The 288,358-nt window shown below is 50.1% G+C and overlaps 1 long non-coding RNA gene across 1 annotated transcript; it reads right to left on the bottom strand.

Moving 5' to 3' along the window:
• Positions 1 to 140,786: 140,786 nt before the first annotated feature.
• On the bottom strand, positions 140,787 to 270,199 carry LOC122551718 (uncharacterized). Its single transcript, XR_015757898.1, has 6 exons — positions 270,139 to 270,199; positions 262,255 to 262,352; positions 259,768 to 259,845; positions 250,992 to 251,079; positions 144,491 to 144,653; positions 140,787 to 140,873 (listed from the first exon to the last, which is right to left on the bottom strand). It is a non-coding gene; the product is annotated as an uncharacterized LOC122551718 (long non-coding RNA).
• Positions 270,200 to 288,358: the final 18,159 nt, after the last annotated feature.

Genomic DNA, 288,358 nt, shown 5'->3' with positions numbered 1-288,358 from the left:
TGCCATCTCCCAGCCTCAGTTTGAGTCCATCTCCCAGCCTCAGTGTGGACGCCATCTCCCAGCCTCAGTGTGGACTCCATCTCTCGGCCTCAGCGTGGGCTCCATCTCCCGGCCTCAATGTGGACTCCATTTCCTAGCCTCAGCGTGTGCTCCATCTCCCAGTCTCAGCATGGACGCCATCTCCCAGCCTCAGTGTGGGTCCATCTTCCGGCCTCAGTGTGGACTCCATCTCCTAGCCTCAGAGTGAGTCCATCTCCTGGCCTCAGTGTGGACGCCATCTCCTAGCCTCAGAGTGGGTCCATCTCCTGGCCTCAGTGATGGCGCCATCTCCCGTCCACAATGTTGAGGCAATCTCCCGTCCTCAGTGTGGTAGCCAAATCCCGGCCTCAGTGTGGAGGCCTGCTCTCGGCCTCAGTGTGAACTCCATCTCCCAGCCTCAGTGTGGGCTCCATCTCACAACCTCAGCATAGACTCCATCTCCCAGCTTCAGTGTGGACTCCATCTCCCAGCCTCAGTGTGGACTCCATCTTCCAACCTCAGTGTGGACTCCATCTCCCGGCCTCAGTGTGGGGTCCATCTCCCGGCCTCGGTGTGGACTCCATCTCCCGGCCTCAATGGGGGCTACATCTCCCGGCCTCAGTGTGGGCTCCATCTCCCAGCCTCAGTGTGGGGTCCATCTCCCAGCCTTAGTGTGGGCTCCATCTCCGAGCCTCAGTGTGGGCTCTATCTCCCAGCCTCAGTGTGGACTCCATCTCACAGCCTCAGTGTGGGCTCCATCTCTGAGCCTCAACGTGGACGACATCTCCCAGCCTCAGTGTGGGATCCATCTCCCGGCCTCAGTGTGGGCTCTATCTCCCAGCCTCAGGGTAAACATCATCGCCCAGCCTCAGTGTGGACGCCTTCTCCCAGCCTCAGCGTGTGCTCCATCTCCCAGCCTCAGTGTTGACTCCATCTCCCAGGCTGAGTGTGGGGTCCATCTCCCAGCCTCATTGTGGGATCCACTTCCGAGCCTCAGTGTGGGCTCCATCTCCAAACCTCAGTGTGGACTCCATCTTCCAACCTCAGCGTGGGCTCCAACTCCCGGCCTCAATGTGGGGCCCATCTCCCAGCCTCAGTGTGGACGTCATCTCCCGGCCTCAGTGTGGGGTCCATCTCCCGGCCTCATCGCGTGCTCCATCTCCCAGCCTCAGTGTGGACTCCATCTCCCAGCCTCAGTGTGGACTCCATCTCCCAGCCTGAGTGTGGGGTCCATCTCCTAGCCTCAGTGTGGACTCCCTCTCCCAGCCTGAGTGTGGGGTCCATCTCCCAGCCTCAGTGTGGACTCCAACTCCCGGCCTCAGTGTGGACTCCAACTCCCGGCCTCAGTGTGGACTCCATCTCCCAGCCTGAGTGTGGGGTCCATCTCCCAGCCTCAGCGTGGAAGCCACCTCCCGGCCTCAGTGTGGGTTCATCTCCCGGCCTCAGTGTGGACTGTATCTTCTAGCCTCAGCGTGGACGCCATTTCCCGGCCTCAGTGTGGACGCCATCTCCCGGCCTCGGTGTGGACTCCATCTCCCGGCCTCAATGGGGGCTACATCTCCCGGCCTCAGTGTGGGCTCCATCTCCCAGCCTCAGTGTGGGGTCCATCTCCCAGCCTTAGTGTGGGCTCCACCTCCGAGCCTCAGTGTGGGCTCTATCTCCCAGCCTCAGTGTGGACTCCATCTCACAGCCTCAGTGTGGACGACATCTCCCAGCCTCAGTGTGGGATCCATCTCACGGCCTCAGTGTGGGCTCTATCTCCCAGCCTCAGGGTAAACATCATCGCCCAGCCTCAGTGTGGACGCCTTCTCCCAGCCTCAGCGTGTGCTCCATCTCCCAGCCTCAGTGTTGACTCCATCTCCCTGCTTCAGTGTGGAGGCCATCTCCCAGCCTCAGTGTGGCATCCATCTCCCAGCCTCATTGTGGGATCCACTTCCGAGCCTCAGTGTGGGCTCCATCTCACGGCCTCAGTGTGGACTCCATCTTCCAACCTCAGCGTGGGCTCCTACTCCCGGCCTCAATATGGGGTCCATCTCCCAGCCTTAGTGTGGGCTCCACCTCCGAGCCTCAGGGTGGGCTCTATCTCCCAGCCTCAGTGTGGACTCCATCTCCGAGCCTCAGTGTGGGCTCCATCTCCGAGCCTCAGTGTGGACGACATCTCCCGGCCTCAGTGTGGGCTCCATCTCCCAGCCTCAGTGTGGGGTCCATCTCCCAGCCTTAGTGTGGGCTCCATCTCCGAGCCACAGTGTGGGCTCTATCTCCCAGCCTCAGTGTGGACTCCATCTCACAGCCTCAGTGTGGGCTCCATCTCCGAGCCTCAGCGTGGACGACATCTCCCAGCCTCAGTGTGGGATCAATCTCCCGGCCTCAGTGTGGGGTCCATCTCCCAGCCTCAGTGTGGGGTCCATCTCCCGGCCTCAGTGTGGGGTCCATCTCCCAGCCTCGGTGTGGACTCCATCTCCCGGCCTCAATGGGGGCTACATCTCCCGGCCTCAGTGTGGGCTCCATCTCCCAGCCTCAGTGTGGGGTCCATCTCCCAGCCTTAGTGTGGGCTCCATCTCCGAGCCTCAGTGTGGGCTCTATCTCCTAGCCTCAGTGTGGACTCCATCTCACAGCCTCAGTGTGGGCTCCATCTCCGAGCCTCAGCGTGGACGACAGCTCCCAGCCTCAGTGTGGGATCCATCTCCCGGCCTCAGTGTGGGCTCTATATCCCAGCCTCAGGGTAAACATCATCGCCCAGCCTCAGTGTGGACGCCTTCTCCCAGCCTCAGCGTGTGCTCCATCTCCCAGCCTCAGTGTTGACTCCATCTCCCAGCCTCAATGTGGAGGCCATCTCCCAGCCTCAGTGTGGACTCCGTGTCCCAGCCTCAGTGTGGGCTCCATCTCCCAGCCTCAGTGTGGACTCCATCTTCCAACCTCAGCGTGGGCTCCAACTCCCGGCCTCAATGTGGGGTCCATCTCCCAGCCTCAGTGTGGACTCCAACTCCCGGCCTCAGTGTGGGCTCCATCTCCCAACCTCAGTGTGGACTCCATCTCCCAACCTCAGTGTGGACTCCATCTTCCAACCTCAGTGTGGACTCCAACTCCCGGCCTCAGTGTGGGCTCCATCTCCCAACCTCAGTGTGGGCTCCATCTCCCAGCCTCAGTGTGGACTCCATCTCCCAGCCTCAGTGTGGGGTCCATCTCCCAGCCTCAGTGTGGACTCCAACTCCCGGCCTCAGTGTGGGGTCCATCTCCCAGCCTCAGTGTGGACTCCAACTCCCGGCCTCAGTGTGGTGTCCATCTCCCGGCCTCAGCGTGTGCTCCATCTCCCAGCCTCAGCGTGTGCTCCATCTCCTAGCCTCAGTGTGGGGTCCATCTCCCAGCCTCAGTGTGGACTCCAACTCCCGGCCTCAGTGTGGTGTCCATCTCCCGGCCTCAGCGTGTGCTCCATCTCCCAGCCTCAGCGTGTGCTCCATCTCCCAGCCTCAGTGTGGGGTCCATCTCCCAGCCTCAGCGTGGAAGCCACCTCCCGGCCTCAGTGTGGGTTCATCTCCCGGCCTCAGTGTGGACTGTATCTCCTAGCCTCAGCGTGGATGCCATTTCCCGGCCTCAGTGTGGACGCCATCTCCCGGCCTCAGTGTGGACTCCATCTCCCGGCCTCAATGGGGGCTACATCTCCCGGCCTCAGTGTGGGCTCCATCTCCCAGCCTCAGTGTGGGGTCCATCTCCCAGCCTTAGTGTGGGCTCCACCTCCGAGCCTCAGTGTGGGCTCTATCTCCCAGCCTCAGTGTGGACTCCATCTCACAGCCTCAGTGTGGGCTCCATCTCCGAGCCTCAGTGTGGACGACATCTCCCAGCCTCAGTGTGGGATCCATCTCCCGGCCTCAGTGTGGGCTCTATCTCCCAGCCTCAGGGTAAACATCATCGCCCAGCCTCAGTGTGGACGCCTTCTCCCAGCCTCAGCGTGTGCTCCATCTCCCAGCCTCAGTGTTGACTCCATCTCCCAGCCTCAGTGTGGAGGCCATCTCCCAGCCTCAGTGTGGACTCCATGTGCCAGCCTCAGTTTGGCATCAATCTCCCAGCCTCATTGTGGGATCCACTTCCGAGCCTCAGTGTGGACTCCATCTCCCAGCCTCATTGTGGGATCCACTTCCGAGCCTCAGTGTGGGCTCCATCTCCAAACCTCAGTGTGGACTCCATCTTCCAACCTCAGCGTGGGCTCCAACTCCCGGCCTCAATGTGGGGCCCATCTCCCAGCCTCAGTGTGGACGTCATCTCCCGGCCTCAGTGTGGGGTCCATCTCCCGGCCTCATCGCGTGCTCCATCTCCCAGCCTCAGTGTGGACTCCATCTCCCAGCCTCAGTGTGGACTCCATCACCCAGCCTGAGTGTGGGGTCCATCTCCTAGCCTCAGTGTGGACTCCCTCTCCCAGCCTGAGTGTGAGGTCCATCTCCCAGCCTCAGTGTGGACTCCAACTCCCGGCCTCAGTGTGGACTCCAACTCCCGGCCTCAGTGTGGACTCCATCTCCCAGCCTGAGTGTGGGGTCCATCTCCCAGCCTCAGAGTGGAAGCCACCTCCCGGCCTCAGTGTGGGTTCATCTCCCGGCCTCAGTGTGGACTGTATCTCCTAGCCTCAGCGTGGACGCCATTTCCCGGCCTCAGTGTGGACGCCATCTCCCGGCCTCGGTGTGGACTCCATCTCCCGGCCTCAATGGGGGCTACATCTCCCGGCCTCAGTGTGGGCTCCATCTCCCAGCCTCAGTGTGGGGTCCATCTCCCAGCCTTAGTGTGGGCTCCACCTCCGAGCCTCAGTGTGGGCTCTATCTCCCAGCCTCAGTGTGGACTCCATCTCACAGCCTCAGTGTGGACGACATCTCCCAGCCTCAGTGTGGGATCCATCTCACGGCCTCAGTGTGGGCTCTATCTCCCAGCCTCAGGGTAAACATCATCGCCCAGCCTCAGTGTGGACGCCTTCTCCCAGCCTCAGCGTGTGCTCCATCTCCCAGCCTCAGTGTTGACTCCATCTCCCTGCTTCAGTGTGGAGGCCATCTCCCAGCCTCAGTGTGGCATCCATCTCCCAGCCTCATTGTGGGATCCACTTCCGAGCCTCAGTGTGGGCTCCATCTCACGGCCTCAGTGTGGACTCCATCTTCCAACCTCAGCGTGGGCTCCTACTCCCGGCCTCAATATGGGGTCCATCTCCCAGCCTTAGTGTGGGCTCCACCTCCGAGCCTCAGGGTGGGCTCTATCTCCCAGCCTCAGTGTGGACTCCATCTCCGAGCCTCAGTGTGGGCTCCATCTCCGAGCCTCAGTGTGGACGACATCTCCCGGCCTCAGTGTGGGCTCCATCTCCCAGCCTCAGTGTGGGGTCCATCTCCCAGCCTTAGTGTGGGCTCCATCTCCGAGCCACAGTGTGGGCTCTATCTCCCAGCCTCAGTGTGGACTCCATCTCACAGCCTCAGTGTGGGCTCCATCTCCGAGCCTCAGCGTGGACGACATCTCCCAGCCTCAGTGTGGGATCCATCTCCCGGCCTCAGTGTAGGGTCCATCTCCCGGCCTCAGTGTGGGGTCCATCTCCCGGCCTCAGTGTGGGGTCCATCTCCCAGCCTCGGTGTGGACTCCATCTCCCGGCCTCAATGGGGGCTACATCTCCCGGCCTCAGTGTGGGCTCCATCTCCCAGCCTCAGTGTGGGGTCCATCTCCCAGCCTTAGTGTGGGCTCCATCTCCGAGCCTCAGTGTGGGCTCTATCTCCTAGCCTCAGTGTGGACTCCATCTCACAGCCTCAGTGTGGGCTCCATCTCCGAGCCTCAGCGTGGACGACAGCTCCCAGCCTCAGTGTGGGATCCATCTCCCGGCCTCAGTGTGGGCTCTATATCCCAGCCTCAGGGTAAACATCATCGCCCAGCCTCAGTGTGGACGCCTTCTCCCAGCCTCAGCGTGTGCTCCATCTCCCAGCCTCAGTGTTGACTCCATCTCCCAGCCTCAATGTGGAGGCCATCTCCCAGCCTCAGCGTGGAAGCCACCTCCCGGCCTCAGTGTGGGTTCATCTCCCGGCCTCAGTGTGGACTGTATCTCCCAGCCTCAATGTGGAGGCCATCTCCCAGCCTCAGTGTGGACTCCGTGTCCCAGCCTCAGTGTGGGCTCCATCTCCCAGCCTCAGTGTGGACTCCATCTTCCAACCTCAGCGTGGGCTCCAACTCCCGGCCTCAATGTGGGGTCCATCTCCCAGCCTCAGTGTGGACTCCAACTCCCGGCCTCAGTGTGGGCTCCATCTCCCAACCTCAGTGTGGACTCCATCTCCCAACCTCAGTGTGGACTCCATCTTCCAACCTCAGTGTGGACTCCAACTCCCGGCCTCAGTGTGGGCTCCATCTCCCAACCTCAGTGTGGGCTCCATCTCCCAGCCTCAGTGTGGACTCCATCTCCCAGCCTCAGTGTGGGGTCCATCTCCCAGCCTCAGTGTGGACTCCAACTCCCGGCCTCAGTGTGGGGTCCATCTCCCAGCCTCAGTGTGGACTCCAACTCCCGGCCTCAGTGTGGTGTCCATCTCCCGGCCTCAGCGTGTGCTCCATCTCCCAGCCTCAGCGTGTGCTCCATCTCCCAGCCTCAGTGTGGGGTCCATCTCCCAGCCTCAGCGTGGAAGCCACCTCCCGGCCTCAGTGTGGGTTCATCTCCCGGCCTCAGTGTGGACTGTATCTCCTAGCCTCAGCGTGGATGCCATTTCCCGGCCTCAGTGTGGACGCCATCTCCCGGCCTCGGTGTGGACTCCATCTCCCGGCCTCAATGGGGGCTACATCTCCCGGCCTCAGTGTGGGCTCCATCTCCCAGCCTCAGTGTGGGGTCCATCTCCCAGCCTTAGTGTGGGCTCCACCTCCGAGCCTCAGTGTGGGCTCTACCTCCCAGCCTCAGTGTGGACTCCATCTCACAGCCTCAGTGTGGGCTCCATCTCCGAGCCTCAGTGTGGACGACATCTCCCAGCCTCAGTGTGGGATCCATCTCCCGGCCTCAGTGTGGGCTCTATCTCCCAGCCTCAGGGTAAACATCATCGCCCAGCCTCAGTGTGGACGCCTTCTCCCAGCCTCAGCGTGTGCTCCATCTCCCAGCCTCAGTGTTGACTCCATCTCCCAGCCTCAGTGTGGAGGCCATCTCCCAGCCTCAGTGTGGACTCCATGTGCCAGCCTCAGTTTGGCATCCATCTCCCAGCCTCATTGTGGGATCCACTTCCGAGCCTCAGTGTGGGCTCCATCTCCCGGCCTCAGTGTGGACTCCATCTCCCAGCCTCAGTGTGGACTCCAACTCCCGGCCTCAGTGTGGGCTCCATCTCCCAACCTCAGTGTGGACTCCATCTCCCAACCTCAGTGTGGACTCCATCTTCCAACCTCAGCCGTGGGCTCCAACTCCCGGCCTCAATGTGGGGTCCATCTCCCGGCCTCAGTGTGGATTCCAACTCCCGGCCTCAGTGTGGGCTCCATCTCCCGGACCCAACGTGAGCTCCAACTCCCAGCCTCAGTGTGGATTCCAACTCCCGGCCTCAGTGTGGGGTCCATCTCCCGGCCTCAGCGTGTGGTCCATCTCCCGGCCTCAGTGTGGGCTCCATCTCCCGGACCCAACGTGAACTCCAACTGCCGGCCTCAGTGTGGGTTCCATCTCCCAGCCTCAGCATGCACTCCATCTCCCAGCCTCATTGTGGGGTCCATCTCCCAGCCTCAGTGTGGACTCGAACTCCAAGCCTCAGTGTGGACTCCATCTCACAGCCTCAGTGTGGGCTCCATCTCCGAGCCTCAGTGTGGGCTCTATCTCCCAGCCTCAGGGTAAACATCATCGCCCAGCCTCAGTGTGGACGCCTTCTCCTAGCCTCAGCGTGTGCTCCATCTCCCAGCCTCAGTGTTGACTCCATCTCCCAGCCTCAGTGTGGAGGCCATCTCCCAGTCTCAGTGTGGACTCCATGTCCCAGCCTCAGTTTGGCATCCATCTCCCAGCCTCATTGTGGGATCCACTTCCGAGCCTCAGTGTGGACTCCATCTCCTGGCCTCAATATGGGGTCCATCTCCCAGCCTCAGTGTGGACTCCAACTCCCGGCCTCAGTGTGGGCTCCATCTCCCAACCTCAGTGTGGACTCCATCTCCCAACCTCAGTGTGGGCTCCATCTCCCGGCCTCAGTGTGGACTCCATCTTCCAACCTCAGCCGTGGGCTCCAACTCCCGGCCTCAATGTGGGGTCCATCTCCCAGCCTCAGTGTGGACGCCATCTCCCGGCCTCAGTGTGGGCTCCATCTCCCGGACCCAACGTGAGCTCCAACTCCCAGCCTCAGTGTGGACTCCAACTCCCGGCCTCAGTGTGGGGTCCATCTCCCGGCCTCAGTGTGGGCTCCATCTCCCGGACCCAACGTGAACTCCAACTCCCGGCCTCAGTGTGGGCTCCATCTCCCGGCCTCAGCATGCACTCCATCTCCCAGCCTCATTGTGGGGTCCATCTCCCAGCCTCAGTGTGGACTCGAACTCCAAGCCTCAGTGTGGACTCCATCTTCCAACCTCAGTGTGAGCTCCATCTCCCGGCCTTAGTGTGGGCTCCAACTCCCAGCCTCATAGTGGACTCCAACTCCTGTCCTCAACGTGGGCACCATCTCCCAGCCTCAGTGTGGACGCCATCTCCCAGCCTCAGTGTTGGCTCTATCTCCCAGCCTCAGCGTAAACATCATCTCCCAGCCTGTGGACTCCATCTCCCAGCTTCAGTGTGGGCTCCAACTCCCAGCCTCAGCATGGACCCAATCTTCCAGCCTCAGTGTGGAGGCCATATCCCGGCCTCAGAATGGACGCCATCTTCCAGGCTCAGCGTGGACTGCATCTCCCAGCCTCAGCGTCGACTGCAGCTCCCTGCCTCAGTGTGGATTCCATCTCCCAACCTCAGTGTGGATTCCATCTTCTAACCTCAGTGAGGGCTCCATCTCCCAGCCTCAATGTGGGGTCCATCTCCCAGTCTCAGTGTGGATTCCATCTCCCGGCCTCAGTGTGGGCTCTATCTCCCAGCCTCAGTATAAACATCATCTCCCAGCCTCAGTGTGGACTCCATCTCCCAGCCTCAGCGTGTGCTCCATCTCCCAGCCTCAGTGTGGACTCCATCTCCCAGCCTCAGTGTGGGCTTCATCTCCCAGCCTCAGTGTGGGGTCCATCTCCCAGCCTCAGTGTGGGCTCCAAATTCCAGCCTCAGCATGGACTACACCTCCCAGCCTCAGTGTGGAGGCCATCTCCCAGCCTCAGTGTGGACTCCATCTTCCAACCTCAGCGAGGGCTCCATCTCCCGGCCTCAATGTGGGGTCCATCTCCCAGCCTCAGTGTGGACTCCAACCCCTGGCCTCAGTGTGGGGTCCTTCTCCTGGCCTCAGTGTAGTGTCCACCTCCCAGCCTCATTATGGGCTCCAACTCCCAGCCTCTCTGTGGGCTCCACCTCCCACCCTCAGTGTGGACTCCATCTCACAGCCTCAGCGTGGGCTCCATCTACGAGCCTCAGCGTGGACGCCATATCCCGGCAACAGTGTGGACGACATCTCCCGGCTTCAGTGTGGAGGCCATCTCCCGGCCTCAGTGTGGACTCCATCTCCCGGCCTCAGCGTGGGGTCCATTTCCCGGCCTCAGCGTGTGCTCCATCTCCCAGCCTCAGTGTGTGCTGCATCTCCCAGCCTCATCGTCGTTTCATCACACGGCCTCAGTCTGGATCCTTCTCCCGGCCTCAGCGTGGACTGCATCTCCTAGCCTCAGTGTGTGTCCATCTCCAGGCCTCAGTGTGGAGGTCATCTCCCGGCCTCAGTGTGCACTCCATCTCCTGGCCTCAACGTGGGCTCTATCTCCCGGCCTCAGTGTAGGCTCCGTCTCCCAGCTTCAGTGTGGATTCCATCTTCCAACCTCAGCATGGGCTCCATCTCCCGGACCCAACGTGAGCTCCAACTCCCAGCCTCAGTGTGGACTCCAACTCCCGGCCTCAGTGTGGGGTCCATCTCCCGGCCTCAGCGTGGGGTCCATCTCCCGGCCTCAGTGTGGGCTCCATCTCCCGGACCCAACGTGAACTCCAACTCCCAGCCTCAGTGTGGGCTCCATCTCCCAGCCTCAGCATGCACTCCATCTCCCAGCCTCATTGTGGGGTCCATCTCCCAGCCTCAGTGTGTACTCGAACTCCAAGCCTCAGTGTGGACGCCATCTCCCGGCCTCAGTGTGGGCTCCATCTCCGAGCCTCAGTGTGGACGACATCTCCCAGCCTAAGTGTGGGATCCATCTCCCGGCCTCAGTGTGGGCTCTATCTCCCAGCCTCAGGGTAAACATCATCGCCCAGCCTCAGTGTGGACGCCTTCTCCTAGCCTCAGCGTGTGCTCCATCTCCCAGCCTCAGTGTTGACTCCATCTCCCAGCCTCAGTGTGGAGGCCATCTCCCAGCCTCAGTGTGGACTCCATGTCCCAGCCTCAGTTTGGCATCCATCTCCCAGCCTCATTGTGGGATCCACTTCCGAGCCTCAGTGTGGACTCCATCTCCCAGCCTCATTGTGGGATCCACTTCCGAGCCTCAGTGTGGGCTCCATCTCCCGGCCTCAGTGTGGACTCCATCTTCCAACCTCAGCGTGGGCACCTACTCCCGGCCTCAATATGGGGTCCATCTCCCAGCCTCACTGTGGACTCCAACTCCCGGCCTCAGTGTGGGCTCCATCTCCCAACCTCAGTGTGGACTCCATCTCCCAACCTCAGTGTGGACTCCATCTTCCAACCTCAGCCGTGGGCTCCAACTCCCGGCCTCAATGTGGGGTCCATCTCCCAGCCTCAGTGTGGACGCCATCTCCCGGCCTCAGTGTGGGCTCCATCTCCCGGACCCAACGTGAGCTCCAACTCCCAGCCTCAGTGTGGACTCCAACTCTCGGCCTCAGTGTGGACGCCATCTCCCGGCCTCAGTGTGGGCTCCATCTCCCGGACCCAACGTGAGCTCCAACTCCCAGCCTCAGTGTGGATTCCAACTCCCGGCCTCAGTGTGGGGTCCATCTCCCGGCCTCAGCGTGTGGTCCATCTCCCGGCCTCAGTGTGGGCTCCATCTCCCGGACCCAACGTGAACTCCAACTCCCGGCCTCAGTGTGGGTTCCATCTCCCAGCCTCAGCATGCACTCCATCTCCCAGCCTCATTGTGGGGTCCATCTCCCAGCCTCAGTGTGGACTCGAACTCCAAGCCTCAGTGTGGACTCCATCTCACAGCCTCAGTGTGGGCTCCATCTCCGAGCCTCAGTGTGGGCTCTATCTCCCAGCCTCAGGGTAAACATCATCGCCCAGCCTCAGTGTGGACGCCTTCTCCTAGCCTCAGCGTGTGCTCCATCTCCCAGCCTCAGTGTTGACTCCATCTCCCAGCCTCAGTGTGGAGGCCATCTCCCAGTCTCAGTGTGGACTCCATGTCCCAGCCTCAGTTTGGCATCCATCTCCCAGCCTCATTGTGGGATCCACTTCCGAGCCTCAGTGTGGACTCCATCTCCTGGCCTCAATATGGGGTCCATCTCCCAGCCTCAGTGTGGACTCCAACTCCCGGCCTCAGTGTGGGCTCCATCTCCCAACCTCAGTGTGGACTCCATCTCCCAACCTCAGTGTGGGCTCCATCTCCCGGCCTCAGTGTGGACTCCATCTTCCAACCTCAGCCGTGGGCTCCAACTCCCGGCCTCAATGTGGGGTCCATCTCCCAGCCTCAGTGTGGACGCCATCTCCCGGCCTCAGTGTGGGCTCCATCTCCCGGACCCAACGTGAGCTCCAACTCCCAGCCTCAGTGTGGACTCCAACTCCCGGCCTCAGTGTGGGGTCCATCTCCCGGCCTCAGTGTGGGCTCCATCTCCCGGACCCAACGTGAACTCCAACTCCCGGCCTCAGTGTGGGCTCCATCTCCCGGCCTCAGCATGCACTCCATCTCCCAGCCTCATTGTGGGGTCCATCTCCCAGCCTCAGTGTGGACTCGAACTCCAAGCCTCAGTGTGGACTCCATCTTCCAACCTCAGTGTGAGCTCCATCTCCCGGCCTTAGTGTGGGCTCCAACTCCCAGCCTCATAGTGGACTCCAACTCCTGTCCTCAACGTGGGCACCATCTCCCAGCCTCAGTGTGGACGCCATCTCCCAGCCTCAGTGTTGGCTCTATCTCCCAGCCTCAGCGTAAACATCATCTCCCAGCCTGTGGACTCCATCTCCCAGCTTCAGTGTGGGCTCCAACTCCCAGCCTCAGCATGGACCCAATCTTCCAGCCTCAGTGTGGAGGCCATATCCCGGCCTCAGAATGGACGCCATCTTCCAGGCTCAGCGTGGACTGCATCTCCCAGCCTCAGCGTCGACTGCAGCTCCCTGCCTCAGTGTGGATTCCATCTCCCAACCTCAGTGTGGATTCCATCTTCTAACCTCAGTGAGGGCTCCATCTCCCAGCCTCAATGTGGGGTCCATCTCCCAGTCTCAGTGTGGATTCCATCTCCCGGCCTCAGTGTGGGCTCTATCTCCCAGCCTCAGTATAAACATCATCTCCCAGCCTCAGTGTGGACTCCATCTCCCAGCCTCAGCGTGTGCTCCATCTCCCAGCCTCAGTGTGGACTCCATCTCCCAGCCTCAGTGTGGGCTTCATCTCCCAGCCTCAGTGTGGGGTCCATCTCCCAGCCTCAGTGTGGGCTCCAAATTCCAGCCTCAGCATGGACTACACCTCCCAGCCTCAGTGTGGAGGCCATCTCCCAGCCTCAGTGTGGACTCCATCTTCCAACCTCAGCGAGGGCTCCATCTCCCGGACCCAACGTGAGCTCCAACTCCCAGCCTCAGTGTGGATTCCAACTCCCGGCCTCAGTGTGGGGTCCATCTCCCGGCCTCAGCGTGTGGTCCATCTCCCGGCCTCAGTGTGGGCTCCATCTCCCGGACCCAACGTGAACTCCAACTCCCGGCCTCAGTGTGGGTTCCATCTCCCAGCCTCAGCATGCACTCCATCTCCCAGCCTCATTGTGGGGTCCATCTCCCAGCCTCAGTGTGGACTCGAACTCCAAGCCTCAGTGTGGACTCCATCTCACAGCCTCAGTGTGGGCTCCATCTCCGAGCCTCAGTGTGGGCTCTATCTCCCAGCCTCAGGGTAAACATCATCGCCCAGCCTCAGTGTGGACGCCTTCTCCTAGCCTCAGCGTGTGCTCCATCTCCCAGCCTCAGTGTGGACTCCATCTCCCAGCCTCAGTGTGGAGGCCATCTCCCAGTCTCAGTGTGGACTCCATGTCCCAGCCTCAGTTTGGCATCCATCTCCCAGCCTCATTGTGGGATCCACTTCCGAGCCTCAGTGTGGACTCCATCTCCTGGCCTCAATATGGGGTCCATCTCCCAGCCTCAGTGTGGACTCCAACTCCCGGCCTCAGTGTGGGCTCCATCTCCCAACCTCAGTGTGGACTCCATCTCCCAACCTCAGTGTGGGCTCCATCTCCCGGCCTCAGTGTGGACTCCATCTTCCAACCTCAGCGAGGGCTCCATCTCCCGGACCCAACGTGAGCTCCAACTCCCAGCCTCAGTGTGGATTCCAACTCCCGGCCTCAGTGTGGGGTCCATCTCCCGGCCTCAGCGTGTGGTCCATCTCCCGGCCTCAGTGTGGGCTCCATCTCCCGGACCCAACGTGAACTCCAACTCCCGGCCTCAGTGTGGGTTCCATCTCCCAGCCTCAGCATGCACTCCATCTCCCAGCCTCATTGTGGGGTCCATCTCCCAGCCTCAGTGTGGACTCGAACTCCAAGCCTCAGTGTGGACTCCATCTCACAGCCTCAGTGTGGGCTCCATCTCCGAGCCTCAGTGTGGGCTCTATCTCCCAGCCTCAGGGTAAACATCATCGCCCAGCCTCAGTGTGGACGCCTTCTCCTAGCCTCAGCGTGTGCTCCATCTCCCAGCCTCAGTGTGGACTCGAACTCCAAGCCTCAGTGTGGACTCCATCTCACAGCCTCAGTGTGGGCTCCATCTCCGAGCCTCAGTGTGGGCTCTATCTCCCAGCCTCAGGGTAAACATCATCGCCCAGCCTCAGTGTGGACGCCTTCTCCTAGCCTCAGCGTGTGCTCCATCTCCCAGCCTCAGTGTTGACTCCATCTCCCAGCCTCAGTGTGGAGGCCATCTCCCAGTCTCAGTGTGGACTCCATGTCCCAGCCTCAGTTTGGCATCCATCTCCCAGCCTCATTGTGGGATCCACTTCCGAGCCTCAGTGTGGACTCCATCTCCTGGCCTCAATATGGGGTCCATCTCCCAGCCTCAGTGTGGACTCCAACTCCCGGCCTCAGTGTGGGCTCCATCTCCCAACCTCAGTGTGGACTCCATCTCCCAACCTCAGTGTGGGCTCCATCTCCCGGCCTCAGTGTGGACTCCATCTTCCAACCTCAGCCGTGGGCTCCAACTCCCGGCCTCAATGTGGGGTCCATCTCCCAGCCTCAGTGTGGACGCCATCTCCCGGCCTCAGTGTGGGCTCCATCTCCCGGACCCAACGTGAGCTCCAACTCCCAGCCTCAGTGTGGACTCCAACTCCCGGCCTCAGTGTGGGGTCCATCTCCCGGCCTCAGTGTGGGCTCCATCTCCCGGACCCAACGTGAACTCCAACTCCCGGCCTCAGTGTGGGCTCCATCTCCCGGCCTCAGCATGCACTCCATCTCCCAGCCTCATTGTGGGGTCCATCTCCCAGCCTCAGTGTGGACTCGAACTCCAAGCCTCAGTGTGGACTCCATCTTCCAACCTCAGTGTGAGCTCCATCTCCCGGCCTTAGTGTGGGCTCCAACTCCCAGCCTCATAGTGGACTCCAACTCCTGTCCTCAACGTGGGCACCATCTCCCAGCCTCAGTGTGGACGCCATCTCCCAGCCTCAGTGTTGGCTCTATCTCCCAGCCTCAGCGTAAACATCATCTCCCAGCCTGTGGACTCCATCTCCCAGCTTCAGTGTGGGCTCCAACTCCCAGCCTCAGCATGGACCCAATCTTCCAGCCTCAGTGTGGAGGCCATATCCCGGCCTCAGAATGGACGCCATCTTCCAGGCTCAGCGTGGACTGCATCTCCCAGCCTCAGCGTCGACTGCAGCTCCCTGCCTCAGTGTGGATTCCATCTCCCAACCTCAGTGTGGATTCCATCTTCTAACCTCAGTGAGGGCTCCATCTCCCAGCCTCAATGTGGGGTCCATCTCCCAGTCTCAGTGTGGATTCCATCTCCCGGCCTCAGTGTGGGCTCTATCTCCCAGCCTCAGTATAAACATCATCTCCCAGCCTCAGTGTGGACTCCATCTCCCAGCCTCAGCGTGTGCTCCATCTCCCAGCCTCAGTGTGGACTCCATCTCCCAGCCTCAGTGTGGGCTTCATCTCCCAGCCTCAGTGTGGGGTCCATCTCCCAGCCTCAGTGTGGGCTCCAAATTCCAGCCTCAGCATGGACTACACCTCCCAGCCTCAGTGTGGAGGCCATCTCCCAGCCTCAGTGTGGACTCCATCTTCCAACCTCAGCGAGGGCTCCATCTCCCGGACCCAACGTGAGCTCCAACTCCCAGCCTCAGTGTGGATTCCAACTCCCGGCCTCAGTGTGGGGTCCATCTCCCGGCCTCAGCGTGTGGTCCATCTCCCGGCCTCAGTGTGGGCTCCATCTCCCGGACCCAACGTGAACTCCAACTCCCGGCCTCAGTGTGGGTTCCATCTCCCAGCCTCAGCATGCACTCCATCTCCCAGCCTCATTGTGGGGTCCATCTCCCAGCCTCAGTGTGGACTCGAACTCCAAGCCTCAGTGTGGACTCCATCTCACAGCCTCAGTGTGGGCTCCATCTCCGAGCCTCAGTGTGGGCTCTATCTCCCAGCCTCAGGGTAAACATCATCGCCCAGCCTCAGTGTGGACGCCTTCTCCTAGCCTCAGCGTGTGCTCCATCTCCCAGCCTCAGTGTTGACTCCATCTCCCAGCCTCAGTGTGGAGGCCATCTCCCAGTCTCAGTGTGGACTCCATGTCCCAGCCTCAGTTTGGCATCCATCTCCCAGCCTCATTGTGGGATCCACTTCCGAGCCTCAGTGTGGACTCCATCTCCTGGCCTCAATATGGGGTCCATCTCCCAGCCTCAGTGTGGACTCCAACTCCCGGCCTCAGTGTGGGCTCCATCTCCCAACCTCAGTGTGGACTCCATCTCCCAACCTCAGTGTGGGCTCCATCTCCCGGCCTCAGTGTGGACTCCATCTTCCAACCTCAGCCGTGGGCTCCAACTCCCGGCCTCAATGTGGGGTCCATCTCCCAGCCTCAGTGTGGACGCCATCTCCCGGCCTCAGTGTGGGCTCCATCTCCCGGACCCAACGTGAGCTCCAACTCCCAGCCTCAGTGTGGACTCCAACTCCCGGCCTCAGTGTGGGGTCCATCTCCCGGCCTCAGTGTGGGCTCCATCTCCCGGACCCAACGTGAACTCCAACTCCCGGCCTCAGTGTGGGCTCCATCTCCCGGCCTCAGCATGCACTCCATCTCCCAGCCTCATTGTGGGGTCCATCTCCCAGCCTCAGTGTGGACTCGAACTCCAAGCCTCAGTGTGGACTCCATCTTCCAACCTCAGTGTGAGCTCCATCTCCCGGCCTTAGTGTGGGCTCCAACTCCCAGCCTCATAGTGGACTCCAACTCCTGTCCTCAACGTGGGCACCATCTCCCAGCCTCAGTGTGGACGCCATCTCCCAGCCTCAGTGTTGGCTCTATCTCCCAGCCTCAGCGTAAACATCATCTCCCAGCCTGTGGACTCCATCTCCCAGCTTCAGTGTGGGCTCCAACTCCCAGCCTCAGCATGGACCCAATCTTCCAGCCTCAGTGTGGAGGCCATATCCCGGCCTCAGAATGGACGCCATCTTCCAGGCTCAGCGTGGACTGCATCTCCCAGCCTCAGCGTCGACTGCAGCTCCCTGCCTCAGTGTGGATTCCATCTCCCAACCTCAGTGTGGATTCCATCTTCTAACCTCAGTGAGGGCTCCATCTCCCAGCCTCAATGTGGGGTCCATCTCCCAGTCTCAGTGTGGATTCCATCTCCCGGCCTCAGTGTGGGCTCTATCTCCCAGCCTCAGTATAAACATCATCTCCCAGCCTCAGTGTGGACTCCATCTCCCAGCCTCAGCGTGTGCTCCATCTCCCAGCCTCAGTGTGGACTCCATCTCCCAGCCTCAGTGTGGGCTTCATCTCCCAGCCTCAGTGTGGGGTCCATCTCCCAGCCTCAGTGTGGGCTCCAAATTCCAGCCTCAGCATGGACTACACCTCCCAGCCTCAGTGTGGAGGCCATCTCCCAGCCTCAGTGTGGACTCCATCTTCCAACCTCAGCGAGGGCTCCATCTCCCGGCCTCAATGTGGGGTCCATCTCCCAGCCTCAGTGTGGACTCCAACCCCTGGCCTCAGTGTGGGGTCCTTCTCCTGGCCTCAGTGTAGTGTCCACCTCCCAGCCTCATTATGGGCTCCAACTCCCAGCCTCTCTGTGGGCTCCACCTCCCACCCTCAGTGTGGACTCCATCTCACAGCCTCAGCGTGGGCTCCATCTACGAGCCTCAGCGTGGACGCCATATCCCGGCAACAGTGTGGACGACATCTCCCGGCTTCAGTGTGGAGGCCATCTCCCGGCCTCAGTGTGGACTCCATCTCCCGGCCTCAGCGTGGGGTCCATTTCCCGGCCTCAGCGTGTGCTCCATCTCCCAGCCTCAGTGTGTGCTGCATCTCCCAGCCTCATCGTCGTTTCATCACACGGCCTCAGTCTGGATCCTTCTCCCGGCCTCAGCGTGGACTGCATCTCCTAGCCTCAGTGTGTGTCCATCTCCAGGCCTCAGTGTGGAGGTCATCTCCCGGCCTCAGTGTGCACTCCATCTCCTGGCCTCAACGTGGGCTCTATCTCCCGGCCTCAGTGTAGGCTCCGTCTCCCAGCTTCAGTGTGGATTCCATCTTCCAACCTCAGCATGGGCTCCATCTCCCGGACCCAACGTGAGCTCCAACTCCCAGCCTCAGTGTGGACTCCAACTCCCGGCCTCAGTGTGGGGTCCATCTCCCGGCCTCAGCGTGGGGTCCATCTCCCGGCCTCAGTGTGGGCTCCATCTCCCGGACCCAACGTGAACTCCAACTCCCAGCCTCAGTGTGGGCTCCATCTCCCAGCCTCAGCATGCACTCCATCTCCCAGCCTCATTGTGGGGTCCATCTCCCAGCCTCAGTGTGTACTCGAACTCCAAGCCTCAGTGTGGACGCCATCTCCCGGCCTCAGTGTGGGCTCCATCTCCGAGCCTCAGTGTGGACGACATCTCCCAGCCTAAGTGTGGGATCCATCTCCCGGCCTCAGTGTGGGCTCTATCTCCCAGCCTCAGGGTAAACATCATCGCCCAGCCTCAGTGTGGACGCCTTCTCCTAGCCTCAGCGTGTGCTCCATCTCCCAGCCTCAGTGTTGACTCCATCTCCCAGCCTCAGTGTGGAGGCCATCTCCCAGCCTCAGTGTGGACTCCATGTCCCAGCCTCAGTTTGGCATCCATCTCCCAGCCTCATTGTGGGATCCACTTCCGAGCCTCAGTGTGGACTCCATCTCCCAGCCTCATTGTGGGATCCACTTCCGAGCCTCAGTGTGGGCTCCATCTCCCGGCCTCAGTGTGGACTCCATCTTCCAACCTCAGCGTGGGCACCTACTCCCGGCCTCAATATGGGGTCCATCTCCCAGCCTCACTGTGGACTCCAACTCCCGGCCTCAGTGTGGGCTCCATCTCCCAACCTCAGTGTGGACTCCATCTCCCAACCTCAGTGTGGACTCCATCTTCCAACCTCAGCCGTGGGCTCCAACTCCCGGCCTCAATGTGGGGTCCATCTCCCAGCCTCAGTGTGGACGCCATCTCCCGGCCTCAGTGTGGGCTCCATCTCCCGGACCCAACGTGAGCTCCAACTCCCAGCCTCAGTGTGGACTCCAACTCTCGGCCTCAGTGTGGACGCCATCTCCCGGCCTCAGTGTGGGCTCCATCTCCCGGACCCAACGTGAGCTCCAACTCCCAGCCTCAGTGTGGATTCCAACTCCCGGCCTCAGTGTGGGGTCCATCTCCCGGCCTCAGCGTGTGGTCCATCTCCCGGCCTCAGTGTGGGCTCCATCTCCCGGACCCAACGTGAACTCCAACTCCCGGCCTCAGTGTGGGTTCCATCTCCCAGCCTCAGCATGCACTCCATCTCCCAGCCTCATTGTGGGGTCCATCTCCCAGCCTCAGTGTGGACTCGAACTCCAAGCCTCAGTGTGGACTCCATCTCACAGCCTCAGTGTGGGCTCCATCTCCGAGCCTCAGTGTGGGCTCTATCTCCCAGCCTCAGGGTAAACATCATCGCCCAGCCTCAGTGTGGACGCCTTCTCCTAGCCTCAGCGTGTGCTCCATCTCCCAGCCTCAGTGTTGACTCCATCTCCCAGCCTCAGTGTGGAGGCCATCTCCCAGTCTCAGTGTGGACTCCATGTCCCAGCCTCAGTTTGGCATCCATCTCCCAGCCTCATTGTGGGATCCACTTCCGAGCCTCAGTGTGGACTCCATCTCCTGGCCTCAATATGGGGTCCATCTCCCAGCCTCAGTGTGGACTCCAACTCCCGGCCTCAGTGTGGGCTCCATCTCCCAACCTCAGTGTGGACTCCATCTCCCAACCTCAGTGTGGGCTCCATCTCCCGGCCTCAGTGTGGACTCCATCTTCCAACCTCAGCCGTGGGCTCCAACTCCCGGCCTCAATGTGGGGTCCATCTCCCAGCCTCAGTGTGGACGCCATCTCCCGGCCTCAGTGTGGGCTCCATCTCCCGGACCCAACGTGAGCTCCAACTCCCAGCCTCAGTGTGGACTCCAACTCCCGGCCTCAGTGTGGGGTCCATCTCCCGGCCTCAGTGTGGGCTCCATCTCCCGGACCCAACGTGAACTCCAACTCCCGGCCTCAGTGTGGGCTCCATCTCCCGGCCTCAGCATGCACTCCATCTCCCAGCCTCATTGTGGGGTCCATCTCCCAGCCTCAGTGTGGACTCGAACTCCAAGCCTCAGTGTGGACTCCATCTTCCAACCTCATTGTGAGCTCCATCTCCCGGCCTTAGTGTGGGCTCCAACTCCCAGCCTCATAGTGGACTCCAACTCCCGTCCTCAACGTGGGCACCATCTCCCAGCCTCAGTGTTGGCTCTATCTCCCAGCCTCAGCGTAAACATCATCTCCCAGCCTGTGGACTCCATCTCCCAGCTTCAGTGTGGGCTCCAACTCCCAGCCTCAGCATGGACCCAATCTTCCAGCCTCAGTGTGGAGGCCATATCCCGGCCTCAGAATGGACGCCATCTTCCAGGCTCAGCGTGGACTGCATCTCCCAGCCTCAGCGTCGACTGCAGCTCCCTGCCTCAGTGTGTATTCCATCTCCCAACCTCAGTGTGGATTCCATCTTCTAACCTCAGTGAGGGCTCCATCTCCCAGCCTCAATGTGGGGTCCATCTCCCAGTCTCAGTGTGGATTCCATCTCCCGGCCTCAGTGTGGGCTCTATCTCCCAGCCTCAGTATAAACATCATCTCCCAGCCTCAGTGTGGGGTCCATCTCCCAGCCTCAGTGTGGGCTCCAAATTCCAGCCTCAGCATGGACTACACCTCCCAGCCTCAGTGTGGAGGCCATCTCCCAGCCTCAGTGTGGACTCCATCTTCCAACCTCAGCGAGGGCTCCATCTCCCGGCCTCAATGTGGGGTCCATCTCCCAGCCTCAGTGTGGACTCCAACCCCTGGCCTCAGTGTGGGGTCCTTCTCCTGGCCTCAGTGTAGTGTCCACCTCCCAGCCTCATTATGGGCTCCAACTCCCAGCCTCTCTGTGGGCTCCACCTCCCACCCTCAGTGTGGACTCCATCTCACAGCCTCAGCGTGGGCTCCATCTACGAGCCTCAGCGTGGACGCCATATCCCGGCAACAGTGTGGACGACATCTCCCGGCTTCAGTGTGGAGGCCATCTCCCGGCCTCAGTGTGGACTCCATCTCCCGGCCTCAGCGTGGGGTCCATTTCCCAGCCTCAGCGTGTGCTCCATCTCCCAGCCTCAGTGTGTGCTGCATCTCCCAGCCTCATCGTCGTTTCATCACACGGCCTCAGTCTGGATCCATCTCCCGGCCTCAGCGTGGACTGCATCTCCTAGCCTCAGTGTGTGTCCATCTCCAGGCCTCAGTGTGGAGGTCATCTCCCGGCCTCAGTGTGCACTCCATCTTCTGGCCTCAACGTGGGCTCTATCTCCCGGCCTCAGTGTAGGCTCCGTCTCCCAGCTTCAGTGTGGATTCCATCTTCCAACCTCAGCATGGGCTCCATCTCCCGGACCCAACGTGAGCTCCAACTCCCAGCCTCAGTGTGGACTCCAACTCCCGGCCTCAGTGTGGGGTCCATCTCCCGGCCTCAGCGTGGGGTCCATCTCCCGGCCTCAGTGTGGGCTCCATCTCCCGGACCCAACGTGAACTCCAACTCCCAGCCTCAGTGTGGGCTCCATCTCCCAGCCTCAGCATGCACTCCATCTCCCAGCCTCATTGTGGGGTCCATCTCCCAGCCTCAGTGTGGACTCGAACTCCAAGCCTCAGTGTGGACTCCATCTCACAGCCTCAGTGTTGTCTCCATCTCCGAGCCTCAGTGTGGACGACATCTCCCAGCCTAAGTGTGGGATCCATCTCCCGGCCTCAGTGTGGGCTCTATCTCCCAGCCTCAGGGTAAACATCATCGCCCAGCCTCAGTGTGGACGCCTTCTCCTAGCCTCAGCGTGTGCTCCATCTCCCAGCCTCAGTGTTGACTCCATCTCCCAGCCTCAGTGTGGAGGCCATCTCCCAGCCTCAGTGTGGACTCCATGTCCCAGCCTCAGTTTGGCATCCATCTCCCAGCCTCATTGTGGGATCCACTTCCGAGCCTCAGTGTGGACTCCATCTCCCAGCCTCATTGTGGGATCCACTTCCGAGCCTCAGTGTGGACTCCATCTCCCGGCCTCAGTGTGGACTCCATCTTCCAACCTCAGCGTGGGCACCTACTCCCGGCCTCAATATGGGGTCCATCTCCCAGCCTCACTGTGGACTCCAACTCCCGGCCTCAGTGTGGGCTCCATCTCCCAACCTCAGTGTGGACTCCATCTCCCAACCTCAGTGTGGACTCCATCTTCCAACCTCAGCCGTGGGCTCCAACTCCCGGCCTCAATGTGGGGTCCATCTCCCAGCCTCAGTGTGGACGCCATCTCCCGGCCTCAGTGTGGGCTCCATCTCCCGGACCCAACGTGAGCTCCAACTCCCAGCCTCAGTGTGGACTCCAACTCTCGGCCTCAGTGTGGACGCCATCTCCCGGCCTCAGTGTGGGCTCCATCTCCCAACCTCAGTGTGGACTCCATCTCCCAACCTCAGTGTGGACTCCATCTTCCAACCTCAGCCGTGGGCTCCAACTCCCGGCCTCAATGTGGGGTCCATCTCCCAGCCTCAGTGTGGACGCCATCTCCCGGCCTCAGTGTGGGCTCCATCTCCCGGACCCAACGTGAACTCCAACTCCCGGCCTCAGTGTGGGCTCCATCTCCCAGCCTCATTGTGGGGTCCATCTCCCAGCCTCAGTGTGGACTCGAACTCCAAGCCTCAGTGTGGACTCCATCTTCCAACCTCAGTGTGAGCTCCATCTCCCGGCCTTAGTGTGGGCTCCAACTCCCAGCCTCATAGTGGACTCCAACTCCCGTCCTCAACGTGGGCACCATCTCCCAGCCTCAGTGTGGACGCCATCTCCCAGCCTCAGTGTTGGCTCTATCTCCCAGCCTCAGCGTAAACATCATCTCCCAGCCTGTGGACTCCATCTCCCAGCTTCAGTGTGGGCTCCAACTCCCAGCCTCAGCATGGACCCAATCTTCCAGCCTCAGTGTGGAGGCCATATCCCGGCCTCAGAATGGACGCCATCTTCCAGGCTCAGTGTGGACTGCATCTCCCAGCCTCAGCGTCGACTGCAGCTCCCTGCCTCAGTGTGGATTCCATCTCCCAACCTCAGTGTGGATTCCATCTTCTAACCTCAGCGAGGGTTCCATCTCCAGCCTCAATGTGGGGTCCATCTCCCAGTCTCAGTGTGGATTCCATCTCCCGGCCTCAGTGTGGGCTCTATCTCCCAGCCTCAGTATAAACATTATCTCCCAGCCTCAGCGTGTGCTCCATCTCCCAGCCTCAGTGTGGACTCCATCTCCCAGCCTCAATGTGGGCTCCATCTGCCAGCCTCAGTGTGGGGTCCATCTCCCAGCCTCAATGTGGGCTCCATCTGCCAGCCTCAGTGTGGACTCCATCTCCCGGCCTCAGTGTGGGCTCCATCTGCCAGCCTCAGTGTGGGGTCCATCTCCCAGCCTCAGTGTGGGCTCCAAATTCCAGCCTCAGCATGGACTACATCTCCCAGCCTCAGTGTGGAGGCCATCTCACAGCCTCAGTGTGGACTCCATCTTCCAACCTCAGCGAGGGCTCCATCTCCCGGCCTCAATGTGGGGTCCATCTCCCAGCCTCTGTGTGGACTCCAACCCCTGGCCTCAGTGTGGGGTCCTTCTCCTGGCCTCAGTGTAGTGTCCACCTCCCAGCCTCATTATGGGCTCCAACTCCCAGCCTCTCTGTGGGCTCGACCTCCCACCCTCAGTGTGGACTCCATCTCCCGGCCTCAGCGTGGGCTCCATCTACGAGCCTCAGCGTGGACGCCATATCCCGGCAACAGTGTGGACGACATCTCCCGGCTTCAGTGTGGAGGCCATCTCTCGGCCTCAGTGTGGACTCCAACTCTCGGCCTCAGTGTGGGCTCCATCTCCCAACCTCAGTGTGGACTCCATCTCCCAACCTCAGTGTGGACTCCATCTTCCAACCTCAGCCGTGGGCTCCAACCCCCGGCCTCAATGTGGGGTCCATCTCCCAGCCTCAGTGTGGACGCCATCTCCCGGCCTCAGTGTGGGCTCCATATCCCGGACACAACGTGAGCTCCAACTCCCAGCCTCAGTGTGGACTCCAACTCCCGGCCTCAGTGTGGGGTCCATCTCCCGGCCTCAGTGTGGGGTCCAACTCCCGGCCTCAGTGTGGGCTCCATCTCCCAGCCTCAGCATGCACTCCATCTCCCAGCCTCATTGTGGGGTCCATCTCCCAGCCTCAGTGTGGACTCGAACTCCAAGCCTCAGTGTGGACTCCATCTCACAGCCTCAGTGTGGGCTCCATCTCACAGCCTCAGTGTTGTCTCCATCTCCGAGCCTCAGTGTGGACGACATCTCCCAGCCTAAGTGTGGGATCCATCTCCCGGCCTCAGTGTGGGCTCTATCTCCCAGCCTCAGGGTAAACATCATCGCCCAGCCTCAGTGTGGACGCCTTCTCCTAGCCTCAGCGTGTGCTCCATCTCCCAGCCTCAGTGTTGACTCCATCTCCCAGCCTCATTGTGGGATCCACTTCCGAGCCTCAGTGTGGGCTCCATCTCCCGGCCTCAGTGTGGACTCCATCTTCCAACCTCAGCGTGGGCACCTACTCCCGGCCTCAATATGGGGTCCATCTCCCAGCCTCAGTGTGGACTCCAACTCCCGGCCTCAGTGTGGGCTCCATCTCCCAACCTCAGTGTGGACTCCATCTCCCAACCTCAGTGTGGACTCCATCTACCAACCTCAGCCGTGGGCTCCAACTCCCGGCCTCAATGTGGGGTCCATCTCCCAGCCTCAGTGTGGACGCCATCTCCCGGCCTCAGTGTGGGCTCCATCTCCCGGACCCAACGTGAGCTCCAACTCCCAGCCTCAGTGTGGACTCCAACTCTCGGCCTCAGTGTGGGGTCCATCTCCTGGCCTCAGTGTGGGCTCCATCTCCCGGACCCAACGTGAACTCCAACTCCCGGCCTCAGTGTGGGCTCCATCTCCCAGCCTCAGCATGCACTCCATCTCCCAGGCTCATTGTGGGGTCCATCTCCCAGCCTCAGTGTGGACTCGAACTCCAAGCCTCAGTGTGGACTCCATCTTCCAACCTCAGTGTGAGCTCCATCTCCCGGCCTTAGTGTGGGCTCCAACTCCCAGCCTCATAGTGGACTCCAACTCCCGTCCTCAACGTGGGCACCATCTCCCAGCCTCAGTGTGGACTCCATCTCCCGGCCTCAAGTTGGGCTCTATCTCCCGGCCTCAGTGTGGGCTCCGTCTCCCAGCTTCAGTGTGGATTCCATCTCTCAACCTCAGTGTGGACTCCATCTTCCAACCTCAGCATGGGCTCCATCTCCCGGCCTCAATGTGGGGTCCATCTCCCAGCCTCAGTGTGGACTCCAACTCACAGCCTCAGTGTGGACGCCATCTCTCGGCCTCAGTGTGGACTCCATCTAACGGCCTCAGCGTGCGGGTCCATCTCCCAGCCTCAGCGTGTGCTCCATCTCCCAGCCTCAGCGTGTGCTCCATCTCCCAGCCTCAGCATGGAAGCCACCTCCCAGCCTCAGTGTGGGTTCATCTCTCGGCCTCAGTCTGGGTCGATCTTCCAGCCTCAGCGTGGACTGCATCTCCTAGCCTCAGCGTGGACGCCATCTCCCGGCCTCAGTGTGGGCTCAATCTCCAGGCCTCAGTGTGGGCTTCATCTCCCAGTCTCAGTGTAGATTCCATCTCCCGGCCTCAGTGTGGGCTCTATCTCCCAGCCTCAGGGTAAATATCATCTTCCAGCCTCAGTATGGACTCCTTCTCCGAGCCTCAGCGTGTGCTCCATCTCCCAGCCTCAGTGTGGACTCCATCTCCCTGCCTCAGTGTGGGCTCCATCTCCGAGCCTCAGTGTGGACCCCATCTCCCAGCCTCAGTATGGACTCCTTCTCCCAGTCTCATCGTGTGCTCCATCTCCCAGCCTCAGTGTGGACTCCATCTCCCAACCTCAGTGTGGACTCCATCTCCCAGCCTCGGTGTGGGGTCCAGCTCCCAGCCTCAGTGTGGGGCCCATTTCCCACCCTCATTGTGGTGTCCACCTCCGAGCCTCACTGTGGGCTCCATTTCCCAACCTCAGTGTGGACTCCATCTCCAAACCTCAGTGTGGACTCCATCTTCCAACCTCAGCGTGGGCTCCAACTCCCAGCCTCAATGTGGGGTCCATCTCCCAGCCTCAGTGGGGGCTCCATCTCCCAGCCTCAGTGTGGACTCCAGCTCCCAGCCTCAATGTAGGGTCCATCTCCCAGCCTCAATGTAGGGTCCATCTCCCAGCCTCAGCGTGGACTCCAACTCCCGGCCTCAGTGTGGGCTCCATCTCCCAGCCTCAGCATGGACTCCATCTCCCAGCCTCATTGTGGGGTCCATCTCCCAGCCTCAGTGTGGACTCCATTTTCCAACCTCAGTGTGGGCTCCATCTCCCGGCCTCAGTGTGGGCTCCATCTCCCGGCCTCGGGTGTGGCGGACATCTCCCGGCCTCAGTGTGGACTCCATCTCCCGGCCTCAGTTTGGGCTCTATCTCCCGGCCTCAGTGTGGGCTCTATCTCCCAGCCTCAGCGTAAATATCATCTCCCAGCCTCAGTGTGGACTCCATCTCCCGGGTTCAGTGTGGACGCCATCTTCCAGGCTCAGCATGGACTGCATCTCCCAGCCTCAGCGTGGACTGCTTCTCCCAGCCTCAGTATGGATTCCATCTCCCAACCTCAGTGTGGAGGCCATCTTCCAAAGTCAGCGTGGGCTCCATCTCCCGGCCTCAATGTGGGGTCCACCTCCCAGCCTCAGTGTTGGCTCTATCTCCCAGCCTCAGCGTAAACATCATCTCCCAGCCTGTGGACTCCATCTCCCAGCTTCAGTGTGGGCTCCAACTCCCAGCCTCAGCATGGACCCAATCTTCCAGCCTCAGTGTGGAGGCCATATCCCGGCCTCAGAATGGACGCCATCTTCCAGGCTCAGTGTGGACTGCATCTCCCAGCCTCAGCGTCGACTGCAGCTCCCTGCCTCAGTGTGGATTCCATCTCCCAACCTCAGTGTGGATTCCATCTTCTAACCTCAGCGAGGGTTCCATCTCCAGCCTCAATGTGGGGTCCATCTCCCAGTCTCAGTGTGGATTCCATCTCCCGGCCTCAGTGTGGGCTCTATCTCCCAGCCTCAGTATAAACATCATCTCCCAGCCTCAGCGTGTGCTCCATCTCCCAGCCTCAGTGTGGACTCCATCTCCCAGCCTCAATGTGGGCTCCATCTGCCAGCCTCAGTGTGGGGTCCATCTCCCAGCCTCAGTGTGGGCTCCAAATTCCAGCCTCAGCATGGACTACATCTCCCAGCCTCAGTGTGGAGGCCATCTCACAGCCTCAGTGTGGACTCCATCTTCCAACCTCAGCGAGGGCTCCATCTCCCGGCCTCAATGTGGGGTCCATCTCCCAGCCTCTGTGTGGACTCCAACCCCTGGCCTCAGTGTGGGGTCCTTCTCCTGGCCTCAGTGTAGTGTCCACCTCCCAGCCTCATTATGGGCTCCAACTCCCAGCCTCTCTGTGGGCTCGACCTCCCACCCTCAGTGTGGACTCCATCTCACAGCCTCAGCGTGGGCTCCATCTACGAGCCTCAGCATGGACGCCATATCCCGGCAACAGTGTGGACGACATCTCCCGGCTTCAGTGTGGAGGCCATCTCTCGGCCTCAGTGTGGACTCCAACTCCCGGCCTCAGTGTGGGCTCCATCTCCCAACCTCAGTGTGGACTCCATCTCCCAACCTCAGTGTGGACTCCATCTTCCAACCTCAGCCGTGGGCTCCAACCCCCGGCCTCAATGTGGGGTCCATCTCCCAGCCTCAGTGTGGACGCCATCTCCCGGCCTCAGTGTGGGCTCCATCTCCCGGACACAACGTGAGCTCCAACTCCCAGCCTCAGTGTGGACTCCAACTCCCGGCCTCAGTGTGGGGTCCATCTCCCGGCCTCAGTGTGGGCTCCATCTCCCGGACCCAACGTGAACTCCAACTCCCGGCCTCAGTGTGGGCTCCATCTCCCAGCCTCAGCATGCACTCCATCTCCCAGCCTCATTGTGGGGTCCATCTCCCAGCCTCAGTGTGGACTCGAACTCCAAGCCTCAGTGTGGACTCCATCTCACAGCCTCAGTGTTGTCTCCATCTCCGAGCCTCAGTGTGGACGACATCTCCCAGCCTAAGTGTGGGATCCATCTCCCGGCCTCAGTGTGGGCTCTATCTCCCAGCCTCAGGGTAAACATCATCGCCCAGCCTCAGTGTGGACGCCTTCTCCTAGCCTCAGCGTGTGCTCCATCTCCCAGCCTCAGTGTTGACTCCATCTCCCAGCCTCATTGTGGGATCCACTTCCGAGCCTCAGTGTGGGCTCCATCTCCCGGCCTCAGTGTGGACTCCATCTTCCAACCTCAGCGTGGGTACCTACTCCCGGCCTCAATATGGGGTCCATCTCCCAGCCTCAGTGTGGACTCCAACTCCCGGCCTCAGTGTGGGCTCCATCTCCCAACCTCAGTGTGGACTCCATCTCCCAACCTCAGTGTGGACTCCATCTACCAACCTCAGCCGTGGGCTCCAACTCCCGGCCTCAATGTGGGGTCCATCTCCCAGCCTCAGTGTGGACGCCATCTCCCGGCCTCAGTGTGGGCTCCATCTCCCGGACCCAACGTGAGCTCCAACTCCCAGCCTCAGTGTGGACTCCAACTCTCGGCCTCAGTGTGGGGTCCATCTCCTGGCCTCAGTGTGGGCTCCATCTCCCGGACCCAACGTGTACTCCAACTCCCGGCCTCAGTGTGGGCTCCATCTCCCAGCCTCAGCATGCACTCCATCTCCCAGGCTCATTGTGGGGTCCATCTCCCAGCCTCAGTGTGGACTCGAACTCCAAGCCTCAGTGTGGACTCCATCTTCCAACCTCAGTGTGAGCTCCATCTCCCGGCCTTAGTGTGGGCTCCAACTCCCAGCCTCATAGTGGACTCCAACTCCCGTCCTCAACGTGGGCACCATCTCCCAGCCTCAGTGTGGACGCCATCTCCCAGCCTCAGTGTTGGCTCTATCTCCCAGCGTCAGCGTAAACATCATCTCCCAGCCTGTGGACTCCATCTCCCAGCTTCAGTGTGGGCTCCAACTCCCAGCCTCAGCATGGACCCAATCTTCCAGCCTCAGTGTGGAGGCCATATCCCGGCCTCAGAATGGACGCCATCTTCCAGGCTCAGCGTGGACTGCATCTCCCAGCCTCAGCGTCGACTGCAGCTCACTGCCTCAGTGTGGATTCCATCTCCCAACCTCAGTGTGGATTCCATCTTCTAACCTCAGTGAGGGCTCCATCTCCAAGCCTCAATGTGGGGTCCATCTCCCAGTCTCAGTGTGGATTCCATCTCCCGGCCTCAGTGTGGGCTCTATCTCCCAGCCTCAGTATAAACATCATCTCCCAGCCTCAGTGTGGACTCCAGCTCCCAGCCTCAGCGTGTGCTCCTTCTCCCAGCCTCAGCGTGTGCTCCATCTCCCAGCCTCAGTGTTGACTCCATCTCCCAGCCTCAATGTGGAGGCCATCTCCCAGCCTCAGTGTGGACTCCGTGTCCCAGCCTCAGTGTGGGCTCCATCTCCCAGCCTCAGTGTGGACTCCATCTTCCAACCTCAGCGTGGGCTCCAACTCCCGGCCTCAATGTGGGGTCCATCTCCCAGCCTCAGTGTGGACTCCAACTCCCGGCCTCAGTGTGGGCTCCATCTCCCAACCTCAGTGTGGACTCCATCTCCCAACCTCAGTGTGGACTCCATCTTCCAACCTCAGTGTGGACTCCAACTCCCGGCCTCAGTGTGGGCTCCATCTCCCAACCTCAGTGTGGGCTCCATCTCCCAGCCTCAGTGTGGACTCCATCTCCCAGCCTCAGTGTGGGGTCCATCTCCCAGCCTCAGTGTGGACTCCAACTCCCGGCCTCAGTGTGGGGTCCATCTCCCGGCCTCAGTGTGGGCTCCATCTCCCGGACCCAACGTGAACTCCAACTCCCGGCCTCAGTGTGGGCTCCATCTCCCAGCCTCAGCATGCACTCCATCTCCCAGCCTCATTGTGGGGTCCATCTCCCAGCCTCAGTGTGGACTCGAACTCCAAGCCTCAGTGTGGACTCCATCTTCCAACCTCAGTGTGAGCTCCATCTCCCGGCCTTAGTGTGGGCTCCAACTCCCAGCCTCATAGTGGACTCCAACTCCCGTCCTCAACGTGGGCACCATCTCCCAGCCTCAGTATGGACGCCATCTCCCAGCCTCATTGTGGGGTCCATCTCCCAGCCTCAGTGTGGACTCGAACTCCAAGCCTCAGTGTGGACTCCATCTTCCAACCTCAGTGTGAGCTCCATCTCCCGGCCTTAGTGTGGGCTCCAACTCCCAGCCTCATAGTGGACTCCAACTCCCGTCCTCAACGTGGGCACCATCTCCCAGCCTCAGTGTGGACGCCATCTCCCAGCCTCAGTGTTGGCTCTATCTCCCAGCCTCAGCGTAAACATCATCTCCCAGCCTGTGGACTCCATCTCCCAGCTTCAGTGTGGGCTCCAACTCCCAGCCTCAGCATGGACCCAATCTTCCAGCCTCAGTGTGGAGGCCATATCCCGGCCTCAGAATGGACGCCATCTTCCAGGCTCAGTGTGGACTGCATCTCCCAGCCTCAGCGTCGACTGCAGCTCCCTGCCTCAGTGTGGATTCCATCTCCCAACCTCAGTGTGGATTCCATCTTCTAACCTCAGCGAGGGTTCCATCTCCAGCCTCAATGTGGGGTCCATCTCCCAGTCTCAGTGTGGATTCCATCTCCCGGCCTCAGTGTGGGCTCTATCTCCCAGCCTCAGTATAAACATCATCTCCCAGCCACAGTGTGGACTCCATCTCCCAGCCTCAGCGTGTGCTCCATCTCCCAGCCTCAGTGTGGACTCCATCTCCCAGCCTCAGTGTGGGCTCCATCTCCCAGCCTCAGTGTGGGGTCCATCTCCCAGCCTCACTGTGGGCTCCATCTCCCAACCTCAGTGTGGACTCCATCTTCCAACCTCAGTGTGCGCTCCAACTCCCAGCCTCATTGTGGGGTCCATCTCCCAACCTCAGTGTGGGCTCCATCTCCCGGCCTCAATGTGGGGTCCATCTCCCAGCCTCAGTGTGGACTCCAACCCCTGGCCTCAGTGTGGGCTCCATCTCCCAGCCTCAGTGTGGACACCAACTCCCGGCCTCAGTGTGGGCTCCATCTCCCAGCCTCAGTGTGGACGCCATCTCGCGGCCTCAGTGTGGAGGACATCTCCCGGCCTCAGTGTGGACTCCATCTCCCGGCCTCAGCGTGCGCTCCATCTCCCGGCTTCAGTTTGGGCTCTATCTCCCAGCCTCAGTGTAAATATCATCTCCCAGCCTCAGTGGGGACTCCATCTCCCAGCCTCAGTGTGGACCCCATCTCCGAGCCTCAGTGTGGAGGCCATCGCCTGGCCTCAGTGGGGACGCCATCTTCCAGGCTCAGCGTGGACTGCATCTCCCAGCCTCAGTGTGTATTCCATCTCCCAACCTCAGTGTGGAGGCCATCTTCCAACGTCAGCGTGGGCTCCATCTCCCGGCCTCAATGTGGGGTCCATCTCCTAGCCTCAGTGTGGACTCTATCTTCCAACGTCAGCGTGGGCTCCATCTCCCGGCCTCAATGTGGGGTCCATCTCCCGGCCTCAGTGTGTTGTCCACCTCCCAGCCTCAGTATGGACTCCAACTCCCAGCCTCTGTGTGGGCTCCACCTCCCACCCTCAGTGTGGACTCTATCTCACAGCCTCAGCGTGGGCTCCATCTCTGAGCCCCAGCGTGGAGTCCATCTCCCGGCCTCAGCGTGGGTTCATCTCCCGGCCTCAGTCTGGGTCCATCTCCAGGTCTCAGCGTGGACTGCATCTCCTAGCCTCAGCGTGGGTCCATCTCCCACCCTCAGTGTGGATGCCATCTCCCGGCCACAGTGTGGAGGTCATCTCCCGGCCTCAGTGTGGAGGTCATCTCCCGGCCTCAACGTGGGCTCTATCTCCCGGCCTCAGCGTAAACATCATCTCCCAGCCTCAGTGTGGACTCCTTCTCCCAGCCTCAGCGGATGCTCTATCTCCCAGCCTCAGTATGGACTCCATCTCAGAGCCTCAGTGTGGGGTCCACCTCCGAGCCTCAGTGTGGTTTCCATCTCCCAACCTCAGTGTGGACTCCATCTCCGAGCCTCATTGTGGGCTCCATCTCCCATCCTCAGTGTGGGCTCCATCTCCCAGCCTCAGTGTGGACTCCATCTCCCAACCTCAGTGTGGACTCCATCTCCCGGCCTCAGCGTGGACTGCATCTCCCAGCCTCAGTGTGGGCTCCAACTCCGAGCCTCAGTGTGGGTCCATCTCCCGGCCTCAGTGTGAGTCCATCTCCCGGCCTCAGTGTGGACTCCAACTCCCGGCCTCTGTGTGGGCTCCACTTCCCCGCCTCAGGGTGGGGTCCAAATCCTGGCCTCAACGTGGGATCCATCTCCCGGCCTCAGTGTGGACTCCATCTCCCGGCCTCAAGTTGGGCTCTATCTCCCGGCCTCAGTGTGAGTCCATCTCCCAGCCTCAGTGTGGACTCGAACTCCAAGCCTCAGTGTGGACTCCATCTTCCAACCTCAGTGTGAGCTCCATCTCCCGGCCTTAGTGTGGGCTCCAACTCCCAGCCTCATAGTGGACTCCAACTCCCGTCCTCAACGTGGGCACCATCTCCCAGCCTCAGTGTGGACTCCATCTCCCGGCCTCAAGTTGGGCTCTATCTCCCGGCCTCAGTGTGGGCTCCGTCTCCCAGCTTCAGTGTGGATTCCATCTCTCAACCTCAGTGTGGACTCCATCTTCCAACCTCAGCATGGGCTCCATCTCCCGGCCTCAATGTGGGGTCCATCTCCCAGCCTCAGTGTGGACTCCAACTCACAGCCTCAGTGTGGACGCCATCTCTCGGCCTCAGTGTGGACTCCATCTAACGGCCTCAGCGTGCGGGTCCATCTCCCAGCCTCAGCGTGTGCTCCATCTCCCAGCCTCAGCGTGTGCTCCATCTCCCAGCCTCAGCATGGAAGCCACCTCCCAGCCTCAGTGTGGGTTCATCTCTCGGCCTCAGTCTGGGTCGATCTTCCAGCCTCAGCGTGGACTGCATCTCCTAGCCTCAGCGTGGACGCCATCTCCCGGCCTCAGTGTGGGCTCAATCTCCAGGCCTCAGTGTGGGCTTCATCTCCCAGTCTCAGTGTAGATTCCATCTCCCGGCCTCAGTGTGGGCTCTATCTCCCAGCCTCAGGGTAAATATCATCTCCCAGCCTCAGTATGGACTCCTTCTCCGAGCCTCAGCGTGTGCTCCATCGCCCAGCCTCAGTGTGGACTCCATCTCCCTGCCTCAGTGTGGGCTCCATCTCCGAGCCTCAGTGTGGACCCCATCTCCCAGCCTCAGTATGGACTCCTTCTCCCAGTCTCATCGTGTGCTCCATCTCCCAGCCTCAGTGTGGACTCCATCTCCCAACCTCAGTGTGGACTCCATCTCCCAGCCTCGGTGTGGGGTCCAGCTCCCAGCCTCAGTGTGGGGCCCATTTCCCACCCTCATTGTGGTGTCCACCTCCGAGCCTCAGTGTGGGCTCCATCTCCCAACCTCAGTGTGGACTCCATCTCCAAACCTCAGTGTGGACTCCATCTTCCAACCTCAGCGTGGGCTCCAACTCCCAGCCTCAATGTGGGGTCCATCTCCCAGCCTCAGTGGGGGCTCCATCTCCCAGCCTCAGTGTGGACTCCAACTCCCAGCCTCAATGTAGGGTCCATCTCCCAGCCTCAATGTAGGGTCCATCTCCCAGCCTCAGCGTGGACTCCAACTCCCGGCCTCAGTGTGGGCTCCATCTCCCAGCCTCAGCATGGACTCCATCTCCCAGCCTCATTGTGGGGTCCATCTCCCAGCCTCAGTGTGGACTCCATTTTTCAACCTCAGTGTGGGCTCCATCTCCCGGCCTCAGTGTAGGCTCCATCTCCCGGCCTCGGGTGTGGCGGACATCTCCCGGCCTCAGTGTGGACTCCATCTCCCGGCCTCAGTTTGGGCTCTATCTCCCGGCCTCAGTGTGGGCTCTATCTCCCAGCCTCAGCGTAAATATCATCTCCCAGCCTCAGTGTGGACTCCATCTCCCGGGTTCAGTGTGGACGCCATCTTCCAGGCTCAGCATGGACTGCATCTCCCAGCCTCAGCGTGGACTGCTTCTCCCAGCCTCAGTATGGATTCCATCTCCCAACCTCAGTGTGGACTCTATCTTCCAACGTCAGCGTGGGCTCCATCTCCCAGCCTCAATGTGGGCTCCATCTCCCGGCCTCAATGTGGGGTCCATCTCCCAGCCTCAGTGTGGACTCCAACTCCCGGCATTAGTGTGGGGTCCATCTCCCGGCCTCAGTATGTTGTCCACCTCCCAGCCTCAGTATGGACTCCAACTCCCAGCCTCTGTGTGGGCTCCACCTCCCACCCTCAGTGTGGACTCTATCTCACAGCCTCAGCGTGGGCTCCATCTCCCAGCCTCAGCGTGGACGCCATCTCCCGGCCACAGTGTGGAGGTCATCTCCCGGCCTCAGTGTGGACGCCATCTCCCGGCCTCAGCAGTGGGGTCCATCTCCCAGCCTCAGCGTGTGCTCCATCTCCCAGCCTCAGCGTGGGTTCATCTCCCGGCCTCAGTCTGGGTCCATCTCCCGGCCTAAGCGTGGACTGCATCTCCTCGCCTCAGTGTGGGTCCATCTCCCACCCTCAGTGTGGATGCCATCTCCCGGCCACAGTGTGGAGGTCATCTCCCGGCCTCAGTGTGGACTCCATCTCCCGGCCTCAACGTGGGCTCTATCTCCCGGCCTCAGCGTAAACATCATCGCCCAACCTCAGTGTGGACTCCTTCTCCCAGCCTCAGCGGATGCTCTATCTTCCAGCCTCACTGTGGACTCCATCTCAGAGCCTCAGTGTGGGGTCCACCTCCGAGCCTCAGTGTGGTTTCCATCTCCCAACCTCAGTGTGGACTCCATCTTCCAACCTCAGAGTGGACTCCATCTCCCGGCCTCAGTGTGGGCTCTATCTCCCAGCCTCAGCGTAAACTTCATCTCCCAGCCTCAGTGTGGACTCCATCTCCCAGCCTCATCGTGTTGTCCATCTCGCAGCCTCAGTGTGGGCTCCATCTCCCAGCCTCAGCGTGTGCTCCATCTCCCAGCGGCAGCGTGGAAGCCACCTCCCGGCCTCAGTATGGGTTCATCTCCCAGCTTCAGTCTGGGTCCATATCCCGGCCTCAGCGTGGACTGCATCTCCTAGCCTCATTGTGGACGCCATCTCCCGGCCTCAGTGTGGACTCCATCTCCTGGCCTCAACGTGGGCTCCATCTCCAGGCCTCAGTGTGTGCTTCATCTCCTAGTCTCAGTGTGGACTCCATCTCCTGGCCTCAGTGTGGGCTCTATCTCCCAGCCTCAGCGTAGACATCATCTCCCAGCCTCAGTGTGGACTCCATCTCCCAGCCTCAGCGTGTGCTCCATCTCCCAGCCTCAGTGTGGGCTCCATCTCCCAGCCTCAGCGTGGACTGCATCTCCTAGGCTCATTGTGGACGCCATCTCCCGGCCTCAGTGTGGACTCCATCTCCCAGCCTCATCGTGTGCTCCATCTCCCAGCCTCAGTGTGGACTCCAACTCCCAGCCTGAGTGTGGGGTCCATCTCCCAGCCTCAGTGTGGCCTCCATCTCCGAGCCTCAGCGTGTGCTCCATCTCCCAGCCTCAGTGTGGACTCCAACTCCCAGCCTGAGTGTGGGGTCCATCTCCCAGTCTCAGTGTGGGCTCCATCTCCGAGCCTGAGTGTGGGCTCCATCTCCCAGCCTCAGTGTGGACTCCATCTCCCAACCTCAGTGTGGACTCCATCTTCCAACCTCAGCGTGGACTCCAACTCCCGGCCTCAGTGTGGTGTCCACCTCCCAGCCTCAGTGTGGACTCCAACTCTCGGCCTCTGTGTGGGCTCCACTTCCCAGCCTCAGTGTGGGGTCCATCTCCCAGCATCAGAGTGGACACCAACTCCTGGCCTCAACATGGGCTCCATCTCCTGGCTTCAGTGTGGACCCCATCTCCCAGCCTCAGTGTGGGTCCATCTCCCAGCCTCAATGTGGGTCCATCTCCCAGCCTCAGTGTGGACGCCATCTCCCAGCCTCAGTGTGGGCTCTATCTCCCGGCCTCAGTGTGGGATCCATCTCCCAGTTTCAGTGTGGACTCCATCTCTCGGCCTCAGTGTGGGCTCTATCTCCCAGCCTCAGCGTAAACATCAACTCCCAGCCTCAGTGTGGACTCCATCTCCCAGCCTCAGCGTGTGCTCCATCTCCCAGCCTCAGCGTGTGCTCCATCTCCCAGCCTCAGTGTGGACTCCATCTCCCAGCCTCAGTCTGGACCCCATCTCCCAGCCTCAGTGTGGACTCCATCTTCCAGCCTGAGTGTGGGGTCCATCTCCCAGCCTCAGTGTGGGCTCCATCTCCCAGCCTCAATGTGGACTCCATCTTCCAACCTCAGCGTGGACTCCATCTCCCGGCCTCAATGTGGGGTCCATCTCCCAGCCTCAGTGTAGACTCCAACTCCCGGCCTCTGTGTGGGCTCCACTTCCCAGCTTCAGTGTGGTGTCATCTCCCAGCCTCAGAGTGAACTCCAACTCTTGGCCTCAACGTGGGCTCCATCTCCCGGCCTCAGTGGGGACCCCATCTCACAGCCTCAGTGTGGGTCCATCTCCCAGCCTCAGTGTGGACGCCATCTTCCAGCCTCAGTGTGGGCTCTATCTCCCAGCCTCAGCGTGGAAGCCACCTCCCGGCCTCAGTGTGGGTTTATCTCCCGGCCTCAGTCTGGGTCCATCTCCCGGCCTCAGTGTGGACTCCAACTCTTGGCCTCAACGTGGGCTCCATCTCCCCGCCTCAGTGGGGACCCCATCTCACAGCCTCAGTGTGGGTCCATCTCCCAGCCTCAGTGTGGACGCCATCTCCCAGCCTCAGTGGGACCATCTCCCAGTCTCAGTGTGGACTCCATCTCCCAGCCTCAGTGTGGACGCCATCTCCCAGCCTCAGTGTGGACGCCATCTCCCAGCCTCAGTGGGTCCATCTCCCGGCCTCAGTGTGGGCTTCATCTCCCAGCCTCAGCGTGGACGCCATCTCCCAGCATCAGAGTGGGTCCAACTCCCGGCCTCAGTGTGGGCTCCATCTCCCAGCCTCAGTGTGGGCTCCATCTCCCAGCCTCAGCATGTGCTCCATCTCCCAGCCTCAGCGTGTGCTCCACCTCCCAGCCTCAGTGTGGACGCCATCTCCCAGCCTCTGCGTGGACGCCATCTCCCAGCCTCAGTGTGGACTCCATCTCCCGCCTCAGTGCGGACTCCATCTCCCGACCTCAGTGTAGGCTCTATCTCCCGGCTTCAGTGTGGGATCCATCTCCCAGTCTCAGTGTGGACTCCATCTCCCGGCCTCAGTGTGGGCTCCATCTCCCAGCCTCAGCGTGTGCTCCATCTCCCAGCCTCAGCGTGTGCTCCATCTCCCAGCCTCAGCGTGTGCTCCATCTCCCAGCCTCAGCGTGTGCTCCATCTCCCAGCCTCAGCGTGGGCTCCATCTCACAGCCTCAGCGTGGAAGCCACTTCCCGGCCTCAGTGTGGGTTCAGCTCCCGGCCTCAGTGTGGACTCCATCTCTTGACCTCTGCGTGGGCTCCATCTCCCGGCCTCAGTGTGGGCTCCATCTCCCGGCCTCAGTGTGGACGCCATCTCCCAGCCTCAGTGAAGGTCCATCTCCCAGGCTCAGCGTGTGCTCCACCTCCCAGCCTCAGTGTGGACGCCATCTCCCAGCCGCAGCATGGACGCCATCTCTTGACCTCAGCGTGGGCTCCATCTCCCGGTCTCAACGTCGACTCCAACTCCCGGCCTCAGTGTGGGCTCTATCTCCCAGCCTCAGTGTGGACTCCATCTCCCAGCCTCAGTGTGGGGACCATCTCCCTGCCTCATTGTGGGCTCCTTCTCCGAGCCTCAGCGTGTGCTCCATCTCCCAGCCTCAGTGTGGATTCCATCTCCCAGACTCAGAGTGGACTCCATCTCCCAGTCTCAGAGTGTGCTCCATCTCCCAGCCTCAGTGTGGGCTCCATCTCCCAGCCTCAGTGTGGGCTCCATCTCCCAGCCTCAGTGTGGGCTCCATCTCCCAGCCTCAGTGTGGGCTCCATCTCCCAGCCTCAGTGTGGGCTCCATCTCCCAGCCTCAGTGTGGATCCCATCTCCCAGCCTCAGTGTGGGCTCCATCTCCCAGCCTCAGTGTGGGCTCCATCTCCCGGCCTCAGTGTGGGCTCCATCTTCCAACCTCAGCGTGGGCTCCATCTCCCAGCCTCAGTGTGGATCCCATCTCCCAGCCTCAGTGTGGGCTCCATCTCCCAGCCTCAGTGTGAGCTCCATCTCCCAGCCTCAGTGTGGACTCCATCTCCCAACCTCAGTGTGGGCTCCATCTTCCAACCTCAGCGTGGACTCCAACTCCCGGCCTCAGTGTGGGGTCCATCTCCCGGCCTCAGTGTGGTGTCCACCTCACAGCCTCAGTGTGGATTCCAACTCTCGGCCTCTGTGTGGGCTCCACTTCCCAGCCTCAGTGTGGGGTCCATCTCCCAGCATCAGAGTGGACACCAACTCCTGGCCTCAACGTGGGCTCCATCTCCTGGCTTCAGTGTGGACCCCATCTCCCAGCCTCAGTGTGGGCTCCATCTCCCAGCCTCAGTGTGGACTCCATCTCTTGACCTCTGCGTGGGCTCCATCTCCCGGCCTCAGTGTGGTGTCATCTCCCAGCCTCAGAGTGAACTCCAACTCTTGGCCTCAACGTGGGCTCCATCTCCCGGCCTCAGTGGGGACCCCATCTCACAGCCTCAGTGTGGGTCCATCTCCCAGCCTCAGTGTGGACGCCATCTTCCAGCCTCAGTGTGGGCTCTATCTCCCAGCCTCAGCGTGGAAGCCACCTCCCGGCCTCAGTGTGGGTTTATCTCCCGGCCTCAGTCTGGGTCCATCTCCCGGCCTCAGTGTGGACTCCAACTCTTGGCCTCAACGTGGGCTCCATCTCCCGGCCTCAGTGGGGACCCCATCTCACAGCCTCAGTGTGGGTCCATCTCCCAGCCTCAGTGTGGACTCCATCTCCCAGCCTCAGTGTGGACGCCATCTCCCGGCCTCAGTGTGGACGCCATCTCCCAGCCTCAGTGGGTCCATCTCCCGGCCTCAGTGTGGGCTTCATCTCCCAGCCTCAGCGTGGACGCCATCTCCCAGCATCAGAGTGGGTCCATCTCCCGGCCTCAGTGTGGGCTCCATCTCCCAGCCTCAGTGTGGGCTCCATCTCCCAGCCTCAGCATGTGCTCCATCTCCCAGCCTCAGCGTGTGCTCCACCTCCCAGCCTCTGCGTGGACGCCATCTCCCAGCCTCAGTGTGGACTCCATCTCCCAGCCTCAGTGTGGGCTCCATCTCCCGGCCTCAGTGTGGACGCCGTCTCCCAACCTCAGTGTGGGCTCCATCTTCCAACCTCAGTGTGGACTCCATCTCCCAACCTCAGTGTGGGCTCCATCTTCCAACCTCAGCGTGGGCTCCATCTCCCAGCCTCAGTGTGGGCTCCATCTCCCAGCCTCAGTGTGGACTCCATCTCCCAACCTCAGTGTGGGCTCCATCTTCCAACCTCAGCGTGGACTCCAACTCCCGGCCTCAGTGTGGGGTCCATCTCCCGGCCTCAGTGTGGTGTCCACCTCACAGCCTCAGTGTGGATTCCAACTCTCGGCCTCTGTGTGGGCTCCACTTCCCAGCCTCAGTGTGGGGTCCATCTCCCAGCATCAGAGTGGACACCAACTCCTGGCCTCAACGTGGGCTCCATCTCCTGGCTTCAGTGTGGACCCCATCTCCCAGCCTCAGTGTGGGCTCCATCGCCCAGCCTCAGCATGTGCTCCATCTCCCAGCCTCAGCGTGTGCTCCACCTCCCAGCCTCAGTGTGGACGCCATCTCCCAGCCTCTGCGTGGACGCCATCTCCCAGCCTCAGTGTGGACTCCATCTCCCGCCTCAGTGCGGACTCCATCTCCCGACCTCAGTGTAGGCTCTATCTCCCGGCTTCAGTGTGGGATCCATCTCCCAGTCTCAGTGTGGACTCCATCCCCCGGCCTCAGTGTGGACTCCATCTCCCGGCCTCAGTGTGGGCTCCATCTCCCAGCCTCAGCGTGTGCTCCATCTCCCAGCCTCAGCGTGTGCTCCATCTCCCAGCCTCAGCGTGTGCTCCATCTCCCAGCCTCAGCGTGTGCTCCATCTCCCAGCCTCAGCGTGTGCTCCATCTCCCAGCCTCAGTGTGGGCTCCATCTCACAGCCTCAGCGTGGAAGCCACTTCCCGGCCTCAGTGTGGGTTCAGCTCCCGGCCTCAGTGTGGACTCCATCTCTTGACCTCTGCGTGGGCTCCATCTCCCGGCCTCAGTGTGGGCTCCATCTCCCGGCCTCAGTGTGGACGCCATCTCCCAGCCTCAGTGTGGGCTCCATCTCCCAGCCTCAGTGTAGGTCCATCTCCCAGGCTCAGCGTGTGCTCCACCTCCCAGCCTCAGTGTGGACGCCATCTCCCAGCCGCAGCATGGACGCCATCTCTTGACCTCAGCGTGGGCTCCATCTCCCGGTCTCAACGTCGACTCCAACTCCCGGCCTCAGTGTGGGCTCTATCTCCCAGCCTCAGTGTGGGCTCTATCTCCCAGCCTCAGTGTGGACTCCATCTCCCAGCCTCAGTGTGGGGACCATCTCCCAGCCTCATTGTGGGCTCCTTCTCCGAGCCTCAGCGTGTGCTCCATCTCCCAGCCTCAGTGTGGATTCCATCTCCCAGCCTCAGAGTGTGCTCCATCTCCCAGCCTCAGTGTGGGCTCCATCTCCGAGCCTCAGTGTGGGCTCCATTTCCCAGCCTCAGTGTGGGCTCCATCTCCCAGCCTCAGTGTGGGCTCCATCTCCCAGCCTCAGTGTGGACTCCATCTCTTGACCTCTGTGTGGGCTCCATCTCCCGGCCTCAGTGTGGACGCCGTCTCCCAACCTCAGTGTGGGCTCCATCTTCCAACCTCAGTGTGGGCTCCATCTCCCAACCTCAGTGTGGGCTCCATCTTCCAACCTCAGCGTGGGCTCCATCTCCCAGCCTCAGTGTGGGCTCCATCTCCCAGCCTCAGTGTGGACTCCATCTCCCAACCTCAGTGTGGGCTCCATCTTCCAACCTCAGCGTGGACTCCAACTCCCGGCCTCAGTGTGGGGTCCATCTCCCGGCCTCAGTGTGGTGTCCACCTCACAGCCTCAGTGTGGATTCCAACTCTCGGCCTCTGTGTGGGCTCCACTTCCCAGCCTCAGTGTGGGGTCCATCTCCCAGCATCAGAGTGGACACCAACTCCTGGCCTCAACGTGGGCTCCATCTCCTGGCTTCAGTGTGGACCCCATCTCCCAGCCTCAGTGTGGGCTCCATCTCCCAGCCTCAGTGTGGACTCCATCTCTTGACCTCTGCGTGGGCTCCATCTCCCGGCCTCAGTGTGGTGTCATCTCCCAGCCTCAGAGTGAACTCCAACTCTTGGCCTCAACGTGGGCTCCATCTCCCGGCCTCAGTGGGGACCCCATCTCACAGCCTCAGTGTGGGTCCATCTCCCAGCCTCAGTGTGGACGCCATCTTCCAGCCTCAGTGTGGGCTCTATCTCCCAGCCTCAGCGTGGAAGCCACCTCCCGGCCTCAGTGTGGGTTTATCTCCCGGCCTCAGTCTGGGTCCATCTCCCGGCCTCAGTGTGGACTCCAACTCTTGGCCTCAACGTGGGCTCCATCTCCCCGCCTCAGTGGGGACCCCATCTCACAGCCTCAGTGTGGGTCCATCTCCCAGCCTCAGCGTGGACGCCATCTCCCGGCCTCAGTGTGGACGCCATCTCCCAGCCTCAGTGGGTCCATCTCCCGGCCTCAGTGTGGGCTTCATCTCCCAGCCTCAGCGTGGACGCCATCTCCCAGCATCAGAGTGGGTCCATCTCCCGGCCTCAGTGTGGGCTCCATCTCCCAGCCTCAGTGTGGGCTCCATCTCCCAGCCTCAGCATGTGCTCCATCTCCCAGCCTCAGCGTGTGCTCCACCTCCCAGCCTCAGTGTGGACGCCATCTCCCAGCCTCTGCGTGGACGCCATCTCCCAGCCTCAGTGTGGACTCCATCTCCCGCCTCAGTGCGGACTCCATCTCCCGACCTCAGTGTAGGCTCTATCTCCCGGCTTCAGTGTGGGATCCATCTCCCAGTCTCAGTGTGGACTCCATCTCCCGGCCTCAGTGTGGGCTCCATCTCCCAGCCTCAGCGTGTGCTCCATCTCCCAGCCTCAGCGTGTGCTCCATCTCCCAGCCTCAGTGTGGGCTCCATCTCACAGCCTCAGCGTGGAAGCCACTTCCCGGCCTCAGTGTGGGTTCAGCTCCCGGCCTCAGTGTGGACTCCATCTCTTGACCTCTGCGTGGGCTCCATCTCCCGGCCTCAGTGTGGGCTCCATCTCCCGGCCTCAGTGTGGACGCCATCTCCCAGCCTCAGTGTGGGCTCCATCTCCCAGCCTCAGTGAAGGTCCATCTCCCAGGCTCAGCGTGTGCTCCACCTCCCAGCCTCAGTGTGGACGCCATCTCCCAGCCGCAGCATGGACGCCATCTCTTGACCTCAGCGTGGGCTCCATCTCCCGGTCTCAACGTCGACTCCATCTCCCGGCCTCAGTGTGGGCTCTATCTCCCAGCCTCAGTGTGGACTCCATCTCCCAGCCTCAGTGTGGGGACCATCTCCCTGCCTCATTGTGGGCTCCTTCTCCGAGCCTCAGCGTGTGCTCCATCTCCCAGCCTCAGTGTGGATTCCATCTCCCAGCCTCAGAGTGGACTCCATCTCCCAGTCTCAGAGTGTGCTCCATCTCCCAGCCTCAGTGTGGGCTCCATCTCCCAGCCTCAGTGTGGGCTCCATCTCCCGGCCTCAGTGTGGACGCCGTCTCCCAGCCTCAGTGTGGGCTCCATCTCCCGGCCTCAGTGTGGGCTCCATCTTCCAACCTCAGTGTGGACTCCATCTCCCAACCTCAGTGTGGGCTCCATCTTCCAACCTCAGCGTGGGCTCCATCTCCCAGCCTCAGTGTGGGCTCCATCTCCCAGCCTCAGTGTGGACTCCATCTCCCAACCTCAGTGTGGGCTCCATCTTCCAACCTCAGCGTGGACTCCAACTCCCGGCCTCAGTGTGGGGTCCATCTCCCGGCCTCAGTGTGGTGTCCACCTCACAGCCTCAGTGTGGATTCCAACTCTCGGCCTCTGTGTGGGCTCCACTTCCCAGCCTCAGTGTGGGGTCCATCTCCCAGCATCAGAGTGGACACCAACTCCTGGCCTCAACGTGGGCTCCATCTCCTGGCTTCAGTGTGGACCCCATCTCCCAGCCTCAGTGTGGGCTCCATCTCCCAGCCTCAGTGTGGACTCCATCTCTTGACCTCTGCGTGGGCTCCATCTCCCGGCCTCAGTGTGGTGTCATCTCCCAGCCTCAGAGTGAACTCCAACTCTTGGCCTCAACGTGGGCTCCATCTCCCGGCCTCAGTGTGGACGCCATCTCCCAACCTCAGTGTGCACTCCATCTCCCAGCCTCAGTGTGGGCTCCATCTCCCAACCTCAGTGTGGACTCCATCTCCCGGCCTGAGTGTGGGCTCCATCTCCCAGCCCCAGCATGGACTCCATCTCCCTGCCTCATTGTGGACTCCATCTTCCAACCTCAGTGTGGGCTCCATCTCCCGGCCTCAGTGTGGACGCCATCTCCCGGCCTCAGTGTGGACTCCATCTTCTGGCCTCAGTGTGGGCTCCATCTCCCAGCCTCAGTGTGGACTCCATCTCCCAACCTCAGTGTGGGCTCCATCTTCCAACCTCAGCGTGGACTCCAACTCCCGGCCTCAGTGTGGGGTCCATCTCCCGGCCTCAGTGTGGTGTCCACCTCACAGCCTCAGTGTGGATTCCAACTCTCGGCCTCTGTGTGGGCTCCACTTCCCAGCCTCAGTGTGGGCTCCATCTTCCAACCTCAGCGTGGACACCAACTCCTGGCCTCAATGTGGGCTCCATCTCCTGGCTTCAGTGTGGACCCCATCTCCCAGCCTCAGTGTAGGCTCCATCTCCCAGCCTCAGTGTGGGCTCTATCTCACGGCCTCAGTGTGGGATCCATCTCCCAGTTTCAGTGTGGACTCCATCTCTCGGCCTCAGTGTGGGCTCTATCTCCCAGCCTCAGCGTAAACATCAACTCCCAGCCTCAGTGTGGACTCCATCTCCCAGCCTCAGCATGTGCTCCATCTCCCAGCCTCAGCGTGTGCTCCACCTCCCAGCCTCAGTGTGGACGCCATCTCCCAGCCTCAGCGTGGACGCCATCTCCCAGCCTCAGTGTGGACGCCATCTCTCGGCCTCAGTGCGGACGCCATCTCCCGACCTCAGTGTGGGCTCCATCTCCCAGCCTCAGCGTGTGCTCCATCTCCCAGCCTCAGCGTGTGCTCCATCTCCCAGCCTCAGCGTGTGCTCCATCTCGCAGCCTCAGTGTGGGCTCCATCTCACAGCCTAAGCGTGGAAGCCACTTCCCGGCCTCAGTGTGGGTTCATCTCCCGGCCTCAGTGTGGACTCCATCTCTTGACCTCTGCGTGGGCTCCATCTCCCGGCCTCAGTGTGGATCCATCTCCCGGCCTCAGTGTCAGTCCATCTCCCAGCCTCAGTGTGGACGCCATCTCCCAGCCTCAGTGTGGACGCCATCTCCCAGCCTCAGTGTAGGTCCATCTCCCAGCCTCAGCGTGTGCTCCATCTCCCAGGCTCAGCGTGTGCTCCACCTCCCAGCCTCAGTGTGGACGCCATCTCCCAGCCTCAGCATGGACGCCATCTCTTGACCTCAGCGTGGGCTCCATCTCCCGGTCTCAACGTCGACTCCATCTCCCGGCCTCAGTGTGGGCTCTATCTCCCAGCCTCAGTGTGGACTCCATCTCCCAGCCTCAGTGTGGGGACCATCTCCCTGCCTCAGTGTGGGCTCCTTCTCCGAGCCTCAGCGTGTGCTCCATCTCCCAGCCTCAGTGTGGACTCCATCTCCCAGCCTCAGTGTGGGGACCATCTCCCTGTCTCAGTGTGGGCTCCTTCTACGAGCCTCAGCGTGTGCTCCATCTCCCAGCCTCAGTGTGGGGACCATCTCCCTGTCTCAGTGTGGGCTCCTTCTACGAGCCTCAGCGTGTGCTCCATCTCCCAGCCTCAGTGTGGACTCCATCTCCCAGCCTCAGTGTGGGGACCATCTCCCTGCCTCAGTGTGGACTCCCCCTCCCAGTCTCAGCGTGTGCTCCATCTCCCTGCCTCATTGTGGACTCCATCTCCCGGCCTCAGCGTGGGCTCCATCTCCCAACCTCAGTATGGACTCCATCTCCCAGCCTCAGTGTGGACTCCAACTCCCGGCCTCAGTGTGGGCTCCATCTCCCAGCCTCAGCCTGGACTCCATCTCCCTGCCTCATTGTGGACTCCATCTTCCAACCTCAGTGTGGGCTCCATCTCCCAGCCTCAGTGTGGACGCCATCTCCCAATCTCAGTGTGCACTCCATCTCCCAGCCTCAGTGTGGGCTCCATCTCCCAACCTCAGTGTGGACTCCATCTCCCGGCCTCAGTGTGGACTCCATCTTCCAACCTCAGTGTGGGCTCCATCTCCCAGCCTCAGCATGGACTCCATCTCCCTGCCTCATTGTGGACTCCATCTTCCAACCTCAGTGTGGGCTCCATCTCCCAGCCTCACTGTGGAGGCCATCGCCCGGGCTCAGTGTGGGTCCATCTCCCTGCCTCAGCGTGGACTGCATCTCCCAGCCTCACTGTGGATGCCATCTCCCGGCCTCAGTGTGGAGGACATCTCCCGGCCTCAGTGTGGACTCCATCTCCCGGCCTCAGCGTGGGCTCCATCTCCCGACCTCAGTGTGGGCTCTATCTCCCAGCCTCAGCGTAAAGATCGTCTCCCAGCCTCAGTGTGGGCTCCATCTCCCAGCCTCAGTGTGGACTCCATCTCCCAGCCTCAGTGTGGGGTCCGTCTCCCAGCCTCAGTGTGGGGTCCATCTCCCAGCCTCAGTGTGGGCTCCATCTCCCAGCCTCAGTGTGGGCTCCAACTCCCAGCCTCAGCATGGACTCCATCTCCGAGCCTCAGTGTGGAGGCCATCTCCCGGCCTCAGTGTGGACGCCATCTTCCAGGCTCAGCATGGACTGCATCTTCCAGCCTCAGCGTGGACTCCATCTCCCAGCCTCAGTCTGGATTCCATTTCCCAGCCTCAGTCTGGATTCCATCTCCCAACCTCAGTCTGGATTCCATCTTCCAACGTCAGCTTGGGCTCCAACTCCCGGCCTCAATGTGGGGTCCATCTCCCAGCCTCTGTGTGGACTCCAACTCCCGGCATTCGTGTGGGGTCCATCTCCCGGCCTCAGTGTGTTGTCCACCTCCCAGCATCAGAGTGGACACCAACTCCTGGCCTCAACGTGGGCTCCATCTCCTGGCTTCAGTGTGGACCCCATCTCCCAGCCTCAGTGTGGGTCCATCTCCCAGCCTCAGTGTGGACGCCATCTCCCAGTTTCAGTGTGGACTCCATCTCTCGGCCTCAGTGTGGGCTCTATCTCCCAGCCTCAGCGTAAACATCAACTCCCAGCCTCAGTGTGGACTCCATCTCCCAGCCTCAGCGTGTGCTCCATCTCCCAGCCTCAGCGTGTGCTCCATCTCCCAGCCTCAGCGTGTGCTCCATCTCCCAGCCTCAGTCTGGGCCCCATCTCCCAGCCTCAGTGTGGACTCCATCTTCCAGCCTGAGTGTAGTGTCCATCTCCCAGCCTCAGTGTGGGCTCCATCTCCCAGCCTCAATGTGGACTCCATCTTCCAACCTCAGCGTGGACTCCATCTCCCGGCCTCAATGTGGGGTCCATCTCCCAGCCTCAGTGTGGACTCCAACTCCCGGTTCAGTGTTGGGTCCATCTCCTGGCCTCAGTGTGGTGTCCACATCCCAGCCTCAGTGTGGACTCCAACTCCCGGCCTCTGTGTGGGCTCCACTTCCCAGCTTCACTGTGGTGTCATCTCCCAGCCTCAGAGTGAACTCCAACTCTTGGCCTCAACGTGGGCTCCATCTCCCGGCCTCAGTGGGGACCCCATCTCACAGCCTCAGTGTGGGTCCATCTCCCAGCCTCAGTGTGGACTCCATTTCCGAGCCTCAGCGTGGACGCCATCTTCCAGCCTCAGTGTGGGCTCTATCTCCCAGCCTCAGCGTGGAAGCCACCTCCCGGCCTCAGTGTGGGTTTATCTCCCGGCCTCAGTCTGGGTCCATCTCCCAGCCTCAGTGTGGTCTCCAACTCTTGGCCTCAACGTGGGCTCCATCTCCCGGCCTCAGTGGGGACCCCATCTCACAGCCTCAGTGTGGACGCCATCTCCCAGCCTCAGTGGGTCCATCTCCCAGTCTCAGTGTGGACTCCATCTCCCAGCCTCAGCGTGGACGCCATCTCCCGGCCTCAGTGTGGGCTTCATCTCCCAGCCTCAGCGTGGACGCCATCTCCCAGCATCAGAGTGGGTCCATCTCCCGGCCTCAGTGTGGGCTCCATCTCCCAGCCTCAGTGTGGGCTCCATCTCCCAGCCTCAGTGTAGGTCCATCTCCCAGCCTCAGCATGTGCTCCATCTCCCAGCCTCAGCGTGTGCTCCACCTCCCAGCCTCAGTGTGGACGCCATCTCCCAGCCTCTGCGTGGACGCCATCTCCCAGCCTCAGTGTGGACGCCATCTCTCGGCCTCAGTGCGGACTCCATCTCCCGCCTCAGTGCGGACTCCATCTCCCGACCTCAGTGTAGGCTCTATCTCCCGGCTTCAGTGTGGGATCCATCTCCCAGTCTCAGTGTGGGCTCCATCTCCCAGCCTCAGCATGGACTCCATCTCCCAGCCTCAGTGTGGGCTCCATCTCCGAGCCTCAGTGTGGGCTCCATCTCCCAGCCTCAGTGTGGGCTCCATCTCCCAGCTTCAGTGTGGGCTCCATCTCCCGGCCTCAGTGTGGGCTCCATCTCCCAACCTCAGTGTGGACGCCATCTCCCAGCCTCAGTGTGGACTCCATCTCTTGACCTCTGCGTGGGCTCCATCTCCCGGCCTCGTGTGGATCCATCTCCCGGCCTCAGTGTCAGTCCATCTCCCAGCCTCAGTGTGGGCTCCATCTCCCGGCCTCAGTGTGGACGCCATCTCCCAACCTCAGTGTGCACTCCATCTCCCAGCCTCAGTGTGGGCTCCATCTCCCAACCTCAGTGTGGACTCCATCTCCCGGCCTGAGTGTGGGCTCCATCTCCCAGCCTCAGCATGGACTCCATCTCCCTGCCTCATTGTGGACTCCATCTTCCAACCTCAGTGTGGGCTCCATCTCCCGGCCTCAGTGTGGACTCCATCTTCCGGCCTCAGTGTGGGCTCCATCTCCCAGCCTCAGTGTGGACTCCATCTCCCAACCTCAGTGTGGGCTCCATCTTCCAACCTCAGCGTGGACTCCAACTCCCGGCCTCAGTGTGGGGTCCATCTCCCGGCCTCAGTGTGGTGTCCACCTCCCAGCCTCAGTGTGGGCTCTATCTCACGGCCTCAGTGTGGACACCAACTCCTGGCCTCAACGTGGGCTCCATCTCCTGGCTTCAGTGTGGACCCCATCTCCCAGCCTCAGTGTGGGTCCATCTCCCAGCCTCAGTGTGGACGCCATCTCCCAGCCTCAGTGTGGGCTGTATCTCACGGCCTCAGTGTGGGATCCATCTCCCAACCTCAGTGTGCACTCCATCTCCCAGCCTCAGTGTGGGCTCCATCTCCCAACCTCAGTGTGGACTCCATCTCTTGACCTCTGCGTGGGCTCCATCTCCCGGCCTCAGTGTGGATCCATCTCCCGGCCTCAGTGTCAGTCCATCTCCCAGCCTCAGTGTGGACATCAACTCCCGGCCTCAGTGTGGACTCCATCTCCCAGCCTCAGCGTGTGCTCCATCTCCCAGCCTCAGCGTGGGCTCCATCTCCCAGCCTCAATGTGGACTCCATCTTCCAACCTCTGCGTGGGCTCCATCTCCCGGCCTCAGTGTGGATCCATCTCCCAGCTTCAGTGTTGGGTCCATCTCCCAGCCTCAGAGTGAACTCCAACTCTTGGCCTCAACGTGGGCTCCATCTCCCGGCCTCAGTGGGGACCCCATCTCACAGCCTCAGTGTGGGTCCATCTCCCAGCCTCAGTGTGGACGCCATCTCCCAGCCTCAGCATGTGCTCCATCTCCCAGCCTCAGCGTGTGCTCCATCTCCCAGCCTCAGTGTGGTCGCCATCTCCCAGCCTCAGCGTGGATGCCATCTCCCAGCCTCAGTGTGGACGTCATCTCTCAGCCTCAGTGTGGAGGTCATCTCCGGCCTCAGTGTGGACGCCATCTCTCGGCCTCAGTGCGGACTCCATCTCCTGACCTCAGTGTAGGCTCTATCTCCCGGCTTCAGTGTGGGATCCATCTCCCAGTCTCAGTGTGGACTCCATCTCCCGGCCTCAGTATGGGCTCCATCTCCCAGCCTCAGCGTGTGCTCCATCTCCCAGCCTCAGTGTGGACTCCAACTCCCGGCCTCAGTGTGGACGCCATCTCCCAGCCTCAGTGTGGGCTCCATCTCCCAGCCTCAGTGTAGGTCCATCTCCCAGCCTCAGCGTGTGCTCCATCTCCCAGGCTCAGCGTGTGCTCCACCTCCCAGCCTCAGTGTGGACGCCATCTCCCAGCCTCAGCATGGACGCCATCTCTTGACCTCAGCGTGGGCTCCATCTCCCGGTCTCAACGTCGACTCCATCTCCCGGCCTCAGTGTGGGCTCTATCTCCCAGCCTCAGTGTGGACTCCATCTCCCAGCCTCAGTGTGGGGACCATCTCCCTGCCTCAGTGTGGGCTCCTTCTCCGAGCCTCAGCGTGTGCTCCATCTCCCAGCCTCAGTGTGGACTCCTTCTCCCAGTCTCAGCGTGTGCTCCATCTCCCAGCCTCAGTGTGGGGACCATCTCCCTGCCTCAGTGTGGGCTCCTTCTACGAGCCTCAGCGTGTGCTCCATCTCCCAGCCTCAGTGTGAACTCCATCTCCCAGCCTCAGTGTGGGGACCATCTCCCTGCCTCAGTGTGGGCTCCTTCTACGAGCCTCAGCGTGTGCTCCATCTCCCAGCCTCAGTGTGAACTCCATCTCCCAGCCTCAGTGTGGATCCCATCTCCCAGCCTCAGTGTGGACTCCCCCTCCCAGTCTCAGCGTGTGCTCCATCTCCCAGCCTCACTGTGGGCTCCATCTCCTAACCTCAGTGTGGACCTCAACTCCCGGCCTCAGTGTGGGCTCCATCTCCCAGCCTCAGCATGGACTCCATCTCCCTGCCTCAGTGTGGACTCCAACTCCCGGCCTCAGTGTGGGCTCCATCTCCCAGCCTTAGCATGGACTCCATCTCCCTGCCTCATTGTGGACTCCATCTTCCAACCTCAGTGTGGGCTCCATCTCCCGGCCTCAGTGTGGACGCCATCTCCCAATCTCAGTGTGGACTCCATCTCCCGGCCTCAGTGTGGCTCCATCTCCCAGCCTCAGTATGGACTCCATCTCCCTGCCTCATTGTGGACTCTATCTTCCAACCTCAGTGTGGGCTCCATCTCCCAGCCTCACTGTGGAGGCCATCGCCCGGGCTCAGTGTGGGTCCATCTCCCTGCCTCAGCGTGGACTGCATCTCCCAGCCTCACTGTGGATGCCATCTCCCGGCCTCAGTGTGGACTCCATCTCCCGGCCTCAGCGTGGGCTCCATCTCCCGGCCTCAGTGTGGGCTCTATCTCCCAGCCTCAGCGTAAAGATCATCTCCCAGCCTCAGTGTGGGCTCCATCTCCCAGCCTCAGTGTGGACTCCATCTCCCAGCCTCAGTGTGGGGTCCGTCTCCCAGCCTCAGTGTGGGGTCCATCTCCCAGCCTCAGTGTGGGCTCCATCTCCCTGCCTCATTGTGGACTCTATCTTCCAACCTCAGTGTGGGCTCCATCTCCCAGCCTCAGTGTGGACTCCATCTCCCAGCCTCAGTGTGGGGTCCGTCTCCCAGCCTCAGTGTGGGGTCCATCTCCCAGCCTCAGTGTGGGGTCCATCTCCCAGCCTCAGTGTGGGGTCCATCTCCCAGCCTCAGTGTGGGCTCCATCTCCCAGCCTCAGTGTGGGCTCCAACTCCCAGCCTCAGCATGGACTCCATCTCCGAGCCTCAATGTGGAGGCCATCTCCCGGCCTCAGTGTGGACGCCATCTTCCAGGCTCAGCATGGACTGCATCTTCCAGCCTCAGCGTGGACTCCATCTCCCAGCCTCAGTCTGGATTCCATCTCCCAGCCTCAGTCTGGATTCCATCTTCCAACGTCAGCTTGGGCTCCAACCCCCGGCCTCAATGTGGGGTCCATCTCCCAGCCTCTGTGTGGACTCCAACTCCCGGCATTCGTGTGGGGTCCATCTCCCGGCCTCAGTGTGTTGTCCACCTCCCAGCATCAGAGTGGACACCAACTCCTGGCCTCAATGTGGGCTCCATCTCCTGGCTTCAGTGTGGACCCCATCTCCCAGCCTCAGTGTGGGTCCATCTCCCAGCCTCAGTGTGGACGCCATCTCCCAGCCTCAGTGTGGGCTCTATCTCCCGGCCTCCGTGTGGGATCCATCTCCCAGTTTCAGTGTGGACTCCATCTCTCGGCCTCAGTGTGGGCTCTATCTCCCAGCCTCAGCGTAAACATCAACTCCCAGCCTCAGTGTGGACTCCATCTCCCAGCCTCAGCGTGTGCTCCATCTTCCAGCCTCAGCGTGTGCTCCATCTCCCAGCCTCAGTCTGGACCCCATCTCCCAGCCTCAGTGTGAATTCCATCTTCCAGCCTGAGTGTGGGGTCCATCTCCCAGCCTCAGTGTGGGCTCCATCTCCCAGCCTCAATGTGGACTCCATCTTCCAACCTCAGCGTGGACTCCATCTCCCGGCCTCAATGTGGTGTCCATCTCCCAGCCTCAGTGTGGACTCCAACTCCCGGTTCAGTGTTGGGTCCATCTCCTGGCCTCAGTGTGGTGTCCACATCCCAGCCTCAGTGTGGACTCCAACTCCCGGCCTCTGTGTGGGCTCCACTTCCCAGCTTCACTGTGGTGTCATCTCCCAGCCTCAGAGTGAACTCCAACTCTTGGCCTCAACGTGGGCTCCATCTCCCGGCCTCAGTGGGGACCCCATCTCACAGCCTCAGTGTGGGTCCATCTCCCAGCCTCAGTGTGGACGCCATCTCCCAGCCTCAGCGTGGGCTCCATCTTCCAGCCTCAGTGTGGGCTCTATCTCCCAGCCTCAGCGTGGAAGCCACCTCCCGGCCTCAGTGTGGGTTTATCTCCCGGCCTCAGTCTGGGTCCATCTCCCGGCCTCAGTGTGGACTCCAACTCTTGGCCTCAACGTGGGCTCCATGTCCCGGCCTCAGTGGGGACCCCATCTCACAGCCTCAGTGTGGGTCCATCTCCCAGCCTCAGTGTGGACGCCATCTCCCGGCCTCAGTGTGGACGCCATCTCCCAGCCTCAGTGGGTCCATCTCCCGGCCTCAGTGTGGACTCCATCTCCCAGCCTCAGTGTGGACGCCATCTCCCGGCCTCAGTGTGGACGCCATCTCCCAGCCTCAGTGGGTCCATCTCCCGGCCTCAGTGTGGGCTTCATCTCCCAGCCTCAGCGTGGACGCCATCTCCCAGCATCAGAGTGGGTCCATCTCCCGGCCTCAGTGTGGGCTCCATCTCCCAGCCTCAGCATGTGCTCCATCTCCCAGCCTCAGCGTGTGCTCCACCTCCCAGCCTCAGTGTGGACGCCATCTCCCAGCCTCAGCGTGGACGCCATCTCCCAGCCTCAGTGTGGACGCCATCTCTCGGCCTCAGTGCGGACTCCATCTCCCGACCTCAGTGTAGGCTCTATCTCCCGGCTTCAGTGTGGGATCCATCTCCCAGTCTCAGTGTGGACTCCATCTCCCGGCCTCAGTGTGGGCTCCATCTCCCAGCCTCAGCGTGTGCTCCATCTCCCAGCCTCAGCGTGTGCTCCATCTCCCAGCCTCAGCGTGTGCTCCATCTCGCAGCCTCAGTGTGGGCTCCATCTCACAGCCTCAGCGCGGAAGCCACTTCCCGGCCTCAGTGTGGGTTCATCTCCCGGCCTCAGTGTGGACTCCATCTCTTGACCTCTGCGTGGGCTCCATCTCCCGGCCTCTGCGTGGGCTCCATCTCCCGGCCTCAGTGTGGATCCATCTCCCGGCCTCAGTGTCAGTCCATCTCCCAGCCTCAGTGTGGGCTCCATCTCCCAGCCTCAGTGTGGATGCCATCTCCCGGCCTCAGTGTGGACGTATTCTCCCAGCCTCAGTGTGGGCTCCATCTCCCAGCCTTAGTGTAGGTCCATCTCCCAGCCTCAGCGTGTGCTCCATCTCCCAGGCTCAGCGTGTGCTCCACCTCCCAGCCTCAGTGTGGACGCCATCTCCCAGCCTCAACATGGACGCCATCTCTTGACCTCAGCGTGGGCTCCATCTCCCGGTCTCAACGTCGACTCCATCTCCCGGCCTCAGTGTGGGCTCTATCTCCCAGCCTCAGTGTGGACTCCATCTCCCAGCCTCAGTGTGGGGACCATCTCCCTGCCTCAGTGTGGGCTCCTTCTCCGAGCCTCAGCGTGTGCTCCATCTCCCAGCCTCACTGTGGGCTCCATCTCCCAACCTCAGTATGGACTCCATCTCCCAGCCTCAGTGTGGGCTCCATCTCCCAGCCTCAGTGTGGACTCCAACTCCCGGCCTCAGTGTGGGCTCCATCTCCCAGCCTCAGCATGGACCCCATCTCCCTGCCTCATTGTGGACTCCATCTTCCAACCTCAGTGTGGGCTCCATCTCCCGGCCTCAGTGTGGACGCCATCTCCCAATCTCAGTGTGCACTCCATCTCCCAGCCTCAGTTTGGGCTCCATCACCCAACCTCAATGTGGACTCCATCTCCCGGCCTCAGTGTGGGCTCCATCTCCCAGCCTCAGCATGGACTCCATCTCCCTGCCTCATTGTGGACTCCATCTTCCAACCTCAGTGTGGGCTCCATCTCCCGGCCTCAGTGTGGACTGCAACTCCCAGCCTCACTGTGGATGCCATCTCCCGGCCTCAGTGTGGAGGACATCTCCCGGCCTCAGTGTGGACTCCATCTCCCGGCCTCAGCGTGGGCTCCATCTCCCGGCCTCAGCGTGGGCTCCATCTCCCGGCCTCAGTGTGGGCTCTATCTCCCAGCCTCAGCGTAAAGATCATCTCCCAGCCTCAGTGTGGGCTCCATCTCCCAGCCTCAGTGTGGACTCCATCTCCCAGCCTCAGTGTGGGGTCCGTCTCCCAGCCTCAGTGTGGGGTCCGTCTCCCAGCCTCAGTGTGGTGTCCATCTCACAGCCTCAGTGTGGGCTCCATCTCCCAGCCTCAGTGTGGGCTCCAACTCCCAGCCTCAGCATGGACTCCATCTCCGAGCCTCAGTGTGGAGGCCATCTCCCGGCCTCAGTGTGGACGCCATCTTCCAGGCTCAGCATGGACTGCATCTTCCAGCCTCAGCGTGGACTCCATCTCCCAGCCTCAGTCTGGATTCCATCTCCCAGCCTCAGTCTGGATTCCATCTCCCAACCTCAGTCTGGATTCCATCTTCCAACGTCAGCTTGGGCTCCAACTCCCGGCCTCAATGTGGGGTCCATCTCACAGCCTCTGTGTGGACTCCAACTCCCGGCATTCGTGTGGGGTCCATCTCCCGGCCTCAGTGTGTTGTCCACCTCCCAGTATCAGAGTGGACACCAACTCCTGGCCTCAACGTGGGCTCCATCTCCTGGCTTCAGTGTGGACCCCATCTCCCAGCCTCAGTGTGGGTCCATCTCCCAGCCTCAGTGTGGACGCCATCTCCCAGCCTCAGTGTGGGCTCTATCTCCCGGCCTCCGTGTGGGATCCATCTCCCAGTTTCATTGTGGACTCTATCTCTCGGCCTCAGTGTGGGCTCTATCTCCCAGCCTCAGCGTAAGCATCAACTCCCAGCCTCAGTGTGGACTCCATCTCCCAGCCTCAGCGTGTGCTCCATCTCCCAGCCTCAGCGTGTGCTCCATCTCCCAGCCTCAGCGTGTGCTCCATCTCCCAGCCTCAGCGTGTGCTCCATCTCCCAGCCTCAGTCTGGACCCCATCTCCCAGCCTCAGTGTGGACTCCATCTTCCAGCCTGAGTGTGGGGTCCATCTCCCAGCCTCAGTGTGGGCTCCATCTCCCAGCCTCAATGTGGACTCCATCTTCCAACCTCAGTGTGGACTCCATCTCCCGGCCTCAATGTGGGGTCCATCTCCCAGCCTCAGTGTGGACTCCAACTCCCGGTTCAGTGTTGGGTCCATCTCCTGGCCTCAGTGTGGTGTCCACATCCCAGCCTCAGTGTGGACTCCAACTCCCGGCCTCTGTGTGGGCTCCACTTCCCAGCTTCAGTGTGGTGTCATCTCCCAGCCTCAGAGTGAACTCCAACTCTTGGCCTCAACGTGGGCTCCATCTCCCGGCCTCAGTGGGGACCCCATCTCACAGCCTCAGTGTGGGTCCATCTCCCAGCCTCAGCGTGGACGCCATCTTCCAGCCTCAGTGTGGACGCCATCTCCCAGCCTCAGTGTGGGCTCCATCACCCAGCCTCAGTGTAGGTCCATCTCCCAGCCTCAGCATGTGCTCCATCTCCCAGGCTCAGCGTGTGCTCCACCTCCCAGCCTCAGTGTGGAGGCCATCTCCCAGCCTCAGCGTGGACGCCATCTCTTGACCTCAGCGTGGGCTCCATCTCCCGGTCTCAAAGTAGACTCCATCTCCCGGCCTCAGTGTGGGCTCTATCTCCCAGCCTCAGCGTAAATATCATCTCCCAGCCTCAGTGTGGACTCCTTCTCCAAGCCTCAGCGTGTGCTCCATCTCCCAGCCTCAGTGTGGGCTCCATCTCCCAGCCTCAATGTGGACTCCATCTTCCAACCTCAGTGTGGACTCCATCTCCCGGCCTCAATGTGGGGTTCATCTCCCAGCCTCAGTGTGGACTCCAATTCCCGGTTCAGTGTTGGGTCCATCTCCTGGCCTCAGTGTGGTGTCCACATCCCAGCCTCAGTGTGGACTCCAACACCCGGCCTCTGTGTGGGCTCCACTTCCCAGCTTCAGTGTGGTGTCATCTCCCAGCCTCAGAGTGAACTCCAACTCTTGGCCTCAACGTGGGCTCCATCTCCCGGCCTCAGTGGGGACCCCATCTCACAGCCTCAGTGTGGGTCCATCTCCCAGCCTCTGCGTGGACGCCATCTTCCAGCCTCAGTGTGGACGCCATCTCCCAGCCTCAGTGTGGGCTCCATCACCCAGCCTCAGTGTAGGTCCATCTCCCAGCCTCAGCATGTGCTCCATCTCCCAGGCTCAGCGTGTGCTCCACCTCCCAGCCTCAGTGTGGAGGCCATCTCCCAGCCTCAGCGTGGACGCCATCTCTTGACCTCAGCGTGGGCTCCATCTCCCGGTCTCAACGTAGACTCCATCTCCCGGCCTCAGTGTGGGCTCTATCTCCCAGCCTCAGCGTAAATATCATCTCCCAGCCTCAGTGTGGACTCCTTCTCCAAGCCTCAGCGTGTGCTCTATCTCCCAGCCTCAGTGTGGACTCCATCTCCCAGTCTCAGTGTGGGGACCATCTCCCAGCCTCAGTGTGGGTTCCATCTCCGAGCCTCAGTGTGGACCCCATCTCCCAGCCTCAGTGTGGACTCCTTCTCCCAGTCTCAGCGTGTGCTCCATCTCCATCTCAGTGTGGACTCCAACTCCATCTCAGTGTGGACTCCAACTCCCAGCCTCAGTGGGGTCCATCTCCCAGCCTCAGCGTGGACTCCAACTCCCGGCCTCAGTGTGGGCTCCATCTCCCAGCCTCAGCATGGACTCCATCTCCCTGCCTCATTGTGGGGTCCATCTCCCAGCCTCAGAGTGGTCTCGAACTCCCAGCCTCAGTGTGGACTCCATCTTCCAACCTCAGTGTGGGCTCCATCTCCCAGCCTTAGTGTGGACGCCATCTCCCGGCCTCTGTGTGGACTCCATCTCCCAGCCTCAGTGTGGGCTCCATCTCCCGGCCTCAGTGTGGACGCCATCTCCCGGCCTCAGTGTGGACTCCATCTTTCGGCCTCAGTGTGGGCTCCATCTCCCAGCCTCAGTATGGAGGCCATCTCCCAGCCTCAGTGTGGACGCCATCTCCCAGCCTCAGTGTGGAGGCCATCTCCCGGGCTCAGTGTGGGTCCATCTCCCTGTCTCAGCGTGGACTCCATCTCCCAGCCTCAGTGTGGGGACCATCTCCCTACCTCAGTGTAGGCTCCATCTCCGAGCCTCAGTGTGGACCCCATCTCCCAGCCTCAGTGTGGACTCCTTCTCCCAGCCACAGTGTGGGCTCCATCTCCCAGCCTCACTGTGGGCTCCATCTCCCAACCTCAGTGTGGACTCCATCTCCCAGCCTCAGTGTGGGCTCCATCTCCCAGCCACAGTGTGGGCTCCATCTCCCAGCCTCAGTGTGGACTCCAACCCCCGGCCTCAATGTGGGGTCCATCTCCCAGCCTCAGCATGGACTCCAACTCCCGGCCTCAGTGTGGGCTCCATCTCCCAGCCTCAGCATGGACTCCATCACCCGGCCTCAGTGTGGACGCCATCTCCCGGCCTCAGTGTGGGCTCCATCTCCCAGCCTCAGCGTGTGCATCATCTCCCAGCCTCAGTGTGGACGCCATCTCCCAGCCTCAGTGTGGAGACCATCTCCCGGGCTCAGTATGGGTCCATCTCCCTGTCTCAGCGTGGACTGCATCTCCCAGCCTCACTGTGGACGCCATCACCCGGCCTCAGTGTGGAGGACATCTCCCGGCCTCAGTGTGGACTCCATCTCCCAGCCTCAGTGTGGATTCCATCTCCCAGCCTCAGCGTGGACTCCATCTCCCAGCCTCAGTGTGGACTCCAACTCCCGGCCTCAGTGTGGACTCCAACTCCCTGCCTCATTGTGGGGTCCATCTCCCAGCCTCAGCGTGTGCTTCATCTCCCGGCCTCAGTGTGGACTCCAACTCCCGGCCTCAGTGTGGACTCCATCTCCCTGCCTCACTGTGGGCTCCATCTCTCAACCTCAGTGTGGACTCCATCTCCCAGCCTCAGTGTGGACTCCAACTCCCGGCCTCAGTGTGGACTCCATCTCCCTGCCTCATTGTGGGGTCCATCTCCCAGCCTCAGCGTGTGCTTCATCTCCCGGCCTCAGTGTGGAGGACATCTCCCGGCCTCAGTGTGTGCTTCATCTCCCAGCCTCAGTGTGGACTCCATCTCCCAGCCTCAGTGTGGGGACAATCTCCCTGCCTCAGTGTGGGCTCCATCTCCGAGCCTCAGTGTGGACCCCATCTCCCAGCCTCAGTGTGGACTCCTTCTCCCAGTCTCAGCGTGTGCTCCATCTCCATCTCAGTGTGGACTCCAACTCCATCTCAGTGTTGACTCCAACTCCCGGCCTCAGTGGGGTCCATCTCCCAGCCTCAGCGTGGACTCCAACTCCCGGCCTCAGTGTGGGCTCCATCTCCCAGCCTCAGCATGGAATCCATCTCCCTGCCTCATTGTGGGGTCCATCTCCCAGCCTCAGAGTGGTCTCGAACTCCCAGCCTCAGTGTGGACTCCATCTTCCAACCTCAGTGTGGGCTCCATCTCACAGCCTCAGTGTGGACGCCATCTCCCAGCCTCAGTGTGGACGCCATCTCCCAGCCTCAGTGTGGAGGCCATCTCCCGGGCTCAGTGTGGGTCCATCTCCCTGTCTCAGCGTGGACTCCAACTCCCAGCCTCAGTGTGGGGACCATCTCCCTACCTCAGTGTAGGCTCCATCTCCGAGCCTCAGTGTGGACCCCATCTCCCAGCCTCAGTGTGGACTCCTTCTCCCAGCCTCAGTGTGGGCTCCATCTCCCAGCCTCACTGTGGGCTCCATCTCCCAACCTCAGTGTGGACTCCATCTCCCAGCCTCAGTGTGGGCTCCATCTCCCAGCCACAGTGTGGGCTCCATCTCCCAGCCTCAGTGTGGACTCCAACCCCCGGCCTCAATGTGGGGTCCATCTCCCAGCCTCAGCGTGGACTCCAACTCCCGGCCTCAGTGTGGGCTCCATCTCCCAGCCTCAGCATGGACTCCATCACCCGGCCTCAGTGTGGACGCCATCTCCCGGCCTCAGTGTGGGCTCCATCTCCCAGCCTCAGCGTGTGCATCATCTCCCAGCCTCAGTGTGGACGCCATCTCCCAGCCTCAGTGTGGAGACCATCTCCCGGGCTCAGTATGGGTCCATCTCCCTGTCTCAGCGTGGACTGCATCTCCCAGCCTCACTGTGGACGCCATCACCCGGCCTCAGTGTGGAGGACATCTCCCGGCCTCAGTGTGGACTCCATCTCCCAGCCTCAGTGTGGATTCCATCTCCCAGCCTCAGCGTGGACTCCATCTCCCAGCCTCAGTGTGGACTCCAACTCCCGGCCTCAGTGTGGACTCCAACTCCCTGCCTCATTGTGGGGTCCATCTCCCAGCCTCAGCGTGTGCTTCATCTCCCGGCCTCAGTGTGGACTCCAACTCCCGGCCTCAGTGTGGACTCCATCTCCCTGCCTCACTGTGGGCTCCATCTCCCAACCTCAGTGTGGACTCCATCTCCCAGCCTCAGTGTGGACTCCAACTCCCGGCCTCAGTGTGGACTCCATCTCCCTGCCTCATTGTGGGGTCCATCTCCCAGCCTCAGCGTGTGCTTCATCTCCCGGCCTCAGTGTGGAGGACATCTCCCGGCCTCAGTGTGGACTCCATCTCCCGGCCTCAGCGTGGGCTCCATCTCCCGGCCTCAGTGTGGACTCCATCTCCCGGCCTCAGCGTGGGCTCCATCTCCCGGCCTCAGTGTGGACTCTATCTCCCAGCCTCAGCGTAAAGATCATCTCACAGCCTCAGTGTGGGTTCCATCTCCCAGCCTCAGTGTGGACTCCATCTCCCAGCCTCAGTGTGGGGTCCGTCTCCCAGCCTCAGTGTGGGCTCCATCTCACAGCCTCAGTGTGGGCACCAACTCCCAGCCTCAGCATGGAGTCCATCTCCGAGCCTGAGTGTGGAGGCCATCTCCCGGCCTCAGTGTGGACGCCATCTTCCAGGCTCAGCATGGACTGCATCTTCCCGCCTCAGCGTGGACTCCATCTCCCAGCCTCAGTGTGGGCTCCGTCTCCCAGCCTCAGTCTGGATTCCATCTCCCAACCTCAGTGTGGATTCCCTCTTCCAACGTCATCTTGGGCTCCATCTCCCGGCCTCAATGTGGGGTCCATCTCCCAGCCTCTGTGTGGACTCCAACTCCCGGCATTAGTGTGCGGTCCATCTCCCGGCCTCAGTGTGTTGTCCACCTCCCAGCCTCAGTATGGACTCCAACTCCCAGCCTCTGTGTGGGCTCCACCTCCCACCCTCAGTGTGGACGCCATCTCCCAGCCTCAGTGTGGACTCCATCTCTTGACCTCAGCGTGGGCTCCATCTCCCGGCCTCAGTGTGGATCCATCTCCCGGCCTCAGTGTCAGTCCATCTCACGGCCTCAGTGTGGGCTCAATCTCCCGGCCTCAGTGTGGACGCCATCTCCCAGCCTCAGTGTGGGCTCCATCTCCCATCCTCAGTGTAGGTCCATCTCCCAGCCTCAGCATGTGCTCCATCTCCCAGGCTCAGCGTGTGCTCCACCTCCCAGCCTCAGTGTGGAGGCCATCTCCCAGCCTCAGCGTGGACGCCATCTCTTGACATCAGTGTGGGCTCCATCTCCCGGTCTCAACGTAGACTCCATCTCCCGGCCTCACTGTGGGCTCTATCTCCCAGCCTCAGCGTAAATATCATCTCCCAGCCTCAGTGTGGACTCCTTCTCCGAGCCTCAGTGTGTGCTCCATCTCCCAGCCTCAGTGTGTGCTTCATCTCCCAGCCTCAGTGTGGACTCCATCTCCCAGCCTCAGTGTGGGGACAATCTCCCTGCCTCAGTGTGGGCTCCATCTCCGAGCCTCAGTGTGGACCCCATCTCCCAGCCTCAGTGTGGACTCCTTCTCCCAGTCTCAGCGTGTGCTCCATCTCCATCTCAGTGTGGACTCCAACTCCATCTCAGTGTGGACTCCAACTCCCGGCCTCAGTGGGGTCCATCTCCCAGCCTCAGCGTGGACTCCAACTCCCGGCCTCAGTGTGGGCTCCATCTCCCAGCCTCAGCATGGAATCCATCTCCCTGCCTCATTGTGGGGTCCATCTCCCAGCCTCAGAGTGGTCTCGAACTCCCAGCCTCAGTGTGGACTCCATCTTCCAACCTCAGTGTGGGCTCCATCTCACAGCCTCAGTGTGGACGCCATCTCCCGGCCTCAGTGTGGACGCCATCTCCCAGCCTCAGTGTGGAGGCCATCTCCCGGGCTCAGTGTGGGTCCATCTCCCTGTCTCAGCGTGGACTTCATCTCCCAGCCTCACTGTGGACACCATCACCCGGCCTCAGTGTGGAGGACATCTCCCGGCCTCAGTGTGGACTCCATCTCCCGGCCTCAGCGTGGGCTCCATCTCCCGGCCTCAGTGTGGACTCCATCTCCCGGCCTCAGTGTGGGCTCTATCTCCCAGCCTCAGCGTAAAGATCATCTCCCAGCCTCAGTGTGGGCTCCATCTCCCAGCCTCAGTGTGGACTCCATCTCCCAGCCTCAGTGTCGGGTCCATCTCCCAGCCTCAGTGTGGGCTCCATCTCCCAGCCTCAGTGTGGGCTCCATCTCCCAGCCTCAGTGTGGGCTCCAACTCCCAGCCTCAGCATGGACTCCATCTCCGAGCCTGAGTGTGGAGGCCATCTCCCGGCCTCAGTGTGGACGCCATCTTCCAGGCTCAGTCTGGATTCCATCTCCCAACCTCAGTGTGGACTCCATCTTCCAACGTCAGCGTGGGCTCCATCTCCCGGCCGCAATGTGGGGTCCATCTCCCAGCCTCAGTGTGGACTCCAACTCCCGGCATTAGTGTGGGGTCCATCTCCCAACCTCAGTGTGTTGTCCACCTCCCAGCCTCAGTATGGACTCCAACTCCCAGCCTCTGTGTGGGCTCCACCTCCCACCCTCAGTGTGGACTCCATCTCACAGTCTCAGCGTGGGCTCCATCTCCCAGCCTGAGTGTGGGCTCCATCTCTGAGCCCCAGCGTGGACGCCATCTCCCGGCCACAGTGTGGAGGCCATCTCCCAACCTCAGTGTGGACTCCATCTTCCAACGTCAGCGTGGGGTCCATCTCCCGGCCTCAATGTGGGGTCCATCTCCCAGCCTCAGTGTGGGCTCCATCTCTGAGCCCCAGCGTGGACGCCATCTCCCGGCCACAGTGTGGAGGCCATCTCCCAACCTCAGTGTGTGTCCATCTCCCGGCTTCAGTGTGGACGCCATCTCCCGGCCTCAGTGTGGAGGCCAGCTCCCGGCCTCAGTGTGGACTCCATCTCCTGGCCTTAACATGGGCTCTATCTCCAGTCCTCAGTGTGGGCTTCATCTCCCAATCTCAGTGTGGACTCTATCTCCCGGGCTCAGTGTGGGCTCTATCTCCCAGCCTCAGCTTAAACATCAACTCCCAGCCTCAGTGTGGACTCCATTTCCCAGCCTGAGTGTGGGGTCCATCTCCCAGCCTCAGTGTGAGTCCATCTCCCAGCCTCAGAGTGGCTCCATCTCCCGGCCTCAGTGTGGGCTCCATCTCCAGGCCTCAGTGTGGTGTCCACCTCCCAGCCTCAGTGTGGACTCCATCTCCCAGCCTCAGCGTGGGCTCCATCTCCCAGCCTCAGTGTGGGCTCCATCTCTGAGCCCCAGCGTGGACGCCATCTCCCGGCCACAGTGTGGAGGCCATCTCCCGGCCTCAGTGTGGATTCCATCTCCCAGCCTCAGTGTGGACTCCATCTCCCAGCCTCAGTGTGGGGTCCGTCTCCCAGCCTCAGTGTGGGGTCCATCTCCCAGCCTCAGTGTGGGCTCCATCTCCCAGCCTCAGTGTGGGCGCCAACTCCCAGCCTCAGCATGGACTCCATCTCCGAGCCTGAGTGTGGAGGCCATCTCCCGGCCTCAGTGTGGACGCCATCTTCCAGGCTCAGCATGGACTGCATCTTCCAGCCTCAGCGTGGACTCCATCTCCCAGCCTCAGTTGGATTCCATCTCCCAGCCTCAGTCTGGATTCCATCTCCCAACCTCAGTGTGGCTCCATCTTCCAACGTCATCTTGGGCTCCATCTCCCGGCCTCAATGTGGGGTCCATCTCCCAGCCTCTGTGTGGACTCCAACTCCCGGCATTAGTGTGCGGTCCATCTCCCGGCCTCAGTGTGTTGTCCACCTCCCAGCCTCAGTATGGACTCCAACTCCCAGCCTCTGTGTGGGCTCCACCTCCCACCCTCAGTGTGGACGCCATCTCCCAGCCTCAGTGTGGACTCTATCTCTTGACCTCAGCGTGGGCTCCATCTCCCGGCCTCAGTGTGGATCCATCTCCCGGCCTCAGTGTCAGTCCATCTCACGGCCTCAGTGTGGGCTCCATCTCCCAGCCTCAGTGTGGACGCCATCTCCCGGCCTCAGTGTGGACGCCATCTCCCAGCCTCAGTGTGGGCTCCATCACCCAGCCTCAGTATAGGTCCATCTCCCAACCTCAGCATGTGCTCCATCTCCCAGGCTCAGCGTGTGCTCCACCTCCCAGCCTCAGTGTGGAGGCCATCTCCCAGCCTCAGCGTGGACGCCATCTCTTGACCTCAGCGTGGGCTCCATCTCCCGGTCTCAACGTAGACTCCATCTCCCGGCCTCAGTGTGGGCTCCATCTCCCAGGCTCAGCGTAAATATCATCTCCCAGCCTCAGTGTGGACTCCTTCTCCGAGCCTCAGCGTGGGGTCCAGCTCCTAGCCTCAGTGTGGGCTCCATCTTCCAGCCTCAGTGTGGGCTCCAACTCCCAGCCTCAGCATGGACTCCATCTCCGAGCCTCAGTGTGGAGGCCATCTCCCGGCCTCAGTGTGGACGCCATCTTCCAGGCTCAGCATGGACTGCATCTCCCAGCCTCAGCGTGGACTGCATCTCCCAGCCTCAGTCTGGATTCCATCTCCCAACCTCAGTGTGAACTCCATCTTCCAACGTCAGCATGGGCTCCATCTCCCGGCCTCAATGTGGGGTCCATCTCCCGGCCTCAGTGTGTTGTCCACCTCCCAGCCTCAGTATGGACTCCAACTTCCAGCCTCTGTGTGGGCTCCACCTCCCAGCCTCAGCGTGGACGCCATCTCCCGGCCACAGTGTGGAGGCCATCTCCCGGCCTCAGTGTGGGTCCATCTCCCACCCTCAGTGTGGATGACATCTCTTGACCTCAGCGTGGGCTCCATCTCCCGGTCTCAACGTAGTCTCCATCTCCCGATCTCAGTGTGAGCTCTATCTCCCAGCCTCAGTGTGGCCTCAGCGTAAATATCATCTCCCAGCCGCAGTGTGGACTCCTTCTCCGAGCCTCAGCGTGTGCTCCATCTCCCAACCTCAGTGTGGACTCCATCTTCCAACCTCAGCGTGGGCTCCATCTCCCAGCCTCAATGTGGAACCATCTCCCAGTCTCAGCGTGTGCTCCATCTGCCAGCCTCAGCGTGTGCTCCATCTCCCAACCTCAGTCTGGTGTCCATCTCCCAGCCTCAGTGTGGGCTCCATCTCCCAGCCTCAGTGTGGACTCCATCTTCCAACGTCAGCGTGAGCTCCATCTCCCGGCCTCCATGTGGGGTCCATCTCCCAGCATCAGTGTGTTGTCCACCTCCCAGCCTCAGTATGGACTCCAACTCCCAGCCTCTGTGTGGGCGCCACCTCCCACCCTCAGTGTGGACTCCATCTCACAGCCTCAGCGTGGACTCCATCTCCGAGCCTCAGTGCGGGCTCCATCTCCCAGTTTCAGTGTGGACGCCATCTCCCGGCCTCAGTGTGGAGGCCAGCTCCCGGCCTCAGTGTGGACTCCATCTCCTGGCCTCAACATGGGCTCTATCTCCCGGCCTCAGCGTAAACATCATCTCCCAGCTTCAGTGTGGACTCCATCTCCGAGCCTCAGTGCGGGCTCCATCTCTCAGTTTCAGTGTGGTTTCCATCTCCCAACCTCAGTGTGGTTTCCATCTCCCAACCTCAGTGTGGACTCCATCTTCCAACCTCAGCGTGGGCTCCATCTCCCAGCCTCAATGTGGGGTCCATCTCCCAGCCTCAGTGTGGACTCCAACTCGCGGCCTCAGTGTGGACGCTATCTCTCGGCCTCAGTGTGGACTCCATCTCCCGGCTTCAGCGTGGGGTCCATCTCCCAGACTCAGCGTGTGCTCCATCTCCCAGCCTCAGCGTGGATGCCACCTCCCGGCCTCAGTCTGGGTCCATCTCCCGGCCTCAGCGTGGACTGCATCTCCTAGCCTCAGCGTGGACGCCATCTCCCAACCTCAGTGTGTGCCCATCTCCCGGCTTCAGTGTGGACGCCATCTCCCGGCCTCAGTGTGGAGGCCAGCTCCCGGCCTCAGTGTGGACTCCATCTCCTGGCCTTAACATGGGCTCTATCTCCAGTCCTCAGTGTGGGCTTCATCTCCCAATCTCAGTGTGGACTCTATCTCCCGGGCTCAATGTGGGCTCTATCTCCCAGCCTCAGCTTAAACATCAACTCCCAGCCTCAGTGTGGACTCCATCTCCCAGCCTCAGTGTGGACTCCATTTCCCAGCCTGAGTGTGGGGTCCATCTCCCAGCCTCAGTGTGGGGCTCCATCTCCGAGCCTCAGTGTGGGCTCCATCTCCTAGCCTCAGTGTGGGTCCATCTCCCAGCCTCAGTGTGAGTCCATCTCCCAGCCTCAGAGTGGCTCCATCTCCCGGCCTCAGTGTGGTGTCCACCTCCCAGCCTCAGTGTGGACTCCATCTCCCAGCCTCAGCGTGGGCTCCATCTCCCAGCCTCAGTGTGGGCTCCATCTCCCAGCCTCAGCGTGGGCTCCATCTCCCAGCCCCAGCGTGGACGCCATCTCCCAGCCACAGTGTGGAGGCCAACTCCTGGCCTCAGTGTGGACTCCATCTCCCAGCCTCAGTGTGGACTCCATTTCCCAGCCTGAGTGTGGGGTCCATCTCCCAGCCTCAGTGTGGGGTCCATCTCCGAGCCTCAGTGTGGGCTCCATCTCCCGGCTTCAGTGTGGACTCCATCTCCCAACCTCAGTGTGGACTCCATCTCCCAGCCTCGGTGTGGGGTCCATCTCCCAGCCTCATTGTGGTGTCCACCTCCGAGCCTCACTGTTGGCTCCATCTCCCAACCTCAATGTGGACTCCATCTCCCAACCTCAGTGTGGACTCCATCTTCCAACCTCAGCGGGGGCTCCAACTCCCAGCCTCAATGTGGGGTCCATCTGCCAGCCTCAGTGTGGGCTCCAACTCCCGGCCTCAGTGTGGGCTCCATCTCCCGGCCTCAGTGTGGACTCCATCTCCCAACCTCAGTGTGGAGTCCATCTGCCAGCCTCGGTGTGGGGTCCATCTCCCAGCCTCATTGTGGTGTCCACCTCCGAGCCTCACTGTTGGCTCCGTCTCCCAACCTCAGTGTGGACTCCATCTCCCTGCCTCATTGTGGGGTCCATCTCCCAGCCTCAGAGTGGACTTGAACTCCCAGCCTCAGTGTGAACTCCATCTTCCAACCTCAGTGTGGGCTCCATCTCCCGGCCTCAGTGTGGACACCATCTCACGGCCTCAGTGTGGACTCCACCTCCCGGCCTCAGTGTGGGCTCCATCTCCCAGCCTCAGCGTGTGCTTCATCTCCCAGCCTCAGAGTGGACTCCATCTCCCAGCCTCAGTGTGGCGGCCATCTCCCGGGCTCAGTGTGGGTCCATCTCCCTGCCTCAGCGTGGACTGCATCTCCCAGCCTCACTGTGGACGCCATCTCCGGGCCTCAGTGTGGAGGACATCTCCCAGCCTCAGTGTGGACTCCATCTCCCGGCCTCAGCGTGGGCTCCATCTCCCGGCCTCAGTGTGGGCTCTATCTCCCAGCGTCAGCGTAAAGATCATCTCCCAGCCTCAGTGTGGGCTCCATCTCCCAGCCTCAGTGTGGAACCATCTCCCAGTCTCAGTGTGGGGTTCATCAGCCAGCCTCAGTCTGGTGTCCATCTCCCAGCCTCAGTGTGGGCTCCATCTTCCAGCCTCAGTGTGGGCTCCAACTCCCAGCCTCAGCATGGACTCCATCTCCGAGCCTCAGTGTGGAGGCCATCTCCTGGCCTCAGTGTGGACGCCATCTTCCAGGCTCAGCATGGACTGCATCTCCCAGCCTCAGCGTGGACTGCATGTCCCAGCCTCAGTCTGGATTCTATCTCCCAACCTCAGTGTGGACTCCATCTTCCAACGTCAGCGTGTGCTCCATCTCCCGGCCTCAATGTGGGGTCCATCTCCCAGCCTCAGTGTGGACTCCAACTCCCGGCATTAGTGTGGGGTCCATCTCCCGGCATCAGTGTGTTGTCCACCTCCCAGCCTCAGGATGGACTCCAACTCCCTGCCTCTGTGTGGGCTCCACCTCCCACCCTCAGTGTGGACTCCATCTCACAGCCTCAGTGTGGGCTCCATCTCTGAGCCTCATTGTGGGCTCCATCTCTGAGCCCCAGCGTGGACGCCATCTCCCGGCCTCAGTGTGGACTCCATCTCCCGGCCGCAGCGTGGGGTCCATCTCCCGGCCTCAGTGTGGACTCCAACTCGCGGCCTCAGTGTGGACGCCATCTCTCGGCCTCAGTGTGGACTCCACCTCCCAGCTTCAGCGTGGGGTCCATCTCCCGGACTCAGCGTGTGCTCCATCTCCCAGCCTCAGCGTGGATGCCACCTCCCGGCCTCAGTGTGGGTTCATCTCCCAGCCTCAGTCCGGGTCCATCTCCCGGCCTCAGCGTGGACTGCATCTCCTAGCCTCAGCGTGGACGCCATCTCCCAACCTCAGTGTGGACACCAGCTCCCGGCCTCAGTGTGGACTCCATCTCCTGGCCTTAACATGGGCTCTATCTCCAGTCCTCAGTGTGGGCTTCATCTCGCAATCTCAGTGTGGACTCTATCTCCCGGCTCAGTGTGGGCTCTATCTCCCAGCCTCAGCTTAAACTTCAACTCCCAGCCTCAGTGTGGACTCCATTTCTCAGCCTGAGTGTGGGGTCCATCTCCCAGCCTCAGTGTGGACTCCATTTCTCAGCCTGAGTGTGGGGTCCATCTCCCAGCCTCAGTGTGGGCTTCATCTCCGAGCCTCAGTGTGGGCTCCATCTCCCAGCCTCAGTGTGAGCCCATCTCCCAGCCTCAGAGTGGCTCCATCTCCGGGCCTCAGTGTGGGCTCCATCTCCAGGCCTCAGTGTGGTGCCCACCTCCCAGCCTCAGTGTGGACTCCATCTCCCAGCCTCAGCGTGGGCTCCATCTCCCAGCCTCAGTGTGGGCTCCATCTCCCGGCCACAGTGTGGAGGCCATCTGCCGGCCTCAGTGTGGACTCCATCTCCCGGCCTCAGCTTGTGCTCCATCTCCCAGCCTCAGCGTGGGTTCATCTACCGGCCTCAGTCTGGGTCCATCTCCCGGCCTCAGCGTGGGCTCCATCTCCCAGCCTCAGCGTGGATGCCACCTCCCGGCCTCAGTGTGGGTTCATCTCCGGCCTCAGTCTGGGTCCATCTCCCGGCCTCAGCGTGGACTGCATCTCCTAGCCTCAGCGTGGACGCCATCTCCCAACCTCAGTGTGTGTCCATCTCCCGGCCTCAGTGTGGGCGCCATCTCCCGGCCTCAGTGTGGAGGCCAGCTCCCGGCCTCAGTGTGGACTCCATCTCCCGGCCTTAACATGGTCTCTATCTCCCGGCCTCAGCGTAAACATCATCTCACAACCTCAGTGTGGACTCCTTCTCCCAGCCTCAGCGGATGCTCTATCTCCCAGCCTCAGTGTGGGGTCCATCTCCCAGTCTCAGCATGGGCTCCATCTCCCAGCCTCAGCGTGGACTCCATCTCCCAGCCTCAGTGTGGGCTCCTTCTCCCAATCTCAGTGTGGACTCCATCTCCCGGGCTCAGTGTGGGCTCTACCTTCCAGCCTCAGCGTAAACATCATCTCCCAGCCTCAGTGTGGGCTCCATCTCCCAGCCTCAGTGTGGGCCCCATCTCCGAGCCTCAGTGTGGGCTCCATCTCCCAGCCTCAGTGTGGGTCCATCTCCCAGCCTCAGTGTGAGTCCATCTCCCAGCCTCAGAGTGGCTCCATCTCCCGGCCTCAGTGTGGTGTCCACCTCCCAGCCTCAGTGTGGATTCCAACTCCCGGCCTCTGTGTGGGCTCCACTTCCCAGCCTCAGGGTGGACTCCATCTCCCAGCCTCAGAGTGGACTCCAACTCCTGGCCGCAACATGGGCTCCATCGCCAGGCCTCAGTGTGGACGCCATCTCCCAGCGTCAGTGTGGGTCCATCTCCCAGCCTCAGTGTGGACGCCATCTCCCAGACTCAGCGTGGACACCATCTCCCAGCCTCAGTGTGGACTGCATCTCTTGTCCTTAGCGTGGGCTCCATCTACCAGCCTCAGTGTGGGTCCATCTCCCAGCCTCAGTGTGAGTCCATCTCCCAGCCTCAGAGTGGGTCCATCTCACGGCCTCAGTGTGGGTCCATCTCCCAGCCTCAGTGTGAGTCCATCTCCCAGCCTCAGAGTGGCTCCATCTCCCGGCCGCAGCGTGGGGTCCATCTCCCGGCCTCAGTGTGGACTCCAACTCGCGGCCTCAGTGTGGACGCCATCTCTCGGCCTCAGTGTGGACTCCATCTCCCGGCTTCAGCGTGGGGTCCATCTCCCGGACTAAGCGTGTGCTCCATCTCCCAGCATCAGCTTGTGCTCCATCTCCTAGCCTCAGCGTGGATGCCACCTCCCGGCCTCAGTGTGGGTTCATCTCCCAGCCTCAGTCTGGGTCCATCTCCCGGCCTCAGCGTGGACTGCATCAACCTAGCCTCAGCGTGGACGCCATCTCCCAACCTCAGTGTGTGTCCATCTCCCAGCCTCAGTGTGGACGCCATCTCCCGGCCTCAGTGTGGAGGCCAGCTCCCGTCCTCAGTATGGACTCCACGTCCTGGCCTCAACATGGGCTCCATCTCCAGGCCTCAGTGTGGGCTTCATCTCCCAATCTCAGTGTGGACTCCATCTCCCGGGCTCAGTGTGGGCTCTACCTCCCAGCCTCAGCGTAAACATCATCTCCCAGCCTCAGTGTGGACTCCATCTCCCAGCCTGAGTGTGGGGTCCATCCCCCAGCCTCAGTGTGGGCTCCATCTCCCAGCCTCAATGTGGGGTCCATCTCCCAGCCTCAGTGTGGACTCCAACCCGCGGCCTCAGTGTGGACGCCATCTCTCGGCCTCAGTGTGGACTCCATCTCCCAGCTTCAGCGTGGGGTCCATCTCCCGGACTCAGCGTGTGCTCCATCTCCCAGCCTCAGCGTGGAGGCCAGCTCCCGGCCTCAGTGTGGACACCATCTCCTGGCCTTAACATGGGCTCTATCTCCAGGCCTCAGTGTGGGCTTCATCTCCCAATCTCAGTGTGGGCTCTATCTCCCAGCCTCAGCGTAAACATCAACTCCCAGCCTCAGTGTGGACTCCATCTCCCAGCCTCAGTGTGGACTCCATTTCCCAGCCTCAGTGTGGGCTCCATCTCCGAGCCTCAGTGTGGACTCCATCTCCCAGCCTCAGTGTGGACTCCATTTCCCAGCCTCAGTGTGGGCTCCATCTCCCAGCCTCAGTGTGGGCTCCATCTCCCAGCCTCAGTGTGGACTCCATCTCCCAGCCTCAGTGTGGACTCCATTTCCCAGCCTCAGTGTGGGCTCCATCTCCCAGCCTCAGTGTGGGTCCATATCCCAGCCTCAGTGTGGGCTCCATCTCCCAGCCTCAGTGTGGGCTCCATCTCCCAGCCTCAGTGTGGGCTCCATCTCCCAGCCTCAGTGTGGACTCCATCTCCCAGCCTCAGTGTGGACTCCATTTCCCAGCCTCAGTGTGGGCTCCATCTCCCAGCCTCAGTGTGGGTCCATATCCCAGCCTCAGTGTGGACTCCATCTCCCAGCCTCAGTGTGGACTCCATTTCCCAGCGTCAGTGTGGGCTCCATCTCCCAGTCTCAGCGTGGGCTCCATCTCCCAGCCTCAGCATGGGGTCCATCTCCCAGCCTCAGTGTGGGCTCCATCTCCCAATCTCAGTGTGGACTCCATCTCCCGGGCTCAGTGTGGGCTCTACCTTCCAGCCTCAGCGTAAACATCATCTCCCAGCCTCAGTGTGGACTCCATCTCCCAGCCTCAGTGTGGACTCCATCTCACAGCCTGAGTGTGGGGTCCATCTCCCAGCCTCAGTGTGGGCTCCATCTCCGAGCCTCAGTGTGGGCTCCATCTCCCAGCCTCAGTGTGAGTCCATCTGCCAGCCTCAGAGTGGCTCCATCTCCCAGCCTCTGTGTGGGCTCCACTTCCCAGCCTCAGGGTGGACTCCATCTCCCAGCCTCAGAGTGAACTCCAACTCCTGGCCGCAACATGGGCTCCATCGCCAGGCCTCAGTGTGGACGCCATCTCCCAGCGTCAGTGTGGGTCCATCTCCCAGTCTCAGTGTGGACGCCATCTCCCAGACTCAGCGTGGACACCATCTCCCAGCCTCAGTGTGGACTGCATCTCTTGTCCTTAGCGTGGGCTCCATCTCCCAGCCTCAGTGTGGGTCCATCTCCCAGCCTCAGTGTGAGTCCATCTCCCAGCCTCAGAGTGGCTCCAATTCCCGGCCTCAGTGTGGACGCCATCTCCCAGCCTCAGAGTGGACGCCATCTCCCAGCCTCAGAGTGGGTCCATCTCCCAGCCTCAGTGTGAGTCCATCTCCCAGCCTCAGAGTGGCTCCATCTCCCGGCCTCAGTGTGGGCTCCATCTCCAGGCCTCAGTGTGGTGTCCACCTCCCAGCCTCAGTGTGGATTCCATCTCCCGGCCTCAGTATGGACGCCATCTCCCGGCCTCAGTGTGGGCTCCATCTCCCAGCCTCAGCATGTGCTCCATCACCCAGCCTCAGCGTGTGCTCCACCTCCCAGCCTCAGTGTGGACGCCATCTCTCGGCCTCAGTGTGGAGGCCACCTCCGGCCTCAGTGCGGGCTCCATCTCCCGGCCTCAGAGTGGGGTCCATCTCCCAGTCTCAGTGTGGACTGCATCTCCCGGCCTCAGTGTGGACTCCAACTCCCAGCCTCAGCGTGTTGTCCATCTCCCAGCCTCAGTGTGGGCTCCATCCCCCAGCCTCAGCGTGTGCTCCATCTCCTAGCCTCAGCGTGGACGCCATCTCCTTGCCTCAGTGTGGTTCCATTTCCTGGTCTCATTGTGGACGCCATCTCCCAGACACAGTGTGGAGGCCATCTCCTGGCCTCAGTGTGGACTCCATCTCTTGGCCTCAACGTGGGCTCCATCTCCAGGCCTCAGTGTGGGCTTCATCTCCCAGTCTCAGTGTGGACTCCATCTCCCGGCCTCAGTGTGGGCTCTATCTCCCAGCCTCAGAGTAGACATCATCTCCCAGCCTCAGTGCAGACTCCATCTCCCTTCCTCAGCGTGTGCTCCATCTCCCAGCCTCAGTGTGGACTCCATCTCCCAGCCTCAGTGTGGACTCCAACTCCCAGCCTGAGTGTGGGGTCCATCTCCCAGCCTCAGTGTGTGCTCCATCTCCGAGCCTCAGTGTGGGCTCCATCTCCCAGCCTCAGCGTGGACTCCATCTCCCGGCCTCAGCGTGGGCGCCATCTCCCGGCCTCAGCATGGACGCCATCTCCCAGCGTCAGCATGGGCTCCATCTCCCGGCCTCAGTGTGGACTCCATCTCCCTGCCTCAGTGTGGGCTCCATCTCCCAGTCTCAGTGTGGACACCATCTCCCAGCCGAAGTGTGTGCTCCATCTTCCAGCCTCAGCTTGGGGTCCATCTCCCAGCCTCAGTGTGGGCTCCATCTCCCAGCCTCAGTGTGGACTCTATTGCCCAGCCTCAGCGTAAACACCATCTCCCAGCCTCAGTATGGACTCCATCTCCCAGCCTCAGCGTAAACTCCATCGCCCAGTCTGAGTGTGGGGTCCATCTCCCAGCCTCAGTGTGTGCTCCATCTCCGAGCCTCAGTGTGGGATCCATCTCCCAGCCTCAGTGTGGGCTCCATCTCCCAGCCTCAGTGTGAGTCCATCTCCCGGCCTCAGTGTGGGCTCCATCTCCAGGCCTCAGTGTGGTGTCCGCCTCCCAGCCTCAGTGTGGGCTCCATCTCCCAGCCTCAGCGTGGGGTCCATCTCCCAGCCTCAGCATGGGGTCCATCTCCCAGCCTCAGTGTGGGCTCCATCTCCCAGTCTCAGCGTGGGCTCCATCTCCCAGCCTCAGCGTGGACTCCATCTCCCAGCCTCAGTGTGGGCTCCTTCTCCCAATCTCAGTGTGGACTCCATCTCCCGGGATCAGTGTGGGCTCTACCTTCCAGCCTCAGCGTAAACATCATCTCCCAGCCTCAGTGTGGACTCCATCTCCCAGCCTCAGTGTGGACTCCATCTCACAGCCTGAGTGTGGGGTCCATCTCCCAGCCTCAGTGTGGGCTCCATCTCCGAGCCTCAGTGTGGGCTCCATCTCCCAGCCTCAGTGTGGGCTCCATCTCCCAGCCTCAGCGTGGACTCCATCTCCCGGCCTCAGTGTGGGCTCCTTCTCCCAATCTCAGTGTGGACTCCATCTTCCGGGCTCAGTGTGGGCTCTACCTTCCAGCCTCAGCGTAAACATCATCTCCCAGCCTCAGTGTGGGCTCCATCTCCCAGTCTCAGCATGGGCTCCATCTCCCAGCCTCAGCGTGGACTCCATCTCCCGGCCTCAGTGTGGGCTCCTTCTCCCAATCTCAGTGTGGACTCCATCTTCCGGGCTCAGTGTGGGCTCTACCTTCCAGCCTCAGCGTAAACACCATCTCCCAGCCTCAGTGTGGACTCCATCTCCCAGCCTCAGTGTGGACTCCATCTCGCAGCCTGAGTGTGGGGTCCATCTCCCAGCCTCAGTGTGGGCTCCATCTCCGAGCCTCAGTGTGGGCTCCATCTCCCAGCCTCAGTGTGGGTCCATCTCCCAGCCTCAGTGTGAGTCCATCTCCCAGCCTCAGAGTGGCTCCATCTCCCGGCCTCAGTGTGGGCTCCATCTCCAGGCCTCAGTGTGGTGTCCACCTCCCAGCCTCAGTGTGGATTCCAACTCCCGGCCTCTGTGTGGGCTCCACTTCCCAGCCTCAGGGTGGACTCCATCTCCCAGCCTCAGAGTAGACTCCAACTCCTGGCCGCAACATGGGCTCCATCGCCAGGCCTCAGTGTGGACGCCATCTCCCAGCGTCAGTGTGGGTCCATCTCCCAGCCTCAGTGTGGACGCCATCTCCCAGACACAGCGTGGACACCATCTCCCAGCCTCAGTGTGGACTGCAACTCTTGTCCTTAGCGTGGGCTCCATCTCCCAGCCTCAGTGTGGGTCCATCTCCCAGCCTCAGTGTGAGTCCATCTCCCAGCCTCAAAGTGGCTCCAACTCCCGGCCTCAGTGTGGACGCCATCTCCCAGCCTCAGAGTGGGTCCATCTCCCGGCCTCAGTGTGGGTCCATCTCCCAGCCTCAGTGCGAGTCCATCTCCCAGCCTCAGAGTGGCTCCATCTCCCGGCCTCAGTGTGGGCTCCATCTCCAGGCCTCAGTGTGGTGTCCACCTCCCAGCCTCAGTGTGGATTCCATCTCCCGGCCTCAGTATGGACGCCATCTCCCGGCCTCAGTGTGGGCTCCATCTCCCAGCCTCAGCATGTGCTCCATCACCCAGCCTCAGCGTGTGCTCCACCTCCCAGCCTCAGTGTGGACGCCATCTCTCGGCCTCAGTGTGGAGGCCACCTCCAGCCTCAGTGCGGGCTCCATCTCCCGGCCTCAGTGTGGGCTCTATCTCCCAGCCTCAGCGTAAACTTCATCTCCCAGCCTCAGTGTGGACTCCAACTCCCAGCCTCAGCGTGTTGTTCATCTCCCAGCCTCAGTGTGGGCTCCATCTCCCAGCCTCAGCGTGTGCTCCATCTCCTAGCCTCAGCGTGGACGCCATCTCCTTGCCTCAGTGTGGTTCCATTTCCTGGCCTCATTGTGGACGCCATCTCCCAGACACAGTGTGGAGGCCATCTCCTGGCCTCAGTGTGGACTCCATCTCTTGGCCTCAACGTGGGCTCCATCTCCAGGCCTCAGTGTGGGCTTCATCTCCCAGTCTCAGTGTGGACTCCATCTCCCAGCCTCAGTTTGGGCTCTATCTCCCAGCCTCAGCGTAGACATCATCTCCCAGCCTCAGTGTGGACTCCATCTCCCAGCCTCAGTGTGGACTCCAACTCCCAGCCTGAGTGTGGGGTCCATCTCCCAGCCTCAGTGTGTGCTCCATCTCCGAGCCTCAGTGTGGGCTCCATCTCCCAGCCTCAGCGTGGACTCCATCTCCCGGCCTCAGCATGGACGCCATCTCCCATCGTCAGCATGGGCTCCATCTCCCGGCCTCAGTGTGGACTCCATCTCCCAGCCTCAGTGTGGGCTCCATCTCCCAGCCTCACCGTGGGCTCCTACTCCCAGCCTCAGTGTGGGCTCCATCTCCCAGCCTCAGTGTGGACTCCATCTCCCAGCCGAAGTGTGGGCTCCATCTCCGAGCCTCAGTGTGGGCTCCATCTCCCGGCCACAGTGTGGAGGCCATCTCCCGGCCTCAGTGTGGACTCCATCTCCCGGCCTCAGCTTGTGCTCCATCTCCCAGCCTCAGCGTGGGTTCATCTCCCGGCCTCAGTCTGGGTCCATCTCCCGGCCTCAGCGTGGGCTCCATCTCCCAGCCTCAGTGCGGGCTCCATCTCCCAGCCTCAGTCTGGGTCCATCTCCCGGCCTCAGCGTGGACTGCATCTCCTAGCCTCAGCGTGGACTGCATCTCCTAGCCTCAGCGTGGACGCCATCTCCCAACCTCAGTGTGTGTCCATCTCCCGGCCTCAGTGTGGACGCCATCTCCCGGCCTCAGTGTGGAGGCCAGCTCCCGGCCTCAGTGTGGACTCCATCTCCCAGCCTTAACATGGTCTCTATCTCCCGGCCTCAGCGTAAACATCATCTCACAACCTCAGTGTGGACTCCTTCTCCCAGCCTCAGCGGATGCTCTATCTCCCAGCCTCAGTTTGGACTCCATCTCCGAGCCTCAGTGCGGGCTCCATCTCCCGGCCTCAATGTGGGGTCCATCTCCCAGCCTCAGTGTGGACTCCAACTCGCGGCCACAGTGTGGAGGCCATCTCCCGGCCTCAGTGTGGACTCCATCTCCCGGCCTCAGCTTGTGCTCCATCTCCCACCCTCAGCGTGGATGCCACCTCCCGGCCTCAGTGTGGGTTCATCTCCCAGCCTCAGTCTGGGTCCATCTCCCGGCCTCAGCGTGGACTGCATCAACCTAGCCTCAGCGTGGACGCCATCTCCCAACCTCAGTGTGTGTCCATCTCCCAGCCTCAGTGTGGACGCCATCTCCCGGCCTCAGTGTGGAGGCCAGCTCCCGTCCTCAGTATGGACTCCATCTCCTGGCCTCAACATGGGCTCCATCTCCAGGCCTCAGTGTGGGCTTCATCTCCCAATCTCAATGTGGACTCCATCTCCCGGGCCCAGTGGGGGCTCTACCTCCCAGCCTCAGCGTAAACATCATCTCCCAGCCTCAGTGTGGACTCCATCTCCCAGCCTCAGTGTGGACTCCATCTCCCAGCCTGAGTGTGGGGTCCATCCCCCAGCCTCAGTGTGGTCTCCATCTCCCAGCCTCAATGTGGGGTCCATCTCCCAGCCTCAGTGTGGACTCCAACCCGCGGCCTCAGTGTGGACGCCATCTCTCGGCCTCAGTGTGGACTCCATCTCCCAGCTTCAGCGTGGGGTCCATCTCCCGGACTCAGCGTGTGCTCCATCTCCCAGCCTCAGCGTGGAGGCCAGCTCCCGGCCTCAGTGTGGACACCATCTCCTGGTCTTAACATGGGCTCTATCTCCAGGCCTCAGTGTGGGCTTCATCTCCCAATCTCAGTGTGGGCTCTATCTCCCAGCCTCAGCGTAAACATCAACTCCCAGCCTCAGTGTGGACTCCATCTCCCAGCCTCAGTGTGGACTCCATTTCCCAGACTCAGTGTGGGCTCCATCTCCGAGCCTCAGTGTGGACTCTATCGCCCAGCCTCAGCGTAAACACCATCTCCCAGCCTCAGTATGGACTCCATCTCCCAGCCTCAGCATAAACTCCATCGCCCAGCCTCAGTGTGGGATCCATCTCCCAGCCTCACCGTGGGCTCCTACTCCCAGTCTCAGTTTGAGCTCTATCTCCCGGCCTCAGTGTGGACGCCATCTCCCAGCCTCAGTGTGGACTCCATCTCCCAGCCTCAGTGTGGACTCCATCTCCCAGCCTCAGTGTGGGCTCCATCTCCCAGCCTCAGTGTGGACTCCATCTCCCAGCCTCAGTGTGGACGCCAACTCCCAGCCTCAGTGTGGACACCATCTCCCAGCCTCAGTGTGGGCTCCATCTCCCGACCACAGTGCGGACTCCATCTCCCTGCCTCAGTGTGGACTCCATTTCCCAGCCTCAGTGTGGGCTCCATCTCCCTGCCTCAGTGTGGACTCCATTTCCCAGCCTCAGTGTGGGCTCCATCTCCCTGCCTCAGTGTGGACTCCATTTCCCAGCCTCAGTGCGGACTCCATCTCCCAGCCTCAGTGTGGACACCATCTCCCAGTCTCAGTGTGGACACCATCTCCCAGCCTCAGTGCGGGCTCCATTTCCCAGCTTCAGCGTAAACTCCATCTCCCTGCCTCAGCGTGGACGCCCTCTCCCAGCCTCAATATGGGCTCCATCTCCCAGCCTCAGCGTAAACTCCATCTCCCAGCCTCAGCGTAAACTCCATCTCCCTGCCTCAGCGTGGATGCCATCTCCCAGCCGCAGTGTGGATGCCATCTCACAGCCTCAGTGTGGACTCCATCTCCCAGCCTCAGTGTGGACTGCATTTCCCAGCCACAGCATGGACTCCATCTCCTGGCCTCAGTGTGGGCTGCATCTCCCGGCCTCAGTGTGGACTCCATCTCCCGGCGTCAGTGTGGACTCCATCTAACAGCCTCAGAGTAGACTCCAACTCCCAGCATCAACGTGGGCTCCATCTCCCAGCCTCAGCATGGACACCATCTCCCAGTCTCAGCGTGGGCTCCATCTCCCAGTCTCAGTGTGGGCTCCATCTCCCAGCCTCAGCATGGACACCATCTCCCAGTCTCAGCGTGGGCTCCATCTCCCAGTCTCAGTGTGGGCTCCATTTCCCAGCCTCACTGTGGACTCCATCTCCAGGTCTCAGTGTGGGCTACATCCCCCGGCCTCAGTGTGGGCTCCATCTCCCGGTCTCAGTGTGGAATCCATCTCCCAGCCTCAATCTGGGCTCCATCTCCCAGCCTCAGCGTGGACTCCTTCTCCCAGCCTCGTGTGGACTCCATCTCCAGCCTCAGTGTGAGCTCCATCTCCCGGCCTCGGTGTGGACTCCATCTCCCAGCCTCAGTGTGGACTCCATCTCCAGCCTCAGCATGGACTCCATCGCCTAGCCTCAGTGTGGGGTCCATCTCCCAGCCTCAGTGTGGGGTCCATCTCCCAGCCTCAGTGTGGGGTCCATCTCCCGCCCTCAGTGTGGACTCCAACTTCCGGTCACAGTGTGGGGTCCATCTCCTAGCCTCAGTGTGGGCTCCATCTCCCGGCGTCAGCATGGACGCTGTCTCCTGGCCTCAGCGTGGGCTCCATCTCCCGGCCTCAGCATGGACACTGTCTCTTGGCCTCAGCGTGGACTCCATCTCCCAGCCTCAGCGTGGACGCCATCTCCCAGCCTCAATATGGGCTCCATCTCCCAGCCTCAGCGTAAACTCCATCTCCCAGCCTCAGCGTAAACTCCATCTCCCTGCCTCAGCGTGGATGCCATCTCCCAGCCGCAGTGTGGACGCCATCTCACAGCCTCAGTGTGGACTCCATCTCCCAGACGCAGTGCGGACTCCATCTCCCAGCCTCAGTGTGGACTGCATTTCCCAGCCACAGCATGGACTCCATCTCCTGGCCTCAGTGTGGGCTGCATCTCACGGCCTCAGTGTGGACTCCATTTCCCAGCCTCAGCGTGGACTCCATCTCCCAGCCTCAGTGTGGACGCCATTTCCCAGCCTCAGTGTGGACTCAATCTCCTAGCCTCAGCATTGACTCCATCTCCCGGCCTCAGTATGGACGCCATCTCCAGCCTCAGCTTGGACTCAATTTGCCAGCCTCAGTGTGGATTTCAACTCCCAGCCTCAGTGTGGACACCATCTCCCAGCCTCAGAGTGGACGCCATCTCCCAGCCTCAGCGTGGACGCCATTGCCCAGCCTCAGCTTGGACTCCATTTCCCAGCCTCAGTGTGGATGCCATCTCCCAGCCTCAGTGTGGACTCCATTTCCAGCCTCAGTGTGGACTCCATCTCCCGGCCTCAGCATGGACGCCATCTCCCAGCGTCAGCGTGGGCTCCATCTCCCGGCCTCAGTGTGGACTCCATATCACAGCCTCAGCATGGACGCCATCTCCCAGCCTCAGTGTGGGGTCCATCTCCCAGCCTCAGCATGGACACCATCTCCCAGTCTCAGCGTGGGCTCCATCTCCCAGCCTCAGTGTGGGCTCCATTTCCCAGCCTCACTGTGGACTCCATCTCCAGGTCTCAGTGTGGGCTACATCCCCAGGCCTCAGCGTGGGCTCCATCTCCAGGCCTCAGTGTGGACTCCATCTCCCAGCCTCAGTGTGGACGCCATCTCCCAACCTCAATGTGGGGCCCATCTCCTGGCCTCAGTGTAGACGCCGTCTCCTGGCCTCAGCGTGGGCACAATCTCCCGGCCTCAGCATGGACGCCATCTCCCAGCGTCAGTGTGGGCTCCATCTCCCGGCCTCAGTGTGGACTCCATCTCCCAGCCTCAGTGTGGACGCTATCTCCCAGCCTCAGTGTGGGCTCCATCTCCCAGCCTCACCGTGGGCTCCTACTCCCAGTCTCAGTGTGGGCTCCATCTCCCAGTCTCAGTGTGGACTCCATCTCCCAGCCGAGGTGTGTGCTCCATCTTCCAGCCTCAGTGTGGTTCCATCTCCCAGCCTCAGCATGGGGTCCATCTCCCAGCCTCAGTGCGGGCTCCATCTCCCAGTCTCAGTGTGGACTCCATCTCCCAGCCTCAGTGTGGGCTCTATTGCCCAGCCTCAGTGTGGGATCCATCTCCTAGCCTCAGTGTGGACTCCATCTCCCAGCCTCAGCATGGACTCCATCTCCCAGCCTCAGCATGGACTCCATCTCCCAGCCTCAGTGTGGGGTCCATCTCCCATCCTCAGTGTGGACTCCATCTTAGACCCTCAGCGTAGGCTAGATCTCCCGGCTTCAGTGTGGGTGCCATCTCCCAGCCTCAGTGTGGACTCCATCTCCCGGCCTCAGTGTGGGGTCCATCTCCCAGCCTCAGTGTGGGGTCCATCTCCCGCCCTCAGTGTGGACGCCATCTCCCGGCGTCAGTGTGGACTCCATCTAACAGCCTCAGAGTAGACTCCAACTCCCAGCATCAACGTGCGCTCCATCTCCCAGTCTCAGTGTGGGCTCCATTTCCCAGCCTCACTGTGGACTCCATCTCCAGGTCTCAGTGTGGGCTACATCCCCCGGCCTCAGTGTGGGGTCCATCTCCCAGTCTCAGTGTGGACTCCATCTCCCAGCCTCAATCTGGGCTCCATCTCCCAGCCTTAGTGTGGACGCAATCGCCCGGTCTCAGTGTGGCCTTCATCCCCCAGTCTCAGCATGGGCTCCATCTCCCAGCCTGAATCGGGGTTCCGACTGCCAGCCACAGTTTGGACACCATCTCCCAGCCTCAATGTGGGCTCCATCTCCCAGCCTCAGCATAAACTCCATCTCCCAGCCTCAGCGTGTGCTCAATCTCCCAGCCTCAGCATGGAAGCCGCCTCCCGGCCTCAGTGTAAGTTCATCTTCAGTCTGGGTCCATATCCCAGCCTCAGTGTGGGCTCCATCTCCCAGCCTCAGCGTAAACTCCATCTACCAGACTCAGCGTAAACTCCATCTCCCAGCCTCAGTGTGGGCTCCATCTCCCAGTCTCAGTGTGGACTCCATCTCCCAGCCTAAGTGTGTGCTCCAACTTCCAGCCTCAGCGTGGTGTCCATCTCCCTGCCTCAGCGTGGCGTCCATCTCCCAGCCTCAGTGCAGGCTCCATCTCCCAGCCTCAGCGTAAACTCCATCTACCAGACTCAGCGTAAACTCCATCTCCCAGCCTCAGTGTGGGCTCCATCTCCCAGTCTCAGTGTGGACTCCATCTCCCAGCCTAAGTGTGTGCTCCAACTTCCAGCCTCAGCGTGGTGTCCATCTCCCTGCCTCAGCGTGGCGTCCATCTCCCAGCCTCAGTGTGGGCTCCATCTCCCAGTCTCAGTGTGGACTCCATCTCCCAGCCTAAGTGTGTGCTCCATCTTCCAGCCTCAGCGTGGTGTCCATCTCCCAGCCTCAGCGTGGCGTCCATCTCCCAGCCTCAGCGTGGGGTCCATCTCCCAGCCTCAGCATGGGGTCCATCTCCCAGCCTCAGTGTGGGCTCCATCTCCCAGTCTCAGTGTGGACTCCATCTCCCAGCCTCAGTGTAAACATCATCTCCCAGCCTCAGTGTGGACTCCATCTCCCAGCCTCAGTGTGGACGCCATTGCCCAGCCTCAGCTTGGACTCCATTTCCCAGCCTCAGTGTGGATGCCATCTCCCAGCCTCAGTGTGGACTCCATTTCCAGCCTCAGTGTGGACTCCATCTCCCGGCCTCAGCATGGACGCCATCTCCCAGCGTCAGCGTGGGCTCAATCTCCCGGCCTCATTGTGGACTCCATATCCCAGCCTCAGCATGGACGCCATTTCCCAGCCTCAGTGTGGGGTCCATCTCCCAGCCTCAGTGTGGACTCCATCTTAGAACCTCAGCGTAGGCTAGATCTCCCGGCTTCAGTGTGGGTGCCATCTCCCAGCCTCAGTGTGGACTCCATCTCCCGGCCTCAGTGTGGGGTCCATCTCCCAGCCTCAGTGTGGGGTCCATCTCCCGCCCTCAGTGTGGACGCCATCTCCCGGCGTCAGTGTGGACTCCATATCTCAGCCTCAGCATGGACGCCATTTCCCAGCCTCAGTGTGGGGTCCATCTCCCAGCCTCAGCATGGACACCATCTCCCAGTCTCAGCGTGGGCTCCATCTCCCAGTCTCAGTGTGGGCTCCATTTCCAAGCCTCACTGTGGACTCCATCTCCAGGTCTCAGTGTGGGCTACATCCCCCGGCCTCAGTGTGGGCTCCATCTCCCAGTCTCAGTGTGGGCTCCATCTCCCAGCCTCAGCGTGGACTCCTTCTCCCAGCCTCGTGTGGACTCCATCTCCCAGCCTCAATCTGGGCTCCATCTCCCAGCCTCAGTGTGGACGCAATCGCCCGGTCTCAGTGTGGCCTTCATCCCCCAGTCTCAGCATGGGCTCCATCTCCCAGCCTGAATCGGGGTTCCGACTGCCAGCCACAGTTTGGACACCATCTCCCAGCCTCAATGTGGGCTCCATCTCCCAGCCTCAGCATAAACTCCATCTCCCAGCCTCAGCGTGTGCTCAATCTCCCAGCCTCAGCATGGAAGCCGCCTCCCGGCCTCAGTGTAAGTTCATCTTCAGTCTGGGTCCATCTCCCAGCCTCAGTGTGGGCTCCATCTCCCACCCTCAGCGTAAACTCCATCTACCAGACTCAGCGTAAACTCCATCTCCCAGCCTCAGTGTGGGCTCCATCTCCCAGTCTCAGTGTGGACTCCATCTCCCAGCCTAAGTGTGTGCTCCATCTTCCAGCCTCAGCGTGGTGTCCATCTCCCAGCCTCAGCGTGGCGTCCATCTCCCAGCCTCAGTGCGGGCTCCATCTCCCAGCCTCAGCGTAAACTCCATCTACCAGACTCAGCGTAAACTCCATCTCCCAGCCTCAGTGTGGGCTCCATCTCCCAGTCTCAGTGTGGACACCATATCCCAGTCTCAGCATGGGTTCCATCTCCCAGTCTCAGTGTGGGCTCCATTTCCCAGCCTCACTGTGGACTCCATCACCAGGTCTCAGTGTCGGCTACATTCCCCGGCCTCAGTGTGGGCTCCATCTCCCGGTCTCAGTGTGGGCTCCATCTCCCAGTCTCAGTGTGGACTCCATTTCCCAGCCACAGCATGGACTCCATCTCCTGGCCTCAGTGTGGGCTGCATCTCCCAGCCTCAGCTTGGACTCCATTTCCCAGCCTCAGTGTGGATGCCATCTCCCAGCCTCAGTGTGGACTCCATTTCCAGCCTCAGTGTGGACTCCATCTCCCGGCCTCAGCATGGACGCCATCTCCCAGCGTCAGCGTGGGCTCAATCTCCCGGCCTCAGTGTGGACTCCATATCCCAGCCTCAGCATGGACGCCATTTCCCAGCCTCAGTGTGGGGTCCATCTCCCAGCCTCAGCATGGACACCATCTCCCAGTCTCAGCGTGGGCTCCATCTCCCAGCCTCAGTGTGGGCTCCATTTCCCAGCCTCACTGTGGACTCCATCTCCAGGTCTCAGTGTGGGCTACAACCCCCGGCTTCAGCGTGGGTTCCATCTCCCGGCCTCAGTGTGGACTCCATCTCCCAGTCTCAGTGTGGACACCATATCCCAGTCTCAGCGTAAACTCCATCTACCAGACTCAGCGTAAACTCCATCTCCCAGCCTCAGTGTGGGCTCCATCTCCCAGTCTCAGTGTGGACACCATATCCCAGTCTCACTGTGGACTCCATCACCAGGTCTCAGTGTCGGCTACATTCCCCGGCCTCAGTGTGGGTTCCATCTCCCGGCCTCAGTGTGGACTCCATCTCCCAGCCTCAGTGTGGACGCCATCTCCCAGCCTCAGTGTGGACGCCATCTCCCAGCCTCAGTGTGGGGTCCATCTCCCAGCCTCAGTGTGGACGCTGTCTCCCGGCCTCAGCGTGGGCACCATCTCCCGGCCTCAGTGTGGACTCCTTCTCCCAGCCTCAGTGTGGGCTCCATCTCACAGCCTCACCGTGGGCTCCTACTCCCAGTCTCAGTGTGGGCTCCATCTCCCAGCCTCAGTGTGGACTCCATCTCCCAGCCGAAGTGTGTGCTCCATCTTCCAGCCTCAGCGTGGGGTCCATCTCCCAGCCTCAGTGTGGGCTCCATCTCCCGGCCTCAGTGCAGACTCCATCTCCCAGCCTCAGTGTGGACTCCATTTCCCAGCCACAGCATGGACTCCATCTCCTGGCCTCAGTGTGGGCTGCATCTCCCGGCCTCAGTGTGGACTCCATTTCCCAGCCTCAGTGTGGACGCCATTTCCCAGCCTCAGTGTGGCCTATTTCTCCCAGCCTCAGCATTGACTCCATCTCCCAGCCTCAGTATGGACGCCATCTCCAGCCTCAGCTTGGACTCAATTTGCCAGCCTCAGTGTGGATTTCAACTCCCAGCCTCAGTGTGGACGCCATCTCCCGGCCTCAGTGTGGACGCCATCCACCAGCCTCAGCTTGCACTCCATTTCCCAGCCTCAGTGTGGACGCCATCCCGCAGCCTCAGTGTGGACTCCATCTCCAGCCTCAGTGTGGGCTCCATCTCCCGGCCTCGGTGTGGACTCCATCTCCCAGCCTCAGTGTGGACGCCATCTCCCAGCCTCAGTGTGGACTCCATCTCCCAGCCTCAGTGTGGGCTCCATCTCCCAGCCTCAGTGTGGGGTCCATCTCCCAGCCTCAGTGTGGGCTCCATCTCCCGGCCTCAGTGCGGACTCCATCTCCCAGCCTCAGTGTGGGCTCCATCTCCCAGTCTCAGTGTGGACTCCATCTCCCAGCCTAAGTGTGTGCTCCATCTTCCAGCCTCAGCGTGGTGTCCATCTCCCAGCCTCAGCGTGGCGTCCATCTCCCAGCCTCAGTGCGGGCTCCATCTCCCAGCCTCAGCGTAAACTCCATCTACCAGACTCAGCGTAAACTCCATCTCCCAGCCTCAGTGTGGGCTCCATCTCCCAGTCTCAGTGTGGACACCATATCCCAGTCTCAGCATGGGTTCCATCTCCCAGTCTCAGTGTGGGCTCCATTTCCCAGCCTCACTGTGGACTCCATCACCAGGTCTCAGTGTCGGCTACATTCCCCGGCCTCAGTGTGGGCTCCATCTCCCGGTCTCAGTGTGGGCTCCATCTCCCAGTCTCAGTGTGGACTCCATTTCCCAGCCACAGCATGGACTCCATCTCCTGGCCTCAGTGTGGGCTGCATCTCCCAGCCTCAGCTTGGACTCCATTTCCCAGCCTCAGTGTGGATGCCATCTCCCAGCCTCAGTGTGGACTCCATTTCCAGCCTCAGTGTGGACTCCATCTCCCGGCCTCAGCATGGACGCCATCTCCCAGCGTCAGCGTGGGCTCAATCTCCCGGCCTCAGTGTGGACTCCATATCCCAGCCTCAGCATGGACGCCATTTCCCAGCCTCAGTGTGGGGTCCATCTCCCAGCCTCAGCATGGACACCATCTCCCAGTCTCAGCGTGGGCTCCATCTCCCAGCCTCAGTGTGGGCTCCATTTCCCAGCCTCACTGTGGACTCCATCTCCAGGTCTCAGTGTGGGCTACAACCCCCGGCTTCAGCGTGGGTTCCATCTCCCGGCCTCAGTGTGGACTCCATCTCCCAGTCTCAGTGTGGACACCATATCCCAGTCTCAGCGTAAACTCCATCTACCAGACTCAGCGTAAACTCCATCTCCCAGCCTCAGTGTGGGCTCCATCTCCCAGTCTCAGTGTGGACACCATATCCCAGTCTCACTGTGGACTCCATCACCAGGTCTCAGTGTCGGCTACATTCCCCGGCCTCAGTGTGGGTTCCATCTCCCGGCCTCAGTGTGGACTCCATCTCCCAGCCTCAGTGTGGACGCCATCTCCCAGCCTCAGTGTGGACGCCATCTCCCAGCCTCAGTGTGGGGTCCATCTCCCAGCCTCAGTGTGGACGCTGTCTCCCGGCCTCAGCGTGGGCACCATCTCCCGGCCTCAGTGTGGACTCCTTCTCCCAGCCTCAGTGTGGGCTCCATCTCACAGCCTCACCGTGGGCTCCTACTCCCAGTCTCAGTGTGGGCTCCATCTCCCAGCCTCAGTGTGGACTCCATCTCCCAGCCGAAGTGTGTGCTCCATCTTCCAGCCTCAGCGTGGGGTCCATCTCCCAGCCTCAGTGTGGGCTCCATCTCCCGGCCTCAGTGCAGACTCCATCTCCCAGCCTCAGTGTGGACTCCATTTCCCAGCCACAGCATGGACTCCATCTCCTGGCCTCAGTGTGGGCTGCATCTCCCGGCCTCAGTGTGGACTCCATTTCCCAGCCTCAGTGTGGACGCCATTTCCCAGCCTCAGTGTGGCCTATTTCTCCCAGCCTCAGCATTGACTCCATCTCCCAGCCTCAGTATGGACGCCATCTCCAGCCTCAGCTTGGACTCAATTTGCCAGCCTCAGTGTGGATTTCAACTCCCAGCCTCAGTGTGGACGCCATCTCCCGGCCTCAGTGTGGACGCCATCCACCAGCCTCAGCTTGCACTCCATTTCCCAGCCTCAGTGTGGACGCCATCCCGCAGCCTCAGTGTGGACTCCATCTCCAGCCTCAGTGTGGGCTCCATCTCCCGGCCTCGGTGTGGACTCCATCTCCCAGCCTCAGTGTGGACGCCATCTCCCAGCCTCAGTGTGGACTCCATCTCCCAGCCTCAGTGTGGGCTCCATCTCCCAGCCTCAGTGTGGGGTCCATCTCCCAGCCTCAGTGTGGGCTCCATCTCCCGGCCTCAGTGCGGACTCCATCTCCCAGCCTCAGTGTGGACTCCATTTCCCAGCCACAGCATGGACTCCATCTCCTGGCCTCAGTGTGGGCTGCATCTCCCGGCCTCAGTGTGGACTCCATTTCCCAGCCTCAGTGTGGACGCCATTTCCCAGCCTCAGTGTGGCCTATTTCTCCCAGCCTCAGCATTGACTCCATCTCCCAGCCTCAGTATGGACGCCATCTCCAGCCTCAGCTTGGACTCAATTTGCCAGCCTCAGTGTGGATTTCAACTCCCAGCCTCAGTGTGGACGCCATCTCCCGGCCTCAGTGTGGACGCCATCCACCAGCCTCAGCTTGCACTCCATTTCCCAGCCTCAGTGTGGATGCCATCCCGCAGCCTCAGTGTGGACTCCATCTCCAGCCTCAGTGTGGGCTCCATCTCCCGGCCTCGGTGTGGACTCCATCTCCCAGCCTCAGTGTGGATGCCATCTCCCAGCCTCAGTGTGGGCTCCATCTCCCAGCCTCAGCGTAAACTCCATCTCCCAGCCTCAGTGTGGGCTCCATCTCCCAGTCTCAGTGTGGACACCATATCCCAGTCTCAGCATGGGTTCCATCTCCCAGTCTCAGTGTGGGCTCCATTTCCCAGCCTCACTGTGGACTCCATCACCAGGTCTCAGTGTCGGCTACATTCCCCGGCCTCAGTGTGGGCTCCATCTCCCGGTCTCAGTGTGGGCTCCATCTCCCAGTCTCAGTGTGGACTCCATTTCCCAGCCACAGCATGGACTCCATCTCCTGGCCTCAGTGTGGGCTGCATCTCCCAGCCTCAGCTTGGACTCCATTTCCCAGCCTCAGTGTGGATGCCATCTCCCAGCCTCAGTGTGGACTCCATTTCCAGCCTCAGTGTGGACTCCATCTCCCGGCCTCAGCATGGACGCCATCTCCCAGCGTCAGCGTGGGCTCAATCTCCCGGCCTCAGTGTGGACTCCATATCCCAGCCTCAGCATGGACGCCATTTCCCAGCCTCAGTGTGGGGTCCATCTCCCAGCCTCAGCATGGACACCATCTCCCAGTCTCAGCGTGGGCTCCATCTCCCAGCCTCAGTGTGGGCTCCATTTCCCAGCCTCACTGTGGACTCCATCTCCAGGTCTCAGTGTGGGCTACAACCCCCGGCTTCAGCGTGGGTTCCATCTCCCGGCCTCAGTGTGGACTCCATCTCCCAGTCTCAGTGTGGACACCATATCCCAGTCTCAGCGTAAACTCCATCTACCAGACTCAGCGTAAACTCCATCTCCCAGCCTCAGTGTGGGCTCCATCTCCCAGTCTCAGTGTGGACACCATATCCCAGTCTCACTGTGGACTCCATCACCAGGTCTCAGTGTCGGCTACATTCCCCGGCCTCAGTGTGGGTTCCATCTCCCGGCCTCAGTGTGGACTCCATCTCCCAGCCTCAGTGTGGACGCCATCTCCCAGCCTCAGTGTGGACGCCATCTCCCAGCCTCAGTGTGGGGTCCATCTCCCAGCCTCAGTGTGGACGCTGTCTCCCGGCCTCAGCGTGGGCTCCATCTCCCAGCCTCAGTGTGGACTGCATCTCCCAGCCTCAGAGTGGACACCATCTCCCAGCCTCAGCGTGGACATCGTCTCCCGGCTTCAGTGTGGACTCCATCTCCCAGCCTCAGCATGGGCTCCATCTCCCAGCCTCAGTGTGGACTCCATTTCCGAGCCTCAGCATGGACTCCATCTCCCAGCCTCAGCATGGGGTCCATCTCCCAGCCTCAGTGTGGACTCCATTTCCGAGCCTCAGCATGGACTCCATCTCCCAGCCTCAGTGTGGGCTCCATCTCCCAGTCTCAGTGTGGACTCCATCTCCCAGTCTCAGTGTGGGGTCCATCTCCCAGCCTCAGTGTGGACTCCATCACCCGGCCTCAGTGTTGGGTCCATCTCCCAGCCTCAGTGTGGACTCCATCACCCGGCCTCAGTGTGGGGTCCATCTCCCAGCCTCAGTGTGGGGTCCGTCTCCCGGCCTCAGTGTGGGGTCCATCTCCCGCCCTCAGTGTGGACGCCATCTCCCGGCATCAGTGTGGACTCCATCTAACAGCCTCAGAGTAGACTCCAACTCCCAGCATCAACGTGGGCTCCATCTCCCAGCCTCAGCATGGACACCATCTCCCAGTCTCAGTGTGGGCTCCATTTCCCAGCCTCACTGTGGACTCCATTCCCCGGCCTCAGTGTGGGCTCCATCTCCCGGTCTCAGTGTGGGCTCCATCTCCCAGTCTCAGTGTGGACGCAATCTCCCGGTCTCAGTGTGGCCTTCATCTCCCAGTCACAGCATGGGCTCCATCTCCCAGCCTGAATCGGGGATCCGACTGCCAGCCACAGTTTGGACACCATCTCCCAGCCTCAATGTGGGCTCCATCTCCCAGCCTCAGCATAAACTCCATCTCCCAGCCTCAGCGTGTCCTCAATCTCCCAGCCTCAGCATGGAAGCCACCTCCCGGCCTCAGTGTAAGTTCATCTCCCGACCTCAGTCTGGGTCCATCTCCCGGCCTCAGCGTGGACTGCATCTCCTAGCCTCAGCGTGGACGCCATCTCCCAGCCTCAGTGTGGGCTCCATCTCCCAGCCTCAGCGTACACTCCATCTACCAGCCTCAGCGTAAACTCCATCTCCCAGCCTCAGTGTGGGCTCCATCTCCCAGTCTCAGTGTGGACTCCATCTCCCAGCCTAAGTGTGTGCTCCATCTTCCAGCCTCAGCGTGGTGTCCATCTGCCAGCCTCAGCGTGCCGTCCATCTCCCAGCCTCAGTGTGGGGTCCATCTCCCAGCCTCAGCATGGGGTCCATCTCCCAGCCTCAGTGTGGACGCTATCTCCCAGCCTCAGTGTGAACTCCATCTCCCAGCCTCAGTGTGGACTCCATCTCCCAGCCTCAGTGTGGACGCCATCTCCCAGCCTCAGTGTGGACGCCATCTTCCAGCCTCAGTGTGGACGCCATCTCCCAGCCTCAGTGTGGGCTCCATCTCCCGGCCTCAGTGTGGACTCCATTTCCCAGCCTCAGTGTGGGCTCCATCTCCCGGCCTCAGTGCGGACTCCATCTCCCAGCGTCAGCATGGGCTCCATCTCCCAGCCTCAGTGTGGACTCCATTTCCGAATCTCAGCATGGACTCCATCTCTCAGCCTCAGTGTGGGCTCCATGTCCCAGCCTCACCGTGGGCTCCATCTCCCAGCCTCAGTGTGGACTCCATTTCCGAGCCTCAGCATGGACTCCATCTCCCAGCCTCAGCATGGGGTCCATCTCCCAGCCTCAGTATGGGCTCCATCTCCCAGTCTCAGTGTGGACTCCATCTCCCAGCCTCAGTGTGGGCTCTATCGCCCAGCCTCAGCGTAAACACAATCTCCCAGCCTCAGTATGGACTCCATCTCCCAGCCTCAGTGTGGACTCCATCTCCCAGCCTCAGCATGGACTCCATCTCCCAGCCTCAGTGTGGGGCCCATCTCCCATCCTCAGTGTGGGGTCCATCTCCCAGCCTCAGTGTGGGGTCCATCTCCCAGCCTCAGCATGGACACCATCTCCCAGTCTCAGCATGGGCGCAATCTCCCAGTCTCAGTGTGGGCTCCATTTCCAAGCCTCACTGTGGACTCCATCTCCAGGTCTCAGTGTGGGCTACATCCCCCGGCCTCAGTGTGGGCTCCATCTCCCGGTCTCAGTGTGGGCTCCATCTCCCAGCCTCAGCGTGGACTCCTTCTCCCAGCCTCGTGTGGACTCCATCTCCCAGCCTCAATCTGGGCTCCAACTCCCAGCCTCAGTGTGGACGCAATCTCCCGGTCTCAGTGTGGCCTTCATCCCCCAGTCTCAGCATGGGCTCCATCTCCCAGCCTGAATCGGGGATCCGACTGCCAGCCACAGTTTGGACACCATCTCCCAGCCTCAATATGGGCTCCATCTCCCAGCCTCAGCATAAACTCCATCTCCCAGCCTCAGTGTGTGCTCAATCTCCCAGCCTCAGCATGGACTGCATCTCCCGGCCTCAGCGTGGACGCCATCTCCCAGCCTCAGTGTGGACGCCATCTCCCAGCCTCAGTGTGGGCTCCGTCTCCCAGCCTTAGCGTAAACTCCATCTACCAGCCTCAGCGTAAACTCCATCTCCCAGCCTCAGTGTGGGCTCCATCTCCCAGTCTCAGTGTGGACTCCATCTCCCAGCCTAAGTGTGTGCTCCATCTTCCAGCCTCAGCGTGGTGTCCATCTGCCAGCCTCAGCTTGGGGTCCATCTCCCAGCCTCAGTGTGGGCTCCATCTCCCAGTCTCAGTGTGGACTCCATCTCCCAGTGTCAGTGTGGGCTCCATCTCCCAGTCTCAGTGTGGACTCCATCTCCCAGCCTAAGTGTGTGCTCCATCTTCCAGCCTCAGCGTGGTGTCCATCTCCCAGCCTCAGCGTGGGGTCCATCTCCCAGCCTCAGTGTGGGCTCCATCTCCCAGTCTCAGTGTGGACTCCATCTCCCAGCCTCAGTGTGGACTCCATCTCCCAGCCTCAGTGTGGACTCCATCTCCCAGCCTCAGTGTGGGGTCCATCTCCCAGCCTCAGTGTGGGCTCTATCGCCCAGCCTCAGCGTAAACATCATCTCCCAGCCTCAGTGTGGGCTCTATCGCCCAGCCTCAGTGTAAACATCATCTCCCAGCCTCAGTGTGGTCTCCATCTCCCAGCCTCAGTGTGGTCTCCATCTCCCAGCCTCAGTGTGGGCCCAACTCCCGGTCTCAATGTGGGCTCCATCTCCCAGCCTCAGCATGGACACCATCTCCCAGCCTCAGTGTGGACTCCATCTCCCAGCCTCAGTGTGGGGTCCATCTCCCGGCCTCAGTGTGGACTCCATCTCCCGGCCTCAGCATGGTCGCTGTCACCTGGCCTCAGCGTGGGCTCCATCTCCCGGCCTCAGCATGGACACTGTCTCTTGGCCTCAGCGTGGACTCTATCTCCCAGCCTCAGTGTGGACGCCATCTCCCGGTCTCAGTGTGGGCTCCGTCTCCCAGCCTCAGCGTGGACTCCTTCTCCCAGCCTGAATCTGGGCTCCAACTGCCAGCCTCCGTTTGGACACCATCTCCCAGCCTCAATATGGGCTCCATCTCCCAGCCTCAGCGTAAACTCCATCGCCCAGCCTCAGCGTGGACGCCATCTCCCAACTTCAGTGTGGACGCCATCTCCCAGCCTCAGTGCGGACTCCATCTCCCAGCCTCAGCATGGGCTCCATCTCCCAGCCTCAGTGTGGACTCCATTTCCGAATCTCAGCATGGACTCCATCTCTCAGCCTCAGTGTGGGCTCCATGTCCCAGCCTCACCGTGGGCTCAATCTCCCAGCCTCAGTGTGGACTCCATTTCCGAGCCTCAGCATGGACTCCATCTCCCAGCCTCAGCATGGGGTCCATCTCCCGGTCTCAGTGTGGGCTCTATCACCCAGCCTCAGCGTAAACACCATCTCCCAGCCTCAGTGTGGGATCCATCTCCTAGCCTCAGTGTGGACTCCATCTCCCAGCCTCAGCATGGACTCCATCTCCCAGCCTCAGTGTGGGGTCCATCTCCCATCCTCAGTGTGGATTCCATCTTAGAACCTCAGCGTAGGCTAGATCTCCCGGCTTCAGTGTGGGTGCCATCTCCCAGCCTCAGTGTGGACTCCATCTCCCGGCCTCAGTGTGGGGTCCATCTCCAAGCCTCAGTGTGGGGTCCATCTCCCGCCCTCAGTGTGGACGCCATCTCCCGGCGTCCGTGTGGGCTCCATCTCCCAGTCTCAGTGTGGACTCCATCTCCCAGCCTAAGTGTGTGCTCCATCTTCCAGCCTCAGCGTGGTGTCCATCTCCCAGCCACAGCGTGGCGTCCATCTCCAAGCCTCAGCGTGGGGTCCATCTCCCAGCCTCAGTGTGGGGTCCATCTCCCAGCCTCAGTGTGGGCTCCATCTCCCAGTCTCAGTGTGGACTCCATCTCCTAGCCTCAGTGTGGGGTCCATCTCCCAGCCTCAGTGTGGGCTCTATCGCCCAGCCTCAGCGTAAACATCATCTCCCAGCCTCAGTGTGGAGTCCATCTCCCAGCCTTCGCATGGGGTCCATCTCCCAGCCTCAGCATGGACTCCATCTCCCAGCCTCAGTGTGGGGTCCATCTCCCATCCTCGGTGTGGACTCCATCTTAGAACCTCAGCGTTGGCTAGATCTCCCGGCTTCAGTGTGGGTGCCATCTCCCAGCCTCAGTGTGGACTCCATCTCCCGGCCTCAGTGTGGGGTCCATCTCCCAGCCTCAGTGTGGGGTCCATCTCCCGCCCTCAGTGTGGACGCCATCTCCCGGCGTCAGTGTGGACTCCATCTAACAGCCTCAGAGTAGACTCCAACTCCCAGCATCAACGTGGGCTCCATCTCCCAGCCTCAGCATGGACACCATCTCCCAGTCTCAGCATGGGCGCCATCTCCCAGTCTCAGTGTGGGCTCCATTTCCCAGCCTCACTGTGGACTCCATCTCCAGGTCTCAGTGTGGGCTACATCCCCCGGCCTCAGTGTGGGCTCCATCTCCCGGTCTCAGTGTGGGCTCCATCTCTCAGCCTCAGCGTGGACTCCTTCTCCCAGCCTCGTGTGGACCCCATCTCCCAGCCTCAATCTGGGCTCCATCTCCCAGCCTCAGTGTGGACGCAAACTCCCGGTCTCAGTGTGGCCTTCATCTCCCAGTCTCAGCATGGGCTCCATCTCCCAGCCTGAATCGGGGATCCGACTGCCAGCCACAGTTTGGACACCATCTCCCAGCCTCAATGTGGGCTCCATCTCCCAGCCTCAGCATAAACTCCATCTCCCAGCCTCAGTGTGGGCTTCATCTCCCAGTCTCAGTGTGGACTCCATCTCCCAGCCTAAGTGTGTGCCCCATCTTCCAGCCTCAGCGTGGTGTCCATCTCACAGCCTCAGCGTGGCGTCCATCTCCCAGCCTCAGAGTGGGGTCCATCTCCCAGCCTTCGCATGGGGTCCATCTCCCAGCCTCAGTGTGGGGTCCATCTCCCAGTCTCAGTGTGGACTCCATCTCCTAGCCTCAGTGTGGGATCCATCTCCCAGCCTCAGTGTGGACTCCATCTCCCAGCCTCAGTGTGGGCCCATCTCCCGGTCTCAATGTGGGCTCAGCCTCAGCATGGACTCCATCTCCCAGCCTCAGTGTGGGGTCCATCTCCCGGCCTCAGTGTGGACTCCATCTCCTAGCCTCAGTGTGGGGTCCATCTCCCAGCCTCAGTGCGGACTCCATCTCCCGGCCTCAGCATGGTCGCTGTCTCCTGGCCTCAGCGTGGGCTCCATCTCCCGACCTCAGCATGGACACTGTCTCTTGGCCTCAGCGTGGACTCTATCTCCCAGCCACAGTGTGGACGCCATCTCCCGGTCTCAGTGTGGGCCCCGTCTCCCAGCCTCAGCGTGGACTCCTTCTCCCAGCCTGAATCTGGGCTCCAACTGCCAGCCTCCGTTTGGACACCATCTCCCAGCCTCAATATGGGCTCCATCTCCCAGCCTCAGCGTAAACTCCATCGCCCAGCCTCAGCGTGGACGCCATCTCCCAGCTTCAGTGTGGACGCCATCTCCCAGCCTCAGTGTGGACTCCATCTCCCAGCCTCAGTGTGGACTCCATCTCCCAGCCTCAGTGTGGACTCCATCTCCCAGCCTTAGTGTGGACGCCATCTCCCAGCCTCAGTGTGGACGCCATCTCCCAGCCTCAGCGTGGACGCCATCTCCCAGCCTCAGTGTGGACGCCATCTCCCAGCCTCAGAGTGGGCTCCATCTCCCGGCCTCAGTGCGGACTCCATCTCCCTGCCTCAGTGTGGACTCCATTTCCCAGCCTCAGTGTGGGCTCCATCTCCCGGCCTCAGTGCGGACTCCATCTCCCTGCCTCAGTGTGGACTCCATTTCCCAGCCTCAGTGTGGGCTCCATCTCCCGGCCTCAGTGTGGGCTGCATCTCCCGGCCTCAGTGTGGACTCCATTTCCCAGCCTCAGCGTAGACTCCATCTCCCAGCCTCAGTGTGGACGCCATTTCCCAGCCGCAGTGTGGACTCAATCTCCCAGCCTCAGCATGGGCTCCATCTCCCAGCCTCAGTATGGACGCCATCTCCAGCCTCAGCTTGGACTCGATTTGCCAGCCTCAGTGTGGATTTCAACTCTCAGCCTCAGTGTGGACGCCATCTCCCTGCCTCAGTGTGGACGCCATCCCCCAGCCTCAGCTTGGACTCCATCTCCCAGCCTCAGTGTGGACTCCATCTCCAGCCTCAGTGTGGGCTCCATCTCCTGGCCTCGGTGTGGACTCCATCTCCCAGCCTCAGTGTGGACGCCATCTCCCAGCCTCAGTGTGGACTCCATCTCCCAGCCTCAGTGTACGCACAATCTCCCAGCCTCAGTGTGGGCTCCATCTCCCAGCCTCAGTGTGGGGTCCATCTCCCAGCCTCAGTGTGGACGCCATCTCCCGGCCTCAGCGTGGGCACCATCTCCTCGCCTCAGCATGGATGCCATCTCTCAGCGTCAGCGTGGGCTCCATCTCTCGCCCTCAGTGTGGACTGCATCTCCCAGCCTCAGCGTGGACTCCATCTCCCAGCCTCAGCGTGGACACCGTCTCCCAGCTTCAGTGTGGACTCAATCTCCCAGCCTCAGCATGGGCTCCATCTCCCAGCCTCAGCATGGGGTCCATCTCCCAGCCTCAGTGTGGGCTCCATCTCCCAGTCTCAGTGTGGACTCCATCTACCAGCCTCAGTGTGGGCTCTATCGCCCAAACTCAGCGTAAACACCATCTCCCAGCCTCAGTATGGACTCCATCTCCCAGCCTCAGTGTGGGCTCCATCTCAAGGCCTCAATGTGGACTCCATCTCCCGGCCTCAGCGTGGGCACCATCTCCCGGCCTCAGCATGGACGCCATCTCCCAGCATCAGCGTGGGCTCCATCTCCCGGCCTCAGTGTGGACTCCATCTCCCAGCCTCAGTGTGGACGCTATCTCCCAGCCTCAGTGTGGACTCCATCTCCCAGCCTCAGTGTGGGCTCCATCTCCCAGCCTCAGTGTGGACTCCATCTCCCAGCCGAAGTGTGTGCTCCATCTTCCAGCCTCAGCGTGGGGTCCATCTCCCAGCCTCAGTGTGGGCTCCATCTCCTGGCCTCAGTGCGGACTTCATCTCCCAGCCTCAGTGTGGACTCCATTTCCCAGCCACAGCATGGTCTCCATCTCCTGGCCTCAGTGTGGGCTGCATCTCCCGGCCTCAGTGTGGACGCCATTTCCCAGCCTCAGTGTGGACTCAATCTCCCAGCCTCAGCATTGACTCCATCTCCCAGCCTCAGTATGGACGCCATCTCCAGCCTCAGCTTGGACTCCATTTCCCAGCCTCAGTGTGGATTTCAACTCCCAGCCTCAGTGTGGACGCCATCTCCCGGCCTCAGTGGGAAAACCATCTCCCAGCCTCAGAGCTGACGCCATCTCCCGGCCTCAGTGTGGACGCCATCCCCCAGCCTCAGCTTGGACTCCATTTCCCAGCCTCAGTGTGGACTCCATCTCCCGGCCTCGGTGTGGACTCCATCTCCCAGCCTCAGTGTGGACGCCATCTCCCAGCCTCAGTGTGGGCTCCATCTCCCAGCCTCACCGTGGGCTCCTACTCCCAGTCTCAGTGTGGGCTCCATCTCCCAGTCTCAGTGTGGACTCCATCTCCCAGCCTCAGTGTGGTTCCATCTCCCAGCCTCAGCATGGGGTCCATCTCCCAGCCTCAGTGCGGGCTCCATCTCCCAGTCTCAGTGTGGACTCCATCTCCCAGCCTCAGTGTGGGCTCTATTGCCCAGCCTCAGTGTGGGATCCATCTCCTAGCCTCAGTGTGGACTCCATCTCCCAGCCTCAGCATGGACTCCATCTCCCAGCCTCAGCATGGACTCCATCTCCCAGCCTCAGTGTGGGGTCCATCTCCCATCCTCAGTGTGGACTCCATCTTAGACCCTCAGCGTAGGCTAGATCTCCCGGCTTCAGTGTGGGTGCCATCTCCCAGCCTCAGTGTGGACTCCATCTCCCGGCCTCAGTGTGGGGTCCATCTCCCAGCCTCAGTGTGGGGTCCATCTCCCGCCCTCAGTGTGGACGCCATCTCCCGGCGTCAGTGTGGACTCCATCTAACAGCCTCAGAGTAGACTCCAACTCCCAGCATCAACGTGCGCTCCATCTCCCAGTCTCAGTGTGGGCTCCATTTCCCAGCCTCACTGTGGACTCCATCTCCCAGTCTCAGTGTGGGCTACATCCCCCGGCCTCAGTGTGGGGTCCATCTCCCAGTCTCAGTGTGGACTCCATCTCCCAGCCTCAATCTGGGCTCCATCTCCCAGCCTTAGTGTGGACGCAATCGCCCGGTCTCAGTGTGGCCTTCATCCCCCAGTCTCAGCATGGGCTCCATCTCCCAGCCTGAATCGGGGTTCCGACTGCCAGCCACAGTTTGGACACCATCTCCCAGCCTCAATATGGGCTCCATCTCCCAGCCTCAGCATAAACTCCATCTCCCAGCCTCAGCGTGTGCTCAATCTCCCAGCCTCAGCATGGAAGCCGCCTCCCGGCCTCAGTGTAAGTTCATCTTCAGTCTGGGTCCATATCCCAGCCTCAGTGTGGGCTCCATCTCCCAGCCTCAGCGTAAACTCCATCTACCAGACTCAGCGTAAACTCCATCTCCCAGCCTCAGTGTGGGCTCCATCTCCCAGTCTCAGTGTGGACTCCATCTCCCAGCCTAAGTGTGTGCTCCAACTTCCAGCCTCAGCGTGGTGTCCATCTCCCTGCCTCAGCGTGGCGTCCATCTCCCAGCCTCAGTGCAGGCTCCATCTCCCAGCCTCAGCGTAAACTCCATCTACCAGACTCAGCGTAAACTCCATCTCCCAGCCTCAGTGTGGGCTCCATCTCCCAGTCTCAGTGTGGACTCCATCTCCCAGCCTAAGTGTGTGCTCCAACTTCCAGCCTCAGCGTGGTGTCCATCTCCCTGCCTCAGCGTGGCGTCCATCTCCCAGCCTCAGTGTGGGCTCCATCTCCCAGTCTCAGTGTGGACTCCATCTCCCAGCCTAAGTGTGTGCTCCATCTTCCAGCCTCAGCGTGGTGTCCATCTCCCAGCCTCAGCGTGGCGTCCATCTCCCAGCCTCAGCGTGGGGTCCATCTCCCAGCCTCAGCATGGGGTCCATCTCCCAGCCTCAGTGTGGGCTCCATCTCCCAGTCTCAGTGTGGACTCCATCTCCCAGCCTCAGTGTAAACATCATCTCCCAGCCTCAGTGTGGACTCCATCTCCCAGCCTCAGTGTGGACGCCATTGCCCAGCCTCAGCTTGGACTCCATTTCCCAGCCTCAGTGTGGATGCCATCTCCCAGCCTCAGTGTGGACTCCATTTCCAGCCTCAGTGTGGACTCCATCTCCCGGCCTCAGCATGGACGCCATCTCCCAGCGTCAGCGTGGGCTCAATCTCCCGGCCTCATTGTGGACTCCATATCCCAGCCTCAGCATGGACGCCATTTCCCAGCCTCAGTGTGGGGTCCATCTCCCAGCCTCAGTGTGGACTCCATCTTAGAACCTCAGCGTAGGCTAGATCTCCCGGCTTCAGTGTGGGTGCCATCTCCCAGCCTCAGTGTGGACTCCATCTCCCGGCCTCAGTGTGGGGTCCATCTCCCAGCCTCAGTGTGGGGTCCATCTCCCGCCCTCAGTGTGGACGCCATCTCCCGGCGTCAGTGTGGACTCCATATCCCAGCCTCAGCATGGACGCCATTTCCCAGCCTCAGTGTGGGGTCCATCTCCCAGCCTCAGCATGGACACCATCTCCCAGTCTCAGCGTGGGCTCCATCTCCCAGTCTCAGTGTGGGCTCCATTTCCAAGCCTCACTGTGGACTCCATCTCCAGGTCTCAGTGTGGGCTACATCCCCCGGCCTCAGTGTGGGCTCCATCTCCCAGTCTCAGTGTGGGCTCCATCTCCCAGCCTCAGCGTGGACTCCTTCTCCCAGCCTCGTGTGGACTCCATCTCCCAGCCTCAATCTGGGCTCCATCTCCCAGCCTCAGTGTGGACGCAATCGCCCGGTCTCAGTGTGGCCTTCATCCCCCAGTCTCAGCATGGGCTCCATCTCCCAGCCTGAATCGGGGTTCCGACTGCCAGCCACAGTTTGGACACCATCTCCCAGCCTCAATGTGGGCTCCATCTCCCAGCCTCAGCATAAACTCCATCTCCCAGCCTCAGCGTGTGCTCAATCTCCCAGCCTCAGCATGGAAGCCGCCTCCCGGCCTCAGTGTAAGTTCATCTTCAGTCTGGGTCCATCTCCCAGCCTCAGTGTGGGCTCCATCTCCCACCCTCAGCGTAAACTCCATCTACCAGACTCAGCGTAAACTCCATCTCCCAGCCTCAGTGTGGGCTCCATCTCCCAGTCTCAGTGTGGACTCCATCTCCCAGCCTAAGTGTGTGCTCCATCTTCCAGCCTCAGCGTGGTGTCCATCTCCCAGCCTCAGCGTGGCGTCCATCTCCCAGCCTCAGTGCGGGCTCCATCTCCCAGCCTCAGCGTAAACTCCATCTACCAGACTCAGCGTAAACTCCATCTCCCAGCCTCAGTGTGGGCTCCATCTCCCAGTCTCAGTGTGGACTCCATCTCCCAGCCTAAGTGTGTGCTCCATCTTCCAGCCTCAGCGTGGGCTCCATTTCCCAGCCTCACTGTGGACTCCATCACCAGGTCTCAGTGTCGGCTACATTCCCCGGCCTCAGTGTGGGCTCCATCTCCCGGTCTCAGTGTGGGCTCCATCTCCCAGTCTCAGTGTGGACTCCATTTCCCAGCCACAGCATGGACTCCATCTCCTGGCCTCAGTGTGGGCTGCATCTCCCAGCCTCAGCTTGGACTCCATTTCCCAGCCTCAGTGTGGATGCCATCTCCCAGCCTCAGTGTGGACTCCATTTCCAGCCTCAGTGTGGACTCCATCTCCCGGCCTCAGCATGGACGCCATCTCCCAGCGTCAGCGTGGGCTCAATCTCCCGGCCTCAGTGTGGACTCCATATCCCAGCCTCAGCATGGACGCCATTTCCCAGCCTCAGTGTGGGGTCCATCTCCCAGCCTCAGCATGGACACCATCTCCCAGTCTCAGCGTGGGCTCCATCTCCCAGCCTCAGTGTGGGCTCCATTTCCCAGCCTCACTGTGGACTCCATCTCCAGGTCTCAGTGTGGGCTACAACCCCCGGCTTCAGCGTGGGTTCCATCTCCCGGCCTCAGTGTGGACTCCATCTCCCAGTCTCTGTGTGGACGCCATCTCCCAGCCTCAGTGTGGACTCCATCTCCCAGCCTCAGTGTGGACGCCATCTCCCAGCCTCAGTGTGGGGTCCATCTCCCAGCCTCAGTGTGGACGCTGTCTCCCGGCCTCAGCGTGGGCACCATCTCCCGGCCTCAGCATGGACGCCATCTCCCAGCGTCAGCGTGGGCTCCATCTCCCAGCCTCAGTGTGGACTCCATCTCCCAGCCTCAGTATGGACGCTATCTCCCAGCCTCAGTGTGGACTCCTTCTCCCAGCCTCAGTGTGGGCTCCATCTCACAGCCTCACCGTGGGCTCCTACTCCCAGTCTCAGTGTGGGCTCCATCTCCCAGCCTCAGTGTGGACTCCATCTCCCAGCCGAAGTGTGTGCTCCATCTTCCAGCCTCAGCGTGGGGTCCATCTCCCAGCCTCAGTGTGGGCTCCATCTCCCGGCCTCAGTGCGGACTCCATCTCCCAGCCTCAGTGTGGACTCCATTTCCCAGCCACAGCATGGACTCCATCTCCTGGCCTCAGTGTGGGCTGCATCTCCCGGCCTCAGTGTGGACTCCATTTCCCAGCCTCAGTGTGGACGCCATTTCCCAGCCTCAGTGTGGCCTATTTCTCCCAGCCTCAGCATTGACTCCATCTCCCAGCCGAAGTGTGTGCTCCATCTTCCAGCCTCAGCGTGGTGTCCATCTCCCAGCCTCAGCGTGGCGTCCATCTCCCAGCCTCAGTGCGGGCTCCATCTCCCAGCCTCAGCGTAAACTCCATCTACCAGACTCAGCGTAAACTCCATCTCCCAGCCTCAGTGTGGGCTCCATCTCCCAGTCTCAGTGTGGACACCATATCCCAGTCTCACTGTGGACTCCATCACCAGGTCTCAGTGTCGGCTACATTCCCCGGCCTCAGTGTGGGCTCCATCTCCCGGTCTCAGTGTGGGCTCCATCTCCCAGTCTCAGTGTGGACTCCATCTCCCAGCCTCAGCGTGGACGCCATCTCCCAGCCTCAGTGTGGACGCCATTGCCCAGCCTCAGCTTGGACTCCATTTCCCAGCCTCAGTGTGGATGCCATCTCCCAGCCTCAGTGTGGATGCCATCTCCCAGCCTCAGTGTGGACTCCATTTCCAGCCTCAGTGTGGACTCCATCTCCCGGCCTCAGCATGGACGCCATCTCCCAGCGTCAGCGTGGGCTCAATCTCCCGGCCTCAGTGTGGACTCCATATCCCAGCCTCAGCATGGACGCCATTTCCCAGCCTCAGTGTGGGGTCCATCTCCCAGCCTCAGCATGGACACCATCTCCCAGTCTCAGCGTGGGCTCCATCTCCCAGCCTCAGTTTGGGCTCCATTTCCCAGCCTCACTGTGGACTCCATCTCCAGGTCTCAGTGTGGGCTACAACCCCCGGCTTCAGCGTGGGTTCCATCTCCCGGCCTCAGTGTGGACTCCATCTCCCAGTCTCAGTGTGGACACCATATCCCAGTCTCAGCGTAAACTCCATCTACCAGACTCAGCGTAAACTCCATCTCCCAGCCTCAGTGTGGGCTCCATCTCCCAGTCTCAGTGTGGACACCATATCCCAGTCTCACTGTGGACTCCATCACCAGGTCTCAGTGTCGGCTACATTCCCCGGCCTCAGTGTGGGTTCCATCTCCCGGCCTCAGTGTGGACTCCATCTCCCAGCCTCAGTGTGGACGCCATCTCCCAGCCTCAGTGTGGACGCCATCTCCCAGCCTCAGTGTGGGGTCCATCTCCCAGCCTCAGTGTGGACGCTGTCTCCCGGCCTCAGCGTGGGCACCATCTCCCGGCCTCAGTGTGGACTCCTTCTCCCAGCCTCAGTGTGGGCTCCATCTCACAGCCTCACCGTGGGCTCCTACTCCCAGTCTCAGTGTGGGCTCCATCTCCCAGCCTCAGTGTGGACTCCATCTCCCAGCCGAAGTGTGTGCTCCATCTTCCAGCCTCAGCGTGGGGTCCATCTCCCAGCCTCAGTGTGGGCTCCATCTCCCGGCCTCAGTGCAGACTCCATCTCCCAGCCTCAGTGTGGACTCCATTTCCCAGCCACAGCATGGACTCCATCTCCTGGCCTCAGTGTGGGCTGCATCTCCCGGCCTCAGTGTGGACTCCATTTCCCAGCCTCAGTGTGGACGCCATTTCCCAGCCTCAGTGTGGCCTATTTCTCCCAGCCTCAGCATTGACTCCATCTTCCAGCCTCAGTATGGACGCCATCTCCAGCCTCAGATTGGACTCAATTTGCCAGCCTCAGTGTGGATTTCAACTCCCAGCCTCAGTGTGGACGCCATCTCCCGGCCTCAGTGTGGACGCCATCCACCAGCCTCAGCTTGCACTCCATTTCCCAGCCTCAGTGTGGACGCCATCCCGCAGCCTCAGTGTGGACTCCATCTCCAGCCTCAGTGTGGGCTCCATCTCCCGGCCTCGGTGTGGACGCCATCTCCCGGCCTCAGTGTGGACTCCATCTCCCAGCCTCAGTGTGGGCTCCATCTCCCAGCCTCAGTGTGGGGTCCATCTCCCAGCCTCAGTGTGGGCTCCATCTCCCGGCCTCAGTGCGGACTCCATCTCCCAGCCTCAGTGTGGACTCCATTTCCCAGCCACAGTGTGGGGTCCATCTCCCAGCCTCAGCGTGGGCACCATCTCCTGGCCTCAGCATGGATGCCATCTCCCAGCGTCAGCGTGGGCTCCATCTCTCGCCCTCAGTGTGGACTGCATCTCCCAGCCTCAGAGTGGACACCATCTCCCAGCCTCAGCGTGGACATCGTCTCCCGGCTTCAGCATGGGGTCCATCTCCCAGCCTCAGTGTGGACTCCATTTCCGAGCCTCAGCATGGACTCCATCTCCCAGCCTCAGTGTGGGCTCCATCTCCCAGCCTCAGTGTGGATGCCATCTCCCAGCCTCAGTGTGGGCTCCATCTCCCAGCCTCAGTGTGGGGTCCATCTCCCAGCCTCAGCGTGGGCACCATCTCCTGGCCTCAGCGTGGGCTCCATCTCCCAGCCTCAGTGTGGACTGCATCTCCCAGCCTCAGAGTGGACACCATCTCCCAGCCTCAGCGTGGACATCATCTCCCGGCTTCAGTGTGGACTCCATCTCCCAGCCTCAGCATGGGCTCCATCTCCCAGCCTCAGTGTGGACTCCATTTCCGAGCCTCAGCATGGACTCCATCTCCCAGCCTCAGCATGGGGTCCATCTCCCAGCCTCAGTGTGGACTCCATTTCCGAGCCTCAGCATGGACTCCATCTCCCAGCCTCAGTGTGGGCTCCATCTCCCAGTCTCAGTGTGGACTCCATCTCCCAGCCTCAGTGTGGGCTCTATCACCCAGCCTCAGCGTAAACACCATCTCCCAGTCTCAGCATGGACTCCATCTCCCAGCCTCAGTGTGGGCTCCATCTCCCAGTCTCAGTGTGGACTCCATCTCCCAGTCTCAGTGTGGGGTCCATCTCCCAGCCTCAGTGTGGACTCCATCACCCAGCCTCAGTGTGGGGTCCATCTCCCAGCCTCAGTGTGGACTCCATCACCCGGCCTCAGTGTGGGGTCCATCTCCCAGCCTCAGTGTGGGGTCCATCTCCCGGCCTCAGTGTGGGGTCCATCTCCCGCCCTCAGTGTGGACGCCATCTCCCGGCATCAGTGTGGACTCCATCTAACAGCCTCAGAGTAGACTCCAACTCCCAGCATCAACGTGGGCTCCATCTCCCAGCCTCAGCATGGACACCATCTCCCAGTCTCAGTGTGGGCTCCATTTCCCAGCCTCACTGTGGACTCCATCACCAGGTCTCAGTGTCGGCTACATTCCCCGGCCTCAGTGTGGGCTCCATCTCCCGGTCTCAGTGTGGGCTCCATCTCCCAGTCTCAGTGTGGACGCAATCTCCCGGTCTCAGTGTGGCCTTCATCTCCCAGTCACAGCATGGGCTCCATCTCCCAGCCTGAATCGGGGATCCGACTGCCAGCCACAGTTTGGACACCATCTCCCAGCCTCAATGTGGGCTCCATCTCCCAGCCTCAGCATAAACTCCATCTCCCAGCCTCAGCGTGTCCTCAATCTCCCAGCCTCAGCATGGAAGCCACCTCCCGGCCTCAGTGTAAGTTCATCTCCCGACCTCAGTCTGGGTCCATCTCCCGGCCTCAGCGTGGACTGCATCTCCTAGCCTCAGCGTGGACGCCATCTCCCAGCCTCAGTGTGGGCTCCATCTCCCAGCCTCAGCGTACACTCCATCTACCAGCCTCAGCGTAAACTCCATCTCCCAGCCTCAGTGTGGGCTCCATCTCCCAGTCTCAGTGTGGACTCCATCTCCCAGCCTAAGTGTGTGCTCCATCTTCCAGCCTCAGCGTGGTGTCCATCTGCCAGCCTCAGCGTGCCGTCCATCTCCCAGCCTCAGTGTGGGGTCCATCTCCCAGTCTCAGCATGGGGTCCATCTCCCAGCCTCAGTGTGGACGCTATCTCCCAGCCTCAGTGTGGACTCCATCTCCCAGCCTCAGTGTGGACTCCATCTCCCAGCCTCAGTGTGGACGCCATCTCCCAGCCTCAGTGTGGACGCCATCTTCCAGCCTCAGTGTGGACGCCATCTCCCAGCCTCAGTGTGGGCTCCATCTCCCGGCCTCAGTGTGGACTCCATTTCCCAGCCTCAGTGTGGGCTCCATCTCCCGGCCTCAGTGTGGACTCCATTTCCCAGCCTCAGTGTGGGCTCCATCTCCCGGCCTCAGTGCGGACTCCATCTCCCAGCGTCAGCATGGGCTCCATCTCCCAGCCTCAGTGTGGACTCCATTTCTGAATCTCAGCATGGACTCCATCTCTCAGCCTCAGTGTGGGCTCCATGTCCCAGCCTCACCGTGGGCTCCATCTCCCAGCCTCAGTGTGGACTCCATTTCCGAGCCTCAGCATGGACTCCATCTCCCAGCCTCAGCATGGGGTCCATCTCCCAGCCTCAGTATGGGCTCCATCTCCCAGTCTCAGTGTGGACTCCATCTCCCAGCCTCAGTGTGGGCTCTATCGCCCAGCCTCAGCGTAAACACAATCTCCCAGCCTCAGTATGGACTCCATCTCCCAGCCTCAGTGTGGACTCCATCTCCCAGCCTCAGCATGGACTCCATCTCCCAGCCTCAGTGTGGGGCCCATCTCCCATCCTCAGTGTGGGGTCCATCTCCCAGCCTCAGTGTGGGGTCCATCTCCCAGCCTCAGCATGGACACCATCTCCCAGTCTCAGCATGGGCGCAATCTCCCAGTCTCAGTGTGGGCTCCATTTCCAAGCCTCACTGTGGACTCCATCTCCAGGTCTCAGTGTGGGCTACATCCCCCGGCCTCAGTGTGGGCTCCATCTCCCGGTCTCAGTGTGGGCTCCATCTCCCAGCCTCAGCGTGGACTCCTTCTCCCAGCCTCGTGTGGACTCCATCTCCCAGCCTCAATCTGGGCTCCAACTCCCAGCCTCAGTGTGGACGCAATCTCCCGGTCTCAGTGTGGCCTTCATCCCCCAGTCTCAGCATGGGCTCCATCTCCCAGCCTGAATCGGGGATCCGACTGCCAGCCACAGTTTGGACTCCATCTCCCAGCCTCAATGTGGGCTCCATCTCCCAGCCTCAGCATAAACTCCATCTCCCAGCCTCAGTGTGTGCTCAATCTCCCAGCCTCAGCATGGACTGCATCTCCCGGCCTCAGCGTGGACGCCATCTCCCAGCCTCAGTGTGGACGCCATCTCCCAGCCTCAGTGTGGGCTCCGTCTCCCAGCCTTAGCGTAAACTCCATCTACCAGCCTCAGCGTAAACTCCATCTCCCAGCCTCAGTGTGGGCTCCATCTCCCAGTCTCAGTGTGGACTCCATCTCCCAGCCTAAGTGTGTGCTCCATCTTCCAGCCTCAGCGTGGTGTCCATCTGCCAGCCTCAGCGTGGGGTCCATCTCCCAGCCTCAGTGTGGGCTCCATCTCCCAGTCTCAGTGTGGACTCCATCTCCCAGTGTCAGTGTGGGCTCCATCTCCCAGTCTCAGTGTGGACTCCATCTCCCAGCCTAAGTGTGTGCTCCATCTTCCAGCCTCAGCGTGGTGTCCATCTCCCAGCCTCAGCGTGGGGTCCATCTCCCAGCCTCAGTGTGGGCTCCATCTCCCAGTCTCAGTGTGGACTCCATCTCCCAGCCTCAGTGTGGACTCCATCTCCCAGCCTCAGTGTGGACTCCATCTCCCAGCCTCAGTGTGGGGTCCATCTCCCAGCCTCAGTGTGGGCTCTATCGCCCAGCCTCAGCGTAAACATCATCTCCCAGCCTCAGTGTGGGCTCTATCGCCCAGCCTCAGTGTAAACATCATCTCCCAGCCTCAGTGTGGTCTCCATCTCCCAGCCTCAGTGTGGTCTCCATCTCCCAGCCTCAGTGTGGGCCCAACTCCCGGTCTCAATGTGGGCTCCATCTCCCAGCCTCAGCATGGACACCATCTCCCAGCCTCAGTGTGGACTCCATCTCCCAGCCTCAGTGTGGGGTCCATCTCCCGGCCTCAGTGTGGACTCCATCTCCCGGCCTCAGCATGGTCGCTGTCACCTGGCCTCAGCGTGGGCTCCATCTCCCGGCCTCAGCATGGACACTGTCTCTTGGCCTCAGCGTGGACTCTATCTCCCAGCCTCAGTGTGGACGCCATCTCCCGGTCTCAGTGTGGGCTCCGTCTCCCAGCCTCAGCGTGGACTCCTTCTCCCAGCCTGAATCTGGGCTCCAACTGCCAGCCTCCGTTTGGACACCATCTCCCAGCCTCAATATGGGCTCCATCTCCCAGCCTCAGCGTAAACTCCATCGCCCAGCCTCAGCGTGGACGCCATCTCCCAACTTCAGTGTGGACGCCATCTCCCAGCCTCAGTGTGGACTCCATCTCCCAGCCTCAGCATGGGCTCCATCTCCCAGCCTCAGTGTGGACTCCATTTCCGAATCTCAGCATGGACTCCATCTCTCAGCCTCAGTGTGGGCTCCATGTCCCAGCCTCACCGTGGGCTCAATCTCCCAGCCTCAGTGTGGACTCCATTTCCGAGCCTCAGCATGGACTCCATCTCCCAGCCTCAGCATGGGGTCCATCTCCCGGTCTCAGTGTGGGCTCTATCACCCAGCCTCAGCGTAAACACCATCTCCCAGCCTCAGTATGGACTCCATCTCCCAGCCTCAGTGTGGGATCCATCTCCTAGCCTCAGTGTGGACTCCATCTCCCAGCCTCAGCATGGACTCCATCTCCCAGCCTCAGTGTGGGGTCCATCTCCCATCCTCAGTGTGGATTCCATCTTAGAACCTCAGCGTAGGCTAGATCTCCCGGCTTCAGTGTGGGTGCCATCTCCCAGCCTCAGTGTGGACTCCATCGCCCGGCCTCAGTGTGGGGTCCATCTCCAAGCCTCAGTGTGGGGTCCATCTCCCGCCCTCAGTGTGGACGCCATCTCCCGGCGTCCGTGTGGGCTCCATCTCCCAGTCTCAGTGTGGACTCCATCTCCCAGCCTAAGTGTGTGCTCCATCTTCCAGCCTCAGCGTGGTGTCCATCTCCCAGCCACAGCGTGGCGTCCATCTCCAAGCCTCAGCGTGGGGTCCATCTCCCAGCCTCAGTGTGGGGTCCATCTCCCAGCCTCAGTGTGGGCTCCATCTCCCAGTCACAGTGTGGACTCCATCTCCTAGCCTCAGTGTGGGGTCCATCTCCCAGCCTCAGTGTGGGCTCTATCGCCCAGCCTCAGCGTAAACATCATCTCCCAGCCTCAGTGTGGAGTCCATCTCCCAGCCTTCGCATGGGGTCCATCTCCCAGCCTCAGCATGGACTCCATCTTAGAACCTCAGCGTTGGCTAGATCTCCCGGCTTCAGTGTGGGTGCCATCTCCCAGCCTCAGTGTGGACTCCATCTCCCGGCCTCAGTGTGGGGTCCATCTCCCAGCCTCAGTGTGGGGTCCATCTCCCGCCCTCAGTGTGGACGCCATCTCCCGGCGTCAGTGTGGACTCCATCTAACAGCCTCAGAGTAGACTCCAACTCCCAGCATCAACGTGGGCTCCATCTCCCAGCCTCAGCATGGACACCATCTCCCAGTCTCAGCATGGGCGCCATCTCCCAGTCTCAGTGTGGGCTCCATTTCCCAGCCTCACTGTGGACTCCATCTCCAGGTCTCAGTGTGGGCTACATCCCCCGGCCTCAGTGTGGGCTCCATCTCCCGGTCTCAGTGTGGGCTCCATCTCTCAGCCTCAGCGTGGACTCCTTCTCCCAGCCTCGTGTGGACCCCATCTCCCAGCCTCAATCTGGGCTCCATCTCCCAGCCTCAGTGTGGACGCAAACTCCCGGTCTCAGTGTGGCCTTCATCTCCCAGTCTCAGCATGGGCTCCATCTCCCAGCCTGAATCGGGGATCCGACTGCCAGCCACAGTTTGGACACCATCTCCCAGCCTCAATGTGGGCTCCATCTCCCAGCCTCAGCATAAACTCCATCTCCCAGCCTCAGTGTGGGCTCCATCTCCCAGTCTCAGTGTGGACTCCATCTCCCAGCCTAAGTGTGTGCCCCATCTTCCAGCCTCAGCGTGGTGTCCATCTCACAGCCTCAGAGTGGGGTCCATCTCCCAGCCTTCGCATGGGGTCCATCTCCCAGCCTCAGTGTGGGGTCCATCTCCCAGTCTCAGTGTGGACTCCATCTCCTAGCCTCAGTGTGGGATCCATCTCCCAGCCTCAGTGTGGACTCCATCTCCCAGCCTCAGTGTGGGCCCATCTCCCGGTCTCAATGTGGGCTCAGCCTCAGCATGGACTCCATCTCCCAGCCTCAGTGTGGGGTCCATCTCCCGGCCTCAGTGTGGACTCCATCTCCTAGCCTCAGTGTGGGGTCCATCTCCCAGCCTCAGTGCGGACTCCATCTCCCGGCCTCAGCATGGTCGCTGTCTCCTGGCCTCAGCGTGGGCTCCATCTCCCGACCTCAGCATGGACACTGTCTCTTGGCCTCAGCGTGGACTCTATCTCCCAGCCACAGTGTGGACGCCATCTCCCGGTCTCAGTGTGGGCCCCGTCTCCCAGCCTCAGCGTGGACTCCTTCTCCCAGCCTGAATCTGGGCTCCAACTGCCAGCCTCCGTTTGGACACCATCTCCCAGCCTCAATATGGGGTCCATCTCCCAGCCTCAGCGTAAACTCCATCGCACAGCCTCAGCGTGGACGCCATCTCCCAGCTTCAGTGTGGACGCCATCTCCCAGCCTCAGTGTGGACTCCATCTCCCAGCCTTAGTGTGGACGCCATCTCCCAGCCTCAGTGTGGACTCCATCTCCCAGCCTCAGTGTGGACTCCATCTCCCAGCCTCAGTGTGGACTCCATCTCCCAGCCTCAGTGTGGACTCCATCTCCCAGCCTCAGTGTGGACTCCATCTCCCAGCCTCAGTGTGGACTCCATCTCCCAGCCTTAGTGTGGACGCCATCTCCCAGCCTCAGTGTGGACTCCATCTCCCAGCCTCAGTGTGGACTCCATCTCCCAGCCTTAGTGTGGACGCCATCTCCCAGCCTCAGTGTGGGCTCCATCTCCCAGCCTCAGTGTGGGCTCCATCTCCCAGCCTCAGTGTGGACGCCATCTCCCAGCCTCAGTGTGGGCTCCATCTCCCAGCCTCCGTTTGGACACCATCTCCCAGCCTCAATATGGGCTCCATCTCCCAGCCTCAGCGTAAACTCCATCGCCCAGCCTCAGCGTGGACGCCATCTCCCAGCCTCAGTGTGGACGCCATCTCCCAGCCTCAGAGTGGGCGCCATCTCACAGCCTCAGTGTGGGCTCCATCTCCCGGCCTCAGTGCGGACTCCATCTCCCTGCCTCAGTGTGGACTCCATTTCCCAGCCTCAGTGTGGGCTCCATCTCCCGGCCTCAGTGCGGACTCCATCTCCCTGCCTCAGTGTGGACTCCATTTCCCAGCCTCAGTGTGGGCTCCATCTCCCGGCCTCAGTGTGGGCTGCATCTCCCGGCCTCAGTGTGGACTCCATTTCCCAGCCTCAGCGTAGACTCCATCTCCCAGCCTCAGTGTGGACGCCATTTCCCAGCCGCAGTGTGGACTCAATCTCCCAGCCTCAGCATGGGCTCCATCTCCCAGCCTCAGTATGGACGCCATCTCCAGCCTCAGCTTGGACTCGATTTGCCAGCCTCAGTGTGGATTTCAACTCTCAGCCTCAGTGTGGACGCCATCTCCCTGCCTCAGTGTGGACGCCATCCCCCAGCCTCAGCTTGGACTCCATCTCCCAGCCTCAGTGTGGACTCCATCTCCAGCCTCAGTGTGGGCTCCATCTCCTGGCCTCGGTGTGGACTCCATCTCCCAGCCTCAGTGTGGACGCCATCTCCCAGCCTCAGTGTGGACTCCATCTCCCAGCCTCAGTGTGGGCTCCATCTCCCAGCCTCAGTGTACGCACAATCTCCCAGCCTCAGTGTGGGCTCCATCTCGCAGCCTCAGTGTGGGGTCCATCTCCCAGCCTCAGTGTGGACGCCATCTCCCGGCCTCAGCGTGGGCACCATCTCCTGGCCTCAGCATGGATGCCATCTCTCAGCGTCAGCGTGGGCTCCATCTCTCGCCCTCAGTGTGGACTGCATCTCCCAGCCTCAGCGTGGACTCCATCTCCCAGCCTCAGCGTGGACACCGTCTCCCAGCTTCAGTGTGGACTCAATCTCCCAGCCTCAGCATGGGCTCCATCTCCCAGCCTCAGCATGGGGTCCATCTCCCAGCCTCAGTGTGGGCTCCATCTCCCAGTCTCAGTGTGGACTCCATCTACCAGCCTCAGTGTGGGCTCTATCGCCCAAACTCAGCGTAAACACCATCTCCCAGCCTCAGTATGGACTCCATCTCCCAGCCTCAGTGTGGGCTCCATCTCAAGGCCTCAATGTGGACTCCATCTCCCGGCCTCAGCGTGGGCACCATCTCCCGGCCTCAGCATGGACGCCATCTCCCAGCGTCAGCGTGGGCTCCATCTCCCGGCCTCAGTGTGGACTCCATCTCCCAGCCTCAGTGTGGACGCTATCTCCCAGCCTCAGTGTGGACTCCATCTCCCAGCCTCAGTGTGGGCTCCATCTCCCAGCCTCAGTGTGGACTCCATCTCCCAGCCGAAGTGTGTGCTCCATCTTCCAGCCTCAGCGTGGGGTCCATCTCCCAGCCTCAGTGTGGGCTCCATCTCCTGGCCTCAGTGCGGACTTCATCTCCCAGCCTCAGTGTGGACTCCATTTCCCAGCCACAGCATGGTCTCCATCTCCTGGCCTCAGTGTGGGCTGCATCTCCCGGCCTCAGTGTGGACGCCATTTCCCAGCCTCAGTGTGGACTCAATCTCCCAGCCTCAGCATTGACTCCATCTCCCAGCCTCAGTATGGACGCCATCTCCAGCCTCAGCTTGGACTCCATTTCCCAGCCTCAGTGTGGATTTCAACTCCCAGCCTCAGTGTGGATGCCATCTCCCGGCCTCAGTGGGAAAACCATCTCCCAGCCTCAGAGCTGACGCCATCTCCCGGCCTCAGTGTGGACGCCATCCCCCAGCCTCAGCTTGGACTCCATTTCCCAGCCTCAGTGTGGATGCCATCTCCCAGCCTCAGTGTGGACTCCATCTCCCGGCCTCGGTGTGGACTCCATCTCCCAGCCTCAGTGAACGCACAATCTCCCAGCCTCAGTGTGGACGCCATCTCCCAGCCTCAGTGTGGACGCCATCTCCCAGCCTCAGTGTGGGCTCCATCTCCCAGCCTCAGTGAACGCACAATCTCCCAGCCTCAGTGTGGGCTCCATCTCCCAGCCTCAGCATGGACACCATATCCCAGTCTCAGCATAGGCTCCATCTCCCAGTCTCAGTGTGGGCTCCATTTCCCAGCCTCACTGTGGACTCCATCACCAGGTCTCAGTGTCGGCTACATTCCCCAGCCTCAGTGTGGGCTCCATCTCCCGGTCTCAGTGTGGGCTCCATCTCCCAGCCTCAGTGTGGACGCAATCTCCCGGTCTCAGTGTGGCCTTCATCTCCCAGTCTCAGCATGGGCTCCATCTCCCAGCCTGAATCGGGGATCCGACTGCCAGCCACAGTTTGGACACCATCTCCCAGCCTCAGCGTGTGCTCAATCTCCCAGCCTCAGCATGGAAGCCACCTCCCGGCCTCAGTGTAAGTTCATCTCCCGACCTCAGTCTGGGTCCATCTCCCGGCCTCAGCGTGGACTGCATCTCGTAGCCTCAGCATGGACGCCATCCCCCAGCCTCAGTGTGGTCTCCATCTCCCAGCCTCAGCGTACACTCCATCTCCCAGCCTCAGCGTAAACTCCATCTCCCAGCCTCAGTGTGGGCTCCATCTCCCAGTCTCAGTGTGGACTCCATCTCCCAGCCTAAGTGTGTGCTCCATCTTCCAGCCTCAGCGTGGTGTCCATCTGCCAGCCTCAGTGTGGCGTCCATCTCCCAGCCTCAGCGTGGGGTCCATCTCCCAGCCTCAGCATGGGGTCCATCTCCCAGCCTCAGCATGGGGTCCATCTCCCAGCCTCAGTGTGGACGCCATCTCCCAGCCTCAGTGTGGACTCCATCTCCCAGCCTCAGTGTGGACTCCATCTCCCAGCCTCAGTGTGGACGCCATCTCCCAGCCTCAGTGTGGACGCCATCTTCCAGCCTCAGTGTGGTCTCCATCTCCCAGCCTCAGCGTACACTCCATCTCCCAGCCTCAGCGTAAACTCCATCTCCCAGCCTCAGTGTGGGCCCCATCTCCCAGTCTCAGTGTGGACTCCATCTCCCAGCCGAAGTGTGTGCTCCATCTTCCAGCCTCAGCGTGGTGTCCATCTGCCAGCCTCAGTGTGGCGTCCATCTCCCAGCCTCAGCGTGGGGTCCATCTCCCAGCCTCAGCATGGGGTCCATCTCCCAGCCTCAGCATGGGGTCCATCTCCCAGCCTCAGTGTGGACGCCATCTCCCAGCCTCAGTGTGGACTCCATCTCCCAGCCTCAGTGTGGACTCCATCTCCCAGCCTCAGTGTGGACGCCATCTCCCAGCCTCAGTGTGGACGCCATCTTCCAGCCTCAGTGTGGTCTCCATCTCCCAGCCTCAGCGTACACTCCATCTCCCAGCCTCAGCGTAAACTCCATCTCCCAGCCTCAGTGTGGGCCCCATCTCCCAGTCTCAGTGTGGACTCCATCTCCCAGCCGAAGTGTGTGCTCCATCTTCCAGCCTCAGCGTGGTGTCCATCTGCCAGCCTCAGTGTGGCGTCCATCTCCCAGCCTCAGCGTGGGGTCCATCTCCCAGCCTCAGCGTGGGGTCCATCTCCCAGCCTCAGCATGGGGTCCATCTCCCAGCCTCAGTGTGGACGCCATCTCCCAGCCTCAGTGTGGACTCCATCTCCCAGCCTCAGTGTGGACTCCATCTCCCAGCCTCAGTATGGACGCCATCTCCAGCCTCAGCTTGGACTCGATTTGCCAGCCTCAGTGTGGATTTCAACTCTCAGCCTCAGTGTGGACGCCATCTCCCTGCCTCAGTGTGGACGCCATCCCCCAGCCTCAGCTTGGACTCCATCTCCCAGCCTCAGTGTGGACTCCATCTCCAGCCTCAGTGTGGGCTCCATCTCCTGGCCTCGGTGTGGACTCCATCTCCCAGCCTCAGTGTGGACGCCATCTCCCAGCCTCAGTGTGGACTCCATCTCCCAGCCTCAGTGTGGGCTCCATCTCCCAGCCTCAGTGTACGCACAATCTCCCAGCCTCAGTGTGGGCTCCATCTCCCAGCCTCAGTGTGGGGTCCATCTCCCAGCCTCAGTGTGGACGCCATCTCCCGGCCTCAGCGTGGGCACCATCTCCTGGCCTCAGCATGGATGCCATCTCTCAGCGTCAGCGTGGGCTCCATCTCTCGCCCTCAGTGTGGACTGCATCTCCCAGCCTCAGCGTGGACTCCATCTCCCAGCCTCAGCGTGGACACCGTCTCCCAGCTTCAGTGTGGACTCAATCTCCCAGCCTCAGCATGGGCTCCATCTCCCAGCCTCAGCATGGGGTCCATCTCCCAGCCTCAGTGTGGGCTCCATCTCCCAGTCTCAGTGTGGACTCCATCTCCCAGCCTCAGTGTGGGCTCTATCGCCCAAACTCAGCGTAAACACCATCTCCCAGCCTCAGTATGGACTCCATCTCCCAGCCTCAGTGTGGGCTCCATCTCAAGGCCTCAATGTGGACTCCATCTCCCGGCCTCAGCGTGGGCACCATCTCCCGGCCTCAGCATGGACGCCATCTCCCAGCGTCAGCGTGGGCTCCATCTCCCGGCCTCAGTGTGGACTCCATCTCCCAGCCTCAGTGTGGACGCTATCTCCCAGCCTCAGTGTGGACTCCATCTCCCAGCCTCAGTGTGGGCTCCATCTCCCAGCCTCAGTGTGGACTCCATCTCCCAGCCGAAGTGTGTGCTCCATCTTCCAGCCTCAGCGTGGGGTCCATCTCCCAGCCTCAGTGTGGGCTCCATCTCCTGGCCTCAGTGCGGACTTCATCTCCCAGCCTCAGTGTGGACTCCATTTCCCAGCCACAGCATGGTCTCCATCTCCTGGCCTCAGTGTGGGCTGCATCTCCCGGCCTCAGTGTGGACGCCATTTCCCAGCCTCAGTGTGGACTCAATCTCCCAGCCTCAGCATTGACTCCATCTCCCAGCCTCAGTATGGACGCCATCTCCAGCCTCAGCTTGGACTCCATTTCCCAGCCTCAGTGTGGATTTCAACTCCCAGCCTCAGTGTGGACGCCATCTCCCGGCCTCAGTGGGAAAACCATCTCCCAGCCTCAGAGCGGACGCCATCTCCCGGCCTCAGTGTGGACGCCATCCCCCAGCCTCAGCTTGGACTCCATTTCCCAGCCTCAGTGTGGATGCCATCTCCCAGCCTCAGTGTGGACTCCATCTCCCGGCCTCGGTGTGGACTCCATCTCCCAGCCTCAGTGTGGACGCCATCTCCCAGCCTCAGTGTGGACGCCATCTCCCAGCCTCAGTGTGGGCTCCATCTCCCAGCCTCAGTGAACGCACAATCTCCCAGCCTCAGTGTGGGCTGCATCTCCCAGCCTCAGCATGGACACCATATCCCAGTCTCAGCATAGGCTCCATCTCCCAGTCTCAGTGTGGGCTCCATTTCCCAGCCTCACTGTGGACTCCATCACCAGGTCTCAGTGTCGGCTACATTCCCCAGCCTCAGTGTGGGCTCCATCTCCCGGTCTCAGTGTGGGCTCCATCTCCCAGCCTCAGTGTGGACGCAATCTCCCGGTCTCAGTGTGGCCTTCATCTCCCAGTCTCAGCATGGGCTCCATCTCCCAGCCTGAATCGGGGATCCGACTGCCAGCCACAGTTTGGACACCATCTCCCAGCCTCAGCGTGTGCTCAATCTCCCAGCCTCAGCATGGAAGCCACCTCCCGGCCTCAGTGTAAGTTCATCTCCCGACCTCAGTCTGGGTCCATCTCCCGGCCTCAGCGTGGACTGCATCTCGTAGCCTCAGCATGGACGCCATCCCCCAGCCTCAGTGTGGTCTCCATCTCCCAGCCTCAGCGTACACTCCATCTCCCAGCCTCAGCGTAAACTCCATCTCCCAGCCTCAGTGTGGGCTCCATCTCCCAGTCTCAGTGTGGACTCCATCTCCCAGCCTAAGTGTGTGCTCCATCTTCCAGCCTCAGCGTGGTGTCCATCTGCCAGCCTCAGTGTGGCGTCCATCTCCCAGCCTCAGCGTGGGGTCCATCTCCCAGCCTCAGCATGGGGTCCATCTCCCAGCCTCAGCATGGGGTCCATCTCCCAGCCTCAGTGTGGACGCCATCTCCCAGCCTCAGTGTGGACTCCATCTCCCAGCCTCAGTGTGGACTCCATCTCCCAGCCTCAGTGTGGACGCCATCTCCCAGCCTCAGTGTGGACGCCATCTTCCAGCCTCAGTGTGGTCTCCATCTCCCAGCCTCAGCGTACACTCCATCTCCCAGCCTCAGCGTAAACTCCATCTCCCAGCCTCAGTGTGGGCCCCATCTCCCAGTCTCAGTGTGGACTCCATCTCCCAGCCGAAGTGTGTGCTCCATCTTCCAGCCTCAGCGTGGTGTCCATCTGCCAGCCTCAGCGTGGCGTCCATCTCCCAGCCTCAGCGTGGGGTCCATCTCCCAGCCTCAGCGTGGGGTCCATCTCCCAGCCTCAGCATGGGGTCCATCTCCCAGCCTCAGTGTGGACGCCATCTCCCAGCCTCAGTGTGGACTCCATCTCCCAGCCTCAGTGTGGACTCCATCTCCCAGCCTCAGTGTGGACGCCATCTCCCAGCCTCAGTGTGGACGCCATCTTCCAGCCTCAGTGTGGGCTCCATCACCCGGCCTCAGTGTGGACTCCATCTCCCAGCCTCAGTGTGGGCTCTATCGCCCAAACTCAGCGTAAACTCCATCTCCCAGCCTCAGTATGGACTCCATCTCCCAGCCTCAGTGTGGGCTCCATCTCAAGGCCTCAATGTGGACTCCATCTCCCGGCCTCAGCGTGGGCACCATCTCCCGGCCTCAGCATGGACGCCATCTCCCAGCGTCAGCGTGGGCTCCATCTCCCGGCCTCAGTGTGGACTCCATCTCCCAGCCTCAGTGTGGGCTCCATCTCCCAGCCTCAGTGTGGACTCCATCTCCCAGCCGAAGTGTGTGCTCCATCTTCCAGCCTCAGCGTGGGGTCCATCTCCCAGCCTCAGTGTGGGCTCCATCTCCTGGCCTCAGTGCGGACTTCATCTCCCAGCCTCAGTGTGGACTCCATTTCCCAGCCACAGCATGGTCTCCATCTCCTGGCCTCAGTGTGGGCTGCATCTCCCGGCCTCAGTGTGGACGCCATTTCCCAGCCTCAGTGTGGACTCAATCTCCCAGCCTCAGCATTGACTCCATCTCCCAGCCTCAGTATGGACGCCATCTCCAGCCTCAGCTTGGACTCCATTTCCCAGCCTCAGTGTGGATTTCAACTCCCAGCCTCAGTGTGGACGCCATCTCCCGGCCTCAGTGGGAAAACCATCTCCCAGCCTCAGAGCGGACGCCATCTCCCGGCCTCAGTGTGGACGCCATCCCCCAGCCTCAGCTTGGACTCCATTTCTCAGCCTCAGTGTGGATGCCATCTCCCAGCCTCAGTGTGGACTCCATCTCCCGGCCTCGGTGTGGACTCCATCTCCCAGCCTCAGTGTGGACGCCATCTCCCAGCCTCAGTGTGGACGCCATCTCCCAGCCTCAGTGTGGGCTCCATCTCCCAGCCTCAGTGAACGCACAATCTCCCAGCCTCAGTGTGGGCTCCATCTCCCAGCCTCAGCATGGACACCATATCCCAGTCTCAGCATAGGCTCCATCTCCCAGTCTCAGTGTGGGCTCCATTTCCCAGCCTCACTGTGGACTCCATCACCAGGTCTCAGTGTCGGCTACATTCCCCAGCCTCAGTGTGGGCTCCATCTCCCGGTCTCAGTGTGGGCTCCATCTCCCAGCCTCAGTGTGGACGCAATCTCCCGGTCTCAGTGTGGCCTTCATCTCCCAGTCTCAGCATGGGCTCCATCTCCCAGCCTGAATCGGGGATCCGACTGCCAGCCACAGTTTGGACACCATCTCCCAGCCTCAGCGTGTGCTCAATCTCCCAGCCTCAGCATGGAAGCCACCTCCCGGCCTCAGTGTAAGTTCATCTCCCGACCTCAGTCTGGGTCCATCTCCCGGCCTCAGCGTGGACTGCATCTCGTAGCCTCAGCATGGACGCCATCCCCCAGCCTCAGTGTGGTCTCCATCTCCCAGCCTCAGCGTACACTCCATCTCCCAGCCTCAGCGTAAACTCCATCTCCCAGCCTCAGTGTGGGCTCCATCTCCCAGCGTCAGTGTGGACTCCATCTCCCAGCCTCAGTGTGGACGCCATCTCCCAGCCTCAGTGTGGACGCCATCTTCCAGCCTCAGTGTGGGCTCCATCACCCGGCCTCAGTGCGGACTCCATCTCCCTGCCTCAGTGTGGACTCCATTTCCCAGCCTCAGTGTGGGCTCCATCTCCCGGCCTCAGTGCGGACTCCATCTCCCAGCCTCAGCATGGGCTCCATCTCTCAGCCTCAGTGTGGGCTCCATGTCCCAGCCTCACCGTGGGCTCTATCTCCCAGCCTCAGCATTGACTCCATCTCCCAGCCTCAGTATGGACGCCATCTCCAGCCTCAGCTTGGACTCGATTTGCCAGCCTCAGTGTGGATTTCAACTCCCAGCCTCAGTGTGGACGCCATCTCCCGGCCTCAGTGTGGACGCCATCCCCCAGCCTCAGCTTGGACTCGATTTGCCAGCCTCAGTGTGGATGCCATCTCCCAGCCTCAGTGTGGACTCCATCTCCAACCTCAGTGTGGGCTCCATCTCCCAGCTTCGGTGTGGACTCCATCTCCCAGCCTCAGTGTGGACACCATCTCCCAGCCTCAGTGTGGACTCCATCTCCCAGCCTCAGTGTGGGCTCCATCTCCCTGCCTCAGTGTACGCACAATCTCCCAGCCTCAGTGTGGGCTCCATCTCCCAGCCTCAGTGTGGACGCCGTCTTCTGGCCTCAGCGTGGGCACCATCTCCTGGCCTCAGCATGGATGCCATCTCCCAGCGTCAACGTGGGCTCCATCTCTCGCCCTCAGTGTGGACTGCATCTCCCAGCCTCAGCGTGGACACCATCTCCCAGCCTCAGCGTGGACACCGTCTCCCGGCTTCAGTGTGGACTCCATCTCCCAGACTCAGCATGGGCTCCATCTCCCAGCCTCAGTGTGGACTCCATTTCCGAATCTCAGCATGGACTCCATCTCTCAGCCTCAGTGTGGGCTCCATGTCCCAGCCTCACCGTGGGCTCCATCTCCCAGCCTCAGTGTGGACTCCATTTCCGAGCCTCAGCATGGACTCCATCTCCCAGCCTCAGCATGGGGTCCATCTCCCAGCCTCAGTGTGGGCTCCATCTCCCAGTCTCAGTGTGGACTCCATTTCCGAGCCTCAGTGTGGGCTCTATCGCCCAGCCTCAGCGTAAACACCATCTCCCAGCCTCAGTATGGACTCCATCTCCCAGCCTCAGTGTGGGATCCATCTCCTAGCCTCAGTGTGGACTCCATTTCCGAGCCTCAGTGTGGACTCTATCGCCCAGCCTCAGCGTAAACACCATCTCCCAGCCTCAGTATGGACTCCATCTCCCAGCCTCAGTGTGGGGTCCATCTGCCATCCTCAGTGTGGACTCCATCTTAGAACCTCAGCGTAGGCTAGATCTCCCGGCTTCAGTGTGGGGTCCATCTCCCGCCCTCAGTGTGGACGCCATCTCCCGGCGTCAGTGTGGACTCCATCTAACAGCCTCAGAGTAGACTCCAACTCCCAGCATCAACGTGGGCACCATCTCCCAGCCTCAGCATGGACACCATCTCCCAGTCTCAGCGTGGGCGCCATCTCCCAGTCTCAGTGTGGGCTCCATTTCCCAGCCTCACTGTGGACTCCATCTCCAGGTCTCAGTGTGGGCTCCATCTCCCGGTCTCAGTGTGGGCTCCATCTCCCAGCCTCAGCGTGGACTCCTTCTCCCAGCCTCGTGTGGACTCCATCTCCCAGCCTCAATCTGGGCTCCATCTCCCAGCCTCAGTGTGGACGCAATCTCCCGGTCTCAGTGTGGCCTTCATCTCCCAGTCTCAGCATGGGCTCCATTTCCCAGCCTGAATCGGGGATCCGACTGCCAGCCACAGTTTGGACACCATCTCCCAGCCTCAATGTGGGCTCCATCTCCCAGCCTCAGCATAAACTCCATCTCCCAGCCTCAGCGTGTGCTCAGTCTCCCAGCCTCAGCATGGAAGCCACCTCCCGGCCTCAGTGTAAGTTCATCTCCCGACCTCAGTCTGGGTCCATCTCCCGGCCTCAGCGTGGACTGCATCTCCTAGCCTCAGCGTGGACGCCATCTCCCAGCCTCAGTGTGGGCTCCATCTCCCAGCCTCAGCGTAAACTCCATCTACCAGCCTCAGCGTAAACTCCATCTCCCAGCCTCAGTGTGGGCTCCATCTCCCAGTCTCAGTGTGGACTCCATCTCCCAGCCTCAGCGTGGCGTCCATCTCCCAGCCTCAGCGTGAGGTCCATCTCCCAGCCTCAGCGTGAGGTCCATCTCCCAGCCTCAGTGTGGGGTCCATCTCCCAGTCTCAGTGTGGACTCCATCTCCTAGCCTCAGTGTGGGGTCCATCTCCCGGCCTCAGTGAGGACTCCATCTCCCGGCCTCAGCATGGTCGCTGTCACCTGGCCTCAGCGTGGGCTCCATCTCCCGACCTCAGCATGGACACTGTCTCTTGGCCTCAGCGTGGACTCTATCTCCCAGCCACAGTATGGACGCCATCTCCCGGTCTCAGTGTGGGCTCCGTCTCCCAGCCTGAATCTGGGCTCCAACTGCCAGCCTCCGTTTGGACACCATCTCCCAGCCTCAGTGTGGACGCCATCTCCCAGCCTCAGTGTGGACGCCATCTCCCAGCCTCAGTGTGGGCTCCATCTCCCGGCCTCAGTGCGGACTCCATCTCCCAGCCTCAGTGTGGACTTAATCTCCTAGCCTCAGTGTGGGTCCACCTCCCGGCCTCAGTGTGGACGCCATCTCCCAGCCTCAGAGTGGACACCGTCTCCCGGCTTCAGTGTGGACTCCATCTCCCAGCCTCAGCATGGGCTCCATCTCCCAGCCTCAGTGTGGACTCCATTTCCGAATCTCAGCATGGACTCCATCTCTCAGCCTCAGTGTGGGCTCCATGTCCCAGCCTCACCGTGCGCTCCATCTCCCAGCCTCAGTGTGGACTCCATTTCCGAGCCTCAGCATGGACTCCATCTCCCAGCCTCAGTGTGGGCTCCATCTCCCAGTCTCAGTGTGGACTCCATCTTCCAGCCTCAGCATGTACTCCATCTCCCAGCCTCAGTGTGGGGTCCATCTGCCATCCTCAGCGTGGACTCCATCTTAGAACCTCAGCGTAGGCTAGATCTCCCGGCTTCAGTGTGGACGCCATCTCCCGGCGTCAGTGTGGACTCCATCTAACAGCCTCAGAGTAGACTCCAACTCCCAGCATCAACGTGGGCTCCATCTCCCAGCCTCAGCATGGACACCATCTCCCAGTCTCAGCATGGGCGCCATCTCCCAGTCTCAGTGTGGGCTCCATTTCCCAGCCTCACTGTGGACTCCATCTCCAGGTCTCAGTGTGGGCTCCATCTCCCGGTCTCAGTGTGGGCTCCATCTCCCAGCCTCAGCGTAAACTCCATCGCACAGCCTCAGTGTGGACTCCATCTCCCAGCCTTAGTGTGGACGCCATCTCCCAGCCTCAGTGTGGACGCCATCTCCCAGCCTCAGCGTGGACACCATCTCCCAGCCTCAGCGTGGACACCGTCTCCCGGCTTCAGCGTGGACTCCATCTCCCAGACTCAGCATGGGCTCCATCTCCCAGCCTCAGTGTGGACTCCATTTCCGAATCTCAGCATGGACTCCATCTCTCAGCCTCAGTGTGGGCTCCATGTCCCAGCCTCACCGTGCGCTCCATCTCCCAAACTCAGTGTGGACTCCATTTCCGAGCCTCAACATGAACTCATCTCCCAGCCTAAGTGTGGGCTCCATCTCCCAGTCTCAGTGTGGACTCCATCTCCCAGCCTCAGTGTGGGATCCATCTCCTAGCCTCAGTGTGGACTCCATTTCCGAGCCTCAGTGTGGGCTCTATCGCCCAGCCTCAGCGTAAACACCATCTCCCAGCCTCAGCATGTACTCCATCTCCCAGCCTCAGTGTGGGGTCCATCTGCCATCCTCAGTGTGGACTCCATCTTAGAACCTCAGCGTAGGCTAGATCTCCCGGCTTCAGTGTGGGGTCCATCTCCCGCCATCAGTGTGGACGCCATTTCCCGGCGTCAGTGTGGACTCCATCTAACAGCCTCAGAGTAGACTCCAACTCCCAGCATCAACGTGGGCTCCATCTCCCAGCCTCAGCATGGACACCATCTCCCAGTCTCAGCGTGGGCGCCATCTCCCAGTCTCAGTGTGGGCTCCATTTCCCAGCCTCACTGTGGACTCCATCTCAAGGTCTCAGTGTGGGCTCCATCTCCCAGCCTAAGTGTGTGCTCCATCTTCCAGCCTCAGCGTGGTGTCCATCTCCCAGCCTCAGCATGGCGTCCATCTCCCAGCCTCAGCATGGGGTCCATCTCCCAGCCTCAGTGTGGACGCCATCTCCCAGCCTCAGTGTGGACTCCATCTCCCAGCCTCAGTGTGGACGCCATCTCCCAGCCTCAGTGTGGGCTCCATCTCCCAGCCTCAGTGTGGGGTCCATCTCCCAGCCTCAGTGTGGACGCCGTCTTCCGGCCTCAGCGTGGGCACCATCTCCTGGCCTCAGCATGGATGCCATCTCCCAGCGTCAGCGTGGGCTCCATCTCTCGCCCTCAGTGTGGACTGCATCTCCCAGCCTCAGCGTGGACACCATCTCCCAGCCTCAGCGTGGACACCGTCTCCCGGCTTCAGTGTGGACTCCATCTCCCAGACTCAGCATGGGCTCCATCTCCCAGCCTCAGTGTGGACTCCATTTCCGAATCTCAGCATGGACTCCATCTCTCAGCCTCAGTGTGAGCTCCATGTCCCAGCCTCACCGTGGGCTCCATCTCCCAGCCTCAGTGTGGACTCCATTTCCGAGCCTCAGCATGGACTCCATCTCCCAGCCTCAGCATGGGGTCCATCTCCCAGCCTCAGTGTGGGCTCCATCTCCCAGTCTCAGTGTGGACTCCATCTCCCAGCCTCAGTGTGGGCTCTATCGCCCAGCCTCAGCGTAAACACAATCTCCCAGCCTCAGTATGGACTCCATCTCCCAGCCTCAGTGTGGACTCCATCTCCCAGCCTCAGCATGGACTCCATCTCCCAGCCTCAGTGTGGGGCCCATCTCCCATCCTCAGTGTGGGGTCCATCTCCCAGCCTCAGTGTGGACACCATCTCCCAGTCTCAGCATGAGCGCAATCTCCCAGTCTCAGTGTGGGCTCCATTTCACAGCCTCACTGTGGACTCCATCTCCAGGTCTCAGTGTGGGCTACATCCCCCGGCCTCAGTGTGGGCTCCATCTCCCGGTCTCAGTGTGGGCTCCATCTCCCAGCCTCAGCGTGGACTCCTTCTCCCAGCGTCGTGTGGACTCCATCTCCCAGCCTCAATCTGGGCTCCATCTCCCAGCCTCAGTGTGGACGCAATCTCCCGGTCTCAGTGTGGCCTTCATCCCCCAGTCTCAGCATGGGCTCCATCTCCCAGCCTCAGCGTGTGCTCAATCTCCCAGCCTCAGCATGGAAGCCGCCTCCCGGCCTCAGTGTAAGTTCATCTTCAGTCTGGGTCCATCTCCCGGCCTCAGCGTGGACTGCATCTCCTAGCCTCAGCGTGGACGCCATCTCCCAGCCTCAGTGTGGGCTCCATCTCCCAGCCTCAGCGTAAACTCCATCTACCAGCCTCAGCGTAAACTCCATCTCCCAGCCTCAGTGTGGGCTCCATCTCCCAGTCTCAGTGTGGACTCCATCTCCCAGCCTAAGTGTGTGCTCTATCTTCCAGCCTCAGCGTGGTGTCCATTTCCCAGCCTCAGCGTGGCGTTCATTTCCCAGCCTCAGCGTGGGGTCCATCTCCCAGCCTCAGCATGGGGTCCATCTCCCAGCCTCAGTGTGGGCTCCATCTCCCAGTCTCAGTGTGGACTCCATCTCCCAGCCTCAGTGTGGGCTCCATCTCCCAGTCTCAGTGTGGTCCATCTCCCAGCCTCAGTGTGGGCTCTATCGCCCAGCCTCAGTGTAAACATCATCTCCCAGCCTCAGTGTGGTCTCCATCTCCCAGCCTCAATGTGGGCTCCATCTCCCAGCCTCAGCATGGACACCATCTCCCAGCCTCAGTGTGGACACCATCTCCTAGCCTCAGTGTGGGGTCCATCTCCCGGCCTCAGTGCGGACTCCATCTCCCGGCCTCAGCATGGTCGCTGTCACCAGGCCTCAGCGTGGGCTCCATCTCCCGGCCTCAGCATGGACACTGTCTCTTGGCCTCAGCGTGGACTCTATCTCCCAGCCTCAGTGTGGACGCCATCTCCCGATCTCAGTGTGGGCTCCGTCTCCCAGCCTCAGCGTGGACTCCTTCTCCCAGCCTGAATCTGGGCTCCAACTGCCAGCCTCCGTTTGGACACCATCTCCCAGCCTCAATATGGGCTCCATCTCCCAGCCTCAGCGTAAACTCCATCGCCCAGCCTCAGCGTGGACGCCATCTCCCAGCTTCAGTGTGGACGCCATCTCCCAGCCTCAGCGTGGACGCCATCTCCCAGCCTCAGTGTGGACTCCATCTCCCAGACTCAGTGTGCACGCCATCTCCCAGCCTCAGTCTGGACGCCATCTCCCAGCCTCAGTGTGGGCTCCATCTCCCAGCCTCAGTGAACGCACAATCTCCCAGCCTCAGTGTGGGCTCCATCTCCCAGCCTCAGTGTGGGCTCCATCTCCCAGCCTCAGTGTGGGGTCCATCTCCCAGCCTCAGTGTGGACGCCGTCTCCCGGCCTCAGCGTGGGCACCATGTCCTGGCCGCAGCATGGATGCCATCTCCCAGCGTCAGCGTTGGCTCCATCTCTCGCCCTCAGTGTGGACTGCATCTCCCAGCCTCAGCGTGGACACCATCTCCCAGCCTCAGCGTGGACACCGTCTCCCGGCTTCAGTGTGGACTCCATCTCCCAGCCTCAGCATGGGCTCCATCTCCCAGCCTCAGTGTGGACTCCATTTCCGAATCTCAGCATGGACTCCATCTCTCAGCCTCAGTGTGGGCTCCATGTCCCAGCCTCACCGTGGGCTCAATCTCCCAGCCTCAGTGTGGGCTCCATTTCCCAGCCTCAGCATGGACTCCATCTCCCAGCCTCAGCATGGGGTCCATCTCCCGGTCTCAGTGTGGGCTCCATCTCCCAGCCTCAGCGTGGACTCCTTCTCCCAGCGTCGTGTGGACTCCATCTCCCAGCCTCAATCTGGGCTCCATCTCCCAGCCTCAGTGTGGACGCAATCTCCCGGTCTCAGTGTGGCCTTCATCCCCCAGTCTCAGCATGGGCTCCATCTCCCAGCCTGAATCGGGGATCCGACTGCCAGCCACAGTTTGGACACCATCTCCCAGCCTCAATGTGGGCTCCATCTCCCAGCCTCAGCATAAACTCCATCTCCCAGTCTCAGCGTGGACTGCATCTCCTAGCCTCAGGGTGGACGCCATCTCCCAGCCTCAGTGTGGGCTCCATCTCCCAGCCTCAGTGTAAACTCCATCTACCAGCCTCAGCGTAAACTCCATCTCCCAGCCTCAGTGTGGGCTCCATCTCCCAGTCTCAGTGTGGACTCCATCTCCCAGCCTAAGTGTGTGCTCCATCTTCCAGCCTCAGCATGGTGTCCATCTCCCAGCCTCAGCGTGGCGTCCATCTCCAAGCCTCAGCGTGGGGTCCATCTCCCAGCCTCAGCATGGGGTCCATCTCCCAGCCTCAGTGTGGGGTCCATCTCCCATCCTCAGTGTGGACTCCATCTTAGAACCTTAGCGTTGGCTAGATCTCCCGGCTTCAGTGTGGGTGCCATCTCCCAGCCTCAGTGTGGACTCCATCTCCCGGCCTCAGTGAGGGCTCCATCTCCCGGCCTCAGTGTGGGTCCATCTCCCAGCCTCAGTGTGGGGTCCATCTCCCGCCCTCAGTGTGGACGCCATTTCCCGGCGTCAGTGTGGACTCCATATCACAGCCTCAGAGTAGACTCCAACTCCCAGCATCAACGTGGGCTCCATCTCCCAGCCTCAGCATGGACACCATCTCCCAGTCTCAGCGTGGGCTCCATCTCCCAGTCTCAGTGTGGGCTCCATTTCCCAGCCTCACTGTGGACTCCATCTCCAGGTCTCAGTGTGGGCTACATCCCCCGGCCTCAGTGTGGGCTCCATCTCCCGGTCTCAGTGTGGGCTCCATCTCTCAGCCTCAGCGTGGACTCCATCTCCCAGCCTCAATCTGGGCTCCATCTCCCAGCCTCAGTGTGGACGCAAACTCCCGGTCTCAGTGTGGCCTTCATCTCCCAGTCTCAGCATGGGCTCCATCTCCCAGCCTGAATCGGGGATCCGACTGCCAGCCACAGTTTGGACACCATCTCCCAGCCTCAATGTGGGCTCCATCTCCCAGCCTCAGCATAAACTCCATCTCCCAGCCTCAGCGTGGACTGCATCTCCTAGCCTCAGCGTGGACGCCATCTCCCAGCCTCAGTGTGGGCTCCATCTCCCAGCCTCAGTGTAAACTCCATCTCCCAGCCTCAGTGTGGGCTCCATCTCCCAGTCTCAGTGTGGACTCCATCTCCCAGCCTAAGTGTGTGCTCCATCTTCCAGCCTCAGCGTGGTGTCCATCTCCCAGCCTCAGCGTGGGGTCCATCTCCCAGCCTCAGCATGGGGTCCATCTCCCAGCCTCAGTGTGGGCTCCATCTCCCAGCCTCAGCGTAAACTCCATCTACCAGCCTCAGCGTAAACTCCATCTCCCAGCCTAAGTGTGTGCTCCATCTTCCAGCCTCAGCGTGGTGTCCATCTCCCAGCCTCAGCGTGGCGTCCATCTCCCAGCCTCAGAGTGGGGTCCATCTCCCAGCCTCAGTGTGGGCTCCATCTCCCAGTCTCAGTTTGGACTCCATCTCCCGGCCTCAGCGTGGTGTCCATCTCCCAGCCTCAGCGTGGCGTCCATCTCCCAGCCTCAGCGTGGGGTCCATCTCTTCCAGCCTCAGTGTGGGGTCCATCTCCCAGCCTCAGTGTGGGCTCTATCGCCCAGCCTCAGCAAAAAACATCATCTCCCAGCCTCAGTGTGGGCTCTATCGCCCAGCCTCAGCGTAAACATCATCTCTCAGCCTCAGTGTGGACTCCATCTCCCAGCCTCAGTGTGGGCTCTATCGCCCAGCCTCAGTGTAAACATCATCACCCAGCCTCAGCATTTACTCCATCTCCCAGCCTCAATGTGGGGTCCATCTCCTAGCCTCAGTGTGGGGTCCATCTCCCGGCCTCAGTGTGGACTCCATCTCCTAGCCTCAGTGTGGGGTCCATCTCCCGGCCTCAGTGCGGACTCCATCTCCCAGCCTCAGTGTGGGGTCCATCTCCCGGCCTCAGTGCGGACTCCATCTCCCGGCCTCAGCATGGTCGCTGTCTCCTGGCCTCAGCGTGGGCTCCATCTCCCGCCCTCAGCATGGACACTGTCTCTTGGCCTCAGCGTGGACTCTACCTCCCAGTCACAGTGTGGACGCCATCTCCCGGTCTCAGTGTGGGCTCCGTCTCCCAGCCTCAGCGTGGTCTCCTTCTGCCAGCCTGAATCTGGGCTCCAACTGCCAGCCTCCGTTTGGACACCATCTCCCAGCCTCAATATGGGCTCCATCTCCCAGCCTCAGCGTAAACTCCATCGCCCAGCCTCAGCGTGGACGCCATCCCCCAGCTTCAGTGTGGACCCCATCTCCCAGCCTCAGTGTGGACTCCATCTCCCAGCCTCAGTGTGCACTCCATCTCACAGCCTCATTGTGGACTCCATTTCACAGCCTCAGTGTGGACTCCATCTCCCAGCCACAGCATGGACTCCATCTCCCAGCCTCAGCGTAGACTCCATCTCCCAGCCTCAGTGTGGACGCCATTTCCCAGCCTCAGTGTGGACTCAATCTCCCAGCCTCAGCATGGGCTCCATCTCCCAGCCTCAGTATGGACGCCATCTCCAGCCTCAGCTTGGACTCGATTTGCCAGCCTCAGTGTGGATTTCATCTCCCGGCCTCAGTGTGGACGCCATCCCCCAGCCTCAGCTTGGACTCCATCTCCCAGCCTCAGTGTGGACTCCATCTCCAGCCTCGGTGTGGACTCCATCCCCCATCCTCAGTGTGGGCTCCATCTCCCAGCCTCAGTGTGGGCTCCATCTCCCAGCCTCAGTGTACGCACAATCTCCCAGCCTCAGTGTGGGCTCCATCTCCCAGCCTCAGTATGGGGTCCATCTCCCAGCCTCAGTGTGGACGCCGTCTCCCGGCCTCAGCGTGGGCACCATCTCCTGGCCTCAGCATGGATGCCATCTCCCAGCGTCAGCGTGGGCTCCATCTCTCGCCCTCAGTGTGGACTGCATCTCCCAGCCTCAGCGTGGACTCCATCTCCCAGCCTCAGCATGGACACCGTCTCCCGGCTTCAGTGTGGACTCCATCACCCAGCCTCAGCATGGGCTCCATCTCCCAGCCTCAGTGTGGACTCCATTTCCGAATCTCAGCATGGACTCCATCTCTCAGCCTCAGTGTGGGCTCCATGTCCCAGCCTCACCGTGGGCTCCATCTCCCAGCCTCAGTGTGGACTCCATTTCCGAGCCTCAGCATGGACTCCATCTCCCAGCCTCAGCATGGGGTCCATCTCCCAGCCTCAGTGTGGGCTCCATCTCCCAGCCTCAGTGTGGACTCCATCTCCCAGCGTCAGTGTGGGCTCTATCGCCCAGCCTCAGCGTAAACACCATCTCCCAGCCTCAGTATGGACTCCATCTCCCAGCCTCAGTGTGGGCTCCATCTCAAGGTCTCAATGTGGACTCCATCTCCCGGCCTCTGCGTGGGCACCATCTCCCGGCCTCAGCATGGACGCCGTCTCCCAGCGTCAGCGTGGGCTCCATCTCCCGGCCTCAGTGTGGACTCCATCTCCCTGCCTCAGTGTAGACGCTATCTCCCAGCCTCAGTGTGGACTCCATCTCCCAGCCTCAGTGTGGGCTCCATCTCCCAGCCTCAGTGTGGACTCCATCTCCCAGCCGAAGTGTGTGCTCCATCTTCCAGCCTCAGCGTGGGGTCCATCTCCCAGCCTCAGTGTGGGCTCCATCTCCCGGCCTCAGTGCGGACTTCATCTCCCAGCCTCAGTGTGGACTCCATTTCCCAGCCACAGCATGGTCTCCATCTCCTGGCCTCAGTGTGGGCTGCATCTCCCGGCCTCAGTGTGGACGCCATTTCCCAGCCTCAGCATTGACTCCATCTCCCAGCCTCAGTATGGACGCCATCTCCAGCCTCAGCTTGGACTCGTTTTGCCAGCCTCAGTGTGGATTTCAACTCCCAGCCTCAGTGTGGACGCCATCTCCCGGCCTCAGTGTGGACACCATCTCCCAGCCTCAGAGCGGACGCCATCTCCCGGCCTCAGTGTGGACGCCATCCCCCAGCCTCAGCTTGGACTCCATCTCCCAGCCTCAGTGTGGACTCCATCTCCCAGCGTCAGTGTGGACTCCATCTCCCAGCCACAGCATGGACTCCATCTCCTGGCCTCAGTGTGGGCTGCATCTCCCGGCCTCAGTGTGGACTCCATTTCCCAGCCTCAGCGTAGACTCCATCTCCCAGCCTCAGTGTGGACGCCATTTCCCAGCCTCAGTGTGGTCTCCCAGCCTCAGCATGGGCTCCATCTCCCAGCCTCAGTATGGACGCCATCTCCAGCCTCAGCTTGGACTCGATTTGCCAGCCTCAGTGTGGATTTCAACTCCCAGCCTCAGTGTGGACGCCATCTCCCAGCCTCAGTGTGGACTCCATCTCCAGCCTCAGTGTGGGCTCCATCTCCCGGCCTCGGTGTGGACTCCATCCCCCAGCCTCAGTGTGGGCTCCATCTCCCAGCCTCAGTGTACGCACAATCTCCCAGCCTCAGTGTGGGCTCCATCTCCCAGCCTCAGTGTGGGGTCCATCTCCCAGCCTCAGTGTGGACGCCGTCTCCCGGCCTCAGCGTGGGCACCATCTCCTGGCCTCAGCATGGATGCCATCTCCCAGCGTCAGCGTGGGCTCCATCTCTCGCCCTCAGTGTGGACTGCATCTCCCAGCCTCAGCGTGGACTCCATCTCCCAGCCTCAGCATGGACACCGTCTCCCGGCTTCAGTGTGGACTCCATCTCCCAGCCTCAGCATGGGCTCCATCTCCCAGCCTCAGTGTGGACTCCATTTCCGAATCTCAGCATGGACTCCATCTCTCAGCCTCAGTGTGGGCTCCATGTCCCAGCCTCACCGTGGGCTCCATCTCCCAGCCTCAGTGTGGACTCCATTTCCGAGCCTCAGCATGGACTCCATCTCCCAGCCTCAGCATGGGGTCCATCTCCCAGCCTCAGTGTGGGCTCCATCTCCCAGTCTCAGTGTGGACTCCATCTCCCAGCGTCAGTGTGGGCTCTATCGCCCAGCCTCAGCGTAAACACCATCTCCCAGCCTCAGTATGGACTCCATCTCCCAGCCTCAGTGTGGGATCCATCTCAAGGTCTCAATGTGGACTCCATCTCCCGGCCTCTGCGTGGGCACCATCTCCCGGCCTCAGCATGGACGCCATCTCCCAGCGTCAGCGTGGGCTCCATCTCCCGGCCTCAGTGTGGACTCCATCTCCCAGCCTCAGTGTGGACGCTATCTCCCAGCCTCAGTGTGGACTCCATCTCGCAGCCTCAGTGTGGGCTCCATCTCCCAGCCTCAGTGTGGACTCCATCTCCCAGCCTCAGTGTGGTCTCCATCTCCTGGCCTCAGTGTGGGCTGCATCTCCCGGCCTCAGTGTGGACGCCATTTCCCAGCCTCAGTGTGGACTCAATCTCCCAGCCTCAGCATTGACTCCATCTCCCAGCCTCAGTATGGACGCCATCTCCAGCCTCAGCTTGGACTCGTTTTGCCAGCCTCAGTATGGATTTCAACTCCCAGCCTCAGTGTGGACGCCATCTCCCGGCCTCAGTGTGGACACCATCTCCCAGCCTCAGAGCGGACGCCATCCCCCAGCCTCAGCTTGGACTCCATTTCCCAGCCTCAGTGTGGACTCCATCTCCAGCCTCAGTGTGGGCTCCATCTCCCGGCCTCGGTGTGGACTCCATCTCCCAGCCTCAGTGTGGACGCCATCTCCCAGCCTCAGTGTGGACTCCATCTCCCAGCCACAGTGTGGGCTCCATCTCCCAGCCTCAGTGAACGCACAATCTCCCAGCCTCAGTGTGGGCTCCATCTCCCAGCCTCAGTGTGGGGTCCATCTCCCGGCCTCAGTGTGGATGCCGTCTCCCGGCCTCAGCGTGGGCACCATCTCCTGGCCTCAGCATGGATGCCATCTCCCAGCGTCAGCGTGGGCTCCATCTCCCGCCCTCAGTGTGGACGCCATCTCCCGGCTTCAGTGTGGACTCCATCTCCCAGCCTCAGCATAGGCTCCATCTCCCAGCCTCAGTGTGGACTCCATTTCCGAATCTCAGCATGGACTCCATCTCTCAGCCTCAGTGTGGGCTCCATGTCCCAGCCTCAGCGTGGACACCATCTCCCAGCCTCAGTGTGGACACCGTCTCCCGGCTTCAGTGTGGACTCCATCTCCCAGCCTCAGCATGGGCTCCATCTCCCAGCCTCAGTGTGGACTCCATTTCCGAATCTCAGCATGGACTCCATCTCTCAGCCTCAGTGTGGGCTCCATGTCCCAGCCTCACCGTGGGCTCCATCTCCCAGCCTCAGTATGGACTCCATTTCCGAGCCTCAGCATGGACTCCATCTCCCAGCCTCAGTGTGGGCTGCATCTCCCAGCCTCAGTTTGGACTCCATCTCCCAACCTCAGCGTGGACACCATCTCCCAGCCTCAGTCTGGACTCTTGGCCTCAGTGTGGACTCAGACTCCCAGAATTCCCAGCCTCAAAGTGTAGCCTAGCGCGGTCTGACCCGAAAGGACTGTTATTCCGAACTCTTATTTCTCTATTTTTCTAATTTATTGCTGGACTCCTTAATTTCTTTATTTTTCTAATTTTTTTCCCCTAAGGATCTGTACCTTGGTACTTTGACACCAAAGGTGGCGCTGTAAGTGGAACTTGTAAATGTTTCACTGTACTCAAATGAGTACATGTGACAATAAAGCTAATTCTAGCTCATTCTAATTCAGCGAACATGAGATAGAGCTACAGATTCGTCGCGAGATCCTAAAAAGATGTTGGAGCAACAGTGTGGTGGTGATAGGAGATTTTAATTTTCCCAACATTGACTGGGATACACTTAGTGTTAGAGGATTGGATGGAGCAGAATTTGTAAGGAGCATCCAGGAGGGTTTTCTGAAGCAGTATGTTGGTAGTCCAACTCATGAAGGGGCCATACTGGACCTGGTGTTTGGAAATGAACCCGGCTGGGTGGTTGAAGTTTCAGTGGGGGATTACTTTGAGAATAGTGATCATAATTCCATAAGTTTTAGGATACTCATGGACAAAGACAAGCGTGGTCCTGAAGGTAAAGTGCTAAACTGGGGGAAGGCCAACTATACCGAAATTTGGCAGGAGCTGGGAAATGTAGATTGGGAGTAGCTGTTTGAAGGGAAATCCACATTGATATGTGGGAAGCTTTTAAAGAGAGGTTGATTAGAGGTCAAGAGAGATATGTCCCTGTGAAAATGAGGTGTAGAAATAGCAAGATTAGGGAACCATAGATGACAGGTGAAATTGTGAGACTAGCTAAGAGGAAAAAGGATGCTTAAATAAGGTCGCAGCAACTGAAGTCAGACAAAGCTTTGGAAGAATATCGGGAATGTTGGACCAATCTGAAATGAGGAATTAAGAGAGCTAAAAGTGGTCATGGGATATCCTTACCGAACAGGGTTAAGGAAAACCCCAAAGCCTCTTATTCATATATAAGGAGCAAGAGGGTAATGAGGGAAAGGGTTGGCCCACTCCAGGACAAAGGAGTATGCGTGGCACCAGAGAAAATGGATGATATTCTTAACGAGTACTTTGTATCGGTATTCCCTGAGGAATGGGTCATGCCGGATGCTGAGGTTAGGGATAGGTATTTGAATACTCTAGGTCAAGTCGGTATAAGGAGAGAGGAAGTGTTGTGTATTCTAAAAGGCATTAAGGTGGACGAGTCCCCAGGTCCAGATGGGATCTATTCCATGGTTAATGAGAGAAGCGAGGGAGGAAATAGTTGGGGCTTTAACAGATATCTTATCAGCATCCTTGAAAACGGGGGAGGTCCCAAAGGATAGGAGAATTACTAATGTCCCCTTGTTTAAGAAGGTTACCAGGGATAATCCAGGTAATTATAGATCTGTGAACCTTAGGTCAGTGGTAGGGAAATGACTGGAGAAGATAGTAAGGGATAAAATATAACCCATTTGGAAGAAAATGGGCTCATCAGTGAAAGACAGCATTTTTTTTTGCAGGGAAGGTAATATCTTACAAACCTAATAAAATTATTTGAAGAGGTGACCAAGTTGATTGATGAGGCAAAGGATGTAGACGTTATATACACCAACTTTAGTAAGGCATTTGATAGGATTCCCCATGGTAGGCTGATGAAAAAAGTGAAGTCACATGGGGTCCAGGGTGTTCTAACTTGATGGATAGAGAACTGGCTGGGCAACAGGAGACAGAGACAGGAGCTTCTCAAAATGGAGACTTGCGACCAGTGGTCCATGCCGGGACCACTGTTGTTTGTGATATATATAAATGATTTGGAAGAAGGTGTAGGTTACCTCATTAGCAAGTTTACAGATGATGCTAAGAATGGTTCAGTAGCAGATAATGAAGGAGACTGTCAGGGAGTACTGCAGACTATAGATAGATTAGAGAGTTGGGCAGAGAAATGGTGGATGGACTTCAATCTGGACAAACTCAAGGTGATCCATTTTGGAAAATGCAATTCCAGAACAAACTGTATGGTAAATGGAAAACTCCTGGGGAAAATCGATGTATAGAGAGATCTGAGTGTTCAGGTCCATTGTACCCTGAAGGTGACAAAGCAGGTCAGTAGAGTGGTCAAGAAGGCATATAGCATTGCTTTCCTTCATCGGATGGGGTATTGAGTACAAGAGTTGGCAGGTCATGTTATAATTGTATAAGACTTTGGTTCGACTACATTTGGAATATCATGCACTGTTCTGGTCGCCACCTTACCAAAAGGATGCAGATGCTTTGGAGAGGGTTCACCAGGATGTTGTCTGCTATGGAGGGTACTAGCTGTGAGCAAAGCTTGAGTAGATTAGGATTATTTTCATTGGAAACATGGCGGTTGAGAGGGACCTGATTGAGGCCTACAAAATCATGACAGGCATTGACAGTGGGGATAGCAAGAAACTTTTTCCCAGAGTGGAGGACTCAATTACTAGGGGTCACAATTTCAAAGTGAGAAGGGAAAAGTTCAGTGTAGATAGACGTGGAAAGTGTTTTTACGCACAGGTTGGTGGGTGCCTGGAATGCACTGCCAGCGGAGGTGGTAGGTATGGGGATAATAGCGTCGTTTAAAATGTATCTAGACAGATACGGCACGGTGGCATATGGGCGGCACGGTGGCACAGTGGTTAGCACTGCTGCCTCACAGCGCCAGAGACCCGGGCTCAATTCCTGCCTCAGGCGACTGACTGTGTGGAGTTTGCACATTCTCCCCGTGTCTGCGTGGGTTTCCTCCGGGTGCTCCGGTTTCCTCCCACAGTCCAAAGATGTGCAGGTCAGGTGAATTGGCCATGCTAAATTGCCCGTAGTGTTAGGTAAGGGGTAAATGTAGGGGTATGGGTGGGTTGCGCTGCGGCGGGGCAGTGCGGACTTGTTGGGCCGAAGGGCCTGTTTCCACACTGTAAGTAATCTAATCTAATCTAATAAAATACATGAATGGGCAGGGAGCAAAGGGATACACATCCTTAGAAAATAGCAGATTTAGGTAGAGGATATGGATCGGGGCAGGCTTGAAGGGCCGAAGGGCCTGTTTCTGCACTGTAATGTTCTGTGTTTTTGTTCCAGGTCTAATATGGCTGAAATGTCTCATATCCATACACAACAGCAAAATCTCTCTTTCTGTACCAGTATATCTGCCCTCAGCTGAAGGCTGAGCTTTGGTCTTCCATCTTCCAGCTGGGCTGCTCACTCTATTTCTACCAACACAGGATGACAGCTTCTCTCTGTTTTGTGTAACAAGTGTTTATCTATTGCACATCACTTGCGTGAATTGTTAAAACTCCTTACACTTCATTTTCATATCTCTGGTACTCGATATCTTTTCTCATCAGCTGCCGTGGGTTGGCTGTATGTTTCAACATGTGAGGTATGCTGTGTCGAGTGAAGGAAAGTTCTCAAGTCTTTCCTGTATTTTGACCCTTTGATCTCGGAGTTGTCATGGCATTCTGCCACTCTTATAATGTATTTGTCTACATTTGTATGATTCCTGATGAAGTGCTTATGCACGAAACATCGACTCTCCTGCTCCTCGGATGCTGCCTGACTGGCTGTGCTTTTCCAGCCACACACTCTTCGACTCTGATCTCCAGCATCTGCAGTCCTCACGTCCTGCTGCACTTGTGTGATTCCAGTTTTCCTGATTCTCCTCATGGCTTCATTTCGACAGTGATCATGATCTCAGTCCACCATAGATTTGTTGATCATCAGCTAACAAGCAAACTGTTTGTTTATGTCCTCTGTATGTCACATCTACGTTCTGGCTCACTTAAGGCCCAAAGATAAGCATAAGAATTGACACCAGTCGAAGAGCTTGTTGAATGTTGTGAACAGCACAGATTCCTTCTCAAGCTTCATGGACCAGTTAGAGCTTCTGTTGTCAAATGTGTTCAAAACCTTTGCCTCTGCCGGGGACTTTTATGCCTTCCAATATTAGAGTAGGATGGTAATTCCTATTTATTGCTGGATTAAAAGATTTTGAATCTAAGGAACTTCTTAATAAGCTATTTGACTTCTCAGTCTGAACAATGTAATTTACGTAAATTATAGGCTCTGTGACTCCAGCAATTACTTGCTCGTCTACCAAATCTTGGAGCTTTCTTTCAAGCTTTGCTTTCAATTTTATTGGTGCTTTGTGTTGGGGAATGGATCACTGGTTTCATTAAGATGTATGATTCAAGACCATGATATTGAACATAGGAACAGAAGTAGGCCATTCAGCCCATCAAATCTGCTCTATCATTCAATGAGATCAAGGCTGATCTGATAATACTCGATAGACAAGCAGGAGGTTGGGAAAATACAGGCAGCATCAGGAGGTGCAGAAGTCAATGTTTCAGGTATACCCTTTCTTCAGGTCTGGGGGTGGATGTAAGAGGAGCTGTGTTCTTCCAGTCTCCTGCTTGTCTACCTTGGAATCTACCTTGGAATCCAGCATCTGCAGTTTTTCTGTCTGATAATACTCAACTCTACTTTCCCATCTTTTCCTAATAACCATTGATTACATTACTAATTAATAATCTGTGTATTAAAACTTTCAAAACCTACAAACATCTCATTAAACCACTCTGAATACATTTGTACCATTTCTTTATTGCTTCTGATCAGAAGACTTTTTTTAATGGATGTCCTGTATCAATCAACATGGCACCTCCTTCATCTCATAGTTTACTGAGTTTAGCTGCAGTTCTTTGCCAACTCAGGATAGCAGGGTGTTCCCACAATGCAGAGCATATCATGAAAGTCGACTTCCTTGTGTTCCTCTGATTTGTTGCAAACTGTTAAATCTTCTTTTCTCTGAAAGCTGTTAGCATGATGTTACTTGTTTTCAGAACATCTTTCACTGAGTAACCATTTATCTTTTATGTTTTCAGGAAGGACCTTCGGATATAGTCTGATCAGGATGATGTTTCTCTGTGCTCCAGCATAAAGCTTCAGTTTCAGATTTATGATTGTGGGCTTATTTGTCACTCTCTCTCTGAACTGCTGTGTGAATATACATTTTAGGAAATGTTGCATCCAGATATTCCATGCAGTTGTGTGGTTTTGGTGCCTATTCAGCCCTTAAACAGATCATCTTTCAGGATATGGATGGTTTGGGGGTTTTTCTTCTTATTTGCTGTGTGTTCTATGTTTGATAACTTACTTACCATCTTCTTTCCTTCTTCTGCACATCTTTTAACAATGATTGAACTTTCCACAAACACTGCAGTTTGATCCACACGTAAGATATTCCCTCCCACTTGAACTCTTGTGGTCATCCGCAGTTCCTGCACAGGCTTCTCTCTTATGTGCATTCTTTTGTTTCTGTTTCATTAAATCAACCCCACAGCATTTCTCTTGACTTAACTGAAGGCTAGTTACTTGGGAAGTCAGTGTCTTCATCTATCTATATGTGGTTTGATGACCTCTAACAGCCTGTGATGTTGTAATCCCTTGATCTTTCCATGCGAATCTTTTTGAAAATCAGGGTATGCAGGTTCTTAACTCCACAGATCTATCAGCTTTTCATCTGTCCTTTTGAATTTGTATTTCCTGGTTGCATCTTTCAGTCTCATTAAGAAATTGTTACCAGGTTTCCCTGGTTCCAGAATTAGACTACAAAGTTCTTATTGCTGGATCCAATGGCTTGACTTTGATTGAAAATGAGTGTTGAATTTTTTGAGTATTTAAGTGAATGTTTTACTATTTTCCTCATCCTATGTCCAGCAAGCAAACAAAACTAACCCTTTTGTTCCTGGTTATGTAGCTGACCCTTTACTTTTTGAAAGTTTTTCAATATCAGTTTGCACTCTTGTTTAAACGTCTCTGTGCATTCATTGCTGCTACTGATTTAATTTGATTTGATTTGATTTATTATGGTCACACGTATGTAGGTACAATGAAAAATGTTGTTTTGCGTGCAGTACAGACCAATCATTCCGTACAAAGTGCATTAGGGTAATAGACAGAGCAAAGAGTACAATATTACGGCTATAGAGAATGTACACAAAGAACAAGATCAACATTAAATTTAATATTTGAGAGGTCCATTCAGAAATCTAATAACAGCAAGGATGAAGCTGTTCTTGAATCTGTTTGTATGTTTGTCTAAGCTTTTGTACCTTCTGCCAGAAGAGGTTGGAAGAGATTATATCCGGGTGGGAGGGGTCTTTGATTGTGTTGGCTGACTTTCCAAGACAGCGAGTTTAGATGGAGTCAATGGATGGAAGGCTGGCTTGCATGATGAACTAGGCTGTGTTCACAACTCTCTGTAGTTTATTTATGGTCCTGGGCAGAGCAGTTGCCATACCAAGCTATGATGCATCCAGATAGAATGCTTCGCACAGTGCATCTTTTACAATTGTTTATGGACATGCTGAACTTCCTTGGCGTTCTGAGGAAGTAGAGGCATTGTTGTTCTTTCTTGACCACAGCATCAATGTGGATAGACCAGGACAGATTGCTGGTGATCGTCACTCCTAGGAACCAACTGTGATGTCCGTCTCATTTTTGGAAGATTCATTCAGTCTTTCTCTCTCTGGCAGTAAGTTGGGTTGATTTTTGTCCATCTATTTCAATGTTAAATTCATTTAAAATGTTTCAGCCTTACCTACAGACACATGCGTTTACTATGTTATGTCTATTGGTTCCCATGTGCTTAAAATTATTGTGCTTTTACACTCAAAATGCTGGAGCCACATTGAGTGTATTTCTTTAGAGTTATCCATGTGGTTGGTTTCCTGCTGTATTGTTGCTCAGCACCAGACTGCAGTTTAGCAGTAAATGTGGCAGCCTGAATGCACAGTCATATAGCAATTATTTCCTAACAGTGATAGATGTAACACAAGCAGTCTTCTTCACTTCAAGAAATAAATCTTGGTTTGTGCACTGTGGTTAACTATAGCTAAAATCTGATCCAGTAAGTGTTGATGGCTGCATGTGTTCTTTATTTCCTTTCCACAAGAACTTTTTTGGCAATCTCTGTAGTTTCAGCTATTTGTTCTGGTAATGTTTGTTCTTTCTTTATTCAGTGTAAAGGAAGGTATGAGCTTTTGAACTCTGTTGGCACAGTTTGATCTGTACTATGCAAATAATGTTATAATTTCATTCACATACATTGTCCTAACACAAGAGCCTTGCCTGCTTCACTGAAATCGATGCCACCTTCGGTAAAGACAGCAGAGACATATGCCATAATGAACCCCCTTGACTTTCATTTTGCTGACCTCCAGGATTTGTCAAATCCCACCCCCCCTACTGACTTGGATAGACAGCTCCAGCTGATGACTGATCAGCCCCTGACTAATGGTTGCCTGCCTTGATCTGACTGAGATCTGTTCCTTTTTAGACTTTGAGACACGGCCATGTGGTTGAACTTAGTGCATTGGCTGTTGGTGTATTCTGTAGGTGTCAAACTGACATAGCCTGGTGCCATATAACAACATGATGACTGCTGAGTGCTGATAATCTGCCTGCCTTTGTTTGTGTACAGCAAGACTGAAGAACCATGAGCCTTTAAGGTGGAGCTGAAGAGGCAAAACATGAAAAGCAAAGTAATGTAGCGGTGCTATGTGCGTCAAAGAATGTACGAAGTGAGCACTAAAGGAGTGAGCAAGGAGCCTGGTCCAATCGATGAGATGATTGTCTCTCCTTGCGTGTGATTCCTTGGAAGAGGCCTTCCAAAGTGCAGCAGTGAAGTGCAGAACACATATTACAGGTAGATCAGTGCTATGTTGTGATGATACAGTGAGGCTGGTACATTTTGGACGCCACAGTCTGTGGACAGTGGGTGCATGTGGTCACTGCCATGAAGCATGATCCAAGATGTTGGTGCTGGGTGTCAAAGGTGGCGATCTGGAGGACCAATCAGTACGCAACAGTCACCAGGTACCCACGCTGAATTTCATGTTGAAAATTGTCTCCATCTAGTTTCCATTCAGTGCATGGGAGAATGGGAAACTTCATATCACTGAGTTGAGATTAGATATTAATGAGGATGTGAATACATACTAATGTACACAAATTGGCCACTCACTGCTCACTACTGAGAATCTCGTCTCACCTTGATTGGAAAATAGGACTATATGCTCTCGACATTGAGAAGCTCCTTGCTGGCAATTTTATGCGATTTCCCCAACATTTGCCTTATGGTCCATATTGTTCAGGAGCTGGGAAGAGTCTGTCCTTAAAAACAGGAAGTAAGAATCCCTATAAATAGTTAATGAGGAAAAGAATTAACAAAGTAAACATTGGTCCTATCGAAAATGAGTCTGGAGAATTGATAATGAAAAGTAAGGAGACGTCAGGTGAATGGAACAGGTATGTTTGCAGTAAACACAGATAAGAGCCTGAGAAACTCAACAGGTCTGGCTGCATCTGGAGAGACCCCAAACAGACCCCACCACCAAGGATATATTTCCCTCCCCTCCCCTATCAACGTTCCGGAAAGACCACTCCCTCCGCGACTCCCTTGTCAGGTCTACAGCCCCCACCAGCCCAACCTCCACTCCCGGCACCTTCCCCTGCAACTGCAAGAAATGCAAAACTTGCGCCCACACCTCCACCCCCTCACTTCCCTCCAGGCCCCAAGGGATCCTTCCAACTCACCTGCACCTTCACACACATCATTTACTGCATCCGCTGCACCCAATGTGGCCTCCTCTATATTGGGGAGACAGGCCGCCTACTTGCAGAATGTTTCAGAGAACACCTCTGGGACACTCGCACCAACCAACCCAACCGTCCCGTGGCTGAACACTTTAACTCCCCCTCCCACTCCGCCAAAGAAATGCAGGTCCTTGGCCTCCTCCATCACTAGACCATGGCAACACGATGCCTGGAGGGAGAGCGCCTCATCTTCCGCCTAGGAACCCTCCAGTCACAAGTGATGAATGCAGATTTCTCCAGCTTCCTCATTTCCCCTCCCCCCACCTTATCTCAGTCCCAACCCTCGGACTCAGCACCACCTTCTTTACCTGCAATCTTCTTCCCGACCTCTCCACCCCCACCCCCTCTCCGGCCTATCACCCTCACCTTAACTTCCTTCCACCTATTGCATTCTCAACGCCCCTCCCCCAAGTCCCTCCTCCCTACCTTTTATCTTAGCCTGCTTGGCACACCCTCCTCATTCCTGTAGAAGGGCTTATGCCCGAAATGTCGATTCTCCTGCTCCTTGGATGCTGCCTGACCTGCTGCGCTTTTCTAGCAACACATTTTTCGGCTCTTATCTCCAGCATCTGCAGACCTCACTTTCTGCTAGCATCTGGAGAGAGAAAGACAGAATTAATGTTTGAAGTCCAATGTGACACTTCTTCAGAAATATATTGGAAGCAGCTCAGAGAATGTTTACCAGTCCTGAAAAAAGAGTCGTACCGGATTTGAAAAGTTAATTCTGCTTTCTCTCTACAGATGCTGCCAGGCCTGCTGAGGTTTTCCAGCACTTCCTATTTTTACCCGGAATAGTTCTGTTGACTTATGAGGAAAGGTTGGACAGTCTAGGCTCATATCCACTGGAATTTAGAAGATTAAGAGGCAAATTGATTGTAATGTATAAGATCTTAACAGTCTTGACAGAGTGGATGTGGAGACGGAGTTTTCTTTTACCTGAGGATCTAGAATTGCTGGTCACTGTTACAAATTAAGGGATCACCCAGTAGCAAAGAGAATGTGTTTCTCACAGAGTGTTGTACATCTTAGGAAGTCTGTTCCTGAAAAGAAAGTAGAATGCGAGTCATTGAATGTTTTTCAGGCACAGATAGACAAATTCTTGGTAAGTAAGTGGCAAATGGTTATCAGAATTAAGTGAGAGGAAGCATGCGACTTCCTCTGTTGAGAGGATGGCAACTGTTATGGTGGGCCTGCTCTGGCAGATTGCTCAGAGGCTGCTGGATATGCACACAGACCTTCACTCTGTCGTGCTAGGCTTGGGCGCACTGCAGCAATGGCTGAGTTAGAGCAAGACCTTAATATCTCTCCCTATATACTTTCTTCTGAAGGAATCAGAGAGCTATCATTCTGCACTGACAAGAAACGAGGAGCACCAGCACGAGAACCTTCGGAAACTCCTTCCAGGTCATTCCCTTCCATTTGGCATCCCTGCCAGTGAGTTCATCACCTCCAGCAGGTCAGGTCCAGGAGGATCCCAACAGGCCTAGGAACACCAGACAGCCACCAGAAACATTTATCTCACATCTCCAGGGTGGGGCTGCCTCCACATCAACTGTGAGTGTCAGCCTGATCCCAGGAATTGTGATTGCAGAAGAACAATTTTTAAAATTATAAGGTACAGTGATGACAGATGTTTTATCACTGTATAGATGAAGCTCACTTGTAAATATAGGTTTAATTTTATTTTATTCATGTACATGGTAATTTCATTGTGCAGCAACTTATTGTAATGACTGTGGGCACTGCACCTCATTCCTGAACAATTTTGGATGATATTGACCTATGGATAGAGTTTTTATTGTGTCACATCATCAGTACTCTCGCGGCATCACTAAGTATTTTAACAGACAGTGATAATGTACAATTAATCTTTGGGAAATATTTGTAATGATGTGGCTTTGGAACATATCTGGTGATCCATGAGGTAGTGTTCATTTGATTCGTGTCCATCTGAGCATGGTGTCTGAACAACTTGTGCATCCAAGTAGTTACACGTTTTCTTAGTATCAACATGTCCAAGGGACTGCACCCCCATACCATCATTTGGAGATTTTGTCAATGACACACAAGGGTGTCCTTGCTAGTTTAAGATTCATGTGGCTTTCAATGTTGCATTCATAATTACATACTTACCACATAAAACATAGAACAGGACATCACCGGGACAGGCCTGGGAAAAGGATTTTGACTGTTTACCCTATCCATGTCTCATAATTTTATATACTTTTATCAGGTCACCCTTCAGCTGCTGCTATTCCATCAAAAGCTATCCAAGTTTGTGCGGCCTCTCCTTATAGCTACACACTCAGATCCAGGCAACATTCTGGTTCAGGCTCCAAAGCCTCCATATCTTTCCTTTCGTGTGATGACCAGAACCGCACACAGTTCTCCCAATGTGACCTGATTAAAGTTTTATATAACTGCAACATGACTTGCCAACATTTATGCTCAATGCCCTGACCAATGAAAGGAAGCATGCCATACATCTTCTTTACCACCTTTATCCACTTGTGTCGTCACTTTCAGGGAACTATGGACTTAGACCCTAAGATCCCCCTGTATATCAATGTTCCGAGGAGTCATGACATTTACTGTACACTTTCATTTTGCATTTTACCTCCCAAAATGTATCACCTTACATTTGTCCTGATTAAACTCCATCTGCCCAGTTCTTCACCAACTTTCTAACTGATCTATCTCCTGCTGTATCCTTTCCTAGAAAGAGCTGCTGACCTTTTTAGACAACTGATGTTAGATTTCTGTGCAGTCATAATGGACACTGATCTTAATAGAAGTGGTGATATATGCGACTTACCACATCCTGCAGCATCCTCAGCTGCCCCTGGAACTGCCAGTCTAATATTTGCAGGTAGTTGCAGTATCTGCAGTTTACAGCGTGTGGCACAATGCTCACCATTGCACTGGAGACCAGCTGCCAGCTTCCATCACTGCTAGCTGCTCTGCTGCCACTCAGTGATGCTGTTCTGCCTGTCACTCTCACTGTTCTGCCTGTCACTCTCACTGTTCCCTCCACTACCCCGTACCCTCAGAAGCCCACAAGATGCCACAACAAACAGAACCAACCCACAGCACTCAACAGCCAAGGAGAAAGGCCCTTCCCTCCCTCCCTCCTATGTTCCAGCAGCTTTGCATTCTTTTTCTCCCTTCCCTGGACTCTCTCCTCCAGCCAGTCTCTGTGCCCCAGTCTCCCGCCAGCCCTTGGCCAACCTCCCACTCCTGTGCCTCCACCTGATCTCAATCATTCTATTGTTGAACAACCTGTCTCTTGGGCAACAAGACACTGGCTCTTCATTCCAATTCCAACAAGCACACCACTTGGCCTGGTGCACACCACTTACTTCAAACTGGGAGTATGAAGGCATGAATTTCTCACAAATAAATAACTCACCCGGGAAGAGGAACTTAATTCTGACAAGATTGCTTCTTTATAAGCATGTATGATATACCAATAGATCATAAGCTCTTTCAGATGCTCACTATCGAGAGATTTGACTTGCCTTCAAAGATCCCTAACCTTGATAATTTAGTTTGGAGAAGCTGATTTTTCACCTCCTGCTCAGTTACTTTCCCTGGCTTCCGATTACCAGGAACAGCATAAGGTTCTACCCGCAGATATGAATTTTGTGCAGAGTGGGATGGGTGATAGACATAAAGGGGAGGCTATCACTGCTTATAGTTTAAACAGTAAGTCCCCTACAGAAAGAAAATTGTGTTTAATCAAGTATGTTTTTTTGTTCATCATTACAATAAAGATCTTAAAACACAAAATCTTGCTGTGTAACTGACCACCCAGCACCTTGACGTTCAAATCTTGGTTGACACATTGTTAGTCCCTAGGGATGTCTCAACATGGGATAATCTCACTCAAAGATGTTACTGAAGGGTTGTTCCTGGAGTGTTACTGCATGCTTTTTGGAGGTCCAGGCATATCATGGAGCTAGAATTTTAAGGGAGGAGTGGAGTACTCTTTCCAACACAAATATCATTCAGCAGCTAATGGATCTAAAAGGAGTTTGCCCCATACCCACAACAGGTACAGACTGAACATGCAGAGGGTGAAACCTTCACTTCTTAGTGCGGGGAGGTCTTGCTCTCAAGTACTACCAGCCAATCTTATTGACTGGCAGCTCTTGCAGTGTCCCGGAGCACAGTTTGAGATGGAGAGAAGTCAGCAAGCCTAGGGATGGGAATGATGTAGAGGGGTGCAGGAGTTGAGGTGGGTTTGTTTTGGGGGGCAGTTTGGATGGAGCAAAGCATGTGCAGGGGTGGGGATAGCATTCGGCAGGTTGTTCCTGATGCACAGAAGGCAATCTCCACTCTCCAATAACGTGCTGCTCTTTCTTCCTGCATTTTAATAACTTGCATTTAAAGAACAGCCTAGCCACAGCAACTGTATTATGAAATGGGCAGCATAACATTTCAGTCAATTGTCTCGATGATGAGATCAGTAACCTTTAATGATTCATTTTAAAATGGTTGGCAGTCTTCTGATATCAATGTCCACCTTCCCATTATTATAGTGGAAGCTGGGAGGTTGGCAGGAAGCTGGTGGTGGTTTCCATGCCTGACAAAAACACACCAGGCAGGTGCCCATAAGCACCAGGCCACGGTGCAGTGGTTTTCACAATTCACTTACGTTAGCCAAATCCCCAGATACGAGGTTCCATCAAGCTGAATCTTCCCATTCTGCATCCTTGTTGACTGCTGTTTTCTTATCCTTAAATGTACTTCCATTTCAAACATTTTTAGGGCCATTAAAAATCATTCCTCAATGTTGATTTTTCTTTTGCAATGTCAGCCTGTAAGTAATGAATCTCCTATTGTTATTCTGTGGATATTAGATCATTTTATGAGGCAAATTACCTGCTTACTACAAAAACATCTGACTAAGTCAATTACATAAAATGTGTACAATACATTTCGAGATTTTGTCTGATGTAGTATATGATTAAATTATTTATGTTATGGCACCAAACTGAGCATTATAATTGTAGTGTTAAACATCTAGTACACTACACTTTCAAACATAGTTTTGTTAACATGTTAGATTGTCACATTTACGAAATTACTTCATTTCTGCATTAGCATTTCATTTAATTCTGCACTTGGCAGATTGATTTAAACTCCCTGGCACTCTTTAGTATTTGCCTCATCATTTTTTGATGAGCTGTTTTAGAGGCTCTCTATTTAATCATGTCTTTACTCTTGTCATCTGAACCTGACACATCAGGGGAACAAACAACTGAGAGAAAGCCAGCGTGCAATGTGAAGCTGTCTAACATGTGAGTTTTTCTTTGCTTTCAAATTGAATCAGAGCTGACAACTTACAAAAATCTAAACAGAGATTTCAACATTAGAGACAGAATGTTAACTGTAGAAAGCCAATTACACCTTGCATATGTTGAAGTCATGGATGAGTTATTAGTATGTCTATTTGGCTCAAAACTTAAATGGCATGACACACATTTAGCTATCAAGTTTGTATTCATTCCATGGATTGCTACAACCAAGGTTGGAGGAGTGCCCTGTTATTCTCTGTTGCCAGTACTCTTAACGAACATATATTTTACTGTTTTAGCCAGTTACTAATGTGGCTAATGTTATTCTTTACCAATATTAGTTTCAGAATGCAAAAAAAGCTCAGATTTTTTTTAAAAAGCAATAAAATTATTTGTCTGTTATAGAAACAGGATTTACTCAACCAAATACAAAGATGATTAGTACACAGTTTAACAGGAGAAGTATTGATATAAAAATTCTAAAAAAGGAGCTTAGCAGACACATGTGCACATACATAAAACTAGCTAAAGATAAATAAGGGAATTTTCTGGGGAGTGATGAACTTGTTTAAACAAATATTTTGGCCAAATAATTGTACCTGCTTGTGTTCTAAGTATACCAAATAGCTTTCATTCTGGCATCCATAAAGATGGGTGTCACCAGACCCATGTGGTTATCACTGGGATTTTTTCAGAAGCAGTCCATCTATGGGTCATTAAGAGGCGGTCTTCCGGGAACAATTCAGCAGAATTGTATCACCAGCCTATTCAGTCTCTCCCTATTGCTCAAACCCTCCAACCCTGGCAACATCCTTGTAAATCTTTTCTGAACCTTTTCCAGTTCTATAGCAGGGAGACCAGAATTCAGAAATCTGAGAAGGGGCATCTTTTTAAATCTTAAGTCTGGAATTTTTCATTTTTCTTCAATAATGTTAATCTCCCAGCTTCAGGTTAAACAATTTGCATTATCAGGCCTTAAATATCATGTTTCCTTTGTTCTGAAGCTACTGCTGGAAATGAGCATTGTCATCACTGTAATTTAAGTTCAGTCTTTTGCACTCAACTGCCTTTGAATTAAAGCATTAGAATCAGTAATGGTGCTTACAGAAGTCATATGGTATAAGGTATGTAAAAACACTGTTAGCACACACATCGATGCTTCTATTTTCAGTGCCTTTTTAAACTAAGTAGTCAGATACATATGTTTAAGTGTTTATGAACATTTTCAGCCACAATGTTAATGTTTAAAGGGAATATGCTCTTTGCTGAAATGGAAACAAGATTTGCTGGAGAAACTCAGCACGTTTGGCAGCATCTAGAGAGAGAAAGTAAAGGGAATATTTTAGTGACCCTTCTTCAGTACATTGCTGAGCTTCTTAGTCATGGCTCCAAAAAGTAACATGTTGATCAACAAAAATAAATGGTTTCAGGATAGAGGAAACTCAGGCTGCTTCTTAAGAACATTTTTGACATTTTAAAAGATTAACCTTCAATGTACAGTCATCGATTTGAAATAATCTGTTTCTCTCTCCACAGATGCTGCCTGTGCCAGTTTTCCTGATTCAGATTTCCTGTTCCCGCAGTATTTCATGCTGAATCTGGGAATAAGGGGACGCAAGTAAACACAGATACATTTGCAGTTGGCTGTCTTGATGACAGATACAAACATATGAACTATGAGCTGCAGTAGTCATTCAGTCCCTTGAGCCTCATAGCTGATCTGTTCATGTTTAAAATTCCTCATTCCAATCTTCCCCAGTAACCTTGTGGCTACAAGAGCAGGTCAGAGGCTAGAAATACAGCAATGACTAACTCACCTCTTTATTCCCCAAAGTCTGTCCACAATCTACAAGGCACAAGACAGCAGTGTGATGGAATATTCCCCAATTCCCTGGATGGGGTCAGCTCCAACAACACTCAAGAAGCTTGACATCATCCAGGACAAAGATGCCCACTTGACTGGCACCACATCCACAAATATTGGCTCTCTCCATCACCAATGCTCAGTAGTAGCACTGAGACACACTGCAAAAATTCACCAAAGTTCATTAGAAAGCACCTTCCAAACTCATGACCACTTCCATCTAGGTCAGGGCATCATTTACATGAGAACACCAACAACTGCAATGTCCCCTCCCAGCCACTCACCATTCTGACTTGGAAATATATCACCAATCCTTCAGTGCCGCTGAGTCAAAATCCTGGAATTCTTTCCCTCATGACATTGTAGGTCAACCTATAGCACGTGGACTGCAGCGGTTCAAGAAGACAGCTGACCGCCACCTTCTCAAGGAAAATTAATGATGGGCAATAAATGCTGGTCTCGTCAAAGATCCCCACATCCTGTGAATCAATAAAACAAAAGAAAGAAAGAAAAACCAGAAGATAATGAGAATCCAGAGAAAGTATATTCTTGTCAGGGTGAAAGGGAAGGCTGGTAGGTATAGGGAATGCTGGATGACTAAAGAAATTAAGGGTTTGGTTAAGAAAAAGAAGGAAGCACATGTCAGGTATAGACAGGATAGATTGAGTGAATCCTTAGAAGAGTATAAAGGCAGTAGGAGTATACTTACGAGGGAAATCAGGAGGGCCAAAAGGGGACATGAGATAACTTTGGCGAGTAGAATTAAGAAGAATCTAAAGGGTTTTTACAAATACATTAAGGACAAAAGGGTAACTAGGGAGAGAATAGGGCCCCTCAAAGATCAGCAAGGCAGCCTTTGTGTGGAGCCGCAGAAAATGGGGGAGATGCTAAACGAGTATTTTGCCTCAGTCTGGGTACAAATAACTTGAACCGTGCAGAACAGATCCACACTGTCAGCACATAAAACCATTAGATGAAGGAGCAGGATTAGATCAGTCAGCCCATCGAGTCTGCACCAGCATTCAATCATGGCTGAATGCTTCTCAATTCTAATCTTCTGCCTTCTCCCCATAACCTTTCATGACATTATCAATCAAGAACCGATCTATTTCTGTCTTAAATACACTCAATGATTTCTCCTCACAGCCTTGTGGAGTAATGAGTTCGACAGATTAACCACACTCTCACTGAAGAAATTCCTCCTCATCTTAATTGTAAAAGATCATCCCTTCACTGTGAAGTTGTGCCCTCAGGTCCTAGTCCCTCCAATAGTGAAAACAAGTTCTCCATTTCCACTCCACTCAGACCTTTCGATATTCTGCAAGTTTCAATCACATCCCTTCTTATCCTTCTAAATTCCATCAAGTATAGTTCCAAAGTCCTCAAGTGCTCCTCACATGACAAGCCCTTCATTCCCAGGATCATTCTTCCAAGCCTCTTCTTGATCCCTTCCAGCCAGCTCATCTTCCCTACATAAAGGACCTAAAACTGCTCACAATATTTCAACTGTGGTCTGACCAGAGCTTTATACAGCCTCAGTAGTGCATCTCTGCTATTATGTTCTATCCCTCTTGAAATGAATACCTTCCTAACTGCTAACTGAGCCTGCATGTTAACCTTAACACATTCCTGAATTAGGGCTTCCAAACTCCTTTGTGCTTCAGATGTCCAAAGCCTTTCCCCACATAGAAAATAATCTCCACCTCTATTCTTCCTCCCGAAGTAGGAAGCATAACATCACACTTTCTCGCATTGTATTCCAACTGCCACTTCTTTTCCTACTCTCCTAGCCTGTCCAAGTCCTTGTGCATCCTCCCCACTTCCTCAACACTACCTGTCCCTCCACCTCTCTTTGTGTTATCTGCAAACTTAGCAGCAATGCCCTCAGTCCCTTCGTCCAGATTGTTAATGTATAACGTGAACAGTGAGGTCCCAACATGGACGCCTGCGGCACTCCACTAGTCATTGGCTGCCATCCTGAAAAAGATCCCTTTATCCCCACTCCCTGCATTCTACCAGATAACCAATCCTCTGACGCATGCCATTATCAAAGGTATATTAAATATGGTGCCAGGACCCAGTGATACCAGTCTCAGAATATCTGGCCAATGACAAATAGTTATAACCACGACAAGATGTGAGGGTGCCATGGGGTGTGGTAGATACTTAATGAAAAGAGTTTGGGAGAATAAGAGAAAGCATACTTGGGCCTCATGGAGGGAAAGCCTCGATCAAATCTGATGAGAATGACACTTAGCCAAAAGTTGGTAAGATTCAGCCAGTGGTTCAAACATGGAAAATTTACTTCATTTCTCATCTTAGCGGAGCAAATCAATCAAATATACTTAAAAATAAACACTCAAGTAATAACTGACAAAGGTCAAATGATAATAATATATTATGGCTCACTGATTCAAATTTGGTACTGGAACAAGTCAGACTATTTTCCAATGGTGCAAGATTTGTCATCCATCATGGACACTTAATAAATAAATAATCACAGAATAAAGGACCATTTAAAAATGCTGTTATATCTCGATTGTATTCAATGCTCAAGGCACTATTGCCAATCTGCTATTTTTAATTCAAACATAGTTTGCTGATAAACATTGTCCTGTTGCTATGTGATTGAGAGCACATTATATTCTCTGTGACCTTGAAATCTCAGCACTCCCCCATCTACCCTACCGACTCTGAACAGACACGTATTCAGTACTGAAAAAAAAGCTAGAAGGCAAACAAAGATCATTCAGAAATACTACAAGATAGGAACGGGAGTAGACCATTTGGCCTTTTGGGTCTGCTGCACATTCAACATAGTCATGGCTGATTATCCAACTCACTAGCCCTTCCATAGTCAGAAAACATCCTTCCTCAGATAAGAATACCAAAACTGTACACACATTCCAGGTGCAGATGACTGAGGTGGAAAATAAAGTGTCACACTAATTGAGTAATGTGTGCTGGTTTGAGAATTATATTTGAGGATGCTAATGAGGCAAAAACATTATCATTTAGAAACTATGTTATGGAGATTCTTGACATAGATAGTTGACCTGATATGGTCAGTATCCCATTTCTGACATTGCTCTCCTGTTGTCATAGAACTTTTAGCATTTCCCAATATTCGTAATTCATTTTCAAAATTACAATCAATGTTCAAAGACATTATTTTAAGCAATTAAATCCTTAATCACTTATTAAGTGCTTTTCAGTTTATATTTGCAGAAATATTCACCAGTTATTGTGGCAAAACATTTAGTAGCTCTGTTAACGATGCATCATGCAACAGTATTTTTCCCCAAGACTATGGGATCTCGATATTGTTACCAAAAAGGCTTCTTCAGCCTGTGTTTCCAGTAGTGAGATCAGCTCAGCATAATTGGACATCTCTCTGCATTCTGTCCTATCAGGGAAGGCAAGTGAGGCTGCAGGCCCAATCAAACGGCTGGTTACTGTGGTGTGATCAGCCACTGGCCCAAAATTGGACATTAGAAATTGACCCATAGCCGGAAAAATCAGAAAATAGACCAAACCAAATTAAACGACAGCCAGCAGCTATTGATTACAGAGAACAGTGAAAACTAAGGCCAAAGGGGTCACAAAGGTTCTGGGGAAACCAGTTACAACCAGCCGGAGGGTTATGTTTTGAAGAAGTGTCGATCAGACTTTCTGACATCTTGACTTCTCGGTGACGCCTGGGGATGTGTGTTCATGGCAACAGTTAAAGGTGTTGACACAACTCAATTGCATAATTTGAACCCAGCTCATCGCCCAATTGGCCAAAGGCCATAGAACATTCTGGAAGGTTCAGTTGCTATGGAGGGATGATGGAAAATGCATACACACATGGTAGCCAACCCCACAATGAACACTTGCAGCAGGACATGTGGCAGAAGACCATGCAGAAACCCAAAAAGACCCAGGAGAAGATCAACCCTGACCTTCCACCTTCATGAAAAAAAGCCAGCCCTATTTTAGAGAAGATGAAAATTCCAATGGCCCAGCTCAAATACGTGCATTATCATGGGTAATATCCTTTCTCAGATGGATAGAGCTAGATAGAGACAAAATATTGTAATTTGGGAAATGCTCGCATGATGTTTTTAATATGGAATATTTTGTTAATAAAATTGAGTTAAAGTGCAAACCGGTTCTTATTCTCTTTGCTTGCCTCACTGAAATAGAGCTTGGGAAACGTGGTCAAAGTGTCCAAAGCACAGATAACAGATAATGGGTATTGGTAGCCCCATTAGGAGCAATGGGTGTCAGTAAGACAACAGAAAGTTGCCTTAAAGATGTAAAACTGAATAAATATTTCGGAGTAGCCAAACGCATTACACCTTTGGACTGGAGAAACCCTCCATCCAAACTATTTCATCGGCACGTTCAGCTTTTCCTGCTCCTAGCCCCATGCTTGAGCCAAGGAGGCTTGAATTCCAAGAGTAATCTTGTCAGCCACATTGAGTTGACAACCACCACATCAGGACTGATGTGGGAGCTCAATGGTTTCTGTCACTGGCACAATGCCGACAAGGCCACTGAATCAACCCAAATTGATGTCCTGGAAGTGCTCATTAGTTTCCAACCTCCGTGGGGCATTTCCCAGCCTAACCTTAGAAACATTCCCGGATGGTGACAGTACATGAGGAAACTATCTTTGAGTGACTCCCTCCTTTTTCTAGGCCCCTTATCTCCAAGCCCGCTACCACAATGCGAGGACATTTTAGCCCATAGAATGAGCTTGTTTCAGTCATGACATGTGAGAAATTAGAAACATATTATTAAAACATGCTAAATTAAATGATTTGACAGTCACCACATCAGGACTAGCTATTTACTCTTGTCAAGTGTCCAAGAAACATAATGCAATCATGAATATCATATTGAGTTTGTTTAATATCTATTTATTTGGTAGTTTTCTGAGTTAAATAAAATTTGCTTGATCAAGGTCATTTATTGCTTTGTTCAATTTGGCGAAGTTAGGGAAAATTTTCCTGCATCCATACCTCCATCTCAGCTCATTGACTATCCAGAATCAGACAGCATACGTTGGGACCATCACAATTTTATGATATGCAGTTTCCCTGAGCAACTAAGACTATCTGGATACCATCCCTTCTCCCATTGTGCTTGAAGTCTTCAGGAAGAAAGGTGTCAAGCCAGAGAGGCAATGAGAAACTAAAATAACCAGACAAAAATACTATATTTAGCAGGGAAGCAAAGGGGTTACAAGCATAATTTTCCATTTGCCTAAGGAAATAATTTAAAAGTTTTATAAATTCTACAATGTTTTCATTGTGACATCACAATATTCTTTTCTTGTTTTGTCTGACCATTAAAACCTGAGTCAGTGCCCAGGGAAATATTTTTCATTGGATGTCATGGATGCATTCAGATGAGATCAGTAATCTAAAACACAATGCTGCCTGGTCATACTTCAGGCTCCCCAGATAGCTGGTAAGTAAAAACACTCATTGGACAGTGAGACAACGATAGGTTTACTTGTATAAATGGGCTGGTATGTTCTTCACATCAGTACATTTTATGGACAACTTTAGTTTGCACAATGAAATGTTTATTTGTTTCAAGTTAATACAATTGTGAAAGAATATGAGGTACAGGTAGAGCTGTAAGAAAAAGCTATTTTTTATAGTCTGCAGTGCATGCAAACCAGCCATAACATCTTTGGCACAGGTTTTACATATTTATTAAGATTCAGCTGGAGTTTAAGCCTCTTGGGTGCAATCTGAGACCTTGGCACACAGTAACAAGATTATACCAGTGACATTTAGAGCTGGCAGAAAAACATTGCCCAATTCATTTGACTTTCTCTGAAGCCAATGGAGACCAAATTTAAATATAATATACATTCCAATCAATAAAATTTACATTATGCAAACTCAATTTTCTTCTCTACAACATCAACCTCTGAGTATAAGTGTATTGTGTTTTTGCATAATCTTGCTTTAGGATTGGTTGGAGAGTGGGGTTGTTGATGGGGTGAGTGGGATTGGAGTGCAGATGCATTAGTGCTGCAGTTAGCAGATTTAGATACCCATTATTCAACAATGCTTTCAGGGACAGACATTCATTTTCTGACTAACAATTGGGGAATGTCCAGATTGATGTTTAATTCTTAAATGTCATTAATTTGTTAGTAACTGCATCAGCTTCAGAAGAGGAAAATTAGACAATTGATTCAGAGCAGCAAATATTCACTTGGTGCACCAAATTACCTCATTTCATAATCTTGCATGGTAGGTCCCATTGATATAACATTAAAGGAAGCATATTGTCAAATGGTAAATGGGGTTATCCAGTTACTCTAGAAAAAACAGTCCATTCCTTTTTGTTTGTAGAAAGATTGTTTATTTTTTTAAAAAAAGAATATAATGAACCAGTTATACTCCTTGGTGTGTTTCAAAGTGTAAAAACAGATTCATAGTCAAATTCAAAGTTTCTGCAGATATATTTGGCTCTTTTTATCAGCCTGTAGTGCCAGTGCACTGTGTGCTTGACCCACTGGGATCTGGGAATTGAGGTAAAGCTGTTGCCAAGTGTCAATAGGAGCTGCAATGAATATATAAACAGCAGCAGGCACACAGCCTCCTGCTGTGTGAATTGTAGCTGCTGTCTAGATAAATTATTAGCATATTGAATTCTTGGTGGTGAAAAGGTTTCTTGAGTTCAACAAACATTAACACTTTAAGAAATAAGTTCTTCATTTTTAAACAGTACATTGTGGTAACTTTGGCTATATCTCTCAATGCTTTTTATATGACCCTACTCGATTCAAGAGGAAATATGGTGTTATTTGAATTAAACTTCAATGGTTTTCCAAATAGTGTTTTCTTCAATCCTGCCATACACCTTTAGAAAAAAAAGTGAAGAAAAGAATGAGCAACTCATAGAGGTTGAGATGTCCTTTGATATTTTTTTTTAAATCTGGATGTTATGACTCCTGTTTTCAAAGTAAATCACTTTGTGAATTGTGACATCATTTAAAGTTCAAAGTTCGAAATTCCTCTTCCCAGAGCTGCATCTTAAATTGTACTTCTGTTGTTAAAAGTTAACATTTATCCAAACATTTAGCATCAGTATTTTCTTTTTCCTAGCAAACATTGACTGGTTTGCATAAGCTAAGCAAAACCAAAGCATCCAAAAGGGAACTACTGAGAGTTTGTAATCCAATTAATCTGACTAATACCTAATGAATGGCCTAATTTGCCTGATTAGTTTGACCCATTTATTTAAATACCTAAATTCCTTACAGCAGAGAAACTTACTTCTGAAGTTGTGATTCCCCAATGGTGGTAAAGGTGAGTACAGATGACTGATCTAGAATTTGGATAAGTTGTTTATTTTTAACTCGACCTTCTCACCAGCTTCCCTCTAAACCCCATTCTCCAAAGACATCAACACTGGGTTTGGTACCAAAAAGACACCTTCTACTGCCAACCAAGTAGCCATTGTAGTTATGTGATCTTGACTTTTTGCCTATGCCAAAATATTAAATACTGATGTTGTCCACAACCAATATCAAATTCTCAGCAGGAGTCACGTGGTGGTAAACTGCGATCAGCAAACTCAGCTCAATTATCACAGTGGTGATAAATATGAACTATTGAATTTCTACATTTCTATCATCTGATTTTCAGACTTGGGATAATCAGGAACTGAAATGGTTTTGGTGAAGGGACAAAAACACTGGCCATATAGCTTAGCCAAGCTTCACAAACTAATGTGGAATAAATGAAAGCGGACTGAATGGAAATTAATGTTTTATCCAAAGGGACTAAGACCAGTCAACAAAGTCAGACATGAAAAGGCTGTCATCTCCTATTTGGATTTAGACCTGGGTGAGAATTTCTACACACGGAAGGTGGAAATTATAACTTGCAGTTATCAAGCCTGGAGGCAACTAGTTCAGAGAGAGACAAATTAGCTGGTATTTCAGTTGAAATAAAATTATGAACTTCAAATGCTGGAAATTGGAAGCATTAATAAATTGTTGGAGAAACTCAGCAGGTCTGGCAGCATCTGTGGAGTGAAAGAAGAGTTAATATTTCGGGTCCAGTGACCCTTCCTCAGAACTGATCATTGCTAGGAAAAGGTAATATCTATGCTGAAGACAGGGACCTGGGTGGAGGGGTTAGGGGGCGGGAAGTGGAGGGCATAGGAAGGAGTACACGATAGATGTAGACAAAGTCCAGAGAAAGAGAGTCAGTCAGCCAAAAGGATTTAGCCATTTAGGGGAATGTCCAGCAATGTCAATGTCCTTCTCCATTACACCAGTGTAAGTGCCACTGTCTGCTCTTCAATATTTTACACTCATTCTGTCTCTGCTATTTCCAAATCTCCCACCCAGGCTCATGTCTAGCAATCTCACTTTGCCTGCAACCTCTTCCCTTTCTCACTGTCACCCACCCAACCCCTGACATCACTAACGCTGCAGCCCTTCAGCCCTCCTGCCCTCCAGCACCAAACCTAACAAGTATGCCAGCCACTTTCAGTTCCCTGAATACCTGCTGATTTCTCATTCCAGGAGGTAAACTATCTTCATTAGGGCAGAAAGAATCAAAGGGGGGGGGGTGAGGTGGAGGACTGCTTTATATTCAGCTTCTCATCCCTAATGAGGCAAGGATCCTGACTAGGGTTACCCCACACGTCTGAATGACAGTATGCCAGCTGTAATTGCTCATCACTTATTTGCCCTTGACAAAGTAGTAGTGAGCTGCCATCTTGAACTGCTGTAGTCTATATGCCATTGGGAAGGAATTCCAGGATTTTGAACCAGCAATAGTGAAGGAACAGTGATATATTTCTAAGTCAAGATGGTGAGTGGTTTGGAGAGGAATTTGCAGATGGTGGTGTTCCCATGTATCTGCTACCCTTGTCGTTCTAGATGAAAGTCGTCATGGGTTTGGAAGGTGCTGCATACGGATCTTTGGTGAATTTCTGCAGTGCATCTTTATGTATTACACACTGCTACTACTGAGTGGATGGAGTTAATGCTTGACAATGTGGTTCCAATCAAACAGGCTTCTTTTTCCTGAGTGTGTCAAGCTTCTTGAGTGTTGTTGGAGCTGCACCCATCCAGGCAAGTGGGGAATGTTCCATCACACTCCTAACTTGTAGATAGTGGATAGGCTTTGTGGAGTCAGGAAGTGAGTTACTCGCCACAGGTAATCTCTAACCTCTGACCTGCTCTTGTAACCATTGTGTTTATATGGTTGAGTTTCTGGTCAATGCTAACCCCTAGGATATTGATAGTGAGGGATTCAGTGATGGTAATGCCATTGACTGTAAAGTGGCAGTGGTTGGATTTTCCTTATAGGAGATAGTCATTGCTTGGTACTTGTGTGGCATGAATGTTACTTGCCACTTGTCAGCCCAAACCTGGCTATTGGCCAGTTTTGCTGTATTTGAACATGAACATTTTGAGTATCTGACGAATCACAAATGACAATTAACAGTGTGTAATCATTGGCAAACATCCTCACTTTTGCCCTTATGATGGAGGGAAACTCATTGATGAAGCAGCTGAAGATGGTTGGGCCGATGACATGACTCTGAGGAACTCCTGCAGAAATGTCCCAGAGTTGAGATGACTGACCTCCTAAAACCACGACCATTTCCTCTGTGCCAAGGATGATTCCAACCAGTGAAGAGTTTTCATCTGATTCCCATTGATTCCAGTCTCAGTCAAGTGCAGCCTCAGTATCAAGGCTGTAATTCTCATCTCACCTCTAGAATTCAGCTCTTTTATCCATGATTGAACCAAGGCTATATTGAGATCAGGAGCTGAGTGGCCCTGGCAGAACCAAAACTGGGCGTCACTGAGCAGGTTATTGCTGAGCAGGTGCTGCTTGATAACACTGTTGGTGACCCCTTTCATCACTTTACTGATAATCAAGAGTACACTAATGGGGTGGTAATTAATCGAATTGGATTTATCCTGTTTTTCTGTATACAGGACATAACTGGGTCAGAATAAAGGGTCACCAATTTTTTCAACCTCCCAGAATAAAGGGTCACCAATAATAATCGTGACTTTAATCTTCATATAAACTGAAAAAAATCTGATTGGCAATAATAGCCCAGATGAAGAGTTCATAGAATGTTTTCAGGATAGTTTCCCAAAGCAGTGTGATCAACCAGAGAGCAGGTAGTATTAGACTTGGTATTGTGTAATGAGATAGCATTAATTAATGACTTCAAATTAAAGACCCCTAGGCAGCAGCTATCACAATGTGTTTCTGCTTCCAGTTTGAAAGATGTGATTCTAGGTCTGGTGTTTCAATGCAAAATAAGGGCAAGTATATGTACATGAAAGCTGAGCTAGCTGAAGTGAACAGACATATTAAACTTGGAAAAGTATCAATAGAGATGCAGTATCAGACATTTAAGGGGATAATTTAGAATATTCCATGTGAGCATAATACTACTATAAAAATAAATTCCAGGGAGAAGACCAATCATCTATGTTTAATTTTAAAAAGTTATGGAAAGGATCAACCAAAAGGAAAAAAACATTTAATTGTGCAAAGAATAGTGCATGTCATATGTTTGGTCAGAATGTAAGGTACAGCAGAGAATGGCAAATGGTAAATTAGAAGAAAGAAATTAGAGTCCGAGAGGAAGCTAGCTGGAAATGAGTAGCAATTTTTTTTGTAATTGTCAAAAAAACGAGTATATAAGGTGTTGGGCCTCAAGTGCAAATGAGGTGTTAACAGACGATAGTAAAGAAATGGTGGAAGACATGAGCAGATATTTTGCTTCTGTCTTCACTGTAAAGGATATAAGAACAGTATAAAGTAATAGCTGTAAATTTAGAAGTGGAAGGGAGAGAGGAACTGGTGAAATTGCAATCGGCAGATAGTGAAACTGAACAAACTGATGAACCTGCAGGCTGACGGGTCCATGGATGAAGATAGACTTCAATTAGAAGGAGTTAAAAGAAGTGCCTAATGTGATAATAGATATCTTGATGTTAATGTTCCATGATTTTATAGATTCTGGAAAGGTTTCATCAGACTGGAAAGTGGCAAATGTAACATCTCTATTCAAGAAGGGAAGGCAGCAGAAAACTGGAAAATGTAGGTCAGTTATATTGATGTCCATTGTGGGGAATGTCTAGGAGGTTATAGATAGGTAATTGAAAAAAAGTCAAGGCAATAATGAAGAATCAACATGATTTTGTGAAGAGAAAATCATGTTTGATCAATTTGTTGCAGTTATTTGAAGAAGTAGTAAGTAACCACGGGTAAAACGATCCTGTTAATATAGTGTACTTGGATTTCCGAGAGAAATTTGGCAAGGTGCTATGTAAAAGATTATTGATTTGATTTGATTTGATTTATTATTACTGTCACGTGTACTGAGGTACAGTGAAAAGTGCTGTCTTACATGCTTTACAGGCAGATCCTACTATACATGTGCATCAGGGAACAGAACAAAGTGCAGGATATGATGTTTTAGCTGCCAAGAAAGTTCACAGAGAGATCACATTAAAGAGATCCATTTAAAAATCTGATAAATAGTGGGGAAGACGCTGTTCTTGAATTTGTTTGCACATATTTACTTGTATATTTTATGTCTTCTGCCCAACAGAAGAGGGTGGAAGAGAGTATTATCGAAATGGAATGGGTCTTTGATTAAGTTGGTTGCTCTCCTGATGCAGCGGGAAGTATAGATGGAGTCAATGGATGGGAGGCTGGTTTGTGTGATGGACTGGGCTGTGTTCGCAACTCTCTGTAGTTTCTTTCGGTCTTGGGTAGAACCATTGCCATAACGCACTGTGATGCATCCAGATAGAATGCTGTCTATGTAAATTGTGCAAAGGATAAGCACATGATGTAGGAGATAAAATACAAATATGGACAGTAGATTGGCTGGTTGGTTGGCAGAAAACAGCAAGTAATGATAAATGGGTCTTTTTTTGATTGGCAGGGGTGGTCATTGCCTGGCACTTGTGGAGCATAAATGTTACTTGCCACTTATCAGCCCAAGCCTGAGCATTGTCCAGCTCTTGCTTCATTTAGACAGATTGTCCCATAGGGATCTGTGCAGAGTATGTTTGTACTCTGCCTCTATTTGAATAGCCCAGAATCCTGTGTGCCTTTCTGACAGATTTATCAACCTCCCCTGCTTACTGTATTTTCCTGACAGCATATAATATTCCAAATTTTGTGTTGTCAGCAAAATTTGAAATTGTGCCCGACATACATCATTAATATAGGTCAAGAAAAGCAGTGTCTTAAATCTGGCCCCTGGGGATCACTAGAGTAAACCTTTATCAAGTATGAAAAATAAGCATTCACTTCTACTCTGTTTCCATCCTGTCATTATTTATTTTGTTCCATAGATTTCAACTTAGCTGAAACGCCTGCTATGTGTCATGTTATAAAATGTCTTGAGAAAGTCCAGATACTACAGTACTATCCTCATCAACCCACTCTGTAATCTGAAGAAAAAATTCAACAACGTTTTCAAAATAATTGTTCATTTTGCCCCTGATAATTATATCTCAGTTCCTTCATACCACGGAGATTAAATAGCAACTTGAGTCCTGACCATCAGGAACAAGATCCAATCATTCATAATCACTTTGCAATCAACATGTATTTTATGTAAATTTGTATTTTTGTGACCAAATGCAGAAGTTCATGACCAATGAGAATTACAGCCGATTTGTTCCTTATTTACAAAAAAGTTTGACAATGCAACAACAACTTCCATTTATATAGTGTTTTTAATCCAGATTTATCCACAGTGGATAAAGGAAATATTTGGAGAAGTGAGCAAACTCCTCAAGAGAGTCAAGATGTCTAGTCTTAAGGATAGTCTTAAAGGAGAGGAATGAGATAGAAAGTTGTAGGGATTTGATGGGGTGTTTCCAGATAATGGGATCTAAATTGCTGAAGACATAGCTATCAATGTGAGCCAAAGAAATGGAATGCCACAATCAGAACAATGGAGAGATAAGGGATGTTATAGAATAAGCAGAGAAAAAAGAATGAGGTAAGGGATATTCCACCATCGTGACATTTTACATCTGATACTAGATGGTAGGTGTAACTAGGCAGGGACAATTTAGGAAAGGAAAAAGTGTCTCCACTAGTGAGTTAACATTTGATAGTGTGTCGTGGAAATTAAATCGACTCGACTCAACTGTTAGCAAGAGCAAAGAAAAGAGCTTTATTCAGATTCTGCAGAACCGACCCAATACATTTGGCCAGATGCCTCATGTAAAGGGCACTTGAGCATAATTTAGGTACTCTTCTTATACCATTCCTATCATGCTCTCAAGGGCAAAGACTAGGAAAACTTAAGTTGTTATTTTCTCATCCCCTGGTCATGGACATAACTGTTCTTATGCTTTCCTCAGCTTTCACTGAATTCGACTTCGCAAGGTCAAGTTGAATGTTTACAAAGTTCAAACAAAGACAAGCTGTCTCCTGACTGCAGAACTCAGCACTCAGATCCTTTGTGACCGCAGTTGAGGCGGGATCTCTTCGGAGGGTCAATATGGACTCGATGAGCCATATGGCCTAGTCCCACACTGTAGGGATTCTTAAGACCTGGAAGGTTATGCTGGTACTGTATAAAATACAGTTCTGGCCACCACACTATAGGAAGGATGTGTTTGCATTAGAGAGGTTATAAAGAAGATTTACTCGGATGCCGTGTTGGCTGGAGATTCTGAACTCTGAGAAAAGATTGGGTCACATGGGACTGTTTTTCTTGAAGCAACAAAAGTGTTGAGAAGGGACTTGGTAAATGTGTATAACATTATGAGGATTGCAGATAGGGTGGGTAGGAGAATAGTTTTCCACTTGGTAGAGGGGTCAATAACCAGGGGGCACAGTTTTAGGGTAAAGTTAACTGAAGAGTTGAGGATAGTCTTTTTCACACAGAGAATGGTGGGAGTCTGGAACTCACCACCTGAAAGAATGGTTGAGTCAGAAACACTTGTAGCGTTTGAGAAGTAATTAGGTATTCGAGTTGCTTTTGCTTCCAGGGCTATGGGCCAAGAGCTAGAAAATGGGAATACTGTAGTCAGATCTTTATCGACCAGTGCAAACACGTTGGTTGAATGGTCTCCTTCTGTGCTATTAACATCTATGAGTGTATACATTAATTAATGACTAGATAATGCAATCCTCTTCAAACATACCCATGAACTGGAAACATCGAGTTTTAGGGAAAATAAACTTCCACAAAATAGATACATACCCATCGAATCATTACAATCAATCGATTTTTTTAAAACAGGGCTATTTTTAAACTAAATATTGCTTTACAGTGACACTTAAGAATATAGTGGAAAGTGTTGAAGATAACAAATGAAGCAGTGTTATATATTGGTGAAGAGAAACAAGCTGACAAAATATCACTCCAGAGTGAGGATGGAGGAACACCTGGAATTGAATTAGCTTGCAGATGTGAAGACCTTCTAATAAGTTCCATAAGGTCTTTTTCAAGACAAGTCATATTTATTTCAAGACAAATTCCTGTCATTTTGATGTTTTCATTCAGTCTTTAGATTCTACAGAGCTCCCTGATAATCAATGACAAACCAATAGTGGAATGGACAGTAGCCTTCCACACTTGGCATTCCTGATGAAGAGCTGAAGCTCGAAGTGTCCTCAGACACTGCCTGACCAGCTGTGCTTTTCCAGCGCCACACTTTTTGGCTTCAATATTTCCCAAACAAACTTCCAGAGGTGCTATTACACACATCTGGAGAAGGTCGGACTTGAACCCAGGCCTCCTGGCTCAGAGGTAAGAGCACCTAGACAGCTACGGTATCCAGATGTAGAACATGAATTGAGACCCTTATATATACTTTGTATTCTTAATTAAAATAAATCAATTGCTAATTTTTAACTATCCACGGTAGAATAAATCCAGCAGATTTTAACTGATGGGCATTGTTTAAATCCTGTTCAAATCTACACTCAGGCTAGGAACTGACAGGGATGGGAGAGTAAACTGCCTGCTGAACTAAATCTACTCCATTTTAAGCAGAAATTTTAAACCGTTCTTCTGCTACTCTGTGCCAGTGGAACAAAGAGGAATATTTTTTCTGGCCGTACTTGCTGACTCAGGAAACATATTGCAGATGAATTAAGATCCTTCTCTTGAGCTTTATGGTCAAACACCCTATCCCATTTTAAATAAAACCATAAAGTAAACAGCTTCTGTTAACAACAAATGATTGTACGCTAAGAACTGACTAAAGTCTGTTGCATAAGGCAAATAGTCTCTGTAAACATTAACTAATGTGATGAGATAAGCTCTATCAATCACAAAACAAGGGACTGTTTCTGGAAAAAGATTAGCAGTTCTATGTTTGGCAACAAAAATAGGTGAGAATGCTTCAGAACTGCAGTACAAATTCACTTCTGAGCTGAGCCTGATGTCTCACTGCAGAATCTTATATATTTTCTGATCCAGCTCTGGTGTTGTCCTCTTCATGAACAATGCCTGGAATTCAGCATCTGCATCCAGTTGAGCAAACCTCGGAGTGCCCTATGCTCTCTGACAGAGACACTTCGCTGCTGTACCTCTTACCACCACCTACTCCTGTCTATTGCAATGTGTGCTTCACTGTGTGATAACACAGCCATCTTCTTCATTTTCCTACCCATATGTGTATGTCTCTATGCTGGGAGATGACGTATAGGTTTTGTTGTAATGGTCCTTTGTGCAAATGATCTGAGGACTTGTCCTACTCCAGATCCTTCATCGCACGGATGGATCTGTGGGGGATGAAAGCCATGAATCACAACTGACCTGGAGAAGTGGGTAAAATGTCACCGTTGCACAGATGTGCACATTTCAATGAATGGTGTCAGAAAAGTGACACCCCCTTGCTGAGCTGCAGGAGCTGCTCTTGTGTACCAGTCAAGCTGTTTATCATTAAAAGGTTCAGTGTCGCACGCTGTGTTAGAAATTGGAATTGTGTTGAAAATTTGTGCTGGGCTGAGGAGCAGCAAAAGTAATGGGTGATGCCTTCTGAGATTCAAACAGCTGTTTAACTTTTCCTCCTATGGTTTTAAGCTTGGAGTCTTCGCGGTCTATATACAGAGAATATATGGCACAGAAACAGGCCGTTTGTTCCAACCAAATCATGTTGACTAGCCAGAGCTGTGCTGGTGGCACATTTGCATTGAGCAATGGCAGCTGCATTTACATAAGCCTTGGTTTTTTTTATGGTCAATGCTTTAATTCTCTCTCCCTAAAATGTTAAATTGAAACAAAATCAGATTTGAAAAACAATTACTGCCTAAGTATAATTGTGAACTATTGGAGTGCTAACAAAGATGAGGATATTCATTTACAGCAGCTAAAATTATAAAAACATATAATTTTGTCTAATTATTGGAGTGGCTGTATTAAGTCACAATGATAATAAGTTAATGTACAAAAATGTAAACAAGCTCCTTCCTATGAAGCAGTATTTGGGCATACATTTATTGTTAAAATTGCTGCAATCTCCCAAGGTTTTGTTTTACAGTCAAATAAAAGCAAAATACTGCAGGTGCTGGAAACCTGAAAGAAAAACACAGAAAATGCTGGAGAAACTCAGCAGGCCTTGCAGCATCTTTACACAGGGAAACACCGACTCCATAAAGCTATCCATCTGAAAAACTCACAGCTTCCACATTGAAACGCAAGGCCATGATATCTCAGGTCTTTGAAAATCTTGCGGTGAATCCAGAATGGACACACGCCCTCAAAAGCCTTAAGATGAAGCCCAGCACAGGCTGGGTTGAAAGGGCTGATATTCTGAACTTTTTATTTCTTTATTTTTCTGATTAATTCTGATAATTTTGCACTTTTCTACCTAAAATAGCATGAAGGTCCGTATTGCTGGATTTTTTATTGCTGCATTATTTTTCTAATGTTCTTATTTTCTTATTTTCCTAAGAATTTGTACTTAAGAATCTATACATAGGTACATTTGTACCTCAGATGACACCGCAAGTGGTGACTTGTAAACTTTTCAGTATACTCATGCGAGTATATGTGACAATAATGCTAATTCTAATTCTAATTCTGATGTCCACTTTGTTGAAATGGTGACCCTCCTCGTGGAGATGAGGCAGGCAATTGAATCTTTTGTCACTGGCTACACTGTCAACTTAAATACAGTGGAGCAAAGCCTCAAATTGGCCATTCAGTTCCTCACTGCCACCAAATGGTTGCCAGCTCTTGGCTGATGTGAATGGGAAGATGGGGAACGGGCACATGGAAGTGCGAACTTGTTTGAAAGCACTCTGATGTCTCATCCTTTGCATCCAACCTGCGCTCCTCAGTCAGATCTCCACATGCTATCTCGTGAGACATAGTCGGTCTGTACACAGGAGCAGGTAGAAATGCTTTGCAGAATTGCCACCATGAGTTGGCTGTGACCAGCCCGTATCTACCTTTTGCTGAAACAACAGGGGAGCAATATATAGAAGTAACATGAAAAGGAAAAGAAAGGCCTCTTAGGAAGATTAGGGCCAATCAAAAATAGTAGTGGAACGTTTTGTGTGGAAACTGAGGACATAAGGGAAGTGCTTGATGAATACTTTTCATCAATATTCACATTGGAAAAGGGTAATGTTTGTGAAAATACAGAGATACAGGCTACAAGATTAGATGGGATTGAGGTTGACAATGATGAGGTTTTAGCAATTTTGGAAGATCTGAAAATAGATAAGACCCCTGGGCCAGATGGGATTTATCCTCAGATTGTCTGGGAAGCCAGGGAGGGTATTATAGAGCCTTTGGCTTTGATCTTTTTGTCATCATTTTCCACAGGAGTAGTGCCAGAAGACTGGAGGATAGCAAATGTTGTTCCCTTGTTTAAGAAGGGGAGTCGGGACAACCCCGGTAACCATAGGCCTGTGAGCCTTACTTCGGTTGTGAATAAGGTATTGGAAAATATTGTACACAATAGGATTTATAATCATCTGGAAAGGAATCATTTGATTAGAGATAGTCAACACGGTTTGGTGAAGGGTAGGTCATGCCGAACTAACCTTATTGAGTTCTTCGAGAAGGTGACAAAACAGGAGGATGATGGTAAAGCGGTTGATGTGGTGTATATGGACTTCAGCATGGCGTTTGATAAGGTTTCACACGGTAGGCTATTGCACAAAATACAGAGTTTCGGGATTGAAGATGATTTAGCAGTTTGGATCAGAAATTGGCTAGCTGAAAGAAGACAGAGGGTGGTGGTTGATGGGAAATGTTCATCCCGGATATTAGTTACCAGTGGTGTGCTGCAAGGATCTGTTTTGGGGCCACTGCTGTTTGTCATTTTTATAAATGATCTGGATGTGGGCATAGAAGGATGGGTTAGTAAATTCGTGAATGACACTAAGGTAGGCAGAGTTGTGGATAGTGCTGAAGGATGTTGTGGGTCACAGAAGGACATAGATAAGATGCAGAACTGGGTGGAGAAGTGGCAAATGGAATTTAATGCAGAAACATATGAGGTATTTCACTTCGGAAGAAATAACAGGACGTCAGAGTACTGGGCTAATGATAAAATCCTTGGCAGTGCAGACGAACAGAGAGATCTCGGTGTCCAGGTGCATAAATCCCTGAAAAGTGCCACCCAGGTTGATAGGGTTGTTAAGAAGGCATACAGCGTGTTGGGAGGGGGATTGAATTTTGGAGCCACGCGGTCATGCTTCAGCTGTGCAAGACACTGGTAAGGCCACACCTGGAATATTGTGTGCAGTTCTGGTCACTGCATTATAGGAAGGATATGGAAGCTTTGAAAGGGTGCAGAGGAGATTTACTAGAATATTGCCTGGTATGGAAGGAAGGTCTTACAAGGACAGGCTGAGGGAACTGAGGCTGTTTTCGTTGGAGAGAAGAAGGTTGAGAGGTGACTAAATCGAGACGTATAAGATAATCATAGGGTTGGATAGGGTGGACAGTGAGACCCTTTTTCCTCAGATGGTGGAGGCTAACACGTGGGGACATACCTTTAAATTGAGGGGTGATAGATTTAGGGCAGATATTAGGGGTAGTTTCTTTACTCAGAGGGTAGTAGCGGTGTGAAATGGCCTGCCCACAACAATAGTAGACTCGCTGACGTTAAGGGCATTTAAATGGGTATTGGACGTACATATGGATAATAATTAAATGATATGGGTTAGATGGGCATCAGATTAATTTCACAGGTTGGCACAACATCAAAGGCCGAAAGGCCTGTACTATGAAATTCAATTGTAAGAATAATATTATAATGTTACTACAACCTTAAACATCTGTGTTCATTTATTGAAAATGTATATGAATTGTGCACCTTATTTTAAGCAGCCATTGGACAGTCATTTCTATTGTTGCCTTACATATTCCACGTAGAAGTTTGTTTTCAGGAGAACAATATGACTCGAGTGGAATATAAGCAAAAGGTGTTAAGGTCAGGCAGTAAATTCTGACTTTGGGAGAGTCAGTGCAGACTTGATGGGCTAAATGGCCTCGTTCTGCACTGTAGGAATTCTGGGATCCTATGAACGTGAAGAGACAACCAGTCACTGAGAAAGCAACTTCAAGTTCTACCATTCCAGAAGGAACAAAGCAATGGCTTCACAGCTATTTGCTTAGGGATTCTCTCTCACAAATCAAAGACTCAAAAAAAATTAAACTGCAAACATCTTTACCTTCCTGTCTGTACAGGTACCACCTCTACTTTCTTTTTAAAAACTTTATTAGCTTTATTTTTGTGTGTATGCCTTTGATTTAAACTTCTCTCATTTTTTTCTTTAGTTTAGTAAGTTGCAAACCTCAACTCTCTTCCACTCAAGAAAAGCTTGGAATTAGCTCTCCTTAATGTTTTGTCAAGTTGACTAATTGAGTTGATGTGATAGTGTAGTAGCATGGGCATTAGGTTATTAATCCAAAACCCCAGGGTTAATGCACTGCAATCAGGGCCTCAAATCCCACAGACAGCCAAAAAGCCCCAAAACATTTAGTTTAATAATGATGTTTCAGGAAGAAAATCTGTCATTCTCATCTTCTCTGGTTTACATGTAACTCCAGGTCTGCATAAATGTGGTCAATTCTCAACAATCCTCTGAAATGACCTAGAGAACCAAACACCTCAAGGACAATTAAGGGCAAGCAACCCATGCTGGCTTTACTACCAGTTTAGCTTGAAGTATAGTAGCAAAATGCTAAAAGTAAGAAATAAAAACTGTATTGTGACCAACCAAGAGGGAGATTAAAAAGGGACAGTATATCACCCCTCCTCATCTGAGTTGTGATTGGAGGGAGGGCAGTAGAATTAGCCCTATTTTTGTTGATGTCTCCATCCTGGTGTCGTTGCAGTGCTCACCACTGCCCCCTGTTGTGCAAGGCATTGCAGGCCACCTTCTGGATCAGTGGTGCTGGAAGAGCACAGCAATTCAGGCAGCATCCGAGGACAGGCAAAATCGACGTTTCGGGCAAAAGCCCTTCATCAGGAATGGCTTTTGCCCGAAACGTCGATTTTGCCTGTCCTCGGATGCTGCCTGAATTGCTGTGCTCTTCCAGCACCACTGATCCAGAATCTGGTTTCCAGCATCTGCAGTCATTGTTTTTACCTCGTTGATTTTAACCCTACTGCGAATCCTCTTGCAAGGATGCCTGCCTTGAAGAAGTTTTCCTCCATTGCAGGCCACCACCATGCTGGACATGATCGTTATCACTAATTGAAGGGTGTTCCCACATCAGTTCGACCATCTTAAGTGTCTCTTTAGCCATACAATAGTTCCCTCCACTTTGTAAGTCAATTGAAATCTCTGCACTCTTATAAATTTGGTCTCTTGCCTGACTTTCATTGTCAGGCAATGCAGCCAAAGCTCTAGAATTCCTCCCTGAATATCTGCCTCACTACCTCCCTCTCTATTACAGAAAGATACTCCTTTTAACCTCATCTCTGAACATGGTTTGTTTAATCTGTCCTAATCTCCTTACAATGCTCAATGTCATTTTTTTGCAAATTTTGTTTGATTATACTCCTACAAAGAATTGCAAGTGATTTTACTGCAGTATAGGTCTCAAACATTTAGAAATATATTTTTGGCATGTGTTGCTTCATAATTTTATTTTCTTGTGCAAATTATTGATAAAAATTAATACTTTTTTGGCAAATAGTCTGTTTATTTTTTTAAAAAACTCAAATTAAGGCTTTTGAAATATACTGGAAGTGAAACAGCTTGGGTACAAATTTAAGATGCAATCTATGACTTGGCAATCTATCATCTTCAAATATATCCCTAAGTGCCATCTGGCACAGTAGCAAGGAGAGCAAATCCATGCTCAGGCAGAGAAGTACATTTTCCCTGTCGGATGTTTAGTGTTTAAATACTTGTAGAGAAGTTCATGTCCCACTTTCTTGGCACATTATTGGTCTGACTTGAACTAATGGCTCAAGAAGTATCTGTGGAGAAGGAACTACTTTCTTCATTTTCATTTTGGTTATATCTGAGACAAAGCAGGCTTGCAACTGAGTTGAGATAACAGTAGCAGTGACCTTGAAGAAGGTGTTGACAGCATGAAGCTTAATATAACTGCAGCTTTGGGATAGGGACCTGAATGATGACAATAATTTCAGAGGCAAAAATCTTATGGATGAATAAATATTTTAATATGTTACTAAAAATGAATGCATTTATGCATGGAAAGTAGAGCTTAAAAGTCTTTAACTACCTCACATTTAGTTCATTTTATTACTTCTTGCAACCAATTTCTTGATGGTTTCTGGTGTGCTTTGTGATTTTCTATGTATTAGTCCACACAGCATATACCACAGAGAGTCAAGTTCATAAGAGTCAGATTTCTTGATGTTTATTTACAACACCAACAATTTAAAATGCTACAATGTCACAAACCTGCACACATTGTCATAATATTATGTAACTTAATGTCATGTCATGTAGTTAAAGGTACAGGTCTGCCTGGTCTGAATTTTATGTCACAATCCATTTTGGAGTTGCCTATTACTGAAGAGAATTGTCAGTTGAGGCAGCAGTTACCACAATCATAGCCTTTATGCTCATGGCAGCCATATAAGATAATGAAATGCCTCATAGGAATCAAAGTGGGAAAGAAAAAAACTTGTAATTTAGTAACATGTAGAAGGGAAAGTCTGATACCTCCATAACCAACAGTTTTTTAAATAACTGCAAATTGCATGTTATACATGAAGGTATACTGAAATTATAAGTGCAACTAACTAACTGGTATTCTTTCGATAACTAGTGATAGATAGGAGAGAAAAGGCCTTATCGTGTAAGCAGGGGGAATTGAATAACAAATAGTGTAAACACCAATGTCTGAATGACGTATAACGAAGAGCTTAAACAGATAAGCTCATGAAAGGTCACTGGAAAACAGATAGCATTGTAAGGGGGCAGTTGCAAAACTTTACTCAGTCATTTGGGAAAACAATCACAGTTTCACAAGGTAACAACAGCACCCACACAGAATAATGCAGCTGGCAAATGCCTGGGGAGAGGCATAACCATCAGAGGAGAGGTGGCAAGCACTGATGTCAGTGTTGCATGTAATCAACGTGGAAGGTATAAATATCCTGTACTTTATTGGGAGTGGAGGATGTCTTGGAGTCTGTCTCCAGACTGCGTGGTAAGAGGCTCCAAATAAAAATCCATTTGTGCTGCTGAATATGGGACTCAGACCCTTCTTTAAAATCCTTCTCCAACAATCCAACAAATTGGGCCAGAAATTCCAAAGAGTGAGAATCTCACACAGCTTGCAACTTCATCCACCCTTTGTTCTGTGGTAGGAGAGAACTCTATATTTCTGATAGTCGATTCTGATTTAGCATCCTTAAGAAATACAGAGTTGCCTTTCCATTCTGACAGTTCCGTCATGGTGTAGAACTGTCAGAGAAAGGAAAACCATGCCCCCTTTTCACAGCAGTCAGTGCAGCAGTGGCGGAAGAGGGTGTTCAGGACCTTGGGAATGTCTGGTTAGGATTTGTCAGTGTAAGTGGTCTGGGGAGGCGTTGCTCAGGCAGTGAGATAAGTATGGATCAACTGATAGCTACTCAGGTTTTACTATAATCTAACCTTTCCTGAGTAATTGCTCACTTCATAACATGGTTTTGTCAAAACCTCCAAATTTTCTGATTTAAGTAGAGGTCTGCAGAAGGTTCCAGACCTAGAGGAATCTTCAATTGACTGGGCAACTCCATCAGACTCTGTTTTACATAAAAAAATTACATTTATTTATTCAGGTTGAGTTTTAAAAGAGTTAAGAACAGTGTTTCAGTGACTGAAAACACCAGCTTCTAAGATGGTTAAACATTTGCATAACTGCACCCTATTAATTCTGAAGCCATTAGAATGATGTGAGCCTGACTAGATGTGGCTGACTTGAGATGAGCACAAATGACGAATCTCCAACTGCTCACAAAATGGCCAGTCAGTCAGTGTATTCAGCTGGCGGAATTAAGCTATTAGACCCAATCACTTTGGAAAATGGACCCTGAATCAGACAGAATTCCTAAATCTATAATCTAATCATGTCTAAATTATGGTCTTGGAATCAACTTATTAAAACCATGTTTGGGTACCTGGTCACTTGCGAGGGACGATCATGTGATGAGCCAACTGTCTTTTTATTTGGTGTTTTAACAAGGTATTTTTCACCACACCAGTGAGAATGTAAGAGGAGACAAAGAGAAAGAAGGACCCTGAGTACACTCTCTCTCTCTCTCTCTCTCTCTCCCTTTCTTCATTCACCCTGGCTATTGTTTGACCAGCCACCAAGGAAACTTCTAAAACTCACCCCAGGAGCTGTTGAATCCAGAAGATTCAAAAGAAATCATCTAGCAACAGCTTTAAGTCATCATGATGCAGAATTCAAAAACTATCTACAGCATCAATCTGAAGATCTGTAAACAAACTAACTTTGCTTTGCACTCTTATCCATCCGACCACATTATAACTTATTCATAAATAAATGTACACAGGAGAGGTGAAGTGTTCTTAATATTTTTATTTAGATCAGATGTTAAATACAATATTTGCTGTTCACTTTAAAATCCTATATGAGCACTTGACTGATTTTGGCTTCTACAATCACAGCACTTAAACAGTTAAAAACGCACCAAATTGATAAGCAAGTTCTTTACATAACTGTTGCGGTCACCTGAGGAAAGGAAAAAAAGAAGCCAATTCTAACACTTCCCACTTGGCTTAACTCATTAATCCCAAAGGGAATATATGCTAAAGCTGGAGTTAGGATCCATCAGACATATCAAACGCAGAAAGATTGATACACAAATTGAAATACTGCACTGACGTAACTAGTAAAGTAAGTCATTTATTATCAAAGAAATATAGTATAAATACAAAAAAGGGAGGACATGTACAATTCTCATCCTTCTCAGGCTGTCCTCGCGATTGAAGGTGACTTGCTTCTACTTTGGTTCGATGAATTCTGAGGTAATTGATAAATCCAATGTATGATCTGAAAACTTTGCCACATGTGGGCAGGTGGTGCTTTGAAGGTAGTTAGATCAGTTGTTTGGAGTTTCTTGCACTCTCCCTGACACCTTGACTTCACATCTGTAGGTTCTCTGTGTTTGGTGCATTCCCAAGTGAATATTTTCCCATATTGGTTGATCACTATAAGTCAGTGGTAATGCTCTGAGGACATTGCTGAAGAATTTCAGCAGGAGGTGGCTTTGAGAGATTATCATCTCAATGTTGGCCAAGCTGACTTGGAAGAAGCTGATGGCAACCATATTGGTTTTAAACTTACCTCTCTGCCTCACTTGCGGCAGTGTTAAATAAGGACCGGAACACAGGTTCCAAAATAAATCTGAGTCAGGCTGGGAAAATATTCAACCCTTTATCATCCAAAAAAAGTCCTGAGAAAAAAAAGACAATGTTTCCTGTGTACAGCACCAAGTGGTTCTAATTCGTGATGACCTCTCTACCTGATAAAACCAGAGACATCAAAAACTCTAATATTAATGTCAGCTTTCAGAATCAAGAAACAGGCCTTTTCTAGTCAAAAAGATGAGAAGTCTAGGCTTCAACTTTGTCTGCGCAAAAAGAAAATCCCAGTTTTAATGCTTTTTATGTGTTTCAATGTTTTCAAAAAAGGCATTAATTTCTTTGAGAGCAAATGCACATCTCTTCTCACACATGGGTCAGAATGGCACCAATCAGTTCATGGGACCTGATGTCAATCCAATGCCAAACAGTGATCCTAAATGATGTTTTGTCAAAGCAGAATGATGAAGGATGGGAAATTACACAACAACTTAATTGAAATCTAAGAGTTATATTTGGAAGACCAGCTCTAAAACTGACAATGAACCAACTTAAAACAATGACTTACCATCTTCTAACAGCATCCCACCCAGACCCACCCTATGGCTAATCCACCTAAACTTCACATCCATGAACACTCTGGGCAACTTATCATGACCAATCCACCTAACGTGGAAATCTTTGGACTGCAGGAGGAAACCAGAGTACATGGAGGAAACTCACACAGACGTGGTGAGAATATGCAAACTCCACACAGACTTGACATTTGCCACAGACATGGTAAGTAGGGGAAACTCAGTGCCCTGCTTTCAGAGGTCTAGGAGGCCCTGCTGGATGGAGTGGGGAAACAGACCGGACTCTTCCTCCCTCTTGACTTGAATGACGCTGTCTTATAACAATGACAAACTTGCTGGCTTTGTGCATGCAGTAAACAGCAAGGCATAACAACTGTAACACTATCCTGGTATCTCTGGCTGAGAGATAATAGGAAAGCAGAAAACGGCAAGAGAGGGATGCCGTTGAGCATCCAGGTAGACTCAGAGTGAGTGAGTGCTACAAGGGAAAGTGAAGAGCCAGGAGATGCAGCCTGGTCCATTTCATAAACTGGGTGCATGTCTCTAGGTTTACAGTGTCCTTGTTGCAGTATTACAATGATAGTTGCCATTGCAGTCTTGATACGATATTGAAATACAGAAGTGACCTGTAAAAGAATTGGAGATGTGCAATGGGGGTTCTTAGATGCTGGCATATATTGGATGTCAATGTCTTTGGACACAGGATGCATGTGGCTGGTTCAGTGTCTTTCTTTGAAAAAGACTCATTCATTTCTATTTTCTGTTTCCTGTTACTAAGCAGTTCACAATGCAGTATATATTAATGATCTGGATGAAGGGACTGGGGGCATTCTGGCAAAGTTTGCTGATGGTACGGAGTTAGGCAGACAGGCAGGTAGTATTGAGGAGGTGGGGAGGCTGCAGAAAGATTTAGACAGTTTAGGAGAGTGGTCCTGGAAATGGCTGATGAAATTCAACATGAGCAAATGTGAGGTCTTCCTTTTGGAAAAAAGAATACAGTCATGGACTATTTTCTAAATGGTGAGAAAATTCATAAAGCCAAAAGTACAAAGGGATCTGGGAGCACTAGTCCAGAATTCTCTAAAGGTTAACTTGCAGGTTGAGTCTGTGATTAAGAAAGTGAATATAATGCTGCAATTTACCTCAAGAGGGTTGGAATATAAAAGCAGTGATGGGCTTCTGAGACTTTATAAAGCTCCAGTAAGGCCCCGTTTGCAATGCTGTGTCCAATTTTGGGCCCCACACCTCAGGAAGGACATACTAGCACTGGAGCGTGTCCAGCAGAGATACACAAGGATGATCCCTGGAATGGTAGGCCTAACATATGGTGAACAGCTGAGGATCCTAGGATTGTATTCATGTGAGTTTAGAGGGTTGAGGAGAGATCTAATGCATGGCTTAGAAAGGGTGGACGCTGGGAAGTTGTTTCCTTTAGGTGGGGAGACTAGGACCTGTGAGGACAGCCATAGAATTAGAGGGCATCAACTACAAATGGAAATGAGGAGACAGTTCTTCAGCCAGAGAGTGTTGGGCAGGTGGAATCCATTGCCATAGAGCGCAGTGGAGACCGGGACGTTAAATGTCTTCAAGGCAGAGATTGACAAATTCTTGATCTTGCAAGGGATTAAGGACTATGGAGAGAGTGCAGGTAAGTGGAGTTGAAATGCCCATCAGCCATGATTAAATGGTGGAGTGGACTTGATGAGCTGAATGGCCTTACTTCCACTCCTCTGACTTATAGTCTTATAATCCCATGTGCTTTAATCCTGCACTAACCTCTTATCAAAAGTTTTCTGAAACTGCAAATATACTGCATCCAGTGGTTCTCCCTTAACTTTCCTACTAGCTTTTTTTTAAGAATCCCTACAACGTGAAACAAGTCCATTTGGCCCCAAAAGCCCACACTGACCCTAAAAAGAGCAGGCCACCCACACCCAATCCCCTACCCTACTCCACATTCCCCCTGACTAATGTACCTAACCTACATATCCCTGAACTCTATGAGCAATTTAGCATGGCCATTTCACCACCTTTGGACTATGGGAGAAAACCCACACACACAGACCATCCAAGGCTGGAATCGAACCTGGACCCCTGGTGCTGTGAACCACTGTGCCACCACATCATCAAAAGACTCCAGTAAGTTTGTCTAATGTGATTTGTCTTTTATATATTGATGTTGACTTTGTCCAATCCCATTAATAATTTCTAAGTGTCCTGTGATCAAATTGACTACAATAGATTCTAGCATTTTACCTATGACTGATGCCAGGCCAACTGAGCTGTAATTCCCAGCTCTAACCCTCACTCCTGCATGAAGGTAAAATAGAAAATGATAATTGGGGTTAATACTACAGCGTCATCATACCAATAGTAGATACTGTGCAAGGCGAACCACCATTTATTTTGGATGCCTGTTCACCATTGCTAAGTCATTGATTAACAATCTACTGAGCCTGTTACAAAGTTAATTGTATGGAACATTTTATGGCCTGATGCATTTTCAGGGGATCTTAATGGGAACCATGAGAAAGTGGCACACAGCAGGAGAAAATGGCTTGTCACTATGACCACAGCTTCACAGCACAGCTGATATTGCTCAAGAAGGTAATAGCATCCAGCTAATTTTTGAATTCATTTTGTTTTCACTTTTTGAGTCTTTGATAAAAAATAAATACAGATTCATAAATCAGGGTGTCTTTTGATTTGTAGCCAAGATGGTGGACAGAACCTTACTGTTTTTTGGCTAAGTGCAACTCTACGTTGGATTTGGTGGAGCCATTCTCACCACCAGCCTGAGTGAGTTTTCTCACCATATTTTACCCATTCGGGATTAAAGGGCAATGAAGGAGCATCTCATAACTTCTTAAATTTCTCTGTACATCGATGTTAAGATGAACTCTTTGCAGTGTTGTCTTGGAAGATTTGAAGAAGTGATTTCTAGAGCTAATTAATAAGGACAAGGAAACATAGGTATATGTGATGATATGTTGTGATATTTACCAACAAGTATAATTGCTACCACATACAAGAAGTGCCTGGGATGTTTGAGACAAATGGAAAATATGTTCTCAAAGTTCTTTCATTCTGATATCTTTGTTACAAACAGAGCGACAAAAATGAGAATGAAGTCTGAGCTAAGACAAAAATTTGTTTTGCATGTTATATTATCCAAATGAGGTAATAGAAGACAATAAATCATTGGAAGAAATTCTAACAATTTGCGAAATGTGGATTCGCCTGCTCCTCAGATGCTGCCTGAGCTGCTGTGCTTTTCCAGCACCACACTCAACTCTGATCTCCAGTATCTGCAGTTGAAACTTTATTGCTGGAACAGCACAGCAGGTCAGGCAGCATCCAGGGAACAGGAGATTCGACGTTTCGGGCACAGGCCCTTCTTCAGGAATGAGCAGAGAGTGTTCAGCAGGAGAAGATAAAAGGTAGGGAGGAGGGACTTGGAGGAGGGGAGTTGGAAATGTGATAGGTGGAAAGAGGTCAAGGTGAGGGTGATAGGTCGGAGTAGGGTGGAGGCGGAGAGGTCAAGAAGAAGACTGCAGGTCAGGAAGGCGGTGCCGGGCTGGAAGGCGGTGCCGGGCGGCGCCTTCCTGACCTGCAGTCTTCTTCTTGACCTCTCCGCCTCCACCCTACTCCGACCTATCACCCTCACCTTGACCTCTTTCCACCTATCACATTTCCAACTCCCCTCCTCCAAGTCCCTCCTCCCTACCTTTTATCTTCTCCTGCTGAACACTCTCTGCTCATTCCTGAAGAAGGGCCTGTGCCCGAAACGTCGAATCTCCTGTTCCCTGGATGCTGCCTGACCTGCTGTGCTGTTCCAGCAATAAAGTTTCAACTTTGATCTCCAGCATCTGCAGACCTCACTTTCTCCTCCAGTATCTGCAGTCCTCACTTTTTACATGCTAACTCTTGACCAAGACGTTCACAGTCAAATGACAGAAATTTTAATTAAAATTTCAAAAGAACTGTTAGTAGAGAGAGAAAAAAAGGCACAACATCACTCATAGATCTCCACCTTACTCTTCCAACTGCTACAGTTTACCTCATAAGATACTGACACATGAGCTCAAAGTCTTATAGGCAGGCAAATGATGACCTTCATTCTTGAATTTTGACAACAGTATCTGGTGAAAAAGATAAACTATAGTACAGAAAGGCCAAATAACCCCACTGTTACAACAAATTACCAAAGTTTCAAGAAGAATTTAGCCAAATGGAAAAGAAAAATGGATGTTGAAAACAAGTTAATACCTATTATATGAGAAAAGAATATGGATAAATATTGAGTAGAAACCAGAGACATCTGTAGAAAATTGAACCAGTGACTTGAGGTGATATCTCAAAGTTCAATTGTAATATCAATAAAAAAGACCATAAGACACAGGAGCAGAAGAAGGCCATTGACACATTGACTCCACTCTACCATTCAATGAGATCACAGTTAATCTGATAACCCTCAAACTCCACCTTCCTGCCTTTACCCCAAATTATTGATTCCCTTACTGATTAAAATTCTATCTATCTTAGTCTAGAATTAACTTAACAAATCAGCCTCAACAGCTTTATGTAGTAAAGAATTCCACAGATTCACTAATCTCTGAGAAAAAAAACCCTCCACGTTTCTGATTTAAAGGGTGACCCTGTGCTTTGAGATTAGCCCTCTGGCTATTGACTCTCCATTGTCAAAAACCCCCTAAGGTTCTTAAATATTTCAATATGATTTCCTCCCAATTTCTAAACTCCAATGAGTACAAACCCAACTTATTCAACCTCTCCTAAGATGAAAATCTTCTCATACCCAGTGTCAACCGTATGAACCTTCTCTGCACTGCTTCCAATGCCAGTGAATTTTTTTCTCAGATGAAGGGACCAAAACTGTACACAGTATTCCAGCTGTAGTCTGACCATTCCTTTTTATATTAAGGTCAGCCTTCCATATGCTTTTCCTATTACCTGCTGAACTTGGATGCTAGCTTTTCTCAGTATTGATAATTTTTCGAATGCTATTTGTGTCTTCAACTGTAAAGACTGATGCAAATTATTTATTCGTCTCCTCTGCAGTTTTCTAACTCACTATTATTATTTCCCCAGCCTTGTTCTCACATCCTTGGCTTTTCTCTTCTCTTTTACATCATTAAAGAAGCTCCGCCTTTATACCAAAGGCCCTGAAATGTGTCTACCAATCACAGTGCTCTTGGTCTCGAACTCAGATGATTGATTGAGCTCTGGTCCCAAACAATGGAAAAACTGAAGGCCACAGATGAAGACGTATCATCTTGTCTGTTCTCGAAGCATGTTTTAGCTGTTTTGCTGGGATTTTTTGCTTGCATTTTATTTTTGCTTTTTAGTTGTTGGTGCCATACAAGAAACACTCTGAAGGTGTGTCAAATTTTGGAAAGCCAGCCGTCAATCATAAACTGTGGGATCCTGAATTCCTCTCAGAGAAAAGGCTGACTGCTTCAACGCAAAATCTTCAAATGTCAATGGTCGCTGGAAAAGCTCCAAAAACAATCACTTAATTCAATGATACTTAATGATCTGCATGAGGTGTCCTTCATATCCCAGCATCAATAACAACAGCTTGTATTCGTATCAAACTTTCAATGTGATAAAACAACTCCAAGGTGCTTCATCAGAGATTCTACAACATAAAGTGACCCTGAGTCACAAAAGGAGTCTAAGTTCACTTGGAATCGAGTCATAGAGATGTACAGCACAGAAACACAGACTTCAATCCAACCTGTCCACACCGACCGGATATCCCAACCCAATCTAGTCCCACCTGCCAGCACCTGGCCCATTTCCCTCCAAACCCTTCCTATTCATTTACCTATCCAAATGCCTTTTAAGTGTTGCAATTTTACTAACTTCCACCACTTCCTCTGGCAGCTCATTCCATATACATACCACCCTATGCATGAAAACGTTGCCCCTTAGGTCTCTTTTATATCTTTCCCCTCTCACCCTAAACCTATGCCGTCTAGCTCTGGACTCCCCCACCCCAGGGAAAAGACTTTGTCTATTTATCCTATCCATGCCCCTCATGATTTTGTAAACCTCAAAAAGGTCACCCCTCGGAAGCTCCAGGGAAAACAGCCCCAGCATGTTCAGCTGCTCCCTATAGCTCAAATCCTCCAACTCTGGCAACATCCTTGTAAATCTTTTCTGAACCCTTTCAAGTTTCACAAAATCTTTCCAATAGGAAGGAGACCAGAATTGCACACAATGTTCCAACAGTGGCCTAATCAATGTCCTGTACAGCTACAACATGACCTCCCAACTCCTGTACTCAATACTCTGACCAATAAAGGAAAGCATACCAAACGCCTTCTTCACTATCCTATCTTCCTGTGACTCCACTTTCAAGGAGCTATGAACCTGCACTCCAAGGTCTCTTTATTCAGCAACACTCCCTAGGACCTTACCATTAAGTGTATAAGTCCTGCTAAGATTTGCTTTCACAAAATGCATCACCTTGCATTTAAATGAATTAAACTCCATTGGCTCAACTGATCAAGATCCCATTGTAATCTGAAGTAACCTTCTTTGCTGTCCACTACACCTCCAATTTTGGTGTCACCTACAAATTTATTAACTATACCTGTTATGCTCACATCCAAATCATTTATGTAAATAAGGGAAGAGTAGTGGACCTAGCACCGATCCTTGGGGCACTCCACTGGTCACAGGCCTCCAGTCTGAAAAACAACCTTCTACCATCACCCTCTGTCTTCTACCTTTGAGCCAGTTCTGTATCCAAATGGCTACTTCTCCCTGTATTCCATGAGATCTAACCTTGCTAATCAGTCTCCCATGGGGAATCTTGTCAAATGCCATACTGAAGTCCATAGAGATCACATCTACCACTCTGCCCTCATCAATCCTCTTTGTTACTTCTTCAAAAAGCTCAATCAAGTTTGTGAGACATGATTTCCCATGCACAAAGCCATGTTGACTATTCCTAATCAGTCCTTGCCTTTCCAAATACATGTACATCCTGTCCCTCAGGTTTCCCTCCAACAACTTGCCCACCACTGACATCAGGCTCACTGCTCTATTGTTCTTTCACTTGTCCTTACCACCCTTCTTAAACAGTGGCACCACGTTAGCCAACCTCCAGCCTTCCGGCACCTGACCTGCGACTATCAATGATGCAAATATTTCAGTAAGAGGCCCAGCAATCACTTCCCTAGTTTCCTACAGAGTTCTAGGGCACACTTGATCAGGTCCTGGGGATTTATCCACTGTTATGCATTTCAAGTCATCCAGCACTTCCTCCTCTGTAATATGGACATGTTCAACATGTCACCATCTAACTCCCTAAAGTCTATATCTTCCATGCCCTTTTCCACAGTAAATACTGATGCAACATACTCGTTTAGTATATCCCCCATTTTCTGCGGCTCCACACAAAGTCAGTCTTGCTGATCTTTGAGGGGCCCTATTCTCTCCCTATTTACCCTTTTGTCCTTAATGTATTTGTAAAAACCTTTTGGATTCTCCTTAATTCTATTTGCCAAAGCCATCTCATGTTCCCTTTTTACCCTCCTGATTTCCCTCTTAAGTATACTCCTACTGCCTTTATACTCTTTTAAGGATTCACTCGATCTATCCTGTCTATACCTGACATATGCTTCCTTTCTTTTAACTAAACCCTCAATTTCTTTAGTCATCCAGAATTCCCTATACCTTCCAGCCTTTCCTTTCACCCTGACAGGAATATACTTTCTCTGGATTCTTGTTATCTCATTTCTGAAGGCTTCCCATTTTCCAGCTGTCCCTTTACTTGCGAACATCTGCCTCCAATCAGCTTTTGAATATTCTTGCCTAATACCGTCAAAATTAGACTTTCTCCAATTTAGAACTTCAACTTTTAGATCTGGTCTATCCTTTTCCATGACTATTTTAAATCTAACAGAATTATGGTCACTGGCCCCAAAGTGCTCTCCCAATTACACCTCAGTCACCTGCCCTGCCTTATTTCCCACATTTAGGTCAAGTTTTGCACCTTCCTTCGCAGGTACATCCACATACTGAATCAGAAAGTGTTCTTGTACACATTTACAAATTCCTCTCCATCTAAAAACTTAATACTATGGCAGTCCCAGTCTATGTTTGGAAACTTAAAATCCCCTACCATAATCACCTTATTATTCTTACAGATAACTGAGGTCTCCTTACAAATTTGTTTCTCAATTTCCCTCTGACGATTAGGAGGTCTATAATACAATCCCAATAAGGTTATTATCCCATTTTATTTCTCAGTTCCACCCAAATAACTTTCCTGGATATATTTCCAGGAATATTCTCCCTCAGTACAGCTGTAATGCTATCCCTTATCAGAAACACCACTCCCCCTCCTCTCTTGCCTCCCTTTCTGTCCTTCCTGTAGCATTTGTATCCTGGAACCTGAAGCTGACAGTCCTGTCCATCCCTGAGCCATGCTTCTGTAATTGCTATGATATCCCAGTTCCATGTTCCTAACCATGCCCTGAGTTCATCTGCCTTCCCTGTTAGGCCTGTTGCATTTAAATAAATGCAGTTTAATTTATCCGTCCTACCTAGTTCTCTGTTTTGTCCCTGCCTGCCCTGGCTGTTTGACTCGCTTCTGTTCTCAACTCTGCCAGTCTCAGATTGATCTCCTTCCTCACTATCTCCCTGGGTCCCACCCCGGCCCATCCCCCCGACACCTTACTAAGTTTAAATCCTTTAGTGCCCTTCCAGTTTAGGTGCAATTTTTTCCTTCTTGTACAGGTCGCTTCTACCCTAAAAGAGATTCCAATGATCCAAAAATGTGAATCCTTCTCCCATACACCAGCTCCTCAGCCATGCAATCATCTGCTCTATCCTCCTATTCCTGCCCTCACTAGCTTGTAGCACCGAGAGTAATCCAGGTATTACTATTCTCTAAGGCCTCCTTTTTAAATTCCTGCCTAATTCTCCGTAATCACCTTTTCCCTTCCTATGTCATTGGTTCTAATGTGGACAATCACTTCTTGCTGGCCCCTCTCCCCCGTGAGAACATTCTGCACCCTCTCTGAGACATCCTTGATCCTGGCACCAGGGAAGCAACACACCATTCTGCTTTTTCACTGCTGGCCACAGAAACCTCTATCTGTACCTTGGACTAGAGAATCCCCTAACATAATCGATCACTTGGAACCCGACGTACCCCTTGTTGCATTAGAGCCAGTCTCAATACCAGAAACTTGGCTGTTTGTGTTACATTCCCCAGAGAATCCATCACCCCTTACATTTTCCAAAACAGCATAATTGTTTGAAAACGGATAGCCACATTACCTGCCTACCTCTCTTACCTTTCCTGGAGTTAACCCATCTATGTGACTGTATCTGAGACTTTCCCCCCTTCCTATAATTGCCATCCATCCCATCCCCTTGCTCTTGTAAATTCCTCATTGCCTCTAACTGTCTCTTCAACTGATCCATTCGATCTGATAGGATTCACAACCAACAGCATTTATTACAGATATAATCCTCAGTAACCCGTAAACTCTCCCTAAACTCCCACATCCAACAAGAAGAGCATATCACTCTACTAAAGGCCATTTTTGCTGCTTTCAATCTACAGACCCAGAAAATAGCACCATCTAATTCCTCAACAAAACACTGCTCCAGGTTAAATTAACACTTATCCTTATTTTTTAAGTTTCATCAAGAGACATATCTCAAAAACACATATAATCAAGAAATTACTCAACTCATTTTTTGCAAACTTACTGTAAGGCCACGCTTAAATATTCACTTCTGTTTCTGTGCTGTGACCTCTCCCAAACAGGGTCTTCCAAGGTGGGTGGCACAGTGGCTCAGTGATTAGCACTGCTGCCTCACAGCACCAGGGTCCCAGGTTCGATTCCAGCCTCATGTGATTATCTGTGTGGAGTTTGCACATTCTCTCTATGTCTGTCTGGGTGCTCTTGTTTCCTTCCCACAATCCAAAGATGTGCAGGTCAGGTGAATTGGCCATGCTAAATTGCCCATAGTGTGAGGTGCATTAGACAGAGGGAAATGGGTCTGGGTGGGTGACTCTTCAGAGGGTTGGTGTGGACTTGTTCGGCCAAAGGACCTGTTTCCACACTGTAGGGAATCTAATCAGTTGTGAATTTCATTGTTTGTTAATTTTCCCAGACGCAGTCCAATGTCCAGTGATACATGAATTGAAACAGCAAAGGCAGTAACTGTGCAGGTTCACTGCTCTGTCAGTTTCTTTCCCTCTTTCTCTCCTGCACTGACCTCACCATGTGCTTCCTTTGTCTGTTCCTCTCCCTTTTAAAACTGCTGTTGTTTTGCCTTTTTTTTTCTCCAAAGTTCCAAAACAATGCAACAGCATATAAAACAGTAATTGCTGCTCCTGGAATTCGAGGAAATGATATGAGGGGTAAATGACTGAGTGCCTAGTCAAAGAAGTAGGTTCTAAGGAGCATCTGAAAGGAACCAAGTGATGTCATGGGAAGCTTAGCAGATGAAATTCTAGAGCTTATTATCCCAATACTTCACCAGTGGTGCAATAATTAAAATTGAAGGTACTCATGAGACAGAACTTGAAAGCATTCTGATATCGAAGAGGGTTTGTGGAACTAGAAGCACTTACAGAGACAGGGAGTGTGAAGCCATGGAGGGATTTGCAAACAAGGGTGGCATTTCAAAATTGAAGCACTGCTGAACCAGGAGACGATGTCAGATAGCCAGCATGGTGTTGATAGATGAGTAGGACTTGGTGTTTGGTGTGAGTTAGGATATAGGCAGCAGATTTCTAGCTGACCTGAAGCTTACAGAGAGTGGAAAGTCAGTCGAGTCTCAGGCCTGAATGAGGTTTCAAACAGCAGCTGGAGCTGAGACGGAGTAAGGTCAGATATGTTTTAGAAGTGGAAAAACTGCTTTAGAATTAGCACTGTATATGTTTAAAAGCACATTTTAGGGCCAAATATGATGTGTTTTCCAAATAGCCTGGTTTGAACTGAGATAGTTGATAGGAAAATGGATGGAGTCATTGAGAGGAAGTTGAGTTAACTGCAAAGACAACAAGACAGATTTTTCAGAAGTAGAGCTAACTTTCAAGGTCTATAAGTTAAAAGGAACATAATGTTCCAAATTTCCTGCTTACATTCTCAGCAAAGGATAATTCAGCAACCCCCTATTATGTTTAAAAACTCATTATTTCCAGGCTCACCATGATAACTCCATGCCAACATAACTCTTCCATGTCCCTTCCATGCCCCTATCCCACCTTCTTGTCCCAATCTCCCTTCCACAAACCCTTCCATCCTCCATCTGCAGTAGACATGAAAGAATTGATAAGTCGTACAATAACAATGGTCACTCCTAAAATGCTGAGGAAGAAACATTCATTCAAAAATTAAATTTAGCTTCACTTCATTGCTGCTGAGTAGAAGGGTGTAAGGTCTCTCCTTGTAAATGGCTAATAAAAGAGAACTGGAAATTGTATAGCGCATGTTTCTGCATTTGCCATTCCCTCCTCCTCCCATTTTTTTCATTCTCTTTTGAACAATCTACAGCATCCAGACACTTTATATCACAAAAGTAGACTATTTTGTATCTCAGTAAAGTCACATTTTGCATTTTGAAAGGCATTCCACATTATTGCAGCTGCAGGTTGTCACCATCACAGGGGAAAGGACAGTATTGCAACCATTTGTGCACCAATCACTAATATTTAGTATTCTGGTTAGCAATTGTGAACATAGGGAACAAGATAGAGCCATTACACTCCCTTATTGAATGATGTGAATTCAATCCTGTCACAAGATGAACAAATATTTCAATCCAGTAAAGTACGTTAGCAGCAAATTAGAAATTTATCTTGAGTAAAGCGACTCAGGTGTCATTGCCAGAAGTCCAGTCTTTCGATGACCAACCAATGAAAGCAGAGTGCTTTTTCCAGCTCTCGTCCTCTCATTGTATAATGTTTGATGTGTGCAAAACTGAAGAAAATTATATTACAAAGCTTTCAGTGAATCACTATGTATGTCTTAATAAACATTGAAAGCTTGTCCAACATCAGTTCAGGGAGACATATCCCCAGAAGAAGCTTCTATATTTAAAGTGTGTATTATTTGGCTAAGGAGATATCTGAACATATATACTAAAAAAAACACACCCTGCTTGCTTCCTGGAGCTCTCTTACCTTGTGGTTTGGTAATTCATTCTGGCACATCAAACTCCAGTGTGAATTGATGTTAGCTATCCATCTGAGAGAACGTTGCAAAACCTTCTGTTATGTTTGCAAACTGATAGGTATAGAGTTCTAACCAAGAACCAAATGAATTGAAAATAATAAGCAGTAAATATAACAGGTCATTTGTGTCCTGGTAAAATTACCAAGAAGGAATTGTGAATTCAATTAATACAAATATGTTTTCATGAAAGCTTCTGTATCAGTGACTGTTTATACCTCAATAAATACTTTAAAAAACATATTTTTTTTAGTAATTATCACATTGCTGTTGGTGGGAGTTTTCTGTACATAAATTGCCTTCATCATTTCCTATAACAATGACTACATTTCAAGAATTTATTGGTTGTAAAGGGCTTCGAGATATCTGATGGTTGTGAAAAGCGCTATACAAATGCATCCCTATACCAGGAAAGTCATTTTCTAGTAAGTACAAATGTTATTTGTCTCTTATCAGCCCAATCCTGATTGTCCTTCAGGTCTTCCTACATATGAACACAAAGTACTTAGTAACCGAGGAGTTACAATTAGTATGGAACATTATTTAATTGTTAGCGAACATCCCCACTTCTGACCTTATAATAGAAAGAAGATTATTGATGAAGCAGCTGAAGATGGTTGGGCTTTGGACACTACTCCAAGGAATTTCTGCAATGACATCATGGAACCAAGCTAAATTGCCTCCAATAACAACAAACATCTTCCCTTGTATGAGCAATAATTCCAGCCAATGAAGCATGTTTCCCCCCTTTTATGACAGACCACTGTGCATAATATTGCAGACATGGTCATACCAAGCCCCTGTATACCTGGAGTAAAATGCCCTAACTTATAAGTTCTGTTTCTCTTGCAATAAATGCAATGATTCCCTTTACCCTCCTAATTAGTAGCTGTACTTGCATACTAATGTTTCGAGATTCATCTACTAGTACACCCAGATTCCTCTGTGTACTGAAGTCTGCAATCTCTCTTTATTTAATAGCATACAATTTCTCTATTCTTCCTGTCAAAGTGTATAGGTCCACAGTTCCCTACATAATACTCTATTTTCCAATATTTCGTAGTAAGACATTCTATTTATGTCCCTTTGGAAGACTGTCTGCCCCATTTGACAACTCACCTTCTTTTCTGTCTTGATGCCATTTGCAAATGTAGCTGCCATACATTTGGTCCTTTCATCCAAGTCATTGATAAAAACTGGCAATAACTTTGATCCCAGTGGCATTTCACTAGTCACAGCCTGACAACACTGAAAGATCCATTTATCCCTGCTCTCTGCTTCCTGTTAGTTTATTAGTCCTTTATCCATACTAATATGATACCCACCGCACCATGTGCTATCATTTTCTTAATAATCTTACATGCAGCAACTTGTCAAAAGTCTTTTGGAAATTCTAGTTCCAAGCTTTCCTTAAGATTCATTTCTTGTTACTCCTTCAAAGATCTCTCACAAATTAGTTCAACATGGTTTCCTTGCTGACTCTGTTTATTTCCATTATGATATAAATTTCCTGCTTTACCTCCTAGTAATAGGTTTTAGTAAATTCTCTTGACACTTGTTAGACTGACTGACCTATAGTTTCCTGCTAAGTCTCTTCTTTCTTGAATAAAGGGTTAGCATTCATCATTCTCCTATCTGTTGAGGCCTTTCCAAATTCCAGGGAATTTCAGCCCTTAGACACAGATTCTTTTTGCATACTGTATATGAATCATTCATAACTATGTCTACTTTATCAATCACCTTTTGCATGTTTTCTACCTCAATTAGATTTCTTCTCATTTTTCTAAATTGTCATGAGTATAGACCTAAGCTGCTCAATCTCTCCTCATAAGACAAGTCTTTCATCCCTGAAGTGAATTGAGTGAACCTTCTCTGAACTATCTTCAATATAGTTACATCCTTCCTCAAGCAAGGGGGCCAAAACAGTCCATAGTACTCCAGTTGTGGTCTCACCAATGCCTGTGCAAGAACACTTCCCTACTTTTACACTCCCATTCCTTTAGCAATAAATGTCAAAATTCCATTTGTCCTCCATATTACCTGCTAACCTTATCACTAGCTTCCTGCAATTCGTGTATGAGGACACCCAGATCCCTCTGCACTGAAGCATTTTGAAGTTTCTCTCCATTTGAATAAAAGGTTGAATTTTTATTCATCTGACAACAACGGATAACCTCATATTTATCCACATTAATTTTCACATGTGGGCGGCACGGTGGCACAGTGGTTAGCACTGCTGCCTCACAGCGCCAGAGACCCGGGTTCAATTCCCGCCTTAGGCGACTGACTGTGTGGAGTTTGCACGTTCTCCCCGTGTCTGCGTGGGTTTCCTCCGGGTGCTCCGGTTTCCTCCCACATCACAAAGATGTGCAGGGTCAGGTGAATTGGCCATACTAAATTGCCCGTAGTGCTAGGTAAGGGGTAAATGTAGGGGTATGGGTGGGTTTCGCTTCGGCGGGTCGGTGTGGACTTGTTGGGCCGAAGGGCCTGTTTCCACACTGTAATCTAATCTAATCTAATCTAATCTAAAGTTTGGCCCCCTCATGTAGCTTATCCATTTGCATTTACAAATTTCTTATTTCTTCATTTCAATTTACTTTCCCAACCTATTTCAGTGTAATCTGTAAATTTAGCTACAGTACATTTGATCCCTGCATCCAAGAGATTAAAATAAATTGTAAATAATTAAGGACTGAGGGCCAAACCCTGCAACACCCCACTACTAACAGTTTATCAACCAGAAAAAAAAATTATCTCAACTCTCTTCTGTCTGTTGTTTGGCCAATCCTCATCTGGAGTACTATGTACAGTTCTTGGTGCTACACAATAGGAAGAATTTAAATGCATGAGGGAAAGTGTAGGAGACACTTATGGGAATAGTTTCATGGATAACAAAATTCAGTTATCAGGAATAATTGGAGAATTGTGGACTGTTTTTCTTGAAGGGAAAACAACTAAGAGGAGATTTGATTGAAGTTTTCAAAATCATGAGAGATCTAGACAGAGTGGATGGGGGAGGCTATTCCGACTTCTAAAACAGTTGAAAACCAGAGGGCAGTTTTAAAGTATTTTGTAAAAGAAGCAAATGTGAGGTCAGAATAACTTCTTTCACACATCAGGTAGTTACAGTCAGGAGCATCCTGCTTGGAAATGTAGTAACGACAAATTCAACTAAGGCATTCAAGAGGGCATAAAAAGATTATTTAAATAAAAACAATGTGCAGGATCAAAGGGAAAAGGCAGGGGATAGGTATATTAAGTTAACATGCTCAGAGTGCTAGTCCATGCATTATGGGCCAAATGGCCTCTTCCTGCACTGAAAATATTCTGTCAAGTAAGCAATTCGTTTTCAGTTCATTTAACAATCTCATCCAGATTTATGTAACAAAGCCTATAAACTTGTAGTTTCAGATAACTATGTATCCAACCTGCTTCTCTTCTGTTAGACTACACATGGCAATTGGTCTTCTGGTTCTATCCTGGTCTTTATTAGCATGCCCATCTTTTAACGCAAACAGGGTGCAGTGATCAGTGCAACTTTTTTGGAATTCTGGATTTCATTGCAATGGCACCAGTGGCACTGTAGATAAGAATTTTGCAGCAATAAGAATTGTGTTTGATAATTGTGTTAATGATGGGATAACTATTTGACTGGTTATCCTGATTGTAATTTCCCATGTGTTGATATTGTGACTGAATGTTAGATTTCAGTTCCACAAACTGTTATGTAAAATAAAAAAGGCAAATGCAATATCACAGTTTACAATCTGACAGTTGGAAGGAGCTTAACCACAAGTCTCAACTTCAAAACCACTAACAGATGGGAAAGTACACTGTCACGTAACTGTAGATACAATACAGTCTAAGCAGTACTTCCAACAACTTAAGTACCAACACCAGTCTGTTTGATTTGCACGTTTGCATGAGCTATAATTACTGATAGGAAACCACAGCCTTTAGTAATTGAACAGTATGTGTAAAATTGAACTGAATGATTTTGGGTTTTTTTCCATTTACTACCTGTGTTTTTATTAAAAATATAATATTTCTGTTAAGGTCTTCATTAAAATGCATTCATTTAATTTGATTTATATGCATTGAATTTCCAATAGTAGAGTGGTCACTAACTAGAGAGTATAGACATCAATTAATTGGTAGAGAATTAGAGGGAATTTGGGCTGTTTTCCACCCAGAGAGTTTTGAGGATCCAGAATTTTCTGTCTGAAAGCATTGGAGATGCAAATGCCTTTATTCCTTTGAAGGAAACATTTTGATATGCATTTGAAATATAATCTACAGGGCTACAAGCCAAAGGCTGAAAGGTGGGTTTAGACCGGGATAGCTCTTTTATCAATTAACATGAACAAAAAGGAACAAATTACCACCCTTTGTGTCATAAATCTTTTAATATTTCAATGTAATTAAATATAAGACTTTGTACTGATAACTCGAGAAGTAACACAACAATGTCAGTTCAGCTTGATTCCTTCGTGAAGCTGTTTTGTGGCTCCAAAGAAAAGGCACATCAGACTCAAAACATTAGCTTGGGTTCTCTCTCCGCCAACACTGCCAGAACGTTTGCATTTCTCCAGCACTTTCTGATTTAATTTCAGATCTCCACTTTCCTCAGTACCTTGTGTTTATTGGAGGGAAACAGCCTAGATGGTCATTTGTGCTATTTCTCCAGATTTTCAATATATTGGGTTGACCAATAACAGCAAGATCCAGGAGATATAGGTTCTCTGTGTTTGCTTTATGTTATCAGCAAGTGGTGAAACCCCATGTTGGGGAAAGTATTTAAGTAGCGGGAGGAGTTCTGGTCCCCAAAGGAATATGGATTTTTAGCTCCAATGTGCACGCACATTCTCTTTGACAGAATTGATAAGTTTAGCTTCCTGTTGGATACAGAATGCTGAAGGCAAAGCTGCAGCCCAGGAGCCAATAGGTTTCTTGCTGCTGGGATAGAGAAACGAGATTGCAGGGAAGTGGCTTGTAGTGTTCAGGAGGTGACTGTGGACAGGTGTCGGGAGGTCAGAGAGAGACTGAGGGTAGAAATAGGAGGCATCATTAGTGATTCTGTGGTGAGGATGCCTGGTCACAGGAGTAATTGTCATAATTATTCAAAGTGGTTTGGTTCTGTTGTGTGATCCAATCACAGGGTATCTAGTCCTGGGAAAGTTAATTTAGGCTCACTTGGAAAGACCCATTTCTGCTCTACAACCTGTGCTGGAAAATTACTAAACTCTTCTACAAGGTCGTCCTCCCCAGCTGTTTGATGCCAGGTTCTGAGAGGCTTAGGAAGTCAAGAAGACCAATTAAAAGAGAGATGAAATTTGTGCCCCACACTCTCATTATTAATAGATAAACAAACAGTCTCCTAGGAATTGTCGGTTATCAATTGGGTTTAAATTTAAGCATTATAGAAGGAAATAGTTTTGAAAGGCTACTGTCGGACAGTGTTCTACGTGATCTGATAATGATCTGAGGACTTGCATGGAGAACATCTTATGATGTTGTGGTTCTGTTCGCCGAGCTGGGAATTTGTGTTGCAGATGTTTCGTTCCCTGTCTAGGTGACATCCTCAGTGCTTGGGAGGCTCCTGTGAAGCGCTTCTGTGATGTTTCCTCCGGCATTTATAGTGATTTGTATCTGCCGCTTCCGGTTGTCAGTTCCAGCTGTCCGCTGCAGTGGCCGGTATATTGGGTCCAGGTCGATGTGCTTATTGATTGAATCTGTGGATCAGTGCCATGCCTCTAGGAATTCCCTGGTTGTTCTCTGTTTGGCTTGTCCTATAATAGTAGTGTTGTCCCAGTCGAATTCATGTTGCTTGTCATCTGCGTGTGTGGCTACTAAGGATAGCTGGTCATGTCATTTCGTGGCTAGCTGGTGTTCATGGATGCAGATCGTTAGCTGTCTTCCTGTTTGTCCTATATAGTGTTTTGTGCAGTCCTTGCATGGGATTTTGTACACTACATTGATTTTGCTCATGCTGGGTATCGGGTCCTTCGTCCTGTGAGTTGTTGTCTGAGAGTGGCTGTTGGTTTGTGTGCTGTTATGAGTCCTAGTGGTCGCAGTAGTCTGGCTGTCAGTTCAGAAATGTTTTTGATGTATGGTAGTGTGGCTAGTCCTTTGGGTTGTGGCATGTCCTCATTCCATTGCCTTTCCCTTAGGCATCTGTTGATGAAATTGCGGGGGTATCTGTTTTTGGCGAATACATTGTGTAGGTGTTCTTCTTCCTCTTTTTGCAGTTCTGGTGTACTGCAGTGTGTTGTGGCCCTTTTGAATAGGGTCTTGATGCAACTTCTTTTGTGTGTTTTGGGGTGGTTGCTTTCGTAGTTTAGGACTTGGTCTGTGTGTGGCTTTCCTGTATACCTTTGTGGTGAATTCTCCGTTCGGTGTTCTCTGTACCATCACATCTAGGAATGGGAGTTGGTTGTTCTTTTCTTCCTCTCTAGTGAATCGGATTCCTGTGAGTGTGGCGTTGATGATCTGGTGTGTGTTCTCTATTTCTGTGTTTTTAATGATTACAAAGGTATCATCCACATATCTGACCCAGAGTTTGGGTTGAATTTGCAGTATGACTGCTTGTCCTAACCTTTGCATTACGGCTTCTGCTATGAGTCCAGAGATGGGTGAGCCCATGGGTGTGCCGTTGATTTGTTCATATATTTGGTTGTTGAATGTGAAGTGTGTTGTGAGGCACAGGTCCAGTAGTTTGAGTATGCCATCTTTGTTGATAGGTTCAATGCCCTGTTGTCTGTTCTGTATGTCCAGCAGGTTGGCTATTGTTTCTCTGGCTAGGGTTTTGTCGATAGAGATGAACAGTGCCGTTACATCGAATGAGACCATAGTTTCTTCCTTGTCTATGTGTATATTTCTGATGATGTCCAAGAATTCCTGTGTTGATTGTTTAGAGTGTCTGGATCCGCTGATCAGGTGTTTCAGTTTCTGCTGTAGTTCTTTAGCCAGTTTGTATGATGGTGTCCCTGGTAGTGATACTATGAGTCTGAGTGGGATGTCTGGTTTGTGCACTTTAGGTAGTCCATAGAATCTGGGGGTGTAGTTGCTTTCAGGTTTCATTCTCTGTAGGTCAAATCTGGTTATCTGTCCGTTTTTTTTGTAGGTTCCTCAGTGTGTTGTTTATCCTATTGGTGAGCTGTGGGATGGAGTGCATGCATTCATGTAGAACTCTGAGCTCAAAAACTGCATGAATTCATGTAAAACTCCGTTATCTCACTTTTTAGATTGGAATCAATTTAAACATCATGGCATAGACAGAGAACACAGAGGGCCAATACCTTCAACATATTGTCTAGCAACCACCATTGTTAACAGCTAACCCGAGAATGCAATTTAAAGAAAAGGGTTTTGTGATTTACACATGAAAGAGGTGAAACTATCATTGTATTCTAACAGATGAAAGGCTTAACAGACAGTCAATTTTTCTACGTATAATTTCAGTTACGTCACACTGTAAATTTTTGCTATAAATTCTGTGTTACAATCGAGCCCTCCACTATCACCTGATGAAGGAGCGTCGCTCCAAAAGCTAGTGTGCTTCCAATTAAACCTGTTGGACTATAACCTGGTGTTGTGTGATTTTTAATTTACTTTCACAAATTATACCTAATTGCTATCATGTACTAAAATGCAATACACAATAAAATATGTGAATATTGGATGAAGTACATTGACAGGGAGGAGAAAGTGAGGACTGCAGATGCTGGAGATCGGAGCTGAAAATGTGTTGCTGGAAAAGCGCAGGAATGCCTGAAGAAGGGCTCATGCCCGAAACGTCGATTCTCCTGCTCCTTGGATGCTGCCTGACCTGCTGCGCTGAATTACACTGACAGCCAGTTTGAAATTGTCAATCTGATTTGTGGCATTTGCGTGCACTGGAAGCATTATATTTTAATATTCAAGATCCTGTGCTTGTTTCAACTAAACAAATTATCTTATAACGATTCGCCACTTCATTTTTCAAGGTAGTTTCCAGTGTCAACCTATCGGCTTTGAAACCTAAGCAAAGCCTGGCAGTTGACAGTCAATCATCATTATCTGCTATACTCTCCAGCAATGCCTTTACCAATCGGAATCCAGTTGTTAATCAATCAGCACTCTCCTCTCATACAGTAATAAAGCTGGTTTTCCCCTTCATTGGTATTTCTTGTGAATTGTCCTGATGTGTGCAAGACAAAAAGCTTTTAACAGCAATGCGCAAAATATACCTTACATAAAATAACAGCTTCTTTGTGTTAATTGGTATTCCTCTGAAAGTTGTGTGGACCCTTGGACCGAGTTAAAGAAAGAAAATGGAGGCAGCAAAATACCTGAACCACAAGTTGATAGTAGCATTTGCTACATTTTGTTTTCCGGCTGTGCAGGCCTCCAAGTCTATGCGCAACAATAACTTCCAGAACTGGAAGTCAATGCTGGGAAGAACATGACAATATTGGTCTGAGGTCATGAACCCTTGGAGCAGCTGCCCCTATGCACAGCTCCAGGGAATGTTGGGAATGTAGACTGTAGTGGGGACATAATGCAACATACAACAGTAAGGAGACAACATTATTGCATTGAAACAAAGTCAGAAAATGCTGGGAAATCTCAACATGTCTGACAGCATCTGTGGAGTGAAAGCAAAGTTAATGTTTCAAGTCCAGTGACCCTTCTTCAGAACTGATTGTAGCTGAGAAAAAGGGGGTAAGGAGGAAAAGTAAACAATAGATGGGAAATGAAGTGCAGAAAGAGAGAGAGAGAAATCAACAGCTATATTCTTCAGTTATACAAGGCCCTCATCCTTGTATGACCCATCTCTCTCACCCCCCTCTTCCTTCCGACTACAGCAACAGGGTTCCCTGATCTTTACTTGCCATCCAGTAGCATTTACATCCAAATGATCATTAGCCAGCTTTTCTGTCACCTCCTGTGGGATGCCATCACCAGACACATATTCACCTTGTCAGCCTTCTGCAAGGACCGTTGCCTGGCCCACTCCTCCTCTTCTGCCAAAACCTACTCACACTCCCATGTCACCTTGCCCTGCAACTGCAGGAGGTGTAACACCTGCCTGTTTAGTTCCTTCCACCTGACTGTCCAAGACCCCAAACACACCTTAAGGTAAAGCAGCGATTTACCTGCGCTTCACTCAATCTAGTCTACTTCATTCACTGCTCACATTGTGGTCTGGGGAGACAAAATGCAAACTGGGTGACTTCTACATTCTGCCCACAAAAGTGACCCTGAGCTTCCAGTTGCCTGACACTTCAATATACAACCATGTTCCTGGGAGAAAGTGAGGACTGCAGATGCTGGAGATCAGAGCTTAAAAATGTGTTGCTGGAAAAGCGCAGCAGGTCAGGCAGCATCAAAGGAGCAGGAGAATTGACGTTTTGGGCATAAGCCCTTCTTCAGGAATGAGGAGGGTGTGCCAAGCAGGCTAAGATAAAGGGTAGGGAGGAGGGACTTAGGGGAGGGGCGTTGGGAATGCGATAGGTGGAAGGAGTTTAAGGTGAGGGTGATAGGCCGGAGAGGGGGTGGGAGCGGAGAGGTCAGGAAGAAGATTGCAGGTCAAGAAGGTGGTGCTGAGTCCGAGGGTTGGGACTGAATAAAGGTGGGTGGAGGGGAAATGAGGAAGCTGGAGAAATCTGCATTCATCCCTTGTGGTTGGAGGGTTCCTAGGCGGAAGATGAGGCACTCTTCCTCCAGGCGTCGTGTTGCCATGGTCTAGCGATGGAGGAGGCCAAGGACCTGCATGTCCTTGGCAAAGTGGGAGGGGGAGTTAAAGTGTTCAGCCACGGGGCAATTGGGTTGGTTGGTGCGGGTGTCCCAGAGGTGTTCTCTGAAACATTCTGCAGTGAATGAAGCGGCCTGTCTCCCCAATGTATAGGAGGCCACATCGGGTGCAGCGGATGCAGTAAATGATGTGTGTGGAGGTGCAGGTGAATTTGTGATTGATATGGAAGGATCCCTTGGGGTCTTGGAGGGAGGTGAGGGGGGAGGTGTGGGCGCAAGTTTTGCATTTCTTGCGGTTGCAGGGAAAGGTGCTGGGAGTGGAGGTTGGTTGGTGGGGGGTGTGGACCTGACGAGGGAGTCACGGAGGGTGTGGTCTTTCCGGAACGCTGATATGGGTGGGGAGGGAAATATATCCTTGGTGGTGGGGCCCATTTGGAGGTGGCGGAAATACATCGTATCATCCTTCATCATTTCCGCCACCTCCAAACAGACCCCACCACCAAGGATATATTTCCCTCCCCACCCCTATCAGCGTTCCGAAAAGACCACTCCCTCCGCGACTCCTTCGTCAGATCCACACCCCCCACCAACCGAACCTCCACTCCCGGCACCTTCCCCTGCAACCGCAAGAAATGCAAAACTTGCGCCCACACCTCCCCCCTCGCTTCCCTCCAAGGCCCCAAGGGATCTTTCCATATCCGTCACAAATTCACCTGCACCTCCACACACATCATTTACTGCATCCGCTGCACCCGATGTGGCCTCCTATATGTTGGGGAGACAGGGTGCCTACTTGCGGAATGTTTCAGAGAACACCTCTGGGACACCCGCACCAACCAACCCAACCGCTCCGTGGCTGAACACTTTAACTCCCTCTCCCACTCTGCCAAGGACATGCAGGTCCTTGGACTCCTCCATCGCCAGACCATGGCAACACGACGCCTGGAGGAAGAGTGCCTCATCTTCCACCTAGGAACCCTCCAACCACAAGGGATGAATGCAGATTTCTCCAGCTTCCTCATTTCCCCTCCCCCCACCTTTTTTCAGTCCCAACCCTCAGACTCAGCACCGCCTTCTTGACCTGCAGTCTTCTTCCTGACCTCCCTGTCCCCACCCCCTCTCCGGCCTATCACCCTCACCTTAACCTCCTTCCACCTATCGCATTCCCAACGCCCCTCCCCCAAGTCCCTCTTCCCTGCCTTTTATCTTAGCTTGCTTGGCACACCCACCTCATTCCTGAAGAAGGGCTTATGCCCGAAACGTCAATTCTCCTGCTCCTTTGATGCTGCCTGACCTGCTGCGCTTTTCCAGCAACACATTTTTAAACCATGTTCCTAGGACAATATCTCAGTCCTCCAGTGTGGCTCAGCACAAGCTGGAAAAACAACATCATTTTCCCCTTGGCAACTCTGCAGCCTTCTGCAGTCAATGTTGAGTTCAATAATTTTAGAGCACCTACTTCCATGTCCTTTACCCGCCTCCACACCTCAGGCCCTGATGTGCTTTCATCACAGCTAACCCATTTTACACCTACTAATGGCCCCTATTATTGGATATCCTTCCTTCCGGCTCACCATTATCCATTCCTGGGTCTGCCTAACTGTTGTACTTCTCTCTCTCTCTCTCTCTCTCTCTCTCTGGGCTCCATCTCCATTTCCTCTTTCCCTTCCTGCCTAAACCCCACCAACTCCAGCACTTATGCAACCTCTTTATAGCTACAACCAGTTCTGAAGAAAAATCACTAGGCCTGAAATGCTAACTCTGCTTTCTTTCGATAGATGCTGCCAGACCTTCTGAATTTCTCTGATTTTCTTTTTGTTTTTGTTTAAGGTGCCTAAGCGGCATGACAAGGTAGATCTAGAGAGATTGTTTTCCCGTGTGGAAGAGACGAAGACAGAGGCATAATCTTAATCAAGTTAGGACAGAGATGAAGAGGAGTTTATTTTCCCTCAGAGGTTGGTGAATCTGTGGAATTCTTTATTGTAAAGGGTTACTAAGGTCATTAAATATTTTCAAATCTGAGATAGACAAGTGTTCAATCATGGGAATCAAAGGTTTGGCAATAAGGCAAGAAAGTGAAGTTGAGGATGGTCAGATTAGCCATGATCTCACTTAATGGTGGAGCAGGCCTAATGGGCTGAATATCCTACTTCTGCTCCTACCAAATATGGCCCGGTCTTTGGGACAGTTCTCCCAATTTTGAAAGAAGTCTCAGATGTGAGTCTGGAGAATCTGACAGGATCAGCAAGTTTGGTGTGTGCCATTATTATCAATGCTGTTAGGTCTATCCAGTTTCATTTGGGTTCTCAGATTTTGTAGTGGTTTGTTACAGCGGATTGGCATTTATGTGTCAGTTACACTGTTGTGGATCTAGAGCCTCTTGTAGGCCAGACATGAGGGTGGAAAAGTTCCCCTTCCTTAGGGGGCATTACGGAAACTCGATATGTGTCACATTGGTAAAAATTAACAGTTTCATGGTCATCATTTGACCATCTTTTTAATTATTAACTGTGCTCAAATTTCACCATCTGTTGTGGTGGGATTCAGACCTAAAGCATTACCCTCAATGTCTGGATTATCAGTAGAGTGAAAGTACCAATATATGACCACTTACACTTGGAAATCAAATCATAATACAGCTTTAATTTGAATCTTTTGATCAAAATATTATTGAATAGTTAAAACAGAGAGAATTGTTTCCAAGTGCAGGAAATTGGGATTCCCGCACTTTCTGGTAGTAGTTATGTCAGTACAGATTCGATGGGTCAAAGGGCCTTTTCTGCCCTGTATGAATCTATGTTGTACATTAGCTACATTGTAGACAACAACTTTCAACAAGTTACACCAGTGGATTCTAGAGACCACTGCCACTTAAATCACCAAACATCATCAAGTTAAGTAGCTGGTGAAAATGTGCCCTGTTTTTCATATGAATTCAAGTTCAAATGTATAGTAGATATTATAGAGTTGAAAGATGTGGGCACACAAAGTCAACCATAGCTTTAATTACTGGTAACATCTGTATAATAGATTAAATCCATCATTTCTATAAAGCAATGCCTATTAATATTCCTTTCAATCGGCTTTGCTACTGAGTTTGCAAATCTTCTGAGAGCTGCAATTTTTTCCCTCCTAGTAACAAAATGGCAGCAAGTAATCACTCAGTGGTATCTATTCTAAGCTGTGGAACAAAGACTGGGGTCTGAAGGATTGGCTCACATACAATGTGCGAAAAGTGATAACGTTTTGTTATTTACAGCCAAAATTCAACAATAAACTCAGACAAAAGAAACTATTTCCATACGCTTAACTGATCTTTGCTCAGTGAAGACATAAAGAGGCAGTTCAACAGAAATAAATTTCCTTAAGTATTGCTAAAGGGAGATTAAAAGTTGAAGTGTTTTGTCTTGCAGTCATCAGAACTAGGACGCAAGTTACAGACTTAAGGAAAAAGGAGACATTTTATGCAGAATGAGGAAATGATGCTGTTAGTTTGGGTCATAATTGACATGGAAACACTGCATGAACAATTAACAGTCAATCTTAATTCTCAGACCAGTCAAGTACATTCTAAATGGTCAGTGCGTCACGGTCAACAATAATTTTCTCCATGAACAGGATGCTGCTACCAAAAGAGATGTCTTGCCGACCACAGAAAAGAGTAACATGGTATATCAGTACAAGTGCCAGAAAGATGCCAATTACGTAGGTCACAACATTTGGTGAACCATATCAAGCATCACATCCCATTTACTATTCCCAGGTGGCAGTATGTTGCTCATGTTATCCAATCCGTGCTCACAAGCCTCAGAAAAGGATCTCCACCACCTAATGTGATTTTGCTACTGGAAAACATTTATTGAATAATCTGGACTGTGCTAAGAGTTACGCTGGAAACCAATTTCAGCCAGGCCCAAGGTGCAATGCATTTGCACATGTTAGAAGTTGTATATATAAATACTGTGGATGCTGTAGGCTAAAGGAATTCATACATGCATTGCACCCTCTTGTCAAAGTAAAAGGGATCATGGTTACAGCTAAACTCTGCTCTATCCCCCTGGCAATGCACTGACCAATGAGAATCTAACTGGCTGGTCTGAGAATTAAGATTGATAGTCAACTCTTCACACTGTATCTCAGGCCAATTGTGGTCCCACGAATCAACATCACCTTCTCGTATGTATAAAATAGTGTCTCTTTGTTCAAGTCTGTTTCTTGCAATCTAATTCTGATAAGGACAAGGAAAAAAGCATTAACTCTATTCTCTTTTCAACAATGTTTAGGTCAGTTTCTAGTTGGACTTTAAAGTGGAAATTCTTCCAAGTGGTCATATTTACACCTTCTGAAACTGATTGTGACATTTTAAATGTCCTTTAATCTTAAGCTAAATTTCTAACCCTGCAGCCTTTCCATTACCTTTGTAGAATTAATGGTCCAGGCTTCTTACTTATCCCAATCATCAACACAACTGTCTTCTATGACTTTGGCATCATTAGACCCATTACTCCAGAGCTGTATTAGCAGCCTAACATCCTTCTCAAGAGTCATAGAGTCATAGAGATACACAGCACAGAAACAGACTCTTCAATCCAACTTGTCCATGCTAACCAGATATCCTAAATTAATCCAGACCCATTTGCAAGCATTTGGTCCATACCCTTCTAAACTCTTCCTATTCATATATCCATCCAGACGCCTATTAAATGCTGTATTTGTACTAGTCTCCACAACTTCCACTGGCAGCTTATTCCATACATACATTGCCCTCTGCATGAAAATGTTGCCTCTTAGGTCCCTTTTAAATCTTGCCCCTTCAACTAATTTCAGTTTATCGAAAGTTCTGCTACTCTTATGTAACCTCCACTAAGTCATAATCTCCTATTAAGCCCATCACCCCATCATTCATAGACTAATATTAACTTCTTCCAAACATCCTTAACTTTACAACAAAAAAACACAAAGAACTACAGATGCTGGAAATCAGAAACAGCAACAGGAATTGCCAGAAACTCAACAGCTCTGTCAGCATCTATGGAGAGAAAACAGAGTTAATGTTTTGGGTCCTTCTTCAGAACTGATTGCGGCTAAGTTGGTACAAATGCTGAAAATGGGGTGGGGAAAGGCGGGATGGGACCATTTGCCACAGCAGATTCGCCGCCGTTGATTAGCCACTGACCTTTGACCGCTGAGGACACTTAGCCACCGCCCATTGGCTACTGAAGATGATTCGCCACTGCAAATAAGTCATATATTTTGAAGCACTCACAGATTTTTTGCCTCAAGAACTACAACCAATACTAGGTTGGTTTGAATTTAATTATATTGGACTCTACAATAGACGTGGCAGTAGCCGAAGGGCACCTTTGTTTTCCCATGATATGTGGTCGGTCTATGAGACAACAATAAACGATGAAGATCGCACAAATAATCACGCTGAAGCCGCTCATTGGAGAATTGCTTTTGTACTCAGAGCTCACCACCCAACCATATGGAAATTTATTGGAACGTTAATGAACGTGCCAAAGGGGCGAGATTTATATATGGAACAGCTGATAGCAGGTTACCCACCACAAATAAAGCTAAAAAAATCGAGACGCAGACAATAGAATAAAAAAAATTGTTCTTGAATACGGTGTAAGAGATTGGAATATCTTAGATAAATAGCGCATAACTATCAAATGAACTGAAATTTCATTGTTTAATATTAATGTGAGATTTTACTGCCATTATTATGATTTTTAAAATATATTTCCATTTTCTGGTTAAATTTTGTAACTCATTTTTATATGTAAACCAATAAAATTATATTTATTTTACCTTTTTTAATCAATATGTAATATGTAGTTGCATAAATAAAGGGGACTGAGAAGTATGAAAGAACAGGTGGGAGGGAAAACAATCAGTACATATATATATTCCCGGTGGCAAATAGTCTCCAGAGGTCAAACGACCCCAGTGGAGAAACGCTGGTGGAGAACCGGCAGTGGCTAATCATCGGCGGTGAATCTGCCGTGGCGCATCGTCACCAACCCAGGAAAAGGGCATAGGAGTAAAAGATAGTTGGGGATGAAGCCGAGAGAGACAGAGAAAGAGCGAGAAAGAGAAAACAGTTGGACAGACAAATGAATGGCTAAATATCAGATTGGGAGAATGAACAGCTGCTAATTGGGATCATAGATGGCTGATAATGGGATGGTTGTTGTAGCAGCCCATGTGATGACAAGGTCTGGTGTGTGAGGGTTGGGGCAAGGATATGGGAGAAATTGCTCAGGCAATTGAACTCGATTTGAGTCCGAAGGCTGCAGAGTCCCCAAAGATAAAATGAGGTCTTATTCTTCCAGTTTGCGCTGAGCTTCACTGGAGCACTGCATCAAGACTGAGTCAGAGATGTTGGCAAGTGAACATGGTGGTGTGTTGATATGGCAGCTGAAAATGTGTTGCTGGAAAAGCGCAGCAGGTCAGGCAGCATCCAAGGAGCAGGAGAATCGACGTTTCGGGCATGAGCCCTTCTTCAGGAATTTTGCGGGTGAATCAACGTTTCAGGCATGAGCCCTTCTTCAGGAATTTTTTCATGTGGCAGGCAACTGCTAGCTCAGGGTCACTTTGTGGACAGAATATAAGTGTTCTGCAAAGCAATTGCCCAGTCTGTGTTTTGTCTCCACATTGTATAGGACACTACATTGTACACAACTGTACAATTTCAAATATTGTGGATAAACTAAATCTTGGATTTGGAGATGCCGGTGTTGGACTGGGGTGTACAAAGTTAAAAATCACACTACACCAGGTTATAGTCCAACAGGTTTAATTGGAAGCACACTAGCTTTCGGAGTGTCGCTCTTTCGGCAAATGATAGTGGAGGGCTCAATCCTAACACACAGAATTTATAGCAAAAATTTACAGTGTGACATACCTGAAATTATACATTGAAAAATTGATTGTCTGTTAAGCCTTTCATCTATTTGAATACAGTGATAGTTTCACTTCTTTCATGTGTAAATCACAAAACCTTTTTTTAAAAAGTTGCATTCTCGGGTTAGCTGTTAACAATGGTGATAGCTAGACAATATGTTGAAGGTGTTGGCCCCCTGTGTTCTCTGTCTATGCCATGATGTTTAGATTGATTCTAATTTAAAAAGTGAGATAACGGAGTTTTACATGAATGCATGCAGTTTTTGAGCTCAGAGTTCTACATGAATGCATGCAGTTTTTGAGCTGAGTACAATGTGACCCTGCAAGTACAAATTCACCCCACAAAATATATGTGTGCATGTGGGTCTTTGCCTGTCGATGCGTGTGTGTCTGTCTGGGTTGGGGGTTGTGAGTGTGAGAAAGTGTATGTGTGTGTGTGTAGTGAGTGTAGAGTGTCTGAAGTCTGTAAGAGGGTGCATGTGTGAGTGTGGGAGTGTGTGTGTCTGTAAGGGTGTTACACTTATTGCTACACAATGCTACACTTCTCCAGCTTCCACCCAAAACATATTAAAACAGCCATCCCTATGGACAAGCCCTACGCATACACCGGATCTGCTCAGATGAGGAGGAACGTGACGGACACCTGGAAGTACTCAGGGATGCCCACACAAGAACAGGGTACAATGCCCAACTCATCGACCACCAGCTCCAATGTGCCACAACAAGGAACCGTAATTACCTCCTCAGGAGACAGACACGTGCTGCAACCGACAGGGTACCCTTCATTGTTCAGTACTTCCCAGGAGCTGAAAAACTACACCATGTTCTTCGTGACCTGCAACACATTATCAATGAGGATGAGCATCTCACCAGGACCTTCCCCACACCTCCACTACTTGCCTTTAAACAACGGCCAAACCTCAAACAGATCGTTGTTCGTAGCAAGCTGCGAGGCTCCCAGGACAACTCCATACAACCCTGTCACGGTGGACGCTGCAAGACGTGTCAGAGTGTGGACATAGATACCACCATTATGCGTGGGAACACCCCCCACCTTGTACATGGCAGGTATTCATGTGACTCAGCCAACGTTGTCTATCTTATACGTTGCAAGCAAGGATGCCCTGAGGCATGGTACATTGGGGAAACCGAGCAAAGGCTACAACAACGGATGAATGGGCACCGCACAACAACCAACAGACCGGAGGGTTCCCTCCCAGTTGGGGAACACTTCAGTGGTCCAGGACATTTGATCTCGGACCTTCGGGTGACCATCCTCCAAGGTGGACTTTGGGACAGGCAGCAGCGAAAAGTGGCCGGGCAGAGGCTGATAGCTAAGTTCGGTACCCATAGGGAGGGCCTCTGCCAGGACCTTGGGTTCATGTCACATTATAAGTGACCACCATTGCACTATACACACACACAGACACTCCTACACACACACACTCCTATACACACATACACACAGACACACATACACACAGACGTGCACACAGACACCTACACACACCCTTACAGACACACACACTCCCACACTCACACATGCACCCCCTCACAGACTACAGACACTCTACACTCACTACACACACACACATACACTTTCTCACACTCACAACTCCAACCCAGACAGACACACACACACACAGACAGACAAAGACCCACATGCACACACATATTTTATGGGGTGAATTTGTACTTGCAGAGTTACATTGTACTTTGCTCAAAAACTGCATGCATTCATGTAGAACTCTGAGCTCAAAACTGCATAAATTCATGTAAAACTCCATTATCTCACTTTTTAGATTAGAATCAATCTAAACATCATGGCATAGACAGAGAACACAGGGGGCCAACACCTTCAACATATTGGTAAAAACAATGACTGCAGATGCTGGAAACCAGATTCTGGATCAATGGTGCTGGAAGAGCACAGCAGTTCAGACAGCATCGAGGAGCTTCAGCCAAATTGACGTTTCGGGCAAAAGCCCTTCATCAGGAATGAAGGCAGAGAGCCTGAAGCGTGGAGAGATAAGCTAGAGGAGGGTGGGGGTGGGGAGAGAGTAGCATAGAGTACAATGGGTGAGTGGGGGAGGAGATGAAGGTGATAGGTCAGGGAGGAGAGGGTGGAGTGGATAGGTGGAAAAGGAGCTGTTGAAGTTGTCCGACCTGCCTAGCTCCTTTTGGAACTATTTTTCTTGGAGAAAAGACTAAGAAGAAATTTAATAGAAGTTTTCAAAATCATGAAGGAGCTGGACAGAGTGGATGAGAAGATACTTTTCCATTCATAAAAGTATCGAAAATGAGAGGGCACAGATTTCAAGTAAATTGCAAAACAAGCAACTGCAATGCAAGAAAACAAAACCTTTTCATACATTGTATTATTGGGTTTGGAATGCACTGCCTGGAATTGTGGTGGAGGCAGGTTCAATTGAGGTAACCAAGTGGGCATCAGATCAATATTTAAATAGAAACAATCTGCAGCGTTTTGTGGAAAAGGCAGGAGAATAACATGAAATCCTGATAGTTCTTCAGAAAGCTGGTGTAGACGTGATAAGCTGAGGGGCCTCCTTCATCACCGTAACAATTCTGTGATTCTGTGATATTCAGAAATTTGCAGATGGGGATCAGGTTTTAAAATTTGATTAATTAGCCTGAGAGACTACGTTTTTCCACATTTTTCACAATCTACGTACAACTTTCAAAGATTTGGAACTACTCCAGACATTTCATACCTCCCCTCCTATGGCATTGTACTGACACAGTAGCAAATGCAGACGAACAGACAGCAGACTGTAATGGATAATACAGGCTACACTGTCCGATTCACTACAGTTAGGTGTGTAGAATACCTACATTTTTTAATGTCAGTTATTTAATGTATGTATTATTCTACTAGTGAATAAGGTGTGTTAAGCACTGCAAGCTTTAAGGTTGAAGCTTACTGGTTTTTTTGTCTATGTGTGAGTCGTGTGAGTTTGGTGGAGTGACTATCCACAAGGCTGAGCAAATTGTCTCACCGGATCTTACCAAACTCTCTGCATTAACTGTTGTTCCCAACCTTACAGTGGGTATCACATCCAATTTTCCAGCAGGTCCTGCTGGCCATGTGGTGCACAGACATGACTTCGTCTTCCCCCAAGGGTCAGCAATGGAGAGCACAACTTCTGACTATTTCAGCCTGACCTGGGATTGCCATCCAGGTTAGACCATTCTCAGCTGTCTGGTGAAGTGCCAGCACTGTAGGAAGATGGTCAATGTGCCACCAGGATAAGTGCCACCATCTTCTCCCTGATACACACACTCATTCTCACTCTGTGACTGGACCCACCTCCCATCAAAAACATGCTCCACCCATTTTCCTGCAGCGTCTTCCCTCCCCGACCCCAAACCCAACATCATTAACCCTGCATGCCCTCTGCGCTAACTACTCACTCAGGTAACATTTCCACCTGCACCAACAGTAATCGCTGAGCCATCCACTTAAATCTTCCATAATATGTGCTCATTTCTCACTTCCTGATGAAAACAGTCCACTATAGGGCAGAAAGATTCAAGACTGTGATGTGTTGTCTGCCATTTGATTTGTCACCCTTTGGCAACAGAGGATCCTGATACTGGCCTCCACCCACCACCACCTCCTGAACCCTGAGTAAGGTTAGACTGGTGTCAGAGGCTACCATTGACTCACTGTACGAAGATCCCCTGAGCATAGGTTGTCCCCCTTTACCTAGACTGAGGCCTGCTGACAACTATGACAAACATCTCAGCTTCATGACTGTACTAAAAGGTACAGCATAACAGTAATAATATGAGCCTGACATCTCTGGCTGAAGGGGTTATGTGCAAAAATACAAGGCAAGACAGGGATGCTTTTTGAGTCTAGGTAGGCTGAAATTGAGTGAGTGTAAGAGAAAAAATAAAGAACCCATGGCTGTTGCCCAGCCTAGTCTCTGAGCTGGATACATGTCCCTGAGCACAGTGTCTTTGTTACATCATAGTTGCCTGTGCAAGTTAAGGTGCAGCATTGAAGTGCCAAAGTGTCCTGTAAGTGGATTGAGGTGTGTTGCATGAATTCCTAAAGGCATGCTGGATGCCATTGTCTATGGACATGGGATATGTATTGCTGGTGCCCCTGGAGTGTGTCTAAGATGTTGGTGCCCAATATACAACATGAAGTAAGATAACCAACCCGTGATAAGTTGGGCTGTTGACCAGTCATTTAACAAACAACAGTGAGCACCAATTGGTAAGTAACTGCTGCCTGGTGAGAATGTTGCTACTCTGCTTGAGAAAGGTGAGTAAATTGCAATGAGATGATCTCAATATTGAGATAGGTCTCACTGAACAACTTACCCAATTCTACCACTTATATCACCACAGGCTACTTCACCCCTTAAGATTCTGCCATTACAAAAAAACATACACACTTTACTTAAGTTAACTACGTTAGCATGCATTTCTAATTTACAGTATAATAAGAACAAACTTTACCTTTAAGTTTGGGTTCTTCAAGTAAAGGATTTACTTCTCTTGCTTCCAAATTTAGGATAATGTTTGGACTTCAGGCTTCCTGCAGTGAGCCTGGCCCTGCTTCAGCGTGTACCAGAAATTTAGCCAGGCACTGCATGTGTTTGCCTGACTATTTAAATTAATAGTCATAAAATCTGTGTAGGGTATGTTCCAATTTCTGATATTCTCAATGGATGGTGTTCGCTGCCAGGATTGCTCAGTCTGTACATTCCTCCTGTAGTAACTTCCTTTTCCTTAATCCAATCCCAGTTCATATTTGTATTTGAAACTTAAACACATTAGTGGGCCTAGGTTTTGACTAAATGAAGAGTTTTGAGTTGGTTAAAATCAGGCCCAATTGCAACTACACTTTCTAAAAGTCAACGTAACAGTTTATGGAATATTTAATCAAATCATCATTTAAGTTGTATTCGCCTTTGTTACAGATGAGTTAGCTCTTCCAGGTAAGTGCTGCACTAATATACAGTTCCTGTCTGTCCACCGAGAATAGATAGGGAAACAGGAAGGTATATTCTGTCTTGACGGAAGGATCGATGATGGGGAGCATAGATTTAAGGTGAGGAGCAGGAGGTTGAAAGGGGATGTGAGAAAAACATTTTCACCCAACGGATGTTGAGAATCTGGAACTCGCTACTTGTAATGGTGGTAGAGGCAGCAAACCTCATAACATTTAAGAAGTAGTGCTGGCAAATGGGACTAGATTAGGTTAGGATATTTCCAAGGGAAAATAGACCCAGCCTATTTAGCTTCTCTTTATATTTCAAACCCTCCTGTCCCAGCAACATCCTTGTGAACCTTTTCTGCACTCTCTCAAGTTTAACAACAACCTTCCTATAGAAGGGCGACCAGAATTATATGCAGTATTCCAAAAACAGTCTCACTAGTGTCCTGTACAGCCACAACATGACATCCCGACTTCTATACTCAATACACTGACCAATAAGGGCAAGCATACCAAATGTTTTCTTCATCTCCTTGTCTACCTGTGACTCCACATTTGAGGAACTATGCACCTGCACTCCAAGATCTCTTAGTTTGGCAACATCCCCCAGTGCCCTGATTTGCCTTACCAAAATACAACACCTCACATTTATCTAAATTAAACTCCATCTGCCACTCCTCAACCCAAATGGGAAGGAGAGCCATTCATGGTAATTGAACCTGAAATGTTGCCATCATGCTGCATTGTAAACTAGCTAACAAACACTCCGTAGACCTTAGTAACCTCTATGACTCTAATACTGAGCTAATTTAAGGCAAATAGCTCTAGTGCCAGCCATATTTTTGAACTCAACAATGTGAGAAACATCCATTGGCTCAACTCTGTGATTTTGCTGCACATGCACATATCAATGCACGTTTATTTCACATTTCAAATTCTATCAGGCATAGAAGTAGAATTGAAATGTGTTGATATAAGGTACCTTTAGTGAAAATGCTAAGTATTTTTTTGTAATGTTGAAAGGGAGAGGTTGCTTAAAAGTTTAAATCATAAAAGAAAAATAAATTAATTGGATACTCAATTTCATCACATCATTTTATTGTTCTCAAAGCTCTGGTTTATTTTGAACATTTTCTGAATCAGCCTATTCAGAGATATTATTACACACCTCTTGAGGAGGTGGGACTTCAACCAAGGAGTCTGGTTTAGGGAGGTGTGGGGCCACTACCGCCACGCCACAAGCATCCTTCAGAGCTGAGATAGAAGGGCCTTCATACAGATTTCAGTTGGCACAGGAGCTGAACATATGCTGTTGCACATTATACTGTCCATATAGTTGAGCTAGCCCTCTACTTTCACGTTAGGTTAATTTGTGCAGAGTAGCTTTAAAGTAATTCAAAGTTTCATAGCATCTAGACTGCTGGCAATAATTGAAATAATACAATTACTGACAATTTAAACATCTGACACTTCAATTTCACTTACTTGCATAATAATTTTGCAGAAGTTATTTGACCAGTCAATTCTCAATTGGTTTCCATTAATAGTAAAAGTTTGCATATTGGCCTTCAATCACTCATTGGTTTGAACATGCTTTCCACTGGTACTATAGCTCATACTGAACTGTTTTCAAATACCATGACATACGTTTTCAATAGACCTTTCTTTTCTAATTATCTGTAAGTCTTTCAGTTAGGATGAAAAGATCCTCTATCACCGTAGGCACACCATTCACTACCTTACTAAATATCCTAGTTTCCCAAAATATGTCCCTGTAAGAATATAACACAAATCTGATCCTCATTGAATAAGTCTTCCTTGCAAACTATTTAAACGTTAGAGTTTTCATGCATGCCAACACAGAAATTTGCAAAATCATTAAAAATCATTAAAACTTTTGGTCATCCTTACTACAGTACAGTAAAATTATCAGAATTTTTCTAAGATTTTCAGTTCCAATTGAGTACTCACTTGACTTTGATCCACTGTTTGTTTTTGAATTTTTCCTCTAGACTGTTTGTAATAAAAATTGATCATTACTATCTTTTCAGCTGTCAAATAGATAGACAGCTGTAGATTAACTGACTTTTTCACCTGCAAGTACATTTTCAGCAATGGTTCATTAACTCAACAGAGAAACCAGTAATGACAAGAACTATGATAGTATTTCCTAAGGAGCTGATTACTACTCTCTTCATCCATTTAGCCACAAGCGAGGCATTAGCAGTTTAGTTGAAATTGTGATACTTCCAACCAAGGAGAATTTGATTAGAAACTTGCAAATTATTAGAGTTGAGAAAGTTTACGGTTCTCATATTTGTGAAAAAATTCATGTTGGCAGGTCAGGAAAGGCCTCATCAAATTGTCTCAACAGTCTAGGGCAGGGATACCAACAGGAGTGAGTTAAGTGGAACCCTAGAGAGTTTAAATAGAGCTCCGATATCTCTGGACTTATGTCTCTGTCATGGATAGTGTCAACCTTACTTTTGTTATGCGCTTAGTTCTTGTTAATTGTATATATTTAGGTAATTTTTAAAAAAAATTCTTACTTTGCATAATAAACATTTTTGTTTTATTGTTAAAGAAACGTGAACATCTTTCAATTATTAATAATTGCTAATAATTAAACAAAAAAATCTATCAAGCCAGGTTTCACTCTGGTATCTGATTTATCCCATATGCCATCAGCTGATGTTGTCACACATTTGTTTCCATTGTGGAAGAGCATGTGCAGCGTATTGCTTGTCTTTATGTAATATTGGTTGCCATTCTTTGTGAAATGTCTATTGAGCAAAACACAGGAACCAATACTCAGTTCTGTATAACTGTGTGAGGCCTGCTCTGTCCGGTCAATTTGGTATAATGGGAGTCTTCATATATCTCAGTCTGAGATGCATGTTATTTTAGTTCTGTAATGCTGTTGGTTCTCTACATTGTTATTGGCTCATTTTTTTGAAACTTACCCAATAATGGAAATATAAGCATCTTATCAAAGAGAGAGTTGGGTCTAGAGTTTGTTCCGGGGCAGAATTTGAATCAAAATTTCATCACTGAGGTATACTAAGGAAAGATTATTTACCTATCCTTAACCTCTTTTTATTTTCACAAATACTGTCTGACCTGCTGAGCTATCCAGCATTTTCGTGTTTTACTTCCACAATTACTTTATCCCCATTTCTTGTTTCTGGGGCCATCCATAACTGGCAGCTTACCCAGGCTGCTTCAATCGCACCTTTCACAAAGCCATGAACTCAATCACCTGGAAGGACAAAGACAGCAGGTAGACCTCCAAGCAACACACCAACCTGACCTGAAACTGTATAGTCATTCCTTCACTGCCCAGGGTGAAATGCAAGAATTCTCTTCTGAGCAGCATTGCAAAGATGCCTAGAGTTAACTTTGTTTTAACAGGCATCTTAAGAACCAGCACTCTTAATAAGCTGGCAAAAATGATACACCTCAAATACTGGAAGTTTACTGTAATATAGCGATCTCTACAGTGTCCAAGTTGTCAGTTGAGGGTGTGAGTGAGAAGGTTTTTAGCTTGTAAGTTTTATTTAAGTGATTTATGCTGTAAATAAAGTATAACAGGGATGTGTGCACCCGTGCATTACGTTTCTATTACTTAGTGCGTGTTTTTACATTGGTTATGACGACCTCTTGATTAACCAGAATATTTGATCAACCAACATACTCCTGGTCCTTTGAATGCCAATTAATAAAAGGGTTGCTGTACATTTCATGGACTGCAGCAGTTGCAAGAAAATGGCTCAACACCACTTTGTCACCTTGGGAGATAAATGCCAGCTTCAAATATCTTATTAAAGAATAATAGTATTTAACCTGCAATATTACCATTCTTTCAATGTTGCAGGATCAAAATACAGCACTGTGAGTGTATCTAAGACCCCTTCTCCAAAGACTGTAGCTGTTCAGGAAAGCAGCAGCTCACCACTACCTTCTCCAGGACAATTAACGTAACCAGTGATGCCAACATCACGCAAACAAATATGAAACATTGATTATAGGCTTACAAAAAATGTTGCGCCTCTCAAACATTGCAGCATGACTTGTGATACTGGCTTACAAAAAACTGTTTTTTTTTATTTGAATTTAAATGTTTCAATCTTTTATTGTGAAATTCTGATTCCACTTTGACCTCCCAAGGAATGCTAAACACAATGACATTCCTGATAGGTAAAGGTATGGCATTAATGATGGAACATTTGTAAAATGACATCTCTCCATCATTAATCTGTTTAACAACATGTGTCTGATCTCACTTCCAGGGAAAAATCCCAGAAATGGCACCAGATGGTAGGCAGGTAGGTGAAGAATTGGCTCCCACAACAATCCCTACTCTCATTGGCACCAAAACATCCCAACAATTAACTCTAAAGTCTGGCAGTGATCCTAGTGCCATCTTGGGTTATTCTGAAGAGCAGATAAATTAACAGAAATATTATTGTAAATTAAGAGTAGGAATTCCAAATGTTGGGAGGTATCCTAACCCCACAATCTATCAGGAACTAATTAGACTCATCTGCAACATCTTTGCAAACATAGCAGAAATCTCCTCACCAGGTGTAGAACATGCAGGGTGGAGTGTCCTCACACAGCAGTAATAAGACATTAGTATGAAGCATTAGCACCAAACGAATTTAGTAATAATTTAGTCAGAGGTGTTTGTGTTTGTGCATGTCTCAGAAAACTCAATATCAACCTGCTGTTTGAATGGAACATCCTGTGGTGATACAATTCTTTGTAGGTGTTAATTACCTCAAAGCCTCAAAAAAAAACTATTTAGAGTAATTCAGCTGCACAAAATCTAAATTACAGCAATTTATTTTCACTAATTAAATCATTAACAATGAAAGCACATTGTTTTATTAAGTAGTGTGGTGAAGCAAGGCCATCTGTCCACCTTAACCTGCAACTGTTCATTTCCATATTAATAGACACAGAATAACAGACAATACGGGCAAATAATGGGAGCTATTTTAGTATAAAATAGAATAAACTGTAGAACATGAATAAAATTCACCATAATAGATTTGATATTTGTCCTCGCAAATATGTTAACCTAAGCCTAGCTACAATTATGAGAAATTCACGAGATTTTAGCTATTGGGATTTCCACCAATAACTGGAGGCTGACCAACAGAATTCTCTGAAAACTAGTAAAGGCTGCTGCAAGATAAATACCTGAGAGGAGAGAGGATTCCCTACACTGGGTGTTCTACTCCAGAGTTTTGGTGTTTCATGGCCCAGAGTGCACAAAGTGCGGTGGGATATATTGACCTGGGATTTGCTAGGCCAGGCTCTGTCCAGGTCATTTAAACAGCCTTGGTGCCAGAAGATGAAGGAATTGTTGTTTTGAAATTCTAAGTCATCGGTATCTTACATAGGAAGTCCAATGAATCAATAACACTTCCTGCCAGTGGAGTTTCTGGTTACATGACAGATTTGTGCCCATTTTGTTACTTGCTTCATCTTTTTTTCCACAGATCCTGCAGACCCTACCAATGGTCATGACTGGTGCTATATCTGAGTTGGATTCTAGCACTAGTCAGTGAGAAACAAGAATCAAGCCCATTGACTTTTAAGAAAACCTTGCAGGTGGTTCTAACCATATCTGTGGCAAGAATTTAAACTAGTCCTAAGGAGTTTTTTTCTGTATAACAGTGAAGAAATTGTAGCATAGTTTCAAGTCAAAATGGGAAAATACCTCTGCTCCGTGCATCTGCCACACTTGTCCTTTCATGCAATTTTCCACTTATGCTTATGCGGAAAGTCAGGAGGCATGGGATAGAGGGAAATTTGGCCAGTTGGATAGAAAACTGGCTAACCGGTCAAAGTCAGAGAGTGGTGGTAGATGGTAAATATTCAGCCTGGAGCCCAGTTACAAATGGAGTTCCGCAGGGATCAGTTCTGGGTCCTCTGCTGTTTGTAATTTTTATTAATGACTTGGATGAGGGAGTCGAAGGGTGGGTCAGTAAATTTGCAGATGATACAAAGATTGGTGGAGTTGTGGATAATGAGAAGGGCTGTTGTCGGCTGCAAAGGGACTTAGATATGATGCAGAACTGGGCTGAGGAGTGGCAGATGGAGTTCAACCCTGCCAAGTGTGAGGTTGTCCATTTTGGAAAGACAAATAAGAATGCGGAATACAGGGTTAACGGTAGGGTTCTTAGTGAGGTGGAGGAACAGAGGGATCTTGGGGTCTATGTTTATAGATCTTTGAAAGTTGCCACTCAGGTGGATAGAGCTTATAAGAAGGCCGATGGTGTTTTAGCGTTCATTAGCAGAGGGATTGAATTCAAGAGTCGTGAAGTGATGTTGCAACTGTACAGGACTTTGGTTAGGCCACATTTGGAGTACTGTGTGCAGTTCTGGTCGCCTCACTTTAGGAAAGATGTGGAAGCTTTGGAGAGGGTGCAGAGAAGATTTACCAGGATGTTGCCTGGAATGGAGAATAGGTCGTACGAGGATAGGTTGAGAGTGCTAGGCCTTTTCTCATTGGAACGGCGAACGATGAGGGGTGACTTGATAGAGGTTTATAAGATGATCAGAGGAATAGATAGAGTAGACAGTCAGAGACTTTTTCCCCGGGTACAACAGAGTGTTACAAGGGGACATAAATTTAAGGTGAAGGGTGGAAGGTATAGGGGAGATGTCAGGGGTGGGTCCTTTACCCAGAGAGTGGTGGGGGCATGGAATGCGCTGCCTGTGGGTGTGGTAGAGTCAGAATCTTTGGTGACCTTTAAGCGGCAATTGGATAGGTACATGAATGGATGCTTAAGCTAGGACAAATGTTCGGCACAACATCGTGGGCCGAAGAGCCTGTTCTGTGCTGTATTGTTCTATGTTCTATGTTCAATTGTTTTAATTAGGGATTTGGGAGGAGTTGTCTCAGGACAATTAGGGAGTTATGGTGGTGCATCTTGTAGATGGTACCACTACACCACCACTTCCCCAAAATGCTCACATGTTCTTCTTCCATCTAGCAAACTGCTCTATTCATTTTAGCTCCCTGAACTGTATCCACATCCATGCATGTATCTTTGTACTCATTGCACAGCTTTATGCAATATATGCAGCACAATGTGAACATAATGTAAAGTGACTGAGCACAATAAAACCCACATTGCTAACTGACAGTTAGCAGTTACTGCCTTTGCTTTTGAATTCATGTAATGCTGGACATCAGAATGCGTCTGGGACAATTTAAAAAAACAGTGAAGTTCACAACTGATCTTGGAGGAACCTGTTGGGAGATGTCACAGCACCGAAGCAGAGAAGTATTGTCTTACAATAAGTCTGCAGTAATGAGTAGAGCGGCTTCTTTCTTGATTATATGTTTTACTGAGCTATGTCTCTTGATTAAACTTAAAATATAAGCCATAAGTATTAATTTTAAAATGGTAAGGTCCTAGGGAGTGTTGCTGAACAAAGAGATCTTGGAGTGCAGGTTATGACTCTATAACCTGGAGCAGTGTTTTGTAGAGGAATAGGACAGTGCTATTTTCTGGGTCTGTAGATTGAAAGAAGCAAAAATGGTTTTTAGTAGAGTGATATGTTCTTCTTGTCAGATATGGGAGTTTAGGGAGAGTTTACGTGTTACTGAGGGTTATATCTGCAATAAATGCCACTGGTTGCGAATCCTATCAGATCGAATTGATCAGTTGGAGAGGCCATTAGAGACAATGAGGAATTGACAAGACCAAGATATGATGGATGGTAATTATAGGAAGGGGGGAAATTCTCAGATACAGTCACATAGCTGGGTTAACTCCAGGCAAGGTAAGAGAGGTAGGTAGGTAATGCAGGAGTCTTCTGTGGCTATCCGTTTTCAAACAAGTATGCTGTTTTGGAAAATGTAAGGGGTGATGGATTCTCTGGGGAATGTAGCACAAACAGCCAAGTTTCTGGTATTGAGACTGGCTCTAATGCAACGAGGGGTACGGCGGGTTCCAAGTGATCGATTATGTTAGGGGACTCTCTAGTCCAAGGTACAGATAGAGGTTTCTGTGGCCAGCAGCGAAAAAGCAGAATGGTGTGTTGCTTCCCTGGTGCCAGGATCAAGGGTGTCTCAGAAAGAGTGCAGAATGTTCTCATGGGAGAGAGGGGCCAGCAAGAAGTGATTGTCCACATTGGAATCAATGACATAGGAAGGGAAAAGGTGATTACAGGGAACTAGGCAGGAATTTAAAAAGGAGGCCTTAGAGAATAGTAATACCTGGATTACTCTCGGTGCTACAAGCTAGTGAGGGCAGGAATAGGAGGATAGAGTAGATGAATGCATGGCTGAGGAGCTGGTGTATGGGAGAAGGATTCACATTTTTGGATCATTGGAAGCTGTTTTGGAGTAGAGGTGACATGTACAAGAAGGGCGGATTGCACCTAAATTGGAAGGGGACCAATATACTGACAGGGAGATTTGCTAGAGCTGCTCGGGAGGATTTAAACTAGTAAGGAAGGGGGAGGTTCCATGGAGATAGTGAGGAAAGATTTCAATCTGAGACTGGTATAGGTGAGAACAAAGGCAGGAAGGGACAAAGCAGAGAACAAGGTAGAACTGATAAATTAAACTGCATTTATTTCAATGTAAGAGGCCTAACAGGAAAGGCAGTTGAACTCAGGGCATGGTTAGGAACATGGGACTTGGATATCATAGCAATTACAGAAACATGGCTCAGGGATGGGCAAGACTGGCAGCTTAATGTTCCAGGATACAAATGTTACAGGAAGGATACAAAGGGAGGCAAGAGAGGAGGGGGAGTGACATTTTTGTAAGGGATAGCATTACAGCTGTGCTGTGGGAGGATATTCATGGCAATACATCCAGGGAAGTTATTTGGGGGGAAACTGAGAAATAAGAAAGGGATGATAACATCATTGGGATTGTACTATAGACCCCCTAATAGTCAGAGGGAACTTGAGAAACAAATTTGTAAGGATATCTCAGTTATCTGTAAAAATAATAAGGTGGTTATGGTGGTGGATTTTAACTTTCCAAACATAGTCTGGGACAACCATAGTGTTAAGGTTTTAGATGGAGAAGAATTTGTTAAGTGTGTACAAGACAATTTTCTGATTCAGTATGTGGCTGTACCTACTAGGGAAGGTGCAAAGCGTGACCTACTCTTGGGAAATAAGGCAGGGCAGGTGACTGAGTGTCAGTGGGGGAGCACTTTGGGGCCAGCAACCATAATTCTACTAGATTTAAAATAGTGATGGAAAAGGATAGACCAGAACCAGAAGTTGAAGTTCTAAATTGGAGAAAGGCCAATTTTGACAGTATTAGGTAAGGACTTTCAACAGCTAATTGGGGTTAGATGTTCGCGGGTAAGGGGACGGCTGGAAAATGGGAAGTCTTCAGAAATGAGATAACGAGAATCCAGAGAACGTGTATTCCTGTCAGGGTGAAAGGGAAGGCTGGTAGGTATAGGGAATGCTGGATGACTAAAGAAATTGAGGGTTTGGTTAAGAAAAAGAAGGAAGCATATGTCAGGTATAGACAGGATAGATCGAGTGAATCCTTAGAAGAGGTAGTAGGAGTATACTTAAGAGAGAAATCAGGAGGACAAAAAGGGGACATGAGATAGCTTTGGCAAATAGAGTTAAGGAGAATCCAAAAGGTTTTTACAAATACATTAAGGACAAAATGGCAACTAGGGAGAGAATAGGGCCCCTCAAAGATCAGCAAGACGGCCTTTATGTGGAGCCACAGTTGAGGGGAGAGATACTAAACGAGCATTTGCATCAGTATTTACTGTGGAAAAGGATGTGGAAGATACAGAATGTAGGGAAATAGATGGTGACATCTTGAAAAATGTCCATATTACAGAGGAGGAAGTGCTGGATGTCTTGAAATGCATAAAAGTGGATAAATCCCCAGTACCTGCTCAGGTATCCCCTAGAACTCTGTGGGAAACTAGGGAAGTGATTGCTGGGCCTCTTGCTGAGATATTTGTATCATTGATAGTCACAGGTGAGGTGCTGGAAGACTGGAGGTTGCCTGACATGGTGCCACTGTTTAAGAAGGGTGGTAAGGACAAGCCAGGGAACTATAGACCAGTGAGCCTGACATTGGTGGTGGGCAAGTTGTTGAAGGGAATCCTGAAGGACAGGATGTACATGTATTTGGAAAGGCAAGGATTGATTTGGGAGAGTCAACATGGCTTTGATTGTGGGAAATCATGTCTCACAAACTTGATTGAGATTTTTGAAGAAGTAACAAAGAGGATTGATGAGGGCAAAATGGTGGACATGATCTATATGGACTTCAATAAGGCATTCGACAAGGTTCCCCATGGGAGACTGATTAGCAAGGTTAGATCTCATGGAATACAGGGAGAACTAGCCATTTGGATATAGAACTGGCTCAAAGGTAGAAGATGGACGGTGGTGGATGGAGGGTTGTTTTTCAGACTGGAGGCCTGTGACCAGTGGAGTGTCACAAGGATCGTGCTGAGACCACTACGTTTTATCATTTATATAAATGATTTGAATGTGAGCATAAGAGGTATCATTAGTAAGTTTGCAGATGACACCAAAATTGTAGTGGACAATAAAGAAGGTTACCTCAGATTACAAAAGGATCTTGATCAGATGGGCCAATCGGCTGAGAAGTGGCAGATGGAGTTTAATTCAGATAAATGCGAGGTGCTGCATTTTGGGAAAGCAAATCTTAGCAGGACTTATACACTAAATGGTAAGGTCCTCAGGAGTGTTGCTGAACAAAGAGACCTTAGAGTGCAGGTTCATAGCTCCTTGAAAGTGGAGTCGCAGGTAGATAGGATAGTGGCGAAGGCGTTTGGTATGCTTTCCTTTATTGGTCAGAGTATTGAGTACAGGAGTTGGAAGGTCATGATGCAGCTGTACAGGACTTGGTTAGGCCACTGTTGGAAGATTGCATGCAATTCTGGTCTCCTTCCTATCGGAAAGATGTTGTGAAACTTGAAATGGTTCAGAAAAGATTTACAAGGATGTTGCCAGGGTTGGAGGATTTGAGCTATAGGGAGAGGTTGAATAGGCTGGCGCTGTTTTCCCTGGAGTGTCGGAGGCTGAGGGGTGACCTTATCAAGGTTTATAAAATTATGAGGGGCATGGATAGGATAAATAGACAAAGTCTTTTTCCTGGGGTGGAGGAGTCCAGAACTAGAGGTTGAGAGGGGAAAGATATAAAAGAGACCTAAGGGGCAACGTTTTCCTGAAGAGGGTGGTACATGTATGGAATGAGCTGCCAGGGGAAGAGGTAGAGGCTGGTACAATTGCAACATTTAAAAGGCACCTGGCTGGGTATATGAACAGGAAGGTTTGGAGGCATATGGGCCAGGTACTGACAGGTGGATTAGATTGGGTTAGGATATCTGGTCGGCATGGACGAGTTGGATCAAAGGGTCTGTTTCCATGCTGTACATCTTTATGACTCTATGTAAGCGCACATCCAATCTGAGATGAATTCAGAGAGGTGAAGACAGAATAGAGATTTACAATGCCAATGCCCCAGAAGCAATCAATGCTGCAGCCTGGGCAGTAGGATTCAAGAAAACAGCTGACAACCCCTGGGGAGTCATTGACTATACACACATGGCACTGAGAGAGTTGTATCACAGCATTGCAGAATTCATCACCAGAAAGGGCTTCTATTCCATTAATGTTCAGGTCATCACTATCACCACTTCCTAGAGAAATGTGCTCACTACCCAGGCTGCTACCTTGCCTCTTCCATCCTGCTGCACTGTCTTGTACCAGAAGTGTTTGATGGTTAACTTAGTTGGCTAAACAACTTAGTTGGCTTATACTACAAAGTGATGCCAGCAGTGTGGGTTCAATTCCTATGCTATGAAGGATTCTCCTTCTCAACCTCTAACCTCACCTGAGGCATGGTGACCCTCAGGTTAAACCAACACCAGTCACTTCACTCTAATGCGCGAACAGTCTTTTGATTGGGAAGGATTCTGGTGATTTTTACCTTTACGCTTAACAAAATTATCAAACATGTTCAGCTTCTCTGAGGCACTCAACTCAATTAGAGCTTGTCAGGAAGGCTTTGCATTATGCTGAGAGATATTGCAGGTCAAGTGAGACAACTTATTGGAAAAAGGGTAGAAATAACTGCAGAAGGATTAGCAGAAAGATGAAGGCCAGAATGTATATTATAAATATTGTTGAGAACATCACATAAAACGAAAGGAGGTATAACCAGTGTGAGGAAACCAGTGGGTCCAATTCCCAGTAGTAAGAATAACATTGGATGGTGACAAAATGGTCAGTTCCCCTGAGTGTAAATAAGTCTGCTTCAAGCTTCATGCATGGTCTACTTGGGTGGCTAACTTCTTGCTTAGCTTCATATTTGTCACCAACAATAACTGGAATGTTTCACACTCTGTCTTAGCACGTTCAACCTTTTATTTTCATTGGGTGTCCTGCTCTCAACAACACGTGAGCAACAGCCACCTGTTTCCCTTGCTTATATTTCATAGTCAGATGCTATCATGCAAACAAGTTCTTTGAAATTCTTTTGTGCAGAGAGAAATGTTGATATAACATTAAAAGAGGCTGCTTGAACCTAGATTTCTTTGTGATGCATATATATTTGATGTTGGTAGGACAAGTTGAGAAAGATGTTCATAATGATTATAGGTTTATTTTGGCTCAACTAAAAGAAAAATAGAGTGAAAAATCTAGGAAATTATGCTAAATCTTCATAATACACTAGATTGGCTCCAGTTAGAGTGTTGTGTTGTTTGAAATTCTGGGCACCATTCTGAAGAAGGATGTTGGAGCTTTCGAAATCATTCAGAGGAATGCAACTGGGATGAACAATTTGATTTCCGATGAGAGAGCTGAGAGTGTTTGGAACACTTGCCCTCATCGGTCAGGGCACTGAGTACCGGAATTGGGATGTCATATTACAGCTGAACAAGACATTGGTCAGGCCACATTTAGAATACTGCATAAATTCTGGCCTCCCTGCTATAGGAAGGATGTTATTAAATTGAAGAGGGTGCAAAAAAGAGTTACAAGGATTTTACTGAGACTAGAAGGTTTGAGTTATAAGGAAAGACTGAAAAAGTTGGGACCTTTTTCCCTGGAGCGTCAGAGGCTGAGGGGGCGACCTTATAGAGGTTTTTAAAATCATGAGTGGCATGAATAATAGCCAAGGTCTTTCCCTAAGGGTGGGAGAGTCTAAAACTAGAAGGCATAGGTTTAAAGTGAGAGGGGAAAGATTTAAAAGGGACCTGGGGGTAAAGTTTTCTGGCAGAAAATTTTTTCTGGTGTGTATATAGAACTAGCTGCCAGAAGAAGTGGTAGAGCAGGTATAATCACAACATGTGAAAGACATTTGGACAGGCAGATCAATAGGAAAAGTTTAGAGGGATATGGGCCAAACACAAGCAAATGGGACGAGTTCAGGTCAGGAAACCTAGTCAGCGTGGACGAATTGAGCTAAAGAACCTCTTTCCATGCTGCATACCTTGATGACTAGATAATTCTGAGTTGGTGTTTTCCTCTTTTAAGTAAGATGTGGAGGCATTTAACAAGAAATTTATCAGTAGTGCTCAAAATATGTACATTTTTTAATAAAATTGCAACAAAGCAACAGTTTCTATTGACTGACTTTTCCTTATTCTGGAAGGGCTGCATCAAATTGGAAACTGGTGAATACAACATCTCAACTCCAAAGAAGGAGGGTGATAGAAAAGAGGAAATGAGAGCTTAATTAGTCCAACATTTATCATGGGGAACATTTTGAAATTGATAATTAGGGAGGTTATAGCAGGCCATTTAGAAAATATAAATGCAATCAGGCAGAGACGACATGGTTTTATGGAAAGGAAATCATGTTTGATTTATTTACTAGAGTTCTCTGAGGAAATAACATGAAAATGAATAAAGGACAGTGTTTAATTCTGGTATACTTGGATTTATAAACTAAAGTAGCACATCGATAATAATTACATGATGAAGGGTTATAAATTGGAAGGGATAGAGGATTAGTTCGAAAGTAGTAAGCAGAGACTGGGGAATAAATGGATTACTTTCAGGTTAGCAAGTTGTAATTAGTACAGGGATCATTGTGGGGACTCAACTATTTACAATCTGTATCAATAAGTTGGATAAAGTGATGAAAAGAATGACTGCACAATTTACTAGTGGCACAAAGATAAATCAGAGAGAATGTTGGGGAAAGGACACAGATTTCTGCTAAGGAATATATTTAGATCAAGTGAATGGGCAAAAAAAAAGGCAGATGGAGTGCAATGTGGGAAAATGTAAACTTGTGAACTTTCACAGAAAGAATGTTCTTAAAAAAATAAAAATGTTAGTAAACTTTGTGGTAAAAAGAGATCTGGATATCGTGGGGCATGAATCACAAAATGTTAGTATGCAAGGACAACAAATGTTTAGAATGATAAATGGGTATTGTCATTTATTGCAAGCAGATACAAGCAAATTCAATAGTCCTCTGAAGTAGCAACTTGGGATTGAGAATGACTTCCTTCCACTCCAGGTTAAATGTGTTCTGAATAGCCCGATAAATAGAATACGTGATCTTCTGGGTCTGCCTCATGTGGTGATGCTTGAAGGCTCAGGAAGATGAGTTATTCACAAGTCGTGTGCTCCCCCTGATTCCATTACTTAGCCTACCAGTGTCTTCCCATTAAGGTCTATCAATATGGTTGGTGCCACACTGAATGAACATTATCCCCTGGAAAAGCCAGAATCCAAGGACTGCCAAGAGTTCGTGAGAATATTTGATCACTTCAGGAATGCTTTGCAGACATCTCTTAAGCAGAAAGGATATTAAGTAGTCCAGTAAACCATGACTTTAGCTTTATCCTAGTCCTCAAATTTTACTTTCTTCAGTTAACAGAAGTGGATCTCACACATTGGAGGTGCTAATTCATTTTGTCATCTCTGTTTGACTTTGATCTCATTTTCTAGGATCTTCCCATTGATCATAATCAATGAGGGTAGATGATTCACTGGGGGAGCTGGTTGGAAGATTTTTCATCATTTTCTTGATGATTAATGAAACACTCTTTTTTTTCTCATTTAGAGAAGGCAACAATAACCTGGACCTCCATTTCTGAATGCGAACAAATACAAGCACATCTGCATTCTGGAGCTTAATAAATAAAGTTAAAGTGATTTTGATTTTGCAAAGAAAGCAGCATTGGTTAAAAGTATATTCTGTAAGTTATCTCCATGCATCTTGTGAGTACTACAGTGAAAAAGATGGAAAAGAGAATTGATGTGATGACAGTCTTTTTAATCCCAGCATTCACGATCATGTGGACTTTGTTAGTTCTATTGATAAGGATCATAGCTTGCATGTCATGATTGAGTGATGAAGAATAGAGACAAATTTTGAAGCAATCAGATTTGAGGAGGATACTACCTCTGCCTTAGCAGTGACAGAGTCAAAAAGGACCACGTCAGTGATTGGTGCTGGTCGTGGCATTTTTATTGGCTATGTTGCACAGGTGAGATCAAATCTATGGATCCCTATACGGAAAAATAATGCACTGCAAGTGTGGAAGGTACTCTTTCATTGCTGAAAGGAGGGTAATTGAGGAGGATCCTTGCAATTACTTTCGCTGGGCAGACAGCAAGGAGAGTCCTTAGTGGTTAAATCAATCAGATTCCAATTTAATGAAACTGCTTGGAGGAGAATCAGATAAAAAGCTGAGGGAAATAAAATTGAAGAACTCAGCAGAATGAGTGGAGTGAAATTGTATGGACAATTTAACCCAGAGTGTTGTGGTTGGATGTGTTGAATTATACCTTTCTGTGCTGTGTAACCTGTGATATGAAGCATTCACTTTGTAACTCCCTCATTAATAAGAAACCAATACAAAACAATCACTTTGCAATATACCTTTAAATAGCTTTCTGTTCTATTATATTATTCATAGATTATAAATTGGTCAAATGGATCAAGGTTATACTGTCCCTCTGCAAAGTCAATGTTTTGCCAATTAGAAAGCTGTGGATGTGTCTGTACATAGAGCAGTGGCAATGTGTAATAGCACTGAAATGTCTTCGATGACTTCATCAGTGACCTTCCCTCCATCACTAGTTCAGATTATTTGTTGATGGTTGCACAATGTTCAGCACCATTTGCCACTGTTTAGTTAATGAGGCAATCCATGGCCACATGTAGTAAGACCAGGACAATATTCAACATTGGGCTGATTCAATAACATTCATGCCACACAACCTCAAGGCAATAACTATATTCAATATGTCAAAATCAAAGACTTCTGTTGACATTCTGGAGGTTACTAATGACCAGACATTTAACTGGACAAGCTATATAAGTACTGTCATTACAGGAATAGGACAGAGGGTAATATTCTGTGGCAAATAACTCATGCTGACTCCTGAATGCCTGTCTACCATATACCAAACACAAGTCAAGTCTGAGACTGAATACTTCACTTTTGCCTGGATGAATGCAGCTCTCATCAATGAAGATACTCAAAATCATCTAAGACAAAACAACCTGTTTGATCAGTATTCCATCCAGCATCTTAAAGATTCACTGCTGCCATTACAGGTACACATTGGCTGAAGTGTATGCTATCTATAAGACAATTCACAAATGTGGTAGATCTGGTAGAAAGGTGCAATTGAGGAGGTTATATTTAGGTGTACGGAGTACGCAGGTGGAGGGAGAGCAGATCTGTGCTGAAAGAGTGAAGTGTCTTTGAAATGTTACATTTGTAACTGAACTCTGTGTGGAAAATAGTAGCAATTGCAAATACACCAAGTGATTCATCTTCTTGTGGTGGGTTTCTGCTGAAATTGTCCCTTTTACAATTATCTATGATATGGATGAGTAATTCATAATTATTTCCATGAAAATAGAAGGAGTGCTTCTCTTTTTCATGCCCTTCCATAAAGTAGGTTGTATTTTTAAATGAACAATAGACAGGTATAATTATCAAAATTTATATGAGTGTTTAATGGATAACCTTTCATGCTCACTTCTCCCAGTTGATTATTTTTGTGCTATAAGTATGAATCCCTCCCCCACCCCTTATGCAGAACTTCTATTTCACCATGTAATTGACCTTACATGATACTTAACGTCCTATTTGTATCAAATTTTATTACTGGAAAAAGAGCTGAGCAGAGGTCAAACAAAGAAAATGGTGAAGACAAAATTATGAATGGTCCTACTGTTTGTTCCAGCAATGTCAAACCTTAATTGTCAGTTCATGCATATTTGTGAATCCAAAATAAGGACCCTAGACAGCCTACCACCCCCAGGATGACAAAATATAAATCAGAAAACAGGTAATATAAACCCTGTTTTAAAGTGTTAATGTACAGGAGGAAGGAGAGATTAAGAAAATAATTACACTTTCTTGAAGTCTAGGAACCAATGGGCTGGAGGAGGAGATGAAATTTAACCTCAAGGTCAGGGGCATTAGGGAGAGGAAGCTTGTGTACAGGACTGCACTGACGATAAAGATAGGAAAGGCCATGATGGGGAATGGGAAATTGAAGTCTAGGGGAGAAAGACTGAATGTTAATGAGAATGTTAATGTTAATGCACTTGAAGAACCATCCCAAAATAAGCACAAGACTAAATATAATGGGCAATTAAGAAGGTTAAGGAGAAAATAAACTCCTAAAACTCCTGGAACTGGACAGCCCGGAGGTGACCCAGTTTTGTCCAGAACAGAATACTAACTGTGCATCTTGATTCTCATTGCTTTATTGCCTTATTCTGCATTTAATGATAAAGCTCAAATTGGTCTTTGCCAGTAATATCACAAGGCAACTTTGGAATGAGAAATCCTGCTAATTTCATCTGTCCAGAATACTAATCCAAACATCCTGTACCACCATGTCTCGGTTTTTCTAAATGAATTCCGTGACCTTTCCTCTTAACCATTTTTATCCATGAGTCGCTGATTATTTAAATAGTTAATTGGTCGCGCACCTGCCCAGTAATTTTGCATCTGTGCAGAATGATGATTTAAATTATGAAAGATTATTGCATCTTCCTTCTTCTCAAATCCATGACAAATTATCTCAGGAAAGCATGAATGAGGCTGTGTTTTTAGCAGTTCTTCACTGTACATATCAGACATCCAGTCAATGCCAGCATTGGAATTAATTCCCTTGGAATCAATATTGCAATATTCCAGTTCATTTTCCCAAAAGAGTTGCAGAAATGATGTGTGGCAATATTTGAGACAGAATCCAAGGTCAGATTTTGTCATGTTAATTGTTAGATGCTTCTCTTTCATAAATCAGACATCAGGTGAAGTTAAATTTATTTTTGTGATTGAGGTAAACCAACCTTTTTAATATTCTATTTTCATTCTTTATGAAATGTTGAGTAATATTAATGAGTCTTAATGAATTTCATACAGATCTAAAAAGACATCACGACCTGTCTTTTCAAATTAATATCATTTAAAATATTTATTACACTGCCAGGTTCCTAATTGGTCGAAGTGATAGTACGCTACAATGTATGCATCGGGAAAAATGTCAGCACTAATTTTAATTTCAAACACTAATTATAACTTCTGCAAAATGGAGGTACCAAAAGATCAAGTTGCTTATTTTTTCATATAATGAAAACACAGTAATTGTTGCTAACTGTTGTGCTGATATAGTTAGAGACTTCCTGTTCAGCGTAGGCCCATTGATTCCTGTGTCTTACTCACCATTAATTCTCCACAGAAATATGACAATTTAATATTCATGCACCATTCTAACAGCCACAGCAACCTGTAGTGAAAATAAGCAGATTTCACTACATTTTGAAAATAAATGGCAATGGTAAGATTTCATGTCAGTTGTTAAATAACTGCCATCTAAAACAGATAGGATACTGCTTACTTTGGAATTCGTGCTGGAAAAGGACATTTCTTTATAAATGGAAGTTTATTTTAAGTGTATCATGTACTGGAAAATTTCATATCCTGTCAAGAGAGATATATATTGACTCTAACCATTGCTAAAAGAGCAGACTCTGAATACTTTGGAAACTTGAATGGGTACACTAACATCAGTTTTGTAAGGTTCATTTGGTCTTAATAAGATTCAGGTTCAGCAACACAGAGAATCTAACCATTGCATTAATACAAAGACTGCAATCTGCATATCTTCAACACACAGATTAATAAATATTATTTTTCATACTGTTTACAAGATAAAATTTTATCAGAACCTTTCTCTATCAGAGTGGTTGCCCAGTCTGTATGTGATGTGAACTCAGTGATTGCACACAATATACCAAAAGTGGCCTAACCAATGTTCTGTACAGCTGCAATATGACCTTCCAATTCCTATACTCAATACTCTGACCAATAAAGGAAAGCATTCCAAACACCTTCTTCACTATTCTATCTACCTGTGGCTCTACTTTCAAGGAACTATGAACCTGCACTCCGAGGTCTCTTTGGTCAGCAACACTCCCCAGTACCTTAACATTAAGTGTATAAGTCCGGCCCTGATTTGCCTTTCAAAAATGCAGCACCTCACATTATCTAAATTAAACTCCATCTGCTATTCCTTGGCCCATTAGCCCACCTGATCAAGATCCTGTTGCACTCTGAGGTAACCTTCAATTTTCTCAGATATTTCTGCTTTTCTAATAATTAACATAGAACACAGAACATTTCAGCGCAGTACAAGCCCTTCGGCCCTTGGTGTTGTGCTGACCTGTGGAACCAAACTGAAGCCTATCTATCCTACACAATTCCATTTTCAAAATGCTACTTCCTTGACGGGGAATTGAACCTCGGACACAGCTGTGAGAGCACCAAATCCTAACCACTAGACCACCGGGGAACTGTGTGTCACATAATAGCCATTAATTCCTTGTACATTACCTCCTGCAAGCCTTTGACTTTACGCATAATTTTTTTAACATACGTTTTTAACCTACTCCACCACACTGCCAATTCCACCTCCTAGTTCATAACCTCTTGTGCTGAGCCATCAAGCTCCAATTCTTTTCTTGGCTCTACTGAACACAGACATGTAGGACATATGATCTCCACAGTCTTCTCTGTGGAAACCACTGACATCAGCAAACTGAGATATCTATTTCTTAATCACTGTAGAAAAATGATGGATGAAAAATTTCATCTTCACTGCTTGATTTTCCTTCTTCTTTCTAGAATACTAGGAAAATATTTCTGCTGAAAGCTTGAAGTTCAGTCAACTCCTATATGGCTATGCCTTCTCTTGCTGCAAAAAAAGAATCAAGTGATGAGTCATCTATAAATGAGCCAGATTGATGGAGTAAAATTCTGACGAAGATCTGATGATTTTCCTACTGATACTGAGGTCCATTCTCTTTTCATATTCTGTGGTTCTTCTTACATCCTCTACTGGTGTGAGTCTGCTCCCCAGCAGGCAATAACATCTCTGATGCTTCATATGGTGTGTGGTGACACCAATTACAAATGGAAAAGAAACTTGTGGATTCAATGAAGTTATTCCTTTTCATAAACCCATGGCACGATTAAGACGTGCAAAAAGCTCTTTTGTAGATTCCATCTCCAGACTTGATTGCAGATTCAACAATATCGGGCATTTGTTCCACAATAGCTACCTTGACAATAGGAAGAACTTGTAATTTTGATTTTTTTTCATATAAAGGAGTTGTTTCATCAGGCTCTTGTTGCATATTGTTGGTAGCTTCAGCAGACTAAACCGACCAATTTGTGTTTTTGTTGCTTCTATGAAAATCATGCTGACCCCTCTCAGCAAAGACAGGAAGTTTGACTTGATTTATGTTTTTATTAAGGAGTGAAACAAGGTTCAATATCTCTTCTTGTGCTAAATCAGTGACCTCGGTGGCATGTTGATTACTTTTCCTCCCATTCATTCCTGAAATACCAAATTAAGGTCTGGAATTCCACTTGTAGCTGGCCACCTTCATCCTTGGTGCACCTCTTTCCCACTTCTACCTTCTCTTCAAAGAGAAATGAAAGCTCCTCGATATTCACTCTTGGTCCTAGTAATGGAATGTTTTCAATAAAGACTGATGCATAGTGTATTGAGTCAACTTGAACTTGTTCTGTAATTGATGAATAAAGAAAACTCAAAAGTATACATATTTCTCTATTTAATAAAGAATAATTCTGATCAGGATTGATGCACAGAATATCAGTAAAATCTCTCTCTTATATTAAAATGTAGCATACATCTGTCCTTGCATCATGGAGTAGAATGGAAGATAGTCAGATAAACTCAGGCTTCAGCCACAGTGCAGTCTCAAAAAGAATGGACATCCTACCCCTGTGTGAAGTCAAACATTTGTGTTGCTTCCACGAAGTATGAGATATGTTCAAACTTTTCTTGGCAGGCTGTATCACTTCCCCAAGGAAGGACACATCCTGTTGGTTAGCATCATCTACTCCTCAGATGTTCACAGATTGCTGTTTTCTGATGATTAACAGCACAGCAGACAAAAGTCACTTGCCGCTGCAGAAAACTATCCACAAATGGTTTTATGTCATTTAGAAAACCTGGCAATAATATCTGAGCAAAATTCACATCGGTGAGCTTTATTTCCACCATAGCAGTGACATGGAGCAGCGGTGATGATTATATATGCTTCTCACAGTTTCTCTTTCCTTTCTAGCACGTTTGCATACCTCTTACTGATGAACTGAACCAAGTTGGAGTCAGTGGTCTGCCCTTAGAAACATCCCATCTCCCCAGTGAGTAGCCTGTATTGTTTGTGAAGTTTATCCTGTCTTCACTAATTTTAAGGTCCACTTTGGACTGCAAGAACTCCAATAAAGATTCTTTCAGCACTCATTCTGCAAAACAGTTTTTGAGCTCCTCACTCAGTATTCCATATTTGCAGTTTTCTATGAGTTAGTAAAAGTCAAATATCAAGGAGGTTAGAGGTTGTTAGGAAAGGAGAGATGTGTATACGGATGCCATCTCTAACCCTTCATGCTCATGCATGTTTTGGAGGTTTTGAGTTATAAAGCTCTGTTAACTTAAAAGCTCTAAGATCTGAATTCTTAACTCAAAACAATGGAGACATCCTTTATACTTGACCTCACAAGTTAAGACTGGCAAGTATTAATGAAATGTGTACGTTTTATGAAGCACATTTTATAAATACTTCATTGTCAAGCAGTGAAGACAATATGGATGTTCGTTATCTTTCAAAGCCCAGGATTGAATGTTATCTGAACAGTTGATGTCTTCTTTATTCTGTTCTTGAAGCAATGTGAATTTGAACTGGTCTCAGAAGAATAATGCCACAAAAGCAATGGTGAGACTATGCCACAAAGGGCTCTAGATTTCAGATGCTTAGTCTTAATTCTGATGGTGTCTTATTCTTTATTATTAACTGGTTCAAAGTAGCTCTTCCCACTGGCTTAAGATAAAAATCATTAGTATTCACCCACCTCAGTAACTCAAGGCAGATAGGCTAAACAGAAGTGAGCTTCATGAACAAAGCACCACTGTGTGAACAATTGGCTTTTCCTTTTAAATTTAGAGACATTGACGAACACACCAACTAATGTAAAAACCTTCACCCAACACTCTCAGGAATTCAATATCATTAAAACAATTGTTTCTTGCAGAACATCGTGACGTCTTTTAAAACAGGTACAGTTTATTGTGCATTTGCAAACTAAAACCTTTTGAAAATAGCTGACATTTAAAAAAACGATAACCAATTCAAGATGCTACATTCAAAACTACTACTTATTCCTTTAAAGCTTGAATTGCTCCTAGTGTAGTTAAAATAAACACATTTGCTTAACCCAGACCACTTTAATACTTTTAGATCATTTCAGCGGAGTGGTGTAAACAGCTATCAAAAAGTATGATGCTGGAAAAGCATAGCTGGTCAGGTAGCATCCAAGAAGCAGGAAAGTCGATGTTTCGAGCAAAAGCTGTTCATCAGGAATGAGCCTATGCTCGAAAAGTCAACTCTCCTGCTCCTCGAATGCTGCCTGACCGGCTGTGCTTTTCTAGCACCACACTGTTTGACTCTAATACCCAGCTTCTGCAGTCCTCACTTTCTCCTAGTGTAAACAGATGTCCTAACACTAAATTGTATCACCAGCAGGAATTCAAATGAGGCAAAGTCATGAAATGTTACTTCAAACAATATCATGCAATAAAAATTAGCAACATTATCAAAATCTTACAAATTTAACTGCTGAAACTGGGAAACTGAAAACTGGATGAGTTGAGGCTTACAAACGTTCCATTCTCACCACACGTCCATTACCTCCTGGACATACCTTTGGGTCATTCAGTTATGAAGACGTACAGCACGGAAACATACCCTTCGGTCCAACGTGTCCATACCGACCACATATCTCAACCCAATTTAGTCACACCTGCCAGCACCCGGCCCATATCCCTCTAAATCTTTCCTATTCATGCACCCGTCCAAATGCATCTTAAATGTTGCAATTGTACCAGCCTCCAATACTTCCTCTGGCAGCTCATTCCATACATGTATCACCCTCTGCGTGAAAAAGTTGACCCTTAAGTCCCTTTTATCTCTTTCCCCTCTCACGCTTAAACCTATGCCCTCTAGTTCTGGACTCCCCGAACCCAGGGAAAAGAGTTTGTCTATTTACCTATCCTTGCCCCTCATGATTTTATAAACCTCTATAAGGTTACCCCTCAGCTTCCAACGCTCCAGGGAAAACAGCCCCAGCCTGTTCAGCCACTCCTAGTAGCTCAAGTCCTCCAACTCTGGCAACATCCTTGTAAATCTTTTCTGAACCCTTTCAAGTTTCACAACATCTTTCTGATAGGAAGGAAACCAGAATTTCATGCAATATTCCAACAGTGGCCTAACCAATGTCCTGTACAGCTGCAACATGACCTCTCACTTCCTGTACTCAATACTCTGTCCAATAAAGGAAAGCATACCAAACACCTTCTTCACTATCCTATCTACCTGCGACTCCACTTTTAAGGAGCTATGAACCTGCACTCCAAGGTCTCTTTGTTCAGCAACACTCCCTAGGACTTTACCATTAAGGGTATAAGTCCTGCTAAGATTTGCTTTTCCAAAATGCAGCACTTCACATTTATCAGAATTAAACTCCACCTGCCACTTCTCAGCCCATTGGCCCATCTGGTCCAGAGCCTGTTGTAATCTGAGGTAACCTTCTTCGCTGTCCACTACACCTCCAATTTTGGTGTCATCTGTAAACTTATTAACACTACCTCTTATGTTCACATTCAAATCATTTATGTAAATGACAAAAAGTAGAGGACCCAGCACTGATCTTTGTGGCACTCCACTGGTCACAGGCCTCCAGTCTGAATCCTCCACCACCACCCTCTGTCTTCTATCTTTGAGCCAGTTCTGTATCCAAATGGCTAGTTCTCCCTGTATTCCGTGAGATCTAAGCTTGCGAACCAGTGTTCCATGGGAAACATTGTTGAACGCCTTACTGAAGTCCATATAGATCACATCTACAACTCTGCCCTCATCAATCCACTTTGTTACTTAGAGTCATAGAGATGTACAGCTTGGAAACAGACCCTTCGGTCTAACCTGTCCATGCTGAAAATGCAATCACATTTGTGAGACATGATTTCCCACGCACAAAGCCATGTTGACTATCCCTAATCAGTCCTTGCCTTTCCAAATACATGTACATCCTGTCCCTCAGGATTCCCTTCAACAACTTGCCCACCACCGATGTCAGGCTCACTGGTCTATAGTTCCCTAGCTTGTCCTTACCACCTTTCTTAAACAGTGGTACCATGTTTGCCAACCTCCAGTCTTCTGGCACCTCACCTGTGACTATTGATGATACAATTATCTCAGCAATGGATCCAGTAATCACTTCTCTAGTTTCCCACAGAACTCTGGATACACCTGATCAGGTCCTGGGGATTTATCTACTTTTATGCATTTCAAGACATCCAGCACTTCCTCCTCTGTAATATGGATAATTTAGAAGATGTCACCACCTATTTCCCCCATTCTATATCTTCCATATCCTTTTCCACAGTAAATACAGATGCAAAATACTCAATTAGTATCTCCCCCCGTCTCCTGCGGCTCCACACAAAGGCCATCTTGCTAATCTTTGAGGGGCCACATTCTCTCCCTAGTTACCATTTTGTCCTTAATGTATTTGTAAAAGCCCTATGGATTCTCCTTAACCCTATTTGCCAAGACTATCTCATGCGCCCGTTTTACCCTCCTGATTTCCCTCTTAAGTATACTCCTATTGCCTTTATACTCTTCTAAGGATTCACTCAATCTATCCTATTTATACTTTACACATGCTTTCTTATTTTTCTCAACCAAGCCCTTAATTTCTTTAGTAATCCAGCATTCCCTACACCTACCAGCTTTGCCTTTCACCCTAACAGGAATATACTTTCTCTGAATTCTCGTTATCTCATTTCTGAAGGCTTCCCTTAGCCATCCCTTTACCCAGGAACATTTACCCCCAGTCAGCTTTTGAAAGTTCTTGCCTAATACTGTCAAAATTGCCTTTCTCCAATTTTAGATCTTTTAGATCTGGTCTATCCTTTTCCATCACTATTTTAAATCTAATAGAATTATGGTCGCTGGCCACAAAGTGCTCTCCCGCTGACACCTCAATCACCTGCCCTGCCTTATTTCCCAAGAGTAGGTCACGCTTTGCACCTTCTCTAGTAGGTACATCCACTTACTGAATTAGAAAATTGTCTTGTACACACTTACCAAATTCCTCTCCATCTAAACCCTTAACACTATGGCAGTCCCAGCCTATGTTTGGAAAGTTAAAATCGCATACCATAACCACCCTATTATTCTTACAGATAGCTGAAATCTCCTTACAATTTTGTTTCTAAATTTCCCTCTGACTATTAGGAGGTCTGTAATAAAATCCCAATAAGGTGATCATCCCTTTCTTATTTCTCAGTTCCACCCAAATAACTTCCCTGGATGTACAGCAGGAATGCTATCCCTTATCAAAAATGCCACTCCCGCTCCTCTCTTGCGTCCCTTTGTATCCTTCTTGTAGCATTTGTATCCTGGAACCTGAAGCTGCCAGTCCTGCCCATCCCTGAGCCATGTTTCTATAATTGCTATGATATCCCAGTCCCATGTTCCTAACCATGCCCTGAGTTCATCTGCCTTCCCTGTTAGGCCCCTTGCATTGAAATAAATGCAGTTTAATTTATCAGTCCTACCTTGTTCTCTAATTTGTCCCTGCCTGCCCTGACTGTTTGACTCGTTTCTGTTCTCAACTGTACCAGCCTAAGGTTGATCTCTTTCCTCACTATCTCCCTGGTTTCCACTGCCGTCCCCAATTTACTAGTTTAAATCCTCCCGAGCAGCTCTAGCAAATCCCCCTGCCAGTATATTAGTCCCCTTCCAATTTAGGTGCAATCCGTCCTTCTTATACAGGTCACTTCTACCCCAAAATAGATTCTAATGATTCAAAAGTCTAAATCTTTCTTCCATACACCAGCTCCTCAGCCATGCATTTATCTGGTCTATCCACCTATTCCTGCCCTCACTAACTCGTAGCACCGGGAGTAATCCAGATATTACTAATCTCGAGGACATCCTTTTTAAATTCCTGCCTAAATCCTGTAATCACCCCTCAGAATCTCAACCTTTTCCCTTCCTATGTTGTTGGTTACAATGTGGACAATGACCTCCTGGTGGCCTCTCTCCCCCTTGAGAACATTCTGTACCCTTTCTGTGACATCCTTGATCCTGGCGCCAGGGAAGCAACATACCATTCCAATTTTCCGCTGATTACCACAGAAACGTCTTTCCATACCTCAGACTAGAGCGTCCCCAAACATAATTGATCTCTTGGAACCCAATGTACCCCTCATTGCATTAGAGCCAGTCTCAATACCAAAAACTTGGCTGTTTGTGCTACGTTCCCCTGAGAATCCATCACCCCCTACATTTTCCAAAACAGCATATTTGTTTGAAATGGGGATTGCCACAGAAGACTCCAGCATCCAACTGCCTACCTTTCCTGAAGTAAACCCATCTATGTGACTGTATCTAAGACATTCCCCCCTTCCTATAATTGCCATCCATCACATACTGTTGTTGTTGCAAATTCCTCATTGCTTCTAACTGTCTCTCTAACCGATCCATTCAATCGATAAGATTCGCAACCAACAGCATTTATGGCAGATATAATCCATTCTAATCCTTAAACATTCTTTAAACTCCCACCTCTGACCAGAAGTACATATCACTCTACTAAAGGCCATTTTTGCTCCTTCACAATCTACATACCCAGAAAATAACACCGTCTTATTCCTCTACAAACTCTGCCCCAGGTTAAATTTATAGTTATGGCTTATATTTTAAGTTTAATCAAGGGATATATCTCCAAAAACATATAATCAAGAAAAAAACCCGCTCTACTCACTACTGCAGACTTTCTGTAGATCTCACTTAAAACAATGATTAACTTATCTGATTCTGTGCTGTGAACATCACCCACCAGTTCCTCCAATTTCACTGTTTGTTAATTTTCCCAGACGCACTCCGATGTTCAGCGATACATGAATTCGAACAGCAAAGGCAGTGTCAGTTTCTTTCCCTCTTTCTCTCCTGCACTGACCTCACCATGTGCTTCCTTTGTCTGTTCTTCTCCCTATTAAAACTGCTGTTGTTTTGACTTTTTATTTCCAAAGTTCCAAAACAATGCAACAGCATATAAAACAGTAATTGCTGCTCCTGGAATTCGAGGAAGTCGCATCCAGCACCTAAACTACCTCAAAAAAGGAGCAGCTGTTAATGCCAGAAATATTTCCTATCCTCCATCTTGGATTACCCAGAATCCTCCAGTCGAACCAGCCCTAGTGATGATGATATCGATCCACATGGTCTGGGTGAAGCAGTCTAGTCCAGCTGACTTGACTTGATCATACAGCCAAGGAACTGAGTTCAATTTGTGAAGATTTTACAGAATTTACAAATAGGCTATTCTTAATTCCTGTCTTCAGTCAAGCTGCTTTAGTGCTGATATATTGATCTTCTTTGTTATAGACTTTTGAGACTTTCCATGCTTTGCTGCCAGGTGAATGATCATCATCAATCAGAAAGATCCAGCAGGTACAAGTCCCCAACATGGATTGAGTGATATAGACATCTTCAGATCTTTGACCTAAACAATGACATAATCCAGGAAGATCTATTGTTTTGATCTAGAAAACTCCATTTGTCCTTCTGACAAAAGAGGATGCTTCTAATTATAAAGTAAGTAAAACCGTCATAGTCCCAAAGGACCATAGGGCTGCTCTCTCATTAGAGTTTAACCTGAGAGTCATTACACCTCTTATGAGGAGCAAGGTTGAGAAGATGGGACCTTCATGGTAACATCAGCCTGCTTGGCACAAAAATGAAAGAGGAAAGTTGGCTCAACCATTAACTTACAAAAGAAATTAGTGTTCCAATTCATTCCAAAGAGGAGATAAATAAAATTGCCAGAAAAAGCAGCAAGATTGAGGAATGGGAGCATTTTAGAATTCAACAAAAGAGGCCAAAAAATGACAAAGGTGGATAACTAGATTATGAAAGTAAAATTGCAGAGAACATAAAGTCTTCTCTAAATATGTGAGGAGGAAATGTCTCATTAAGGTAAGTGTAGATCCCTTACAGTGAGAAACTAGAGAAATTATAATGGGGAACAAAGAAATGGCAGAAGTATTGAACACATACTATTGTTCTGTCTCACAAAAGAGGACAGAAATAACCTCCCAGAAATGCTAAGCAATCATAGATCTACTGGAAGGTGCAATTGAAGGAACTTAGTATCAGTGAGAATGTAGTGTCGGGAAATTAATAAGGTTAATGCCTGACAAATTCCCAGAGCCTGATAACCTACGTCCCAGCATACTAAAGGAATTGACCCTAGAACTAGTGGCTGCATTGTTGCTCATCTTCCAAAATTCTACACAGACTCTGGAGCAGTTCCACAGATTGGAGGGTGTAAAATGTAACATCACTATTTAAAAAGGGAGGAAGAGAAAAACACACAGAGAATTTTTATAGGCCAGTTAGCCTAACATCAGTGGAAGGAAAATATTGGTCTACTTTAAGAGATGAGATAGCAGAACATTTGGAAAGAATTAGCAGGATTGCCTTATGAAAAGCCAATCATGTTTAAAAAGTCCTCTGGAGTCTTTTGACGATGTAATTAGTAGAATAGTGAATGTTGTGTTTTTGGATTTTCAGACACTTTTGATGAGGTCCCTCATAACAGGTTAGTTGTTAAAGTTTACACAAATGGGATAGAGGTAATATGAATTGAGAATTGAGTGACAGACAGGACATTTTCTGAGTCATTTTCTGAATGGCACTCAGTGAGTAGTGGCGTACTACAACGGTCAGTATATGAACCCCAGCTATTCACGATATATATAAAAATGACCTAGACTAGAAAACCAAATGTAATATTTTGAAGTTTATAAATGACATAAAACTGGGTGAGATTCTGAATTGTGAGAAAGATGCAAGAAGGCATCAACCTCATTTAGATAAGTTGAGTGAGTGGACACAAACATGGCAGATGCATACAATGTGGCTAATTGTAAAGTAATAAGCTTCAGTGTGAGAAATAGAAAGGAAGAGTATTATTTAAATAATGTTACATTGGGAAGTGCAGCTATACAAAAGGATCAGGGTGTCCTTCTACACCTTTCAATGAAAGTAAACAGACAGGTGCTGCAAGCAATCAAGAAGGTAAAAGGCATATCGGCCTTCATTGCAAGAAGATTTGAGTTCAGAAGTCTTGAATGTCTTTCTGCAGTTATACAAGACTATAGCAAGATCATTCCTGGAGTACTGTGTACACACTTTTGATCTCCACACCAAAGAAAAGGTATGCTTGCCATAGAGGGAGTGCAGTGGTAGTTCACTAGGTTGATATCAAGAATGGCAGAACTATCGTAAGAGGAGAGATTGGTTTAACTGAGCCTGTAATCAATAGAGTTTAGAAGAATGAGAGGGTATCAGATTGAATTGGACAGAGCTGGACAGAATAGATGCAAGGAGGATGTGTTCCCTGACTGGGGAGTCTGCAATTAGGCGTCATAGTCTCAGGTTCTGGATCAGTGGTGCTGGAAGAGCACAGCAATTCAGGCAGCATCCGAGGAGCTTTGAAATCGACGTTTCGGTTTACCCCGTCATAGTCTCAGGGTATGGGGTAAATAATTTAGCACTGAGTTGAGGAAATATCTCCTTACTCAAAAGGTAGTGGACCTGTGGAATCGTGACTTAGGAATTATGACTGTGAAACTATGGGGGAGACCAGAACTCGAGGGTATAGGTTTAGGATGAGAGGGGAAACATTGAAAAGGGATCTAAGGGGCAACTTTTTCATGCAAATGGTGGTGTGTGTATGGAATGAGTTGCCAGAGGATGTGGTGGAGGCTAGTATAATTACAACATTTAAGAGGTAAGAAGGGTTTAGAGGGATATGGGCCAAATGGGACTAGATTAGATATCTGGTTGGCATGGGCAAGTTGGACCGAGGGGTCTGTTTCTGTGCTATACATCTCAATGAGAAGGCTGTGGAGGCCAAGTCACTGAATGCAGTAAACGGACCATGTTTTTTTAATTTTAAAGACATCAAAGGCTTTGGGGAGAAAGTAGGAATTTGGTTTTGAGATTGAGGATCAGCCATGATTATATTGATTGACAGAACAGGTTCAAAGGGCTCAATGGCTCCCAGTTTCTGTATTTCTATGTTTAAACAAAATGGAGGAGTTGAAGCTTATTGGCTGGTTGGGGCATGTAAATTGCATTGACATGAGGTCGAAACTTCAAAGTGGCTTTGACCATCCACTTGCTGTTAAAATCCACTTCCTGTTTAAGAGTTTAAATCTACCCTGTAAGTTATTGAAATACTTAGCAACAATGTCATGCTAATATAAAAACAATTGTAATAATTGAGGGTGGCACGGTGGCACAGTGGTTAGCACTGTTGCCTCACAGCGCCAGAGACCCGGGTTCAATTCCCGCCTCAGGCGACTGACTGTGTGGAGTTTGCACATTCTCCCCGTGTCTGCGTGGGTTTCCTCCGGGTGCTCCGGTTTCCTCCCACATTCCAAAAAATGTGCAGGTTAAGTGAATTGGCCAGGCTAAATTGACCCTAGTATCAGGTAAGGGGTATGGGTGGGTTGCGCTTCGGCGGGTCGGTGTGGACCTGTTGGGCCGAAGGGCCTGTTTCCACACTGTAACGTAATCTAATCTAATCAAATTAAAACTTCATGGGCACTTGAAGCTAGATGACTAAGTAACGTTTCTCTTAACAGTTGATGTTGTGTGGTTTGTTTAACTATAAGAGCAGCGAGCTGTGTAGTGGTAAATTGTATCATAAAATGCAATCAACAAATGGATGATCCAAGCCAACGGAGATGAATTGCATTTGGTTGAATACATAAATCGACTGCTGGCATTGACATGAGGTCATTGTAAATGTCAGTTTTGAAAGTAGGTCTATTGGCAACTTTCATGTTATAATTCAAAGTTTTACATTTTCCAAAATCAAAACCTGGCAAATATAGCTACTAATTTGGGAAAGCCAAAAAAAAACTATTTAATTCAATCACTTTGTTAAAAAAAGAGCATTGGAGTTACTATTGGGTCATTTGGCTGCACTTGCATAGAAACACTGCCAGCAGAGACAGAAACAAAACACTGTAGATGCTAGCTGCATCTCAGTTTTCCCCAGTTTTGAAGAAAAGGTAAGTCATTGCATGAATATTAATTTGCCAAACCAGGGATTCTGACACCAAGTCATGAAATCCTACCAGCACTCCAATCCAGATTTGGGAATATATCACAGGCAATGCAACTTTGTATAATGCCTTTGGTGTAGCAAACTATCCCAATCCATTTCAGAGGAGCAGAACCAGACAGTATCCAACACCAAGCGAACTAAGATGGATGACCAAAATCTCCTTCAAAGAGATTTAGAGGAGCATCTTATTGGTGAAAGAGAGGTGAAAAGGTGGAGACATTTAGAGAAGAATTCCAAGAATGGAACAATTAAAGAGTTACAAGTTCAGTGTTTGCCTTTCTCTCAATCACAGCTGACAAGCTTTTTGAATAAGTAACAAAGAGGATTGACGAGGGCAGAACGGTGAACGTGAGCTATATGGACTTCAGAAGGCGTTTGACAAGGTTCCCTATGGGAGTCTGATAGCAAGGTTAGATCTCATGGAATACAGAGAGAACTAGCCTTTTGGATACAGAACTGGGTCAAAGGTAGAAGACAGAGGTGGTGGTGGAGGGTTGTTTTTCAGACTGGAGGCCTGTAACTAGTGGAGTGCCACAAGGATTGGTGCTGGGTCCACTACTTTATATAAGTGATTTGAATATGAGCATAAGAGATACAGTTTGTAAGTTTGCAGGTGATAGCAAAATTGGAGGTTTAGCGGACAGCGAAGTAGATTACCTCAGAGTACAACGGCACCTTGATCAGATGGGCCAATCGGCTGAGAAGTGGCAGACGGAATTTAATTCAGATAAATGTGAGGTGCTGCATTTTGGGACAGCAAATCTTAGCAGGACTTACACACTTAATGGTAAGGTCTGAGGGAGTATTGCTGAACAAAGAGACCTTGGAGTGCAGGTTCATAGCTCCTTGAAAGTGGAGCCACAGGTAGATTGGATAGTGAAGAAGGCATTTGGTATGCTTTCCTTTATTAGTCAAAGTATTGAGTACAGGAGTTGGGAGGTCATGTTGCAGCTGTACAAGACATTGGTTGGGCCACTTTTGGAATATTGTGTGCAATTTTCGTCTCCTTCCTATCAGAAGAATATTGTGAAATGTGAAAGGGTTCAGAAATGATTTACAAGGATGTTGCCAGAGTTGGAGAATTTGAGCTATAGGGAGAGGTTGAATAATCTAGGGCTGTTTTTCCTGGAGCATTGGAGGCTGACGGGTGACCTTATAGAGGTTTATAACATCATGAGGCATGGATAGGATAAATAGACAAAGTCTCTTCCCTGTGGTCAGGGTGTCCAGAACAGAGGGCATAGATTTACGGTGAGAGGGAAAAGATATAAAAGGGACTAAAGGGGCAACATTTTCGTGCAGAGGGTGGTACGTGTGTGGAATGAGCTGCCAGAGGAAGTGGTGGAGGCTGGTACAATTGCAACGTTTAAAAGGCATCTGGATGGTTATATGAATAGGAAGGGTTTAGAGAGATATGGGCCGGGTGCTGGCATGTGGGACTAGATTGGTTTGGGATATCTGGTTGGCATGGACGGGTTGGACCGAAGGGTCCACTTCCGTGCTGTACACCTCTCTGTCTCTTTGACTCTTCCACTAGCAATCTGGACTGTGAAAGACCAGATTATCCATTCATGGTAGCCCAGAAACTAAGAGAACAAGCATTGTAGAACTCATCTTGCGTCTGTGACATCCTCAACACAACGTGATTGTTGCAGTAAGCCTAATGGTAGTGGGCATTCTAGCCAGTCATTTAGAAGCACAGAACAACACTTTTGATTTCATTTCACTTTTGATGAAGGATAGAAAAGCCTTCTTCATCTTGAACATTGCCGAGACCTCAAAGACGTCTTCAAAATTCGAGAAGAGAATGAGTAGTTGAGTCCAAAGCTGCAAAGACTGTACCTGTTTACCATGTGTCTCAGCCCTCTCAAAAAACAAACATGTGGCCAGCAAACGTCAGAGTTTGGAAGTTGTCTGTAATCAGTCATAAAATAAATGACCACATCATCCATCAGTGGAAGCAAAACCTCACACTCACATTCAGCCATTTAGCCAAATAAATGTGCATTCGTAATTAGACTAAGTTCATAACTCTCCCCTCCCTAGAAATTATAAAGGTGGTGACAAAAAAGGCGGCACGGTGGCACAGTGGTTAGCACTGCTGCCTCACAGCGCCAGAGACCCGGGCTTAATTCCCGCCTCAGGCGACTGACTGTGTGGAGTTTGCACGTTCTCCCCGTGTCTGCGTGGGTTTCCTCCGGGTGCTCCGGTTTCCTCCCACAGTCCAAAGATTTGCAGGTCAGGTGAATTGGCCATGCTACATTGCCCGTAGTGTTAGGTAAGGGGTAAATGTAGGGGTATGGGTGGGTTGCGCTTCGGCGGGTCGGTGTGGACTTGTTGGGCCGAAGGGCCTGTTTCCACACTGTAAGTAATCTAATCTAAAAAAAGGGAAACAACTGGGCAAGTTGGCCTTGGAGAGTTAGTCATTTCTTTCTTATCAACTCACCAACAATTAATGGCCTCATATGGGCCACAACTTGGTACTGCCACAGTTAACTGCAATCCAGCAGGTAGAAAAAGTCATAGAGTCAGAGATTTATAGAGCTTTTACAGCATGGAAAGAGGCCCTTCGGCCCATCATGTCCATACTGATCAGCAAACATTCATCTATTCTAATGGCATTTTCTAGCACTTGGCCTGTAGTCATGTATGTTATGATATTTCAAGTGCTCATCTAAAGACTTAGTTAATGTCTTTAGGGTTTCAGTCTCGCCCAACTACCCTTTCAGGCAGTGAGTTCCAAAAATCCACAACCTTCTGGGTAAAATGATTTCCCCAAATCTCCTCAAAACCCCCTGGTCCTTACATTAGCATTTAGTCCCTTGACTATTAACAATATCTAAGAGGAAAGGTTTCTCCCTATCTACCCTGTCGATGCTCCTCAGAATTTTATACACCTAATCAGATCCCCCACAGCCTTCTCTGCTCTAAAGAAAAAAAACCCTGCCTATCTAGTCTCTCTTCAAAGCGGAATCGCTCCAGCCCAGGCAACATCCTGGTGAATCTCTCCTGCACCCTCTCCAGTGTAATTACATTTTCCTATAGCATGGTGACCGGAACAATACACAGCCCTCCAACTGTTGCCTAACTATAGTTATACAGCTCCATTATAACCATCATGCTCTTGTATTGAATATCTTAACTAATAAAGGCAAGTCTCCCATATGAGTTTTTAACCACCTTATCTATCTGCTCTTTGGCCCTCAAAGATCAATGGATATGCACATCAAGGTGCCTCTGATTCTGGTTTCCTGGCAATTTTCTGGTTTATTGCTCTCAATTCTTGTATAATGGGAACATATTAGCTGTTCTCCAGACCTCAGGCAGGACTAAGCTCTCCCATAATACCTTGTCTTCGTCCTAAACTTGCTTCCCTTATGGTAGCATTTCTCTCTTTCTCCTACCCTCATTTATATTACCTATAATATTGTATTATATTGCTCCTGATTTTCATTTACCTGTGTTGTGCAACAAATACACATTTACAATTTATAGCATTTACAGCATTTTCTTACCAGCAAATGAACTTTTAAACTTTCTGTGATGTCACTCATGTTGGCTTCTTCAACAACAACTGACTGCATGACACTCTTCCCACACTGCTTTATTACAAAAATGATTGCAGGAAACTCATCACAACTTGCTTTGCCATAATGTTGACTGTCTTCTTCAATTGAGTAAGAACTGCAAATGCTACAAATTAGAAACAGAAATTGCTGGAAAGACTTAGAAAGTCTGGCAACATCTGTGGAGAAAAATGTTTTGGGGAATGGTCACGGAAGCCAAAATATTAACTCTGATTTCTCTCCACAGTTGCTGCCAGACCTGTTGAGCTGTTCCAGCAATTTCTGTTTCTGCTTCACCACGATACTAACTGCAGGATACTCTTTCTCCAATTGCTTCACCATGATGCTAACTGCAGGATGCTCTTCTCAGAGTTGAGGTTGGTTTCCTATCAGAGCTACCTACCTCCTGGTTTAGTGGTAATGTGGAAGTGCTGGTGTTTCTTCTGCCCAAATCTGGCCGCTATCAGAATCATGAATGGGGTTAACTCTAAAGGACACATTCCAACCCGCAACAACAGCGACTCGCCCATAGCTCCAGCCTGTGAGAACTGAATAATCACATACCTACTACCACTTGAAGACTAAGCCTCAACTAAAGTCTGCAGTTCCCAAAAGCTGTTGGCCTGTGATTGGCCAGCAGCTTCAGATAGGCAAGGCCTGCACCAGGCAAAGAAGCTTGATGGTCAATTCCCCAACAAACTGATTGGCTCATAATCCAGCAAACTTTCTCAGGATGGATGTGATAGGTCAGGTATCACTGAACAGACACTCCCCGATAACTCATCTGCAATTTGGACAATGGCAGACCATGTGTGAGACACTACATTTTCACAAAATTTACAAATTAAAATCTCAATAATTTCCCTCAGAGAGCAGCATGCGTTCCCAAACTTTGTTTGTGAGAATTTCTTACAGCAGTATAACTCGGGAGGAGGCACTATTGCAGTTGGATTTTGGGACTGAGGTGGTTCAAGCCAATCGACTGAGAGCCAATGAACATTTAGAGAATGCTGATCATTGTATCATAACGGTTAAGATCACTGTAGTAAATGGTCAATTGAGAATAAGGACAATTAACTGGGTAACTTCGATGAGGTTAGATAGACAAAAGCTCAATAGGCAAAGAAGTGACCAACCAACAGGTTAAGTGAAAGCGGGCATTGTTCAGTAAGAGTAAAGGTATATTGTCTCAAATGAGAAAGGTAGGACAAAAAAAATCCAGTGCAACCTGCATGACAAAGGAAATAGAATTATGTTTAAGAGTAGAAGGTGTGCTAATGAAGGTTACAGTGAGGAAACATAAATAAGAACTAAGCTGACCTAAGGGTCAGAGGGAGGTGAGAAAGCAAATAAAAGCTATGAGAAAAGATAGGCAGCTAAGGGTTATGTCAAAGTTTTCTATAGGCACATAAACAATGTGATAAAAGGAGATGTAAGCCCAATTAGGGACCAAAAAGGGAACTTACACATTATGACAGGGACATGGCTGAGGTGTAACATGAATAGTTTGCATCTATTTTTCTCTGCAAGGAAGGTGCAGCCCAGGCCATGTGACAGAATAGGAAACCCAGTTCCTCGAAGAGTTTTGTATTGATAAGGAGGATGTTTTGGATAAACTGTCAGTGAAGTTGATAAGGCACTGTGACCAGATGAGATGTAGCCAAGAATTTTTGAAGAGGTAACAGAGACAGTTAATGAGGGAAAGATTAGATTACTTACAGCGTGGGAACAGGCCCTTCAGCCCAACAAGTCCACACCGACCTGCCGAAGCGCAACCCACCCAGACCCATTTCCCTACATTTACCCCTTCACCTAACACTACGGGCAATTTAGCATGGCCAATTCACCTAACCTGCACATTTTTGGACTGTGGGAGGAAACCCACGCAGACACAGGGAGAATGTGCAAACACCACACAGAGAGTCGCCTGAGTCGGGAATTGAACCCGGGTCTCTGGCGCTTGAGGCAGCAGTGCTAACCATCGTGCCACCCACTAGGTCATTGATGTGATGTGCATAGACTTTCAATGTGCTGCACATTTACTTGTTATAGAGAAGTTATAGGTTATGGAATAAAACGGACAGTAGCAAATGAATACAAAATTACCTGAGTGATGGGAAACAGAAAGTAATTAATAATATGCATTCTTTGAGCCTGAAACAGATTTGTCATGGTGTTCCCCAGAACTGTATTGGAACCCTCGCTTTTTGATGTATATATCAATGATCTTTGTGTAGAAGAGCAATTTCAAAGTATACGGACAATAAAAAAAACTTGGGAAAATTGTAAACTATTAGAAGGACAGTGCAGAACTCTGAAAAGAAATTAAAAATGTGGTAGATTGGGCAGATAGATGGCAGATGAAGTCCAATGTGAAATTGGACAATGTGTTCTTTGATACAAAGTGCATGGAAAGACAGTAAAAAAACAAAGAGTACTATTCTAAAAGATGTGCACAATCAGAGAGACCTTAATGTATATGTGAACAGATCATAAAGGGTAGCAGGATATGTCAAGAAAGGTTGTTAATAAAGTATCCAGTGTTCTTGGCTTCATTAATAGAGACAAAGAATACAGCAACAGGGATGTTATGCTATACCTACATAGGGCACTAGTTCAACTTCAGCTGGTGCATTGTGCATAGTTCTAGGCACCGCACTTTCAGAAGAATGTGAACATTTTGGAGAGAATGCAGAGATTGATGAGAATGGTTCCAGGATGAGACAGCTCCATTTTGCTGAATGATCAGAGAAGTTGGCATTGTTTTCCTTTGCGAGGGGAGTTCTGAAGGGAGATTTGGTAGATATTTTCAAAATGATGAGAGGTCTGGACAAACTGTTCCTACTTGTAAACGAAGAAGAAAACAGAAGGAACAGTCTGAAAGTGCTTTACAAAAGCATTAGAAGCAAATCAGTATTGTTACAGGTTCTGAGAATATTCACTGGGCTAAAAGACATCGAGTTTAAGGATGAAGAGAAAATAGCATTGTGCTGTCTTGACATTTTAAACTGTAAATTAGTTCTTTCAGTCGCCACTTCATTTCTACTGAGACCTTGAACAGAATGTTACAAATCAGTTGTCTTTGATTTGGTCAATGAGGTTACTAACAAAAATAATCACAAAGTCGAACATTCAGAGAAAGTAAAAGATAAGGCTCATGACTCCCTTAGGTATACAGTGAGCATAAGTAACTCCCCCTCAGACACTGTCCGTGAGAACTTTGCCGAATCGGTTTGTACAGCACATTTCGAGATGTAGACAACTGTCTTGTATTTTTCAGTCCTTTTCTTTCAAAAATTGAAAAACATAAAATCTTACTGCAGGATTCTTTTTCATATTGTGCGGTATCTTAAACAAATCTGGAAGTGTTTTAACAACATAAAAATATGATTTTAAGAGTTGAATTAAATAAGACCAATAGTACTTTATAGGCATCATTATGTTTAATGTATTGAGGCAACATTTAATCCTTTGTACACATTAAGACTGTGTAATTATAATAAGACCATAATTTTATAAGTTCTTGTAAAGAACTGTAAAATGGACATAGAATCCTGCAAGGTGGCACCCAGGAGTTACATGACTGTCCCTGTTCATTCACTTCAACAAAAAAAGGCTAATGTGCTGATTATCAACTGCAACCATTTTGAATTGATTAACTCTTTGATATCATGTTTCCCTATAAAATTGAAAGAATTCAATGCATCTGAAAAAATAGAATGCCAGAAGAACATGCATAGTGTTAGATCAGATCACCCAGAGTAGCCCTGAGAGACTGCATCTGACAGAAGTCACATGACACCAGGTTATAAGTCCAACAAGTTTATTTGAAATCACAAGCTTTCATAGCACTGCCCTAAGGTGAATTCCACCTGAAACCTGTGCTGGAAGATCTCAGCAGATCTGGCAACATCTGTGGAGAGAAACCAGAGCTAATGCTTCAGGTCCAGTGGCTCTTCTTCAGAGCTGATTGTAGCTAAGCAAGTTTGGTATATATGGTAAAGAAGGGGAGAGGGGAGTGGGGAGGGGAAAGAGTGAAAACAGGTGGAGATGGAGCCTAGAGAGAAAGAACAACAGTTGGATAGTCAATGGAAAGGATAAATGTTAGCCTAGGGAATGAATAGCTACTAATAAGGACCATTATAAATTCACGCTTCACTTACTACGATGCGGTCATTTCTGGTGTGGTCATGCCATATATTTCATCAACTTATGATCTTATAGTATTTTATAAATTAGATCATGAAAGATAGTGCCTTATATTAAAATAATTATTTTTAAGATGTTATAAAAACTGGCAAATGTGGCCTCCATTTTATGTCTAACAAGATCCCTCAATGTCCCTTTCCTCACAGTGTTGACTGGGAAGGACAAAAACTGCAGCCTGAAACAAATAACAGCAGACGTTTAGTTTATTGGCCTAGATATTCTGATCAGCATCAGAAACCCTCTTCTCAATCGTGACTGGATTAAAATTTGCCCATTTAGTTTAAGATGTCTTCTATCTGAGAAATTCTTGGACAAAGATCTCTTGTTTGTGAACCTGTCCAAGAATCCAAAAATCTAGCTGCAAGGAAAATTTTTACAGATTCCACACCAACCCCACTAGCAACATTTACATATTTACATACCTGACTGCCTTAGTCGACCCATCATCTCAGCCTGCTCCTGCCCCACCAATCTTATCTCTGCATACCTTGACACTGTCTTGTCCTCCTTGGTCTAGGATCTCCCACATACATTCAGGGCACCACATGCCCTCCACCTCCTCCATGACTTTTGGTTCCCCAGCCCCCAGTGTCTCATCTTCACCATGGACATCCAGTCCCTATACATATCCATCCACCATGATGAAGGCCTCCAAGCCCTCTGTTTCTTCCTCTCCCGCTGACCCAACCAGTACCCTTCCACCGACACACTCATTCAATTGGCTGAACTGGTCCTCACCCTCAACAATTTCTCCTTCAAATCCTCCCTCTCCCTCCCGAGTAAAGGGGTAGCTATGGGCACCTGCATGGACCCAGCTATGCCTGCCTCTGTGTCGGGTACATGGAACAGTCCATCTTCCGCAGCTGCGCCAGCACCATTCCCTACCTATTCATCTGTTACATCGATGACTGTATCGGCGCCACATCGTGCTCCCACGATGAGGTTGAACAGTCCATCAACTTCACAAACACTTTCCACCCTGACTGGTCAAGTTCATCTGGACCATCTAGGACACTGCCCTCCCGATCCTGGACCTCTCTATATCCATCTCCATTTCCGACAACCGACTCAACACGGACATCTACTTCAAACCCATTGACTCCCACAGATACCCAGACTATACCTCATCCCATGCCCCCTCCTGTAAAAATGCTATCCCTCACTCCCAATTCATCCGCCTCTGCCGCATCTGCTCACAGAAAGACCAATTCCACTCCAGAACATCCTAGGTGGCCTCCCTCTTCAAGGACAACAATTTCCCCTCCCAAATGTCAATAATGTACTCCAGCACATCTCCTCTATTCATGCACATCTGCCCATGAACCCCACCCCTCTAATCGTAACAAGGACAGAATCCCCCGGTCTTCACCATCCATCCCATGCATCACATCATTCTCTGCCATTTGCAGTACCTACAAATAGACTCCAACACTAGGGATATATTTCCCTCCCCACCCCTCTGCAGAGACCATTCCCTCCGCGACTCCCTTGTTAGGTCTATGCCCCCACCAACCCACCCTCCATTCCCAGCACCTTCTCCTGCCACTACAAGAGGTGTAAAACCTGCACACACACCACCTCCCTCACCTCCATCCAAAGCCCCAAAGGATCTTCCACATCTGACAGAGATTTTCCTGTACCTCCACACATGTCATCTACTGCTCTCGATGTGGTCTCCTCTACATTGGGGAGACAGGACACCAACTTGCGGAACATTTCAGAGAACATCTCTGGGACACATGCACTAAACAACCCTACCACTCTGTGGCAGAACACTTCAACTCCCCCTCCCACTCCGCCAAAGACATGCAATTCTTGGGCCTCCTCCATCACCAAACCGTTACCACCCAACGCCTGGAGGAAGAATGCCTCATCTTCCGACTTGGGACCGTCCAACCACATGGGATCAATGTCAATTTCACCCAATTTCCTCATCTCTCCTGCCCCAACCTTATCCCAGATCCAACCTTCCAACTCAGCATCACCCTCTTGAACTGTCCTACCTGTCTATCTTCCTTCCCACTTATCCGCTCCACCCTTCACTCTGACCTATCACCATCATCCCCCATCTTCATCTACCTATCGCATTCCTAGCTACCTTGCCACCAGCTCCACTCCCCTCCCCTCCCATTTATCTCTCAGCTCCCTTCGCCACCCCCACCCCCTCCCCCACTCCACCCACCCCATCTCCTGCCCCTCACATTCCTGATGAAGAGCTTATGCTCAAAACATCAACTCACCAACTCCTCAGATGCTGCCTGACCAGCTTTGCTTTTCCAGCACTGCACTTTTTGACTCTTAGATAGTGCCTGTGAAAGGCTAATTATGTAAGATAAGTGTAAGATTGGGGTAGATGTTGATTGAGGGACTAGGGTGCCAGGTGGATGAAGGAGGTAGTGTGACAGGTGTGTGGGTGTCAGGTACATGCAGTATCAGGGGTGGGTAATATGCCAAATGACGAAGGTGGAGAAAGGGTTTAGGCCAGTGATGTAAAGGCAAACTGTCAGTTCTAAGGGTCCACACACCTGGTAGCAAGTGGGGGATGTGGATTTGTGTTGGCATCCAGTCAGGGACTAGGTTTTAGGGAGTAGGGTTAGGGAACATTGGGGTGTATTAGTGGTGCTTTGGAGAGTCAGCTTAATATTTACCCAAGAATTAGAGTACATTTTCAATCCTCTAGCTTTCCTGGCTTAGGATTAAACCTAAATGAGTTGGAATTCTCTAAACCTCATGGACTCTTTCAGAGGGTTCCATACACTGGGGAATTGCCCAGCATAAAAGACAATTCCTGAGGCAATTCCCAGGGGGTCACTTAGACCAAGAGTTCTGCTCAGTCCCAATGTGCAACTGGAGGCTGAACTGCTCTAAAGACCCTCTGATCATTGTGATATATGGGCCAATGTCTTATGAGGAAAATGGCACCTTTGAAGATGCTGTTCTCCCTCAGTGCAGAGCCAAAATAAAATCCCAGTCACAAAAATGTATTGCTGGAATTCACACACTGAATAACCCATACTAAGCAAGGGAACACCTCCGTAGTGTTGCCCTCTGGAATCGAAATTGCATCATATAAATGAAACCATCAGTGCTCACAGAATTATTATGACTTCTGACAGGCACTTGCGTGAATATTTTGATGTGAAGAATCAGCCATTGGTAGCTTGTGATTACGGAGACACATCACCAGACCAATAACACACAATAGATATAATAGTAATTCCTTGAGAATTTCTGGAGCATTCAAACTAGAACAAAGTGATTGATAGCATTGACTGAAAACGTCAAGTTAAATAACTGTTTATGACATGAACATTAATGGAGATTACTAATACAATGCATCAAAGCACCACTGCTATGAATTCATAAATCATCAATTTAAACCTTTGAGAAATTGAAGCTTGGTACAGATTTCTGTTTGAACTGTACAAAGCACATCCACCTGATTATTAACTGAACACAAGCATAGATCACATTTTTGTGTAATTAGGTGGCAACATCAGTGTAAAATTCAATCCTATTTTATATGATGGATAAGAGTTGCTATAGCAACAGTGACAATTAAATCAGCAGGATTCTTTATTGCTTCACTCCCTTGGGGTCAGAATGGACAGGTTGCTATGAGGAATCTTGCATAATGATTTTGTTTCAACAATAAAATATGCAATAATAAAATTGAAAAAAAAATGATAGATCCTCCAAAACTGAACAGACACTTTCTGGAGTTTCAGCATGTCATGGGAACAAAGATGCTTAAAATGAGACAGATAAATGAATATGCAATCTGCCTTCTTTAAATGGGAATATATAATGACAATTTTTTTTCAGCTCAGGGTTGGATTTGTGTTTTTGCAGGCATACAAAAGGAAATCTCAAAATGTTAGTGAAATATTATAAGGTATAATTTAGAGGTTATAGCTGATAATATTTTCAATGAATTTACCAATTATACCTGTATAATGGGTCTTTTATCTCTACAGCAGAGAACTGAAATCTATAGGGCTCATCACATAAATAACTTATCAAAATGATTCATATTGTCTATTTTGATATATCAACTTTAATGAAATATACTTGGTTGCAAAAGGATATAAGCAAAGCATAAGATTTATAATAGTAACAATTTCTCAGATTGTTTAGACTGCACGTTTGCCTCATCCTGCTAAAGGATATGATATATTTCTTTGTAGCAGATGAATGAGCTGATACAAAGAAATGAGAAGTAAAATTGGATCCAATGTGGAGAGAGTTCATGGATCACGTTCAAGGAGAAATAAAAGTCACTGTGATTTGTATTAGTTATTAAGCAAGTCCAGGTGAAGCTAGAAACAGGATATTGGCTTTTGGTAAACAGCAAGGTAAGCCCCAGATTATTATTTAAAGAAATTCATTAAGTGGCATGTTTGAAAGAACAATTACCAGCTTATAATGACAACTTCTTTTCAACACTGGGGTGGAAATATTGTGAACAGTTTAGATGTATCTTTAATTTTGAATCAGGAAAAATGATAATTCTTGATCTTTTATATCTTCTTCACAAACATCCACTTCCTCCACCACTGACACACAGTAGCAGCAGTCATGATTTGGAGATGCCGGTGTTGGACTGGGGTGTACAAAGTTAAACATCACACAACACCAGGTTATAGTCCAACAGGTTTAATTGGAAGCACACTAGCTTTCGGAGCGACGCTCCTTCATCAGGTGATTGTGGAGGGCTCGATCGTAACACAGAATTTATAGCAAAAATTCTGAAATTATACATTGAAAAATTGATTGTCTGTTAAGCCTTTCATTTGTTAGAATACAGTGATAGTTTCACCTCTTTCATGTGTAAATCACAAAACCTTTTTTTTAAAGTTGCATTCTCGGGTTAGCTGTTAACAATGGTGATAGCTAGACAATATATTGAAGGTGTTGGCCCCTGTGTTCTCTGTCTATGCCATGATGTTTAGACTGATTCTAATCTAAAAAGTGAGATAACGGAGTTTTACATGAATTCATGCAGTTTTTGAGCTCAGAGTTCTACATGGATGCATGCAGTTTTTGAGCAAAGTAGCAGCAGTGTATACCATCTACAAGAGGCACTGCTGAAATTTATCAGGCTGCTTAAATAGCAACTTCCGAACCCAAAAACACTACCACCCAAAAGGATAAGGACAGCAGATACATGGAGCACCACATCTGGAGGTTCCCCTCCAAGCCACTCACCATCCTGACTTAGAAATATATCGCTGTTCCTTCTGTGTCACTGGATCAAATTCCTGGAACGCCCTCCCACACAGTATTGTGGATATATCTACAGCAAATAACAGGTAGTGGTTCAAGAAAGCAGCTCACCACCAGCTTCTCAGAGGCTACTAAAGGTGAACAATACCTGCTGGCCAGCCAGCAGTATCCATGTCCCATGAGTTAATAAAGACAACTTGGTTTATGTGATGATTTGGAGATGCCGGTGTTGGACTGGGGTGTACAAAGTTAAAAATCACACAACACCAGGTTATAGTCCAACAGGTTTAATTGGAAGCTCCGAAAGCTAGTGTGCTTCCAATTAAACCTGTTGGACTATAACTGGTGTTGTGTGATTTTTAACTTGGTTTATGTGAAAAAGTTTCATCGACTATGCCCTGGCACAGACATTGACATGTTTGCAGAACATACTGGAAATTTCAGTGAATGTACAATTAATTTTGCTGATGATTTTCAATTATTTCAAACTAATAACAATGAGTATTACTATGCCAACTTTAACAAAGCAAAGACAGTTCACAGCTCTGTAATGACAAATATTGATACTGAGTCAAAGGAAGAGATATTAGATCAGATGACGAGATAGAGTTTTAAATGTTTTTTTAAAAAGAGGAAAGAGAGGATGGGAGGTGGAGAATTTAGGAAGGGAATTCCAGAGTTTAGGAGAATGGTCAGTAACACTGAGAAGCCATGACAGTGAAGCAAATGCAAACAAGGAATTACACTTTGCTCATTCCATATTTGCCATGTTGTTCCTCCCAAGTGTGCAAAGTCATTGGAGGCCAAAGAGATTCATCACTGTATTCTACACCATCCCACCCTCCAGGTGCCACCTTTACCCTTGGTCTGCTCTCCCCTTACCCTGCAACAATCAGTTTTCTTGTCACTAAGAAATGGGGGAGATTTTTAGGCCTGGCACGGGAAGGGTGTGATAAACAAACTGATCTGCAAAACTTGTCTTTTGACACCCATCCAACTCTATGATTTTAACTTCACCTCTCAATCTCAACATTGATGACAGAATGTTTTTTGAAGTCTGACACAGTATAATCATTGAGATTAATTGCTAAAAGAAGTTCACCTTCAATTGAAACAACTTTATAGCTTTTAATAGTTATCTATAAAAACATTTTTATACTAGGGAAGCCGCAAGTTCTGATGCACAGTAAGATTGCTGGAATGTTGTCAGGACCCATAGCCTTTGTGGTATCCAGTATTTCCTACTGTTTCTTCACATCACATGGAGTGTTGGATTGGCTGAAGACTAGTATCTGTAATGTTGGGAACCACAGGGGAAGGCCGAAATGGACATTCCACTCACAATTTCTGGCTGAAAATTGATGTGAGTATTTTAGCCATATCTTTTGTACTGACATGCTAGGCTCTTCCATCATTGAGGATGGAGATGTATGTGGAGCTGCCTCTTCCAATGAGTTGTTTAATTGTCCACCACCATTCATGACTGGATGTGGCAGGACCACAGAGCTTAGATCTGTTTCATTGATTGAGGGATCGCTTAGCTCTGTCTATCACTTGCTGCTTACCCTGTTTGGCACACAAGTAGTCCTGTTTAGTAGCTTCAACAGATTGGCAGCTCATCTTCAGGTATGTCTGGTGCTGTTCTTGGCATGCCCTCTTGTACACTCCATTAAACCAGGGTTGATCCCCTGGCTTGATGGTAATGGTTGAGTGGAGGATATGCCTGGTCATGAGGATACAGATTGTGCTGGAGTACAATTCTGCTGCTGTTGATGGCCCACCATGCCCTGCCTTGAGTTGCTAGATCTGTTTGAAATCTGTCCCATTTAGCAAGGTAATAGTATCACACACCATGATGGAGGTTATTCTCAATGTGAAGGTGGGACTTGGTCTCCACAAGGACTGTGCAATGGTCGCTCTTACCAATACTGTCATGGACACTGGCATCTGCAGCTAGCAGATTGGTGAGGATGAGATCAAGTATGTTTTTCCCTCATGTTGGTTCCCTCACTACCTGCCACAGACCCAGTCTAGCAGTAATGTCCTTTAGGACATGATCAGCTTGATCAGTTATACTGCTGCCAAGCCACTCATGGTGGTGAAATCCCCAACCCAGAGTACAATTTGTGCCCCTGTCATTCTCAGTACTTCCTCAAGTGTTGTTCAACATGGAGGAATCCTGATTCATCAGCCAAGAGAGTATGTTATGTGGTAATCAGCAGGAGGTTTCCTTGCCCATGTTTAACCTGAAGCCATGAGACTTCATGGGGTCCAGAGTCAATGTTGAGGACTCCCAGGTCAACTCCCTTCTGACTGGCCTGGATCTATCCTGCCATGGGATGGCAGTGTCTGGGAGATTGTCTGTCAGGTATGATTCCATGATTATATCGGGTTGTTGCTTGAATAGTCTGTGAGAAATCTCTGCCAATTTCAGCACTAGGGGACTTTGCAGGGTCAACGGGGCTGTTTCTGCCGTTGTCTTTTCTGTTTCCTCGGTTGATAACAGGTGGACTGATCATTTTGATTTCTTTGTTGAGACTTTGTATCGATTGATATAACTGAGTGGCTTGCTGGGCCACTTCAGAGGGCAACTGAGAGTCAACCACTTTGCTGTGAGTCTGGAGTCACATGTTGACCAGACCAGTTGTAGATGAAGAACATTAGTGAGCCAGATGGGTATATTTTTCAGACAATCAACAATGGTTCCATGCTCATCAGTAGATACTTAATTCCAGACATTTTTACAGAATTCAAATTCCACCATCTACTGTTGCCAAATTTAAACCCACATCCACAGTACATAAATTGAGTTTCTGGATTGATAGTCTCGCAATAATATCACTAGGCCATTGCTTCCCCTTATCACCAGAACCTAGTATCACCAGAAAAGTAACCTTTCTAGTCACTGTCAACCCCATGGGATGTTAATAGCCAAAGAGGTAACAACAAATATCTAACATTCATAAAAGGAAATAAGTAGTTATGAGATATCAGAAGAAAGCACCAATGGGCAATTGATATATGTTTAGTACTACTTTCAGGTGCATAGCGATGATGTCAGTGAAGTAGACAGGAGATCAAATGTTCCTCAAATTGACAGGCAAAAACCAACCCATATTCTCTGCCTGTTGTTGGTTATTTGGAGGTGGGGGAAGGAAATAGCAATGCAATTGTGGTAGGGCTCAGTATAATTAGAGGTAAGATATTGCTCTCTGCAGATGTTAGTGGAAATCCCCTGTGTGGCCTGTCTGGTGTCAGGGTTAAGGACATCTCCTCAGGGGTAGAGAAGCAGATGGAGGGGGGGGGGGGCGGCAGGGATCCAGGACTCTTTGTGTTCATTGGTACCAACAATGTTGGTAGGGCTGGAAGAAACTAGGACTAGGTTTTGTTGAAGTGTTTTGAACAGTTAGGAGTGAACTTAAAATGGAGCACCTCTAAGGTAATAGTCTTTGGATCACTACTTGAACCACATGCAAACTGGCATAGTGTAACTAAAGTCAAGGAGTTAAATGTGGGCTTAAAGATTGGTTTGGGGTAGAATGGGTTTCAGTATGTGGAGCACTGGCACCAGTACTGGGGTAGAAGAAACTGTTCTGTTCTGGCAAGATAAGCTTCACTTGATCTGTGCTGGGACTAATGTCCTGGTGAATCAAACAACTAGGGCTATAGAGAAAGCTTTTAACTAATTAGAGGGTGGAAAGCAAGAGGATATGGCAGAATTCCAAAGCCGCCATTTGGATAATGATGCTCAGAGTAGGACAAGCAGGGACAGAGTGTACAAGCGTAGGAAAATAGCAGTAAATAAGGTCAAAAGAGGAAATAATGGTTAAGAAGTCAAAATTAATTATTTTTCACTTGAATGTGATTAATTAACTGCACCAATACAAGTTAATGGTTATGATCTTATAGTCATTACAGAGACATGGTTATAAAGAAAAATAAATATTCAAGAATATGTGACTTTTCAAAAGAACAGACAGAAAGGAAAGGATGGTGGGGTATAATTGTTGGTTTGGGATGGAATATGTATGTTAACAGGGAATAATCTTGAATCAGAAGACGTACAATCTACATTGTACATCGTGGAGGTTAAAATGAAAAGGGGAAGAGGACACTGGTCGGTGTGGTCTACAGGCCTCACCCCATTCCCACAAGCAGTAGCTATATAATCAGACAAAGAACAAATCAAGAGATAATGAGAGCATGTTACAATGGCAGTACATTAATCATGAGTGACTTTAATCTTCATGTAAATTGGGATAGTCAGATTGGGGGAAACCATGAGGAACAATTTGGCACAGTCTGCGAGAACAATAGGTTTCAGGGATCAGGCTATTTTGGGTCTGGTGATGTGTAATAAGGCAAGTTTAATAAATAAGGTCAGAGTAGAAGATCCCCTTGCAAAGTGACCATGCGACAAGTAGAATTTAGCATTCAGTTCATCAAGAAGGAACTTGGGTTGAAAACAAATGTGCTCAGCTTAAGTGAAGGTAATTCCAAAGAAGGGAGGGCAGAGCTGGCAGGAGTGGACTAGGAAAGGAGTTTTGCAGCAATAATGGTTGAAGATCAATGGCAGACAATTAAGAAAATGGCTCAGAGCAAAGATATATTCCAGTGAGGAAGAAGAATTCTCAAAAGGGGATAAGACAACCATGGTTGGCCAGGGAGTTAAAAATAGCATCAAATTGAAATGTGGTGAAGATTCATAGTAAGCATAGTAATTTTCCAACCAGCTGTGAGGGTCTTTGAGGCCTGTGCACTACTGGAAGCAGAAGTCAATGCTGTGACTAGCATGCTGACAATGTGGGTGGAACATTGGAGCACCTACTCAGGAGTGCAGACATGCAGCTTAGAAGGAGCATTGCTGCTGAATCAGAGAACTGGAAGAGTTTCAAATAATCAACAAAAGATGGCCAACAAATTAATAAAGAGGGAGAAATAAACTTTGAGGCTGAACTTGCAGGTTAAAACAAGATGGACAGGAATACCTTCTTTAAGTATATAAAGGGTAAGAGAGAAGCCAAAGTGAATGTAGGCCCCTGAGAGAATGGGGCTGGGGATATAATAATGAAGAACCAGGAAATGACAGAGGAGCTGAATAAGTATTTTGCATCATTCTTCACAGTAGAAGAGGCTATGAGCATTCCAAAAGTATTAAATACCCATGGGGCAAAAGGACAGGAAATAAAACCAGTAATAATCACTAGAGAAAAAGTACTAGGGAAACAAATGAGACTAAATATGTCCCCTGGATCTGATGATATGCATCCCAGAATGTTGAGGAAGCAGCTTAAAGAGATAATGGATACATTGGTATTAATCTTCCAAGAATCCTTAAATTTTGGAAAAGTTCCAGTGGATTATAAAATTGCCAATGTAACAGTTTCATTTTTAAAAAGGGCGGAGACAAAAAAAACAGACTAGCTAGAGAAAATATGCTTAAAGTCTGTTATTGCAAAGTTGTGACAGTCTATGATTAAGGATTTACTAATAAAGCACTTAGAAATACAGGGGAACCTCAATTATCCAAACATGATGGTTGAGCACTATTTCGTTTGGATAATTGATTATTTGGTTAATCGATTAAATGCATTTCCTCTGGGGCTTGGCGTTTTTAAAGTCTGCTCCCCATTCAGGGGACAGCAGCAACACACAGCACGCGGACCCCTGCCCCCAACACCAGCCCCACCCCCAACCCTGTCTAACACCTCCCTCTGCCCCCCCAACCCATCCAAAACCGCCCCCAACTCCATCCATCACCGTCCTGCCCCCAACCCCATCCAACACTGCCCCCTGCCCCACCCCAACCCCCAACGCCATCCAACTCCACCCCCGCTCACCCCCGTCCAACACCACTCCCTAACCCCATCCAACACCCCTTCGAACCCCTTCCAAAATTGCATCCCCAACCCCATCCATCCCCGCCCTGCCCCAACCCCATCCAACACTGTCCCCCACCCCGCTCCAACCCCCAACTCTGTCCAACTCCGCCCCCGCCCCGCTTGTCCCATCCAACACCGCTCCCCAACCCCATCCAACACCGCCCCCATCCAACACCCCCTCCAATCCCGTCCAACACTGCATCCCCCAATCCTATCCAATACTACCCCCCCAACCCCATCCAACACCACCCCCGCCCTCCTCATCTAACACCAGCCACGTGCCCTCCCCCACCCCCATCCACACCGTCTTCTCTCCGGGACAGCCGGACTGGACACCAACAATAAGACTGCTGCTGCTGCTGCTGCTGCTGCCTTTGTGGGGTAAGTTTCCAAACAGCGTGCACACGCATGCGCACACATGCACACACACGCGCGCGCACACACACGCACAGAGCTACACACACAACTATTTACTGCAAAGTTTTGACAGGTTCCATGTTTGTCCTGTACAGGACAATGTTGGAGAGATTATCTGGGGAATGGGGGGTTTTAGGGTTCACCCCTGTGTAGAATTCCAGGGAAAGTGTGGGGGGAGAGAGAGAGAGAGAGGGTGGGCAGTCAGTCGTTTGGAAACGGTACCTGTTTAATCACTGTAAACAAAAGACGCGATCATTGCTGGAAACACGTCCTTGATGTAATGTTTCTATCGGGACTTCAAGATCTCCTTCGGATAATCCGTTTTTCGGATCATAGATATTCGGATAATCGAGGTTCTTCTGTACATAATATGATCAAACAGAATCAGTGTGGCTTCATAAAGCAAAAATCATGTCTGAGAAATCTTTGAGTTGGGAACAACAAGAATAGATAAAGTGGAAGCAGTGAATGTAAGGTATTTGGATTTTCAAAAGGTGTTTGATAAGGTGCCACACTTAGGCTGCTTAGTAAGTTAAGACCCCATGGTTTTGGAGGTGATACATCAGCATGGATAGAGGATTTGCTAACAAATTTAAGACAGGGTGTCGAGATAAGGGGGCATATTAGATATGGCAAACTGTAATCAGTAGATCAGTGCCGTATTATTTATAATATACATTGATGAATTGGATGAAGGAGTGAATGCATTATAGCCATATTTGCAGATGACAAAAAAGGTGAGCAGGAAGGTAAGACCAAAAAGTCTGCAGAGGGATACAGACAAGTTAAGTAAGCGGGCAAAATTTGACAGATGGAATATAACGTGGGAAAAGTGAGGTTATGCATTTTAGCAGGAAGTATAGAGCAGCTAAATATTATTCAAATGGAGAAAGATTGCAGAAAATTACAGATCAAAGGGATTTATTAGTCCTTGTCCTGTGAATCACAGAATGCTAGGATCCAGGTTTAGTGAGTAATGGAATTTCAAATGGAATGGTAGCCTTTATTTCAAAGGGAATGGAGTATAAAAGTGGAGAGGTTTTTCTAAAACTGTACAAGATACTAGTCAGGAAACAACTGGAATATCATGAACAGTTTTGTGTAGCAAATCTAAGGGAAGACGTATTTGGATTGGAAGCAGTCCAGAGAAGATTCACTAGATTAATAGCAAATACGAAGGGATTATTTTATGAGGAGAAGAAGAGCTGCTCTGGCTTGTACTTATTTGAATACCGAAGAATGAGAAGCAACTTTATTAAAATATACAAGATTATTCAAGGACTTGACAGGATCAATGTGGGAAGGTTACTTTCACTTACGGGAAATTCTAGAAGCAGCGAGCATAATCTCAGAATAAGGAGTCACACATTTAAAACAAAGATGAGAAGGAATTTCTTCTCTCAGAGGGTTTTGAATTTGTGGAATTCTTTATTAAGGTAGCTGGATCATTCATTATATTTAAGGCAGAGATAGACATATTTTTAATCAGTAATGGAATCAATTGCTATGGGTAAAAACAAGACAGTGGAGTTGAGGATTATCAGGTCAGCCATGATCTCAGTGATGGGCTGAAAGGCCACTTTTGCTCCTCTTTCATATGATCTTATGGTCTTGTTCCTACATCAGTCTGAATCTAGCTCCCTTGCTGCTCCAAAAATGTACATGCCTCAAGAAATATCATTATCTGCAAACCCAGTTTCTGACCTGTGACCAGAGTGTTTCTGCCTTTTGTCATCACAAGTGATTTCTGCCAAATAGAGCAGTGTCAATTAATGAGGCCTGAGTTTCACCCTTTCTTATGATAGAGTATGGTTTTCTCACACCCATTACCCTGAAGCCAGAAATTCTGGGAGTAATATTATGTATCATTTTCTTTAATTATTTGGAGATGGGTAATTATTAACTTCAGGAAAGTTGAGTTGCTATTGAATGACTTTTTAATGAAATATCCAGAAAATTCATTTGCATTTTAATGTCTTCTTCAGACTTAAAGATCAACTTCAGAGCCTTGTGTCATTCTCTATTTGTTGACAGGAAAGAGCCTCTCAATTCCATTTTCCTAGAAAAGTGATATCAATTCTCTATTTCGTTCCAAGGTAAAAGGCCCATTTTGAATTTAAGCCCCATTAATCAATGAGTCAAGCATGAGCATGATAGTAATAACTGGTGTAATGTAGAAAATGCAACAGACAATTTATGCACAGTATGCTTCTGCAAATAACAATGCAATAACGACCAGATAATTTGTTGTTTAGCGAAGCTGATAAAAGTTGACCAGGATACTTGGGATTTATTCCCTGCACTTGTTCAGAATGGGGCCCTGGAATGTTTTATGGTCATCTGAGAAAACAGACATTGACGCAGTTTAGCATCTCATCCAAAAGGTGCCACCTCAACATCACTGCATTCCCTTCGTAAAAGACTGAAGCTTCAGTCAGAATTTTGTGGTTAAGTCTCACCATTTTAATTTGATTCACCATCTTCTGACTTGGAAGGCAAGAATGCTACCCTCTGAACCACAGCTGATTCTCTGAAGACTAAAACAAAAGAAGAGTATTTAAATTGTCTGTGCTTTTAAAAAATATTATGGGGCTTTCTACACTGAACAGTCACATCATGGAGTAAACATTTTTAAGCATATGAGCCAAGCCACATACCATTCTGGCTTGGAAATTCATTACCGTCCTTTCAGTACCACTAGGTCAAAATATTGGAACTCTCTTCCTAGATTTGGGTACATCAGATTGATACCAGTGATTAAGAAGGTAGTTCACTACCAACTTTTCATAGCAATCAGAGAAAGGAAATAAATGTGGGTTTATCCAATCAAAGTTTCAATATAAGGATTAAACAGGTTAGTAACATAGAAAAGTTTCCTTCTCAAGATCAAGCTTAATATCTGTTAAAATTGTTCAATCATTAATTGTTAGATTTGTTTGGAAATTTCTACATTAAAAGTGTAGCATATTTTAAGTGTAGGCCTTTTCTTTGGTTCAGCCTTCTTAAATTTCTGGTATGCTCAGGTAAAATCTAAAATATTTCTTTCTGATCTTTTAGAACATAAAACAGTATGCCATTAAGAAAAGTACACAAGAAAAGGTCAAACCAGAAATTTATTTAACAAAGACAACAGAATTTGCTTTGCATTTTAAGATGTTCATGTGAGAGGTAATCGACCGATTATGGGACTTGCTCTAGCTTTATTCCATTTTGTTAGTATTTGTGATATTTTGTGCTCCACGGGAATAAATGTCTAATATTGCCCTCCCAACAGGGAGCCTGCCAACCAGCCCTGCACCAGTAGTTTAGCTACGTATGGCATTTCATTTTTCAGCCATTTAAATTAGGCTTCATTTCTGTCAGAAATGCTTCTTGCATTAAAGATTAGGACAATCTATAATACTGAGCAACTCAATGCTACTTTAACAACTGCATGAACAATAAATGGACAGAAAATTACATACTTCCAGAAGAACGAGTTCCCCACAGAGAGTAAAATGTCAGCAAATTTGCTGTCCTTTTAATATGTTTTTGTGAATGGAATACTGTTGTACCTTGCAACGTCTGGTCAACATTTAATATCTGCCATTCTAAAGTGAAACTGGAAGTTTAACTAAGTCTAATAATTGGATTACTATACGTGGAGTATTGTTAATTCTTGGTTTGTACATATTCTAAGTCAGATTACAATTCTGTAACAAGCCTGACAAGATATAATCACAGGAAGTGTTTTGATTTGTTGAAAGGGAAGATAGTTACATGAAGTTCTAAATTGTAAAGCCTTCATGGGTGTGTAAAAGCATCTCTAAACAGGTTAATTCTAAAAGTCTATCTGATTGGAGGGTGCTTTTGAGTAGTGATAGTTTCCTGACCAGTGGGGCAAAGGTTGGGTTCAAATCCTACCTGCTCCAGAGGTGTATCAGAACATTTCTCAACAGGTTAGTTAAAAACAACTACTCTTATTGGCATTTTCCTTTGTCAGCACACCATTTTTAGCATGTATCTTCCATTGTTCACTCCTCATAAAATTATGCTTGAAGCATTTTAAGGGATGACATAGTGGCTCAGTGGTTAGCAATGCTGCCTCACAGTGCCAGGGACCTGGGTTCAATTCCAGCCTTGAACAACTGTGTGGAGTTTGCACATTCTGTGTTTAAGATCAGCAGAAGGGTCTCTGCTGGCATCTAGAGACTTTGTTCTTCCTTTTGCACATTTCAACATTTGAGTATTGTGTTACTTTCATAGTTTATCATAGAATCCATACAGTATGGAAATAGGGCCCTACGGCCCAACAAGTCCATATTGACCCCCCTGAAGAATATCCCACCCAGACCCATTCCCCTACCATATTACTCTCAATTTCCCCTGACTAATGCACCTAGTCTACACATTCCTGAACACAATTGGACAATTTAGCATGAGCAATTCACCTAACCTGCACATTTTTGGATTGTGGGAGAAAACCAGAGCAATCAGAGGAAACCCACACAGACACAGGGAGAATGTGCAAACACCACACAGTCGCTCAAGGCTGGAATCAAACCCGGGTCCCTGGCACTGTGACGCAGCATTGCTAATCACTGAGCCACCGTGCCACCCCTTAGCTCCTTAAGAATTTTTCAAGAATAGTTATTACAAATGATCTATAAATTATCTGTTCTTTCTTAATGCTACATGTACAAATTGCAATTTAAAATTCAGACACTCCTACATTGTTGTTAGTTTCTCATTGATGTGGGCAAAAAAAAGGCTTTCAAGTTTTACAAGGTCTACAAGTTTTGGTCCTCTGATCTCCTTTTAGTGACCAAATAAAGGTATGATCAAAAAACCATTTTTTAAGAAATATGATTTTAGAAAACACATCAATAACCTTAGGACTGTGAATTTTGCTGCATTTTTCTTCATTCCAATAAAATTTTACCCTGGATTATTTTGGTCCTTCATACCTTAAATCACTCCTGTAGGTGGGTCTCTTCTCAAGTCTTTCTGGAGGATTTGCCCTGGGGTAACTATGTAGATTAGCTTTCTTCAAGATGGCCAAGCCCTGTTGGTAATAGATATTAGTTACTTTAGGATGGAATGCATTCAAATCTTCTCACATCCATCTTCAGAAACAGCAATGTCTCACTCAGGAAAGGTGATGGTGCAGTGGTATTGACAGTGGGCTAACCTGATGATGAGCATGCACCATGCTCCCCCACCCTCAGCCGATGAGTCAGTACTCCTCCATATTGAACAGCACTTTGAGGAAATACTAAGGGTGGCAAGGGTGAAACCTGTACTCTGGGTGGGGGATTTCAGGATAGGGGAATGGCAGTACCTCTACTGACTGAGCTTGTCCAGTGCTAAAAGACAGAGCTGTAAGACTGGGTCTACAGAAGGTGGAAAACAACATGAGAGAAAAACGTACTTGACAGTAATCCAGGAAGGAAAAAACAAGGACTGCCGATGCTGGAAACCAGATTCTAGATTAGAGTTGTGCTGGAAAAGCACAGCAGGTCAGGCAGCATCCAAGGAGCAGGAAAATTGACGTTTCGGGCAAAAGCCCTCCATCAGGAATAGAGGCAGGGTGCCTGCAGGGTGGAGAGATAAATGAGAGGGGGGTGGGGGTGGGGGTTGGGAGAAAGTAGCATAGAGTACAACGGGTGAATGGGGATGGGGATGGAGGTGATAGGTCAGAGAGTAGGGTGGGGGAAGGTAGCAGAGTACAATGGGTGAATGGGGGTGGGGATGAAGGTGATAGGTCAGAGAGGAGGGCGGAGTGGATAGGTGGAAAAGAAGATAGGCAGGTAGGACAGGTCATAAGGGCAGTGCTGAGCTGGAAGGTTGGAGCAGGGTGAGGTGGGGGAAGGGGAAATGAGGAAACTAATGAAATCCACGTTGATGCCCTGGGGTTGAATTGTTCTGAGACGGAAGATGAGGCGTTCTTCCTCCAGGCGTCGGGTGGTGAGGGAGCAGCGGTGAAGGAGGCCCAGGACCTGCATGTTCTCGGCAGAGTGGGAGGGGGAGTTGAAATGTTGGGCCACAGGGTGATGGGGTTGATTGGTGTGGGTATCCCAGAGATGTTCCCTAAAGCGCTCTGCTAGGAAGCGTTCAGTCTCCCCAATGTAGAGGAGACCGCATCGGGAGCAACGGATACAATAAATGATATTGGTGGATGTGGAAGGCTCCTTTGGGGCCTTGGATGGAGGTGAGGGAGGAGGTGTGGGCACAAAAATCCAGGAAGATCCATCTCAGTTTTCTCTGCTTGGCTTCAGCCAACTTGATTCAATCAATGTGATCTCAAGAAATGGCTAAAGACACTAGGTACTGCAAAGGCTAGGAACCCTGACAACATTCTAGTATTAGTACTGAAGACGCTTACTGAAGGATCTGTTTTGCCCTTAGTCATGTTTTTCCAGTAGAGCTATAGCGTTGGCATCTGCCCAATCATGTGGAAAACGGAAACAAAAATAAACAGAAATTGCTGAAGAAGCTCAACAGGTCTGGCAGCATCTGTGCAGAGTAAGCAGGGATAGCATTTCAAGTCCAGATTCTGAAGCCGGGTCATGAGTCTCAAAATGTTAACTGTTTTCTCTTCTCAGATGCTGCCAAAACCTGTACAGTTTATCCAACAATTTCTGGGTTTTTTTAATTTTGTTTTTCAGCATCTGTGGTTCTTTGTTTTTTAATGTGGAAAATTGCCCAGCTAAGCCTTGTACACAAAATTAGGAAAAAACCAACACAGCCAAAAACACCCGATTAGTCCATCTCGATCATCGGTCAAGGGATGGAGGTGTCATCAGCTGTATCATCACGTTGAACTTGCTCAGCAATAACCCGCTCACTGATGTCTTGCTCAGATTCTTCCAGGGCCACTCAGCTACTCATTCCAGCCTTGGCTCAAACATTGACAAAAGAGTGAAATTCCAGAGGTCAGGTGAAAGTGACAGCCCTTGACATCAAGGCCACATTCAGCCGAGTGTGATATCAAGGAGCCTTGGTAAAACTGTAATTGAAGGGAATTGAAGGGCAAAGTCTTTGCTGGTTGGAGTCATATCTGGCATACAGGAAGATTGTTGTGAGTGATTCAAATTTGAAAATTGGCGTGTCGTAAAGTAAAAGATGGGTAAATGTACTCTGACTAACTTTGACCAGTTTTCAGTAACCCTTTTTTTAACACAGGCACGTTACACAGTGAGCTAGATAAAGGGGACAAGAGTGAGGAGAAGGTCCAACACAACGTTATTGAACACTTTTTCAAGGAGAAATAATATTTATCAGACTCTACTATTGTACATCAACTAAACTCTATCAATGTCTCTCACCCTCTTCACAGGACTCTTCAGCAAGCAGTCTTAAATCGTCAAGTGAACAGATTCAAATCTACACTAGCTATCTACTTCTGACATGCACTTCCAAGGATTTGCTACACTATCCACAAGTCCCTACCACTGCATTTGAACTGTTTGTCAGAAAGGACCAGTAATACCCTTTCAATAGGGTTGAGACAGGGTGCTCCTCTTGTCTTTGAGGGTTGGTCAATGTTTCAGCATCTGCAGTCATCGACTTGTGCTTCCCTTCTTGTCTAAGACTGGTTCTGATCTTCGGGTCGTCTCATTGTGTGGTCTTCTGCACTTAATCAGTCTGATATTGCCTGAGGTACAAGAAACTGGAAATACTGTGCAGCTCAGTTGTGAGTTGAAGGTGCTGTCTGGTACAGGAAGCAGAGAGGGGGGTTTCTGGGTTTCCCCTCATTTATTTTCCCTTTTCCACCCTTCTTGAAGATTCTATGGCCTGTGTCCAATATTAACATCAGGCAGGAGCAGGAAGATCCAATGAGGGAGCTACTTTTCATATTTGGAGATTGCAGAACATGACTTTGAACCTTCAGCTGCCAGCTTCACTGGAGTTGTAAACAACAGGAAAAGGCAGGAGATTGCACTGATTCATATTGGAGAGCCAGTATAGATAGGATGGGCTGAATGGCCTCCTTCTGCACCTTAACAATTACCTGCTTTTGGTATTATCAATATGCAGGAGTTGAGGCAGTTGGCAGATCAGCCATATATTTCTTGAATGGAAAGGATTTAATCAGGTTCAAAGGTTGGATGGCCTACGCTGCTTGTAATTTGTGTGTTCATATTCCCTTACATCTGTGTGTTCAGAAAGCTCACAGGAGAGAGGTAACTGCTGCAGGATAAACAGCCACCAGAGCTCTAGGTTCATGGTTCAAACTTATTTACAGCTAATTAATAGTGCAGAGAAATTTGCAGGGTGTAGGTCATGGAGTTGAGGGGTGTGAGGGATAGAGGGGATAGAGGGGAGTTTGACAGCAGCCTCAGAGGGTATTTCTCAGTGTCCCCACCATTCCTCACCTGTTACCAGGTGCTTTGGTCAGACTTCGAGTGTATTTGAAGAAAGGAATCCCCATCCTGGGAAATGAACTGCAGCTTACAATCAGATTTAAAGTTATATTTCAGTATGCAGTGAGCTGAACAAACTATACCTTCTACCTTTATTAGAGATTCCCTTGGCTCATCCTATTAGTTTATCTTTAACAAGTCAGTTTCATCTGATAGTACAGTGTACAGCGTATCAAAATAGGTTTGTTATTCATGATGTGGAGGTGCCAGTGTTGGACTGAGGTAGACAAAGTCAGAAGTCACACGACACCAGGTTATAGTCCAACAGGTTTATTTGAAATCACAAGCTTTTGTAACGCTGCTCCTTCATCAGGTGATGACTTTGAAAGCTGTAATTTCAAATAAACCTGTTGAGCTATCGTGTGACTTCTAACTAGGTTTGGTATTGACACAGGAATCTGAACCAGTCAGAATTTTAAAAATTGCTCAAATACACTCACTAGAATCAGAACAGCACCAATAACTAAAATTAAGTATCGATCACATGCTCTGGAATGACCCTGCCCCCTCACCCCTGCCTCCTGGATCTTTCATCCCTTGATGTCTCCCGCCTCATTGCAGACATACTTAAAATCTACTTCCTTAATCACATTCTCATTCACCCACCCTAATACCTCTTCCTTTGGCTCACTGTCAATTGTGCTCCTAGGCAGTGCTCTTCACATCTCAAAAACAGCAGGGACCGTTGCTATGAGAGATTCTTCATTCTTCAGTATCTGAAAGCACAGCTCTCACTTATAAGTACAACTAATGTTTCCAGAGAGTGACAATGAAGATAGAGAATGAATCCATCTCTTGTATTTGGGAGAATAGATCTGAGTGGGTGTTTGATTTTTAACTTGTGGCTAACGTGTAAAACTGCAGTTTCATATTGACCTCCTGTTGGTTTCAATGAAAATGAGGGCAAGGTAATTTCTACAAAGGGTAGCCAATTCTATGCTCAGCAGCTGATTGAAAATCTACTATTTAGATCTACAAATATATGGATGTGGCATTGATTTCAATAAATGGTGCAGATTAAATGATATTTGCAATCATCATAATTTAAACTCAGCGAGTTTGAGTGTGCCCAGTGAGATGTTCGTACATAAAATAACTATAGAGCTTAGACATAAAATGTTAACATTTACTGCAGGAAACATTACAAGCAACAAAACAAATTATGTGGAGAGTACTACGAGCAACATAGGAAACAGCTGCAGCTGACAACAAGAAGCAGCAATTTCACATAATAACTGGCTCAGCACATTCTTTTGAATGCTGCAAGTAACCTTTGTTCTAACTGGGATGGGGGAACCACAGCTAAGGCAGGGCAAATTAATGTCTGTAATGTTGCAGCTATTTACATTTGTGACCCATGTGTGCACTTCGTCTTGAAGTCATTAAGTTGACATTTTTGAGATAGCTTCAAGATGAATATTTAAATATATTCTGAAGATAGTATCGTAAACTACTATAGAAACAAATAAATGACAAAGTGTTGGTGCAATTTGTTGTGTTTTTTATATCAAAAATGTCTTCTGGCTAATTACTATTTCAATACAATGTCAGGCTATGGTTATATTGCTCTGATTAAGTAGGGTGCTTTACACACTTGGATGTGGGTTAGGGCTGAATAGCATAAGTTCCTTAGTTTTGTTCAACTTCATTGTTTGGTGTGTTATGTTTATGATTGTATATTGCAAACAAGTTTGGTTATTTTGTTTCAATTATTTTATTGTACACAAAAAGTCATGAAAATAAATCTTAACAATCTCACCCGATTTGTTAAGATTCTTTCATAAGAGAGAAAGACCTGTTTTTTTCTGGATCATAATTATATGATGTTGTTTGACAAAAAGCAATTCACATGTGCATAAACTCTGGGGGAATTGCTATCTTATAAATTAATTAAGCTCAGTGACTGCTAATTGTATCGCATAAGAATTGCTTTGTTGAAAGTAATCTCTTTGAGATTCCTAGACAAGCTGATGTTTGATATGACACTGCATGTCACAAAATTATTTAGTTTAGTAGACGAACCAGAACATGAAATAAATGTAGTGTCATTCCTAGCTTGCATAGTCTCAGGCTTGAACCACACAAAAAAAAACTGATTTGCTGTTCAACAGCATTTTTTTATAGTTTCTGAGCTGAAACATAGACTTAGCGCCATTAATTGACTTTTACAATTTAAAATATACTGAAGAAATTCAGCAGATAATATTTTATCCTCTGCAATAACAGATTTTTGCAAGGTTTGTGAAGGTTTGTAGCTCAGGTTGAGGTTTAGGGTGTAGGTTTGCTCGCTGAGCTGCAGGTTTGATATCCAGACGTTTCATTACCTGGCGAGGTAACATCATCAGTGGCGACCTCCAAGTGAAGCGAAGCTGTTGTCTCCTGCTTTCTATTTATATCTCTCTCCTGAATGGGGTTTCTGGGGTTTGTGGTGATGTCATTTCCTGTTCGTTTTCTGAGGGGTTGATAGATGGCATCTAGATCTATGTGTTTGTTTATGGCATTGTGGTTGGAGTGCCAGGCCTCTAGGAATTCTCTGGCATGTCTTTGCTTAGCCTGTCCCAGGATAGATGTGTGGTCCCAGTCGAAATGGTGTTTTTTTCATCCGTGTGTAGGGCTACGAGGGAGAGAGGGTCGTGTCTTTTGTGGCTAGCTGGTGTTCGTGTATCCTGGTGGCTAACTTTCTTCCTGTTTGTCCTACATAGTGTTTGTGGCAGTCCTTGCATGGAATTTTGTAGATGACGTTGGTTTTGTCCATGGGTTGTACTGGGTCTTTTAAGTTTGTTAGTTTTTGTTTGAGAGTGTTGGTGGGTTTGTGTGCTACTAGGATTCCGAGGGGTCTTAGTAGCCTGGCTGTCATTTCTGAGACTTCTTTGATGTATGGTAAGGTGGTTAGGGTTTCTGGCTGTGTTTGGTCTGCTTGTTGTGGTTTGTTCTTGAGGAATCTGCGCACTGTATTTTTTGAGTTTCCGTTCTTCTTGAATACGTTGTATAGGTGGTTCTCCTCTGTTTTCCAAAGTTCGTCTATGCTGCAGTGTGTGGTGGCTCGTTGGAATAGTTGGAACACTATTCCAACAAGCCACCACACACTGCAGCACAGACGAACTTCGGACAAACTACACCCTAAATGCAGATACAGATATTGTTCCAGAGAATTCTTCAATTCTCTGGGACAATAGCCTCGATTCGTGCTGCAATGATCATACGATTCAATGATCATTATCTGTGGAGAAATAAATTTATCAAAAGTGTTTAAGGTTATCTGAAGGTTAGTAAAGACTTAATAGGCCTGTGTTATTTTATTGATATCCCCCTTTAGTGTATCAGATTTCTATCTTAACAGAATGTTCATATTGATTTTTGTTTTAATTTTGAGACGTTTTGTCATTTTGAAAAAAATTGTTTTCAATATGTACCAGTGCAAAGTACTATTTCTCAATATCTACTGTACTTCCTGATTACTTGAGTTCCAGTATTGAGTTTACACAAACAATGTTTGCATTCCCAGGCTGCACACTGTCATCAGACATTTCAAATCTCCAACATTTCTAAAAGCTAATGTTCAACAGTTCACTTTGCAATATGAATTGTTAACAAGAAATCCAGCTAAATCTGGTTCTATCGCCAACTGAAAAACAACAGCTACAGTTCCGATAACAGTCATAAACAGTAGCATTAATGATGGACGACCACCTCCCTAACTAAACCAGAAAATTTTCATTGCAATACCCAGTGTGATTTATGTGAGAAGAGGCAACCTCACCTAGATCTAGGATTATAATGAGAATGTTCTTGGTCTGAAAGCAGTAAACTTACTAACCCAAACCACAGCACAGGAGATGGAGTAATACGTCAGTGATTGGTATTGGATTCTTAAAAAGATCGCACTCTGAATAACTGCATTTTACTATGTAAAAGCAATAAATAAAAATTCATTTCAGTGTTAGTGAACAAGAGACCTTAAAATCTGAAAGCTCAACCAGAATTATGTGTTCTTATTCCCCCTAACAAAACAAGGAGGCAGAAGGTAATATTCATTAGCCATCTGCTGATTGTTTGTTATTTACTGTCACTTTGCAGTTGTAGTAGAAAAGAAGAAGAAGGTGGAGAATTGAGTAATTAACCCTCAGATTGTTTTTCTAATACAGCCAGATATAAATGACTGACTCTGCCGGAAAAGGATAGGTCCAATTGTACAAAATGGTCTTCAGGCAAAACAGTGGCATCTATGAGGAACACATCAAAGGAGAGTTTGAGTCCAATGCTAAAACTGCACAGCAATTTGGAATTTGCTACATCTGTGACCTAAGCAGGTACCAAGTCCACTGAATACACTGAAAGACACAATTTTGTCATTTTGTGCACATTTATCTGGATTATATTTGAAAAAGCAAGACACATAAAGTGAACCGTCATAATAACACTCACAAGTCTTTCAGGAAAAAATTCCAAGCCACACAAATGTTTGAGATTGTTCAAAGAATTTCCAAACCAATGTGAAAGCAAGCTGGCTGCACTCCAATGGTTAATGATTAATGAAGCGTTCAACTGACCCAGTTGGAAGAACAATCAATAAAACTTGAAAAATTAAGGCCAATAATTTCCAGTTGACAAATTAGATGACTTAAAATAAAATTATTGACTAAATAATTCTAATATTGATATATATGAGTTATACTCCAATATCTCAAAATAGAATCACACACAAGAATTATAGGAAATAATTATACCTTGAGTAACAAATTAAAATGCACCTTTTTGTTGGTAAGGAGCAGATGGTATGTTGGACACAAATTGGCACTTATATAAATGCAGGCAGGACCAAATTTGTAAAGCAATCTTAATAAACTGATGAACTCCACACTTAGAAATTTGAGACTTGTCCCTGGATTTGAACAAATAGGCAAATCTGAAGCCTGAGTTTAATAAAACGGTAATTGATCATGTACTGATATTGTGACTAAGATAAGACTGCTACTGCCACTGACAGCTTCGAACCTAAATGGTAGACTTTTCTCTAATTAATTAGGTCGTTGAGTCAAGGCTAATGTCAAACTGCAAAAATAACCATGGGACAGTATTTTGGAATGGCAACACACCACAAAATACAGAATTATACCTAAGTTAGCAATGCCCGCACTACTGTTTCAGAGCAGCATTAGGTCAGGACTAATTGTGATTGTTTCTGAGATTCTTACACTACTGCGAAGTAACTGAAAAGGTAGCTAACTTTTTGGAAAATCACAGGTGCAATGGACACAATTTTCCATTGAAATTTGTTACGACACGGCGGTGGACCCTTCTGCCAATTAAACTAATCACCCAGAAAAGCGTACCTCGCCTCGTAATCTGTTAAAGTATGAATACCAGAGAAATCCCAAATTTCAGTATTTGAAGAAAAATCATATCAATTTATTCCTTACTGTAAAAGTGAACATTAAACAACAACTATTCACAACTCTAAGCCCCCCTTTCCCTTAAGTGATTATTATCTGCCTCCAAATCTATAACAATATACTGTTCCAATAAAAACCTGTATTAAAATTACATCAACTTAATTTCAAAACCATACAGTGGCTGTCATCTCCAGTGTCCTTCTGTCGGCTGAAAATGTCCCTGGGTCGTCTTCTGCCTTTTACTGCGAAGATGTTTCATATGAAAAGGTACCTTGACAGAGAGTGTTTGGAGTGGCAATTACTCTCTGTCTGACTTTCAAAATACCTGCTTTTTTAATACTCAAAATCGGATTGTCTTATTGGTGCAATGTTGACAAAAGAATAAATTCAAAATCAATTAGATTTTAGTATCCTGGGGCATACTTTAAACAGATTGGTTAGATTCAAATTGCTGTCAAAACAGCAACCAACTCAGTTATCTATTTCACAACCAAATGTTGCAATATTTTCAATTTTCCAGTACATTCTAAGACTGCTAGTTAGTCATATGACAGGTGTTTGTAAGCTCTCAGTACAAAACAGCATTCACTCTCTCTTAAAGGTACAGTACAAGTCTTCAACTTGATAAAAAAAGGATATTGCAAAAATTGATATTGTAGGTGTTGGGGTATCATTGGTTATTTACTTTCATAATTAATTGCACTTGAAAGAGTGTTGATGAGCTGCCATATCAAAATGCTATGGCCCACATGGTATATGTAAACCCACAATATGCTTAACAAGGAAGTTCCAGGATTTTAATCCAGACAATGAAGGAATACTACTTTATTTCTAAGTCAGAATGCTGTGTGGTTTAGAGGGGAATTTGCAGGTGGCAGTGTTCCTATGCATTGGCTACTCATGACCTTCTAGGTGGTGAAGATCATAGGTCTGAAAGATGCCATCATGGGGCATGGTGAGTTTCTTAAGTGCATTTTGTAGAGTGTACGCACTGCTGCTATTATGCATTTGTAGTGTAGGGACTGATTGTTCCTGTTGATAGATGGGGTGTCGATCAAATGGCTGATTTGTCCTGGATAATATCAAGCTTCTTGACTTGTTGAAGCTGCACTCATCCAAGCAAGTGGGGAATATCCCATCACACGTAGGTTGACTGGTTTTGGGAGACAAGTGGTGAATTCATCGATGAAATGGATGTAGATGATTAGGTACAGGACACTCCTGTGAAGAACCCCTGCAGTTATGCCCTGGAAAAGAGATGATGAATCTTGTTGACATGAGTCTAAACACTGAAGAGTTTTCCCAATATTCTCACTGATTTTGTTTTTATTAGGGCTCCTTGATGCCACACTCAATCAAATTGATGTCAGGAATGTCATTCTCATCTCAATGTTTGGACCAAAGCTGTAATGAGGTCAGGAGCTGAATAGCCCTTGTAGATCCTAAACTTCATTTATATTTTCTTTATGAAGAACCACAAGACAGACATCTAAGTCTATCATCCATAAAGAATGCAAGTAAGACAGCATATATAATGAAGAGCGGGATATCAGGTTTTGCTGTGATATACTTCTTGAATGTTTTCCTTCAATGGTTAAATCCCACAGATACAAAAGATACCACAGGTGGAATTTTCTGCTCCTTCAGTGAGTGAGCTTGGAAATTGCAAGTGTGCAATGTGGTGTACCTAAATCTAGCCTTCACCAAAATTAAGTTCTGGCTTGGAAAGCTCATGGTCAAAGCTCCCCCCACCCCCAACAACCAACTGAGGTGCTTAAATGGCCAATTAATGTCCATCCAAATGCCTCATTTTGCTGTCACTGGAATTACCCCAGCTTCCAATGGACCTGTCTCCATGCAGCATTCACAAAAGCTGCCAGCCTGTGAGTAGATTGTCACCCAAGTGGGGAGAGTAGTGATGCCCCTTGATCAGCACTAATCCTGATGGAGGAACTGAACATCAGTGAGGTCAGGATGAGGTGTGGGGAGATCCTAAAAACTTAAAATTTTGTTCTTGCTTCCTACCCAAAGTTTCTTCCCCAGCCCCTGTCCTGTTGACCATCCACGACAAACTGCACCCTACCCCTTTTAGATATATGTAGCATGGGTCAATTCCCAAAACATCAAATTCTGGGCTATGCTTCCGGCCAGATTCATGGCCTCCTCTATGCCATTGCTACACACAAGAGTTTCCCATCTTTGATTGATGGGCATCTCTCTGTAAGTGGCACTTGCCCCCTACCAGGGACCTGATTTAAGGGCAAGGCCAGCCAGTACACTCAGCCACTGCCTGACTGACATGGGGTTCATTGTCTCTTCATTGGAAAAGACTGCACAGGCTCTCCAGCTGGCTGACAAGAGCCCTGTCACCCCAACAACACATTATCCAGTGTGTTTAGCATATTAGACTGAGCTCCTCAGGATCTCTCATAACTTGTTTCAGACAGGCCTACTCCAGAAAGTTATTGCAGCTATATGTTCAACTCAGTTAGCACTCCAAGGGCAATACAATCTTCTCTTACAACCACTTCCTGCAGGTGCCCATTGTGTTCCTGCATTTCAGCAGCAGCAAGGGGTCTTGCCGAGAGCACATATCAGAAATTCAGGCACGTGCTGTGCACAGATTTCCATCATCATTTTAAGTAGCTGGAAAGTCCTGAACAGCATGTGATATGTACAGCTGGCAGGCAAAGCCTCTCCTCAATCACTCAAAGTCAGAACATTGCCCTTCATCTGGTAAGTTGGCCTGGAGAATATGCAGAACTTGGGTTTAACAAATAATACTGATAACAGTAAGTGGATAAAGATAACTGTTTTACCTTCTTCTGTGATTCGGACTTTAGCACTGTTAATCAGAAAGCAAGTGATTCAAGTTCCATGAAACATTATCCCATATCAGTTTACTCGAACATTAACAGAATTTTATACATTGTTATAGCAGTTGACTTCTACATTAGCAGTTGTTCATAACAAGACGGATTGTTCTTTATCCTCACCTCACTATAGTTTTTGACATAGTCAATCAAATCAAACACCTTCCCTCAGATCTTTCTCTTGCTGGCATCAGGTATATGATGTCAGCTTTTGTATATGTGCTGAGAACATTCACTCTACCTTTCTACCTCCTCTTTTAGTTTCAAGTTGCAAAAGTCCACAAGGAATGGTTTGGTAGTTTTTGAAGGACTATTTGCTGATTGCTTTGAGGATTCAGAAACCAGTTGCTCCCAAATACAATAGTAGACCTTCCTCTTAACACTTAATGTTGGTTTATCTTATACTTTAAGCGATTACTGTTACCTGCGCACTCGAATACCAGTCTAGAGTATCTCAGGCTGTGGGTATCTACACATACCCTGTCCCTGAGGCTGCTTGTTCTTTGTCTCAAAGTAAAGCTCTTCAACTGTGACACTCCTTTAATTACATCTGTACATAGTAGTTCTTCAAATACAGATCTTTACTGTAATGTCTAAGACTTCTCTCTTCAAATGCTCATTCTACACTATTGTCTTCTCTCTGATCAACATCAGAGTGAGAGCATTATGTATATAGTGTAAATAATGCAAATAAATCAACCCTTTCTCCAACGCCAATCCATCCTCTACAAAGTGCAGGTCAGGAATGCAATGGAATATTCTCTACTTGTCTGAATAAATGCACTTCCTACACACTTAAGAAGATTACACCATTCTAGGCAAAACAGCTCACTTAATCACCAATCCATCCACAAGCTTTAATATTCTATTCAATCACCATCTATGAAAGTGATATCAGTGTGCACAATGTGGAAGGTGCATTACAGTAACTCACCAAAAATCCTCTGACAGCATCTTTCAAACGACCACTAACATCTAGAAGGACAAGGGCAACAAATACATGGAAACAGCATCATCTGCAAGTTCCCCTCCAAGCTGTTCCTCATCCCAACAAGGAAATATATCGCCATTCCTTCAGTGTCACTGGGTCAAAACCCTGGAACTCCCTTAAATGTCAGCAATGCAGGGGTTTAAGGACACAGCTATCGCCACCTTTTCATGGGCAATCAAGGATGGGCAATAAATGTTGGCCCAGTCAGAACTATCCACATCCTGTGAATGAATAAAAATAATGAATCTTATTATAACACATCATCTCCTAAGTTTCTCTGTAGTTGCTCTAAATCATTCCAGTAATTTATTTTCATTTGCTTACTTACTCTTTGTAATCAGTGATGTAATTACTAACAATACTATTGCCATCATCAACATCACATTCAAACCCTAGCCCTCAATGTCAGTCTCATGACTCAAGATGATCTGGAAATCTATTGGAACATTTCCATCTGCTTGGCTTGAGTTCAACTTGAGGGTAATGGTGTGAAACTGTGTCTGAAATAGTTGTACCGCTCTGCATACTCTCTAATGTGGTATAGATAGGACAGTCTCATATCCTGTGATGATCAAATTGGGTATCACATGCTAATCAAGCTTGTGTGGTATGGTGACTCAATGGTTAGCACTGCTGCCTCACAGCACCAAGGACCAAGGTTCAATTCTACCCTCACGTAACTGCCTGAGTGGTGTTTGCACATTCTCACTGTGTCTGTGTGATTTTTGTCTGGGTTCTCTGGTTTCCTTCCACAATCAACAGATGTAGAGATTAGGCAGATTGTTCATGCTGAAATGTTCCATAGTGTGCAGGGTATGTCAATTAACCATGGGAAATGCAGGAATTAGATGCTTTTTTGAGCATCAGTGTGACTTTGATGGGCTGAATGACCTGTTTCCACACTGTAGGGATTCTATGACTCTATCACTTCTTGATTTCAGGAAGATCAATGATTTCTTGTTCCTCCTGAATTTCCCTTCAGGCATTCTGACAGTGTGAGATTTCAATTGATTTGTTTTCTTTCTTGATGACAGTAGCTTTTGACTTCTTGGCTTTATGGTTGACAATTCTTGCCCTATGAGAAAGTGAGGACTGCAGATGCTGGAGATCAGAGTCAAAAGGTGTGGCACTGGAAAAGCGCAGCAGGTCAGGCTACATCTGAGCAGCAGGAGAATCGACATTTCAGGCATAAGCCCTTCATCAGGAATGCCATAAGCTAGAGAATATACCAACTCTGTTTTTTTTCCCTCTGTGGCTCTTCTTTAGTTATTTTGCCTTCTCATGTTGTTGAGAGATTATGTTTGGCTTGAGTTTGTGTTCCAAAACTAGTGTCATTGATAGTTACACTGGAGAGTCCTCATTATTCAATGATAACATTCTGTAATGAAAAGTCAAGTAACAGCAGATACAGTCATGAGGGCACCAGTGGATCAAGCTGAAAAAAAAGAGATGTTTTTCTTGTAGAAGAAGTAGTGTCTTATAATACAGCTGTGATCAACACTTTACCATCAATTAAGGGCCAAATCCAAAAAGAACCAATCCCCTGTCTGGATTCTTATGCATCACTGTCTTGACTGCTCCTTCTACCCCAACATAAGGATGGAGTAGAGGACTTGTCACCTCATTGATGCTGCCTTCAAAGTGAACTTCCTGCAATCCAAGCTCATAGATTGAGTTTCATTGTCCAATACTAATTCTTTCAGGAAACTGTGTCTGGCACAAATTCTTTGCAGTATTTTAATCGCTGACTTTGCTGTTGTTTAATTCAGTCTCACTACTTCAATCAATTTTGAATAGTAGGAATAAATACATCTTCCCTACAAAAGCAACCAAATGCATTAGCAGCTTTCCCATGGCCTTTCCACAAATCTTGATTACGCTATTGGATCTGTCGTCACATGACTGTGTGTGGAACAAATTTAGCACATGCCATGTTAAAATGTAATCTTGCTTGTCTTTCAAAATGGCTGACCACCACACTGATTGTTGAGCTTTTGCTCTTTACTTTGTGATAGCTAGAAGTCCCTGTGGAGTGTCTGTAAGATTTCTCATCGCATTAGCTTCCACCAATTATTGGTTCTGCTCAGTGACTTGATTCAATTTGATTTAATATACTATTTTCACTTGTACCAAGATACAATAAAAAATATTGTTTTACGTTCTAACCAGACAAATCTTACTTTAAGTGCATCAGGGTCATAGAACAGAATGCAGAATATAGTGTTACAGCCACTGAGACAGTGCAGAGAAAGATTAACTTTAATATATGAGAGGTCCATTCAAGAGTCTGATAACAATGAGGAAGAAGCAGTTCTTGAATCTGTTGATGCATGTTTTCAAACTTCAAGTCTTCTGTCCAACTGAAGAGCTTGGAAGAGAATATAACGGGGTGGGAGGGAGTCTTTGATTAGGTTGGTTGCTGTCCTGAGGCAGCAGGACATGTAGACAGAGTCAACAGAAGGTAGGCTGGTTTTCATGATGGATTAGGTTAAGTTCATAACTTCTTGTGGTCTTTGGCAGAGAAGTTGCCAGACCAAGCCACGATGCATCCACATAGGATGCTTTCTATGGTATATCTATAAATTTTGGTTAGAGTCATGGTGAATATACTGAATTTCCTTAGCCTTCTGAGGAAGTTGGGCCATTCGTGTGCTTTCTTGACCTTAGCATCGACAGTTGTACTGTTTCAGCAATGTTCCATTGGATTACATTTTCACCACCCCTGCCGACATAATCACATTTATGCAACTCCTGTCAAATTTTTGAGATGTACAAATTTGTCTGATTTGGCCTTTAGTAAAGTGTTGATCAGAGCTGTATTATAAGACAACTACTTATTTTGTAAAAATAAGATCCATGTTTTTCAGGTTGATCCACTGCTGCTGTCAAGACTGTATCTGCCTTGAACTGAGCCCTGCTTGGAATATGGACTGTACCATTATCATTTCTCATCAGCCTAAGCCTGAATCCTTGAATGCATTTTGAGGCTTCCTTCGATCACAGTAATTGAGCCAAAGACTGCTGGTCCATCTCACACTGAAATTTTATTGCCATAAAATAGTGCGTGAACCTTTCATATTTCCATTTGACTACTATAGCTTCCTTCTCTAAAGTTGCTTTACTGTCGAAAAGTGTGATGCTGGAAAAGCACAGCCGGTCAGGCAGCATCTGAGGAGTAGGACAGTCAATGTTTCAAGCATAAGCTACTCATCAGGAATGAGAGGGTGGATCAAGGGGGTTGAAAGATAAATGAGAGGGGGGGGTGGGGCTGGGGGGAAGGTAGCTGGGAATGTGTAATGGAAAATTAACAAAATTAACATTTACTGTGAAATCTGAAAGAGAATACTTTGTTAAATCTAACACTTTGCTCAAATTTTAGGTAGACAGCCTGACTTTCCTGGATTTTGCTGGATTTTGCAAGCAGATAGCTTGGCCTTGCAAGTCTCGCAAACAGTCAGATTCAGCAAGAGTCAGGGAAAACATAAGGGCATTAAGCAATTATATCAAAAGCAAAGGAATGAGAAAAACAACTCCATATGTGGAAAGAAGCTCGAATGTTCCCAACTCTCATCCTTGAGTGTGTGATAAGAGTAGTATAAACAGAATATGTTAAAGTTGTTCAGGGCCCTTACATAAAGCATTTTTGCCAAGTGTATTGAGCCCCCTGCAGAGGTTACAATAAAGCTTTTTCTTTGCTCTTGCTAGCATTTGAGTCGAGTCAATTTAATTTCCACGACAGTAAAACTTGGGGGCTCGTCCCGGGTCCCCACGACTGGTTGAGATTCTGAAGATTCCCAGGAGGTGTAGGCGCCAGTGCCTTGAAAGACTTTCACTTCATCTTGACCACTGAATTGGCCCCTTTGTGTGAGAGGACTGGAAATCTGGATTGCCTCAGCGCCGGGATTCGAATCGAATAGGGTCGGGGTAAGAGTCGTGGCTTAAGTAATCCTACATAGAGACTATTCTAAGAGAATAAATGAATCAGGAAGAGGGCCCAGTGAACTCTTGCGCAGTATTCGAGCAAAACTCAAGGGAAAGGATTGCCATCTCCATAGTGTTTAAGAGACAGCAAGTTTAAGGGTGGTTTTAGATTTGAAACCACCACTGGCTGAGTTGGACTCGCCAAAGATGTACCAGGTATGTGGTTTCTTTGTTTACAAAAACCAAGGCATTGAGGTGGGCACGCCCAATGAGAGAGGGAACCTCCGGAGGTAAAAGCAAGTCAAAGGGAAAAGATGACAGTTCTGCGAGAGAGAGAGAGTGAGAGAGCTGAACACTTTTCCAGTAACGCTGCAAATGGGCCCCAGCAAGAGCAAACAAAAAGACGGTCCACGGATGACTTGGAATGGTCGACCAAAAATACAATACATGTTAAATAGTTACGGCCCAGAGTCTGTAAAGCAGTTAGAATTGTGGATTAAGGAATGTGGTTTTCCGGAGGGAGGAAGTTTTAGTTTTGGAAATATTGCAGTCACAGTTGGAGGAGAGAGAGAGAGAGAGAAGGAGAAGCAGAAGGGAAAAATAGAATTGAGTTTCCATCAAAACTAAAATAGAATGGATTCCATGTTCTATCGGTTTGCACTTGAATGAGGATTACTCCTAATTCAATGGAAGATGCATCAGTGGTTACTAAAATGAAAAAGCCTGCAGTGTATTATACTCAAACAACAGTAAAAATGTGCCTTCTTTTTAATCTTTTTAAAAGCTGCAGTCTGCTCCTGACTGCAATATTATTGTTGGTCTTCTTCAAATTGCTCACTTTTGGATTGTATAAGATTAGCCCAGCAAAGGAGTAGTTTTATTTCTCAGTGAAGTCTGTCTCACAGTCATCTCATCCTTTGTGACTATTGTATGTGGCGATTTGTCCACCCAGCTGGACGTGTGTACCTTCTGGACCTTTGAGTTTTATCTGTGCTGGTCCATCTTACACAGGAACCTATCATAGAAGCTGTCTGCCAGAATTGGAGCAACTGCTCCTATGTTGACTTTAAATTCTGTTCAAGCACGTGTACCTCCAAGTTGATAGTCTGGAATCAATATTGACTTTCCTCTACCTTATCTAGGAACATTGTTTCCACCTTTTTCCCGTCCTTTAAGTTCTTGAGCCTTTTCATTGCTTTTTGTAATCCATTACGAAAGCTTCTATTGATTCTGTTTGCCGAGAAGGTTTATTTTGGAGGTCATGAATGTGCTGCTACTACAATACTTTTTTTGAGGTGATCTAATTAGTCACATTTAGCACTCAGCTCTACCTGCTGAACATGTGTTGAACTTGTAGTTCTGTTCTGACCCACATCTTGTATAACCTAATTTAGTCAATGACATGATTACCACTCCTTTAGCAATTTAGTTAGTTGTCACAATGGTGATGTCATCTTGGGGCCTGCCCATCCAGGCAGAAGTGCCCATCCAATCATGTCAGAAAGAATCCTAATGTTTCCTCACAGAAGCAACTGATTTTTGGTCCCTGATTTCTGGTTAATTGCAAATTTGATTGCCTGTTCTGATGTTAAACCTCCTTGAATTGAAGAAAGCCTACCAACTTCTCATTCCTCATGCAGATTACCTTATAATCCATAATTGATTCATTCCTCTGTACCCACAGCATGCCGCTCGACAATTTAAATCCATTACAAAAGCTTCTACTTGGTTCTGTCAAACGTTGAGAGAGTAAACTGCATTTCACATATTATATAAATAAATTCTGTGGCTAAAGTGTGTGTCAAATGCTTTAATCAATGCATCATACTCCACTGAACTTTCTTCCAAGCTTTGTGTAACCACAGCATCATCAACTATTAAACTACAGCATTAAAACCATACTGACTTATTATAACTGCTCCTTCATGTACAAACCTGAAGCCATTACGTAGTCCAGAAACTCCAACTTCCAGATCTCCTCCTTCTTAATTCTTTGTGGGCCCTTCGTGTTATAGAATGGGAAAGTCTCCATGGACCATTGCACCTTACTGACTGGATGGTTACTTTCGTTTCTCCCTCTTATTGTCTAACTTTTCCTTCTTTCGAAGTATTGGTGTTTTGTGCTTCAATGTCTGTGAACTTGTATTTTTTATGCCCTTCAGAGTCTTTCCACTCTGTTGTCCTTTTGAGGTTATTTTCCTGGTCTATGGAGTCTTCTCCTGTCACAGCTTTTTACTTAATGTCTTCTGAGGTTCTGTGCTGCCTTTGGACCATTCCCATCTGTCTCAGCTGCATCTTCAAAGTTTTCCAGCCTTTTGCTCTGCTTTTGGAGTGCTCTTTTCTCAGCTGTCCATTGGACTCTTTTCTAACTTCAGATCCTGGCTCTGGAAGTTACCCCAACTATCAGTTTGATCCACGTAAAATGTAAAAAGATATTTGTATTCTTGTTGCTTTTAAGCTTATGAACAACACTAGCTCTTTATATGCTACAATATCACAAACTTACACACTTAGCTAACCAACTATATTTATTCCACGAGACACAGCAAAACTGAAGGTGAGGCGGGTACCTTTATACCAGAATGTCACATATCATCTAACTGTCTTAAGGTTACAAATCTCTAGAGACTGGAATCAATGCCACAATATAACATGTCCCTTTCCCTTTAAAGATTGAGAACTTCTATTTTTAATAAGCATGTACATGGATGCATGTGAATATATTGTCTCTACATTCATTTGGAAGACTGTTGAATGCACAGTACAACTAGATTAGTCCTTGTGCCGTTATCACAACTTGACAGTGTGCTATGCTGTTGTCATTGAGGATGCATATGTATCATTTGTCATAGATGTGTTTTGGGTTTCGGATATGATATCTTCATCATCCAAGTCATTATCTGATGGTTGCTGTTATGCAATTCTAATATTGCCTATTTCTTCACCATCCTTGATTCCTGCTCATTAGAATGTCAGATAACCCATGTGGTATCTTTCCATGAAATGATGTGCTCATGGGAAAATCTCAAATTTATATGCTTTGTCCTTGTTCAAGTTAATATATCTGCCTGAATGCTCATTGATCATGCTTTTGTACCATTTTCACTTTTATATCCAAAGTGTATCATGTACGTGTAGTTGAATGGTGAGAGTATGGGAGAGAAAAACTGACTGCATTTACTCCATTAAAGAGAGAAAATGATTGAAGGTGAGGTGGATATCTTTATATTGAAACATTATGGGTTTCTATGTCAAATAACTGTCCTAAAGGTACAGGCCTCTCAGGTCTCCAGTCTCCTGAGACCAATCTATGCCATGATATACCAGCCACCATGCTTCATTATACACGTGACGCCAAAACTGCGACCAGCCTATTTAGAAACCAGTCCTGAATATCTCTGTGCTGTGAATATCTACACATACAATGTGCTTAAGGTTATTGCATACGTATCTTTAGGTAATTCTTTCTTGTTGGAACTGGTCAGAACCTGGCACTTACGTGGTGAGTTTGTCACTTGCAGCTTATTAACCCAAGCCTGGGCATTACTCAATCTTGCTGAATGTAGGCACAGATTGCTTCCATATATGTCGCAAATGGTGATGAACATTGCGCAGTTATCAACAAACATTCCACTTCTGACATTATGTTGGAGGGAGGATTATTGATGAAGCAGCTGAGGATCATTGGGCCTAGGGCAGTATCCTGAGGAGCTCATCATCATCATTGCATGGATCATTACATTACACTAGGGATTAGACTCCTGGCAATGGTTTTTGTAGTTATCTGAAAGTGGCAGTTCTCATTTCCTTTCCATTGTGCTTCTAGTATGTGTGTTGGACCCCTGCATGTACAGATGTATTCTCTTATTTCCAATTCCTCCAATACAACATCCAGTGCAGCTTCAGAAAAAAAACTGAACGGCCTGACTGCCCAAATTCATCCATTTCTGTCTCTTCTCCACGTCAATTTGACCTCACACAGGACTCATGGAATCTCTTCTAGGCACAGCACCCCTCACCTCGGATCTTGCCGACTGGACCCTGTGAGACCACAGGCTCACTTGTCAGGCTGCATGCAGAACCACGTGCCTCTCGGCCTCACTATGGTATTAGAAACTGCCCCTGGTGATTCTGCTGGTGTTGCGTGGTGCCGGTCTCTGGCAGCTTTCTGAGTCAAGAATGCATGCTTCTGAGAGGAAGTTCTTCCTGAACTCAATTAACAGCCAATCCACACATTTAATGGCTTGCAGTCAGCCATTTTGCAGTTGGAGTCAGCTCCTTGATGTTTTAGCAGCAACCAATGGCATTGTGGCAGCTCAGGAAGGTAACTTCCTTAGTTAACCAAATTCTATTGCACGCATTCAGGAAAATAACTTGTTCTCATGTTTGAGGACTAACTCAATCCAAAGCATTAATGAAAAATATGCAATATAAGGCTCAGAGAAATTTTCCTGGGAAATTATATATAAATTGTGCTTTGAATTATGTGCTGTCATGTAATATGTTAAGAGAGTAATAGAGTGCCTTTCCGTGAACAAGCAGTCACTTCTCTCAGTATAGCCTGAAGAGCTGCCATAGATGCACTTCAGCGAATGACTTGGGAGTAATTTAAATCCTCTCTCTCAGATTGATCGCTGCAGGTGAAGTTCAGCAGCTGGTGTCTAAATGTGGGGAAATCCCCTGCAGGTTTGCTAGTATGTATAATTGGGCTTTTCACACACTCAGCTCCTAATGTAAAATAGTGTGATCTCAAAAATAATTTAGGGCACTAATATATATAGAATCCTGTGCTGTCTTTTTTTTAATCATAGCAATTCTTCCATTTGACATAGACAACTAAGACAATAGAAATGGCAAAAAATAGTACAACCCAATGGGAGAACTAAATATAGTTCAAATGATCTGACAAATTTCTGTAACTAATATTAGATAAGACTTAATAACTTTTGCCTCAGGTATACTGCTGTTGCTGTCAATATGCTGCAAGGAGGAGGATATTTAGAACAAAGAACATAGAATATTACAACTCAGTACAGGCATTCGGCCCTCGATGTTGTGTCAACCTGTGAAACCAATTTGATGCTATCTAACTATACTATTCCATTCTTGTCCATGTGCCTATCCAATGACAATTTAAATGCCCTTAAAGTTGGCGAGCCTACTACTGTCGCAGGCAGGGCGTTCCATGCCCCTACTACTCTCTGAGTAAAGAAACTACCTCTGACATCTGTCCTATATCTACCACCCCCTCAATTTAAAGCTATGTCCCCTTGTGCTAGTCATCACCATCTGAAGAAAAAGGCGGTCACTGTCCATCCTATCTAACCCTCTAATTATCACATATGTTTCAATTAAATCACCTCTCAACTTTTTTCTCTCTCATGAAAACAGCCTCAAGTCCCTCAACCTTTCCATACCAGGCAACATCCTAGTAAATTTCCTCAGAACCCTTTCCAAAGCTTGCACATCCTTCCTATAATGCGGTGACTAAAACCATACACAATACTGCAAGTGCGGCTGCACCAGAGTTTTGTACAGCTGCAGCATGACCTCATGGCTCCAAAACTCAATCCCTCTACCAATAAAAGCTAACACACTGTCTGCCTTCTTAACAACCCTATCAATCTGGGTGGCAACTTTCAAGGATCTATGAACCTGGATACCAAAATCTCTCTGCTCATCTACACCACCAAGAATCTTACCATTAGCACAGTACTCTGCATTCCTGTTACTCCTTCCAAAGTGAATCACCTCACAATTTTCCACACTAAACTCCATTTGCCACCTCTCAGCTCAGCTCTGCAGCTTATCTATGCATCTCTGCAACCTACAACATCCTTTGTCGCTATCAACAACTCGATCAACCTTAGTGTCATCCGCAAATTTACCAACTCATCCTTCTATGCCCTCATCCAGGTCATTTATAAAAATGACAAACAACAGAGGACCCAAAACAGATCCTTGCGGTAGTTACGGAACTCCTGGATGAATATTTCCCATCAACCACCACCCTCTGTCTTCTTTCAGCTAGTCAGCTGAGCAGACCTATCAAGTTATCAAGTTGTCTTCAATTCAAGCCTTAACTGCAAGCTTCAAGCACTATAGCTGGGAGAAATAAAAAAACAGATAATTACTTGACCAGTAAAAAAAGGGAATGTGTAACAAAACAGGAGTTGCTAGAAAAGCTCAGCAGGTCTGACAACATCTGTGAAGAGAAATCGAAGTTAACATTTTGGGTCCGGTGACCCTTCCCCTGTTATGTTTCTGATTTACAGCATCCGCAGTTCTTCCCATTTTAAAAAAATAATGGGTGGCTAGTTAAATTTGTTCAGCAAATTTGTTTGGAGGCATCAGTAACTGATGGGTTTGTACTGTAATCAGCCACCCAAAGCCAGCAGCATCATTATTAACATATACAGATATTTATGACACGTCCAGGAGCTAATGCAATTTTTACTGAGAGGCTAAGCAGGAAACAGGAGTTACTGACCAAACTAAAACAGCAAATGAATGGATTATGGTCAAAAGGAAGTTTATGGGGGTATGGGGATGCTCTTTGCTCCCCACAAGGGAGATCATAACATGGGTTAGGCTGCCAAGTAATCTCATGTGGAGGACTATGATCATGAGCAACTAACTTTGGCATAGAAATGAAGTACTCCAGGCTTCAAATGACTACAAACCTCATCTGGCCATGTCTGCTCTCCAGTTGAAATGGGGACCATTATTTCCAGAGAAACAGTGAATAGTGAATGATATGGAATTATCTCCCAGGGAATAATGATTGGAACCTTGGAAAAGGTGGCCAAACCAATATCCTGTACAACCGCAACATGACTTCCCACCTCCTGTACTCAATACTCTGACCAATAGAGGAAAGCATACCAAACACCTTCTTCACTATCCTATCTACCTGCGACTCCACTTTCAAGGAGTTATGAACCTGCACTCCAAGGTCTCTTTGGTCAGCCACACTCCCTAGGACCTGTTCTGAAATATTTTATTATTATTTGTTTCAGAGATGCACTTGAATTATTTAGAAGATGTAAAAAAAATTTTTCTAAGATTTAATGCCATCTTTTTCTATTCTAACTTTCCTATACCATCTCATTGTCTACTCTGATATTTAACTCCCTGCAGGCAATCCAGTGTTTGCATACACCAATCTAAATCCGTTCCTGGAACTATGAATATGAGATTGAAAATGCAGCTTGATGAAGATGTGTAGCTAATAGACATCAAGGAGCATTACTTGAACTGAAATATTTCCATTTCGCAAACATTTAGGCTACATTCAGCTAATGACAAAGTGTTGAAGATAATTTCACCCCAAGATGAAAGCCAATCTACTAGGCAGTTACCCTATTTAAAGTAGTTTGATTTCTATACTGAGGCTAAAATGTACATGCTACAAGTTATTATGTTCTGGAAGATGATAAACATTTTCACAAGCTAAAGAAATTTAAATAGAAAGGATCATAAATAAAATTGGTGTTTGAATTATGAATTTCTGTTCCCAGTTATCAGCCCACCTGATAAGACAAGCTAAGACAGAGGTTCAGATCTATTGGTGAAGGAGCCAACATTCCAGAGTTGAGACTGTATGGAAGAGAACATTTCTGTAGACAGCAACATAAACAGGAACTCTGTTTCTCTATGATTCCAAGTAAACAAAGTTCCTCTTTGCATTTCAGTTGGAGGGTGGAGGGAATCTTCCATTTATCCCATCCTGCATCAAGGGGATATGTCTTGAAATTTCCCTAACTATCCTGGAATTGTTGCCAGTGTGCCCTGGACCCTTGGGTAACTCAGGCCAGCTGAACGCTCTCCGAAGAGCTTTACCAACAGCAAAATAGAACTGGCCCTGTTGAGAATCAGTTACCTTCTACTGTTGCCCATTTGCTCGCTCCAATTGTGGTAAACATATCCATGTTCTGTTTGCTTTCTGTCAGTGTATCAGAATGACCTCAACTCTAATATTGCTGCCAGCGATTTAAAGTAAGTGCTCCTTAGTGCTCCTAAAGGCATCCTGACCATTTCAGTGACCCCAGAGTTTGGGACAAGAGTTGGTCAGCATCAATCAATGGATTTAGTTACATTGCTGGTCTGCTTCACCAGCTTCACACTGAACAAGCAGGACCATGCTGTCAGAGTGTTAGGCTCTCATGTTCTTTTGCTATTTTACCCTGGAGAAGTGTAGAATTGTCCTCATTGCTTCTCTTTGAAGATCTCAGTGTTCAGAAGCAATTTTAACATCGGTAAAGAAGTTCTTTGGAGTTGATTTTAATGTTGAAGTTTTATGTTCTCTGACATAACATTCACTCTCACATTCCAGTCAATCAATCTGTACTATTAGCACCTTTTCTTCCCCACCCCGCCCCCCCACACTCCATCTCCCACTATTGCATAAATGCTGCCCCCCACACTTCATATGACCTCTGATGAAGAGTCATCTAGACTCGAAATGTTAGCTTGTTCTCTCCATGGATGCTGCCTGACCCGCTGTGATTTCTAGCATTTCTTTTCAATACAGATTGCAGCATCTGTGGTAATGTGCTCCTACCCGCTGACTCGGCATGTTGTGAGGCCACCTGTTACCAAAGGCAAATCAAGCAGAACCTTTTTGATGCCCCAGTGCCAATGATGAGCTACATTAAGGCACCCATTAGTTCAGATCAATCAAAAAAATCATATATTGTAGATATCAAATAAATTAACAAAGTAGGATCAATACTGTCAAAATACATTATGTGTAAAGACTTTAGAACACATTGTTTTAGAATATAATGGAGCAGTTCAATAAATGTATATAAATTATTCCTTTTCTTAATAGCTTTAATTTATAACAAAGTAATTATCAATTCTATGCTCCAAGCAATAAACGAAAATCACTTTAACTAGTCATAAAATTATGCACAATGTCTGCCCAAATTTCTGAGATTATGTATCAAATTTTCAGGGCCCTTTCATTCACTTCAAGTAAGGAACATTGATCAGGGGAATCTAAAATTACCAGCACTGGGCAGCATGACATTTATCCAATGCCATTCCAGGCACAGGAAGTACTGACCATGCTGGACAGAATGCTCACTCTCCTCCCTACTCAGATCAGTTCAAACAGTGAATAGAACTCATTAAGAGCTCGTTGGAAGAAGTGGGTAGAATTTCTAAAGGTTTTATAAAAGCTAAGGGTTTTGAAAAAGTTAATGGTGAAGTTAAATTTATCTCCATACTGTTTTTGGGTACAAAAGCAAACTGTTAATCTTGCACAATGTTCTCACAGAGAGAGATTCAATGTACCTGACTTCGGAAAGCTGTAATCATGCCTAACTAGTTACTGTTAATTGTACTGATTGCTATCATGCAATAAACTACACATTGATAAGTAAGACAAGTGCTTCTTCTTGTTAAGGCTTTCATTTGGTTTATCATCTACCATTAATAATTAGAGAGGCTCTTACACTTAG

Source organism: Chiloscyllium plagiosum, unplaced genomic scaffold, assembly GCF_037043375.1.
Source record: "Chiloscyllium plagiosum isolate Xiang-an unplaced genomic scaffold, Cpla_swu_hap1 HiC_scaffold_1, whole genome shotgun sequence".
Classification (NCBI taxonomy): domain Eukaryota; kingdom Metazoa; phylum Chordata; class Chondrichthyes; order Orectolobiformes; family Hemiscylliidae; genus Chiloscyllium; species Chiloscyllium plagiosum.
This window is presented reverse-complemented; position numbering and strand designations above follow the sequence as displayed.